Genomic DNA, 288358 nt, shown 5'->3' with positions numbered 1-288358 from the left:
AACCCTTTACAAACTTTTTATAGGTACATTGTACTTAAGAATGAGGATTGCAAAAGCCTCAAATTCATATTATCTATTTTTTATGTATGGTTGAGTACCAGACATTTTACATGATGGAAAGTATATGGGATTGAAAGTTGGCGATGATTTAATAAGTCATTATTGATCAGCTCGGAACCAGAAGTGTAATGAATTAAACATCATATCCTGCATTTGCACTTTATAGTTCATAAAAAAGCATGGAGCACTTTCTCAGATAAAAGGTGTATTGGGTCGAATGATGGCAACAGATGATTGACTAGGAGTACAATATAAGTGAAATAGATGAAAATTTGTTTTATGCATTTGCACTTCAGGCTTTAGAGAAGCAAAAAGCCCTTTACAAGAAAAGGAGAGTACTGAATTGTAAAAAAATGAAACTATTAGTGCCATAAATTGGAAGATAATACCTTATATATGAACTTCACATTATAGGGCACTGGGCACTTTCATAAACGGTAAGTGCATCAAAATGAAGGACAGAATTTGGGTGATGGAACTTTAGGTGATTACTATTGGAACATTGTTGGTAATGATTATATAGGAATCACATGTACTATTCAAATTGGCTACCTACTCTGTTGGATTGATTTTATTATGGAAATGCACAGATGAGTAATAGTGATAAGACTACATTATATTTAAGAGCCACTTAATTTGATGGATAGGTTATACTGGACATTGATGACAATGGATTCCATTACTGTGTTATGGTTAACATTCTAATTGTTGTTAGATAATGAAAAGTTGACCGGGACAAGGGTCTCTAGAAAGTATTAGCCACAGTGTTTGTAAAATAGACCCAGTGGAAGGCATCCTGCCGAAATGCCTTAGCCATGATCTGTTTTTTAAATCTAGCTTTGATGAATTTACAAGCACAAAAAATTGATTTATAATGTACCAGACTACATATTATTACTGATTGCCCCAAAATCCGTGCCGCTGAAACCATTGGAGGAGAGGTACTCTATACAGGAGTATAAATATATGTATATATATTCACTGAAAAAAACAAAGGTTTGAGGGACGTTATAGTTAGTTGGACATATCACTCGTACAAAACCAGAGAAATGTAGCCGTTATAGTTAGTTGAGCTGACTATAACTCGTGCCCCCGCAATGCACTGCTGATGACATCACATATTACATCATTCATGACATGGTCAGTGCACATTGTGGGGTTAGCTGCCTTTACAGGGGTCGGCCGCAGGGCCTTACCCCAATGCCTTGCCCCAGGCCATGCCTTGTGGCTAACCTTGACCGTGTGCAGCGAGGGGCTGGGTGCATGCAGGGGGTTGGCCGCAGGGCCTGGAGTCTGGACCAGCAATGTTCTGCTACTGTGCCACTATAAACAAGTGATTGTGCTGAGCATCACAATTTGTGGGGGGGGTTGTTTCTTCGTTGATCTATCTACATCTGCTGCTTGAGGTCAACCATCCCAGCGGGAGTTAGTTGCCCGACTGCAGCGCCACAGGTTGGAGCCCGTGCTTATAGAATACGGTGGGCTGATGGCCTCAGAGGAGGTGGAGGAAGAGGATAGAGCCTCTAATTCTTTTACCCACCAGTCAGACGCACTTCCAATCAGGCCACCCACTACCACCACTTGCAGCCAAAGTCCACTGCCACCCAGAACACCAGGAGTCCCCATCTCATCTTAATTATCATCCTATGACAGCCTCCTCCACCACATCCTCCACGCGAGGCCAGCAGAACCTTGACCGAGAGGTGGTCAATGTTAAAAATATCCTGGATGTTCTCAAAAACCTCTTACATTGAATTTTGGATTGGGTGAGAGGGTCTGTTGTGGGTGGAGAGAGTGGAAGAGGAGGTGAGGAAAGGGACATAATCAGGGTTTTGCTTGGGGAGGGGGTGGGCCTGTTGTGGGTGGAGAGGGTAGGAAGGGGAGCAGGGAAAAGGGCATGCATCCAGTGAAAGCCCTCAGACCACAACCACTTAAGTAGAGTTTAACATTGTAGCCACTACTCTTCATTTTCCTAATCAATGCACCTCTCTCCAGTTCACTGTACTGTGTTTTTTGAGTCATGTTGTTTCCCATTAAAGTAGATAGGACGTGTTCCTAACCTACTCCTTCTGGCTGATGTGGCTGTCCCATCTCAGCAAAAAACAACAAAAAAGTGTACGACAAACTTATTTTAGTGAGTGAAAACGTAAGAGAACAAAGTAAACAGAAAAGGAATCACTCTTGTGAATAAAAAGAACACTCACTCACCAACCTGGTTGGTGACAGGCATCATCATTGGGTTCCCACCAGAGAAGCCGAATGCCTCCCTGGTGTGGTACAACGCCTGGTTACAGCGGAGCGGGTTTCTTTTCAAGTGTGATGAACCAGAAAAAGTGATTTAAAAAGGGCTTGGTTTAAACCCCAAAAAACATTATTTGCGGTTAACCAAGCACTGTTAAAATAGTAATTGGATGTGAGAGTTGTCTAGCCTAAATTAACCAGACTCATACAAAGTATAAGTGAATAAAATCATGGTCAACGTGTTTCTGCCTCCTGTTAGCTATTTTAGCCAGGCTTTCGTCAGGACCAAAAAGGAAAGAACACACCCCGGCGGTATGCACACCCTACGGTGCACCCTAACCTGTGATGTTTGTGAAAAGTTGTTACTGGACTTACAATTTGTAGTCGGGCTTACCACTTTTCAGAAAGCCATAGTATCTGTAGAAAAACAAGAAAAAACAGACACATAGTCGTGTAGACAGACCTCATAACTCAATTGTCCTCAAAGTAAAGTAAATACAAGAGTGAATTAGGCTGAAATTTCGTTATGGCAGGTACTCCTAAACATTATGTCACATTGTTGTAGTGTTGTTAGTAACTACACTCCTTCCAGAGGTTGTGTTTTAGACAAAATACCAAATCCCACTAAGATATAATGATCTGGTGCCTTGTTTTCCAAAAAGACCGTAATTTTAGTGGTCCTTATTGAACAGAGTGTCTACATGCTGCACTCTGTAAGTAGTCACAGCTAGTTTACAGTGGAAAAATCACACACACTAACACCCATAAGGTTTGACTGAACTAGTAAAATCATGATTTAAAAAGAACATTGTCGATATTGTATGTTCATAAAATGAATAGCTTACTTTTAAAGAGAAAGGGAATTACCCCATGGGTCTGGACGGGGGCGCGTACTTATAGTCACACTCTGTTGTCGAAAAAAGAAAGTGGATCCAGTTAGCGAAAATATGAAGCAAAATACGACTCACCCGTATTACAGAGAGGTATGTTGGCATCGACTTACTACTCCAAAGTCCAACGCCCGCAACCGACCTACTTCTGCCCGATAGCAGGACCCCGGCGATGTCGGTCACTTTGCAGAAAGGATCTTAAATAATACTGCCGATGCAGCGTTCCGATTCAGACATGCGTGCGCGATTACGTTGTTACGTCACAGCGCTGCTAGCGGGAAAACAACTAGGCCCGTTCAGTTTGAATGTTGAGGACATCTTATTGAGAAGTAGCAAAACTTTAATCATGCTTGTTAACAGGAGCAAAATCTCTTTCTTGCTAACAGAAGCAAATTATCCTCTAGAAGCAAGGGACGATCAGTATACCAACTGAAAAAATGAAACTAAATGAAACAGGCACTATGATGAAGGAAGGGTTATCTACACTTTTTGTGCCCATTTTGCTCCAAATGGAAGGCAGCTTAGTTAAATAGTTAAACAGCCTAAAATTTTGCGTAGAAAATGTATAGGACTCAGAGTTACGTAAAAACATTTAGTAACTGCAAAATTATACCCAAGGATCCTAAATAAAAGAGGATTAGGTCCAATGCACACACACAGTATAACAGTGCGTGTTGCACAAAGCCACTTCATACCAGCAAAAACAGAGTTCTGCAACAGGGATGTAATAGGAGAAAAATCATATACCACAGGGTTAAAATAACCTCTTAAAAGAGTCAGAAAACAAAGGTTCATATGAAGTCCAGAACAAACCTTAATTTCCACAGACAGCACGCCATGTGTAATGCACCACGTGTTCGGAGGCAAAAATTGGTACAGCTCAAAAATCTTATTCTGATGACTGCATAGTTTGACATGGTGTGACTATCGTGGCAGTATCATGCCCCATGGAATATTGTCATTGAGGCCCGAAATGTGGGTTTCCAAACAATACACCCACCTTTGCTCTTTTTCAAAAAGGCATTGGGTTTGATTCCCACCTGAGCTGATCTGTTCTATTATTGTCCATTGTAAGTCGTTGGTTGTGTGATTCATCTGTAGAAAGTGATCTGTCATACGAGTGGCACTCCTTTTACAACGGATATTACTACGATGTTCACACACACGTTGTTTGATTTTACTTGTGATCATGCCCACGTACCTCATGCCACAAGGGCAGGTGATTAAATATACCACATTTGATGAGTTACAATTGGTATGTGAGCGTTGTGTCCAAATAGATCCAGCTTCCAGATTCAAAATGTATGGACAAGGGCATCTCTAATGCTTCTTGCTTTTTTGTATGAGAACAGCGGTTTTGTCCACTTTCTGTTGTTACTCTTCAGGATTTTCCAATGTCTGTTGATTGATTTTGCAATGGCATTTGAAGCCACATTATATGTTGTTACACAAGTCAACGGGACATCTTCTGGGATTTTCTCATGGACTTCAAGCAACGCTTCTCTTGGTTGATTCCTAGCTCGTTTTCTAACCTTGTTAAGAATCCAATCAGGGTACCCTCGTTTCTGTAGTTTTTATGTAAGGTCAGTAGCCTGAGTATGAAAGTCATTGATGCTACTGCACTTTCGTCTAATTCTGAGGTTCTGACCATCGGGTAAATTCTCCCTTAATGGTCTAGGGTGAAGGCTTGAGAATTCGAGTAGGTTATTCTTAGCCGTTGGTTTGTAGTGAGTTCTGGAAGTCAGTCTACCCTCTGATTTCATTATCACCAAGTCTAGGAAAATAATCTCCTTTGTATCTACGGTGTGTGTAAACTTGAGATAAGGGTCTAAGGTGTTTATCCACTCTACAAACTCAAGTAACGGAATTTCAGGACCTTGCCATATTATCAAAATATCATCGATGTATCTTTTCCAAAAGGAAATTCTGGCAAGGTAAGGGTTAGTGGCATTCAAGATGTATTTACTTTCAAAATTGTAAACGTACAAACCCGCTACACTAGGGGGGAATGTACTGGCCATCAAAGTGCCGGTAGTTTGTAGAAAAAGGTCCTTCTTATATTGAAATACATTTTGTTTCAACGCAAGAGTTGCACACTCAATGGTGAATTCTCTAGGAGTCTGGTAGTCCCATTTGCCTTCACCGATAGCCTCACTCAGCACTTGAATTGTATCATCCTGTGGGATGCTTGTATAGAGGCTTTAGATATCCAGAGAGACCAAAATGGTCGAATCATCCACAGTCTCAAAAATGTTTAATATTGCCAGAAGACTCTTAGTATCTTTAACTTAAGTTGAAGTCTGTTGTAGAAGAGGTTTGAGAAAAAAGTCACAAAATTGTAACAAGGGTTCCAGAAGAAAACCAATCCCAGACACAATTGGGCGACCTGGAGGTGGAAATGTATTTTTGTGTGTCTTAGGAAGTGTATAAAAATATGGGATTGTTCCTTGGCCAGTTGTTAAAAACTCGGCTTCATGTTTGGAAATGTATCCATTAGCCTCAGTATTACTCACCAGGGTACTAATCTCATCCCTAAGTAGTAGGGATGGATCAGCACTCAAGCGAGTATAGTTCCTAGAATCACTGAGAAGACATCTACACTCTTTATCATAGTCTTCTGCATCCTGAATCACCAAACCTCCACCTTTATCTGCAGGTTTAATTGATAACAATTGTGTCATTAGATTGTAAAGACTGTACTGCTTGGTATTCAGCCGTATTTAGATTCTTAAAGGTTTGTGGCTCAACAAAGGCTTCCACATCATTAAATAGTGCTTGTTCAAAAGCTAGTATTTCTGGTGGAACCATATGTGGTTGTGGTTGGAAAGTCGATTTTGCCCTCATACCAGTGTCACCCTTTAAGTTGTTTGTCTCAGAAGGCTCTAACTTTTCAAAAAAGGCCTTAAAAAATTCTGAAAGTTTGTAGTGCAGACGAAATGTATCCAGGCGTGCCGTTGGGACAAAGCCTAGACCCCGTTTGAGAACTGCAAGTTTTGCAGTAGATACAGTTATTGAAGAGAGGTTGGTAACTAAGCTCTCTCGTTGCTCGATCCCGCTTGTTGGTCCCATTGTTTGCTGCGTGTATGATTGCCCACTTCATCTTCCTGCTCCCAGTGAACTTGTCCCATCTCAACCATGTCCCAAATGAGATAGGCCTGTAGTGTTGATCAACAAGAAAAGTAAAAGAATTTGAGCATTTTATGGCAACTAAACCAACTGGTCTCATAAGAACCACAAAAGTATCATAATTATAGTGAAATGTGAAAGCAAGGCGTGCATTCAGGCAGGATAGTCCCCCAGGACCAAAACATTACAAATCAAGTTTAAAAATGTGTTGCATTGCCCTCTTAGCCATCACATAAATCATTCATCACTCAAAATATTACTCGTTGGTGCAATAGTTACCTGTTCCAAGCATGGTGCAAATGTGGCTATTGCATCTCTTTTTCCATGGAAAAATACTGTCAAGGGCAGCCTTGCATAATGATCTTTAGTAGTAGCCCAGCTAGGGAATGCAAAAAAAGAAGAAAAGGGATGAGAGGCATTGTCTTCATGTCCTTTCAGTGAATGGAGGCTTCTTGTGTGCACACTGGCCCACTCCATACATTAAATGTGGCAGAAAAAGCCAGACGTCAAATATATAAATGTTTTACATACTTTTTTCCAAAGGAATTTGGCAATACATGCAAGTTCTGTTGTGGCTACTCAGTCAGGGAAGTAGAATTTGTCCTCCAACTCAAGGGGTTCACCCAGAGGTTCATCAGTTAACACAATTGAGTCTGAAAATTGCACTCCTCCTTCTCCTTTATTGTTTCAGGAACAGTGCAAACGTTTCGTATGAAGTGTTTGCTCAGTTTAATCGTGGTCAATCTCTCTACATTTTGAGGCAAGAAACTGGTCACATCTTGCCATACCAATAGACCAAGAGGTTTTGATCCAGGTAAACCACTTTTGAGTTTTTCAGATAGTATTGGACCATCCTTTCAATGGTCATTGGTGCTACCAATAGCTCAGCCTCGGTTGCCTTTGCTTCTGCAGTTGACTTAAGTCATGCCACTTGAAACCAAGCCATTGCAGAGGTTGGGTTGGATTCTTCTTTTGCTGGTGTTGCTGGTGAGGATGGTGTTAGCCCTGAGACAACAGCACTGCCGTCTCTAGAGGTTGAAGGCTCCACACCAGAGATTCTGCCAGGTCCTCAAACTTTCAGACATTTTTCTCCCAGGTTCTCTCGGTTTATCAACAATCCAAGTCTTGTAAAGAGAAACAACCACTTCTGGAAAGTAATCAGTATATGTTTGTGCCATGAATCAAGTATTGTCACATATGTGCACTTTTTGGAGGACACCATAATCTTTTTGCAGCCTTTAATTAACGGCCAAGTGAATCATTAAGCTCTGAACAACCTCATCTGCTTCTTCTTTCATACTGGTGAACATTTGTGCCACCTTTTTTACTGGTCCTGTTACTGATGCAGAAATGGGATTGCTTGGCTCAGCACACTGTCCTCCTTGCTGACTTCCTGTATGAAAACTTCAAAAGGAAGTAGCATTTGAGCCAGAAACGTCACTTACCCCCATTTGTCCACCTCCATTGTCATGATTTTTCCAGTTGCATCCCCGCATCTTTGAAGGACATAGTCAGTGATCGGACTGTGGTTCTCACACAGACGTTGTAGCATGAGGTACGTCAAATTCCAACGTGTTGCAACCTCCTGTATGAGGTCTTTTACCAGTACTCTATTAGCATGCTGAATGATCCTCAACTGCTTCCAGGACTCAAAAGAATGACTTCAGCAGATGGTCAGTATGTGGATGACTATGTCTTCTTTTTTGAGAAAGTCTTTCACAATCAGGTTGATTAAATGCACCAAACACAAGACCCAGAATATAGCCCCATCTGCTATTGCCCTTGATTATACTATGGTCATTGTCCCTGGCACCAAATCCAATTTTGAGACCTCTGGGTCAAAGCCATTCAACCACCTTGCTGTTAAACACTTCCAAGATGTTTACAGCTGTATGGAATTTCTCCATTCTACTCTTGAATGTTGCCAAATGCCCTTAAAATGTTCTTTAGTGCTCAGACCTGCATATAGCTGTTCCATAACCCCCACAATAGAGATCCACTGTGCAGATTGCATAACCCCCACAATAAAGACCCAGTGATACAGATGTAATCAGATACTTGACAACTGGTTCACATGCCTGTCATCAGGCGGATAGTCTGAAGAGAGCTCTGCTGCATATCTTGCCTAAACAATTGCACCACATCATGATGGAGCACTGGGACAGCAACTCTGGAAAAATAGGTCCAACTGGGAACCTTTTATTTTGGGCAGCTGGTCACCACAAATTCTAAAACTCCCACTCCTTTCACAAAAGCAAAAGTGACGAGGACCAGCGCTAACATTTTAGCCAGCTTCCTGTTAGACAACTGTGCCATTGCATTCATAGGGCCCCTCCTGCCTAACTTGCCCGTAATAGTAGCTTGGATGTGATCTTTTGTGGTGCCACTGACTAAGGCAACCTCCGGAGAAAACCAGGAGGTGGTAGACTCAATATGCGTCTTGCAGGAATCACTATATGTGGTGCTGTCTGCATCTGAGTCTTGTGTCATTTGGAGGCAGCTGTTGCAGTTGATGTCACACAACAGGGAACACGGGTTACTTTAGTTCTGCATTGTGTAATGGTGTCATACTATTCTTCCTCTTGACCACCTTCTTCTTCTTTTGCTGTGAACTGAGCTTCTTCCCCTCTTTCATCACCACCAGCAGCAGCTATCTTTTTAAGGTACTCCTCCCAGTGGATTGCAAGATATTTTTTGAGACTGGAAATGTGGCCACCAGTATCATAGTGCAAGCCTAGCTTAACTTGCCAAACACTCTCATGGCAAATGGAACATATTGCAATGTTATTCTCCTGCTTGCTCACTAAATTGGAAAAGATAACTTTTTTAGTTTGCCACTGCCAATGCCTGAAGAACTGGAAGTAGGCGGGTGCATCGTTTGCCTCTCTAGAGGATGTACTTCAACTGTGGTGGGGGTATTACAAATGTGGAAGCCAACGGGGTGGTAGAACCCATCCCTCTGAGCAGGTTGAATAGGAAGGGTCTTTTCGCGATCCACTGAGGCGCTCTCCATACTGACAATAACTGGCTCATCCTCACTTTTACTTTACATAATTAGAAGGCTTTCAGGTATTTTCCTGGTCTTGGCCAAGGTACAATCCATGTACAGATTATCAGAAGCGTGGCTTGGAGAACAATGGTGGAATACCATTTGTTTTTGTTGCTGGAGATTGTGCAGCCAATAGTTGAAGAGCTGCATCTTGGTCAGCAGGAAGCTTAACGTCTTGTTCTGCTCCTAGTTCAGGGAGAAATGTTGCTGGCTGCAGGTCCTGTTGTCCACATTCGTGTGATGATTGGGTACTTTGCAGCTGAGACAAATCCAGTTCAGACTCACTGCTCGTCGCCGTGACTGCAGTGGCTGTATCACTGAGAGACATAGGATTTGAATTAGGTTTGGTTGTTGCAGTTGATGCAAGAGGGCTGCTCCGAGCCTTCTGCTGCCCAGTGGAGGGTGTGCCAAGTTTCCCGAAAAAGGTGGAGGGTGGCAATCAAGTGGTGGAAATCTTCTTTTGTGGGGCCATCTTCAAGTTCTTAGCTCTGGAAGCTGACAGTTATCTGCACAAGCAGAAGCAGAGGAGAACTCTGTGGTGTCACTGCTGCTCTTCTGTGTGGCAGTACTCTGTGCAATGTCTCTTGTGCACCTTCAAGCAAACAAACAAGAAAAAAATTCTGGCGGCCACTGTAGAAGGAGGGAGAGGGTACAGCTGACAGCACTGGCTGCAGCGCAAATCGCCTAGTACCTTCAGCTAGCATTAATGGCTGCGCTCTTTGCATTAACAAAGCTCCACAAGGCCCTGCTTGTATGCTATAAATAGGATTTTAGGTGTGGCCCTATACTCCGCCCGTGGAACTCCATGGAGTTCCACTGAGTTTTCAGGTGACTCTGTTGAATTCTGCAGACAGAAACTCACGAGCTCTGCCCAGCCCTACCTGAAACCCCAGTAGGCTAAATAATATGAGCCTGCCATCAGCTGACTGCTGTTAATTAGGTGTGTAAACTGCACTTAGAGCAGAAACCTTGGCTTAGGCATTTTGGCAGGAAGAGAGATGAGGTATGTCAGTCCTCTCAGCTTATGAAAGGCCATTGGTGAGGATTCAGGAGCTTCATTACCCTGAAAGGGACCAGGATGAGTCCTACTAATTCATAGTTAAGTGCGAAAGGAGAACTGGGGGGAAAAAACTTTGTTCTCAGGATAAATGATAGCCAGCTTGGGACTAGCAAAGTGGTAGAACCAGTTTGCTGTGGTAGGGGAGAAAGGAACTAATCATCATCCTAGTCACACTGCTGGCCGAGCTATCAGCCCCCTACATGGGCAGAGGGGTCCTGCCATATTGGATTTTACTGTTCAATAGTGTGCAGTAAGGAAAATAAGAGGTGCTGCAAAAATGGGAAGGCTTACATGTGGGAACTTTTTTCTCAGTAGTTAGAGAATGTCCGGGAGTCTCCCCCACCCATTGGCAAGTGAAACCTACAAAAGCAGCACCTCAGTTGTATCAGAACACTTTCTGGACCTGTGGGAGAACCAAAAAGGACTGGATCTTCTCTATGTGGCCTGTGCAGAGACCTGTGGGGATTGTCTTTGCATTCCCCTCATTTTCACTGATTTCATCTTGCCTTTTCCTGTTTTTTAAGTACCTTCTCCTTGCTTTTCCCTCATTTTCACTGCTTTCTCCTGGCTTTTGCCCCTCCCCCCATTTTTTGAGTGCCTTTTCCTTGCTTTTACCTCATTTTCATAGCTTTCTCAGTTTTTTCCCTCATTGCCACTTCTGCCTGCTGCCTTTTTCCCATCTCTAGCCCACCCACCGCCTCCAGTGCTCCTCTCTCCTCCCCGGACCTACTTAAAGGAAGCCGCAGCATGACCACATTGAGCAGGCCCCAGGCCCAACTCTACCCGTGCTGTGTCATCACTCATGTGCCTCTCTTCTCCTTGCTTTTTATCCTGTTTTTGAGTGCCTTCTCCTTGCTTTCCCCTTGTTTAAAAAAGAGAAACTCCAGCATCGTGCGCCTCTCACGGCGCTTTATAAATCCTTGATTGATTTACCTGGTCCCACTTGTATCCAGCAATGAGAAGTGGACTCCAATGGTCATTTGTTTGACATGCTGTGTTTCTATAGGGACACAATAAACTACAAGATGCCCTTTTGCTGGATTGGCCAGATGGCCATTAGCCTTGGACCTGGGCTTGACCCTGAAGGAATCCCCTTCTGGAGTCAGTCCTTGTCTCTAAATGCTGTCCCTGAGGTATTGGGAGCCTTGGAAGAGACCAAGATTAACTGCTCCAGAAAGTCTGAAAAGGTGAGACATTTTGGTCTTCCATAACCTCCAGAGCTTCAGTCAGACCTTGCATCAATAGTTTCCGATTTCTAGAGGACATCATCAGATACAGCTTCAAGATTTAGTACTCCAGAGAACTTGAAAACCAAAACAAAGAGCAAAGATAGAAATCTTTACTGGGTGGTGGTGTGAAAAGTATCCAATTGACAGAAGGACTTCAGAGGTGCCTAATTTAATTTTAACTCTCAGAGCATGTCCCATCATAAAATACAGCATCACTGGGAGCTCGTTTAGTAGATATCTGACTTGAAGTGGACTTCACTGAATGTCGCCCTCAGTCTTGCCTCACTGGAGGATTTCTCCCATTTCAGAGACTTCATCAGAAGGTAAAACAACCACAAACAATGAGTTCAGATTGGTACTTTGCATTTCCTGGTCGTTGTTGACCTAACACATTAAAAATCCATATCTTCCATTCCTATATTTAGAATTAATTCATTTAGGTGTAAGTTTCTTATTAATTAAATGTTTCTCAATTGGAATTTTTTATTTTGCTTTTTTTTAATTGTAAATTGTTCTGATATTTCTTTGCTCACTTTTGCTTAAGTTAAGCTTCCTTGTTCTGTACCATTTCTACAAGGAGTTGAGCACATGTTTATTTATTGAACTTGTGTTCTGGATTTAAGATTATTTTTGACTTATTATTTCAGAAGAACTCCCATTCTCTCCAAATATTGACCTATTTTCTTACATTAGTGCTTACTGCAACACAATCTACATATTACAGTGAATACCATACTTTTTTCACCTGTTAAATTCTGGTAAATATGGCATGCTGAAATTTAGTGAAGAATACAGACTTTATTGCACCTGTTAAGTGCCACACGTGGTGATCTCTGTACAACTCAAAATTCCGACCTCTGAACAAGCAGGGCTTATGCATGGGTTAGAAACCCCATAATAAGAGCTTATGTATCCACATTAGTCCTCTGCATCACAAGCCACTTACCTGGCTCAAACCATTTTAATATGTACCCCTACCTAACAAATCTAATTACAAAACCAAAATAGTCTGACATCCAGCTATGCTCCTTTCAAATGGAGGCTTTTTGCATTTTCATTCTCCCCTTTATAGCGCCTTCACAGCTGTTGTACCCACCAATGACTATGCCGCACACGGAGCTTGGTATCACATGTCTTTATTCTTCTGCATGTAACTGCAAACTCAGCATTCTAAAGCATCCTTCACTGCAATACAATCTATCCATTACATCATAGCTCTACGGAGTTCGTTGGGAGCCAAAAGGTTCTGTCATTGTTAAGTCACAAGGCACCACATCCTGCACCTATAATACTCTCTTGGCCGAGAATGCTTGCTTCCCTAGGGAGGGGTAAAGCAGCAGCCTTAGGGAGCCATGTTATAATAGTCCCTTGTTATTAAAAAATAAGCTCAAAATCTGCCATTTTTCATTGTATGTGGATCAATCTTTCAGGCAAATTATTTGTTGGCCAGAAGACCTGAAAATCCTTGCACCTGGGAACAGACCCATAACTGTCTGGACTTAGTTACGGGTCACATCCCCTTACCTGAGGCTCCCCGGAGGCTGCACAAACCACAGTACTTTGCAACAGTGCCAGGACTACTCTGTTAGCACCCCCACCAAACTGCCAAATATAGACTGTTAAAATTGTCATTCCTCCATCACCTCTTATGGTTTTCACAGCATCCCCAGTCATCATGGAATATTTTGCTATGCACTGCTCTCATTGGAAGCCTCGACCATTTATTTCAGGGTCCGAATCTCATAATTCACTGCTATGAAGTAGCAACAATTGATACAAAACTTGTTACCCACTGTTGCTACGTCATAAAGGCCTTTCAAGCCAGCCTGATAGGGCTCTCTCAAAGCCAGACTGTGCAGTGCTGTTTGTCTGCTTTGAATGAAAGCAAAAAGCATAGCTGCAAGAGGGGGAAGGAAGGCAGGGAAGGAGGTGGGGCTTGTTCAAGAATGACATGTTGCTTTTTTTATCTTTGGGATAGGGATACACTACGGAAGCCATGTTATGTATGGCTCCCCATTACTCCTCTGCTACTGTGTAGCAGTTGAAAGAAGGGGCAGATGATTTTGGGGGCCACATATGACATAAAATTATAGATAGGTATAAAGTAGGGGTGGGTGTAACTTGTCTAATCCAGTGTAATGTAATCATGCAGAATTGCGTAACAATTCCACAAGATTATACTTCAATTATGTCAGAAGAACAATTCTGCGTTTAGTGCTGTATTCGCTAAGAAATAGCAGTAAATGCAACAGAACACAAATGGCAACACGAATAGGAAGCGGCTAATCCCATCCGTGAAATGTGCTTTTGGGATAGGATTGCCCCCAATTTACTACCGACATTTAGTGCTATTTTCTTAGCACAAAACTGCACCTTCACATCCCAAATGGAGGATGCAGTTTGCACTAATAAACTCAGCTAAATGAAGAGGACCACAAATAGCAAGTGCAGCTCGCTAAATGTGCTCCCATCTTAGGTTTTTTTTTAACCTAAATTACTCTTAATTATGCAGGGAGGAGTGATTGTGTAATTATCGGTAATTCCGCATCAAAGAGTAATGCAGAATTCCCGAAATTATTCCTATTACTCCGGCGTAATTAAGGCTTTATAATCCAGTGTTCTCCATTGTCGAGGCAGCATTTCTGGTTCACCTATTTCCTCTCGCAATAAATGCGCACACAAAAGAAAACACGAAGTAATTCAAACCTCTTAAAAGTAAACAAGTGAAAATAGGACACCAGAGTAAGATATCATTGTTCCCAGTGTGCCTGAACAACCGCAACATTATTTTACTGCTTAATGTTGGTGCATATCCATGGCTTATTTTGTACAGTGGCAATGTTACCAGGTGACATCTATTTATTGAACACGTTTTTAAACGTGTTCTGGACAACCTCCAATTAGAGGAGCCTGGCTGCTTGGAACTCTAACAAATAACAATGTTCATGGATGGTTAACGACCCAATGAACTACTCATCCAAATTATGCCGAACACAGAGTATTGTAAGAAGTGGAAACAAAGATGTATGTGGCTTTCTCATGCAGGGTGATGCGTGCCAGAGGTATAAAGGACATTAATGTGAAAACATTTCCTCTGTGGCATTCTCAAGCTGTGCTTTGACTAACCACCTTGGCTGCAGCCGCAATCAGGTGCTCCCAGCACAGAGAGATAATTTAATTTTCTAGCAGTGGGAATTCTGAGCCCGTGCACTACACAGCACACACTGGGAGGAAAGTTACATTTCTGCCAAGAGAAACTGCTGAATTAAACAAGCTGTCTCTCAACGAGGGGATTATTTTATAAATTCCAATAAGAGTTTTGCACGGGATGGTGTGACATGAAGCATGAGATTTTTTCATAATTGTGTATCACACGTAATGTAAGGGATGCCGTCACTTTTCTGAGATACAAAAAAATGATGACTGTCAATTCGGATGGAGGTTTGGGAAATGTAAGGTGGACCTTTGAGGCCAGCCTAGACCAGTGGTTCTTAAACCTTTGACTTCTGTGGAACCCTACTTAATCACTCCTGGAACCCAGGGATCCCCACTGAATCATTATTGGAATCTGGGGATCACCATTGAATTATTACGGAAGCCAGCAACACTGGCCAAAGCATACACAATAAACATACAGAAACAAGCATTCATCAAACAAATACACAAATGCTGAAATATTTTATTTAATTCACAAACAAATATAAAAAAATCGAAATGTTTATAGGAAGGTCTATATTATATCTGGTTCGATGCACTTGCACTGCTACCACAAATAAATCTGAGGATACTACCTACATTTTTAGTCTCCAATTTGACATTTTGCTTCTTTAGTTATATACAGTTTATTGATCTGTTAATATTATTTAATTTTCTAAGTCGTTGTAGACCCCCTGAGTTGGCTTCTTAGGACCCCAAGGGGTGTCCGGACTACAGGTTAAGAACCACTTGCCTAGACTAGGCTCAAAGTTGTTCGACATAAACTATTGAACAAAAAACAATTTAAATGATAATCATTTAAAACATTTAGAAACAGGATGTATGGTACTAACACCGTTATGCATGTAGTTGCTGTACACAGGTTCCATTGCACAACACACCAAATAGACTTAAAAGTTAACCACTTTGCTCCTGATGCTATTCCAGCCCCAGTGCTGAGACTTTTTTCTGATGTTTAGAGCACTATGGGGGATATTAGCAAGGGCCTTATCGCCGCTTTAGCGGCACTTTTTGCTGCTAAAGCGGCGATATTTCTATCGCCATATTAGCAAGCTGTCGCTAACAGCTGTTAGCGACAGCTTTATGGCGAAAGCGACCGTTTTATTGCCGCTTTGCATGTCAGCGATATATATCGCTGATGAAATGCAAAGTAGGCGTTCCCAACTTAAAGCGACTGAAAACAGTCGCAATCACAGCTTCCCCGTAATAGCAATGCCCGCAAAATGATACAAAAAAATTGCACTAACTGCGACTATCGCTGGAATCTAACACCTGCTAAAAACCTGACCTAACCATTCTAGTCTATGGGAGATGGAGTGTAAGGTTAAGTCCTCACCTGCCTATTAGCAAGCTTTTAATTAGCGCGTTGAATTTATCACTGGATTTCTCGCGCTATTGCTGGGTTTCGCCACTGTCGCTAGATTTTCTATCGCCTTGGAGATAAGCGTTGATAATAACAACGCGTTATCTCCGCGATGAAATCCAGCGATAGCCGGCGATAAAAAAAACTGCCCTTTGCAACAATTATCACAATTTCTTGGTAATATCCTCCTATGTACTTAACCGTTCATTACAGTTTACCACAAAGGGTATCCAGGCCAACTTTGTACCCTTTCTACCCTTTATGCCCCACATCGTGGGGATTCCAAAGGTACAAAGAGGTTGTGGATGGATTCCCCTGAAAGGAACTGGGAAAATAGTTAAAATAGAGTAATTTTTGGGGGGGCGAAAATCGAAAGCAAAATGCTGTTGAATAATTTTTATTTTTTTCCCATCAGCAAAAGGTTTACCCAGCTACAAACACCATCCTCCTAACTTTTAGGAGCTACTAGAGTTGTAAAAAAGCAAGCTTTTACCACCGTTTAAAAAAAAAACATTTTGACAATTTTACTATTTTTTGTTGTGTCTTTTTCTACTTGAAGTTTGTGGTAGATTTAGGGGAGAACCCAAGAGTGAATCGGAAAAGCTATCCATTTCTGAAAGCTAGACAAAGTTCCCAATTTAGCAAGGGGTCTGTTGTGCAGGTCGACCAGAAAACTAATGCTTGAAATAAAAATGATTTTAAAATAAGTTGAAAATGTAGGAATAGGTGACAATGTTTCTGTCTGTAATTTAGTACCCTGATGTTCGATTTGCAAAAGTAAAATACCATTATGTTTGCCAACTGTTTTGTAGCACGGGCATACAGTGTTTGAGGGATGTCCAAAACCACATAATACTCAGAGCCAAATAGTTTACAAAATCTCAGACAATAAAGAAATAAGTGGTTAAAAGCGTTTGCTGCTAAGCAAATTATTTGCAAATATACTGTCAGAAGGATAAATCACTCAATCAATCATGGTATTTATAAAGCGTGCTACTTACCCGTGAGGGTCTCAAGGCGCTTGGCGGCGAGGTGGGAGATCTGCTGCCGGAGGTCGCTCTTCGTATGCGGGGGACTGTGGTGAGGGCGAGGTCGGCAGAGTGTAGCTGGTGGGTGAGGGTGTAGAAGCTGAGTCGACTGTTTAGGTACGCATGGGTGAGGAGCTTGAAGGTTACCCTCTTGCTGGCAGGGAGCCAGTGCAGGTCTCTCAGGTGGGTTGTGATGTGGCTGCAGCGAGGGATGTCGAGGATCAGGCATGCAGAGGCGTTCTGGATGCGTTGAATGATGTTGAGGTCATGCAGTCGGGTGACGTGGACGAGCGGTGCCATGTAGATGTTAAACAGTGTTGGGCTGAGGGATGAGCCCTAGGGTACACCGCAGATGATCTCGGTGGCTTTTGGAGCGGAAAGGGGGAGGCGGACTCTCTGTGTTCTGCCGGAGAGGAAGGAGGTGGTCCAGTCCAGGGCCTTCTCTTGGATCCCGGCATTGTGGAGGCGTGTGCGTAGTGTGCGGTGATAGACCGCGTCCAGCTGACAGGTCCAGGAGGATGAGGGCCGCGGTTTCTCCGTTGTTGAGCAGGGCCCTGATGTCATCGGTGGCGGCGATTAGGGTGGTTTCGGGGCTGTGGTTGCTGCGGAACCCGGACTGGGACGGGTCCAGCATGCTGTTTTTCTTGAGGTAGCGGGTCAGTTGTATGTTGACGGTCTTCTCGATGACCTTTGCCAGGAACGGGGAGATGGGCCGGAAGTTCTTGAGGTCCTTGGGGTCAGCCTTGTTTTTTTTTTTAGGAGGGCGTTGATCTCGGCGTGTTTCCAGCTCTCCAGGAAGGTTGCTGTCTCCAAGGAGATGTTGATGGCTTTCCGGAGATGGGGTGCGATGGTGGTGCTGGCTTTGTTGAAGATGTGGTGTGGGCATGGGTCTGACGGAGATCCGGAGTGGATGGTGTTGATGATTTTGATGGTGTCGTCATCGTTTATGTTGTTCCAGGAGAGCAGGCATTCAGTGCAGATGGTGGTCGTGGGGGTGGAGGTCTCAGTGGTAGTCGGGGCGGTAGTGGCGTTGAAGCTGTCGTGCATGTCAGCGATCTTGCGATGGAAGAAGGTGGAAAGGGAGTCGCACAGGTCTTGCGAGGATGGGATGTCATTGGTGTTGGAGCTGGGGTTGGAGAGTTGCTTCACGATGTTTAAGAGCTCTTTGCTGTTGTGTGCGTTGTTGTCTAGGCGGTCTTTGAGGGAGGCCCTTTTGGCGGATCTGATGAGGTGATGGTGTCTGCGGGTGGCGTTCTTGTGGACTGCGTGGCTTTCCAGCATTTGTTCACGGTGCCACTTCTTCTCTAGCTTTCGGCAGGTTTCCTTGGAAGCCTGGAGGTCTTCAGTGAACCAGCTGGCTTCCTGCTGGTGTGGTTGTTGAAGGGTTTCTTGATCGGGGCGAGGGTGTTGGCGCAGTCGTTGATCCACTGTCTGAGGTTGCGGGCGGCGGTGTCGGGGTCGGTGGGGTTGGCGGGTGGGCTCCAGGCGAGGGTGGTGGTTAGCTGGTCTTCAGTGACTTTGCTCCAGCAGCGGCGGGGGATCTGTTGGGTGCAGTGGTGCGTGGTGGGTTTCCGGAAGGTGAAGTGGATGCAGCGATGGTTGTTCCAGTGGAGTTCAGTGGTGTGGTTGAAGGAGACGTGGGAGCTTGCGGAGAAGATGGGGTCAAGCGTGTGTCCGGCGGAGTGGGTGGGAGTTGTGACGAGTTGTCTGAGTCTGAGGTTGGCGAGGTTGGCGATCAGGGTGGTGGAGTTGGTGTTGTTGTTGTTCTTGAGGTGGAAGTTCAGGTCCCCGACGAGGATGTAGTCCATGGAGGTGAGGGCATATTTGCTGACGAAGTCGGAGATGGAGTCGCTGAACTGTGGTCAGGGTCCGGGGGTCTGTAGAAGAGGGTTCCTCTGAGGGATGTGTTGGGGTCAGTGTGGATCTGGAAGTGCAGGTGTTCGGCGGTGCTGATAGTGTCGTCGGTGTTGGTCGAGACTTTGGGAGTGTTCCTGTGAACGATGGCGATTCCTCCTCCTACTCTGTTGGTGCGGTCCCTGTGGGAGAACTTGTAGCCGTCCGGGATGGCTATGGCGATGTCGGGTGCCGAAGAGGGGTTCAGCCAGGTCTCCGTCAGGAAGGCGACGTCTGGGGCGGTTGGGTCGAGAAGGTCCCAGATTTCAACGGCGTGTTTGCGTGCGGAGTGGGTGTTGAGGAGAATGCATCTGAGGTGGTTGGGTTCTTTCCTGGTCAGTGGGTTGGCAGGTCAGGTGCTGGTGAAGCTGCAGTTCCGGCAGGAGAAGGGTCCTTGGGTGTGCTTTGAGGCGGTCAGGCAGCAGGTGCATGATCGTCCGGCTTTGAGTGCGTGGAGGGAGCTGGAGTCGTAGTGGAGGCAGGCATCGTGGCATTCGCGGGGGCCATGGGTTCTGGCGCTGGGCGCGGTCCAGGCGCGGATGAACACAGACGGGCTTGCCTTAGGCGTGCCTTCGGCATGCCAGCAGCGCGCCCGCTGCGTGGCCACCCAGCGGCTGCCATAAGAAGGGGAGGTGGGAGGGAGGAGCAGATGGTAGGAGGGAGGGAGCGGATGGATGGGAGCAGGGGCGGGGCCGCAGGGGATGCAGCGGCAGGAAAGTGGCAATGGTGAAGGATAAAGACGTGAAAAAGGGCACAGCAGAACAGGGGAATGAAGTAGGCGAAAAACGGATACAATAAAAAACAATAAGAAATACAGCCAAAAAACAAAGAAAGCAGGCGAAACCTAAGGCCTACCACTGGCCACCAGGGATGTGGCGCAGGTGGTAGCCTGTGGGTGGAGGCGGGCCTCGAACACAGTCAGCAGTGGCAGCTGGGCTCAGGAGACGGGCACAGTCAGGTGGAGCTGCCCGGCGTGGTGAGCGACCTGCCTGCCTGGAGACAGGGTCAAGGGTCGCTCTCTTCACCGCGCAGCGGCCGCCATTAGAAGGGGAGGTGGGAGGGAGGAGAAGCTGGAAGGAGGGAATGAGCGGACGAATGGGAGTGGGGGTGCAGGGAAGCAGGGGATGCAGCGGCGGGAAAGCGGCAAAGGCGAAGGGTACAGAAGTGAAAAAGGGCAGAGCAGAACAGGGGAATGAAGGAGGCGATAAAAAACAATAACAAATATAGCCAAAAAACAAAGCAAGCAAGCAAAACCTAAGGCCTGCCACTGGCCACCAGGGATGAGGCGGGTGGAGGCGGGCCTCGGACACAGCCAGCAGTGGCAGCTGGGCTCAGGACACGGGCACAGTCAGGTGTAGCTGGGAGGTGGGAGGGAGAAGAATTATGGTTTTCATTTACCACCTGAGGCTGCAGAAGTTTAAAATAGGTAATCAGCATCTTAAAAACAATCATAACCAAAAATCAGAAAATGTTCTAGAAATGATTTGAATGTGATGTTCGATAAATTACTCAACTGCTACAGACCCGTTCAAGATGGTAAGTGATTAGAAATGGAGGGAATGTATATCTAATCCCTAAAAGATCATAGGGAATGGTGTGAGGTGAAACCAAGTGAATACGAAAAGTTGTCCATGAACATCCCTGGACAAAGATTTACTGATATCATTATTAAAGGTAAATTTTCAGTAGCAAGGGGCCTGTAGGTATGGTCTAGTGATGATCTAAAAGCAACCACCAAATGTTTGGCCCTAAAATGCAATTTGAAGGTGTGTGAGAGAGTGGTTGTATGCAGAGTTGTTGGAATGGTGCTAGATTCCTAGCAAGCTACAAAAATGATCTGTGAGAAGACCCAGGAAATATAATGATTATAGTTATTTTTCATTGAGTACTGACTGTACCTAAATTCATATGGTAAAGTCTAATTAATGATACAAAAATATGACGGAAAACTGTGCATATTTAAAATATGCACAAGATCCTGAGCTAAGGATTAGCGGTAATTTGTAAAAATATGAGTAAAAGGATATCCATGCTATCATGTTATTCAGAGGGATTTTTTAAAAATGTGTTCTTTCTTTCACACTGGTTTGCATTTACTAGCCAAAAATGGAAAAAAAGTCAATTGATCATACCAAATGTCATACTACTCATTGTGCCCACACTTCTCATAATCTATTTTTGGCAATGTGGGTCGCTGTGGTATTTGGGCTCAGGCTCAGCTGCCACTCTGCAAAACTTACCAAACCTAGACATTCCTGAAAATTAAACACTGATGAGTATCCAATGTCGCATTACTTGTGTGGATTCCATAATGTTTTCTTAGCCAGACTGCCCTCCAAACATTTCCTAAAAGCAAGCATTTTCATCATATTTCATTGAGGGAATGTTCCATAATCTGGAGGGATCTACAAGATTCCTAACACCAACCATTCCTACACTGCTCCCAATGAAAATGGTGCCCCACTTGAGTGACTTGGTCTATCAGTGCAGGGCCCAATGACGATATCCCGTGGACATCACTATAGATCAGGACAGCTCATCTTGGTCGGACACTGGTATGGCCTGCCATTGAGAGTCTTGTAGCTGTTTGGATTTCTCTGAAGAAGCAGTCATTCACTGTCTAGTCAAAATACCATATTACAAAATGTCAACTATAACTACTGGTCAACCACAGGTGTTTTATGAGTAAGACACCATTAAGAGTTGATTCATTACTCTTTTCTTAGTTGCACTGCTTTCCAGTATTTAGTCTCATTACCACATACCAGACTCCATAATGTGTATTAACAATTTCACCAATTACAGACTACTGCCATAGAATAAGTCCTTAATCTGGGTAAGTGGAACAGACAATACACAAGTTTTCAATCTACACTGTAAACACAGGGTTTCCCTCTAATACATTCCTTTTCATAATATTGATAAGTAGAGCAGGGTGCCAATGGTTATTACGTACTGATTGAGTGCTACACAGGACACCCAATAAAGTTTTCAGTATTTGAATTAAAGGGGCATGAGCGGGATTGACCTTTCCCGATTTGCCTGCAAAATACTACATATCCCAGAAACCCTGACTCAGTGACGGGAATGCGGTGACGTCATCGCACCATTTCCCGCTGCTGAGTGAGTTAAAGACTACAGTCTGCGAGCTGCCCCCGACCTCCAGTAGCAGCTCAATGACTGAATGAGGTACCGATGGAGAGGTAAGGGACGTCTGCTTTCTTCTAACTAGAGTTTGACACCGGGTAAATATAGCTTTATATGAACGGTAGCGAGTCCTGGAAAGGGAGCCATAGTCGTATTGCACACTGTGGGAGATACATTTAACGAAGACCATAGATACAAGCTGAATGTGATTCTATTCCATCAGCGAGTGAAACACATTTATGCTTCTTGGGCTTAATTGTTTAACTCCCTTCCTGCTCACTATAAAGAGTATGCATACGGGTTGACTTCTCTCACTTTGAAGCTCACCACAATGCATTTGTTAATTTAGTTTTATGTCTTTTCACATAGTCTACGCTTGTGGGCTGACTAAGAGTCCCAAGTCAAAAAGGAAGATCATCCTGGAGTCATTCTGAAGTCATTCGATTACTTCAGCCAGGCTATTCCTGCAATTATCTGGGGAAGTCATCCGAAGCCATCCTGAAGTATGCCTATAGGGTAGAATATTTAAATGAGATGACTCCTCGAGTCATCAGAGAAACTACTCCAGGATTAGCTCCTGATTACTTCAGTGGAAAACATGCAATGATTTTGTACTACTGCAGGATTAACCCATGATGATTTCAGGATTTGGCTGGATTACTCCAGGATAGGTTCCCGATTATTTCAGTGAAAACATGTGATGATAATGTACTACTCCAGGATGATCCCATGATGATTTCAGAATTAGGCTGGTTTACTCCAGGATGATCCTCTGAGTATTTCAAGATGGGGCTGTATTATTACAGAATCCTCTTGTGATGACTTCATAATGAGGCTGCATTACTTAAGGATGAGCCAAGGATAACTTTAGATTGGGCTGGGACCTTTCTAGTTAATTTCATGATGGGGATGCATTACCGTAGGATGGGTTCTGGCTGTGATACTACATGACGGTTTCAATATGCAGATTTATTACTCTAGGATGACCTCGAGTAGTAATACTTGATTGACATACACAGGATGGTAAGATATACACAGTCTTATTAGTTTGTTACAAAAACAAGCATTGGCAAAGCCAATAGGTTTTGCCTTTTGACCAAGTGGCTTGCCAATGTCTTCTGACAATGGCCTGCAGTATCAGTTAAAATAAACAAGCAATGGCAACGCCAAAAGTCTGGCCTTTGCAAGAGTTATTGGCTTCGCCAATATGTTTTAGCCATATTGTACACCAGCGTGGCTGCTGTTCGGCATGGCTAAAAATTAGTGGGGTAAAGGAGAGTGACGTGTCAAAGTGGAGTGTGATGAAGTGGCGTAGATTATAGTAGCAGAGTGTCATGAATATTGTAGAATGGAGTGGCATTGAGAGTGTTGCGTAGAGTGGTGTAGATTGCTGTAGAGTGGTGTGGTATAAAGTGGAGTATTGTAGGAGAGTGGAATGGCAGAGTGTACTACAGTCTTGTATAGTTGAGTAAAGTGTTATAGATGAGAGTGTCAGAGTGAAGTGGAGTAGTGCATTGTAGAATAGAGTGGAGTAAGGTGGCATAGAGGGAGTTACATAGAGCGTTGAGTGGTGTTGTAGGGTGGCATAGCATGGAGTAGATCAGAGTGGCATACAGTGGAGTAGAGTTTAATGGAGTAGAGCATCACAGAGTGGAGTATCGTAGCATAGTGGTGTAAAGTGGAGTAGCCTAAAGTGAAGTTGTGTGAAGAAACGTGGTGCAGCGTAGATTGCTGCAGAGTGCACTGGTTGAGTAAAGTGGTGTTGAGTGCATTGGTGCCGAGTAGAGTGACTTAGAGTGCAAAGTAAATTGCAGTGGTGTAATGTAGATTGTTTCAGAGAAGAGTGGCATTAAGTGGAGTGGTGCAGGATAGATTGCAGTGGTGCAGAATAGAGCAGAGTGGCGTGGAGCTCTGCAGAGTGTAGTGGTGCAGAGTCCAGTACAGTTGAGCGGTGCAGTGAGACAGAGTGCAGTGATATAGAATGGCATAGCGTGCAGTGACTTAAGGAGCCGTGGCACAGAGTTCAGTGGCGGAGGGTGCAGTCTTGCAGGGCTGAGTGTCAGAGTGCAGTGGTGTGGAGTGCAGCGGCGCAGAGTAGAATAGTGGTGCAGAATAGAGTATGGAACAAAAGTGCAAGGAACTGTTAAGGGTGAAGTGGCATGTGAAGATTGGATGTGCAGAGTGGACTCTAGCAGTGGTTGTGAATAGTGAGTGGAGCAGTATAACATGTAATCAAGACTATTGATATAGTGAGTGAAATTTGGTGTGCCGAGAAGATCTGAAGAGCACCTCAAGCAGCAGTTTCAAGACAAGCATTGAAAATGCAACCGATCTTGCATCTGTTTGAGTTAGAGCTATTGGCATTGTAAATGGCAATGTCTTTTACCTATGTGTTATCAAATGTATGTATGTGGTGTGTAGTGGAATTATGTGTGTTGGATTGAATTAGTTGTTAGTATAATTGTGTGGCATGGAATTGTGTGGTGTGGCATGGACTTGATTTGTGTAGTGGACTTTTGTGGCATGGTGTGCTGTGGAATTATATGGGTAGTAAATATGTGGTACCGAGTGTACTGGAATTACGTGGGGTGGTATTTTGTGGAGTGGTATGTAGTGGAGTTAAATTATATGATGTGCTGTTAAATTTTGTGGCACGATGTGTAATGGTGTGGATTGGATGTATTGGGTGTGTTGTGTAACTGTGTTGTTGACTTGTATTTTGCAGTTTGGTGTTGAATTATGAGGTGTGCTAATGTGTGGAGTTGAATTGTGTGGAACTGTGTGGATAGCTTTACCTGTTTGGTGTTGACAAAGAAGAAATAGATAGGAGCCAAGTTTCAGATCTGTGTGCTTGGGCGTTAAAAAAAAAAGAGTTCGCTCTAATGGTGTTGTAATTGTCTCTTACCTATAATAATGGAGTGGAGTGGATGTGTGTGTGCTTTGTTGAATTATGTGGGTTGGACTGGAATTGTTAGTTGTGGAATTGTGTGGTATGGAATTGTGTAGTGTAGAGTGGATTTCTGTTGTGGAATTATGTGGCATGGTGTGCAGTTGTATTATGTTGACCGCGATTATATGTTTTTGAGTGTAATGATTCAAGATTCAAAAATACTTTATTCGGTTTAAAAGACAAAAACCATGAAAGCAACAACAACAAATTACAATTACAGTTTTCACAGGGAAAGTATAAAAGAAAAGAAAGGGTCTAATTATATTTCATCAAGGCCCATTGTTTTCCGAAATTTAAAAACATGTTTAAAAAAGCTTAAAACTACAGGAACAGTTAGAACAGTGTCCATTCACTGAAATTCTAAAAAAGCTGGGCGACATTTATTTATTTTCAGTTCTTTAAGGAGTGGAATAATATATTTCCTACGTGGTAAAGTATAAAATTTGCAAAAGAATAAAATATGGATGTCGGATTGGGGCGATGAATCATCACACGGACACAAGGGCAAATTAGGCGACAATGAGTTCATTTCTGGGAAGGACAGGAGTCTAAAAACAATATTCAATCTAAAACGGGTCAAAAGAAATTGATCATAATTTGACATCGGCAGGGTTAAGTATGGCTGTACTTTGTTACTAGTTGACAAAAGAAGATGCGAGGTTACTGTCTTTTTCTTCATTTCCTCTTGCCTTCTTTTTTCCATGAGATATTCCATACATAGCCTAGACAATAGGTTCCTGGATATATTACCCATAGAGAGTGGGTCTTCAAAATATTGTTGGCAACCAATTTTATCAACAAATTTTTTAACATAGTTTAGCCAATCTAATCTACCCACATTTTCCAATTTTAAAACGTCCTGGAGAATGGCCCGATTCATAGCACACTCAATAGTTGTCCATACCCTATGCCACAGAAGGATGGGTTGTATTCTGATTATATCAGATATATAGGTTAGTCCAAGTTCGATGTGGCAGATGTAAGTCGCAACACTTTGGGGTACTGTCAGGACATACCTCAAAAACCTATTCTCGGCTTTTTGGATTGAATCAATATTGGAGTACCCCCAAAGACCCGAGCCATACGTGGCTACCGATGTACAAGTAGCTTTGTAAATTGTTAAAATTTCTTTTATCGGTTTCTTACCCAATTTTTTGATAAAATTCTTTAAGGCCATTATAGTTTTTTGGAACAAAAGAGTTCTGGCCTTTACTGCACAAGTCCACGCCCCAGTTTCATGGAACAAGACACCAAGATAAGGGAAAGTAGAAGTAATTTCCAAAGGAACGTTATTCAAAAACATTCTTTTTGTCTGCTGTCCAGGTCTATTACCACAGTTCATTGAGAAGATTTTACTGCAATTGACTTTTAAGTCTAAACTAGACATAAAGATCTCAAAAGAATATATCAGGTTTTGTAGTGCCACAGGGGTGCGGGCCATTAGGACTGCGTCATCCGCATACAGGAGTGCAGGGATAGACCTCCTCCCAACTCTAGGCATATCCCTGCATTCCTGCAGTAGATGACGCTCAAGTCCATTAATGTATACCAAAAATAGGAAAGGGGCCAAAATGCACCCTTGGCGCACACCCCGGCCCACCTCAAACCTTCTAGTGCATTGGCCCCCACTACCATAACGGACCGAAGCTGTGGCCCCTCAGTATAAATCTTTCAGAAAGCAAACAATAGGATCTTCCACACCCATCTCTCTCAGAATTGCCCATATTTTGACATGTGATACACAGTTGAACGCTGATGAAAGGTCAACAAACGTGAGGTACAAGCGTTCACCCTTTATCCTCGAATACTTAGATTGTAAAATCATTAGGGTTAGGCATTGTTCGACAGTGCAAATGCCCTTTTGGAATCCATATTGTAGGTCGCTCATTATTTCATTCTCCTCAGCCCAACTTTGTAATCTTGCCAAGATGATTCTCCCAAGGATTTTTACAGATGAGTCCAGAAGGGAGATTGGTCTATAACATGCACAACATTGTCTATCTCCCTTCTTATATATAGGTACAATGACCGAGGTGAACCAGGACGGGTTTAAGCCCCTTGCCAGTGCTGCATTAAAAAGTTGCACCAGCATGGGACCACAGATCTCAATATTTGCTTTATACAAGTCAACTGGGATCCCATCAGGCCCTGTGGCCTTGCCACCCTTCATTGCTTTCAAACCCATATTAACTTCCTCCAGGGTTATTAACAGTTTTTCAACCCCGACACCTATATTATCCCTTATAACAGGGTCTATGGTATGGCATTCATCTTGAGACCTATAAAGGTTTGAGAAATGCACCACCCAGTCCTCCTCAGCAATAGCAATCTCTATTCGCGCTTTAGAATTATCGTAGAGGAACGGGGTATTAACGGCCCTCCAGAATGCAGATGCATCCTTCAGCTGTGAAGCTTCACATAACACTTCCAGGGCCTCCTTTTTTATGGCATTTTTTCTATTTTTTAGGGCTTCATTATATTTTTTCCTGCAACCTCTTATTTCGATAAGATTTCGGGGTATCCTGTGAATGGCGCTTTTCAGGTCGGTTAAAGACCTGGTGCAGGCGTTGTCAAACCAGCTTTTCTTACCCTTTGCCCTATTCTTAACCTCCACCCACAGATTTTTCTTAATTGAGGAAGCTATTATATTGAAATGCTCAATTATCAGCTCGCTGTTAGATTTTTCACTCAAACAGATCTCAAAGCTGTTTGAGCAAGCATTCAACAACTTGCCTAAAAACATTTCCGGGACAACCTTACCCCACTTTAAGTTGTACCCGTTTTGTCTGCCAAGGGCCACATCAGAAACTGTACACATAGGGGGCGCGTCCTCATGCCAATCAAAAAAAGGGTTTTCAGCCTCCATTATTTGGGGCAGATGGTCACTTACTGGCAGCTCCATGATATTTGATTTACTAATCTTATGGCTACAACTATTTGAGGCAATGATAAAGTCAATGGTAGACAGTGCTCCTCTACCAATAAATGTGGGCACAAAGGTGGTAGGTTTTTGGGCGATTTCATTTACGAATCCCAAATCATACATGAACAATATATCATTTAATAGGTCCCCAATCAGAGAATGGTCAAAATGAGTTAAGTTTATCTCCTGCTCTATCGTTAGGCCACACATACCCTGTTTACCTTTTATACAGAGTTTGCAATTAAAATCCCCCCCCCCATAAAATCATGAATTCCCTGTCAGTTTTGTCTATTTCATGTTGTATATCCTCCCTCAGCATTATTAGGATGCTAGGGATTTCTTTTCTCGGTATGTTATTATAAAAGTTTATGACAACGATAATAAGTCCCTTCTTATTTCTTAGGGTTATTAGTTGATAAAAACTAGATTTTGGCATAAACCAAATTTTATCACATTTAAGCTGGTTTGAGACAAAGGTGAGTAAACCACCCTTTGCTCTTCCATGATTGCCCCCCACAGCCGGGGTAAAGAAACTTCTGTAACCGTTAATATACACTGGGTTTCTTGGAGAGCCAAAATGTCATGTCCATCTATAACAGTTTCCCAAGATGGATTATTAATTCTCTCCCTTAATCCTGCCACATTCCAAAATAGGAATGTACAGGTTTTCCTTATTTCATTACTTCCACGGTCACATAAAAGTCCTTTATCCCTTACCTTCTCAGATTGCTTGTAGCAGGGTCCTCCGTTGTATCCCCCATCATTTGAATCGAGTATGTTCAAAACCTTACAACTATCCTGCCTAATATCAACATGAGTCACACTATGAGCGGATTGTACTTGCGTATTGTCCTCAATACAATCCCGTGGCCTCTGTTCATTTATTTTCTCATTAATTTTGTCAGTGTGCCCCCCTTAACCTAGTGGTTGACTATTGCAGATGTCCTTCATTTGTCATTCCACACATTCAAGGCCTGAGAAAACGTCAAACCGATTGTGGGTTGATATGTTATAAACAGGTGGAGCCATACCTCTATTATCCCACAAATAGTTTTTTCCATGATTCAGGCCTCGAGTGAAAGGATAGGGCTGCCTAGGTTGGGGATTAAGTGAGCTATATGGTTGGAAAAAAGGGATCCGGCTGTAACCATGATGATGGAAAGCAGACCTATTAACAGTCTGCCTTCTTTCCTCCTGATTCATACGATGTTGAGCTGGAGAGTATGGGTAGAAATAATTAAGGTAGTGTGTAGAGATGGAATCACTACTGCCTAGATCATACCAATCCCCAATGTGTCTAACTGCTCTTTGGTCTTTGAAATTTACAATAATCACATCCCCTTTTTTATCTTTAGGGCGAGACCCCACCCAATTGCAGCGCCTGACATGTAGGATTTCCCCATTTATGTAGGCAGGCAAAGATCTGTTATTACACAGCCAGTAAATTACTTTATTCCTTAGGGCTTGATAATGTTCCCTGTTCTCAGAGGGGAGCTCAGGGACGCCTGCCATAACGATCGCATAGGGGGCAGCTTCTGGCGGTAAATCTACTATACTATGAGATTGCCAGTTTTTATTAGTAATGTTCCTGGACTCACTGTCCTTATTGACCTTATTTTGTGGTGGTACTGATTTTTCTTCTGAGGTCAGATTATCTACCATGTGATCACCTACTTTACTTAGTGGTTGCGTCCTATGGGCAGGTTTTTTCTTCAGCGAGGGCGGTGTTAACGCTTTAATTGGGGCAGGACAAGATGGCGTTTGACTAGTCTGGTTAGGTATTGGGGTAATAGAGGGACATGATGGAGCAGATATTGTGGCTATCATCACTTTTGCAGGTATTTTGCTTGGGTTTGTATTACTTAATCCTATCGCCAAACCAGAAAGTGTAAGTGTGTTATCTGCTACCTTTTTCTCAATTAAATCCAGGTGCATGTTAATCATCATAATATTTTCCAAAAAGGGCTGCATTAGAGATTTTACCAGGTTCTCAATTTTTTCCAAAAGACCACCCTCACTAATAAAGCAATGAGTGGCATCTAAGGGCATCGAGAGGGGGGTCGGTGGATCCATCGCATCCCTCAAAACAGAGGTTAAATTCCTCTGAGGATTTTCAGTTTGCCATTTTAATGATAAGCCTCCCCCACTTTTCTTACATTCGACCTTGGGTGATAACTCAACTTTTGAGGTTGAGGGAGATACGGGGGAAAATCTAGGGAGATATAATGACCCTTCGTCATCATTACTAATACAGAAACTCAACAAGGACTCACAAGTGTTATCAGGCATACTTAAGGGGGAATCGTCAATGCGAGGACTAGCCAGAACTTCCCGTATATCCTCCTCAACTCCAATATTAGGTAAGCCAATAGGTTCTGTTAAGGAGTTTGTTAGATTAGACATAGATGATGGCACAGTCCCTGATTCCCCCAATGCGGGGCTTTTTCCCAATAATAGCTGCGTTAAGGAGCCCCTTTTGTGATTAGATGTTGCCACTCTTTTTTGGTCGAGCTTCCCCCTTTGCCTCCGTTGTGGTTTTTTATATTTTCTTACCAATCTTACAGGTGACGAGGCATGCTCTAGTTCAGCCCTGGAATTAACTGGCTGACCCACATGCCTCTCATCATGCACCTGAGCTGAAGCCAATACAACTTTCTTTGTGCTAGTAATAGGAATACTAGGCGCATGTGTATCCACCAGTGAGAGAGGCGCCTCTTCAAGTAACACTATAGGGGTCTCCTTGCCCAAAGAAGCCCTTCTGACGTTGTTAATCTGGTTCACCTTCTTAATCAGGTAGTTGTCCATTGTGCCCATCCCATGCAAAATATTCTCACTTTTACTTTTAGCCATCAAAACAAAATTGTTACTGGCAACAGAGGACAATAAAGTATGTGTACAAGGTGATGGCACATATACTGACCCCAAGTAATCGACACTATTTGCCCCAGTAGTTACACATACATGAGCTCACTGGTGGCCTCTGATGGTCAAACCGTGCACAGCCAAGGTCTCTGGCCCAGGCCAGGCTCTTCAGCCCTCTGAGGGCCACAGAGGGCCCGCCCTTTGCCCGGGCCAAGCCCGGCGCTGCCCGCGCGCTGTCCCGCGACGCTGTCCCGCGACGCGGGAGGTATGCTTGGTTTTAAAGCGCCTCTGGGCGCGTGAGTAGCGTCACCTGTTCTGCCCTCCGGAGCTGGGGAGACTGGGTAGTGTAGTTTCCTCCACACAGCGGCCACGTTGTCAGCAGAGCGGCGGCGGGAGGGAATGAGGCCAGCAACACCCACGGCGACCACAGGAAGAACAGGTAGGTTTTTAACGATTCCCCCAAGTTCACCACAGCGTCAGGGCAACACCCGCTCCCCCGGAGGTATGCTGGGTTTTAAAGCGCCTCCGGGCGCGTGAGTAGCGTCACCTGTTCCGCCCTCCAGAGCTGGGGAGGCTGGGTAGTGTAGTTTCCTCCACACAGCGGCCGCGTTGTCAGCAGAGCGGCGGCGGGAGGGAATGAGGCCAGCAACACCCACGGCGACCACAGGAAGAACAGGTAGGTTTTTAACGATTCCCCTAAGTTCACCACAGCGTCAGGGCATTGAAATTATGTGGAGTGGTATTGTGTGTTATGGAGTATAATTATGATGAATTGCATTTTGTGTTGCGGAGTGTTCTGTAGTGGAGTTTAATTACATGGTGTGCGGTTGAATTTTATGGTGCGATGCTGAATTATGTGTTGTAAATTGGATATATGTGGTGTGTAGTGGAATTGTTTTTGTGGGGTGAAATAATGTTTTTTTTAATTATGTGGTGTGGAATGGATTTGTGTGGACTTGAATAGTGTTGCATGTAACAGTGTGGTATAGAGTGACATTATGTTGAGGTGAATTATGTGGCATGGTGTGCAGTGTTTTATGTAGTATAGTAGAGTGGATTTATTTGGGGTGTATTTATGTGGTATTGCGTTGTGTCTAATTAGGTGGGGTTGAATTGTAAGGTGCTGAGTGGTATTATGTGGATTGTAATTATGTTGCCTGGTGTGGTTGTATGGATTGGCGTTGAGTAGAGTGGTGTGGCGTAGAGTAGAGTGGTGTGTGGCGTAGAGTGGTGTGTGGCGTAGAGAGATGGGTGGCGTAGAGTGGTGCATGGAGTGGTGTGTGGCGTAGAGTAGAGTGGTGTGTGGCGCGGAGTAGAGTGGTGTGTGGCATGGAGTAGAGTGGTGTGTGGCGTGGAGTAGAGTGGTGTGTGGCATGGCGTAGAGTGGTGTGTGGCGTAGAGTGGTGTGTGGTGTAGAGTGGTGTGTGGTGTAGTGGTGAGGGGTTTGGAGAGTGGATGTGGAATGCAGAGAGAGGATGGAGACCATAGAGTGCAGATGTACATAGGTGCAGAGTTGGTAGCATTTCCATTGCAGATGTGGTATCAACCACCGAGAGTGGATGTATAGGGAATCTTGAGGTTGGAGAGCAAATGCAATTAGTTGAAGCCCCAAGTGGAGGTTGGAGAGGGCATGTACAGTTTAGAGATAGAGGATGTGAGGGCAGAGAGTGTATTTCCAATGTGAAAAGCAAATGTGGTGGGGCAGGAAGCAGATGTGAAGGGTAGGGAGGAAGATGCGAAGGGTGGTGAGCAGAGTAGTTTGTTGGCAAGTGCATTTGAAGTACAAATCTATCAGTTGAATAGCACATATGGAGGGTGGAGAACAGGATGGTAGGCAAAGCATACAAAGCCCATGAAGAGGGCAGAGGTGGATGGCAGAAAGCAGCTGGTCACTGAGAGGAGATGTGTTGCAAGGAAAGAGAATAGAGAGGATGTAAAGTGTGGATGTGACTGCCATACTTAACAAGGTGGCAAGAGTATGGATGCAGAGGATTTAGAATGGGTGTGTATTGTGTAGAACAGAAGTGGAGGGTGAATACAAAGGGTGCACATCCGGATTGGAAAGTAGAGCGCATTAGTGGACAGTGCACATAGCTGGAGAGTGTGATGTATATGGAGTGCAGATAATGGACTGAGAATGGACAGGAGGTAGAGCCAATGTATAATTTGGGAATATATATGGAGTGGATGCAGAGCATAGTGGGTGGATGTGGACCATGGAGTACTGGTGCTCATAGTGGAGAGTAGATATACTATCTGCACAGTAGATGTGGTGAAGTCGTATTGAAAATGTATTTGGAGTGAGTGTGGACCACAGAGAGTAGGGAGCGGTATAGGCTGGATATTGTATGTGCAGTGTAGATCACATGTGGAGAGTTGCTGTGCATGGCAGAGAGTATGTGGAGGGTGGATTACAAGTATTGGTGGTGTAAGACATATCTAGGGGAGAGGGAGAATGCACCTGGAGGGCTGGGATATAGTGTGGAAAGGAAGGCAGGGTGGTGACAGCAAATGGAGAATTGAGAGAAAAGGTACAGGATAAAGTGCAGATGAACACACTGTAGAGTACAAGTGGAGGATGTAAAACATGTGAAGGGTAAAGATGTCTGGGGTGGAGAGTGATATACAGGGTAGAGAGCGGATGTGAAGGGGTGTGGATTGTGGACAGTAAACATGAGGAGCACATGTGGATGGTGGAGAGAATGCATGTAGAAAGTGTATGTGGAAATATGTCAGCTAATGTGGAGGACAGAGCATGCGTTAACACAGTGGTAAATGGATTATCAGGTTGTAGAGCATGCATGGACAACAGATGTGGAGGGTTGAGAACGCAGTGGGTTAGTGGTTAATCCGTATGCAGGGTGAACAGCAAAAGCACAATCAGTGGAGTAAATTTGACAGTGGAGAGCATATGCAACGGATAGTGAGAATAAGAAAGCCCCTTTATTGCATGCACCTTTCTGCTCTAAATGGAAGCAGACATGGTGCGGGTGTGCCTACTGTGTCAGCAAATCATCCTAAAGCAAATTCACCTTATTTCAGTTGGACCCGTCGGGATCCTGCTCAATAATAGCTGCTAGATCTGGCTGGATGCCCCTCATATGCAGCACTGACCCCAAGTACTAATTTAAGACAATGTGCATGATTTAGAGTTTTGTGGACCGGTACTTCATCACCCACATGAAGGACTTCCCGGCTGCCTTATTACAATTGCATTAGGCTATAATCCAATTGTAATAAGGCATACAGGATGTCTGTCACTTTTGCGATGGAGTACCCATCCACCAAACTCTAAATAAGGCCCAGTCTTTGCTATTGCCCTTGTAAATCAGAGATTCTAATCTTGGCAGGGCTGATGTAATCTTTCAAGCTTCTGAGGTTGATTGTTTTAAAATGGTAATCCAAACCTCAGCTGTTTTAGGGACAGAAAAGAATATGACAACACCTCTTAGAATTGCAAAGAAGAAAACGTGCATTAAAATAGCAACTTCTCAGTCCCCAAAAGCAGGACAGTCCTTCATAAAAGAAGGTCGATGGCGAATTAGAACATTATAAAGCAATGGGTTTGAGGTTCGAGTTGCTGTTTCCCTTTTCTTTTGCAGAATAAAAGTCAATGCATTTTTCTGAATTTCAAGTTATACATCTAGCTAGGGAGCAGGTTGAGTTTGCAGGGTGGAAAAATTAAGCCGGGTGTTCTTGTGGAGGGTCGAGATCAGACGTTAATGTTCTAGTGAGGATGTACAAGACGCAGAGAGCAGCTGGGCAGAGTAGAGAGCTGGAGAAATGAGCGGAACTAAGGTAGAAAGTGAAAGTAATACAGAGAACACGTGAGGAGAGAATATACAGCGTGTAAAGTGCACACGGAAGATAAAGAACAGGGAGTAGAGGCTAGATGTGGGCAGGAAGAAACCAAGATGCAGTGAAGTGAACTGCGGTACTGAAAGACTTGATAGAAGAGAAAGGAAGCACAATGAAAAGGCTCTTTATGAGTAGAAATTCCTTTCCGCTCCTATTTAAAAATACCAAACTAGTCAATCACTCACCTTGGGGGATGGGGAGGGCTGATTCCTCACTCATCTATTTCTCCCTGATCACCACACCCTTACCCTTCCTGCCAGAGTGCTGCGCTCAGCTTAACACCCTGCAAAGTCCCCGATTTCATCTGAAAACCCTGCTGATATAATTCCTTCGGTTTAGCTCCATACAGGCTCCTCGTAGGCTCGGTGTCTTTCCCTCGGTTTCAGCAACATGTGAACAATGAGCTTTGAGGTCGAAAAACTTGATTGCTAGTTTGAGAACAACAATCCTCTGGCTGATTGGACAAAAAGGCTTCGGAGGTGGGCGGAGATTAACAAGGTTGGTTGCAGGAGAGCCCTTGTCCAATTGTTTTCAACAACCTTTATTGACAAGCATTTGCAATGCAACAGCTCTCGCATTTACGAGAGTTTGTGCTAATGGCATTGTAAATGACAATGCCTTTTATTTATTTGTTGATTTTTAAAACATACATAAAAGGCATTTAACAATGCCAATGTTGCATCATAGCTTCCTTAGTAACCTGTACCATGGTTACGGTTGTTAGCTGCATCCAAGTATAGGTTCTAGATCTCAGCTAGGCAGTTACCTTCAAGATATCAAGATATACTGATGGTCCTGCTTGCTCTGAATAAACCTACTTCCATTCCTACTTCTGACTGGAGCATTCATTACAATTTTGGTGACAGAAGATGGGATTACAGAACCATTAAGGATTAACAAACTACTTTGCTTCACTGCTTCGATCCGTAGGAACAATTAACCAATTTGAGCAGTGAGAAGAGCAAGCAGAGGAAGAACTGCTCAAAAAGAATCAAATATTCTTAAAAAGGAAAAGATATACTTTCAAGAAGACTCCAAAACTACCAATTCTTAGATTGTCTCATCTCAACTCAAATCACCACTACTGACTAACGGACATATACAAGATAAAGAAAAAGACATTCTGTTCTTTTTTTTCATAAGAAGAAACACTTATATCCCCGTAACGTAGAGCTGGATCACGTTACTCACTTAAACGGGACCGTTGCAGCAGTACGCCTCGACCGTGGTGAATCCAAGGAACGTTCTACCGCCATTGTACCCACTCGCAACCATCGACTACTTGTTAGAATCGCAGAGAAGATTCCAGCTGCGATAGACAAGTTCGAGGAGAGTGACGCGCACTCAACCTGAGGAGAGCCTCCAGGCATCCGTAGGGTGTATGCGTCATCACACGAGGTCACGTGGTGTGATCCGTACGTAGCGGCCATCTTTTAGTTTATATCAGTTGCTAAGCAACATTGGACCGAGATATCAGCACGGCAAACTCAACACGGTGCATTCTCACAATCATCAGACAATTAATCCTTAAAAAAAATCAATAAAGAGGAAGTCAACAAAAGCAACAATAAATATATTCTACTCTCAAGCCCAAAGCATCTGCGAATAGAAGCTTAATAGAAAACAAACGGTAACAAAAGCTTAACTATACGGTGATATGCACACCATCTGTATTGCTCATTATGGTTCATATCTATTATCAGTACACATTATTTCACTCAATTTATTTGTTTAAATTGTATTTTTGTTAACACATAGTAATGTATTCCTTCCTCTATTAGATAATAATTCATTTCATGCACATTATTCATATTGTAATACTTTGTATCGTCTAGAATTGTAAGCATTTTCATTTAAGCTTAATTCTCACTAAATTGAAGCTATACTTAAAGATGGCAAATCAAGGTTATGGTTTGGTTACACCTGTTCCTTTCCTTACACGTCCTGGTGAACCTGTATTGAAGTGACTAGATTGGAAAGAATATTTTCTAAATTATATATCTGCATTAGAAGAACAAAGTGAGGATGAATTTTCTGCATCTAGAAAAAAGAAAATGCTTTTACACAGTCTAGGACCTGAAGGGTCAAGAATTTACTACCAAATGGAAAAAAAGCGAGAGTGGGAGGAAATGTGTTTCTTGAGGCACTAGAAGACCTTGATGCTCATTATCAACCCAATGTTTGTGTAGGGATTAGTAGATACAAATTTTTCCAGAGAAAACAGCAATCGGAACCCGTTGAAGATTATGTATCTTCTCTGAGAAAATGATCTATTAATTGCGAATTTGGAGATCTTCAGGACAGTTTCATAAGAGACCAACTTGTCATGCCTTCAAATAATTCTGCCATACAAGAAAAACTTTGGGTATGCGGTGACGCACCGTTAAAGGATATAATAGCCATAGTAAAAAAAGGAGAAATGTCCAAAAGATGTGCACGAGTTGCACTTAAAAACAAGGATGAGAATAATATGGTTAGCAAAATCTCTAGTAATAAAGATGATAATAAAAAATTTGACAGATGTAATTTCAGGGATTCTAACAAGAAGGGATCCACCATTAAAAAAAATGTTCAAGATGACAGACAACCCACATGTTACAGATGTGGGTACAAAGGCCATAACACCAATGAAAAACGGTGTCCTGTGTTAAAATCAAAATGTGGATACTGTGGAATTATAAGACACTTTACAAGAGCATGCAGAAGAAGAATGAAAAAAGGTAACAAAAAAGTAGTAAGTTGTATTGAAGACAAAAGGTGAAGAACATGATGATGGGGGAATTCATCTAGTGACGACAGTATATTATGTATTATTAACATAAATGATGAAGATAATGTAGTACTAAATGTAAGCAGTTCTGAAAAGTAAAAAACAGTTAGGGTAATTAACATAGGGGGTGTTCATCTACAAATTGTACCAGATTCTGGATCACCTTATTCTATTATACAACGTAATGTTTGGGAGAGTAAATTTGAAAATGTCTTGGAATCAGTTTTGAAACCTCCAGATATCCAACCAGTAACGTACACTAGTGAGAAAATACCTATGGTGGGTTATGTGGAGGTTAATTTCAGGTTCAAAGACAGAAATGCAATGTGTAAATTATATGTTGCATAAAACGGACCATCCGTGTTAGGGTGGATTGATCAAGGTGAACTTGGGATAATTCTTAACCCAAAAATGAAAAACCAAGTTATGCTAATTGAAGAGTCTGACACATGTTTAGCTAACAAGGTAGTTAAACAATTCCCTAATGTTTTTTTCCAGAAAGGTGGTAAAACTGTGTGGGTTCACACACAAGATAATACTCAAAGACAACGCTATCCCATGTTGCCACAAAGCCAGAAACATTCCCATCAGCATAAAAGAAGGTGTTATGGCTGAATTGGATTCATTAGAATAAAAAGGGATAATAGAACCTGTAGAGAGTGACTTGCTCCGTTAGTCGTAGCGCGCAAACCGGATAACCGGTTGCGCCTGTGCATTGATTTGAGAGAGCTAAACAAAAACATTGTTGTTGATAAATTTCCATTACCAAGGATTGATGAATTACTTGCGCAATCCATGGGAATCAATTGGTTTTCAACAATCGATTTAACATCGGCGTACCATCAAATACAGTTACACAACAGCAGCATCAATTTAACAGTATTTATATCTCCTTTTGGATGCTATCGCTTCTTGCGTATGCCTTTTGGCCTTGCTTCTGCTGCTGCGGTGTTCCAACGATTAATGCACAAGTTATTCAAAGGGTTGAATGGTATAACATATTTTCAGGACGACATATTAATCATGGGTCGAGACAGAAAAGAACATGATGAAAAACTAAAAAATTTCCTCCACATCTTATCCGAAAAAGGATTGACTGCTGAACTAAAAAATGCAAATTTGGAATTAATTCTGTCACATACTTAGGACGTGAAGTAAGTGGTGACGTTATTTCCCCCAAAAAGAGTCTGATTGATGCTATAAAAATGGCAACAGTACCAAAATCAAAGGTCTAAATAAGGGATGGCTGAGTTCTATTCAAAATTTGTACAAAATGTTGCAGCAAAGACTTATAATTTAAGACAATTGCTTAAAATCAAAGAAGAATTTTTGTGGAGCAATGAACTTGAAGAAGATTTTAAGAAAATAAAATATGACCTTGTCTCAGCTTTTCCACTACAAGCCTTTGACAACCTTGCACAAAGTATCATCACAACTGACGCAAGTGGAAAAGGCTTGGGAGCAGGCTTATCTCAAGTAAACGAAAGGGGTGAAGAAGTAACAATTGCATTTGCTTCTCGTTCTTTATCTCCAACAGAAGAGAAATGTTCTGTGATAGAAAAAGAAATGCTAGCCACAGTGTGGTCAATGGAGAAATTCAGACAATTTGTATGGGGCACCAAATTTATTATTCGAACCGACCACAAACCACTATTAAAAGTTTTAACGTCTGAAGGTGTCTTAAAAGCAACCCCAAGAATTGCAAAAATGAATATAAAACTATTGGATTTCACTTATGAGGTGGAATATCTTCCAGGCAAAAGAAATCAGGTTGCGGACTATCTAAGCAGATCTACACTTCCATATGAGCCTCTAGAACATGATGAATGGGACAACTTTAACGTAGCAGCAATATATGATCATACGTGTGCAATTTCAAAAGAAGAATGGAACAATGAGTATACACACGATGAAATACTAAACAAAGCATATAACTTTATTACTCAAGGATGGCCCATTAAAAAGGAATGCCAGGGTGAATTAAGAGCTATGTAGGAATTACAAAATGAGCTGTCCATTGACAATTCTGGATACATCTGCAGAGGAGAGAGAATTGTTGTTCCTGCATCCTTACGACAGAAAGTTTTGGAAATAAACCATAAAGGTCACTTTGGTATCCTGAAACTAAAATCTAGAGTAAAAATGTTATACTTGTGGCCGGGCATGGACAGCGAAATTGAAAAATTTGTTAAACAATGTTCCATTTCTCAAGATTCAGACAAGACTCAGCGAGTACTAAAACCCACTCTTGGCTCCAGGCAACTTCCAGATCATCCTTGGGAAAATCTCAGTATAGATTGGCATGGTCCAATTGATGACGAAGATGGCAACCACAAATATGTACTTAGAATTATTGACGACTACAGAAAAAATGGCCTGAGATAGAAATCACTGAAAACTTTGACACAAAACAAGTCATAACATTTCTAGAAAATGTATTCTTACTTGAAGGTATTCCCAAAATAATCCTAAGTGACAATGGTCCACAATTTTCTTCCGAGAAATACATCCAATTTCTAGAAAGAAATGATATTGAAACAAAAAAAACCCTGTCTATAATCCTGCTGGGAACGGCATTGTGGAAAGATTCAATAGAGTCATTATGGGCAGCATACAGGCTTCATTGAATGTCGGAAAAAATTGGGAAAAAGAACTCGTTAGCACTATATGGGCATACAGAATCACCCCAACTGGCACAGGATATAGCCCTTTTAGAATCTTATGTGGAAGAGAGGCATTCTCTAAAGACAATGTTGCATGGAATACTATGAAGACTTGTGGCAAATGGTCACCATCTGGAGTCAGGTCCAACTTGAGGAGAATGCATGAAACCAGCAAAATTTATTTTGACAAAACACACAATACACGGGATGTGATACTTAAAAAAGGTGATTGGGTCAAAGTGAAACTCAAAGTTCAAAAGTCAAAAAGGGAAAAAGCAAATTCTCTCTACCCCTACATGTGGTTAAATCATATTCCAAGTCAGCTGAACTCAGTGATGGAAAGATTTGGCATTATAACAAACTGTCAAAATATAGTAATATAAATCGCAAGGAGACAGTAGGAAAATCTTCTTCTTCAATGAATTGGTTGAGGGATGAGGTCACAGACACAACTATGATAAATCAAGACCCTCATTCTCAATCCACCAGTAATGCTCCCACTATTGGTGGACAATCTTCTGACAAATTCTCACTGTCTTCATGCAAAACTGGGAAAGCAACATGTTTTGGTAGAGAGACAAGGTTGCCAATGAAATATGGAAATTACGCTATGTAATTAGTTTAAGTTTGCAAAGAAAGGGAATAGAGTATACAAGCTTGTTTCTCAGAAGATAAACCTGTAGCACAAATATTTCTTATAATTATTCTTTTTTTATAACTCTCTTGTACTTCTGTTATCCTGAATTGTATCTTAGTAACATGATTAACTTTTGTATAATAACTCAGATTTTAGTGATATGTATTAACTAAAGTTTTCACTTTAATTAAAGGAAGGAGATGTTGCATCATAGCTTCCTTAGTAACCTGTACCATGGTTACGGTTGTTAGCTGCATCCAAGTATAGGTTCTAGATCTAAGCTAGGCAGTTACCTTCAAGACATCAAGCTGTACTGATGTTCCTGCTTGCTCTGAATAAACCTTCTTCCATTCCTACTTCTGACTGGAGCTTTCATTACAGCCAATAACTTAAACTCTCGCGAATGCGAGACCTATTGCATTGCAAATGCTTGTTTTGACAGAGTTATAAGTGTACATCTTCCCCAAGTCCATGGTGCTTGTGACTGTTAGACGGCTCAGGTTGCTTTTCAGATTTTTATGTAGCGCGAACTCGACCCGAAGGTATTCCTTTAAGGCTTCAAAAACATGTTGCCCAATTAGACTCCAAAAGATGTTTCTAGCGGTGTTTTTAACTTTAAATTTATATTATCATGACGCAATCAACATACCCATATCGTTCTTATTGTTATATTAACATAATTTTCTTTCGTATCTTCCTAAAATGGCATTTGTGTTGAACGCAGACCAGTTAGCAATGGAAAATGCTTTCACTCATGCCAGTGTCAGCATGCTATAAACCGCCTTCGCTTCACTTCCCAAGCGCGCTGGCAACTTGGACCGGGAGCAGTCTAGTCTCCTTAACAGACTTTGGTGCTCTCCGGTCGACCTGTCTCTCTTTCGGTATTGTAAGCGTTAGCCACAGTGCAATGAAAGGAAAGCGTTCCACTCATAAAACAACAGACAATGGTCTCAAGTTTTAAGATTGACCCAAAATAGTCACAGCAATACATATATGTTCGATAAGAAGCCCAGAACTCCGAGGTCTAGCAATGGCAAATCCAGCGTAGATTCGCCTTCACAGAATGGGGAAAGGGTCTCCTCCTTTTAATGAAAAATCTCATTCTTTTATAGGACTTTTAACCAAGAAGGACTTCATACATTGCCTACGACTGGCCTCCATTATGCTTCTGGCTGTCTTTGTGTGCATGACATTGGGATATGGTTGAAGCTTTTTGATCTTCTCCTAGCTGCATCCTCGGTGTGTGGCAGTCCTGAGCCTGTGACACTCCTGAGCCTGTAGCTCTCCGTCCAGGGTACTATTGCAACTAACAACCATTGACAAAGGCAATAGTCGTGACTTATAGTTATGATGTCACTTGTCTGGATGCAAGGACATAAACAACAAAATACCAGTTGGGCGGCACACTAATGCCAATTACCCTCCCGCACTAATGCAAAGCACAGATTTTTAGTTTACCTGTTTTTAAGGCACGCCCTTAATTAGATTAGCCACGCTGCTTTGAGAGACCCCCCACCCCAAGTTTTTCATCACACTTAAAGCACTGCCTCTATGTCCCTCCTAATGAACAAGAATAGATTACCTGACCCCAGCATGGACACCTCTGGGCATGCCATTGGGCACGCGCAGTCTTGGGGGAGGACAGGTGCAGCCGGCTCACAGTGACGTTTTTGTAGAGGCGGTGCTACGGTTGCAGGTAGCCAGTGACGTCACTGGAGGCGGGTCCACACGCAGGGTACTGTACACCGAAGTGTTTTCAACATCCTTAAATTTTAAGTTTAGTGCCTGGAAATGAGATTTTACCTTCGGAAGAACGCAAGGGAGAGGATCTGGCGTAATGGCCAGAGCAGCCGACTTTGGCACTGTGGAACCAAGTTCGAGTCTCGGCGTCAGCTAGGAGCCTGTGATTCTGGGCAAATTACTTAATCTCCTTGTACTTTTCGAAAAGTTAGTCAATGTGGGCTAGGACGTTTGGAAAGCCAATTGTAACAGTATATGCCTTTGAAAAGTTGTAATTTGGTATGATACCACCAACTAAAAGAAGCACTTTATGCTTAGTGCGCGATACAGGAAAGAACTATATAAATACCAATGCAATAATTGCTGCGGCCATGTTACAGTGAAAGAAATGACATTGCATTTGTGTTAATTCAACAAATTGCAGATTTACTTCATCTTCCATGAATATTACACAGCTGTGAATCTCAAAACCTGCCCAAAAACTGTAAAGTTAATGCTTCAGAATTTACATTTTCCGAATTCGGTGTTAAATACTGAGGAAAAAAGACATTCAAACTTGTGATTTTTTTTGTAATAAGTTAAAGCTCAGAAAGCATGTGTATAATGCTAACGGAGCATCTTATGTCCTCGTTTGCCAAAAGACAGTGTACAGATGTTAATATAAATCCTCAAATCAGTACAACTTATAACCAAAAAGAGATACAAAAATGGAGAGAAGGAGAAGAAGAAAAGATTTGATGGGCTACTTAAGAAATTAGCATCTTTCACAAATAAAAAAGGAAAACACGTTCATCCTTATTTAAAATTAACAGAGAGGTCTGTCATGTCTGTGTACTTTAAAAGAAACAGCAATACAGCAGAATTTCAGCATGCAATAAAAAAACACTTGTTTCGTGACTACAGAACTACCAGACCAAAGACAGCTGAATGTTTCATATATACAACATGGATACCATCATAATAAGTAATATCAGGTATGACAGTAAAAAGTATGTTTCATGTCACAAGAGATTACCTCTTATGTCGGTCTACATTAACTATTGTGCCAAATCTGGGGAGCGGATGTGGTGTAACGGCCAGAGCTGTCGAGTTTAATGCTGGGCATCCAGGCTCGAGTCTCAACTTCGGCTCAACATCACATGATCCTGGGCAAATCATTTAAAGTCCCCGTTCCTTCAAAAAATGAATGTATCCTCCTTCAATGTAACTGGTGCTCAAGTAAATCCACCAATACCTTTCGGTCTACTTTGTGCTATATAAAACTGCAGAAAAATAAGGGGTTGCTTGTAATAATGTGTCACTTATAGTTATGACAACAATACTATTTTAAAGTCACATGTTTTGCTATTGAGACTTTTCGAAAGGTTTGCAACTTTGAACCTAATGTTTTATCACAGTTTCTGTTTCACAGGAACCGCACCTTTTATATATGCACATTTCTTTTAATTCAACCTCAGAAGGATTAAAGGCATTGGGCCCGATTCACAGAACTAACTTAAGCCAAAATCCTAAACTTACTACTTTTGGTATTCACAGAAATTAGGATTTTGTCTTAAGTTTGTCTTAAGACAAACTTAAGACAAAATCCTAACTTCTGTGAATACCAAAACTTGACAGTCTTAAGACAGACTTAAGACAGACTTAAGACAGTCTTAAAACAGACTTAAGACAGACTTAAGACAGACTTAAGACAAACTTAAGACAGACTTAAGACAGACTTAAGACAGACTTAAGACAGACTTAAGTTAAGACTTTGTCTTAAGTTTGTCTTAAGTTTGTCTTAAGTCTGTCTCAAGTCTGTCTTAAGTCTGTCTTAAGTCTGTCTTAAGTCTGTCTTAAGTTTGTCTTAAGTCTGTTTTAAGAATGTCTTAAGTCTGTCTTAAGTTTGTCTTAAGACAAACTTAAGACAAAATCCTAACTTCTGTGAATACCAAAAGTAGTAAGTTTAGGATTTTGTCTTAAGTTAGTTCTGTGAATCGGCCCCTGAGTCATTATGTATTGCTCGACAATCACATCCAGAACGAAGGGCACACTATTTCACAGCTGGTGCCTGCGGCGAGGCAGCTGGACTCGAAATCCAATTCACCATCAATTCCAAAAAACACAGCACTGTGCTGAGTTTTTTGGAATTGGTGGTGAAATATATATATATATGAATATTCTGGAAAAACCGACCTTCATCCTTCTGACGCTGATAAAATATCAATGTGCCAATATAAAAGCAGTGGTTCCTATGAAACAGAAATGCTAATTCAACTACTTGTTTAGAGATGTAAACCTTTTGAAACGTCTTAAAAGCAAACTATTTCTATAGAGAGAATGTGTGGTTGTGTATAAAAATGTATTATAGTTCAGTGGTTAATGTGCCTGCTGAAGAGATCTGCGTCTAACAGGCAGGCTGCAGGTTTCAATACTGGAATAAGTGTCTCAACCATTAATCTTTCTGTGGTCAATAATTAAATAATCTTTTATTTGGGTACTAGTCACACCTCTGAATTATAGTGCTATAATTCTGAAAGACTATGATATCGTAACACATCTAGTTTAAATGCGCCTACAGGAATGAGGTCGCAAGATAGGCCCACTGAGAATTACGGTGTAATTACTGTAGAAACTCAGCTAGTGAGCTTTTACTTTTGCTTAAAAATAAGTTGGAGTGAAACATAGTTCGGGCGCCCAAAGACCAGAAGGGGTTACTGTTGTTCTCAAAGTGTAACAAATGGAATATTTTACCCCCTGTGTTCTGGGTCCAATTTACTGTTAGACCATAAACTGAATACAGACTAAATTCCTTTAGTATTTGATGCACAGGGTGGCAAAACAGAGTCAGTGCTTTGAAATAATCACCAACTTATTTTGAAATCATCCTGCAGTCATCAGGAACAGTCTCATCTTGTGAGGTAATCAGACACCCATCCTCAAATCATCAGCTATAATCTCATTGTGTGAAGTCAACAAGTACTCTTTTTCAAATCATCTTCAAGTCATCAGGAACAAGTTGCTAAGCTTTGCTGATGAATTCAAGAGCTTGATGATGTCGGATGATGAGAAAATGACTTCTAAGGTAGTTGGATGATCATCCAATGCCTCTGGGATGGCTTCTAAAGTAATCCTGTTGGACCTGGGGTAAGCAAAAGCAGCGCTCAACATGTATGTTCACTTATTGCATAAGAACATCCGGGTACAAGTCATGTGGACTATTACTTGTGACATAACTACTTACTATGATCTAGCACATTGTTACTACAAGAAAACCGACGTTTATTGTTAATAAAGCAGCACAAATGATAGCACTAGAGTGCTTTTTTACACCAGCCATTTAGCATTATAAACAAGTACTGTGCATGTGTGCATTGTTTAACGGATAGGCTTTTGCCAACGCAATCCATAGCAAGCTCCCTGTTGCCAATTCAGCTTTTGGCTCTTTTCTGTGGGCTATTAAGCAGAGATATGTGCAGCTAGGGCTTTCCATTTAGACAGCCATGGTTCATCCAATATTTTGAACTCTCCATATAAGTTCTCAGTTCCTAAGCCTCCCCTTGAGGGCTCTAGGCGCCCTATGTCACTACACGCCTTAGTGGCCTCTCTATGATCACTTTCCCTTAACAACATTGCTTCCAGGTAGTGGTGTCAGACCAACTCGCTGAGTGTGTTTGACACTTTCACTTCCTTTTTTTTTTAGAGTTGTGCCCCTACCCTGAGCTGTCGCCAGGTTGAGGTGAGGCTCCTTATCCATACACCATGGGTAAGATACTTTATCACTGATTTTAAATGCCGTAAGTAAAATGAGTTGGAGACAATGGTATCCCACTAGCTCCTTACTGTGTACTATATGACATGTTGTGAGTTTTTAACCTACTCGTTTTCCCTTGTTACTTGTGGTTTTTTCCATAGGTACGGCCAGTAAATCGAACACTGAAAAACAGATAGATTACTGGTTTTGTATTTCACCTTTTACCTTTTTTTCTTTTCACGATATTCACGTATTATCTACGCAGTAGCATTGTCCAAGGTCCTGCCGAAAGCTGTGATACCACTCTGGGTCTTCAAGGCTGAAACATGTAGACCTACTTTTTTTGTCTAACACGTGGAATTTAATATCAATACTGTTTTGAATCCTGGCAGCGAGAACAAACAAATAAAGGCAATCCTATCGCTCTTGTTAGTTAGTTTTAGCTTCACCACCTACACTTTAGAGTTTTTCTTCCTTTTGTTGCACTGCTTCCTCATCACACTAGTTTAACCTTGGTCATCTGAAGGATTTAGTATATCCTAGCAAACGTATGAATAAAACATCCCTGAGCTCCTTCCTCTCAGAGAGGAAGTTTTAGCCCTTGGCGGGACCAGGTTTTCCTGCCAAGAGGAGAATCCCGGATGATGAAGCATGCCACCTATGGTGGGTGAGGGATTTTGTCCTGAAAGGGATTTCCCCACAAGCCACCAGAAACTACCTCTAGTATTTTCTCCTGCCTGTACAGGCATTCCAGACCCAAGGATTTCTTTGTTGGTTTTTAGCTTGGTCTATCATCTTACATGTTCTACAGGAAAAATGCTGAATTTTGGAAATGTGGGTAGCTGCGGTATTTGGCCATGTGCTCAACCACCAACTAGATACTTAGGAGAGTTAAGGTAGTGTGACTTGTGTGGATCCTGTAGAGTTTTCTTACCCATATTACCCTGCAAATGTCACACATTGGCAACAATCAATCCAGAGTTCCTGAATCTGTGGGGATGCACACAGTTTCTACTATTCAACATTTCCAGATATCTCTCAATAAAAATGGTCCCCCATTTTGTGGCTCTGCCTAACATTTGTAATAGGAGGGGTGAAAACTGTGACCATATTAGGTCAATGTTGGCTTCGCATACTCCTAGGTTTGGGCTGTTCCTGTCACTGGCATCAGATTCAGACACAAAAATGATTACCTTTTCTACCAGGAAAAGTGTGTGAACACTTCAAGGTAAGAATTGCGTGAATCTGCACACATTCTTACATTTTTCCTCAATGAAATTTGCTCACACAATTCTCACTGAGCAAACCCATTCTATCATTTCTGGTCTACTTGTGCCATACTCACCATGACGCAGGTTGCAATCAGCAGATCTGCGCTTAGCATACATCCCCTGAGTCAATAGAGCATGAGCCAGAGCTCGCCCTTTCAAAGCGCTGGCAGCTACATTACGGAAGTCATTACCTGTGTCTAACAGAGTTATAGACAACCATCTGGCCTATAGAAAGGCCATAAAAACCTGGCTCGTCCTAAACTAATTTTAAAGTCTCTATGCTCAACATCCAGCAACACCGGTGTTAGAGTCGGGGATCTCTGGTTGGCGCAAGGTTGCCCTTGTGTCAAGCAGGAACCCTCTCCTCCACGTCAGGGCGCAGGATAACCCCTCACGAATGACCCTTGCTCACCCTCTAGGTGCGTGGCGTGAGCAGCCAAGGCGATTCCTCAGGCGTTGTTGGTTAAGCACTTACAATCATACACACAGTAAATACATCAATCCCCCCAGAAACGGACACCAGGCTTGGATATATATAAAAATACGCTTCTTTATGAAAAAATAAGGTATATATATCTCAACAGACTTATCACAAGACCAATAACGTTTTCGCTAGGCCACCAGGTTATACAGCAGGCAAATGTTCTGGGTTCGTAGTTTCAAATGGATACTTTGTAGTCTCTTTACTTGTAGTTCCAGTACTCACAGAGATCGACTCCTGCGAACGGGGAAATAAGGCGTTGCGGGCCCCGAGCCCGATACTGGAACTTCTTTCGTGATGTGGAGAGTCGGCACAGGTCGGTGCGACTCTCAGCTTGGGAAGTGTTCTTGGGTCCTCAATCAGCAGGTGTGGGCACGTAGGCAGGCGCGGCCAGCGACCCTTTAGCACGGCGGTGCCGGAGGGTCTCCACAGCGGGGGCGGCGCGGCCTGAGAGGTCCGGGGATAGCGAAGCGGGGTCGCAGAGCACGGTCAGTGCAGCTGGATGACCCGGCGTAGATCACAGTCGTCGGACGGCTTCCGGCAGGAGGGGTGATAGCACGTTCAGCGCACTCCAATGGCAGGCGGTGACAGGGATGCAGGCGGCCTGGCCCGGGGACAGAGAGCGGCTCGGGACGGAGCGGGGCTCTCACGGGATTGAGGCAGGCGAGCTTCTGGGTGTCACGGCCCTAGGAGGGGCGATGAGGGGCGCAGTCTCTTTTCCAGCGGGATGCACACACGGCTCGAATTGGAGGACGAGCAAGAAGCACAAAGAACCCACTGTTCCTGGGGTTCAGTTCAGGGGGCAAGCTCAGATCAAGCCCTTGGAGAATGTTCAAGCACAAAGTAGCAAAGTCTTTTCAGTAAGTCTCTTCCTCTCCTCTCTCAGCAAGGCAAGCAGCAGGCCAGCTCCTCCGGCGTCTTCTTCTCCTTCTAGTCGGGCAGAGGTTCTTTGTGGTAAACAGGATTCCGATTTCTTAGGAGCCAGGCTCCTACTTTTATACCATGATTCTTTTGTTCTTTAGCGCCAGGGGGCCTAGGCCTGGCTCAGTCCAGTTCTGGAGCACTTTGTTATGGTGACTCTGCTCTTTCCTTTCAGCAGCAGGGCAGAGACATCAGCCGCTCCACAGGGGGCGGCGCCGGCTTTGTGGTGGCAGAGCACAGGTCTATTCAAGAGTCAAGGTGTACTCCTCCCACCCATCCAGGTGTAATCTCTCTACCCACCACCTGGCAGCCAACCTGTCTCTGGGGATTCCCCAACCCTGCTCCCTACTGTTGCCAGGCAGAACACATACACACAGCAGAGGCGGACTGAGATGGTCAGGTCAGTAAATACTAACTTTCTAAAAGTAGTATTTACAAACCCAGGATATTAAAATAAACTTGACTACAAGAAGTATTTTATTATTCTGAGTTCAGGCATACCAAACTTGACACTCTACCATGCTCTCTGAGTCCACTGGGGTCACAGCGTTGGCGTGACCCCGGCAGCCCATTCTGGCCTATGGAGAGCAGGTAGCCTTCAATAGTGAAAAACGACAAGGCTGTAATTCACTACTAAGACATGCCACACACATCAGGGCATGTCCTACCTTATGCCTACAATGCACCCTGCCCTCGGGCCTACCAGAGGGGTGGCTAATATGTAGGTAAGGGAAGGTTTAGGGACTGGCAAGTGGGGGCACTTGCGCAGTCAGCGCGACGGTCCCGGACCGCGCACAGGGTCTGCGGTGGCAGACCCTGGATACATTTTACTAGGCTGCTTCTGTGGGTGGCACAACCAGTGCTGCAGGCCCACCAGCAGCATTCGCATTTACAAGCCCTGGCACTCCTGGTGCACTTTACTAGGGGCTGATAGTAAACCGAATAAGCCAAACATGGACACCAATCAATGTATACATTTTACCATAGGGAGAGCATATGCACCTTAGCACTGGTCAGCAGTGGTAAGGTGCCCAGAGTCATAAAACAGCCAACAACAGGTCAGAAAAAATACAGGAGGAAGGCAAAAAGTTTAGGGATGACCCTGCAAAAAGGGCCAAGTCCAACACAACCCCCTTCCAGCCGAAACGCAGGGTAGACCAATCACCACAGTGATGGTCTTCCCTGCTTGGGGCGATAGAACAAGGACCTGGCCCACAACTGCAGGGGCAGACTCCATTTCTACGCCAATCTGAACCTATCGGACTCCCTCTATCCATACTCTCAGGGCTCACCAAGCCAATCCATGGGGAACCCTTCTCCTCACCTGTGGACACCACCTGTACAGCACCTAACCTTAACTGGCCCACAGGTGTGTCCCAACAGACAGACAGCAAAATGCTACAGTGGCCACTGACAGTAGTCAGGGATGAGACCCAGGCCGTATGCCTCTCAGGGCTCTCAATCCTCTGTGGCGCCAGGGAGCGGGGGGCAGTAGCCCCAGGTGCTTGGCACCCTTTGTCCATTCTCCCCCTTGTCAGGTCAGGTATGACATCCTGGCACTGACCCACCAGCCCCAGGACTGTACCCGGCGGCTGGACCCAAGACTGGGGTGGCCTCTCCCACACCCGGTCCTTCTCCTTGGGGCTCTGTACCCTCCCACCTGGAGTGGTACCCCCTTCCAGAATTGCCAGGGCACCTGGGGCAGGTGTCCTGCGCAATTCGCCCACCAGTTCAGGTGTTCTATCCTGCAACTGGGCGTCCAGGTCAGGGGGGACACCCTGAACCTGGCCCTCCAACCTAGGGTCTAAACCCTTCAGTTGAGCCGGGGTCAGAGGCGAGGACTCCCTCCCTCTGCACCCCCTTCCAGAGTACTGCCCACTCCCAACTGGCGTGGTGCCCCCAGAAGCAACATGGGTCAGGACACTGATTACAGTAGTCCCACCCTCCAGGTCAGACAACACCTGAACCTGGCTTCCCAACCATGGGACCAACCCATGCGGTTGAACGCTCGCCTGGCGCACCAGGACTTCCCGGGGAGCACGCATGCCACCCCTGAGGGTGACACATAACTCATGTGTCGTGTGACAGTCTGCCTGGCGCTGATCTCCCGACCCCTGTCCATCTGACAGTGCCTGAAGATCCCCCAGGACAGAAGTGGTGTCATCATGGTCACTCACGGGGGACGCAGCCCTTCTGGCTGGCCCCTGACCCACTTGTTCTTCCACTGGGGACTCTTTCCCCCTCTCACCCCTCAATCTGGACCTCTGCACCCTCCCAACTGGAGCGGTACTGCCAGACACCAGAACTGATGGAGGCCTGCTTACAGACACTCCCAGCTCACCAGACACTAGGGGATCCCCCTCAACGGACGGCCCATCAGGACAGCCTAGGCTCCCCGCCTGGTGTTCCCTTAAAGAACCATCCAGGCTCTGAGACTGGGTTTCGGGCACATGGGGGCACGCAGCCCCACACTCACTCCTTCTCCACTGAGACAGGACGTGAGCCCCTACACCCCTCCCACTACCACGGGACCTAGCTGGGCTACTCTGCACCACTTCCACCAAAAGGTCTGCCTCCAATGTGAGTTCTCTGCGGTCAGAGAACTCACTCTCCAAGAGGTGTTGGCATAGCTCTGGAAAACAGGGACTTACAATATGCTCTCCCACAATTGGATCACACAGCCCCCTAGCAGGGTTAACCAAACTATCCTTCACCTTACCATCCAGTGCCTCACACACGTACTCCACACCACTCTCCTGAGACTGGCAAGACAGTATCTGACTGTCTCTGTCCCACAACCCACACTCTTCTGGGCGGTCTTCACACTCACCCACCAGGACTTCAATTTTGGGGGAACCCCTCTCCCTGGACCTCTCAGCTAGAGTCAGTAGAGTGTCCCTCCCTCCCCTAGGACTATGAACCCCTGCGCCAGTTACCCTATTCCCTTCAGGGATACTGCGCACTACTGGAGCTACCTCATGCCCTTGAACCTCCTGGTGTATGTTAACCCCCTCCTTCAAGTCAGGCGCCACATCTCTGGGTGTGCGTACTACTCTCTCAGCACTGTAAAACTCAATACTGCTGCCACCAGAGGGAGAGCGGTCTAAACTCTTGATCTTGCGATCCAACTCCCTCATTTTTAGGTCATGATCCATTTGGCGTTGTTGTGCCTCCAAGGCCAACTTCTGCATCTCCATTTCCATTTGTCCTGCCAAATTTGCCATCTCCATTGCATGCGCCCTGTCTGCTGCCCTGTCTGCCAGCTCCTCTGGGGACAGGACTCTGCTGGGCTCCACAAGGTTGTCGGGTGGGACGATGTCCCCCGCATTCTGTGGGTCTCTTGACTCTTTCCAGGCTCTCAACGCCTTGAGGTACTGGTTCTTCTTCCTGAATCCAGTATGGGGAACTCTGAATTTTACACTGTAGCCTTTCAATTGCTCTGCTGTGTAACCTTCCAGTCTCTCCCAATCCACCTCATCCATTCCAGAAATCACAGAGTGTGCTCTTCCAGCAGAGAGTGAGCTAGGCATGGTTGCAATAATGGCAGATGTCTCAAAAAAGTTCAAAAATGAAAACCTGTGGCTGCGTTACTTGGTCTGCTCTCACTATCTGGTGATTAATAATTCACTGTATGCAAATTACAAATGCAAATCCGAAATCCCAACCGCTGCCACCAATGTTAGAGTCGGGGATCTCTGGTTGGCGCAAGGTTGCCCTTGTGTCAAGCAGGAACCCTCTCCTCCACGTCAGGGCGCAGGATAACCCCTCGCGAATGACCCTTGCTCACCCTCTAGGTGCGTGGCGTGAGCAGCCAAGGCGATTCCTCAGGCGTTGTTGGTTAAGCACTTACAATCATACACACAGTAAATACATCAATCCCCCCAGAAACGGACACCAGGCTTGGATATATATAAAAATACGCTTCTTTATGAAAAAATAAGGTATATATATCTCAACAGACTTATCACAAGACCAATAACGTTTTCGCTAGGCCACCAGGTTATACAGCAGGCAAATGTTCTGGGTTCGTAGTTTCAAATGGATACTTTGTAGTCTCTTTACTTGTAGTTCCAGTACTCACAGAGATCGACTCCTGCGAACGGGGAAATAAGGCGTTGCGGGCCCCGAGCCCGATACTGGAACTTCTTTCGTGATGTGGAGAGTCGGCACAGGTCGGTGCGACTCTCAGCTTGGGAAGTGTTCTTGGGTCCTCAATCAGCAGGTGTGGGCACGTAGGCAGGCGCGGCCAGCGACCCTTTAGCACGGCGGTGCCGGAGGGTCTCCACAGCGGGGGCGGCGCGGCCTGAGAGGTCCGGGGATAGCGAAGCGGGGTCGCAGGGCACGGTCAGTGCAGCTGGATGACCCGGCGTAGATCACAGTCGTCGGACGGCTTCCGGCAGGAGGGGTGATAGCACGTTCAGCGCACTCCAATGGCAGGCGGTGACAGGGATGCAGGCGGCCTGGCCCGGGGACAGAGAGCGGCTCGGGACGGAGCGGGGCTCTCACGGGATTGAGGCAGGCGAGCTTCTGGGTGTCACGGCCCTAGGAGGGGCGATGAGGGGCGCAGTCTCTTTTCCAGCGGGATGCACACACGGCTCGAATTGGAGGACGAGCAAGAAGCACAAAGAACCCACTGTTCCTGGGGTTCAGTTCAGGGGGCAAGCTCAGATCAAGCCCTTGGAGAATGTTCAAGCACAAAGTAGCAAAGTCTTTTCAGTAAGTCTCTTCCTCTCCTCTCTCAGCAAGGCAAGCAGCAGGCCAGCTCCTCCGGCGTCTTCTTCTCCTTCTAGTCGGGCACAGGTTCTTTGTGGTAAACAGGATTCCGATTTCTTAGGAGCCAGGCTCCTACTTTTATACCATGATTCTTTTGTTCTTTAGCGCCAGGGGGCCTAGGCCTGGCTCAGTCCAGTTCTGGAGCACTTTGTTATGGTGACTCTGCTCTTTCCTTTCAGCAGCAGGGCAGAGACATCAGCCGCTCCACAGGGGGCGGCGCCGGCTTTGTGGTGGCAGAGCACAGGTCTATTCAAGAGTCAAGGTGTACTCCTCCCACCCATCCAGGTGTAATCTCTCTACCCACCACCTGGCAGCCAACCTGTCTCTGGGGATTCCCCAACCCTGCTCCCTACTGTTGCCAGGCAGAACACATACACACAGCAGAGGCGGACTGAGATGGTCAGGTCAGTAAATACTAACTTTCTAAAAGTAGTATTTACAAACCCAGGATATTAAAATAAACTTGACTACAAGAAGTATTTTATTATTCTGAGTTCAGGCATACCAAACTTGACACTCTACCATGCTCTCTGAGTCCACTGGGGTCACAGCGTTGGCGTGACCCCGGCAGCCCATTCTGGCCTATGGAGAGCAGGTAGCCTTCAATAGTGAAAAACGACAAGGCTGTAATTCACTACTAAGACATGCCACACACATCAGGGCATGTCCTACCTTATGCCTACAATGCACCCTGCCCTCGGGCCTACCAGAGGGGTGGCTAATATGTAGGTAAGGGAAGGTTTAGGGACTGGCAAGTGGGGGCACTTGCGCAGTCAGCGCGACGGTCCCGGACCGCGCATAGGGTCTGCGGTGGCAGACCCTAGATACATTTTACTAGGCTGCTTCTGTGGGTGGCACAACCAGTGCTGCAGGCCCACCAGCAGCATTCGCATTTACAAGCCCTGGCACTCCTGGTGCACTTTACTAGGGGCTGATAGTAAACTGAATAAGCCAAACATGGACACCAATCAATGTATACATTTTACCATAGGGAGAGCATATGCACCTTAGCACTGGTCAGCAGTGGTAAGGTGCCCAGAGTCATAAAACAGCCAACAACAGGTCAGAAAAAATACAGGAGGAAGGCAAAAAGTTTAGGGATGACCCTGCAAAAAGGGCCAAGTCCAACAACCGGTATCCCGGACCTTTTAGCGGTGGGACACCCCGTCGCTGGGGCAGCCATGCGCTGCATAAATTCTTGAACATAACATAACATAAAGAGAACGGGTTGTACACTGCTTTTAAGGGCCTCATTACGAAGTAGGTCGGAAAGCATTCTGACCAACTCGGTCTCGGAATGGTTTCCAACCGAATCGGATTAATGGAGTCCGGTCGACCAATTATGATGTGTCCAAACACCATTCGGTCGGACTTCCACTGACTTCAATGGGAGCCTGTGTTCTGACTGACAACACAGGCTCCCATTGAAAAATTGGGGTGGTTGAAGAAAACCTTGCACCCTGTGGCAAGCACCCTGTGGCAGGCACTCCATGGTCCAGTTTACACCACTCCACGATATTCCACGGTACACTACTCTACTGTATGCCACTCTACACCACTCCACTCTGCACTACTCCACTTTACATCAATCCACTCTACGCAATTCCACTGTATGCTTCTCTCCTCGTTCCACTCCACCCTATCGTATTGCACTCTATGCCAATCCACTCTATGGTATTCAATTGTACACAACTCCACTCTATGCCAATTTACTCTATGCTAATCCACTCTAGCCCACTCTAATGTACACCACTCCACTGTACGCCACTACACTGTACAGTACTCCACTCCATGCGGTTCCACTGTACGCCACTCCACTCTTCACCTCTCCATTCTATGCTATTCCACTGTGTGATACTCCACTGTATACCACTGTATGCCACTCCACTGTATGTTATTCCCCTCTGTTATCCCATTCTAACCCACTCCGCTATATGTCACTCCAGTCTAGGCCACCTCATTGTACACCACCCCACTGCACACTACTCCACTCTATGCAATTTCACTGTGCGTTACTAAACTGTACGCCACTCCACTAGATGGCACAATTCCCTACGCTATTAACCTCTGTCACAATACTATTTGCTTCAACACTTTATAACACAACACTGTATGATTCCGCACTGTATGCCACTCCAGTCTACACTACTCGAGTGTTTGCTAATCTAAAATCCTCCTCTCAATTCTCCAACATTCTATACCCCTTCTCTAGACCAAACTCTATTGCACTCTATGCTACTCCACTCTACAACACCGTACTCCAGTCTATATCACTGTGCAGCACTGTAGTCCACTCTGTGCCACTCTACCACACTCTACTCCACAATACGACACTAGACACAGCTCTCTCTACGAAACTGCACCACAATTGCCTCAACTCTGCTCTATAACACTCTTCTCCACTATACTCCACTGTACTCTACAGTTATCCCTCCCTGCACATAAACAATCATCTATGTAACCTTTGCACCATAGCTCATGGGTGTCTGAGTTGGCACTAGTCAGCTTTTTTGTTGCAGCGCAAGGGAAAACATAGGAGTACGCCATATTCTTTTCAATGCGGCGCATCCCTGCGTATTTGAAATGACGCAGTGTGGCACTGCTAAATTGCTTACAGCGGCGCGCTGTGTAATATCTTTTATAAATATGCCCCTAAGTGTAACATAGCCTTTAATGGCTGCTCCACAATTTTTCCTACACCTAGATAATAAAAAGTCATTCAAAGCATAACTAGGCCTGCTCATAAAAAATGCAGCTTTACCACAGTGAAAATAACTTTTTTTTTCAATTCCTGGTAAGCCATACTGTTGCGGCACTGTGAGCTACATGGGACAATTTAGGGGTAATTTAGATAAAAAGTTTGTTTGCCTACATGCTAAATCACTTTTCCTTGCCACATGTTACTGCAGTAGAATTTAGTATGTAAGTGGTTGATGCAAATACATGCTGCAACCCACATATGACATTTAACTTCCACGCTTCCATTGTTGCGGACATTCGGGCTCTCAGACACCCCAAAACAGGATCCATGCTGGACCCCGTCCACCTTGGATCTTGCATTTAGTATCTAGAATGGTGGCTAAACAGCTTACAGTATTGCTTTATAGAGTTTGGGCATCAGGTCATTTTCAATGGAATGTAAACGGGCTCTGTTAAAGAAAGCGCTCAATGCGGACATCACAACCTTTATTGATACCCGTAACATGTTTGACGCCTCACAACATGGCCTTAGGTCTTCCCATTATACCGAGTCAGCACTGCTGGTTGCCACCGAGGTGATTCATAGACAGGTGGACTCAGGTGGTAGAGATGCAGTTTGTTTTTGAAAGTGCGGAAGTTTCTAGGTCAAGTCTGTCCTTTGTCTGTCCCTGATTGCTGCCAGGTGCCAGATGAGAAGAGCCAGGTGATGAGATCTCACACTCTTGGTGCCTGTCCCAGTGCTCCCAGCTGTGAGAAACATCGCTTTGGAGAAAGGTTGTTTCTTGTGGGCAGCCTGAGAAAGACAGTAGAAGCTCCAACCTAGCACGGGGCTCATGTAGGGAAAGGAGCACTGGGTGCCAAGAACAAGGCATGTGGTTTGGCGTGCATGATTTATTTTTTTCTCCTAGGAGTGATATGATTTACATGGACCTGTCCATGTAAATGTGGTACCTGCGCACTGCGAGTGGAGATGCACAGATTTTCTGCATTACCAAACCTGTGAAAAACGTCCTTGAGTTATTTTTGATCAAGAAGTCGGCCCCTACCTCGCCTGATTTCATGGGTCCTTGTTTGGGGAGAACATTTATATTAGTTGAACTTGAGTGGCAATAGAGTGGGGCTTTTGGCATAGTGTACCTTGCACTTTTGTAAACACTGCTTGGGTATTCACTATCTCATAGGGTGTAAACATTCAACTGCTTTTGAATACAAGCCCCTTTGGACATGACCTGACAGGTGAAAGGTGGCTGCATTCTTGCAATTGCAGGGTCAGATAAGTTTACTGCTGTTGCCTCATAAGATAGCCCCACAAATAACATACCTCCTGCAGGGATATGCTTGTAAACACTAACTCCAAGGATCTAAAGTGTCAGGTTGACTCAGAATGTTGTCCTCAGGGAGTTAAAATGAGTGCCCTAAGTTTGGTGATGGTAACTGTTAGCATTAAACGCATTCTTATTTTTAGTATGCACTACATAGTCTGTTTTATTATCAAATTCCCAGCTGCAGCAGAAACCCTATATAACGCTTGTAATCCGCTCACTTCAGCAAACTTGTCCCAAATCAAATGTAAATATGTCAGCTAGCTCTGGTGTTTTTGTTATATCCGTGTGCTTATCATTTGCTTACCTTGTAGTAAATGCAGGTTGCGAAACAACACTGGGTAAATTACACACAACTGACACAAACACACACAATCGAGCTCTTTGGATCATACTGTCCTGACTTGTGCGTGAGGATAGTATTGCCAGGGCTCCACTACACACTTGTACATGGAGAAAAATTCCAACCAGCATCTGCTTGTTTTTAAAGTATTAGAGGGATGGAGCAGCTTTACAAAGTTATTAGATCCCAAGAAAATAACCGTTAAGATCTATATATAAGTCTCTCTCACAGCGCAAGAATGATTTGTTCTTAGGGAATAAACAGTCATCTAGCATTATTTTAAAAGTGAGCGGATAACTCGTATTTATAAATGATATTGGCAGAAACTCTTACGCCAGTGTATACAGACACCATTAAAGTCACACACACCTCTGTTTTTAAAATCTGTTAAAGAAAACATGTTCAAGAGGGTGGAAAATAATTGATTGAATAGCAAATATATATATTAGCAATCACTCACCTTTCTAATCAGAAATGACAGTTGGTTCCTTGTGGGAGACACACAGCCCTGCCTGCAGACTGTCACCATGGGGTGAAAGAGAAAGGGAATTGGTGACTCTAGTGCCTCTAGCACTTTGTATCAGACAAAACTAAAATGATGCATGAAAAACTACGGAAACACAACAGCTAGAAAAAAACCAAAAAGTAGTACAGTAAAAAATCTGAAATAAAACATGCGCGATGTACAATGGACCGTACCGCTGACATGGATTCGTTTCAGGGTTTAAAAGGGCTTCTAAAGGGCATCTACATAGTAATGCATTTCACAGCAGCAGGCGGCACTACAAACAGCTGCGGGCATCCTAAGTGGCACTTTCCCATCCAAGAGCACAGTTGTTATGGAGGAGAAAGAGTGCTGCTCCTAGAACAACAGAAACCTTCGTGGCGCACACGAAGACAAAGCTTTGTTGAGAGATAATCATTTTAAAAACTTGGGCAGTTTTTCTCTTTATGAACACTGCAGCAGAGGCGCTGGAACACAGCTGAGTGTGAGAGATGCGCGCACCCTACAAGGAACATAGGCCAGCAGAAGTAGGAGTTGCCAAGGCTTCCATGATTTGTATGTTATTCCTCTATGGCCCCTCTTCCATATCTTCACTCTGTTCTCTTTAACTTGGTCCCCTTTTCACTCTTTATCAACTTTTCATTGCTGCCTTTGCAGTAGTTTACAAAATATGAGCCCTGCAGTTCGCCCCATCTTGTGTAAACACTAATTAAAATGAAATGTACATGCAGAGTTTAATGGCTTTCCTTTCAAGCTTCACCAGGCTGCTCTTCCAGTCCCACTGTATCTCTATACCTTCAGAGTGGGATGTCTTGTTCCCATGGGGCATTGTGCAGCTAGCACCCTAACTGTGAGCAATGGAGAGTATTAGCATGGCCTTATTACTGATGAAAGACAGCTTCACTTGTCTTTAATCCCTATAACCCATGATGCAGTATGTCTAGAAGCACAAGGCTAAATAGTGGTTGATAGCTGTCTATTCAGAAGAAGGCAGGTCGGTGGAAGCTGCAACTTCCAGCTAAAAGGAATCTTAACCCTCAGCAGATAGATCACATATTGGGAAGCGACCACATGTACCAAGATTCAGTGGAGAAACTTGGTTAGATGCCAAACCTTATATTATATTCTGATAACCTCAGGAGACTGTCCAGCACATTTTTATACAATTTACAGCATGATAAGAAAAGAACAGCAATAACAGTGATGGCTGTGCATGACATTAACAGGGGGTAAATATAAACAACCATGATGCCAAAACCAGGAAATGCAAATGCCTAAGACTGAACATTGTGATGTCAAAAATATCATGAGACTTAATCTTGAAGGTAAGAATATTATTTTTTTGTGCAGTTAATACAATTTATTTTTTAAATATAGCGGTATGTAATCTTGTTTTATTTAATATATCTGTATAAATATAAGTTTTTAATTGGTTTGATAAATATTAGTTGCATTTAGTTTGTTTTAGTACAGTTAGTAAGTTTTGATATGAATTATTTTATATGTGATTAGAACATGTTAATTTACTATTAAATCTGATGGATTTCTAGGGCATTAGGGCAGGAAGAATTTTCAAATGTAAATTATTGTTTTTAATTCATAATTGCTTATCTATTTGATTTTTTATTGATAGTTAACTATGTAAATACATTATTTGATTAATTGTTAATTTCATTATATGTTCATTTTCAATTATTAATTGGTTGATCAGCTTAAATTGTGTTAATTTTATATTGAATACTGTTTTAATTATAATTGTATTGTTTCCTAATATTTCAGTAGTAATATTTTTTCATTTTTCTATTATTTTGTTATTTTAACAGTTTATTGGTGTTTGTTACTTAGGGTAATGGGAGGGAGGTTCAACATTTTTATTTTTCAAATAGTAGCGTAAAGCTAGTATATGTTTTTTTTTTTTTACAAAATGTTGTTCTGCATTTGATGAATACATTGATTACTTTAAATATGTGTCTGACTTGGCGATTTCGGTGGGTTCACCCCCAGACTTTTTGCTTTTTTGTCTCCTGTTTTTGACCTTGTTGATTTTAGGACTCTGACCAGTTTATCACTGCTATTCAGTGCTAAAGTACACATGCTCTCCATGTAAATTGCATTTATGGATTGGTGTTTCCATGATTGGCTTATTTAATTTACTACCAAGTCCCTAGTAATGGGCACATGTGTGCCCAGGTCCTGTAAACCAAATGTGGCCAATGGGCCTGCAGCACTGATTGTGCCACCCACACCATCAGCTTTTCAAAGGGTTCTCAGACCTGCCACTGCAGTGTCTGCATGCAGTTTCTACTGCCATGTCGACCTGGCTAGTGCACCCACTTACCAGGCCCTAACCTTCCCTTTTCACAAACATAAGACACCCCTAAGGTAGACTCAAGGTACCCCTGTGGGCAGGGTGCACTGTGAGGCAAAGGTAGGACATGTACTGGTGTTTGTTAACATGTGAGCTGCTTTGTAACACTTTTACAAATGTAGCTTGCCAGGGTAAGCTGAGAGAAAAGTCGAGTTCAGTATGCCTGAACTCCGAATTTAAAGATCCATCTTTTAGTGAAGATAATTTTTATGTTGTGTGATTGAAAATGTCACTCTTAAAATGTGGGCATTTACTTGCTTAACCATCCTGTGTGCCTCAGCCTTTTGTGTATTCCCTGTCTGGGTTTAGAGTGACAGGAGCAGGGGATGTGCATTCCCACTAGACAGACACAAGATGGGGGTTGAGGTGTGTCTTTCCTTCCAGGGGTGACTCATAGCCAGGCTGAATGCGCCTGGATGCATTTAGAGTAGTGAGAGGAGTGGTTGCTCTTCCCTGAATGGACTGTGGCTGCCTCTCACAAAGCTGTCTCCACCTCCTGTAGTGAATCTGGCCTGAGCCAGGCTGAACTGGTTTAGGTGTGTCAGAGGAACTTGGTTTGTACCAACTTCAAAGGAAAATGCGGCACAAGTATTGGGGCCCTGACCCCAGAACTTCAGAACTCTTTTGGATCAAGAAACCTGCCAAGAAGAAGAGCTGGACAAGCTGTGAGGAGAGACTACCATTGTGCTGTGTGCTTTGCTGTGTTGGCCTGCAGTGGCAGCTTCTGTCTTGGGCAGTGAAAGGACTAGACTGGACTTTCTGCATCTTATTTTCCTGAGTGTCTCCAAGGGCTTGAGGTAGAGCTTGTCCCCTATTGAAGAACACTTAGGAATAGCAAAGACTTCAAGTTCATCTACTACCAGCCCCAGGAACTGTGTGTTTTGGGCTGCAACAGAAGAAAAAGCAACCCAACGCTATCAACCCTGCCGCCAGCTCTGTAAACTGCAGGCACCACAGCGGGCACCACCGCATCTCGCTCCGCAACACTGGTCTCACCGACTATGCTGTCTGATGCCGCCACTGAGCTGTTTTTTGTACCGTGACCTCTGGGCCCCGCACTGCCTTGCTTCACTCCACTGCCCTGGTATCCCCAACGACGACGCTCCACGTCAACGACACTGCTGCCTGCACCATGATTGGAGGGCACCGCTTGGAAGTTACACGATGCACTTCCCTGTCCCACACTGCAGCATTGGCACACCGACATTGGGGCCATCGACTCCGGGTTTGTCAGCCAGAGACAGCGCTCCGATGACACCTCTGCCTGCACCGTGACCTTCCAGTACAGCGATGAGCCCCATCCAACTTCGTACCTCAGCCCTGGTCTCACCAGCACAGCTGGACGACAGTACACCAAGCCGCTGCCTGTACTGTGACCTGACGGCACCGCATGCCACCCTGCTGCCCTTCACACCACAGTCCCGATACCCGCTGATGCCAGCACACCAGACTTTAACTGCACAGAGTTTGACCTGCAACGCGTGTGACTTCAAGGGCCCGGCAACTCCTGCACCGACCTCTGAAACTGACGTCTGCCGACACTGGCTCTTCAGAACTCAATGCAAAGTTCCCGACACCCTGCATTTCTAAAGGTACTGTTTTGTGGGTCTTCCCAACACTGTAGCTGGCCCCCGACGCCACGGTGAGCCAAAACTGTTGGATTTGTATGTTCACAATGCCATGTGAGTCCTGGACGGAGCTATCTACATCAAGGAACTGTTTATAAAGTCTATTTTTGCTTTATGAGTATTTTAAATAACTGTATGTTGTATTCTTATCATTTTGGTCTTGTTTTACACAGATAAATGTTGGCTATTTTGTCTTATATTTGGCCTTTTGTAGTGTTTTTCACCTTATTACTGTATGGTATGTGCAAATGCTTTACACACTGCCTCTGAGAAAAGCCCAACTGCTCATGCCAAGCTAGTAAGGGCATGAGCAGGGGTTATTTTAGACGTTTAACTCCCTTACACTGACTTGGAAGAAGGGTCCATACTTGGAGAGGGTAACAACCTGCCAACTAGATACCCCTATGTCAAACAATATGTTTTATTCATTTTTGGTTTATATTTAAATGTTTCATATAAAAAACATGTAGGAAATGGGATATAAATTCTAACCCCTCTAAAGTCCAATGCTTCCCCTACTTTTGCTTACATTGGATTGGAAATAATAAATTTGACCCCTCTAATGTCAAACACTTTCCTTAATTTTGCTCATATTGGAGAAGGGAATACTGAAACTGGCCACTGCAAAATACAACGCTGTTAGACCATGGCATGGATTCCACCTAAATTTTTTCCCTCAGACATCCTGTTTTTGCTGACTTTGTTTTTGCTGTTCTTAGGACTCTGCACACTTTACTTCTGCTAACCAGTGCTAAAGTGCTCGCTGCTAAAAAAAATGGTAACATTGGCGCATACTCAATTGGCATATTTAATTTCCATATTCTTCCTTAGTAAAGTGCACTACATGTGCTCAGGGACCTGTAAATTAAATGCTATTAATGGCCTGCAGAACTGATTGTGCCACCCACGTTAGTATCCCTTTAACATGTCTCAGGCCTGCCATTGCAGAACCTGTGTGTGCAGTTTTAATCTGCCATGTCGACCTGGAAAAATAAACTTTTGCCAGGCTCAAACGTACTTTTTACCACATATAAGTCACCCCTAAGATAGGTCCTAGAAAGCCCCAAGGACAGGGTGCTGTGTATTTAAAAGATCATACATGTACTTTTAAGTTTTACAAGTCCTGGCAGTGAAAAACACTCAAATTACATTTTTCACTTCTGCAAGGTCTTGCTCTCCCATAGGAAAACATTGTAGTTGCCTTACTACATTTGATAAATGTAATTTCCAAATGGGAACAGAACACAGGTTCACGTTTAGGGTCTCTGGAATCCTAATTTAAAATCCTTACTTAGGGAGAAGTTGGATTTTAAATTACAATTCTGAAAATGCCACGTTTAGAAAGTTAAAAATAAGACTGGAGCTGAATTCACCAGACAGGAACTGCACTACCATAAAATACTCAAGAATGAGTAGTAAACATAGTAAACGTCACTTTATAATTGAAAAGACCTATACACAATAGAGAATAGTGTCATTGTGGCGAGACCATAACTTTATACTGAAAGACACAATCCAATTCAATTCAAATTTGTTCTTGGTAAAGTGATATTTTAATCACAATTCTTCTGTGAGTTCCAGAAATTCAAAACAAAACAATATCATTCGATTTATATCTCAAAACAATATGCTGGCGGTTGAGATTCATTCCCAATGCATTTCGGGTGATTCTATCACCCTTCTTCAGGGGTATCTACAGACAAAATAAAGTAAATTTGTTGACTATACATGACATACTTATAAGGACAAAAGAGAATTTAACATATGAGAAGGGCTAAGAGCCACAAGGGCAATCAAAATACTGCGATGTCTGATAGAAGTAAAGACTTATGAGTCATAAGTTGAAGAAACAAAGATGGGGAGCATGGTCGTGCTACCAGGTGCGTAAGAAACTGGGAGGTGAGAAAATCAAAGTCACCATTCTGTGAGAAGACCCAAACACCGTGAAGGAAATATGGTAACTGCTCTACCTCAAATTTCACGAAAAGAGGATTCCTCTGACAGCATCTCATTGATTGAGGAGTCATAGAACGATGTGTCCATTATTACAAAGGCACCTCCCTTATCTGCTGGAAGGTATGTGAGTGTCTTATCAGCTCTCAAACGTTTGAGTGCTATTTTATCCTTGGGTGACAAATTGTGTTGTTTTTTGGAAGGACTGTAAGAATGTGCTAAATCCTGTTTCACCAACATCTCAAATGTATCAAGCACCTTGTGTGAAATTGGGGAAACAAAAGTGCTCTTGGGTCTAAACTCGATGGTTTCGCTGTCTATCGACACTGAATCTGTTGGAGGGAGAGTGAAAAAGAAATAGCGTATTCTCTATTTACGCATAAATTTGTAGAGTTCTATTTCCGTTGAAAAAGGAGTTGTATGATGTGTGGGGACAAAAGATGTTCCTTTGTTCAAAACTGCTATTTGTGACTCAGAAAGTGTAGTGGAAGAGATATTCACCACTAGTGTTTTTTCTGTCTCCGGCCGGAGGTTGATGGTTTTGAGCTGTCCCCTGCCCCTGCGGGTTTTGGGATGACTGTCTCTAATGTAGATTGCTCTGTTGGTGGATGATTGGCCGCTGGGCTGGTCTCTAAAAAAGAGACCTTATTTCTAGAAGTAGATGGTACTGATGAAGGCCCTAGATCTACTGGAGAGGGTACAGGAGGTTTTTATGCTTCCAAATCGGGTCCGTCAGCAAAGATGACGGCTTACTTAAAAAGCGGCATGTTTTTAGAGCTCGCCGATTCTTTTCCGGTATGCACGCATTTGCAGTCAGCCCGTTAGCACAGGTAAATGGTTTAAACATTTGCGATAACTCACTAACGCGGTTTTTCAGGCTCTTTACATACATCTTTATGCCGGCAGGCACGCATCATTTATTTTCCTTTTTGATTACAGGTAACAACATTAGCTCTTCAGTTTTCTGCATATTTTGATACGCATTATTGGAGCCTGTAGCGCATGCGATCAGACCTCTTTGACGAACCACACAGCGTCAACACGCTTGGTGAGTGCAATGCTCTAACTTGATAGTACACATGACAACAGCACTTCCAGACTTGTGGACTTATCGATTTTCATTTTCCACAGATTTTTAATACATCTCATTCATTGCTCTGACTGACATCTTTTCGTGAAATTTGAGGTAGAGCAGTTACCATATTTCCTTCACGGTGTTTGGGTCTTCTCACAGAATGGTGACTTTGATTTTCTCACCTCCCAGTTTCTTACGCACCTGGTAGCACGAACATGCTCCCCATCTTTGTTTCTTCAACTTATGACTCATAAGTCTTTACTTCTATCAGACATCGCAGTATTTTGATTGCCCTTGTGGCTCTTAGCCCTTCTCATATGTTAAATTCTCTTTTGTCCTTATAAGTATGTCATGTATAGTCAACAAATTTACTTTATTTTGTCTGTAGATACCCCTGAAGAAGGGTGATAGAATCACCCGAAATGCATTGGGAATGAATCTCAACCGCCAGCATATTGTTTTGAGATATAAATTGAATGATATTGTTTTGTTTTGAATTTCTAGAACTCACAGAAGAATTGTGATTAAAATATCACTTTACCAAGAAGAAATTTGAATTGAATTGGATTGTGTCTTTCAGTATAAAGTCATGGTCTCGCCACAATGACACTATTCTCTATTGTGTATAGGTCTTTTCAATTATAAAGTGACGTTTACTATGTTTACTACTCATTCTTGAGTATTTTATGATAGTGCAGTTCCTGTCTGGTGCATTCAGCTCCAGTCTTATTTTTCACTTTGAATTTGGTGGGAGGGTGGAACCACCTCAGGCACATCACACCGAACCTTTACTAGTTCTGGATTACCATGGCCACTTGATAAATTTGGCAAGCTCGAGTGCACGCCGGCTGTTTTTTCTTTACGTTTAGAAAGTTGGCATTTCCCTGCCTTAGCCATCTGGTGTCTATAGCCTGTCACTGGTAACATGACTGGATGTAGTTGGTAACTGGGTTTTCTGTATTCCTCCTAGACAGGCACACACATTAGGAGCTTACACCCTCCTCCACACAAAGACCTGCTTACCCTCTGTAGTTAGTCTGGAGCCAGGACAGAGAAGGCAGGGCATCTGTGTGCTTCTAAAGTCATGCCTCCGGAAGCTTCTCCCCAATTCAGAGGCACAATTGTGTATAAAAGAAGGACCTCAGAGACCACCACTTTAGTGCACTTCTGGACCTGTGGCTACTCTCCCAGGAAGAAGGACTGCTGTGCTGCTGAAAGGAATGCCACTCTGCTGGGCTGCTTCTCTGAAGGAAGTGCTGCAATGCTGTCTTCTGCCCTCTTGCCTGGGTGAGAAAAGCTAGACCTACATCCCTTGAACCCAGAACATCTCTGAAGAAGGGCTGGTTGGCTGGCCTCCTGATCTGAAGAGTCACGGACATAACAGGCTTCCAACACTGAAGACTCAGGGACCTAACAGGCTTCCAACAATGTTACAACTGCACGTGGACTCTGCAATCTGTGAGTCTACCCTGCCAAGTGGTGCCACCCCAATCCTGGAACCTTGGAAGTGGGATTGCAGTGCTTTGCAAGCCTCTATCGATCCAGTGGAACCTGGCATCTCCTCTTCTGCATCGCGCAACTTAGAGCAGAACCGATGAATCTCTGCTTCTGCATGGATTGGACCCATTGCAGAGGCTGGCATCACTGCCACAGCCCACATCGCTTTAGGAACCAACAATGCATGATGCATCCTCAGCACAGGCCCTCAAATCTCTCATTGACAGCAGCCTCAATGACGATGATGGACTCTGCATTGCAGCCTCGCAGCTCTTCAGAACTGATGGATCGCCTCAACTGCACACCGCATCCTTGACACTGGACATCACATTGCAAGCCCCTTCAACAGGCTTCTCTACAATGATGAAAGTCCTCACACCGAAGCCTCGCCACATTTCAAAACCAACGCAACGCTACAGCTGCACAATGTATCTTCAATGCGGATCCAAGCAATGTCCCACAAACCAGGATTTAGGATACGCTGTTCAGTGGGCTAAACTTGGTCCCTTTAGCCTGCCCGCATTCCCATCGCAGTCAGCCTGAACTTGTGACTTTGTCCTGGTCCAGCTCAACCAGGTATTCACAGTTGGTGCTTCATGCCTTTTGGCTCTATTTTCTCTAAAAACATACAATTCAATGTCTCTGGTTCTTCTAATTGGATTTGCATTGTTTTAGTCGCATTTTATTTATTAATGTAAGCTCTATTTGTCTAACCTGGTGTGGTATACTTTTTGTGTGGAATTTCCCTGTTTACCGTTTGAAGTATTGTACAAATATTTTACATATTGCCTCTAAGTTAAGCTTGACTGCTCTGTGCCAATCTACCAGGGAGTCAAGCATAGGCTCATTTGAGGGTTTGCTTGTACTTGTTCCTTACCCTGACTTGGATTGTGGTTACTGCTTGACCAGGGCTCACCCCCTAGTCAACCAGTAACCCAATTTCTAACAAACACTTTCCATAATTTTGCTGTTATAAGCTCCGAGCTACCTTAGAAATGGCTTTAAATGACGATCTTGTTTCTCATTTTTTCCAATACATGCTAACAATAGTCCTGTCATACTGAATCTGCAGTTTTTCTCATTTTCTATGCAAGAAATGTGTATAAAAACCCCTGGTTTGGGAGATGAAGGAGACTTTTCATTTTCTTCCGCGAACTCTGTCTGATTATTTAGAGATTTCTTTTTTCCTTAACATGATGTGAGTATTCCTTATTATTAGTATGACATTAAGAATGTAAATAAATTGTTCTGCTTATCAGGCTGTAAATGGTTATTGATTTCTGACTATATACTCCATATCAAAGCCTCTATGGCATCTACTGCATTTTCCTATACCACCTTTTTAAGATCTTTAACCAAGCTCTCTAACTTTTTTTGATCTAGAACTCAGTTGTTGAGTGGCCCCAGTCACTATTTAATTACGCTGCTAATTTGCTGAGCCTTAATGACTTGGAGAGGGGTGTCTCTTATCACAAAATCGAGGGTGCTAAAGCCAAACCAACAGAGGTACATTTTGGGGTGATCAAAATATTGGGGTACAGTGAATCATTGGTGTTCAGTCTCCAATACTAATAGTAAATATGACCGCTCTAAAGCCCAACACTTTCTCTACTGTTACTTACATCTGAGTGGGATTAATAAATCTGACCCCTCTATTGTCCAATGCTTGAAGTATTGTTGCTCCAATTGGAACGGAAATAGTAAAGGTTATCCCTCCAAAGGTCAACATTGTCCTTGATGTCAATCACTTTGGAGTGGGCATAGTAAATGTGACCCCTCCAAAGTCTATCACTTTTCCTAGTTTTGCTTACATTGAAGTGAAAATAGTAAATCTAGACTCTCAAAAGGTCAGCCCTTTCCCTTCTGTTGTGTACAGTAGAGTGGGAATAGATAATCTAACCTTTCACCCAACCAACACTTTCCCAACTTCTGCTTACATTGGAGAGGGAATTATAAATTTAGTACAACTTTTGGTTAGATTGGATTGGGAATAGTAAATTGGACCAGCACAATGTCTAACCCTTTCCCTATGTTTGCTTATGTTGAGAGGGAACAATAAATGTAATCCTTCCAAAGACCAACACTTTCGATACTTTTGCTCACATTGGAGTGGGAATTGTAAATGTGAAATCTCCAAAGTCCCACACTTTTGCTACTGTTGTTCAGGTTGGAGAGGGTATAGAAAATCTGAACACTCCAAAGTCAAAAACTTCCTTTACTGTTGCTCAGATTGGAGTGGGAATAGCACATCTAATGCCCACACCTTCCTTATTTTTGCTAATATAGGAATTAGAATAGCAAACCTGACCACTTTAAAGTCCAACATTTTCCCTACTTTTGGTAACGATGGAGTGTTAAATGTAAATGTAACATCTCCAACGTCTAACAATTTCCCAACGTTTACGTAGATTGAACATAGTAAATCTATCCCCGTTAACAGTCCAAAACTTTCCATACATTTGTTCAGATAAAAAAAATGGCAAAAGTAAATCTGACCCCTCCAAAGTCCAACACTTTCCCTACTTTTGATTAAACTGAATTTGAAATAGCAACACTTACCCCACCAAAGTCCATCACTTTCCCTACTGTTGAAGTCCAACATGTTCCATAATGGTGCTCAGATTGGACTGTGAATAGTCAATATGTTTTCTATAAGTTCCAAATCTTTCCTTACTTTTGCTAACTTTGGAACGGGAATAGTAAAAGCAACCTCTCCAAAGTCCAAAACTTTCTCTACTGTTGCTCGGAGTGGAGTGGGAATGTTGTACCTGATCACTTCAGTCACTCACTTTCTGAACGTTTGTTTACATTCGAGTGGAAATAGTATATATGACCTCTCCAAAGTCCAACACTTTTCCTCCATTTGCCAATGCTAAAGAGGGGATATTAGCTGTAATCACCTCAAAATCCACCACTTTTCCTTCTGTTGCTCACATAACATAATTGGAGTCTGATTTGTGAATCTGACCCACCAAGGTCAACACATCCTCTACTTTTGCTTGAGCCGGAAAAGGAATAGTAAATTCAACTGCTTAAAAGTCCATCACTTTCCCTACTTTTGTTTTTGTTGGAGTGGCAATTGTAAATCTGACTCCTCTGAAATTAATCACTTCCCCAACCTTTGCTTAATTTAGAGGGGGAATAGTATGATTGACCCTTCCAAAGTCTAACCCTTTTCCAACTGATCCTGAGATTGGAGTTGAAATAGTAAACATGACTCCTCCAAAGTCCAAGATGTTCCCTAATGTTGCTCAGATTGGAGTGGGAATAGTCAAGCTGACCCCTACAAATTCCAACACTTTCCTTACTTTTGCTACCTTTGGAATAGGAATAGAAAATACAACAGCTCCAAAGTCCAACACTTTCCCTACTGTTGATCAGATTGGAGTGGGTATACAAAACCTGACCACTACAAAGTCCTGCGCTTTCCCTACTGTTGCTTAAATTGGAGTGGTAATACTAAGTCTGAACTGTCTCTATTATTGCTGTACTTGGGATGCGAATAATAAATGCAAGCAATAGAAAAAGCAACACTTTTCCTATTGTTGATTAGACTGAAGACTGACTCGTGAGTCTGGTCCCTTCAAAATCCAGAATTTTCCCTACTATTACTTATGTTGGAGAGGAAATAGTAAATTTGACCCCTCCAAAATCCAACAGTTTCCATACTTTTGGTTATGTTGAAGTCAGAATATTAAATCTGACTCCTCCCAAGTACACTAATTTCTAGTACTTTTACTTTCCTTGGAGATGAAACAGTAAATCTAATCTGTCCAAAATCCAATACTTTTCCTACTTTTGCCTTTGCTGGAGAGGGAAGACCTCACCAATGTCCAACTACTTCTCTACTTTTGCTTAAATTGGATAGTAAATATTAAATCTAACCTCTCAAAAGTCCAACACTTTCCTTACTTTTGCTTATGCTGGAATGGTAATTGTAAATGTGACTCCTCCATAGTCTAACACTTTCACTACCTCTGCTTACTTTCGAGTGTGAATAGTAGACTTGAGTCAAGAAATCAAAAGATTCCATTGAATGTAGACTTCGGTTAGAAGATTTAATTAATTAATTATCGATATTTTTCTTAATATGGTGCTTCTCATATTTCAAATAACTTCAGGATCATGTTGTAATCGGAATGTCAAGTAGCATAGACTCCCCGATGCATTTCGGGTCTAGCCCTTCATCAGGGGGAATTTCCTAAAAGAAACAAATACACACGCTATACCCCAGGAGCTCATGGATGCATCACCAAATCATACAGTTAAATGCCAAACCTAAATAAACATCATCAATACTTTGTTGTTTAATCACGGTAACAAACCTTACTGCACTACTTATGGAATAATTAGAAAGTCCATAGTGAAAAAAGGTCGAAAGAAACCTATGTCATTGAAAAACATCGCTTGTCCGTAAAGACCAAACCAGTGAATATCAGCATGCGCATAGACGTGAACATTAAATAAGACTATCACCGAACGGTGATAGAAAGTCGGGAGAAACCATAAAGTTTTAAAGAGGTTCAACACTCGAAAGCGTGTAAACACAAATGCTCAGAACTACATTAGTGTCCTTGGTACCGTAACGGATTACTCGTGTGTGATGGATGCATGCAAAAACCCCACATGCAGTGTAGAGAAGAGTTCTCAATCATAATCTTCAAAAGTCGTACCTACTCCAGTGAAGGTCCTCGCACATACAACATGTGTTTAGAAAGCGTTCATTCACCCGGAAAAGAAATATCCGCAGGGACCGGAACCAGGCCTGCGAGATGTCAATGTGAGCAAGAAAATATAAGAAATACGATGCTTGCTCAGCGCGTGTGAGCTATACACAGTTAAAAACGGTGAAACAGTGACAAGCGTGCAAATGAACACATCTGAAAGATGAAAGTGACTTATAAAAAGGAAGGAAATCATGGAAGGCGAGCAGAAGAAGTGTTAGCTAACGTATGAAATGCATGCATATAAAACAGTGCTTGCCAGGGAACAACCCTGGTGGTAATGAAATGAATTCAGTCTAGCGAGTTATAAAAAACAACTAAATTCCAAACGTTCATTTAACCCCTTTGGGTGTTCTGCATTGAGTTTGTTAATCCAAAATAATTCGTGTTGCAAAAGAAAATTTCTGTTATCCCTTCCTTCTTTAACAATTATTTGTTCTAACACCATAAATCTCAGTTGGCTGATGTTATGATTAGCCTCAAGAAAGTGTGCTGCCACCGTGGACTTAGTGTTCTTAGTGCGTATATTGCTTTTATGTTCCGTGTGGCGAACCTTGATTTTACGTTCAGTTTTACCGACATACGGTAAGCCGCAAGGGCACTTCAAGAGAATACTAAGTTGCTGGAATCACAAGTGGCATTGACGCGTAATTTGATGGGTGTTCCTTTTGAAGGATGCAAAACGCTAGTGCCCTTTATGATGTTATTACAGCTGCCACAGTTGTGACAAGGGACAGTGCTTTTGTAGTTCAATTCTTGTGAAGGAGTGCTCTTGTTTAGTAATTGTTGTAGGTTATTTGTTCTTTGATAAGCAAAAATCGGAGACAAATGAAAGATACCTTTGAAATTAGGCTCTGCTTGTATTAATGGCCAATATTTCTTGATTGTTTTTTTGATTTTATCACTGCGAGAGCAATATTTTGACACAAACATTATGAGTCTTCGGATTCGCATCTGGTTTTAGATTGCAAAAGCTCAGTTCTACTTGCCTTGGAGTATACAGAAGTAATCAATTGATTGTTTTGCAAGGTGATGTGAACATCCAAATATGAGATACTATTTGAACTAATGTTGTAGGTGAATTGCAACCATTCATCAATGGTGTTCAAACGTGAGATGTTAGAAAGCAATTCAGATTGATGTCCCTTCCAAAACAAAAAATATCATCAATATACCTGTAAAAAACAATCAAATTGTTAAACCATTGCTGTTGTGACAAAATGTGATCCAACTCAAACCTGTGCATAAACAAATTTGCATACGAAGGTGCTGCACATTTGCCCATAGATGTACCAAAAAGTTGTGTATAGTAATCATTGTTCCAGGTGAAATAACTATGGTACAAGATGAAATGCAATAATTCGAGCAAAAAGATTTTTTGATCCTCATGGTTATTGCTGTTTATGAAGAATGACTCTAAGGCCTGTAGATCCAAGTCATGGGGAATAGAGGTATAGTGATTTAATATCTATGGTACACAGGCTAGGGTGAATTTGGTCATCAATCACAATGGTACTTAACTTGGTCAGAAAATCGGTGGTATCCCTTAAATAAGAAGTAATATTTTGTACAAGAGTTTGCAAATGTCTATCAATGTACCTGCCGATTGGCTTGTGTATGGAATTCCTGGTACTCACTATTGATCTGAAAGGTGGTCTGTCTAAACATTTATGGATTTTTGGTATCATATACAAGTATGGTACACTGGGATTTTCTTTAATCAAGTACCTCTTGTCTTGTTCGTTAATGGTTCCTCTATCTAAAGCATTGTTACAAATTGTCATCAAAACATTATCAAATCCTCTAGTAGGGTCAGATGTTAATTTCATGTAAACATTTTTATCTGAAACATGAGCTGTGACATTTTCAATATAAAAACAAGTATCCAAAAAAACAAGGGTATCCCCTTTATCTGCTTTACAGAACATTATATCATGATCAGATGCCAGTTGGATGATGGTATTGTGCTCCTTGATGGTAAGATTGGATCTAATTTGCTCCTTAGATCTGAATAAATCATTCATTTCCTTCCCTACTATACTTTCAAAAGAGTCAAGGATTTTGTGGGTCAGTGGTGCCATAAATTTACTTTTAGGTCTGAGACCAAGCAGTGTACCTCTCTCTTGATTGGAAGTAGGTTCAATGATATTGGTAAAGAAATGTTTCAGTCGTAGCTGGCTCATGAATTTGAAAAGACACACTTGGGTATCCAATTCATTCGTTCTATAGGTAGGTACAAAAGATGTACCCTTTTGTAATGTTTGAATTTGAAACGGTGACAACTCTTTTTGAGAGATGTTAATCACTAATGTGTCTGACTCCTCGTTGATTTTGCGATAGGAAGATCTTGTTTTCGTTCATCTTGACCTCCTGGTTCGACGTGTATACTCTGTCCTCTTCCTAAAAAAGGAGTCGACTCTTGAGGTTGAAGGACCCGGTTCTCTTCCGGATTGCGCAGTGACATTTTTAGATGGTAATCTCCTAGGTTGTAAATCGTCAGAAGATGATGTTTCACCACCTGTAAATCTATTAAATGGTCGCTGTTGTCTACGGGAGGCGTATACCTCTGCCCATGTGTACACCTCTCCGAGTTTATAATCCACAGTGTCTCTCTTGAACTTGCGTAATTTTCTCTCATTGATTTCTTTTTGATATTTGTCGAGTTGTATATTGACATCCTCAAGTGTTTTTGCCAATTCATCAGCGCTTAATTTCTCACTCAGATCATGTTTAAGCTGTGTCACTTCTTTGAGTTCATCCAACAAAATAGATAATTCCTCTACAATTAACAAATTTAAATCGAGCGAACATTTGTTCAGGATAGTTACCATCGTTCTGTAAATATCACATTATTCTTACACAAAGTGGATTTGAGTGGAATATGTATCCCTCTAGGTATCTGTTTCACTTTGTGGTAGCAAATGAGGGTACTAGCGTGCAATTGTTGGTTGATTTCACGTTTTGCGGAAAATAGGAATTGTCTGATAGTAGCCTGTGCAGAGGTAGTGCTGGAAGTGATGCATTTAGGTTCCTGGACCAAAGCATAAATTCTATTGGTTTCTTCAACATTAAACCCAAACGTATCGGCTCAGTTTCCTGTTAAGTTTGCAATTTCGTTGTACGACGACATCTTTCAGTCAACGAGGGTGCTAACCGTGTAGATCAGAATGTGTAATAATACAAATAAGTGGGGAACGGTCGCACTCCAACATGTAACCAATGTCAACAAAAATTATAACATATGGTTTGTTTAGGTGCTAGTGAGTACCATCTCCTGATCCGCTGAGGTGTGAAATATATAGTCATTCAGTAATGCCCTCCTACAGGGAAAGACGAGCTCACACAAGCACTCTGTATTAGCGATCAATGCGCGTGAAAACTGTGAATTAAGTAATCAAAAGATTCCATTGAATGTAGACTTTGGTTAGAAAATGTAATGAATTAATTATCAATATTTCTTCTTCATATGATACTTCTCATATATCAAAAGAAACACCCATTCAATTATGCGTCAATGCCACTTGTGATTCCAGCAACTTAGTATATCTCTTGAAGTGCCCTTGCGGCTTACCGCATGTCGGTAAAACTGAACGTAAAATCAAGGTTCGCCTCATGGAACATAAAAGCAATATACACATTAAAAACACTAAGTCCACAGTGGCAGCACACTTTCTTGAGGCTAATCATAATATCAGCCAACTGAGATTTATGGAGTTAGAACAAATAATTGTTAAAGAAGGAATGGATAACAGAAATTTTATTTTGCAACGCAAATTATTTTGGATTAACAAACTCGATGCAGTACACCCAAAGGGGTTAAATGAACGTTTGGAATTTAGTTGTTTTTTATAACTCGCTAGACTGAATTCATTTCATTACCTCCAGGGTTGTTCCCTGGCAAGCACTGTTTTATATGCACGTTTATATGCACGCATTTAATACATTAGCTAACACTTCTTTTTGCTCGCCGTCCATGATTTCCTTTTTTTTTATAAGTAACTTACATCTTTCAGATGTGTTTATTTGCACGCTTGTCACTGTTTCACCGTTTTTAACTGTATATAGCTCACACGCGCTGAGCAAGCATAGTATTTCTTCTATTTTGTTGCTCGCATTGACATCTCGAGGGCCTGGTTCCGGTCCCGCGGATATTTCTTTTCCGGGTGAATGAACGCTTTCTAAACACATGTTGTATGTGCGAGGACCGTCACTGGAGTAGGTACGACTTTTGAAGATTGTGATTGAGAACTCTTCTGCATGTGGGGTTTTTGCATGCATCTATCACACACGAGTAGTCCGTTACGGTACCAAGGACACTGATGCAATTCAGAGCATTTGTGTTTACACGCTTTCGGGTGTTGAACCTCTTTAAAACTTTGTTTTTCCCGACTTTCTATCAATGTTCGGTGATAATCTCGAGTGTCTTATTTAATGTTCACGTCGATGTGCACGCTGATATTCACTGGTTTGGTCTTTATGGACAGGCAATGTTTTTCAATGACATAGGTTTCTTTTGACCTTTTTCACTATGGACTTTCTAATTATTCCATAAGTAGTACAGTAAGGTTTGTTACGGTGATTAAACAACAAAGTATTGATGATGTTTATTTAGGTTTGGCATTTAACTGTATGATTTGGTGATGCATCCATGAGCTCCTGGGGTATAGCTTGTGTATTTGTTTCTTTTAGGAAATTACCCATGACGAAGGGCTAGACCCGAAATGCATCGGAGAGTCTGTGCTACTTGACTTTCTGATTACAACATGATCGTGAAGTTATTTGAAATATGAGTAGTATCATATGAAGAAGAAATATCGATAATTAATTCCTTAAATCTTCTAACCGAAGTCTACATTCAATGGAATCTTTTGATTACTGATTCACAGTTTTCACGCACATTGATCGCTAATACAGAGTGCTTGTGTGAGCTTGTCCTTTCCCTGTAGGAGGGCGTTACTGAAGGAGTATATATCTCACACCTCAGCAGATCAGGAGGTTGTACTCACTAGCAAGTAAACAAACCATATATTATAATGTTTGTTGACATTGGTTACATGTTGGAGTGTGACCGTTCCCCACTTATTAATAGTAGACTTGACCCATCCGAAGTCCAACACTTCCTCTTCTGTTTCTCACAACGGAGGTTATTAAATCTGACCCTTCCAAAGTCCTTCAATTTCCCTACTTTTGTTTAGTTTGGAGTCGGAATAGTAAATCTGCTGACTCCAAAGTTGAATACTTTCCCTTCTGTTGCTAAGATTAGAGTAGTAAACCTGACCATTCCACCAAAGTCCAACACTTTCCCTAATTTGTCTTAGATTGGATATGGAATAATCAATATGACCCCTACGAATTCCAACACTTTCCCAACTTCTGCGAAGTTTGGAATAAATATAGAAAAGTTTACCTTTCCAAAGTCTAACACTTTCTTTACTTTTGCTACTTTTGCTTATGTTGGAATGGAAATAATAAATCTGACATTTTCAATGTCCAACACTATCCCTGTCCAACACTATCCCTATCCTTACTGTTGCTCAGATTGGAGTGTGAATAGTAAATCTGACCCAACTAAAGTCCAAAACGTTTCCTACTGTTGCTAAGACAGGAGTTGAAATAGTAAATCTGACTCCTTCAACGTGCACTTACCGGACTATTGCTTAGTTATGATTAATAACATTTATTTACATTTTCTAATTTTTTTTACTTTTTTAAAATATTGTTTTTTATTTTATGCTTAATTTTTTGGGGATACTGTTGTTTTTTTATTCTATTTAATTTTATATATGCCCTTACGGCAGTAGTGCAGATGAAACCAGTGAAAAATACCAGACGCATTTCTCCAACAACATAAACTTCAATGTTGTATCACAAACAGCACAATCTCGATATTGCCACTGTAGGATTTGTTAGGGAAGCTGGGACACAATAAACCTATGCATTTGGGCAAACACCTTGCTTAGGGGTGTCGGCATCTTCATTCCAACAACTCATATATGTGACATAGAAATGAAAGTTACTAACAAAAACATGAAACAAACTGCGGTTTAAGATGCAGTATTGCAGATACCATATTGGGATGGTCACTAATTACAAAATTTACAATAGATCGTAAAGGAACATATAATGAAGCCAAATAATAGTGGAAAATAACTTAATAGCATCCTTAAGAGAATAAATATTAATTAATAGCAAATAGCAGAAATCGAATTCACAAATAAACAAGATGTCACACGTGTAACACAATTGCATAACATCCGATCCGATCTATAAATCCTACTTATAAAAAATTCATGTCTGTTACGTAACATTTGCTAATGTCTGAATAACATTGTGCCAGTTTCCTAATGCATAATTGGGTCAGCTTAATAAACTGTATATTCAATGTATTAAAAAAAAACGCCCAATTTCTGCTCAAGTGGGAGTATGGAAAGAAAAAAACCATTACGAACGAATTGGAAAGAAATGCAACCTAAGGACTGTACTGGTAATCATCAATGCAATAATACAATACCAATTGTATTTTGTTCCTCCCTCGTATTTTCTTCCTCTCCTGGAGGAACTGCTCTAAACCATTTACACTCACATCTCTGGTGCACATCAAAAATACAGTGACTCAAATTATTTTAGAAATGGGCATCCACTAAGTCTTTCTTCCTCTCCTCAAGAAAATGTTCCCTGCTGTCACCTCAAACAATGCACACCTGTTTAGTAACATCCTAATGTGCTTAATTCTAAAGCATGTTCCAGAATGAGGGGCATATTTACAAGCCCCTAGTGCCTCGAGTACGTCACTTTTTACCACGTTCCTGTGGCAATAAGGGCTTTGCCTTATTTACATGGCAACGTTAAGCCACTTAACGTAGCTTAACGCTGCCTTGAAAACAAGGCCCCCTTTCATGCTATGCTTAGCCAGAAAGGGGTGGGCAATGGATGTTGCTGTGGGCATTCCACCGCAACATCCATTGATTATAGTGCTGCCCCCTATTTACAAGGGAGGCGTAAATAGGAGGCAGAGCCAGAATTAAGACCAGGGAAAACCTGGTCTTACCCTGGTGCAACAGGGATACATGTTTAATTTCTACTAGTTTTTGCTGTCTTCATGTGTGCTGCGTTCTGCAGCACACATGAAAACAGCAAAAAGGCAAGGACTGTTTATGTACAGGAAGGTCCCCCTTCCTGCACATAAACAATCATTTTTTCTAAATGCCGTTTAGCAACTTCTATGTGTGCTGTGTTAAGCAGCACACATAGAAGCTACATAACAGCCTTTCAAGATTGTTTATGTGTAGGAAGTGGGACCTTCCTGTACATAAACAATCTTCCCCTGCATGCGGACAGCCTTGCAGTATGGTGCAAGGGTGCCTACGTTGGCACTAGGCTGCTAAGTGTAGCAGCAGCGCAGAGGGAAACGGAGGGCTGCACCATATTCTTGTAAATATGGTGCAGCCCTGCGTTTCTGAAGTGGCAGAGTGAGGCGTTAAGCCAGGAAGGCTAACGCCTCACTCTGCCACTTCCCTTGTAAATATGCCCTTGAGTATGGAGCGTAACAAAGGAACTAACTGGTCCCGTTTTTAGGACTTCGAACATTAGTTATGAGAGGCAGACATGAACCTGAAGAGCATCCTGAATGTATCACTGTCATTTGCAAGTTTGACTCCCGAGAGATCAGGCACCAATCTTTATAATTAAATAAATTGACAGACATTCGATGTCCCGATTAGTGGTATGTCATCCTCATCATCATATAACTTTATTTCGATCACAAAGATCATAAAAGTACACAGCACAAGAAAGATAAAATAGAAAATGTAAAATAATTGTTTTAAATAACATAAATACCATAAAATAGTTTAAAAATGGGAATAATAAAAGCAGATAAAATGTACGGTGCAACATACAATACATGTGGAGCGCTTGATCCATAGTGCCTGCCAGTATCTGGAGAGACCAAAGACCATTATACTGCTTGTGTCTGTGGTCAAGATTCTCAACACCCCAAGGTACTAGCCGGGCCCAACCAATCTACATAGTGGAATTATCCATTTGTTCCTCAAGGATTTATAGTGAGGACAGAAAAAGAATAAATGCACAATGGATTCTGGACTGGCATCGCACGCAGAGCAAAGATCATCATTAAAAGCATTACAACACCACTTTATACAAAGTAGTTTTGTGGGTAAGGTCTTGTAGCGAAACTGGAAAACTAGATTACGTGCAAGAGGGGGACTATTTCATCAGTAGTATCCTCAAAACGGGAGGCAGGTTTAAAATGTAGGAATTCATTAGTAAAGCATCCCTCAGTTTTTGCCAAGACCTTTTCCGAGATGGCTTCCGAAAACTTCCCTTTCAGCTTAGCCCTTGGTGTGATGGCCAGACTTTCCCGGTTTGACCAAAACCCCTCCATCCCAAGCCTACCCAGTAAATCCCTCAAAGAGCTAAACCAGGGGATCGAAGTTATCTGGTGGAATTTCAAGAAGCCAGTTAGTGCCTCTCAACATGAGCTCACCCACGGACCACAGCCTGTTCCAGAACATGAGATGTTTATACTTCAGTTTATGGGCCAGCTGTCTCTGGGCAAGGTCCAGGAAAAGGGGCGTCAGAGGGGTACTAGAAGGTGGGTCAATCAGGGATCTGAGCAAATGATTTTCAGTGGTAGACAAACAATTAGTATTACCCATACCCCAGAGTTCTGCTCCATAGAGGACGCCCCCTAGGACCTTGGTATGATAAATTTCCATGGCTGGAGCTAACTGCCTGCACAGAGTTTTCCTGTGGATTTTAGTAATGTGAGCAGTCTGTTGGATTTGTTGTAGTTTCACTTTCTCGATGTGGGAAGCCCAGTGCATTGTCGAGGTCAAGAGAATACCTAGGTAATCAAAAGAATCAACTAGCTCCAGTTTGCTACTACTAACTAACACAGGTCTTTCAGAGGGTTTGACCATTTCTCTCGTAAAAATCATGTTTTTAGTTTTAGCCTCATTAAGCACCAGGCCCTGTTCATCACAAAACTTAATAAAATCATTCAAGAGATGTTTTAGACCCTGCGGGGATTTAGAAATTAGTAGGGTATCGTCCGCAAAAAGAAGAGCAGGAACTCTTCTTGCGCTGATTTTTGGAGCATCGCACCCATTTCTGTCTAAAAAGTGAACCACCCCATTAATAAAAAGAGTTAAAAGTATGGGGGCTAACACACATCCCTGTCTCACTTCATGCTGGACTGGGAAGGTTTCTGTAACTTTATTGTTCTCCCCCCACCTCATCTGTGCCGTGTTTGATTAATGTAATCTGATTCGAACATTTAAAAGGTTTCTCAGTAAGCCCAACTCATTTAGAACTCTCCATAGGCTAGCTTGCGGGACTAGATCAAACGCAGATCGTAGATCAATAAAGGCCACATAAAGCTTCCCTCCCTTAATTGCCACTGCCTTCCAATAAATGCAAAGGAGGCAAAGGTACTGGTTTTTGAGCTGAAGCCCACTTGAAAATCACTCAGGATTTGAGACACTAGGATGTAATCCTGGATCCTTCGTAGTATTAGCTTACAGAAGATTTTCTGAAGAGAGTCAATAAGGCTTATAGGCCTATAGCTAGCCGGATTTGCTCTGTACCCCTTTTTATAAATAGGGACTATTTCTGCTATTTTCCAAGAAGGGGGAATGGGAGTACCAGACAGAATTGAGTTGGCAAGCAAATGTATATAAGAGGCCCAGAGGACTAGGTCCTCTCTCTACAAATCGTTAGGAATTCTATCAGGGTCGGGGACTCGGGCTGGGGCGCACAAACAAATTGCTGGTTACATTTCCTCCATAGTAAAGTGCAGAGCACCACCCTCATCACCAGGCACCTCCCCCCACCATTCACTGGCTTCCTCTATTACTGTGTTGCCTGATTCATAAAGGAAACCATAATGCACTACCCACTCCTCAGGCTGGACTGTAAATTCCAGGGCTCTCTTATTACCCTTGAGCCAGTACGCAGCTTTACTCCAGAAGGTTTTGGAATCTTTGGCTAACATAGCCCTCTGCAAGGAGGACCACAAGGAGCCCTCCCACTCCTTCTTTGCTTTCTTGATTACCTGCCTATACTTAGCTCTACATACCACAACCTCAGGGTGTACTTTCTTTTTTACTGAGCATATTGCGTTGTACAGCAGTCTTAGTTGTACCAGGAAACCTGAGGAGCCGACCTCAGTTGAATGCAATATTCTACCTTTCTTTGAGCATTACATGGCTGTCTTAGCATGTCCCTGATCTTGATGTATAGTGCCTCATGGCGAGTTACCAGAATCTCCACAACATCATTAATAGGGTGTTTGGCTAGCCCCTCTAATACCAGGCAAACTTTGCCCTTAGCTGCGCTTAAGGCCTCCGGTTGTTTCTCCACCCAGTCCTATCTGATCGATCTCTGGTTGTTCGTAATCGAGAGGACACCCAGGTCAGGGCTACCCCTAATGTTGGGTTCATGAGTGCCCTGTTCAATCATGGTAAGTGCTAGGGATTTATGGTCACTGTCTGCTCTTTTGACTACTTCCATATGTTTGACTAAATTCCAAAGTTTAAGGGAGATCAGGCAGTATTCTATTCTACTTTCGTGACCAGGTCTGTTGAAAGTAAAGTCCCCTTTTGGATTAGAGTTAGTTCTCCTGTTTGTGGCTCTCAAATCATGCTGCAAAGTGAGAGCCAGCACCTGGGCTCCCCTCTTTGTCCACCTGACTGTAGGGAGATCTAACTGTGTGATTTGCCACTCACAATCCCAGTTCTCTGTCAGATCTGGTGGGATGGGGGCAAGGGGTTCAAATGTTCAATTAAAATCACCCGCCACTAGTACAGGGACATTATCTGGGAAATGGGACAGGGCGAGATCTACTATGTGAATTGTGTTGGTTTCCTCCGAGCCCCGCACCACCCTGTTGTATACATTACAAATCCTAGTTTTCCAATCACTGTAGAAAATAAGCTCAAATGCTAGTATGTCTTGAGATTCAACATGAAAGAGCTTAACCCATACTGCTAGCCCTCCCGAGGGTCTACCCAACTCCTTCCTGGTGGCGTTGATACCATAATAAGCAGAAAAGTCACTTCTGTGTGGGGTATACAATCTCCAGGTAGTGGTATGTGCTTGACATGCAGCCAGTGCTCATTGTTTTTCTGTCCACCTTCGGTACGAGGCAGCCTTCATAGTACGTCCACGGGTTCAATGAGGTACTCCTCACATATACCTCAAAGAAAGTTGGCTCATCCATAAAGGTGCACGAATGACATTTTGTCAACACTTGAATGATACTCTTTCTTGACTTAATGAGATGTTGTGGTGTATTAGAATTTCCAGGACATGTGAAAACACTATTTTGTACTCACTCAGGACTTGGAAGTTTACTCCATCATCAACATCCATTTCTCTTTCATGTAACAGTAAAACCTGCTCGGTTGGACATTTGATGTGAATGTCTCCTTAATGCTTCCTTAAGCTTTTTCATACCCATCCTGGCAACATAAACCATAGCCACAGCAGAACTGCGCCATTTCTTTAGAACTATGTCCGAACTTAGCTTGACGTTACTAATGTGACCTTTACTATTCACAATGAAGGACCAATCAGAAGCGCACAGCTTGTCACTTTACCACATTTTTTACAATTGTCTTTCATAAAAATTGTAATACAGGGACATTCATTGAAACTGAAGTCATTACTCCAAATAAACAGAAATATTTGATAAATCTCTCCTTCTGAACAGACCACCAACATCCTTTACATATTTGCTCCTTACTAGAATTAATTGACTATTTTTGACATTCCCCAGGTAACCTTTGGTAGAATGGTCTTGATTACGTAAGTTCTACACAAGGTCTATGTAGTGAAGATTGCATCCTTAAGCATGAATCAATAAACACTGATGCTTTGGCTTATGGGCCTCAAACCCGGTGCCCAAAATGCTTCTTTCACCCTATTTGACCCACTCCCATTTTGTATTACAAGCCCACCACTCCTACTGCAACCGTGGTTTGGTACATGTTTTGTTCAAAATCCATAATACTTGTAGCATAAGAAATCATTTTGACCATTGTAGGATTTTGTAACCATGTAATCACTTTAGAACTCACAAGTTTTATAAAATGCACTGCGATCAGATACCATAATAATAACTTGTTTGATTTTATATAGCATTTCATACTGCACTTCTATCATTTATAATCACTGCAAGTTAGAGCTGTTCCTAGTACTCCATTTACTGGTAGCTGAGAGTTAGAAATTAATCCAAAGCCAGATCGCGCTATTTTAGTTGATCTGACAGCATGGAATCCTAGGGGTAGTTGATCTGACAGCATGCAATCCTAGGGGTAGTTGATCTGACAGCATGCAATCCTAGGGGTAGTTGATCTGACAGCATGCAATCCTAGGGGTAGTTGGTCTGACAGCATGCAATCCTAGGGGTAGTTGATCTGACAGCATGCAATCCTAGGAGTAGTTGATCTGACAGCATGCAATCCTAGGGGTAGGGTCCCTTTTCCAGCATGTTACACCCACTGTGAATATACAATAACGGTGTTTGTGCCAACACTTGCAGTTTCAGTGCTGCAATTGTATCCATTTTTGGTGCAAATATATCTTTTGAGCAGGGAAGTTCACCACCACTTTCATTTGCATCACTGAGGTTAAAGTGCTGTGAGTTAAGTGTACTTTTAATGTGTTGTGATTTGGGTGTAGTGTTTAAACTAATATTTACTTTCTAGAGACGACGTTTGTAAACATTTCAATGACTACTTCGTTGAGTTCATCCTGGGCGATACAGGATAGAACATTTTGCTTTCATTTCCCCTTGCCAAGAACATATCTACGCCTCCTCGGCGGCATACCAAGCAGCCACTTACCGCGATGAATCATTCATGAAACACGAAAGAATGTGTGTGCAACAGGAACAGACGATATTGGCTCAGTGCTCTGTCATTTTGTGTGCTGCAGCCTGCTGCTAACATAACCTATGTTGGCACAAATGAATTTACATGAATGGTGCCTATATGAATGTTTTCCACCATACCTTCAACTGCGGAGCTGTCGCAATCAGTAACAAGAGAAATGTATCCTAAAATCTTTACATTAAATTGCATTTATGTAGTGCTTACTATCCCTGACGAGGCGTTGATGAAAATGAATTACAAGGGCAATGACATGGCTTTTGCATGACATTTTGTAGCTGTGCTGTATTTAGTGAGGTTATTTTACATGCAAATGGCAGGCCAAATTTGGCATATGAATCAGCTGTCTTGGAGTGTCCCATCCTCCTCAGTGAGTCTCATGATCTGTGAATGCACATGAAAGATAATGTCCTCTATGCATTCCTGCTGCTCTCGGTGCCTGGGCAAATCCATCGAGGATTGCAGGAGGTTCAATACTGGACAACAACCATGACTTCATGCGAAGAAAACGTGATCTTCAGGTTAAAACATACCCACGTACATGTAGGAGGCAATGAAAGAGGCACTCTGAGGCAATATGAACCCTTTTTTCTGCGGTGCAGACAGTGACACTTTAAAGGATTTATTGAGGCTGCGGGTAAATCATATGTTTTTCCCATTGTTAAGAAAAACGTTACATTTATTACCTATTTCTACTTGTTAATTAGATCAATATATGTTGAGCTTTCAGAAATGGAGGCACTCAGAAGCAACCGAGAGCTCAAGATGTGTGGCATACACCAGCCACGTTGTACAAATGAAAGCTATGATAAAGCTACTTCTTTTTGTACATGAAATTCAATACTAACCATTCATTCTTCTTCCATTGTATGTAGGACATGGGAAGGGTGATTTGGTGAATGTTTAGCAGACAGACTAAGTAATAATGCTTAAATGAAACATAGCCATATAGCACTTGACATTGTAGCTTTAATTGCTGGATATTCATAATCAAAAATAAATCTTCCTTCACAACTGGCTTTCTGTCTGCAATACTGAAAAGCACTGCTCGGAAGAATTTCAACATTACATTAGGTGAAATATGGCAATTTCGTCCTTAATTCTCGTACCCTTCCTTGTCTCCTTTGTCCTTGTCTCTCCTCTTTCTATGTGCATATTTCTCTAGTTAGACAGTGACCTCCAAGTGTTTAGTAAGAGAAATCGCAGTGCGTATGAAGAAGTAGAAAGAAGGCGGGTAATGAAAATAGTACAGTATGAGAAGTAAGTAGGGAGAGGAACAAGAAAATTCAGAAATTAGATAGCGAGATGGGTGGGATAGAAAGGAATGTAAAGAAAGGAGATACTGGTGAAGGAGCCTGGAAAAGATACATGAAGGTGGAAAGATGAAGAAGCAGGTAGGGAAAGAGAGGTAGAGTGATCGTTAATGTTCAATTAAGTTGGAGAGAGATCAATTGGGAGAAAAGGAATGTAAAGAAAGGAGTACACCGTTGGGTGCCATAGTCACAGAGGTATGAAAGAAGGAGAGGTGATTTTGAGAGAGGTAGAGGTAGACAGGGAGGTGAGATAGTGGCAGAAGTATAGAGAGGAGTAAGTTAGAGTGTGCTGTGAGGCAGTGAGAGACAGATGCGAAGCTGAGAGATGGAGAGAGAGGTCATGTAGAGAGATGTAGAAAGAGAGAGAGGAAGAGAGAATAATGTGAGGTAGAGATGGAAGGGTGTTAGACCTCTCAGCCTTAGGGTGGTCTTCCCCAAACATTTTGCCTTACTCCACCATTTTTGCATGTCTCATTTTTGTTGGCCATTAGGACTCTGTGCACTTTACCAGTGCTAAAGTGTGTGTGCTCACTCCCTAAAACATGATAACATTGGCTTACACCCAATTGCCATATTTAATGTACTTGTAATTCCCTAGTAAGGTGATACTTCATGTATCCAGGGTCTGTAAACTAAATGCTATGAGTGGGCCTGCAGCCGTCTTGAAGAAAAAGCCCTGAAGAAGAATCTTTATTGTGTTTAGTTATTTAAAACCATTACAACAATACACAATGAATGTCACAAATGATTTACAACTTCAACTGCAGCAGTCATTGTGCCACCTAATTAAGTAGCCTTTTCAACATGTCTCAGGCCTGCCATTGCAATCTGTCGAGTTTTACTCTGCTATTCCAAACTGGCAAAATAAACTCTGGTGAGGCATATATTTTCCTTTTAATACATATAAGTCACTCTAGGTTAGACTCTAAAAATCCCATTGAGCATTGGCCAGTGTATTTAAAGAATTTGGAAATATACCTTTACCTTTTACATGCCATGGTAGTGAAAAACTCTTAAATGTGTTTTTTTCACTACTGTAAGTCCTACCTCTCCCTTAGGTTCCCTTAGTACATTAAATAAGTGATAGCTTTCAAATGGGAGCAAATGGGAATGTTGAGCTTGATGTGTGAAGAACTGTCATTTAAAACCCTCTGGTTAAGTTGGATCTTATGCACAACTCTGAAAGTGACACTGTTTGAAAGTTAAAAGAACAAATGAGGGACAGAAAGCTGAACAATGCAAACATTCACCCCCAGTCGGAGATCTGTGTTTAATCATACATTTTTGATCACCATGCCACCCTAGTTAGGACCCAGTCATATGCTAATCAGTCTTGATCCTGCACCTCATGGGAACAGTCCAGCCCGACTTGCGAGTCCAGGTCTTTCCTGGACCAGTAACAAGCATCCTGGGACAGGTTTCGGGGTATCACCCCTCATCCGCCAGGCTAGCTTAAATACAGAGGCACAGTGAGCACAGGACCCATATCTGGGCTACATTTCCCACTTAGGGCAACAAAAGCAAAAATAACAGAATCAGCATTCCGTTCTTCATCTGTTCATTTTGCTTTTGCTGCCCTAGGTGGGAAGGGTATGCCCAGACATGGGTTCTGTCTCCTTCTTTAAAGCTTGAACCACATATAATAATTGGACTCTTAGACCCAACTCTTCAGTACAGCTCTGGACCAGTGGAAGACTCAAGTAAATTGCTGTGCTGCTCTGCAGGAATAACTGATACTCCATAGCCCTGCTGCCTGAGTGAAAACGACTGGACTTGCATCTTGAACCCAGGACTACCAGAGTGACTCCAAGGACTAGTTGGCTGGCTTCCCGGTCAGAGCCTCAGGTACATAAAATGCTTCAACCCCTTGAACCTAGCAATTGGACTCAATTTGCTGTAAGTCCTACCCTACAAGCGGTGCCATCAGAGTCCTGGACCCTTGTAGGTGGGCCTGAAGGTTCTCTGCCAGCCCACCTTTGGTCCTGTGGGCAGAACTAATGCATCCCCTCAAAGCCTCAGTGGAACTGCTGCTGTGTGATGCATCCCTGATGCAGGACCTCATATCGCAGCCCGCAGCTTCCTCAGAACTACAGATGCGCAATGCATCCTCCACACAGGACTTCACATTAGAAGCCCCTTGTTGACAGCATCCTCGATGCAGAACTTTGCATCGCAGCTCTGCCGCTTTCTCAGAATCAGAAAGTCAGAAACCAGTCCCAAGAAGCTTGTTTCCGGTCCAGGCAAGACATGGCTTGGCAGTTCGGGCTGGACTGTTCTCATGAGGCGCAGGGTCAAGACTGATTTGAATAGAGCTGTGTCTCAACTGAGGTGGCGAAGTGAGCTAAAGAATGATGATGGATTCAACCCAGATCTGTGACTGGGTGTGAGTGTCTGAAATGTTTCAGGGCTCCGCCCATCATCTCCTTGTGTTTGCTTTCTCAGAACTTCCAGTTCGATCCGTCCTTGATAAAGGACTTTGCATTGCAAGACCTTCATCTATGGCACCCTTAACAATGACACATGACTCCACATTGCAGCCCGTAGCTTCCTTGGAACTGCAGCTGCGGTTTGCATCCTCAACGTGGGATCTCATAACGCTCTGCAACCAGGATTTAAAGTACTTTGTTTAGCAGACCTAACTTGGTCTCTGTCCCTGCCTCCTACTCCATCCTGGTCGGCTTGAACTTGTAACTTTGTCCTAGTCCGTCCCGACCATATAACCACAGTTTGAGCTCTGTGCTTTTAGGCACTTTTTTCACTTGAATCTTTACAATCGCATATCTCCAGTTCTAATGATTGGATTTTTGTTGTTTTGATCTCAAATAAGTTATTACAATTGACTCTATTTTTCTAAAATGGAGTGGAATTTTCCTTGTGTTGTGTTGTCAATGTATTGCTGTTTGAAGTGCTGCATACATAATTAACACATTGCCTCTAAGTTAAGCCTGACTTCTTTATGCCAAGCTATCAGAGGGTTGAGCACAGGTTAATTTGGGAGTTGCTTGTGTTTTACCCTGATTGAGATTGTGGTTGTTGCTTGAGTATGGTTTCACTTCCCTCAACCAGTCACCCAATTTCCTACAATGGATTAAACAGAAAAGGAATCAGTGAGTGATGAGAGCGAGATGTGAATGATAAATAGAAAAAGGGCCAGAAGTAGAGCATCAGGGAAAGTGAGACAGAAGTGAGTTAGAGAGAGAAGTCAGGTGAAGGGTACAGAAAAAAGAGGGAGGGATCAGTAGCACAGGTAAAGGATGTTGAGGCTCAATAAAATGATTAGGGATTGAGAGTAAATGAGATTTGGGGAAGAGAGAGCTGTGTTAGAGAGAGAGATGTAAAGCAAAGAGTGAAATGAGGTGCAGAGATTAGTGAAATAGAAGTGATGGTGATATATATACATAAATTGAGAGAGAAATAAGGAATGAGGTTGACAGAGAATATTTTGAGAGAGAGGTGAAGTAAATGGAGGCGAGGTAAAAACAGGTTAGAAGGAAAAAGCAGTGAGGTGCAGCAATATGCCTGGGGTACAGAAACAATGATGAAAGGCTGAAATATAGAGGTAGTCAAAGAGAATGGTGTAGAGAGAAGAGGTGATATGATAAATGGTAGGCGAGAAGTGAAGTAAAGATGAAATATATATGGATGAGGTAGATAGAGATTTAAGATGTAGAGACAAGTAGGGACAGAGAGAGGGGTGAAGAGAGGAAGCAAGCATGGATGAACCTTAGAGAGCTCAAAATCAAGCCGCCAGACATTATATCTTTCTCTCAATATATATTGGATTTTATTAGGAACTAAAATTCTTAGCAATGCAGAAGTAGTTCAAATATGGAATTGTTTTTGAGACCACATTGCAATACATTTGATAATAATGATTCCCAAAGTTAATATTGAAACATATAAAATGAGGTTAATTAAGTCAATAACATAAGATCAGGAATATGTAGGAATACATTACCAGATCATATTAATTTTTAGAGAGAAATGCAGGATCATCTATGCCAGAATACATATAGAAACTGTTTAAAGCTACAATTACAAGAGAACTAATACACTAGTTGAGTTATAAGTAGTAGGTAAATAGAGAAGCACAAAGCAAGATAAGCAGAGGCTGAACAGGCATTCAAACAGCACAAACAAAACTGCAAAAAGGAAAGAATTGATGGAAAAACGTAAGGAAAAATATTCAGAAGGAAAGATTCTGAGGTCGCAAATGATTAGTCAGCAAGTGTATGAAGAGAGGGTATATGCAGGAAAGCTACTGGCATGGAAAACTAAAATCAGAAGAAGGAAGAACAAAATTGTTCACAAACCTGATACAGACTCAGAAGAAATAGGAGAGATTTGTCATGTTAGCCATAACAAGTCTTTGATTGCTATGGAAGAGTATTTACCATGGTTAAAAAATCTTAGTCTTGCCAACGATAATGCCACCACTGTATCACATCCATTTTCAGCAGAAGAAATCCAGGAAGTGATATGCAGTTAAACAAATTGTAACGCTACTGGGGAAAATGGATTTGTGTCAGAAAGGTATAAGACTTTTATGGAGGAACTGAAGGCACCTTCATTTTTTATTTTTTAAATATTTTTTTAAGTGAGATGGATACTGGTATTTTAGTTAGCTTTCTAAAACCTGGAACGCCCACAGGATCCTAATTCATATTGCCCAAATGCACTGCTAGCAAAACATACGGTCTTCAGAGTAGCTGATCTCATCCTCCTGGATCAGAATGGCTTTATTCCATTCAGACAGCTGTTTGTCACTCAACGCTTTGTGGCCAGAGTCACTGATGTTTTTACTCCCAAAATATTCTGCCACCTTTAGTTTCCCTAGATGCAGACAAGACATTCAACCTTGTGAAGTAGTATTTTCTTTTTAAAATTACATCCATAGTGATGTTGTTCTTCCCATGTCAAGATGTTGATTACAGTCTTACATGCAGATTCATCAGCATCTATCGTACTAAACAATAAACAACTAAAATGCTCACAATTCCACAAAGCACTTGTCAGGGATGTCCTATGTCTCCCATCTTCTTCTTGTTATATATTGAACCACTAGCTGTTTGTATTAAGGACATAACACCAAATTAGAGCAGAAATGCCAGATTCTCTGTGATTAAATCTGTACATGGATAATCTCGCTATATTGTTGCTCTTTTCCTTTCTGCAGAGGAAGATATATACAAAAAAAACATTGACTTTAATTAGGAACTATACTGCTATGGTACATATGGGTGAATGCAGTTGAAACTGAAATATTGCTATTTATTGTGGATGGCCAAGTCATTCCATATTCACTACAGGATGGTTATATTAAGAACCTGCAGAGGTATTTAGGCATTATGGTTTTGGAAAATGAGTGATCTCTTTGACCTAAACTACAATCTGCTTATCAAGTAGGTAAAAGCACTAGTGGAAAAGGGGATATGTTTACCACTTTCAATATGAGGCATTGTGTTGTTAATAAAAATTAATGAGACTACTCATTTCATATTTCTTTCCTACCTTTCCTTACATTATACATAGCAATTATTTAAGCAAGTAGAGGTCCTATTTATCAGCTTTGTTTGAGGTAATAGCAACCCAGAATACGTTTTAAGAAATTGTATTTCCTTTAAGAAAAAGGGAGACTCAAATTACTGGATTTGAGATCATACTTCTTGTAAGAGAAAGGGCGTTGGATTACTGGATCTGAGATCATACAACAATGTGACAAATGCCCTTGCTTGCATTTGATTTTGTGGCAAATCATCAAAGCATTTCTTCGATTTTATTTTTTACCAATCATATATTCAAGTCAAGTCAAAAGTCAAGTCAAATGGTCTTTATTCGGATAAAAAATATCCATAAAAGTACAGTTCATCAACACCAAGAAATTAAAAGTATACAGTTTAAAAACAGTAATAAAAACAAGAGCAAATCCAAAGTTCTAAGTGCAGGTATAGGCAGAGAAATACAGGAAGAGCAAATAAAGTGCAGGTATATTCAATGAAACATCAACAGTTATATCATTTGGCAAGCAACAGTCAAAAACAGTCAAAAACATGTTCTAAGTATATTAGTGCGAGTTGTCCACCCAAAATCGAATAGATCAGACTTATCCAGACATATAATCGGGGTCATGAGGAGATGTACAGACTGACGATATCAATAGATATACCGGGCAAACGGTAATCTAATGATGGCCATAGATGAACAAAGACAGCTAATAGATGCAGTCTTATATAATAACCATCGTATTCCGCGAACGTATCGCCACCTGCAAAAATGAACTTGCTCTGAAAATCATCTCATCACTTCCTAGCTGTAATATTTCGATATATGCCAGTTTATAGTCAGTAATAGCTTGTGACCTGAAGTAGGGGATAAAATACTGTTTTCTGTATCGAGTGTAAAAATTACAAAAAAGCAAAAAATGTATGGTTGTTTGTTTTAAACCATTACCACAGGGGCAGGACAAATGTTCAAGATTTTTATTAAAACCAAGTGGAAAGCAAAGTGAGTATTTTATGCTCCCATCCCTAAGGCGAAAGAGAATGCTCCTGTTCCATCTACCGATATTCCTTTTCAAATATTCCTGTGGGGAGGTTATGTTATATCCCGGACAGGACAGAATGGAAATATATCTAATTATTGATGGTTTAGGAAACTCTGAGCGTTCTCGATCCCTTCGGAATGAGTCATATAGTAGCTCTCTCACTGTTTTAATATTCGTGTTCTCTGCATTGTGGTGATGGTAAAAGATGTATTCCAAATCCACACTAGATAAGCTTTCTTTTACAGCATTCAACCATGGTATTGACCTACCCCTATCGCATTTAAGGCAGTCACTGATTATTTCCTGTGTTAGGGTTGCTGCCGGGTTTTGCCAAATCTTCAACCAAAAAAGAGCTGGCCGAGATTTAATGAAGTCCTCAACATACTGCAGGTTTAGCTCTATGTGACAGATATAAGTGGGTGAAGATATTTGGGCCCCCAGAGCCTTCCTACAAAATCTGTTTTCTTCAGTTTGGATGCCACTGCTATTAGCGTACCCCCACACTTCGGCACCATAAGTAGCGGTTGGTAGGCATTGAGATTTGTAAATTTATATTAGGGGCAACATAACCTCTGCCCTCTTCGGCTGTTGTAGGCTGATAATTGAATTAACTGCCTTGGCAAGTTTGTTTCTGCCGTGTGCTGCGTGAGCCAACCACGAGCCCGTTTCTGAAAAAATCAAGCCCAAATACGGAAAAGTGCTTGTGCTTTTTAAGATGTTATCACCAGAAACTATATGATTGATGCGGTATTTATTGGGCCCGCAAGACATAATATATGACTTCTTAAAGTTGGTACACAAATCCAAACCCGCCATAAAAGAGACAAATCCCGTAATTAAAGTGCGTAGTGCTTTGGGTGTGCGGCCCATCAGGACCGCATCGTCAGCGTATAAGAGTACTGGGAGTGAGTTGCCGTTGATATTCGGCACATCGCATGAAAGATTAGACAGGGATTTATTTAATTCATTTATATACAGAATAAAAAGTAGAGGGGCCAAGACACAACCTTGTCTGACCCCTCTGCCAATTAAAATATCCCCGGAGACCTCTCCCTCCTTATTTATCCTAACTCGTGCTTTTAGGTCTCTATGCAAATGTGCCAGAAAATGAACTAGTGACTCATCTAATCCATAATTTAAAAGAATCTCCCAGAGTTTCGAACGGTTTACGAAATCAAACGCTGACGATAGGTCCATAAAACCCAAATACAGGGGGACTTTTTTAGCGACGGTCTACTTACTTAAAATGAGATTTAAATTCAAGCATTGTTCAACTGTTCCCACTTTGCTTCTGAAACCCAGCTGGCAGGGATGGAGAATGTGATTTTCCTCTGCCCAAAGTCTGATTCTGTTAAAAATCACCCTGCCCAGAATCTTCAGTGTGTTATCTATTAGAGATATGGGGCGGTAGCAACTAGGGTTTAATCTATCGTCTTTTTTAAAGATGGGCACAATAACACTACTTGACCAAGTATCAGGGATTTTAGTATTGGACAAATTGTTGAAGACATTGCACAGCAAAGGAGACCAAAAATCTGGTTCAGATTTAATCAAGTCGATTGATAGTCCATCAGGACCAGGGGCTTTATTCCCTGCGCTTTGATTAATGGCATCTTCTACTTCGGAGATGGAAATGACAACCTTGATATCTGTACAGAAAAAATCTGTGGTTGTTACTGGGGCTGTGTATATTTTAGCAAAATGCTCCTCCCATGATTTAGTTGGTATATTGCAGTTAATGGGGGTTAAATTGGATCCCATGGACCTCAGAGCTTTTACTTCGCCCCAGAACCCAGTCACATCTTTCAGTGCTGCGGTACGTGCCAGTGAATCCCACCTCTCCTTTAAAATCTCATCAGAGCGTAGTTTTGTGGCTTGTTTATAACTTTTTCTCAAGGCCTTAACCAGTGTCATGTTCCGAGGTTTATCGGCAAGTGCCTTACGCAGATCCCGATTGGCCCGTGAACAGGCCCCATCAAATCATCTTTGGCTCTTATTGTGATGTCTAATGGGCTTAGAAATTTCCTGCTTGATGGCAGAACAAAGGCCAACAAAAGCCTCAACAATCTCTGTGTCCTGGCAATCGCAGGACAAACATGTTTCCACAATTGTGGGGTGAGATTTTATGATTCTTTCAAGTAAGATTTTATTGTTAATGCCTTTCCAAATTACTCTGCATTTGTCAGTGGATGCGACCAAATCCCTTGCCCCAATTTCTTTCCTTTTAGTAGATTTATTAACAAATTTGATCGTTGTCAGAATGGGGTTATGGTCACTGTAACAAGTTGATAGGACCTCAGCTTTGACAAGACAATTCTCAAGGGTCGATGATATAAAAACATAATCAATGGTGGAAGAACAGCCACGACCTATATAGGTGGGCAACTGATCAGTATCGGGAGATCCACCGGCTTTTGCCATTACATCGGTTAGATCCCTAGAGGATAAATAGTTGAACAGTTCTTCCCCTCTTTTACATGAAATAGTCACGTAGGATGGGGCTATGGTTTTCGCCATTCTATTATATAAATGTGCATTAAAGTCTCCCCCTAAGCAGATGCCGTCCAATTTCCCAAACTTGTTGCCTGCTAGCAAATCATCGATAAAATCAAATAAAACGATAAAATTCTTATTCGGGAGTGATTTAAAATCATTATTATAAAAATTAATAAAACATAACGTAATCCCGTTTGAGTATATTGTGGCCTGAAGATGGCTATCGTTTGTCCATAAGGGTTTAGTGGTACATCCTGCGGTAATCTTTATCCATGTGGATAGGCCCCCGCTGGGTCGACCAGCTTCAGGAATTGGGGCAGTACTATTAAAACAGACAAAACCCTCAAGTAGCAAGCTACTGGTGCACCAGGTCTCCTGGAACATTAGAACGTCGAAATTGCTGACCATATTGGTCCATTCTACTATGTTCATTTTTGATTTTAGGCCAGCGATGTTCCAACTTAATATTTTTAAATGTTGGGCAAAGGGCACGTGAGTACAATTGGAAGTACTTGAGGGGATACGCTCTGCCAAGCTAGCCACTTGAGGGTTCTCGGTAGGACTGGGATTGGACATAGCCCGATTAACTGATAATACCTCCCTAGGCAGTGATGCAGTGTTTGAAGATTTACACGAAAGTCAGTCCTGGCCCTCCAAATCGGTAAAAACATTGAACCGATTATGTACGGGATAAGTTGGTAAAATAGGGTGATGATTACTTTGAGGTGGTCTGTAGAAGAAGCCCAGTGGTAAGGCAGTTATAGCCGTAGCAGTATTAGGATGAAAAGTGTTACATTTTAGAATCTTTTTTACCAGGGGGGGGTACCTGAAATGTATGACTATGCAGTCACCCTCAATATTTTTCATCAGGGGACCAACCCATCCCACCCGTCTCACCATCAGAATTGCATTAGCAGTCTCCATGCCCACCCCCTTGAACCTACATAACCAATCAATACACTTATTCTTGAGTTGATCCCAAGACTCACTTTGGTTCTCTTTTAGGGGAGGTGCCCCGGCTAAAATTAAAACATAAGGACATGCCTCCGGCGGTAGGTTAAGTACCGGGGTGGCATGTTTTGTAGGCCGGGTAGGGATGGTTAACTCATGGTTAGTAGGTGTAGTTAGATTGGGTGGTACTATCTCGGGGGGAGCTGCTGTTGGATGTAGGGGGAGACGGGGGGGATTGGCGATCACAGATGTTGCTGACAAAAATGGGGTGCTAACCAAATTACTTGAAGCGGAATCGCGGGGCAAGCACACCCTATTGCCATCACATTTATCACATATGTTATCTGCTGCAGTTAAGGTGCATTTGCCACTTCCTTCTTGAGTCCCCTTAATGGTGGCCTCTATGTCTTTCAGTAACCGTTCCCCCCTGCAATGATCAATGATAAAAGTTCCTTTCCTTTTTGCATCTTCCTTCTTAACTAGGCTTTCCAGTCTATCCAGACGTTTAAAAATAAGATTAAATTGTTTATCCATTAGACTTTTCAGTTGATTAAAAGTTGAGTCCACAATAGTATCAATTAAGTTTTCAAATGGCCGACCCGGCATGCCATGTACAAGTGTAGGCTCAGTTTGTGTTTGTATACACGATGAGTTAGTTGCTGCGGTAATGGTCAATGAGGCATCAGTGCTATTGATTGGGCCCTGTAAGTGTGTGCTTACATTAACCGGTCCCGTATTTACTATAGATTTCCCACGTGTCCACAAACTCAAAGGAGTGGGTTGAGTTTTATTGCTGCGTGGGGGTTGTTTCCTTTTGGCAATAGGAGCTTTAGTAATGCCACTCTTTCTTTTTCCTCCAGTGGTCTTAGAAACTGGAGCTGATTTAGCGGTGGTGGGAACAGCATCCGTTTCCTGCTGTGAGTCTGCTATTTCAATAATTGGGGTGGCAAACTGATTGACCTCTATTAATCCAGAAGAACTTTTATGTTGGGTAGGGTTTGCAACTATTATGTTAGGTAAGAGCGGCACAGGGGTCCGAGAGTCAGTATTAACCACACCACGGGACAAAGGTAGATCGACTGTTTCGTTAATAAGAGTATTTTGACCCAATGAAAGTCTCCGTTCGGTGGCCTCGATTTCCGATGTGACCAACAGAAAAGCATCCTCTATCATGCTTTCCAGGGCCGACGTGATGATGGGAGGACTCCTAGGGCCCGAACCAGAGGGGTTTGCAGATGCCTTCCCCATGGTGAATAAATGCACCCACTAACCTTTAATCCAGATGAGGAGAGCACTTGTCCAAACCGCAAATCAAAGGGGGGGTGGCCCAGCCCAGCCTCTTCCGTCCCCTGACGGCCACAGACGGCCCGCCCCCTGCCCGGGCTCAGCCCGGCGCCGCCCGCGCGCGTCCCGCGACGGGGAGGGAGCCTCAGATTAAATAGCGCCTCCGGGCGCGCTGGTGTCCGGCAGGAAGTCCGGTGGAAGGCAGGGAATGGCGGGAGTTGTAGTTCCCCTCTGCTGCGGCCAGTATGGAAAGTGGCGGCGAGGGAACAAACAACGTCAGGGTCCCGGTTCTGCCTGCTGCTGCGTCCGCTGTTCACTGGACCAGGTAAGAACCCCCCGCTCTGCCGAGGGAGCCTCAGATTAAATAGCGCCTCCGGGCGCGCTGGTGTCCGGCAGGAAGTCCGGTGGAAGGCAGGGAATGGCGGGAGTTGTAGTTCCCCTCTGCTGCGGCCAGTATGGAAAGTGGCGGCGAGGGAACAAACAACGTCAGGGTCCCGGTTCTGCCTGCTGCTGCGTCCGCTGTTCACTGGACCAGGTAAGAACCCCCCGCTCTGCCGAGGGAGCCTCAGATTAAATAGCGCCTCCGGGCGCGCTGGTGTCCGGCAGGAAGTCCGGTGGAAGGCAGGGAATGGCGGGAGTTGTAGTTCCCCTCTGCTGCGGCCAGTATGGAAAGTGGCGGCGAGGGAACAAACAACGTCAGGGTCCCGGTTCCGCCTGCTGCTGCGTCCGCTGTTCACTGGACCAGGTAAGAACCCCCCGCTCTGCCGAGGGAGCCTCAGATTAAATAGCGCCTCCGGGCGCGCTGGTGTCCGGCAGGAAGTCCGGTGGAAGGCAGGGAATGGCGGGAGTTGTAGTTCCCCTCTGCTGCGGCCAGTATGGAAAGTGGCGGCGAGGGAACAAACAACGTCAGGGTCCCGGTTCTGCCTGCTGCTGCGTCCGCTGTTCACTGGACCAGGTAAGAACCCCCCGCTCTGCCGAGGGAGCCTCAGATTAAATAGCGCCTCCGGGCGCGCTGGTGTCCGGCAGGAAGTCCGGTGGAAGGCAGGGAATGGCGGGAGTTGTAGTTCCCCTCTGCTGCGGCCAGTATGGAAAGTGGCGGCGAGGGAACAAACAACGTCAGGGTCCCGGTTCTGCCTGCTGCTGCGTCCGCTGTTCACTGGACCAGGTAAGGAGGTAAAGGAGGATTGCACTGAACTACCACATAGTGTTTGAACAATTCACAACTCAAATTTTTGGTGAATGTCTATCTAAAGTAGCATTTAGTCTCTAGGTTGTAGTTGATTGGGTTACGGAGATTTGGAGATTGGGTTATTCAAGGGAGATTCATATTGATAATAATCATTTAAAGAATGCAAGAACATAGGGGATGGTATCATTTTTTAAGCCATCTCATTATTAGCACATTTTGAGAGTTTCATTTTGGAGATTGAGAAACAAACACGGTATTAATTTGGAATTATTTGCAGAAAAAGACTTCTTGAAGAGTATGGGACAATGGGTTAAATATATTAGAAATACTCAAAGCATACCTGATCAACTTGCTTCCCCAGTTGTACCAGAGTATGCTGCTCTTTCTCATAATTGAACATTCCTACACAAATGTAATAATGATATGCCTAGCCCTTCCCCAAGGTAAAGTTTGGGTGACTGGATGCATAATGTAAGGGCAGGGTCAGCTTTAGAGAGTTAATAGAGCTCAGTGTTTTCTCAGATAGATGAGTGTCTTGGAGTCAAAACTCACCAGGATCCCTTTAGGCCATTATTGGTCAGTGTCAGACGTGTCAAATAGATCTCTCTAGAAGCACGTAAGTGGTAGTTCACAGTTATGATGGTAGCCACATCCTTATTATGAGCTTGTGGAAGTCCAAAAACCACCAAATTTGACATTTGGATAAAAAAATGTTGAAAGTATATGCCTGAGAGAAAATCTTTGCCAAAAGAATTGTAGCACAACAAAAGTTTGATAAAATGTGGGTATGGTTTGGAAGTAACAATAGTTTTGCTTACTAGAAGATTCATGAGGATGTTTGCTGCATTTCTGTAGATTAATGGATTTAAGAAATCATTCATGATATGATTTATTGAGTGCAGATTTTATAGAGTTTTGGAAATCAATTTTTTCTAAACTTTCTTTTTGTTGTAAATTTCTATCCTTTCTAAAGAACCATTAAAAGAGAAAGTTAAAAGAGTGGCAGGGGCAAGAAAAGGTGATGTTAAGTAATAAGATAGAGAGACTGAAACATTTGTTTCACTCAATCACACCACCTGCCTAAGAAAGTAAGTGTTAAGGTTGAAAAGGCTGGACTTGCTGAGCAGTCAAATTAAAATAAATCTGGTTTTAGGCATGATCTTATTAGGGAGAGACTTCTTTAAGTACTGGGGGATCCTTGAAAGGTAGTGGCCCAGGACAATTGCTAATTTTCCCCATGCCTTCAAATGGTCCAGCAGCAGTGGCAGTCTTGGGTCAGAGTTCTCTTTTTTCAGGATTCTATGGAAGTAACTACAACACATACCAATTTACAGCTTTCAAGTGGGTACCTTTTTCAAGAAGAATTTGAGTGTCATCAACATATTTATAGTACTCATAAATGAAAGTTCAATTATTCCACACAGAGCCACAGTCCTTTTCGGCCACCACTGATTTAAGAAGCTTATAAGGGTATAGAAATTTAAAAACAGAATCTTTCTGGCATTATCAGGATCTTCAAGGAAACAGGATGCTTTCTTAAGAAAGAAACAAAAGCCCTCTCTCTGGCAAAGACCTCCTCACCTCTTTCTCCAATATTGATTGGCCCAGAAGGCAGGAACAAGGGTGGAACAAGTGGAAATGTTCAATTATTGTGTGTGTCTATTCACTGGAAAAAGAAAAAAGATTAAAGTGACATCATAGTTAGTTGAAAGGTCAGTTAAAACATAACAATTTAAACTTAGAAAACCATTGAAATTCACTGGTCATAGTTTACTAATCCAATCAGCTCTTTTGGCTCCACCATGCCCAATGTTGTCATCAATAACGAAAAGATATCAGTGATGTAATCAATGATATAGTTGAACATGCCATGAATGATGTAATCTGTGAGGTCATAAACTGAGGATGGTGGGGCACATGTTCTAGTTAGTTCAGTAAACTACAACTGGTGAATTACAGTGTTTTTTTTGTTTAAAATGTTACATTTTAACTGACAATTTCAATTAACTATAACGTCACTTCAACCTTGTTTTTTTTTTTCCAATGAATTTCTGAGGGCTTTTTCAAATGTAAATTATTACCATTCCTACTAGAACTTTGCTCTAACCTTTTTTGTTTTCAGTGAATTTCTAATGTCTATTTAACATAAAGTAAGATCTTATTACCATACCCAACTCCCAGCGGTGGACAAAGCCCTGCCACGGACACCCATCCCATTATTTTCTGTAATTCATTTGTCCAGTCCCTCAAGAGTTCCATAGGAGTCCTGCGAGATCACCCAACTATTTTACATTTTGGACATGGGGGAAGTCCCTCTGCCTTCCCTGCCTCCACCACAAGGGCTGGGGGTTAGGGCATCATTACCCCACCCCCTTATGTATGTTTTCAAAACCTTTGGATGACAGAGGACCAAGTCCCTGAGTCCTATAATGGCCACTACAACATGCATTTTAATTTTGTGGCCAGCCACTCAATACACACATTCTGAAAAAGCCCCCTCAGCCTATCAGAAATTCTTGTTTTTTTTTTTATTTCAGCCTAAAGCTCCAGATATCTATATATTAATATTTTAAAGCTTAATTTCTCAAATATCACTGAACGGACAAATCAGAGAAGGCATGCTTTCTGGGTAAGGATCTAGCTTTCTATAAAATGTAATGTCATTCAGTTCAGTCTTTTTGGCTGTAGCACTGTCTAAAATTATTTATGGAAAGTGCATGGAGAAATTGAATTTTGGGAGACCCCCTTTCTCTCGGTCCCCACATGATGGATCACCTCAAAACTTTCCAGGAAGTAGCTGAGGGGATGAATTTTTGGAGGAACGAATCGAGAGGATTTGTCAAACAGCGCCAAAGTTATTAGCAACAAAAAAACCAATTTCCTATGGTAAGTAGGTCCTAACTATAACTACACACTGGCGACAGTGGTAATTTATATATCAACAACTGTCTTTGTGTATTAGTGAATATATACACAAATGAATTACCCTAGAAGCAAATGTGCATGTATTTATGTTTTTGTGGAGAGACTCTACTAATGCACGCGCTCTGCAAATATGGCATTATGTCAAGTATTCATTAAATTCTGATCACTCATATTTTTTAGTGCCACCTCCTTCCCAAAAATTGAAATTTCCTATCCTGAACCTCTGGTCTCAATTTTTGGCAAAATGGATTTTATGGCTGGCTTAAAACTGGACCTTCCTTGAAATATTGTCAAAATGGTGGACGATACATGACATCTAGTGGTACAACCTTAGTATAGACCAGGCATTTAGTTGCCACTGTATCACTTTCTCGATAGTGACCCATCCTGCACATATTATAAGCATCCCTGGCAACATTCTGGTTATCCCTGGCACAACATTAGCTCATGCTTGACAAATTCTGGGCCTTTTTGGTGGCATTATGGCTATGTCTTACAAAACAGTGGTACATCCCATTCTGACTATCCACGTCATAATTGTGCTAATTCTTGACGCAAAGTGGGCATTCTTGGTGAGACTCTGGCTATTCCGGCAAAGTGACTCATCTTTGATATATTGAATTCGTTCGTGGTACTCTTCAGGAGATCTATGGAAAAAGTGGTGCATTTCCAGTCCACCACATTGCTAGTGCATTATACTCTATGGCATGTGTAATACGTTGGATAGGACATCCCACCTTCATGAAGGAGTATCCCAGCCACCAACTCAAAAGAAGGCCCTCAGTTCTTTCAATCAATGAGAGATGTGCTGTGTTGGTGATTAGTCACTGTGCTGCAATGAGGACTACTTTGATTGGTTTCAATGATGAATCTGCGAGATCTGAGTGTAGTGCATTGCCTTCCTCCATATGTGATAAGATGAGGGCCTGGAATGTGTACGAGAGGTTCACAGAGAGAAAGAAAACCTTGGGCCGAATTCACAGAACTAACTTAGGACAAAATCCTAAACTTACTACTTTTGGTATTCACAGAAGTTAGGATTTTGTCTTAAGTTTGTCTTAAGTCTGTCTTAAGTCTGTCTTAAGTTTGCCTTAAGTCTGTCTTAAGTCAGTCTTAAGTCTGTCTTAAGTCTGTCTTAAGTTTGTCTTAAGAGAAACTTAAGACAAAATCCTAACTTCTGTGAATACCAAAAGTAGGAAGTTTAGGATTTTGTCTCAAGTTAGTTCTGTGAATCGGCCCCCTTGATTGTATGTGTTTTTAGTAAGCTGCAAAAATTGTTTTTGCTCGTGCTTCATGATATGATCCTTGAAGGGTCATGTCACAACATTGCCTCTGTAAGTGGCAGCAGCAATCACCATAAAACCGGTTAATATTCAGTTTGGAAATCTAAACGTCGCTGTGGAAGTTTGAGTTGAGATAAGGCCCAGCCCAGCGTCACTGATGAGTAGCACCGTCCGGGCTAAGTGTTTTTTCTTAATTTCCGTGTCATTACTTCTAGACATTCTTTGCTATGTAAATGCAGAACCACACATATCTAATGGAGGGTAAGCAACACATGGCTCAAATACTCACAGCTAACGTGAAACAACTTGAGATTTCTGCCACTTGCAAATGTACAGCCGAGTGCGCACGAACAGTTGATCAGTCCAAGGTATTTATAAGACAAGCTTTCTTTGCACGCTCTGAGCTTAAACCACGTATTTCATGTGACCCAATTAACGGGAAACACGCACGGCCTGGAAACACGTCTGTTGTGAAGACAACTGTGATCAGCAGCCAGGGTGTCGGATGATTCGCTCCCAAGGTGTGATATGAAGTCAGGTTGGCTTCATCAGCATCCTGCATTAACATAACATGTTAATACTCTTCCCTCTAAGTCTGCAGGGTGGGTGGGGGTGCTGGAAGGGGATGTCGGCAATAGACGTGTGTGCAGGCCGCGGCTTGACTTGACATCCCACCGTATGGGGCAGAAACATATATGATGTTTCAGAAGGATAAATGTAAGAATGAGAGACTACTTGTGTACTTTTTAACTGTCCATTTTGACCATGCTCAGATATCAATGGGGTTATATTTTGGAAGCTGCTTGGATGCAATTACCTATGATTCGAGAATACATCATCCACTCTTCTACGTGCAGGCATCATTTTATCTTGTTGTTGTAAACGAGCATGATAAATTGGTGGTGATTAAGGAATGTTATTCCTACAAATGTGAACTCCGAAATACTCCATTCTTTGCAGTTCAGAGAATATGTGTTCTATGTAGACTACCAAACGTAAAACCAGTACAAACACTGTGGGGCAGATTTATGTTGCACTTGCACCACTTTTGCGCTGCCGTTGCGTCACTTTTGTGACGCAGCAGCGGCGCAAATCCTGCGCCATGGTGCGGGGTATTTACAACGTGACGCATCTGGGAGATGCGTCACGTTGTAAAGCCCTGCGCCACATGTAGGCGTTCCAGGGCAGGTGGGGGCGTTCCGGCGCAGGAACGCCTCCTAAAAGTGGCTGAGTGAAATCTACAAGATTTCACTCAGTCACTTTTAGGCCCATGCTGCGTCAAAACCCTGCGCCTGCTTGAAGCAGGCGTAAGGATTGACGCAGCATTGTACAGATAGGGCCCCCCAGAACATTGCTGGAGCTGCGTTGCGCTTGCGACGCAACTCCAGCAATGCACCAATTTTATGGCACAGATGCGTCACGCATCTGTGCCGTTTTTGCCCCATGGTGCGCCGCATTATAAATGCGGCGCATCCATGGTGGCGCAGCTGTGGCGCATAATAATTGGCGCATCCCTGCTGATATGCAGGGATGCACCAGTTAACATAAATCTGCCCCTGTATTTTTAGATTATTTTTAACAGTGGGCTCTTCTCCCTTTATTTTGTGAGCATTCCACTTTAATGTTCTCTGTCGTATTTTAGTAGTGTGCTTGCTTTAAGATAGTCCTGTTTTTCATAAAACTGGTATATATGTAGCTTGCGGATTAAATATCAAGACATTCAACCTCACAACTACAACTTCACAAAAATAATTTGAAATGCCAATCATTTTTCTCGTATATAAACAAAATCCAAGAAGAGCTCAACACGTACAGATCGTGGGCGTCAGCAGTGAAAGTTTACTTATGCAACTAACAGGTCAAGGACACGTATCAGCCGTGCATGTTTCCCACGTGCACAAGACAGCTACAGCTCCACATAGGTAGAAGCAGAGCATGCGTTGTTACCTATACACATACTCACCCACAGAATAGCGGCAACATGTGAACAGATAGTGCAAGCTTCACTCTGCATGTAATTGTGTGTGATACATCAGATTGTGTAGCCTTGTGTGTGTGGTAATGATCGACAAGTCTAAACTTAAAAGAGTTGGTGTAGTGTTTACTAAAGGGAAGAGATATGTATTAAGTGTAGGGAGGAGGGAGGAGGGAAAGGTTGAGAAAGGAGAGTAGGATGCAGAGATGAGCTTGCAGTAGAGAGCAAATGATTAAGTAAAATGGAGGCTATGCATAGAGAGAAGTACCGCACGGCGTCTAAAGGAGCGAATGAAGGAACACACCAGATAAGAGAATAATGCGGTAGCATTCCTGTTGCAAAATAGAACATGGAGGCACACCTGCTGCAGGAGACAGCAAGACTGTGTGAATCCAGATGTAAAAACTGACAGATGTGGGTGTGTAGAGGAAGCAGAAAAGCAGTACATCTGCTACAAAAAGTGTTGTGACAGTGTGTGTGTGTGTGTGTGTGTGTGTGGGGGTGTGTGTGTGTGTGTGAAACAACGTGGTATCATATTAATTGCTTAAAAAAACATAATAATACATTTGCAGGGCAATGTGAAAAAGGATGTGTGTTGCAAGTACTCTGAGTGCATTTAAATCATTATTAAGATGGTCACATGATCAAACTTTTGGGAGGTTGTTAGTTTGCCCCAAAACATTGACAAAACACAAATGTGATAAAATTGATTATTTGTTGGGGTAGATGGTAGCTACTACACCTAACAATGTCACTATTCTTGTTAGGTCCAGCAAAGGCGTCGGTATTTTAAACCTGATCTCAACTCCTGCTAGCTATGGCACAGAGCAGACAGCCTTAACTTAAGAACATGTTAAAAGCATTTAGAAGTACCAAAACAGATTAAAGACAAAAACACAACACAATAAAAATCCTACCTATCTATAAACATAAATAATATTTTAATGAAGAAAGGCATACAAATCACAAACATCCAATGAGGGGAACAAGAGATATTAATTTTGCTTAAAGTTTTAAATAACAATTGTTCCAAAAACCTTGAAGTGCCAACCACAGGCTACTGGACATGCTAGACTGCATCAAAATGAAAAGTTAAAGTCTACCGTGATTGATCGCTGACTGGATACAGGGACCAGGTTTGTCCTGGTGGAAAGTTTACTATCTGATTTAGAAAGAGAAAATGTTGACGGAGACAATTTGTCGGCAGGGCAAGCTGCCACCTGGATCCAAAGTGGGGCTCGAAAAAGGCAGGATGCTGAAGCGAAGGGGTGCAGTCGCGTACAAAGGTGGTAAGTCTCAGAGCAGGGGAAGTATGAAGTCTGAACCCAGGGAGGCTTTGCCATCGATGGGATGCTGCTTGACATAAGTGTCTGCGAAGCCCTCTACATTCAAACTTCGAAATTTCCGGAAGTTGGACTCCTTTCAGCAGGACAAACCAGCAGCTTCAAGCTGACCGGCGATGAGACTTGGACGACTGTGTTTTGACGATGACCTCGGTCTGCATCTGTTCTCAAGGTACAAAGTTGCAAAAAGTTTCTAAGTCCCATCTTTTGCAGTTTGGGCAGGAGGAGTACAATCTAACACCAGCCAAGAGTTCCAAGACCTCAGGAACAGTTCTGGAGTCAGGACTCATTCCAACAGAAGCCACCAGCAGGGCTCCAGGGCAGGTTCAGTTCTAACTGTTCAGCTGGGATCTTTCTGGAAAATGGGTTTCTTGCAGCATTTGAGTCCCTGTAGCATAACAGGAGGTCAGCCACCTGACCCGTGGAGTCCAACTTTTTGTGCTGGTTATAAGTGGAAATAGGTCTAGCCCTAAGGTGCTCCTCACAGGTGTCAACATCAGGTGCAGTCCTTCTTCTGCCTTCCACAGGCCTGGCAGTGTTCTGAAGAGGGTACCCAGGAGCACCATTTTCAAGCCTGGCACGTAACTGACTGGTAGGGGATGACTTTTGGCCCCTCCCTTACCAATAGGGGTACCCTAGGTCCCTGGGGTAAGCCTACACACTTTTGCAGCAGTTCATGTGCCCCTACTGGAAATAATCCCAAATTGTCACTCTCTACCTAAATCCAGCATGGCAGAACCTTTCTTCATTTGTGCAGATCTCCTGTGCCCATTCTAGAGGTGTAACTAGGTAACGGAGAAAGTCCTTACCTGTAGTTACTTAAAACTAGTTATGGGGGCAGCTCCTCCCCCATTGAGATAGGTGCCTGGATGGTTATAATGATAATAGAGGGGGCAAGCCTAGGTGTAAGCTACATCTGCCTGTGACAGGCCTGGCTCCCCTGAAAATAATTATATTCCTGGGCACTGCCTAGTTGGTCATCCTGTTAGAGGAATAGGGCACATTTCACCCCCAAGCCTTTTGTCTCAGCTCTGGGAACCAATTGACAACTGATCAAGAAGCTATTCAGCTCTGGGGTGACAGTTGGAAGCTCATGTTAATGGGTTTCTAGAGCTTTAGGGAAGCTAAATATAACCTTTTGAAAGAACCTTTGGTAAAATATGTGTTGTAAATCTGTCTTTACCAATGAATTGGATTTGTAATAAATATTTTGAAAAAGCCAAAAATACATTTTTTGTTTGGCACTGTCACAGTAAGGACATATTTTACATTGACCTTTTACTAGGTGTGTGCGTAAACTCCACTCACCTGGCGGAGATCACAGAGTTTTGCCACTGTGCACAGATAATGGCAAAAACTCCCACGGCATGGTGGAGTTTACTGGCACCCACCCCTAGCAATTGGGAAACTGCAAACGCAACATACCTGGAAAATGTAGTTTCTTCTACTTTTCATCCTACCGCCTAGTCAAACACTAACAGCACAGCTCATAGAATGATATGCCTCTATCACAAGCTAGGTCTTAAAGTTGTTGTGTTTTGCCTCCCAAGATATGTTTTCAGAAATGGACTTGACCCGCAGCCAAGGGAGGAAGAGAGCACCCTGAGGTGGAAGAGAATGGCCTTTGGTGGCTGCATTGGACCCATACAGTGAAGGAAGCAGACAGCTTTTCAGTGTACAGAGGCACCAAACACAGCAGAGACAGTACCGTGATTTCAGGAAGCAAGCACAGCGACGGTCTAAATGTGGGACGGTATATACGTCCCTGGATACAGGAACCAGGCACAGTGACACAGCCCATGGGCGGAGGACGCACAGACTTTGAAAAAGGATGCAAGTCTATATGCCACATGGATAGCTGTATAGTGGTGCTTTCATATCTGAGAGTTTATGAAGGGTGTCTCTGTGTAGATGCAGTGCAATTATTTGCATATCCTGTTTCTAACAATCACATTGTGGTTACATCTGAAATAAATTGGTAGTGGCCCAGCCCTTAGTTTGCCTGGTCCTCAATTTCATGTTTATGTTTTTTCCTACACTAAAGATTGCTTTCTCCAGGACTCCATGAGCCTGTGTTGATTTTTTGGCTAGGCTCCTTGTTTGTGGTGCAGGTGTGCTGCAGACCTCTGCATCATCACCACAGAAACCTGCTTGTGGCTGCAGGGTACACCATAGGCTACAGGCACAGTGACCGGTCCTAGATACAGCAGGTGTGCCAGAGCACTTTCTGCTGTCCAGCCCCCTCCATCCCTGCACAGATATCGCTCCCTTAGTCGCTGGGGCTGTGCACTGCTGACACTTCGCCAGTTGTTGTCCAAGGTAGGGAGGCGGGATTCTCCCTGCGGCAGAGCAGGTCTCCCTCCATGTGAGTGACCCATGGATGCATGGCCGTGGAGTGGAGAGGATCTGAGGTCCGCTGCTGGAGGAGAATGCCTTTGCGCTGCCAGCCACTCCCTCCTCAGGGCCTGGCTCCAGGTCCAGACGGGGCTCTGTGGGGAGACCCCTAGTCCACTGCTGCTGGACTTCAATGGCTTGGTCATCCAGACTACTGGTGCCTGGGCAGCGTGGACAACAATATGGTGCACTGCCTGCTAGGACCCACCGGGGGCCCCAGGCTGCCATCCTCATACAACCTGATGCGTGCCCGGAAAGTTGGCAATGCGACATATCTAAAATGATGCAAAACCTGTCCTAGCAAATGGAATGATTTAACTTTGAGTCTGGAAGAATAGCTTATCTTTCTGTATAGTGCTGCATGCTGCTATTTTAAGTTCTATTCGATATGAGCTGCAAATACTAGGGGTGCGCAGAATTCTGCGGCATCCCACAAATATTTTATGCAACTCTGCGGAGTGAAACTCGGCCAGTTCTTCCCACCCCCACTTTTACATGCTCTACTTTTAAATATCATGCACCCTTCCTTATAGGTTTTAAACGTCTCCTTAAGGGTGGATTATTAACATTTAGAAGAGAGTTTATGCCTGTCAAAAGGGGTTACTTAGACAGAATTTTCAGTTTAAACCGTTACTAGTGGCAGGCCTGCAGTCAAGTTTTGGCTGGTGGCACAATGAGTGCTGCAGTCTATTAGTGGCATTTAACTTACAGGTCCTGAGTATACTTTGTATACCATATATTCGGAAGTTATAAGTAAGTTAGGTAAGTCAATAAGGTCAATACCAATTTGATATGTTTTTAGGGGCTGAGAATATACACGGGACAACAATGCCCCAGTGTGCCAAGCACAAAAACACAGGAAAGAACTTTAGCAATAAATGGTGGTGACCACGCAAAAACAGGCATGTTCCAACAACCAGGTAACTTACTGAACCCATAAACTGATCAGACATCAGAGAGGAATGGAACCACATGAACAGAGCACCAGGCACCTACAGGGCAGCATGTAAAGCACTAAGCTGAACCCATGAATTAGTATACAATACTGAGACGGCTTGAGTGCTGCTTACAACAAGGAACTTTGGGGATAACAGTCCACAAGCTTACAACTAGCTTGGCCTGTTGCCTTCACTCTTTTGAAAATGAGTCCCCATGTCAGGTGGCAAGGAGGTGTCTCTAGGGACTTTTATTATTTTTATCAAACTTAGGCAGTGATTCGAGAGTCATTGTTCATATTCATACTACTGAGCTCTCACTCATGGCCATAAATGTATGGAGTTGCATATCATTGTCCGTTTAAATGTTATAAAGTGCTATGTAGATGGAATTGCAAAATAAAACTGCAAAATTACACAGCACTGCTTCACATGTCCACCCCTTTGCTTGATATTCTTCGAGATGCTTACTGAGCACAATTGTCCCCGATATAAACTCTCAAGTATTCAACGACATGCCTCAATTGCATTGACAGAGTAAGAGGCACAGATAGCTGTAGAAGCATGGATAGGGTTTGGTTTATGATGAGCTCATCTGATATCAGTGGTTCGTACTGTGTGAACAGGCATAAGATTGCAAAGAGGCATAGGATCGATAATAGACCTAGGCGGGGAAGGACCTAGGCATGCAGATGGACCCAATGTGAAGGACAGACATACATTGTTAAGACAGATGAATGTGTACAGAAGGGTCAGCTGAACCTATCTCTACAGAGGGCCATAGATGTGCAGACGTTCAGTGGCATCACAGACATAGATTCAGCTAATGACTTATCTGTGGGCATCCTAAATGTTTACTTTGCATATGGTGAACACAAGCTTTTTGCTGTGGTGTGTATGGGAGTTGGACCTGGCCCTCTCTGCAGGGTCACACCGGATGTTTTCCTTTATTTTGCTGATATGTTGGCTTTTTGGCATCTATGCACTTTGCCCCTGCTAATCAGAGGCAAAGTGCTTGTGCTCGCCATTAAAAGCAAGGTAAAATTGGATAAAACCTGATTAGTACATTTAATTTACTTATAAGTCCTAGTAAATGAGAGTACATGTACCCAGGGCCTGTAACTTAAATGATCCTAATGGGTTGCAGCTCTAACTGTATCACTCTTTCTGCATGGTCATCCCCAAGCTTTTTGCCTTCTTCCTCCTCTTTTCGCTAAATTTGTTTCTGTTGGCTCTTGGTACTTTACCATTGCTAACCAGTGCTAAAATGCTGGTGCTCTCTGTTTCTTTTTTAAATATCTTTTTATTAAGTTCGAGCAAGAGAGAATCTTAGCATTACAGTTGCATTAGTTCATTACAATCATTCCCCACAGAATCTGGTAGATACAACTCCTCTCCCCCATTAGTTATCACAGGACTAAATCACCTTCATTGTTCCTGTCACCTCACTCAGTTGCACTTGTGGTAGCCAGGACCCACGGCCCCCTTGGGACCGTCTCTCCCAAGGGGGCCGTGCAGGGATACCCTCTATAAACATTACATTTGTCCCATATTTTTCCCCATTTCCTTGGGTACCCCGTGCTCACATAAACTGATTTCTCCACCACCATAAACCAGTCCATGTCCCTCTTCCAGTCTATCAGGGTCAGCAGGGCTTCTGACCCCCATCTGCTTCGCTACCATTAAACCCGGGGTGACCCAGATCTGATCTGAGCCCTCCCACACATTCAATATGCACCACTTGGGAGAGGGTATTAATGTTTCTCCCACTATCTCGGAGATGCAGGATACTGTAGCTTTCAAGTAGCCTTGGTTTCTATGGCATGCCCACGGGATTCGGAAGAACTACCCTTCCTCTCCACAACCTCTGTGAGAGAGTACATCAGTTTTCCTGCCCATTTTTAGCAGTGTATTGCAGGAAATGTATGCTCTGTGGAGGATTTTGAGCTGGATCAGTCTAAAGCGGGCCAGAATAACCACTTCTCTTGGGGATGCCAGGGTTTACAGCCAGTCTTTCTCCTGTAGGTCACTAATGTTATGTCCGCATTGGTCTCTCAAGGTTATCAGAGTAATCAGGTAAGTTAATAATGAGTTTTTGATACGTGAGGGATATCGCTTTAAGAGTTAAATGTTCTTCCAAGAGTCTACATTCCAGTGGTGATGATTCAGGTATGGACTCCCCCCAGGGCACCACTGCTCTTATGGCATGTCGGATCTGAAGATAGCGAAAAAACTCAGTGTGGGCCAATTCGTTCGATTTTTGTAATTGTTCAGATGGTATCATGTCCACCCCCACATGCAGGTCTACCACAATCGAGATTCCTATAAGGTCTTATTTATCAAATCCTGCTTGTCCCCATTGTACCCAATTGTTGTGAATCCCATAGGGGAGTTGTTTTGGTTATTCTATTCTTCTATCCCAGCTTGGTGAGGATCGAGTGGCACACACCAATAGTCAGTGCCGTGGACACCTCCAGTGGGAGACGCTCTACCGATTGCCTGCAGATACCCTCTCAGATGGAGTTGTCCGTAGTTTCAGGCCCATAGGCCTTCCCATCTTGGTGGCACTATTTTAAGAGCAGAGAAGGTTGGCCCACTGTATTTGTGTACTTTTTGGTCCTGCATTGGGCGTGGGATTTCCCACACCATCCTCCCAGTGTTGAGCTAGACAATTACTTTCCAGTCAGTTTATGCCTTCTGCCCCAGGTGTGTGGTCTCTGTTGGGTGGGCTCCTGGCAACTTTGCTGGTCCTCTGGACATCCCACATTGGGCCTTTGCTCCGGAGCTCTCCATTGTCCTCCAGCCATCCAGCCATGCCCACACTGCCTCTAGTGTTGTAAAGAACCAAGTCTTCCCTTCTACTTCCACCCATAGGTGTGCCTGGAATAGCATTGAATACTTCACTCCTTTGTCTCTGAGTGCTTTCTTTTTTTTTTTTTTTTTAAATCTGTTTATTATTTTAAAGCATGGTACATCTCGCCGTCATCTGTGATCGGCGTACAGACAAACATAAAACATTATAACAACATTACAGTTCCGGGCTAGTCACAGAACACAAAGTGCGCTGCTAAAATACAGCAAACGACTTGCGGCAGGCACGCAGTACCGACCAGCCAGTAGCCACCACCTTGTTGATTTACCTGGGCACAGATGGGGAGCAAACAGTATTCAATCAGCCGCATTCAGTGCCGCCTCAGCAAGAAAGCGCCTAAGCGGCTCCCAGATATCCTTGGGTCTGGAGGTGGCGGGCAACTCCTCTGCATACAGTTCTAAGTTTTCCCGACAGTATACCATGTCCGACAACCATCCACACACCTTTGGTTTAGCTGCACTGTCCCATGTAAACAGGGTGCGCCGCTTGGCCAACAGAAGGGCAACCCTCACAAACCTGCCCACCAAACCCTTTAATTGAGGCACGGAGGTCAGCAGACACACCGCGGGTTCGCACGGAAGCTCAGCGCCAGTCATTTTGTGAATGTGATGTAGCACCTCTCTCCAGTACTCAGACACTGGCCCACAGCCCCACGCCAGATGCAGAAAGTCCGCAGCCCCCTGCCTGCACCGTCCGCAACGATCCGACTCCCTCAACCCCATTCTGTGCAGTCTGGACGGGGTGTGGTATATTTGATGTAAGTACTTGAAGTGGATTATACGCAAGTTACCATTAGGGGTGAGGCGGCCCGTTAGCTGACAAATTCGCTCCCAGTCCTCAGTTGATATCTGGGGGACCAGCACAGCATTCCATTTTGCTAAACTACCATCGGGGCCATGAACCGTCTCCTCCTGTACTGCTCTGTATAATTTTGTGATTAGTTTCTTCCTGGACGGGGTCACCAGCAGCAGCTGCAGGGCTTTAAGTGTGGGGGGTTCAGCGGGGAAACAGGGGTAGTGATCTCTCATGGCCCGCCTGAGACGGTGGCAAGTGTACACAAACAGGGGTGTGGGGTTCTGTATGTAAGCCAAGTCCCTCTGCTCTAGATAACGGCCCTGTGTGTAAAGGTCCTGCATATGTGTTATACCCGCTTCTTTAAGTGATGTGAGAGGGCCAGCTTCCTGCGCAACTGATAAAGCCGCGTGGTGCACCAATGGCAACGCCGGCGCATATAACGGTAGTCTCTGCGTTCTGCGTCCAATCGCCTGCCAGGCCCCAATAGTCATGTCCAGTGTGTTAATCTCAGTGCGCGGCGTATGCCGGACAGTATGCGTTAGTATACCTCTAAGTGGGGTGGGATGGGCGTCCCCGTCTTCCACCGCCACATGTGGGACAAAGCTATGCGGCCTATACCAAAAATACGCATATTGCGCCTGTGCGCACAGGTAGTATACATAAAAGTCCGGCGCCGCAAAGCCCCCCCTGTCATACGATAAAGTCAACGTTTTCCAGCTAATCCTAGGGTGTTTTCCACCCCAAATTAACCGCAGTAGTTGGGCACGCAGCGTCGCGAAAAAGTGTTGGGTCAGCCTAATCGGAATATTACAATATAAATATAGGAAACGCGGGAGAACAACCATCTTTATCACAGCGATACGATCCGCCAGGGACAGGGGGAGGCGCAGCCATCCGTCCACCTGTTGCACTAGTGCGTCATATGCCCTACCATAGTTTTCCCGGATCACCACCGCGGGATCACGATGGACCCACACTCCGAGATATTTCACTGGTTCCGTCGTCCAAATCAAGGGATACTCCATGTGGGGCTGTGACGTGATCGTCGCAAGCGGTACGACAACCGATTTGTCCCAATTGATCGCAAGCCCGGAGTACAATCCGAATTTAATGTATTCCCGGAGTACCGGAGATAGGTGTGTCTGGGGATCTCTAATGAACAACACCATATCGTCGGCATACATCGATATGCCCACCGGTCGGAGGTTGAAATTTAGGGCGGCCGCCCTGTGACATTGTCGAATCTTGCAAGCCAGTGGCTCAAGGGCCAAGGCGAACAGGAGAGGGGACAGAGGGCACCCTTGTCTAGTACCTCGACCAATCCTAAAGGGCCCCGACGTGTGGTTACCTACTCGCACCACCGCCGATATGTCAGTGTATAATAGCTGGATCCACCGTAACGTGACCTCTGGGAAACCGATCTTGCGTAATACGCAAAACATATATTGCCATTCTACTGAGTCGAAGGCTTTGGCCGCGTCCAGCATAACAGCGGCTGCCGATAGTTCAGGATTGAGGATATGGAACATGGAGAAAATAGTCCGCAAGTTATGGGAGGTGGACCTTTCCGGTATAAACCCGGACTGATCTGGGAGCACCAGACAGTTCATTAGGGGCTGCATTTTTGCGGCTAGAATCTTAGCTAGTATTTTTGCGTCGAGATTAATCAGCGACAGGGGACGGTAGGAGTCGCAACTGGTCGGTGGTTTATCCTTTTTGAGGAGAGTGATAATCATGGCTTGTCGCAAAGACGGGGGCAGGACGCCGGCCTCATGTGCCTCAGCATACATTTCCAAAATGTGCGGGGCAAGTAGATCAATGTACGCCTTGTAGAATTCGGCCGATAGGCCATCAGGCCCTGGGGCCTTATTGTTGGGAAGAGACATGATGGCGTCGCGGACATCGTGCACGTCTATAGGCAGAGATAAGTATTCCCTATGGGAGTTGGAGAGCCACGCACATGCTATGTCTGATAAGTAGTCCGTCAAGTCCGCCCCGTTTACCTCACCCTGTGTGGTATAGAGTGTCTTGTAGCAGTCCTTAAATTGATCCACTATAGCCTGAGGCCTGAAATGCTCATTACCGGCGGCATCCACTATTTTGTCAATCTGCTGATGGTTTGCCCGAAAATGCAGCTTAGCGGCCAAGTTCCTGCCGGGTCGCCCTCCCTCCCCGTACGCCCTAGCTACGTGCCGCTTACCCCTGTATTTTATTTCCGTGTCGGCCATCTTTTCATATTCCGTAAGCAGTGTTTGAATGCGTGCAAGCACCGCCGTGGATGGCGCTGCGTAATAGTCCCGCTCCAACCCTTCAAGAGTTTTCTCAGTCTTTGCGAGCTGCTCCCTAAGGTCTTTCAGAATGCCGGCGGTGGTACTAATGCAGACCCCCCGAATCGTTACCTTGAACGCCTCCCATAGTGACGCCTGACTAGACACCGAGCCTGTGTTTTCAGTGAAGTAGTTCACGATGGCCTTACTAATAGTGTCTGCGTAGATAGGATCCTGCAGTGCCTCCGCTCGAAAGCGCCAAGTGAAGGGGCGGTGTGGGTTGGTAGGGATTCGCAGATGTAAGTATACCGGGCTGTGATCCGATAGTGTGCGCGGCAGATTGTTGACGCCGATCACCCATCTATTTGCCTCCTCACTCAATAGCCAGTAGTCCAGCCGGGACCAGCTGTTGTGGGCCGGTGTGATGTGCGTACCCATGCAAGCCTGCTCATTCCGCAACCTCCAGACATCCACCAGCCCCATCTCCGCCATAGCTTCACGGACACACTGAGCCACTTTAAGCGTGCGGGCTCCCGCCGGGTTAGACTTGTCAACTTGGGGGTTGAGATGTGTGTTGAGGTCACCTCCCCATAGCACCGCAGCCTCCGGCCAGGAGCGCACCCTAGCAAGCATTTGTGTAAAGGGGAGTGGGTCATCTACTACTGGACCGTATATATTCAGGATCGTAACATAAGTCATGCCCAGCCTGCCCTGCACTGCCGCCCAGCGTCCCTCTGAATCAGTAGCGGTGTGTGTTGGCAGGAATGGGATACCCTTTTTGACCAGTATAATCACTCCCCGCGCATAAGCCGAGTATGAGGAAGCGAGCCGAAACCCCGCCCATCTGTGAGCCATGGTAGCCTCTGTATGTTTAGTGAGATGCGTCTCCTGCAGTAGTGCAATCTGAATGCTGTGCCTGTCCAAGTAGTGTAACACTTGACGTATTTTTTTTGGGGTGTTAAGCCCACGGACATTCCAAGTCAGGCATCGGCAGTCGTCACCCATTGTCTGTATGCACCAGCACAGTTCCAGAGCCTACCGCCACATCACGCTCCGCATCACAACACGCATCTCGCTGCATCTTCTCAGCAGGCACCTCAATTGACGTTCCCAATCGCACCCGGAACTGTATTGAACACCCACCCCCCTCCCACTTCAGCAACCCAACCTTGCCAAAGACAAACCCCAATTTCACACACAAAAAAACAAAAACAAAACCAGAAACAAACCCCTGAGGTAGCAATACCAAAGAAAGGTGGGGAGCACCCATCGGGGGAACGTGTTGGCTGCGAATACCTCCCAGTCTTTTGGGGAGGGGCCGCCATACTGTGGCGAACGCTCTCCATGGGTATCCCACCAACCAAAAACGCCTCGCAATAATACATTGTGCACCTCGAGCTCCCCCAGTACAGCGACGAAATGATATCATGAGGGAAACAACCAGGGAGCCCCAATCGCCCCCACGCATCACAGCAGCCAACTGGCGGAGACAGCATGCACACGACACCGAGACTTGCCCGTTGTTAGATGTGAGACACTTGCACCCACTGCAACACCCCAGAGTAAGCACCAAAGTGGTGCACATGAGTCAGAACAAGTGCAATACGAGTACATCGCAGGTGTCAACATGTGTAACCCGGTAAGCATCCCACATGAGTCGGCCCCACAGCAGTCGGATAGATCAGGCCCAGGGCAAACTCAGCAATGGTCCATCAGAGTAAAAGGGCCACAGTCAGTCTTCAATCTCGGAAGTGGAAGCGGAGGGCTGCCGCCCCCGTCTCAGCGACTTGGCGTGGTCCATGGCTGCTTTCGGGTTAGTGAATATCTTAGCGGCGTCATCCTTGCCAATCCGAAGACGCGCTGGATATAGCATGGCATAGGGGACCTGTTCCTTCATGAGCAGCTTCTTAACGCCGAGAAATTCTTTGCGGGCAGCTTGAACCGTGGCAGTAAAGTCTGGGAAGAAGGAGAGGACATTCCCCTGATAGGTGAACGTGGTTTTCTGACGAGAGACACGGAGCAGTGCGTCCCGATCTCTGAAGTTCAGCAGTTTAGCTATAATGGGGCGCGGTGGAGCCCCCGGAGGCGGTCGCGCATTTAAAGACCTGTGGGCGCGTTCAACAGCAAACATGGCGGAGAGATTCGCAGGCTCACAGATATCTCGTATCATCGTTTCGATGTAGTCCTCCAGTCGGCCCACATTGGTGGACTCCGGCAGGCCTAAGATTCGTACGTTATTGCGCCGAGAGCGCGCCTCAATATCCTCATTCTTGGCCTGTATCACCGCCAGCAGTCGTGCCATTTCTGCAGTCTTATCGGAAACCTGTTGGAGACCATCTTCAGTGTCCGATATACGTTGTTCCGCCTCGCCCAGGCGCACCCCCTGCTTGTCCAGCCTGGCGGAAATGGAGTCCATGCGTCCACTAAGAGCCTCTATTTTGCCATCGATGGACTGCAGGCTCGCCTGAATCGCCGCTAGTGTCGTTTCCAGAGTCGGGGGGTCTGGCGCGGCAGACTCCAGCTCCGTGTCCGGCGTCCCTGGCCGCGAGGATTTCCCCCCTTTGCGGGGTTCAAACGTGAGCCTCGGTTGTGCTTTGTCCGATTTGCCCATGATCAAGACCGGACCGAGTGCACCCCCAAAGCAGCAGAACACAGGCCAGCAGCAGGACTCAACCAGGGCCGGAGGGGGGGGGGGGACGGCTCGAGGCCAGTGCACACCAGTCAGTTCCAGTCGGTCTGTGCGCCTCCAGCACCCCCAGGTGATACCATAGGCCTCACGCGGGAAGCCAGCCGCATGTACTGCACAAATGTCTAGATCTGTCCCACAAGTCGCAGCGCTCCAATCCCTCCAGAGATGTGTGTGGCAGGGAGCCTCGCAGGGCGCCAGGTCCCACGAAGGACGCAGTGGGGTATCTCGCTGAGCGGCCGGCAATCCGCGCGCGCCCTGCCCCCTCTACTCGTAGCCCCCACGGTCACCTCTCCTCTCCGTGGACTCCACGTGCGTAGTCGCTCCAGCAGGTGTGCCCGCACAGCAGCGCGAGCAGGGCACGGGGGGGGGAGCTCGCCACCAGCCACAGGGCCCACTCACCCGTCCGAAGCCGGCAGCTCGCGTGCAGCTCGCACCGCCCACCTCACCTCCGCAGCCGCAGCCGCCAGGCCACCACTTGTCTTCGTCGCTGCGGCGGTAGGGGGGCCCAGGTCGAACGCCCTCGCCGCCACTCTCCGTCGTCTCCGCATACAGCACCAGCTTCAGGTATGGAGCGCAGGGCCCCCAACTCGCCGCTGATCTACGCCGCCTCGTCTGCTCCGCACACCGCAGCCGGCAACCAAGATGGCCGCCGCGACCGGCGCGATTCTCCGATCGCCGCCTCAGACCACGGATCTGCCTCCCGACAGCAGTCTCCGCCAGCACAGTGTCCGGAGTGTCAGTCCTCCAGTCGGGCGTTAGGCGATGGGCACCCAGAGAGCAGGATAGTGCAGGATGATCACGGCGGCCGGCGGAGCAGCACTACAGTGCGGCCATCTTGCCGCGCGCCAAGCCACGCCCCCCGAGTGCTTTCTTTACTGCTATGAAACTACGTCTCAACCCCTGAGTCTTAAGGGTAAAGCCCAGAAAGAAGCTGACCTGTGTGTTTTCGAATCAAATTGGTAGGGCAGTGCGGGCATTTTGAAGTATCACCTTCCGGTCTCTGCAGTTAAAGAGAATTGCTATGATGGGCCTGGGTGGTGCTCCTGGCTTGGGCCACTCACCTGATGGGTCCTCTCCATGGAAAATAATGTTTACAGCCCCTTTGGTTGGATGAGATTTTCAAAAAATAGATTGGTCGCCTTTCCCTCTGCGTGTTCTGGGATCCCAAGAATTCTGATGTTGTTGCACTGCGACCACTCTTCTTTATCTTCCAGTTTGGCCTCTAGACTGGAGATAAGTGCTTGCATTTCCTTCATTTAGGACTTGAGTAGTGAAGTTTCCTGAAGTAAGGTTTTAGTGGTGTTTTCAACCTCTTGCACTCTCACACCCATATTGCACGTCTGTTTGAATCAGCTTCACTTCCGTTGAGACTGAATCTGGTGGAGCTGTTTGCACCCCTTGGATTGCAGCCATGATGTCGTGGAAGGAGAGAGGATCCTCGTTGGAGGCTGGCATGGAGTTAGGGGTGCGGACTTTCCTGAAGATTTTCCTGACCCTCCGTGCCTTTCGGGAGAGAAATTTGTCCAGTTTCGTCTGGTGACTAGCCTCCATATTCTCCTCCCTTTCATCTTGGGAGTGTCGCTTCTGATGAGTGTGTGCTTTGAGTCTTTGCGAACACAGAGGAAACCTCTGCTGCCAGCCAGGCATCACCTAGGTAATCCCTGCAGGCTGTCAGGTTATCCCTCTGTGCCCCATTTCAGGTCTCTACTTTCCAGCGGGTATTATGATCACTCTTCATTTCTTGCTTCCCCCAGAGGCTTGTGAAACAGTCCTCGCCCCTTGAAAGCTGTGATGTGGTTAGGGAGTAACCTTGGTCCACGTTGGTAGCTTCTTGGTCTATCAGTGCTGCATCGCCTCAGTCTCTGGTCTGCCTCAATGAGTCAGCTCTCTGGCTCCCGGGGACGGCCCCTGCCGTCCCCAGTTCACTTCATCCTAGGCCTATTCTCGGTCACCATTGAGCACTTTATGTCCTCCCTGGCCTACCTTTCGCACAACTGGCGTCTTTTCCTGCTGCTGGTCTCCTGCTTTTGGGTCATGCACAGTGTGTGGTGGGTACCCGAGCGCTGGTCCTGCAGTCGATTCAGCAGAGGACTACTGAGCTCACTCTGAGGTTTCTGCCCAGCTGTCCCTGCTGCTTCCTTTGCTTCACGCCTCCTTTTATCTGGCATTGACTTAGGAGACCGTTGTTGCTCTGAAATTGAGACCGGGGCTCCAATGGGAAGACAGGCCGCACTCCCATAGCACACCCGAGCAGTCCAGAAGCTGCCCGGTAACACCCTTAGCAGCTGCTCTCAGTTTTACACTACCCCTTTTCCCCTTCTGCCATGAGTTTTAATTGGATTTATAGCAGGTCTTGGGGGGATGTAGAGGGTCGAGTTGCGGAGCCGCTTGAGGCAGCGGACATCTTCACTCGTTGGCAAGCCTCACCCCGGTGCTCTCTGTTTTGAACATGGTAGCATTGGCTTATCCACAATTGGCATATTTATTTTACTTATATGTCCCTAGAAAAGGGCACTACATGTTCCCAGGCTTGTACATTAAATGCTACTAGTGGGCCTGCAGCACTGATTGCGCCACCCACTTCATTAGCCCTTTAAGCATTGCTCCAGCCTACCACTGCAAAGCCTAAGATTAATATTGGTAACCTCCTGAGGCACAGCCGGGAGCAGTCTGAATTTTGTGCAGTTTCCCTTTTTAAATCACCGCATCTCTGTATTTTATCTCGCACTCACCTCCACTTCCTGATTCACAAGGATAGTGTGCAGGCACCCCTCTGCCTCTAAACGACCGCCAGAAACAGCCAAAACCGCCGATCCACTTCTCCCGCCATTGTCCTCGTTACGACAGGACACGCCCACTTCGAGGCCACGCCCCCTCACCCTATATATGTGTATCTACAGGAAGCGCAGCGGACGAGCGCAGCGGGCGCGCCGGCTGCGCGCCGAAGGCGCGCTTAAGGCAAGCTCGTCTGCGCTCGTCCGCGACCAGACGGGACCAGGGGCCATCCCCCCTGTTGCTCCCGTTCTTCCGGTCAGGACTTACAGCCCCACTGCTTTACGCCTCATAGGAAGCAGAGTTACTGCCCTATGTATCCGCACTTTTACAGCCACATCCCTCCCTCCCTGCTGCTGTGAATGCAAACATTCCTTCCGAAACACCCTGGCAGGCCCCTTGGTTCAGAAATATTGCATGTTGACATTAAATTGTCGATCACTGCCAAAGCATAGCACTCAAATGTTCATGCTGCTAGAGGAGCGCAAGCCAGATGCTATCTTTTTAACAGAGACTTGGCTCTCCACTCAATCTGACCCAGACATAGTCGCAGCTCTACCCAGTGGTTACCACATTGTTAGATCGGACAGACCAGTAGGAAGAGGCGGCGGTCTGGCCATCATTCTTAAAAACCAGTACCGTTGCCGCACCTCAGCAGAAAGTATCCCCGAGTGCGAAAGCATGGAATTCTGCATAGAGTTCAACGCCAACACTTCCTTCTCGGGCACGTTGATCTACCGTCCCCCTGATCCAACAAAACTGTTCCATAGGTCGCTCCCGGAGATAATAGCAAAAAGAACTCTATCTGCGGCTAATTACACAGTCCTAGGAGACCTGAATCTTCATTTCAACTCCTCCGCAGATTTGATTGCCAAGGAGCTAATAGACGACCTTGGAGCTCTTCAGCTGTGCCAGCTGGTCACAGCTCCAACCCATGAGAAGGGCAATCTGCTCGATCCAATTTTCAGCAGCTGCAGCGAGCTGACTGTTGACACTCCTATCCCCCTCCCATGGTCAGATCATTTTCTGATTCCGTTTGCTTGGGCCATTCACAAGGTCCCACAGCTACCCCCCCGGACAACAATTAGGAGGAACTGGTCAAAACTCCAGCTGGAACCCTGGAGGCACAGTCTGGCCTCTACCCGCCCGCCCCCTTGCTTAAATCCCAGTGTAGCAAACGAAAATTATGTCAGCTGGATCATTAACTCATTAGATATGATCCTTCCTCTCCGGAGATCCTCATCTAAGAGAATGCATAAATCCGCGCCCTGGTTCTCCGACTCCTTAAGAGAACTAAAACGCTGCTGCAGGCAACGAGAGAGAGCCTGGCGTTTGGACTTTCTCCCGGAAAAAAAGGTAGCCTACAAAGAAGCGATAAAAGCTTATAGAGAGGGGATTAGGACGGCGAAAGTGACCTTCTATTCTGATAAAATCCTAGAGGCTAAATCTAAGCCCAGGGAAATTTTTCAGATATTAAAGCACTGCTCAAGTGTCATTACCGCCCCCCCTCCGAGCAAAACCCAAGATCAATGCAACGAGCTTGCGGACTTTTTCTACAACAAAGTCCTGAAAATATATTCCACCTTTCAAACGGGAGTTACAGCTTCGGAGACAGCCGACCCACCCTCTCCTAGAAACCTCCCTCCCCCAGGCCAGCCAACCCTCGAGCACTTCCCTCCCCTGGACCTCGACACCCTCGACAAAATGGCACGCCAAGTAAAATCGGGCTCCCCGCGCGACCCAGCCCCACCAGAAGTTCTGATACAAGCACACGAAGCCACCCTGCCTGTTATCTTGGAACTCTTAAACACATCTATAGCCTCATGTACCGTTCCTACAGCATGGAAGCAAGCCATGGTACGGGCGTTGCTGAAAAAACCGAACCTGGACCCCGATGATCACTCCAACTATCGTCCCATTTCACTCCTCCCTTGGGCTGGCAAGGTGTTGGAAAAATACATTAATGCCCACCTGGTCCAGTTCATTGAAAACCACTCCCTATTGGATGTATCTCAGACAGGTTTCAGGCCGAAACATGGCACCGAAACTGCCTTACTAGCGGTCGCCGAGGAATCCCGAATGGTTCTGGACCAGGGAGGATCAGTGGCTGTGATCCTCCTTGATCTAAGCGCCGCCTTCGATACGGTCAGCTATGCCACCTTGCTGAACCGTCTCCGGGTCATTGGAGTCTCAGGCGATGCTCTAAGGTGGTTCGACTCCTTCCTGTCCGACAGATCTTTCCAGATCTTCGACGGCGACATAACATCAACCAGCAAGCCTCTCAGCTGTGGAGTACCACAGGGCTCCTCTCTGAGCCCTGTGCTATTCAATATCTACATGAAACCACTGGCTGGGATCGTCAAACCGTACGGCATTAAAATTGTGTCGTACGCCGACGACACTCAGTTAGTGGTATCATTGGCTCAAGAGAACATCAGCCAACCCCATGGAGGCCTGTTGAGCTGCCTAGAAAATGTTAAGGAGTGGATGAACAACTCCTCCCTTAAACTAAACGGAGATAAAACAGAGCTCTTGCTTCTAGGCCCAGCCTCGCCAATACCTTTCACCTCCTTGTGGCCCCAAGCTCTGGGCACTCCCCCTACCCCCAAGGAAAGCGTCAAGAGCCTAGGAGTGTGGCTGGACAGGAAGCTCTCCTTTTCCACCCAGGCTACTAAGTTGTCCGCCACCTGTTTTGGCATCCTCAAGACTCTGAGGAAAGTCCTTCCACTTCTGCCCCTAGAAGCCAAGAAAGTGGCAGTACAAGGCCTCATCCAGTCCCGCCTGGACTCAAACAATGCCCTATATGTAGGGGCTCCCGAGATGACTCTCCGGAAACTCCAGGTGGTGCAAAATTGCGCAGCACGCACCCTGTTACAGATTCCACGAGCCCAGTCAGCTAGACCTGCATTAAAAAGTCTTCACTGGCTACCAGTCAAGTACAGAGTGACATTCAAGGCACTGTGCATTGCGCACCAGGCCTTTTGGAAAACAGGGCCTGCAATTAACAGCAACCTTGTCATCCCCTATCACCCAAATAGGAACCTCCGCTCCACTGAGGCTTTCTTGGCAAAGGTTCCTAGAGTGAAGAGAGCCAGATCCGGGGGCAGGTTGTTCTCATTGAACACAGCTAAACTTTGGAACACTCTCCCCCTCTCACTCCGTTCCAACCCGCACCTGCTATCTTTTCGAAAAAAGTTGAAAACTTTGTTATTCACCAAAGCCTCCGAGCTCTAATCTGTCACTCAGCATGTCTCTCCAATTTTTATCTCAGCGCTTGGACGCCCTTGGGCAGCAACCGCGCTCAATAAATCTATTTCTATTCTATTCTATTCTGTGTGTGAAGTTTTAAACTGCCATGTCAACATGGCTAGGTAACCCTCTTCACAGGCACAAACCTTCATTTTTAATACATATAAGTAACCCCCATGGTAGGCCATGGACAGCCCTTAGGGCAGGGTGCAATGTTTTTAAAAAGTTGGACATGCACTTTTAAGTTTTCCATGTCCAGGTAGCGAAAAACTCTGCAATTCATTTTTCACTACTGCAAGGCCTATCTCTCCCATAGGTTAACATACGGATTACTTTATTACATTTTATATGTGTAATTTCCAATTGGGAACAAATCAATATTTCAAGTTTGTCATTTCTGGACTTACAATTTTAAATCACAACTTATGGTAAAGTTGGATTTTAAGTAGTAAGTCTGATAATGTCACTTTTAGAAAGTAAGACAAAGCAACAGTATCTCAACTGGTGTTACTAAAGAGGACGGTTAAACATGTATGTACAATACATTACACGAAAAGAAGAAGGGAGACTCTGAGTAGATTTTTGAAATGTACACTTGGCATCATATAATTAAGATCAAAATTAGCAGGGTACAGTTGTAACAGCAATGTAGGCAAAATTGGAGTTGGTGCTAAATTGTGTACGTGACACAAAAGGTGGCGAAGCAAGTGACAATGTGTAATCAGAGAAAACGGCGCAAAGTGCAGGTGTGAGCAAGGATGTACAGTTAATATTGTGGTTCAAGACAATAATTTACAATGTTTGAGATGAATAATGACAACAATTTCAGCTGAACCACAAAAGGAGGTGCGCAATCAGTTGCGCTGAGAAGTCAACGACGTTTCGATCTTATTACTCAGGATCATCTTCAGGACCGGGTTGCAAGTTTGACGGTGCTGAAAGGGCAACGGTCCGGTGTCCATGAATTACAGGGAGAGGAAGCCGGAGACGTATGGTTGGTAGCGTACTCCAGGTGATTCCGGAGGTCCCTAATGCGTAACTTTATAAGTACCGGACCCCTGACAACACCAGCTCAGTACACTCTGGACCTGGGGACACTCTGCCAGAAAGGACTGCTGTGCTGCTGATAGGACTTCCACTCTGCTGGACTCTGCTGAATTTGCTGGAGTCCTGCTCTGCTGTGCGGCCCGGTTGTTTGCTGCCCCTTGCCTGATGGTGAGAAGGACGGTCCTGAATCTCTACATCCCCCAGAACAAAGTGACTCCAAGGACTTGTTGGATAGCCTCCTATTCTAAAATCTCAGGGACATCCAAGACTTCATCCACCCCTGCTACAGCCTCTGGACTCTGCCACCTGTGTGTCCTGCCCTGCCAAGTAATGACAATGGAGGTGGGTTTTCCTGGCTGATCTTTGAAAATCCACACATCTTCTGTCTGCGGCGGTCGGAACTGATGCATTGCCCTTCGACACCGACATGAGAACTCTAACAGATTGACAGCACAGCCTGTTGATGATGTGTTGCCTTCATTGCCTGGAGCTTCATGACAAAATGGGACCTGACACTTTGCCTTCATGAAGATGCTGGACTCGACTGCATGAATTGGAACAGACGCATCACCTACAATCCTTCAGATATACAACAAAGCATCGCCTCATTCCGCTCCTCGCAGCTTCTCTTTGATGTCGACGCTTGTTCTACATGAATGTACTGTTTCAGAGGGGCCTGTGTGGCTTCTGTATTTGACCCATGTTTCATCGCGGTTGTCTTTACTTTTCAGATTTGACCCGGTCCAGCGTGACTAGATATCCCTGGTTGGGGCGTCTGAATCTAAGCATTATATTTCAAGATTTTTTTTTTTAATTCATATGTCTGGTTCTCCTAATTGAATTATTGTCGTTTTGGTCTTGTTTTGGTCATTAAATTAAGCTCTATTGTTCTAACCTGGTTTGGTGTTTTTCACTTTTTTACGGTATTAAGTGATGCACAAATACTTTACACATTCCCTTTTAAGTCAATCTTGTCTGCTCTGTGCCAAGCAACCAGAGGGTGAGCACAGGTTAATTTAGGGTGTGTATCTGACTTACCCTGACTAGAGTGGTGGTCCCTATTTGGACAGTGTGCCTACCTCTGCCAACTAAAGACCCCATTTCTAACATTGGTGATCGGTAATGAGGATAAGATTTGTTTGTGCAGTGCCTTACAGTCATTTGGTGTATACTACCATCCACATATAAAACACATTTGAATCAATTGTCTCTGATCCTCATTTGCAATTTACATTTGTCAATTCTCCCTGATTGGTATTTTTGATTTTTCCTAAATTCATGTCTCCGTTTGGAAGTCCCACAGCTGCAGAAGCATGGAGTTTGAGCTGGGTAAGCTGGAGAAGTATACTATGACCCAGCTCAAGGATTTTTGCAAGGGATTTAAGGTTTCTACCTAAGGCTTCACCAAGAAGGTGGAGCTGTAGAGAGATCGGAGGGCCTAAGTAGAAAGTAGGGATGCAGCAAATTACACCACTGAGCAGGAGGAGGAGGAGGATGAGGAAATAAAGGGGCAACAGCCTGGAAGGAGAGGTTCCTACCAAGGCAGTGAGCAGAAGTTCATCCAAAGGCATGACCCCAGACAGCTGGAAAGCAGGAGCGAGGGGAGGAAGTTCAGATTGGAACTGGCCAAACTCAAGTTTGAGGAGAAGGAAAAGAGACTGGCCAAGGAGGAGGAGGAACAGAAAAAGAGATTGGCGGTGGAAGAGGAGGAAAAGAAAACAAGCTTGGCCATGAAGGAGAAAAGATTCGCTATGAAGGAGAAGAAAATGACTCAGGAACTAGGCTTGAGAGAGCAGAACATCAAAGCCAGGAGGGCTGAGTCTAGCCAAGATAGTGGCAGCATTTCTTCAGTGTCCTCTGACAGGAGGGTCCATATACCCAAGGATTTGGTGTCTGATTTTGTGGTGGGAGGCGACATAGACAGATGGTTTTAGGTCTATGAGATTTCTCTGCAGATGCACAAGGTCCCTGAGGAGAATTGGGGAGCTAGGATGTGGAGGCACATTCCTAGTAAGGGGAGGGACACTCTCCTGGTCCTAGAGGGGAGTAACAGGATGATGTGTCCCACATGAAGGAGGCCCTTATCAGGAAGTTTGGTCTGACCCCAGAGAAATACAGACAGAAAGTCAGGGATAGTCATAAGCTTTCCAAACAGTACTGGATGGATGGTGTATTCCCTTTGCAAGGCACTGGATGGTTGGGTGAAGCGCAGTGAGGTAAAGGTCTACCAGGGGCTGCATAACTTGATTGCTAGCCAACTGGGGTGGCGTAGTGGGCAAAAGAACAATGCATTTAACCCAGATCTTTTGACTGGGGGAGAATGTTTGCATTGTCAGCATTCTGTCCATCATTTGTTTGCTGTAACACTTTTCGCCCTAAGTTGGATGGGTATGTCCAGACGTGGGTCCCTTGCTCACTGCGCCACTAGATTCAAGCTAGCCTGGCTGAAGAAGGGTGACATACCCTGAAACTGGTCCCAGGATGCATGTTTCCGGTCCAGGGAGGACCTGGCCTGGCAGTTCGGTCTGGACTGTTCCCATGGGGCACAGGGTCAAGACTGATTTGCATAAGGGTGGGTCCACACTGGGGTGGCGTAGTGGGCAAAAGAACAGTGGATTTCACCCAGATCTTTTGACTGGGGGAGAATGTTTGCATTGTCAGCATTCTGTCCAGCACTTGTTTGCTGTAACACTTTTCACCCTGAGTGGATGGGTATGCCCAGACGTGGGTCCCTTGCTCACTGCGCCACTGGATTCAAGCTAGCCTGGCTGAAGAAGGGTGACATACCCTGAAACCGGTCCCAGGATGCTTGTTTCCAGTCCAGGGAGGACCTGGTCTGGCAATTTGGTCTGGACTGTTCCCATGGGGCACAGGGTCAAGACTGATTTGCATATGGGTGGGTCCAAACTGGGGTGGCGTAGTGGGCAAAAGAACGATGGATTTAACCCAGATCTTTTGACTGGGGGAGAATGTTTGCATTGTCAGCATTCCGTCCATCATTTGTTTGCTGTAATAACTTGATTGCTAGAGAGCAAATGTTCAGTATTTGTTTTCCAGATATGCGCCAACACCTAGTTGACAAAAGCGTCTCTGACCTCAGGAGGCATTCCTCTGGATCTGCACCATTTTCAAAAAGAAGGTACATGTGAGTGAACCCAGGAGGTTTAGGCTCCTCTCAGCAGACTGAGGAGGAGGTCAAGGGTGACTTGGAGAGGTCCCAGGGTAAGAGCGGAAGAAAGGTATCCTATGCCTCTTCTGAGAAACACGAATGAGGATCTAATGAGCGGTGGCCCAGGGCACCCCATTTCCATCCCAGCTGCATTAATTGTTCCTAGCTAGGACACAAGCAGGGGACTCTCTCTACCCTAAGAAACTACCCGCTGGTGGTACCTCTACAGTGGTGGCCAATGTGGCCTTTGTGGCAAGTAGTCTCCAGGGGCGGTCATAGACCATGCCATGCTCTCCCTTAGTTGAGAAGTTATGTTATGTTAATTATATTTATAGAGCGCATGATTACCCGTGGGTGTCCTGGCGCTAGTAGCTCAACTCCACTGAGATCAAAGTGGCAAGGCCGGATTAGCTGACGGATTCTAAAGGTTAAATAACCAAGTTTTAAGTTCCTTCCTAAATGTGAGGAGGTCTGTGGAGTTCCTCAGATTCCAAGGGAGGGCATTTCAAGCTTCGGCTGCACCTACAGCGAAACATCTCCCCCCTACGTAGCTTTCTTCGTGGCCGGTACGCTCACTAGTTTGGCTCCTAGTGAGCGCAAAGTTCTGCTCGGAGTGTACCATTGAAACTGGCGGGTCAAGAATTCAGGACCTTGACCGTGTAGTGCTGTGAAGAAAAAGCATAGCGACTTAAAGTGCACCCGTTTCCTGATAGGCAGCCAGTGCAATCTTTTAATTTCCTTGGTGACCAATAAATATTTGTGAGTACCTGTCACAAGTCTTGCTACCACGTTCTGCAGGATCTGTAGTTTAAGTGCCGCTCCTGAATATTTAGGTATAGCCCGTTACAGTAGTCCAGCCGTGATAAAATAAGGGAAGAGGCGAATGTTCGTAAACTATCTTATGACAGGAAAGGTTTGATTTTTTGAAAGTAGTTTAAGGGAGTGAAAAGTGTCTGAGGTTGTGGCACTTATCTGGTCCTCAAAGCTCAGCCTACTGTTGACAATGACACCCAGATATTTTGCCTTCCTCGTAGGAATCGGGAGGTTGACCATATCTGAAGGCCACCATTCCGGAGACCAGAAGTTGGCCTTATTTCCTCCGTGTTGCCTGAGTTCAATTTCAGGAAATTCTGTATTATCCACTTATTGACTGCTGCCATGCAGTCATGAAACTTCTTGCTCATCCCTACTTCTCATCCCGGTAGCAGTGACACTACAATTTGTGTGTCATCTACATATAAGGTAAGACTGAATCCATAAAATCTGATCGGGGGGGCAGAGGTGCCACATAAACATTAAAGAGGGTAGGGCTGAGGGATGATCCCAGCGGCACTCCACACGGTAAAGAGAAAGGTTTGGAGTAGAACTTCCCTAGGGACACTATTTGTGTTCTAGCAGTCATAAAAGCTTTTAGCAGCCTCGATGCCTTACGCATGACTCCATACTCCGGCAAATAGTCCATCAGAAGGTCACGATGGATGGTGTTGAAGGCCGCGGATAGGTCCAGCATAATGAGGGCAGCCTCACCTCCTTGATCCAGGGCATTCCTAATGTCTTCCGTTGACTTTATCAGGTCGGCGTCAGTACTATGCCCTATTCTGAAACCATACTGAGTGGGATCCAGTAGCTTATTCTCATAGAGAAAGGTACTCAGCTGGGAGTTTATTCCTTTCTTAGCCACTTTCGCTGGGAGTGGGAGGCGGGAGATGGGCCTAAAATTATTTGGATCCAGAGGGTCCAAATTGTGTTTTTTCAGTAATGAGAGTATGTGGGTGGGGCCCTGTGTAGCATGGCCGCTCGGAGCTCTGTTTACCAGAGCGGCGTCCCGCCGCTTTGTGGTCCTACTCAGCCCAAGGATTCCTCTGCTTGAACACTTGCTGACTCCAAGAAACTGAACTGCGCCCTTCTCTGTTCTTGCTTCGCGGCGATACGAGCCGCGACATCCTGACCTTTATATCCTCCTTGATGGCCCCCGGGGAGCGGTGAGACCGCACCTGGTGCCGAAGGAGGTGTTCCACGTAGCCGCCTGACCGCCATTCCCCGGTTCTCCATTCCACACAGATGGGATTGAGCTTGCATTTGGGATGGGAAACCGAGTATCACGAACCAAGCCCCAGGGAGCGGACGCGCTAGGCAAGATGGCGCCTTGGGACTCCGGTGACCTCCTTCGAGACGACGGTGAGTGGGGATTCCGTGTAATTACCCACTTGGCCCATAACGATCTCTGGAGGTGGACTGGACTTGCCCCTGTTACCATAGGGCTTTTTCCTTTATCGAAACAATTACTGATTCCCGGCCGCGCCTGACCCCAACATGGCACCCAGGCTGCTTTTGCTTAGGGTAGGACCTAATGGCTCTCTCCAACTGGTGACCTCCGCCCTGGATCATCTTGTAGTCTCCTGGGCGACCATAATCTCTATCCAGGGAACTGGCCTGTCTTTTAACAACAAGAGACTTGAACAACACTCAGCGCCTGACCCTAAAATGGCTGCCACTGATCTCACATGGACAAGCCTCGTGGCTGAAAACCCCCAGCCTCAGAGCTACAGCGATCAACAACCTCGACCTACCCCTGTTCATCACCCTATGCCGGCGGAGTCCGAACCGCACGGCCGATTCCCGTTGGAGCTGCTCCGACAGCTATAGGGGAGACTGACTCTGGCACACCGCTTTGGCCATCACCTACCCAGCCGGTCTTCGGACATTTGTCTTGTCTTCTCATCCGCTGCTGTCTCCTTCCTTCGGACTCCCAACTCTCCCTGATCTGTTTGGAGACTGCTTCTCGTTTTCGCTAATAACTCCTGTACTGAATATTTTTTTTTTTTAAAGCTAGGATTCCTAGCTTTTTAACCGATGCCCGGTGGAGCTACTTGATAGTTAAAGAGGAGATGGGCTGTGGACTACCCCATCAGCTGTCACCTACCTAGCCGGTCTTTGGACAGAACTGACTTCGTCTCTCTGTAGTATTCTCCCTCCTACCCCTTTACTCCACCCCCTTTCTCCTTTACGCTCCATTTATCCCTCCTCTTTGCTCTTTCACTGTTTTCACGTTGAGACCTAGCTGTTTGGCTGATGCCCGGTGGAGCTACGCAATAGCTAAAGAGGAGATGGGCTGTAGACTTCCTCCTCGGCCGTCACCTACCCAGCCGGACTTTGAGCAGACTCTCCTTCGTCTCTCCATCCTTTCTACCTCCTACCCCTTTACCCCACCCCTTTACCCTTCTAAGCGCCATTTATTTTGTCTTTTACTGTCTTGAAATGTTTTTCTAGTACCTGATGTAACGTGTAACTGATGTAATTTTGTCATTTCTGTGGAACCTTATGTAAAGCGCTCTGATACCTCCGGGTCTAGCCAGCGCTATATCAAACTCTCAAAATAAATAAAAATAAATCGAGGCCGTCTTCCACAGGCTGTGGAAGTCTCCTGATTTGAACATGGCATTGAATACTGATGTAAGTGGGGTAGCAATGGGTTCCAGAGCTAGATTGGCCCCTGACACTGTGCCGGGGTCGTACGGAGATCCTGACTTGATTGATTGCAGGAGCAACTTTGTGTCATTTATGCAAAGTGGGACACATTTCTCAAGTGTAGGACCGGTCTCTAAGGCTTCTTAGCTCTAGTTGTCAAATTTCCTATGCCTCCTTGTGGGAGTTGGTTGAAGGCTGAGAAAATAGCTACCACCTTGTTTTGGAAAAACCTAGCAATTTCTTCACTCAATTCTTGACTTGATTCAACCTTAGGTATGCTTGGGTTAGCTAGCTTAGAGACGGTTTTGAAAAGTTCTTTAGAGGAGTTTTTTGCTAGGTTAATTTGATCTATAAAAAATAGCTTTTTTGTGTCAAATATGGCTTGTTTGTAAGCGGTAAGGCTTTGTTTATAGGCTTCTTTCTCAGCTGCAGTGTATTTTTTCCGCCAGTTGCATTCTTACCATTTACAAGTTAGTTTCTGATTTCTAAGATCCTCTGAGTACCAGGGAACAGTGGGTAAAGATTGTTTGGGATGTACGAGTTTAGCCGGGGCTAACAATTGCAGGCTGTCTCAACCGATTGAGTATACCATCTGGTGGCATCCTCCACCCTTGAGGGCAATGGCCTCTGGGTAGTGCTAAGTAGTTCTTGTAGATTGGACCCCACCATTCTGTTCCAGGCCTGGTCTTTGTCTGATTCTTAGAGCCCCCAGGTTTATGGTGATAAGCTGGGGGGGTTACTTCAAATAAGATTCCTGCATGGTCAGTCCAGACCGAAGGCATCGTTCCTGTGCAGTTTAGGTACGGATGGTTGGAGAAAACCCCATCCAGAGTGTGTCCTGCTCTATGGGTGGGCTCATTCACAAATTGGACCAAATCGACGCTACTCATTATATCTAGCAGGACTCTTGTATCCGGGTCCATGGGGGCTTCCAGATGGAAGTAAAATTCCCCAAGAATGGTAAATGCCTTGAAGCAGAGCCCCTCTTCAAGTAATAGCCCAAGTGAGGCTAAAAATGAAGTTCTAGACCCTGATGAGTACATTAGAATGCCCTTAAAGGAGTGATGGGGCGATAGGCCAACATTGAATGAGAGAGCTTCACAAGCCGTATTGGCTGTCTGGAATGCTATTTTTAGAGTGTTGTGATAATTTATTGCTGCCCCCCTCCTCTCCCGGTTGGCCTGTTTAAGGTATAACACAGAAAATCAGGTGGAGTGGCTTTCACTAGGTCCGCCCTGAGGCCTCACCCATACAGGTTTCCGTGATGAAGGCCAATTTTATGTCTTGTTCCACTAAGAGTCTAGCACACTCAAAACTATGCTTCACTAAGGATCTGGTGTTTACCAGAATACACTTTAGCGCACATTCCTTGGATTCTGTCTTACCAACCCAAGTGGATAGCTCACTAGGGGGCAGATTTATATCAGACTTGCGCCACTTTTACGCCGCCGTTGCGTCACTTTTGTGACGCAGCCGCGGCGTAATCCCTGCGCCATGTTGCGCCCCATTTACATCGTGACGCATCTATGGAGATGTGTCACGGTGTAAAGACCTGCACCACATGAAACCTGCGTCAGGTTTCATGTGGGCGTTTCTACTCAGGGGGGGGCGTTCCGTCGCAGGAACGCCCCTGAAAAGTGACTCAGTGAAATCTATAAGATTTCACTGAGTCACTTTCCCAACGCTGATGCGTCAAAACCCTGCGCCTGCTTGAAGCAGGCGTAAGGCTTGACGCACCATGTTAGGGATAGGGTAGGTTGGAACAGTGCTGGAGGTGTGTCGCGCTTGCGACGCAACTTCAGCACTGCGCCAACCTTACGCCGGCAGATGCGTCACGTATCTGCTTGTCCTTGCGCCACGATGCACCGCCTTGTAAATGCGGCGCATCTGCGGTGGCGCAAGGGCAAACTTGCGTGACGCATCTTCCCTGGCGCATCCATGCTGATTTGCAGGGATGCGCCAGGGAACATAAAACTGCCCCTAGATATTCTGAGACTGGATCCAATTCCCTGGTAGAGAACCGGGGAAATGGTCTGACAGTCAGGACAAACGTCTAGTGTGCTGGCAGATTTAACATGCACAGAGTTCGCCTTGCATTTTATTCCCCTTTTCTCTGAATTCAAGTCCAGCAGTTGTGCCGTGGGGTACCTGATGGGTGGTCCCTTGTCTGGCTTGAAATGGGCAGCATGGTCAGTGCTGAGTGCGGTCGGTGCTCGGACGGGTGTAGATGGGCTTGCCTTAGTCACGCCTTTGGTGCGCCAGCCGCGCGCCTGCTGCACGCGTCCGCTGCGCTTCTGCATCAGCGCACCCATTTGTAGTGTATCACGAGTGTTAGCAACAAAGACTAGTCTGCTAACCTACCAACAGGTGGCCCACTCTACCTCGCGGGAGCCGCTTACTCCGGGAGTGTGCGTCGCCCTCTCACAGCGTACAGCAGGCTCGGAGCAGACCGAGTGGCAAAGTGGCGGTCAGTGCAAGTGGCAATCAAATTTAAAAACAAGTTTAACGGAATACGTGAGGCAAGATACAATGTGACAGCAATGATATAAAAGTAAAAACAATAGCAAATGTAGCAGCAGTGAGTTTAAAATTAGATTATCTGATGATCCCTCTAAGCTATAGCCCGCTCAAGCCTCAGGAGAGTAAGCGCTGTAAAGAGAGTAAGTGGGCTTAGAGGGTGAGCTGCCGATTCCTGAGGGTGGGAGTCATCACGTCCACCAGGTGAGAGTGAATGGGGTCCCAGTCACTGCTCTGAGGGACTTCGGGGCTAGCTGGACCATGGTTGTGGAAAGGTTTGGTTCCCCAGAGCAGTACACTGGCCAGGTATGCCGGGTAGCTCCAGCCCAGAATTATTTAATTCATAATTAATTATGGCAATTGTGTATTTTTGTTTAGGTGCAGGCTGAGGGGTTAATAGGGGTAAAGTGTGGAAAGTTATATTTTTGAATATTTAAAAATTAGTTGGTATTTGATATTAACTAATTGAAAATGAATTATGGAAATTGTTTTATTAATTTTAGGTGTACGTTGTGGGTGTGGTAAGTAATTTATGTTTAATTAATAATTAGTTGTTAATTGCATTAATGAATTGATAATGAATTATGGTAATAGTGTGATTTTCTTTAGGTGTGGGTTGTAGGGTTTATGGGTTAATGGTCGGAAGTAATTCATTTTTAATTAATTAATAATTAGTTCTTAATTAATAATAATTAATTGATAGAAAATTAATTATGGACATTGTGTAATTAATGTTAGGTGTGGGATGTGGGGTTTATAGGTGTAAAGGGTAGGAAGTAATTTTTGTTTAATTAACAATTAGTTGATTATTAATATTAATTAATTTATATTTAATTAGGGTATTTGTTTATATTTTATGTGTGTGGGTTTTATTCTTATTGGGGTACATTGTGGGGAGTAAATTAATTTTACTTACTTTATAATTAGTTGTTTAATACTATTAGTTTGTTATTGAAAATACATTTTAATTGTGTAATTAATTTTGTTACAGTTTAATTATAGTTGTGGGTTGTGGGGATTATAGGGGTAAAGTGTGGGGAGTTAAACAATTTTTATGAGTTTTAATTTATTTTTTAATTAATAATATTTCTTTGATTGGTAATTAATTATGTTAGTTGCAGAAGTAAATTTGTATTTTTATTTAGATGTGGGTTGTGAATTGTGTGGTGTTATAGGTGTGGTGTTATAGGGTAGGACTAAAAAAAGTAAATGTATGTAACATTTTTGTTTCTAAATAATTTCTCATTAAAACTATTTGTTTGGAATTGTTTTTTATTTTGTTTAATATAATATTTGTAGGTATTTGCTATATGTATTTAATTTTTTACATATTTACATATTTTTTAATTTATTTTGTTTTTTAAATATCTTTTTTTGTTAAAAGTTTGTTTGTTTTTAATTTTGAACTGACTCAACTACTGTTGAACTCAAGGGAGTGGGAATAGTAATTTTTACCCCTCCGCTACACAAAACTTGCCCTAATGTTGCACTCACTGGAGTGGGAATAGAAATTTTTACCCCTCCGCTATCCAACACTTTCCCTACTTTTACAATGATTGGAGTGGGAATAGTAAATTGTATCCTGCCACTATCCAACACGTTTCCTACTGTTGCACTCACTGGAGTGGTAATATTAATGTTTAACCCTGCGCTATCCAACACTTTCACTACTGTTACACTCACTGGAGTGGTAGTAGTAATATTTACCTCTCCGCTATCCAACACTTTCCCTACTGTTGCACTCACTGGAATGGAAAATGTAAGTTTGAAGATTTTTAAATAGTTTAATGTTTTAATTTGTAATATAATGTTATTGGTACACATACACACACACACACACACATATATATATATTTGTAAATTGTTATATCATTTTAAAATGAAAAAATAAATTACAGTTAAAAGTGTAATCCTTGCTTTAAAGTAAATATATATGAATTATTAGGTATGTGTGTTTAACTTTTTTAAATTAAGTTAATTTATTATATTTTTGCATCGATTTTTTTTACTTCTATATTTGTAACATCGATATTTTGTCAATAAACCCTGGGGACCTGCTTTTAAGGACTGAATGGGGAGCCGCCTTCCCCCTTGTCAGGCAACCCTCTTCCTGGGGTGTGGTCAGCCAGCACCGCCCTGGAGGATCAGCAGCAGAGTGGGGTCTAGCCTCCCACAGGCATCCTGAATAGCGGGCTCTAGTGAGGAGGATACCTCTTCGATAAAACACATCCAGCAGCCCTAAATTCCCAAACGTGAGTGAAGGCTTGAATTTCTAAAGTTGCCTCATTGGTCCTTCTTTTGAGTTCAGTACAGTGAGTTTTGAGTGGTGCATGAAATAGATGCTTTGCATTGGTGGTTTTGACTTACTGCACAATTGGCTTCTGCATTTGTGCCAAGGCATTGCCTCCCCAGACAAACCTCTGTTTGTGATATGCATTTAGCCGGAATCAGTCGGCCATGTGGCCCATTCTGTGGCAATTGTAATATTCTCTAATTTAATGTAGTTTAATTTGAAATTTATAGCACTGTAGGAAGCAAGACAGCAGACCTGGGAAGTTAGTTGCCAAAAAGTTCAGTTGGAAGGAGTTTCCTGAAACGCAAATGCTCCGCCCACTTCCGAAGTTGAAGCGGTAGGTGATTTCAAAACAGGGGGGCCAGATAAAAGAAGGCTGTGCAAATTTCCTAAAACGGGGAATAATGAGGGGGGATTTCTCCCAGGAACGTAATGACCTGCTCGGCTGGTAGGGAATATGTTTTTTCATTTGATAATTGTGTCCTTTGCCATTTAAGGCTTGTGTACTGTACAGCAGATTTTAAACTTACCTCTCTGTTGAATGGGGAGCTAATGGCGTTGTCGCAGAAGGGGGCGAGAGGCCGTCCTGGGTGGCATATTTTGGACTGGCCAAGCTGCTGTATTCTGTACCACCTGAAGTTTATTCAGTGATGATTCATTAGCTGCAGCCAAAAGAGCGTTACAATAGTCCAGGTGGCTAATGACAAAAGCCTTAACCAGGGTTTTATGTAGAGAGAGTGGAAGGAGGGGAAAAACTCTATGTAAGAGACTCATCACATGAAAGCAGTTGCTGGCAATAGCCACTACCTGATCTTTAATGGAAAGAGCCTGATCCAAATGACCACTATCTTGGGGATGGGAGCTGTACATTAGTCATGAGGCCACCACTCTGTGGACCAGAGTGTATGGGCATTGCCAAAAAGCATAATCTCCGTCTCTCCAGCGTTCACCTGGAGAAAGTTATTTGTCATCTAGGAGGAGATTGCTTCCATGCCATCCAAGAAACAGAATTTGGTGGGCCTAGTGCTAGCGCTGCTCCCAACCTCCCTGACTTCTGCCGTTATTGCTAGGTTGAGCATCCTTCAATCCTGGTGCTATTTACACGCTCGAGGCCAAGACCCCCCTCTAGGGTGGTCTCTTTCAATTTTGTTGAACCAACTTAGCGATGTCTCTCTGGGTTTGGCCTGTGTCTCCCTATCCTTCTCTTCTTTCTTTTTGTAATAGTGTAATATGTGGGCCTGTATCTCCATCCTTGGTTTGGTGTCTAACCCCACTAGGCAGCATCATTAACAAAGCCATTATGACTAGCACCCCCCTTTATCTTGCAGACAAGCTCACCATCTGTGGGGGTTCTTGGCACATCTATCACCAGGTCAGCATCAGAATACAGATTGAAAAGTGTGAAACTGAAAGAAACAAGACAGCAAGAGGCCCATTAGGATGGTGGGCGGACTTCTGTCCGCCCGCCACCCTAGCGGTGCTGGCACCGGCTGCCAGTGGTGCGGCGGTCCCGCACCGGTGATTAGGATGCCACCGGGCGGTGGCATCCTCCATTCCCAGCATTGTGGCGGGCAGTGCTGTGAGCACCGCCTGCCACAATCCTGGGAATGCACTGCGTGCATTGTCATACACAAGGTGACAGGCACCGCGAGGTGCCTGCCACCATGTCCATGACAATGCAGGGGTACCATAGGTACCCCCCCCTGTGGACCCCCACCTCCCCAATACCCTGGGGACCCGCAACGGGCCCCCGAAAGAGAAATCCACCTGCCGTTGCCGCCACGGAAAGGCATGTTTCCACCCCCATGCTAATATGGATGGCGGTGTCTAGCAGACACCGCCACCATATTCAACCCTTTTCCGCTCGGTCAACTTGTCGACAAGGCAGAAAAGCGGCAGACGGTCTTCCCGTCTGCCGCGGTACCCCCCGCCATACTAATATGGCGGGGGGTCAATGGGTGGCAGGCGGGGAAGGATGTTGGGCAGATCGCCTCCGCCCGCATGGTCTTATCCTTCTATGCACCCAGGGTCTTGAGCAACATTCCCATATCCATCAGGGTAACCCCAACCCTTCTCCAATTTAGGAAAGAACATTACATCACAATGCATTATTCATCCACAACCCAGATGTATTTCCTATTACTCATTGACTTTATGTTTGTCTTTGACTGGTGCCTTTTGGCTAGGTTTGGACTTTAGAAATTCCATATGCATACATACATACATGCAATAGTGAGTGGGAGGTTGGGCATAGGGCATTCCTGCAGCTAACCCAGTGTAGGAAATGTGGTTACTGGTGGGAGGGGTAAAACCCTATTAAAGCAGCAACCACATTTCTTGTCAGGGTCAAACACAGCTCCAGCTTCCTGGTGTTTCTCATGGCTGGAAGTCCACTCTCCTTAGAGAACCCCTTGAGCTCAACCACAGTGTAGGTGTTTAGCAATATGAGGCACACCCAATTTGGAACATAAATGAGTACAGTATACAGTTTAAAAAGCAAAGAGAAAGTCGTTTCTTGATATATAGATTTTTTTGAGGGGATCTTTGACCTATTCTTTATGATCTCCTGAGAACTTTAGCCAACACGTGTTTTGTCGTTTTTAAGGGGTATCCCCATCCCTTCATCAGGCTATTTGATTCTGAAGTCCTTTCTAATCAGTCCTCAATTCCGGTCGTATTTTCTGACCCAGATAACATGTTAATAACAGGTGCTAGTCTCTAATAATTCATCAGCAACCCTGTTTTGTTGCTATACATGTGTAGGAAAGTCCTCCCGGATTACTTTTTCTCAATTGTGATCAATAAGGTAAATAGTACTGGCCTGTTGTGTTTTAACAACGGCACCGCTCTGTTTAATTTCAGAGAAATTGGGATAGTCCTCCCTAAATGCAGATTTCAAATAGCTTGTGTCCGAGCAAGTCAACAGCATACCAAAAGAAATTGTCTGTTTATCCTGCATTATATTGATTACGAGTGAAACCATGAGAGAGCAGCTTAATGAGATATACATCATAAATAAGTTCACAATCAGTAGCGGCTGCTACTGAGCGTGGGTGGTGAGCCAGGGATGGGGAATACAAAAAAAAAGGACATACCTGCGTGCCGCTGAGTGCTGCCGTCCCTCCTCCTTCGTCTTCTAGCGCAGCAACAGGAAGCAGACTCCCAGAATCCCCTGGCCAATTCCAACCCTGCTTTGCAGCCGGGTTGTGATTGGACTGAGTGTCGAAGGTTTAGCCGCTGGACATGATCCCCACCAGGCTGTGTAATGCAGCATGTTGGGGAAGATGTAAAGTGTGCGCGATGGTTTTGCCGGCCGAAGGGGGCCGGCCAAGTAGTAATGAGCACTTAAGGAGTGTGCTTAACACTCCTTCCCCTGCCACCTGCACTGACCAGCCCAGCCCCACCTGCCTCACCCTCAATAAAGCAGGAAGAAAAATAATAAGGTTAGTTTTTATAATTTTTGTTTTCCTTTTTACACTGTTCGCAGAGCTCCTCTGCCTTAGGGGAGGAACCGCCGCTGGTAACAATTTTCTTAGTATCACATACATCTTGAGCAAATATTTGCAAAAATATTAAGGGGCTTCTTTAGAGTGGGCTTTCAAGTCATTCAAATTGTAACATGCCAAATTAGTTTAGCAGAATCAAAGCATTAAAATTACAAGATGGAAACAATTGGGTTAAACTTATTGAAAAAAACACAAAGCGCGCTAAAATGCACAACATTTTAAAATGTGAAACTTTTAAATTTGTACAAACAGCTACATATTCTGAAATGTCAAATTTAACAACACAGAAATACTGTAGTAGAAATTAGTTAGTTTGATGCCTTCCTGCAGGGGAGGCACATGTGACCAGTACTAGTGTTGGATGATAAAAATAATATTCTTCCTTGGGTCAGTGTATAAAGTTGCAGTTAATCACACAAAAGGTGATGGGAGGAATGCTTGCAAATAGTCTAAACACTAGCAGTCGCTTGAAGTAGCACTCAACCCCAACATTGTTTGCCCTCTGTGCCACTGTAAACAAAGGACCTTGTGCAAATCCGTATTGAGCCTGCTCCATCCTGAACTACTAGATAAGGCCTCCTCCAGCAGGGACCACAAGCAACCCAGGGCTTGTTTCGACATAGTGAGTACTTGTCTGTAAGGTATAGCTTGGATCATAAGTAACAGTAAGCAAGAGAACCAAATCTAGGAATAACCTTGGTCACTTAGGGCGTTATATCAGTCACACAAAAGGTAATATGATAAATGCCTACAAATAATCTAACCTATTTCAATTGCTCAGGGTAGCATATCATCAGGTCCTTTGACACCCACTGTGCCACTCTAGGCTAAGGACCGGTCTTATGCAATCCAGTACTGACCCTGCTCCTCATGGCAACAGTCAATCCCAAAGTGCCAGGCATGCCCCCTGCATAAGGGGCCACAAGCAACACCAGACCAGTTTTGGCCTACTAAGGTCTTGTCAGTGAGGCACAGTGAGCAAGGACATACTCCTAGCCACCTAAGACATTAGATCCCTTGTCCACTGTGCCACTGGAACCAAGCTGCACCCAACTGAAGAGGCCCAATCAAGGCAAAAAAGATCTTGGGTTGCCTGTGTTCTGGTTCAGAAAGAACCTGGCTTCGCAGTTTGGGCTAGAATATTCCTATTAGAGCACGGTCAAGACTGATTTGCATATGGCTGGTTCTAATCTGTGGTGACATGGTTTGGAATTCAACCTGATCGGTAGCCTGTGGTTAGATGTATTTGAAGACTTTTTCCTATCACCTGTTGAGTTTCTGATACAGTTAGAGTTATTCACCCTTGGCACACGACACAAAGTGGCATATTTACAAGTTAAGTTGTTAAGCTAAGAAGGCTAACGACACACTCCCTCACTTTAGAAATGCAGGGCTGCACCATATTTACAAGAATATAGGTGCAGCCCTGCATTTCCACCTGCGCTGGCACTAAATTTAGCTGCTTAGCGTCAATGCAGGCACCCTTGCACCATAGTGCAAGGGTGTCTGCATTGCAGGGGAAGATTGTTTATGTGCAGGAAGGTGTCCTTTCCCGCACATAAACATTCAGTAATGGCATTTTTGTAACTTCTAGGTGTGCTCCTCAAAGCAGCACACTTAGAAGTTGAAAATGATTGTTTATGTGCAGGAAAGGACACCTTCTTGCACATAAACAATCATTGACGTTTGGCTGTTTTCATGTGTGCTGACCAGATTTTACAAGGGTGGTGTAAATATGGGGCAACGCCAAAATTAAGACCAGGGAAAATGTTTATTTTCTCCTCGTTTTTGGTGTTTCCATGTGTACTGGCTGTGTGCACACATGGAAACACCAAAAACGAGGAGAAAATAAACATTTTCCCTGGTCTTAATTTTGGCGTTGCCCCATATTTACACCACCCTTGTAAATATGGGGCAGCTCCAAAATCAATGGGTGCTACGTGGAATGTCCACAGCAACACCCATTGCCCTCCGCTTTCACACTAAGGTGCCGATTCCGATCCGTTAAAAATAATTACCGTACGACTCGTATCCGTATTTTTTTACGTACGAACCATACAAGTCCTGTACAACCGGTGAAGTATGATTCGTACGTGAAAAATACATACAAATCGCTTCGGGAAAGGTCTACGAGACGTACCCGGACAGTTTTACATACAAATCATAAAACTGAAGTCCGAGCGTGCAAGTATGATCCGTACCGCCCTTCCGAAAACACAAGCGTATGGAAAACGTCCCGTACGGAGCGAACTTTGTACGACCCCTACCCCGGGTACACTTGTGCCCAGGGTACGAGTCGCATGGCCCCCCCAGCCTTTCCCCCCACCCGCGTATGTCCGCACCGTACCCCCCCACCCGCGTATGTCCGCACCGTACCCCCCACCCGCGTATGTCTGCACCGTACCCCCACCCGCGTATGTCTGCACCGTACCCCCACCCGCGTATGTCTGCACCGTACACCCCCACCCGTGTGCGTCCACACCGTACCCCCACACCCGCGTATGTCCACACCGTACCCCCCACCCGCGTATGTACGCACCGTACCCCCCACCCGTGTATGTCCGCACCGTACCCCAGGCGTACCCCAATCCTCGCGTATGTACAGTCCGTACATACGCAAGGATTGGGGTATGCCTGGGGTACAGTGCGGACATACGCGGGTGGGGGTGTACGGTGGGGGCATACGCTGGTGGGGGGGTATGGTGCAGACATATGCGGGTGAGGGGGTACGGTGCGGACATAAGAAGGTGGGGGGGGTATGGTGCGGACATACGCACCATACATATGCAATGTTGGGGTACGCACCGTACATGATGACACGTACGATGTGGTTGATGGCGTGTACATCACGTACCGGGCCCCCTTTTCGTTGTGCATCGCAGAGTACTTAGCTTTTCCGGCACTTTTTGGCTCCCGTAAAAAAATAGCCGTGCGGAGTGCTGTAGGTACGAATTGTACTTGCTGGTCCGTAAAACGCTGCCTGACTCCGTGCGGACGTCACGTACGCGCTGTCCAGGATCAGAATAGTATGTATTTTTTAGCCGTACGGTGTTTTTTACGATTCGTACGGAAATGGTATTTATGTACGAATCGTACTTGCTGGTTTGTAAGGTGGATTTCCCGGGTACGAGTCGTACGGAGAATACGCTCCGTACGACCATTCGTACCCGGGTTTTACAGGATCGGAATCGGCACCAAAGTAGAGGGTGAAAGGGTTCCTTATTTGCAAGGTAGCATTAAGCCACATTAACTGGCTTAACGCTACCTTGTAAATAAGGCGAAACCCCTATCGCCACCACAATGTCGTAAAAAGTGACATTTTGGTGGCAATAGGGGCTTTTAAATATGCCACATAATATGTTATAACTATTTGCTGGCCAGTTGCAGGTGTTTGAGTTATGCACAAGGCACAATATATATTCCCTCTGGGCAGAGTCTATTTTCATCTATTTATCCCAGGTGTTAGACTTGGCACCATTGGCGTGAATCTCCCTTTCACTTTTTGCTGTTGGCTCATCTGTTTTTGTTGGTCTAGATGCTTTGGGCACTTTGCCACTGCTGTTCAGTGCCAAAGTGCTCCCTATTGTAAAATAATGTAATGGATTAGTGATCTCATGATTTTTTATTTGATTTACTTGTCAGACCCTAGTACAGTGCACCATGTCTGCCCAGGGCCTGTAAATCAAATGCTGCTGGTGGGTTTGCAGCACTGTTGTGCCACCCACAGAAGCAGCGTGTAAAATGTGGCTCAGGTCTGCCAATGCAGGGCCTGTGTGCAGTCTGGGACTGCCATGTTGACTTGGTAAGTGCACCCACATTCCAGTCCCTAAACCTTCCTTTTTCTACATGTTAGCCACCCCTAAGGTAGGCCCTAGGGCAGGGTGCATTGTATGGGAAAGGTAGGACATGCCCTGATGTGTGTGGCATGTCCTGATAGTGAATTACAGCCAATTTCGTTTTTCACTATTGCAAGGTTATCTGTTCCCATAGGCCAGAATGGGCAGTTTGAATATAACATCTTATAATCCTAACTGACCCAGGGAACATGGGAGAAAAATGAATTTAGTATGCCTGAAGTCAAAATGATAAAATACATTGTTTAGTGAAGTTGGTTTTAACATTTGGGTGCCGATTCCGATCCGTTAAAAACAATTACCGTACGACTCGTATCCATATTTTTTTACGTACAAATCGTACAAGTGCAGTACAACCGGTGAAGTACGATTCGTACGTTAAAAAATACATACGAATCGTATCGGGAAAAGGTCTATGAGACGACCCCGGACAGTATTACGTACGAGTCGTAAAACTGAAGTCCGAGCGCACAAGTCCGATCCGTACCGGCGTTCCGAATACACAAGCGTATGGAAAACGTCCCGTATGGAGCGAACTTAGCACGACCCCTACCCCGGGTACACTTGTGCCCGGGGTACGAGTCGTATGGCCCCCCCAGCCTCCCCCCTCCCGCATATGTCCGCACCGTACCCCCCACCCGCGTATGTCCACACCGTACCCCCACCCGCGTATGTCCGCACCGTACCCCAGTCGTACCCCAATGCTCGCATATGTACGGACCGTACATACATGAGGATTGGGGTACGCCTGGTGTACGGTGCGGACATACGCGGGTGGGGGGTACGGTGCGGATATACGCGGGTGGGGGGTACGGTGCGTACATACGCACTGTTGGCCTATGTACGGTGCGTACCCCAACAGCGCGTATATACGCACCGTACATATGCAATGTTGGGGTACGCACCCTACATGATGACACGTATGATGTGGTTGATGGCGTGTATGTCGCGTACTGGCCCCCTTTTCATCGTGCATCGCAGCGTACTTAGCTTTTCCGGCACTTTTTGGCTCTCGTAAAAAAATTGCTGTGCGGAGTGCTGTAGGTACGAATCATACTTGCTGGTCCGTAAAACGCTGCCTGACTCCGTGCGGACATCACGTACGCGCTGTCCAGGATCAGAATAGTAGGTATTTTATAGCCGTACGGTGTTTTTTACGATTCGTACGGAAATTGTATTTCTGTACGAATCGTACTTGCTGGTTTGTAAGGTGGATTTCCCGGGTACGAGTCATACGGAGAATACGCTCCGTACGACCATTCGTACCCGGGTTTTACAGGATCGGAATCGGCACCTTGGTGTTTGAAAATACAACTTTTAGAAAGTAGGTATTTTCTTGCCTAACCATCCAGCCTCCCTCTGCTAGGTTGTGTATTGTATGTCTGGTTTGTGAGTGACAGTGGCTGGGGTGGCTCTAGGAGACAGGGTGAGTCAGCACTAGGCTGAATAGACCTATCTGCATTGGGAGTTGTGGGAGGAGTAGCACCTGGGCCTGAATAGGGCTGTGCCTGCCTTCCACAATGCTGGTTCCACCTCCCGTGGTGTGTCTGATGACCCTGGCCCACACTGACAAACGAAGAAGTTGTGCACTGGCAGAATGCACCCAGAACTGGTTTGGACTAGTTACAGACACTCTTTGACTTCAGAGACAAAGTATTTGTGTGTATAAAAAGGGTGACCCAGACCCCAAAACTTTAGATCACTTCTGGGAAATCAGAAGTAATTTTTGGCATAAGTGGGGGCACCTTTAGCAAATTGCAGGCCCTGACATACTGTAAGTAATTCTTGGCATTGGGGATAACCATGGCAGAGTGGTGGTGCTGACATATTGGAGGGAATTCTTGGCTTAGGAGGGCAATCATGGCATACTGTGGTGTGGGGTCAGTTTTGGGGAAGCAAACCATGAGAGAATGCTAGTTGTGACAAACTGGAGGTAATTCTTGACAGCTTTTGAATTTTTTTGCCAAATGGGTCATCCATGGAATATGGGTAGTATTGATGGCAAAATTATGGTACTGGCATTTTGTATGTAATTCTTGACATAGGAGGGAGACTATAACAAAATGCAGTGACTGGCACACCAAAGATAATTCTTAACTTGTAGGGGGCACGCCAGGAAAATGTTGACCAAAATTTAAAATGAACACTTGATAAGAGTCCTCCTGCTTTCATTGTGAGCACAAACAGGCCTGAACACAGTTAATGGTCATGGGCACGGCTAAATATCAATAAATAGCAGTGTGCACAACGTCTAGGGGCATTATATGGTAGATCTTAGGGATCAGGGCACCAAGAAAATATTCCTCTAGATCAGCCCCCAGTGATAAGTGCCATTGTTTACCTTATAGATTTTTTAGCAAGTTTATCTGAAAAGTATGATTTAAAATGCACTATTTGACCCTATTTTTCAAAACATGTCTCAAGGATGAGAAACCCCTTGAACCTTCCTAGATGACATTCGACCTGCTTTGTTTCCTCACTTACTAGAAGTAATTACAAGTATACTGCCTCATCAGCAGCCACTGAATTAAATATTCAGAAAATGCTATGCAATGATCAAATAAACATACCAGGAGGATGTAACCGGAGCTAGAAGTCGAGAATAACTGTAGGGATTTCCATCGTCATAGTCAGTTTCCCATGTCCCAGCCACATGTACTCTGCCAACATGATATGCCTTCGTTCTTCCATTGCAGCTGCTGATGATGTGGGTCTGACGTTGCTGCAAGTTAAGGTCTCTGTATTGCATTGGGAAATAGCTTTTGAAAGACAATTTTTTCAGATTGCTTCCTTAAATTGAGGTACAATTCCCCATCACATTTAAATACAGATCAACACCCCATTATTTGATTAACAAACTTGCAAGAATAAGTTGCCTAATGGCCAAAGCCACTAACCTTGGAATTTGGGGAATCGGGTTTGAGTCCAGGCTCTTCTGTACATCCTGTGATTCTGGCCAAATCACTTAATCTCTGTAAGAAATTGGGTTATGAGTGAGAAAGTGGAACCCCCACTCAAATAATAAACACAATCACAACCTTTGTCAAGGTGAACCACAAAAGTAACTAAATTAGCGTGCTTCATCCTCTGGTAGGCTGGCCCAAAAAGCAACCAGACTTTACTTAGGAGCAATGTGTAAAGTATTTATAGCAGTACTCAAACAGTAGTAAAGTGAAAACATAAAATAAGAAAATCCCCATAACAATTTATAAACATAGAGTTAATTTAATAAATATAATGACACCAAAAATGAAAAAAATGCAATCATTGGAACAATAGTTATTTGTGAATGTTTAAATTTCTAGGTGAAGAAACCACCAAAAACAACAAAGTGCCAACCGTGGTTAACTGGTCTCGCTGGACCAGAAAAAAGTCACAAGTTCAGGCCAACCGGGATGGAGAGCGGGTGGGGTACAAAAGCGAGTTGGCACGCTGGGGGTTGTACCTCTTTGTCCTTCATGCTGGATTGCAAAATTCTGTATTGGTCTGCACCGCATTACATCTGTTTTTTGGAACCGCTGATCAGAAGCTGTGTGATGCTGAGATGCAAGGTCCTGCGTTGGGCTGTGCTGCATTGCTGCAGGTGAAGACAACAATCAGGAGCTGTGAGATGCTGCAATGTGAGTTCCTGCGTCAGCCTGCGCCATGCCGGATCTGGTGAAACCTTCAGTTGTGTAGTCAGGAGTACACTCTGGCTCCAGCAAAGTGTCCAGAACCTTGAAGACAGCATTCCAGGAGTTAAGACTCGCCCACATAGGCCAGCAGAGGGGACCAGATCAGTTGAGTCTGGTCATCTGGGAAGCAAAAGAGACCTCTAGAAGCTTGTTGTGTTCTTATAGTTCAAACAGGCGGTCAGCCATCTGACTCTTGGATTTACTTCTGGGGATCCTGGTTCAAGGAAAGCACATCATGTCTTCCTTCTTTAGGCAGCAGGCCAGCCCTTCTGAAACTTACAGAAGTCTAGAAGTGTTCTGATGAGAGATTATGAAGCTGCCACTTTTATAATTGGTTCCAGAGTGTGTGGGAATTCCCTGGCCAACCATCAAAACTGATCCTGGTCGGTCCTTCCCCTTCTCCTAGTCTGTGTTCCAAACTATCAAGGGTGAAACAGGCACGGGCAGGCCAATGACAGGTTATATTGTGTTGCAGGCAGGTTCCTTCCTCGTGTAAACAGGGCAGAACACAACCCCTCGCCAATCAACCCATCAGGATGACCCTCTCCCTCCAAACCTATGCCTCTTTATCCCAATGTCTTGAAGAAATACAAACAACAACACAGGAGAGCCACTCATAGTCAAATGACCCTGGGCACTGATAGAAAGGCACATTTGGTTTAGGCAGAAATATGCCAACATTCTTTGGTTTTGCTTTGTTTGCCCTAAGTTGACAGGATATGCCCAGACGTGGTCCCTTGCTTACTTTGCCACTGGATTCAAGCTAGCCTGGCTGATGACGGCTGATTAGCCAGAAACCGGTCCCAGGATGCTTGTTTCCGGTCCAGGGAAGACATGGCGTGGCAGTTCGGGCTGGACTGTTCCCATGAGCCACAGGGTCCGACAGATTTGCATATGACCATGTCTGAACTGGGGTGGCGGAGTGAGCTAAAGAATGATGATGGATTAAACCCAGATCAGTTGACTGGGGGTGAGTGCTTGCAATGTTCAACACTCCGTCCATCATCCCCTTTGGTTTTGCTTCGAACATTCTAAAAATAGCATTTTTAGAATAGTAACTTAAATTCCAACTTTACCAGTAAGGAGGGGTTTAAATTACTATTAAATTGAGTGAAAACAAAATTTCTCTATCTGGCTCCAAACTGAAGATACCATTTAATAAATGTAATGAGGCAATCAAGTGTTAGCTTATGCGAGAGATAGCCTCTCAATAGTTAAAAACGACTTTAATCGTTTTTCACTCTCAGGACATGTAAAACTTAAGCACACATGCCCCACATTTTAAATACCATGCACACTTCCTTATGAGCCTTCCTAACTACTTATAAGCACAAAACAGGAAGGTTTAGGCCTAGCAAAAGGTTTATTTTACGAGGTTGAAATGGCAGTTTTAAACAGCTCTACAGGCTGCAGTGGCAGGCCTGAGGCTGGTTTTGCAATGCTGCTTTAGTGGGTGGCACAATGAGTGCTGCTGTTTCCTGATTGCATTTAATTTACATACCCAGGGTATTTGGAGTACCTTTTATTTGGGTCTATATGTAAATTAAATATGCCATTTGGTGTATGCCAATCTAACCACGTTTTTAAAACATGCACAAGCACTTTGGCACTGAATTTAAAGTCCATGTGCATAATGGCATTCTTTTAATAATTAGCACTTTGAATGTGAATTGTAACATTGAAGGCTGTCATCGTGTGGCACAGGATCCTTATTCCAATAAATCACAATGAATTTATTGCAGCTTATTGAGTTGAACTTATCGTAAGAGCCCTGCTGTCAAAAGTTTCTAACATAGAGACGTATATAATTATTTCTTTATATATCTGGAATGGTGACAGATATTAAGATGAAAATTAAATTGTACATGCAATTTAACATAAACACTGTAATCAGTGATCAGATGCAGTTACTTATTTAAGTTTGTGGATTTATGGGTAATGGAATATCTTAAGTAAATAAATAAGAATTCTACTTTTCAATGGAGAACTTCGCATCTTTACGCACATAAAACAGTCCTGGCTATGAGAAGGAAATATAATTAAACCCAGGAAACATCAGATGGGTTCTCGTGAGTTTACAGTTTATACATTTGCATAGAACAGCCCCATTACCTGGCATAATCCTCGGACAGGGCCTGAACATGGTGCTGGTTTGACTTTGAAAAGGACAATGAATGAGTGAAAGGAAAAGTGAGAATAGTGTTTGACCAGCACATGTCCAAGAATACAAATGCTTACAAACTCGGGTACTATTTGGAAAATTATCACTCGGAAGGAAGGAATGGCACTGTCAGCCAGTGATTGATCAGCAAAGAACACAAACAGCACGACTCACTTAAGTACACACTCAGGATTAACACAGAGAATAAAATGCTCTGGTGAATTAGTGCTGTGATGCAGGGGGTATCCAGTGCAGATCCAAGATCACAGACACCTGCACTGTGAGATGCCATGTCAGAGAAATAATAACATTATTGCATAGGGACATCTATGCACCACCCATGGAATGCCTTCCTGGGACAGAGTCGCGTAAAGCACAGATTTGCATTGCATTGTGTTACTCTGGATTCATCAAGCCACTCAGGCCACGGAGGGTGGTGCAAAAGCAATACAACCCTTGATAAATATGGCCCTCAATATGTTTCTGCTACTACGGGGTCTGCATGCATGCCATTGTGCAGCTGCAGCCGTACTGTGATCCACTGAACAGTGTATTTCCCCTTCCTGATGAGGGAAACACTGTTGTATACTCACTGTACAGTTTTTCAGAACAAAGAGGGGAGGTAGAGGAAAGGAACAAAGGAACCCGTCCTCCTGTCAATATTATAAAGAACCAAAAAGAGCCCATCTGTGCATCATGGACTAGACCTCCACATCTAGTTAGAAAATAGAATGTTTTCTTTAGAAAACCCTCACCCACCAGGTTTTCCCCTTGTTGGCATGCTTCATCAGTGTGTCCTTCTCATTCTGCTGCGCAACAGGACGTGCTGCGACCTACGAAATATGTGGGAGCACTTATAAGTGTAATATAATGGATGAATGTTAGATGTAAACAATAGGAGTGAGGGGGGAAGGTTTGTGAGAATTTAAAAATATCTGCCTAGTACTGAAAATGTTCTTTTTTTGCACCTCTGGTCGGTTTGACTAAAAAATGGGGAAAAGAACAAGACTCAAGGGAATAATGTTCCTAAGTTTCTAAGGGTCTACGGGGGATATTCACAAGGATCTGGCTCTGATTTAACGGCACTTTAGCGCAGCCAAAGTCGTGATAAATGTACCTCCTCATTCACAAGCCGGTGCAAACAGCTGACAGCACCACTTTTCCTGCGTTAGCATCCGCAACAAACATCGCCATGCATGACCCCGGCAACTATCGCTAATGAGATGCAGAGTAGGCGTTCCCAAGCAAAAAGCAGCAACAACATCACTCCGCAACAATCTCAACGACCAGACAGATCTGTGACAGGAACACAAAACAGGAGATAAGGCGGGTTAGCACCAGGAAATTAACACCTGCTCAGACCTGGTGTAAAGTCGGACCACAACCTGCACCAGACAAGGGACCACAGCCCATAGCCACACATGAAGAACAATAGATGCCCCGAGCAACTGAACATGCAGCACGGACACCCAAGAGGGCCACAACACCCACCGACACCACCCCCAGGCCTGCAACACCCTTCCTGGGGCCCCCCAATCCCAGACAAAGAAACTGCACACCAACAACATGAATCCCAAAACAAATATTTTGCCTGATGTCGCACAAGCAGGAAAATCAACATACATGTTGACCAGAAAATGGAGAATCAGCCATACAGCAATGCAATCACCAACAGAAAACACCATTCAAACAAAAGCCAAAACAACCATTCAGATGAGTCCTAGCAGGTCCTCACTGGAAAATCTGTAGGACACTGCCTGGAAGACAAAATCCAAGAGAAGGAGTGCCATGCGCCCAACAAAGGAAAGAGAGGGAGAGAAGGAGGGAGAGAACGAGGAAGAGAGACGGAGTGAGATTGCACAAGCAGCGCAAGGCCTCTCGGGCACCTGGCTCCACATGCCAAAATGTGTGTGTGTATCGCCATACGTACACCATGAGCCCAAGGCCTTGTCCCAGTGCCAAAGATACATCACATTCCGAAAACGCAAGTAACAGTCAGACAAGCATCAGGGATGAAAGCTCCATTGTTCCAATGCAGAAGGCGGGAGGACACCTGCACCTCCGACCTTGATCCAGAATGCGGCTGGAACACCCTGAGAGAGATGCCATGGCAGATGGGGACAACTCCCACACCACGCATTGTGCCAATGAACTATCTGACTTATCCACACCCCACACACAGAAGCACCTGCATGAGGTACCCCACATGGGATGCCCTTGACACTCATGGAAACAGCAACCCATTCTCCCCAACATTTCACACACATTCAAATCATTGCTCAGAGCTGTGGCATATCTTCCACTCAACTGTCCAGAAGTGTGCTGGTTCCACGAGATGCACCAATGCAATAGCAGGCCATCCCGGGCACATGCACAACTATCGTCACATGGAACAGTACCGTGCATGTATGCTGCATTTACTGGGCGCACTGCCACTGGCAGTGCTGCGGATCAGTTACCGGCTGACCTTCCGCCTTGCCTACGTCACCTGCGTCCAGCCCTGGTTCCACTGCCGAACATGCACTTTCGAGTGTCCAATGAATGTCTGCTTATCCAACACAACCGTAGATGAATTGGATTATGACTTGTGTCTGCGCCCCCTGTTGGATCACGAACAGGAGTGTAACTGAGACAGCCGTGCATGGGATGCCTTGACATACTGCGTATGTATTGGCAGTTGTGCATGGGAGATTGCACAATTCCTTGTGTGCAGTGACCACATCGAGGCGCTCCTCTATTGGGCTGTGTTACGAATTGGTGAACCGGCGTGGGCTGAGCACACATGCCCAGACCAGTTAATGGATTAGCTCACCCTGGTGTTCCTTGAACACTACAACGATGTGCTATTGGAACACATTGCACATGAAGCTGTAAGGCCATTCATGGACGAGTAACTACGATCCTGCAGCCACATCGGATTTGTCACCCACAGCACAGGTCCCAACAACTTGTTGCATTGTGGGGAATGCTCACATATCCCACCACAACAGAGGACATGTCTGCCTTCATCAGGACTCTGGATGCATGTGCGTGGAAATATGCGTGTGTTCACACACCTGTGCAAGGTGATGCAGGTCCATGGTCGGAGCAACACAGCGTTGTTTGGCAACGTTACCAATTCGGACACACTGCTGGGGGGAGAGTACACACATGGCACTGTAGCACGACATGTGAACCTGTCGGACCCTTTCACCTGATCACTGTCAGCAGAGCAGACAATCGGCGCACTCCGATGGCAGAGCACTATGCAGATCCCATGGGCAGTGAGTCGTGCCCCCTCACTTAGGGCAATGGGCAGATGCCAAACAACACATGACGTGTGTTGATTAGATTGTCCACTCCTGTGCCACAATGAGCATCGTCCCTACACAGTGAGGAACTGACTGATGCATGTGCAATGGGAGTGGCTCCCTTTTGCAAGCTCCACCTTTGTGAGCCAGACATTGTTTTGGGATAGTTGCTGGCCGACCTGTGCACTTACGTGACTTCAGCAATGGGAGTATGGTGTTCAACCTCTGACCATGTGGAGCAATGTCATATATCATAACAGTATGTGTCCACACAGATGTGTGTGAGTAGGTATGCAAAGTGATGTTCTGTTGTCACATGTGTTGTAGGACACCACTCCTGGCCTGCTACCGAATCGGTCATTCCTACAAACAGCCCTATTCAATACATGGACATGTGCCTATGTTGGGGGGTTGTGAAATTGTTGTTGATGTACAATGGGGACACAGCTAGTACTCACATTCACAGTCATCCAATTGGCCATGTGTCTCAGGGATACACATGCGCATAGATGTCAGCTATCAGGGTGTACCTTCATGTGCAATCATTGTCCCTACACATCCAGCCATACTTCCATATGTGATTAAACATAGTCATGACACATCTGTGTGATTTAGAATGTTTTATTCACATTCAATTGATTGACCGAGCTGGAGCTGTACATGGCCATCCAAGCCCACATTACATGGAAGCCCAGTGTCCTTTGGGGATTGAAAAGTGATTAGGAAGAGATGGAGTGCAGTCCGCAGCAGGATTGCTGTGTAATTGTCCAGCAGTGAAGATATGGCAGACCGTGTTGGGGTCCGGGGGAATGTTGCAGTGTGTTCTGGGGGTCAGTGGGAGGTATTGTCCCAGGGCATGGTGCATAGGGCACAAACAGGCAGGGACCGGCCATTTGGAGGTGATGGATGCTACTGCCTCCTTCGTCACACAGTAATTACGATCCCCATCTTACTCCCCTGATACGGGTTCTGTGTCCGGTGTATCCGGTGTGTGTGACGGGGTGATGGCTGCATCAGTGTATGCCACTGACACATCAGACAGTGAAGGTGATGGGGCAGTATCACTGTGTGCCACTGACACGTCAGGGGTCAGAGATGTTCGTGTTGATGTTCCCGCTTCAGTCATCTGGGACAGGCTCAATGGCAGCAATGGCAAGATGATGAACCGCAGGGCATTGAAGTTCCCAGCTACTACTCGCTGGTGCCCAGCCATGGCAGCCATGCTTCCAGCCAGCATCTGCACCATAGTCTCCATTGACCTCCGCATCTGTGCCAACTCTGTGCTGTCATCGCTGGTGCCTGTCTGACCAGACAGTACTTGTATTTGATTAATGGCCCCAGCAAGGTCAGCCAAGGTCTGTGGTGGAGCATGGTGCGTACAGGGGCTGTCCGATAGGGACTGTACGTGGTGCCTGATGGTACTCAGACACCCACGTATGACATCGAGTTTGGCTGCAACGAGCTTGAAACCCACCCGCAGCTGTTTCAGCCAACTCCACCTGGCAAGCCCACACACACTGTTGGAACTCCATGTGTTGGTCAGGGGGGTCCTTGGAGACAGCCATGGTGGTGTGTGTTGCCTGCTGTGTGGTATGTGCAGGTGTTGGGGTCACCTCGGGGCAGCTGGCCTGCCCTGCTCCTGGGGATGGGGTGCGGGGGCTGTCCATTATCCGTTGGAGGGTGTCTTGACATATGTGCAGGTTGTCCTCTTCATCTATCAATGATGGAAGGGTGGTGTGCTCTGCAGGAGGTGTTATCTGTCCCTCTGCAACGTAAAGAGGAGATGCAGGTTAACAGAGTTACTCATGTATGTTGAAGATTCGCAGATGTTTACATTCAGACTGCATGCCAACGTACATTGTGACTGTTTTGGTGGAGCTGGCTATTTGATGGCAGTCAGTGTGTTTTTCGACAATATGACGGGTATGTGGTAGTACTCGTACATTGTCATCACACAGTGTCAGGAAATGCCAGATGTGAGTGGACGGTTACTACGCACGTACAGAACGTGTTGTGAGCCCTGTCCTGTTGTGTTGGTGTTGCACTTTGTGCCACATTGCCGTCATTGCTGATGTTCTGTGCTTGCTATGTGTGTGTGCTGCATTGTGGGGGAGTTGCCCCTGCAGCTCTGATTTCGTGTACCCTTCTCCCTTTGAAGCAGGGTGCCTTTGAATTGTGTGCTTTTTGGGGGTTGTTTGTTTATGACTTGGGTCATACATGCGCTCTCTGACAGATTTTGTGGCCTGGTACATTGTTCGTCTGCTGCGTGTATTGTACGGCATGTGTTGTGGGTGCATGTGGATATGTCAGTGTGTGACCTGCTCCTTTACGGATGTGATTTGCACTGGGCCACCTCCATGTCGATTCGTGGGCTATATCATGTTTTTTGGCTGCTGCCATGCTATCGGCATGCAGTGTCACTTGCATAGTCAGTGTGGGCCACAAAGCCGCTTTGCTGGATTCCGCACATGTGAATGGGTGGGTTGTGATATTGGTGATAGGGAGGGGGGCCCCTTTGTGAACATTGTGGACGTGGGCCTACTTGGTGTTTCTATGTGTGCTGCAGTATGCCAAGGCTATCAGGGACATGTTCCACGATCATTGTGGGTGTGCAGTGTGCTACACATAATTGTGCATGTGTGCCATTGTGCCCATCTCCCCCCATCCCCCCAGTCCCTGGTCGTTACTCACCCTGTTGCTGTTGGATCAGGTCGTATCGAGCTCTGTCAAGGGCCCCAAATCCTGCCACCATCTCCACACTGCTGACTGTGGCCACCATTTCCTCCAGCTCATCCATCTCCTCCTGTGTCGCAGGACTTTAGCCTTCTGTCGCGGTTGCTGCCTTCCTGTTGGCGGTGAGTTTCTGTTTGGTTTGGCTGTGCACTTCATGCCAGCGCCACTTGACCTTCTCCATTGATCTCCTCGACACTCTGACTGCATTGACGTTGGTGACGATGGCCTGCCATATTTCCGTTTGGGTTGCCAGTGGAGGTGATGAACATTTGTTGGATGGTGTTCTGTCACCTCCGTGACAAAGATCCGGTCTTCCTGCGAACTGAACCCCGTCTTCCTCTTGTCGTTGCCCTTCCCCGTACACGGGGTTCCTGGCTGGCCCTCCGTGGGGCTTGTGGGGTTCGGCTTGTCCTCTGCACTCGGTCCGGGTGCATCCATGGTACTACGCAGTTTGAATTGGTTTTGTTTTTTTCTTTTCTTTCTTATATAGTGCATTTTCCCACCAGATGTGTGGGATTTGCAGGCCTGTGTCGTCTTTCTGCTGATTTTTGTACCGCGATTGGCCTCCTCGCATGATTTTTTGCGTTCGAGTTTCGCATTTTTACGGCGTGGTGTTGATTTTTACGCTGAAATTTTGACGCGTTATCTGCTATCGTATGCTACTGTCGCATTGTGAATACTTGGTTGGCACAGAGAAATGTTCCCGTGATAGGCTGTGATGTTGAGAGTTGCGTTAAGCTACTCTTGCGGTAGTTATCACACGTTCTTGTGAATATACCTCTACATGTTTTAAGCTCTACCCCACGTACTTTCATCACGACCAAAAGATATCTACTCCCTGATACCACTCCTGTTAACTATACAGCTGCAACCAATCTGCATGCTAAAGAAAGTAAAATATATACATACAATATATTTTGGTCTTATGCCTGGATGATCTTTAAATACATAATGTGAAAGTTAGTCTGACAGGGGTCTCTGGCTGTATTCCAATATATTTTATGTTCATACTTTTGTATGGATATTTTAAGGTACTTTGTGTCTACTCCTCAAGAATATAAACCTCTGTGTATAACTCGTGATGAAGTAAAAGACGTTTACAGAGGTGGGCACTTTAGTGAACCCAAAATCTTTTGACAAAACATTACACTGAGTACAACAGATATAGAAATCAAGCATGAGAGAATGAAATTAAACATTAATGTCCAGGACATATAATCAAAGTAAAATAAATGAATACACCGCATACATGCATAATGCCTAAGTCTGGCTTCATGAGTCCTCCGGGGTAAAGGGATGCCTTTAGTCACATACAGTGAAAGAGTAGAGAACATGTTATGTTGTTGAGCAGCATAGTAAGGTAATAAATGCGCAAGTTTGCGTTTTGTATCTGTTAAAAGTGGCTATGCCGTACTTATGCTTCCAAGGCTACTCCCTTTTGTCATAAACTAGTGGTAACCGACCCGGGGCTCGTATGTTGCCGTCCGGCTTATCCCGGGGTCAGTTATGACGAAAGCAGAAAGGGCGCGTCGGCGTCCTTGTGTGTTTCTCTCTTCCACACCGACAACCAAAATGTCGGTCCACTACATTGAAAACAAACATAACAGTACGGGATTACGGATGGGTGAACCTCGAACAAGTGCAATGGTTTTATTGTAGAAAATAAATGTTCGAAGCGTGGGGAAAACCCATGCACATACCAAAACATTTTCCGCTTCTGAAACCTCCATTTCCACCCATGGTTTAAGAAAGATTTGCCCTTTACTGAATCTCTCTGCATAGGCATGGCTCTGCTGGCTGCTAGCTCACTGCAGGCCTCTCTCCTGTATCAGCAAACATGCTGCCTTGGTTCAGATGCCACCTACATAATGGTACACAAAACCGGCAAAAATTAAAATATGTATCACCCGTTCATGCAATAGTTTTCTAGTGGATTACACTAAAGTATAGGGTTGGGATTTTATTAGTAGAGTAAAACAGACACGATTGGGTGTAATTCGAATTTAACTGTACATACAACTTTAGATGTAGTAAAAACTCTCCTTCCAGCCTTATTTGGGAGTAGCCGCGCGCTTAACAAATACCTAGTAAGATAACATAACATAACATTAATGTTTCAGCACATAGCTTAGTCGTTGTCTATCCTCAGCCATCTGAAAATAGACAGAACCTATTTCTTCGTGAGGTTACGTTAACTGAGTGCATTATGTAGGTCAGCAAATGCGATCCATTCAGTCTAAAGTGTATTCCTTCTGTTGCTGGTCTGGCTGCCTCAGAGCCTCGTGGACACGTACGTACAAGTAGAGAGCACAGGAAATGGATTGGTCATTGTTGTGATGTCTGAAGGAACGGCGGGATGTCCTGTGATTTTGCTTCATGTGGCACTGAGGAATTAATTACTGGCATGCTTACAGATGCGCTGCATGGAGCCTTCTCATCGGCTGCACAATTCTTGGAAAAGATCACTTAAGAATTAGTTAGATGATTTGGAATGAATTACATACTTTACAGATGGGCTCAGTTTTTAGAACTCTTGGAGTGGGCAGGCGCACCCTGAGGCTGCCACCCTTTAATTTTGAGGGCCGCTTGTATTTCTATAACTTACACTTCAATGGCCACAGGCGCTCAATTATTGAATTTCAGCTTGCTTCTTCGTTTTCGTGCCTCCAGGGGCCTGTGCTCTTCTAAAACCTTGCAGAATTCCTTTCCTTTGTAGATTAAAAATTGCTGTAAAAATCCCATAAATGTATTCTATCCAAGAACGGCAAGAAAGGACATCAAACTGCATCTTTATTTCACAAACTCCAATTCTTTGAAGTCGTGCGCTGTTCTAACCCTATTTTGTTTGACTGGCATGATGGCACGCTGGAATACAGAGACATTTCGCACAAGGAATTCTGGGGCATATTTACAAGGCGGCGATAAAAAATTATGGCCGCTTTTGCGGCCGTTTTTGGCCTAAAAGATACGATAATTTTATCGCCTAGTTAGCAAGGTCACGCTAACGCGTGAAACCTTGCTTTAGCGCATGGAATCTTAACGCCCAGCTTTGCATCTCTAATGAGATGCAAAGTGGGTGTTCCTGACCTAACATGACAGGAGAAAATGTCTCCTATCATCAAGCCCCACGCTATGAAGCATAGCGGCAGGAAAAGTAGCGATAACCCCTGTTATCGCTACTTTCCTTACGCCTGCTTCAGGACTGACTTAGCCTTGGTATCCTATGGAAGGTGGATATCATGGCTAAGTTTGTGAGTCCCTATCAACAAGCTAACGCCACATTTCGTGAGATTATCGCTGGGTTTCCAGCGACAATCTCACGTTAGGCAGTTAGCGCTAGGATTTTTATCACTTTTGAGATAAGCGTTGCTAATAGCACGCTATCTCAGCGATAAAAATCCACACTAGCCGGTGATAATTATCCTAGCGCTCGCTAAGTGCGCTTAGCGATAATTATCGCCGGTTGTTGCTGATATGCCCTATCTTCTTTATTGTTGACAAACTGGCACTTAATGTAAAAGTCAAATTAAAAATGTTGCTGGTGTATCAGTATACATGCACATGGGGGCGTTTAGAATATTTTAAAGTGCTACACGCCACTCTTAAGCCCCTTCATAGACTAAAATAAAAACGTGATAGTTGGAATGAGTCAGTTAGTCTCTACTAGCGGTTACACTGGTTTTCCATAGTTTATTTCCTTGCCGAAATGAACAAAGCCCAAGCATATCAACCTTGATCCTTCTCCTATAGAAGTGGGTCAGTCGGAACTAGTAGAAATGGTCAGAGCTGGTAGCCAGTGCCACCAACAACCCCGAGCACTTAGGACATTTGAAAATGACGGCTAGCACAAACAATCCCGATAGAAAGGCATGTGCGCCAGTATTTGTTCTGCTGGCGAAAACACTCAACACTGAAAGCATATCCACTGGTAAGGAATAAACCAAGCCAGCATTCTTTCTGATTTAGGAGAGGCCAGCAGTGCAGAGACGTTTTAAGGCATGGGCAAAGTGGGCTCTGGCCCAGGGCCCCAGCCTTGCAAGGAGCCCCCTGATAAAGCCAGCTATGTTCTGCAGAGTCTTGCCCTGATGACCTTGAATGAATTTTTAAACAGATTGTTGTAAATAGCGTTTATGTATCAATTATTTTTAATGTGTGAGTGAGTCTATTACAGACATTTTGCAGACAAAATATGTTTGTTTCATGCAACATTGATATAAAAAGTTTCTTTTAGATGAATACAGGACCTCACATATGAGAAATGGGAGGGCGCAACAGAGATTGCATGCAGTAATATCAATGAGCTGTTGCTGTGTTACAATAGTGAAAGCACTCGTCACTAGCCCTGAATATCAGATGTACACACATTTAGAATTTGACCAAAGAGGGCATGAAAGAGCTGAAACTGGATCATAAAATCAAAGCTATTTGAACAGGGGCCCCAAAATACATTTGGCCCAGGGCCCCCAAAATCCTTAAAACGTCCCTGCAGCAGTGTGCTAGCAGGTAGCAGCCAGCAGAGCAAAGAGCTTCGCAGTCAAAGGGCAAATCTTTCTGAAACCACGGTTGAAAATGGAGGTTTAGGAGCGGAAATGTTTTGGCACGTTCATGGGTTTTACCCACGCTGTGAGCACTTTTTCTATGATTATAAATCTATTGTGCTTGTCCCGACCGGAGAACGTTCTATGGACTGGTAGTCTCTTCATAACATTCTTGGACTCAAGATAGAAGGGGAGCTTGGTCTTTGCCAGCTTTCAAATGCTTTGCCGGGCAGGCGAGGATGAAGCTGGTCGATATTTCAATGAGAAATCGAGGCCTGAATTTTGTTTTTATGGAATGGCATAACTGTTGCATAAAGAGAAATGTAGGCGGGGGCTCCACATTGAACATACTGACAGTGGTGGGCAGTGCAAGGAATGTGAGACACATCATTTCACTGCTTCTGAATTTCTGAACAATTTTAGGGCGGGAGCAGTGTTTTCATCCGATGCCTAGTACTAGCACTGCTTGCTGTGGCCTCTTCTTGAAATAATGGCAACTGATGTAGAGTGTAGGCGAGATATTTGCTCCAACTGAATCCATTTTGTTGTAGGAGAAAGTGTGAAATAAACATTACTTAGGTTTGTGGACACCCACAGCAACACACATGGAACGCCCCTTTCAAGCAAAATGCTGCATATAAAGGCGCCATATTTACGAGGACAGGAAAAGCCACACAGTGGCTTTTCCTGTCCTTGTAAATATGGAGCAGAGAAATATGCCACCAGTACATCACAAAAAACTGGTGGTGCATGGGGCTTGTAAATCTGCTCCTCAATGATTACAGGTACTGAGACGAGCACTTTCTCAGTTCCATAACATTTAATGTAGCCCTGTCATAAACACCCATCTACAACCTGAACTCACCCTGACACTTAGATGCAACTCAGGTCATCGTACATGAGTAATATGCTGTAGTGTGCAAGAGTACATTATACAAGAATACAATAGTGACATTCTGCATGAAAAAAGTTACAGAAACACATCATCCTGAAAAAAACAAATACGCTTAGGTAATGAAATCTAAAGTTAAACGAGGGAAATGTAAACAGGGACTGCATTGCTAATATGGATTACTTTAACACTTTTTACAACCTTTGTTCAGAAATCGATCAGTGTTTTTGCCAGGCACGTGAAGATATGAACAAGAGCCCGATAAGGACCCGTTTTAATGCCAGTGTTTAGTTACTGCCAGGTATTAGACCCGGAGGCACTCGGCCCACTTAAAGTCCTGCATAAGGACGTTACAGTGAGCAGCAAGTAGGTGGGAAAGCTTCGTTACTTCCTCACTTATGTCTAATGAACATGGAGTTTCTCTCAAGCATTTGGCTTTTGCTGAAAGAAATCATTTGATCATTCTATACCATTAAGCTTTCTTTACAATTCAAGTATACATTTCCACCCACACATTGTAATGATTGAGACAAACATATAATTTGACATTCAAAGCTCGGTGGAGGTGCCTCGGCCTTCCTTATGCAGCAGTAATTTGCCTGGATATGAACTACGCGAGAATCCGGTCTTGGAAAACCTCATTCAATTTACAGAACAGCAAAGTTTACATTTTTTTTGTATGGTGCACTTCTTCATACATCAGTTCCGTATTTTGTATGTTTAGCAACTCCGATTCGTACACGTTTAATTGAACACCCATTGTTTTTTGAGTAAGTGACTCTTTACCTGAATATTAGTTTGAGAATGGACCAGGGTACCTGAACATTGCAATAAACAGGTTTGAGCCTCATTATAGCAGCCATCTCCCTATTTTTAAAAAAAACCCTCAACCCATAAATTTACAGGTTAACTACTTCATTAAAAGTCTCTAGAAACCTAAAAATATTACCAAGAGCATCGATCCTGAGAGTTTGGCATCCTGCAAGCACATTTACAATGTAATAGAAACTCCTGGTCCAAACTGAAAAAAAGTGTAACATCAGAAGCTACAAATATAACATTATTTTCAGGTAAGATAGTTTGGACAATGTTATGGTGCAATAAACACGTAGGAGAGGTGTATGACACACCATCAGAAAGATCAAATTAAATTAAAGGATCTGCAGGACCAATATTGTTCCAGCCACAGTCGGTTGGCACCTGAAAATAACATAGGGTCTCATCCCGATGGCGGGGGGACCGACACCGTCAGCCCATCGATGGCGGTCCTACTGCCCTCGGACTCAGCATTACCGCCCACCACATTATGATGGTAGGCGGATGCTTGGCGGTCGGAAAGACTGACCGCCACAGATCCAGATGGCTCAAGGAGCCCATCGGACCATCGCAGGGTCCGCCGTCCTTACAATGGGGGCGTTGCCTGCTGGTACCACTGTAGGGATTACGATGTCCCTTCCCACCAGCCATTTCATGGTGTTTTAGCCGCCATGAAAAGGCAAGGGGAAAGGGACATCGTGGGCTGGTAGCAGGCCCCCTTCCGCCCTGGCCCTCCAACATGGGCCCTGGGGGGCACCTATGGTGCCCCCTACATATCCCTGCACCATGTGCCTGCCACGTATAGCAGGAAAATGTACAGAGTGTATTTTTTGTACTGCTGTGTGTGCTGCAGGCTGCAGCACACACTGCAATACAAAAGATGCACATTACGACCACTTTGAAGGGGGTCGCATCATGATTCCGGTTGCGGGACCTTTGACAGCTAGTTGGGCGGTCCTGACTGTCATCCTGATCAGGCCCATGCTTCTTTTCCATGAACAAATGTGTGACAGTGGCCTATCCAACTGTGCTCTCAATTTGCAATGAATTAAAAAATACTACTCTCTAATGTGCTTAGGGGCAGATCTATCAAACTTTGACGCAGCGCAGCAAGCCACCTTTCTGCAGTGAGCTAAGTGAAAGAGATAGGGCAGGAATGAGCCACATTTAACATTGTCTAGCTCATTCCTGTCCTTTCCTTGCACTGGCTCCCTTTTGGCTGCCTAGCACCAATGCAGGCACCCTTGCCCCACTGTGCAGGGGTGTCTACGTTGTAGACAGGATTGTCTACAAGGTGCACCTTCCTACACAAAAGCAATCCCCTGAAGCCTTTTCCTATTTGTAAGTGTGCTGCAAAATGCAGCACACCTAGAAAGAGGAAACAACGAGGAGAAATACAAATATTGGGGTGGCATAGCATTTGGATGCATTCCAAGGTTTACCAGTGTTGGTAAATCTAGGAATGCGCCAAACTCCATGGGTCGATGTGTGGAAAGAAACACCCACACTCCACACATTGAATGCCTCTCTGTGGCAGAGTAACACAAGACAGCAATTTGAGCTGCATTGCTCCAGATTTATCAAGCCATGCAAGGTGGCCTTGCCTGACAAATCTTACTTTAGTGTTGCGTCACCCTAGTACCCCGCTTGCATGGTGTATAAGCCATGCAACACATTGATAAGTATGCCCCTTAATCCGCTCTTTCCAACCTCCTAGGGGTCAAGGGCAAAAAAACAATACCCAAAGATATAAGTGATAAAGCCAGTTTGAGAGCAACCTGTCACTAGATAGAGGAGTACCCCCCAACCGAATGGGAAACATCCTTTACCACGCAGTCTTTACCATGCAATGCCATTACCACGCAGTCTTTACCACGCATGTCTCTACCATGCATGTCTTTACCACACGTCTTTACCACACATTTCTTAACCATGCAAACCTTTTACCATGCATTTTAGTAAGTATAGGTATTATTTTTTTTAATATATTTACAGAAAAGTGTGTGTGTGTGTGTTTATAACAATTTAGAAAGTTTTAGGAGTGAGATGTAAGAGATATAGGGGTAATGGGTATGGAGCTGTATTGCTACTCAATATCAACTATGTTACCTTAGTATTAAATATGTAATATAATAAGACTAAGTATTTTTACAATAATTGATGCAAATTATCGAAAAAATAAATAAAGTTTTAGGTGTAGAATGTAAGGGACATGAAGATAATTAGTGGGGATGTGTATTAATACTCAGGCATCGACTATAATACTTAAGTATAATATAGGTAATATACTTATAAGAAGATTAAATATTTGAAAAATAACTTACTCAAATAATTTTTTAAAATGTAAACAAATTTGTAAGAGAAGGATGTAGGGTTAATTGGTGGGGAAGTCTTTTAAGTTTCAAAGAATTTTATTAGACAAAATAAAGGTGTCAATGCAGAAGAAAACCTAAAGCATAACAGCAATATGAGCTGCACAGTAGAACATGACTATAAAAATAAACATGAGATTGAGAAATAGCAGATAATTGAGGCTAAATACCAAAAAGCAATATTGGAGGTAATGCGTAGTAAATGAATTTTAAAAAGTGTAAAGGAACGAGCAGGTCACTCAAGGAGGCTTAGAGACCTCCTGCTGAGAGGGAGGCAAATGAGACGAGCGTTTGGCACAAACATCAAGGTACAGGGTTACAGGAAGCAAAAGTTCCTGTCGCTTCTTGGCCAAATTCAGTGGGTAAACAAGGACAGTATCTAGTCTGTGATTATGATATACATTATACCACCATGCTCTAAAAGAGATATTAGCAATTTTTTTCCAATTAACAGTAATTTGCTGGAATGCAACAGCTAGCAATAGGTCAACAATTTGCAAATTAAAATCAATGTTAGCCCAACAGGGAGAGAGACTGCCTAAAAAGATATTAACAAAGGAGAAGGGAAATGCAGTATGAAATATGGCATTAATTTGGACCCAAACTTGTTTCCAAAAATCATGCGTGGCAGTACAGGAAAAGAGCATGTGAAAGAGAGAAGCCTTGGGTGCCGAACAAGACCAGCAAAGGTCAGGTGTTAGAGGAAACCTCTTATTCAACATTTGAGGAGAAAAGAGGAGTCTGTTATAGATAAAAAAGAGGGTTTGTGTGAGAGAAGCAGCCCTAGACGACTTCCGAATCTTGGTCCATACTTTATCCCAAAGAGAAGTGGGCCAGGAGACGCCAAAATCAGACTCCCATTGTTCCTCTACCTTGGATTTTGATCTAGGTGCAAGAGTTTTGTGAAACGAGTGGTAGATTGAGGAGGCAGTGGGGCGTGTACGTAACAAGGAGTGTAAGCGCAGAGTAGGGCTGGAAGGGTCAGAATGAGTGGGAAAGCTAGAAAATTGGGTATAGGCGGACAGAACTGCGGTCCTGAGTACGAGGTACTTACGGAGGAAGGAATGAGGAAGACCAAACTTTTGGCTAAGAGCGGGGAAGGGTAAGAAATCGGAGCCAGAAAAGAGATGGGACACCCAAATTAAGCCTTTCTGCCTCCAAGATTTCCAATAAAAGGATTTGTGGTTAATGAGGATACTATTATTATACCAAATGGTGGTGTTGAGAAAATCAGCGACAGAAGAAGGGGAGCTTGGGGAAGCGGAAAGAAGAAGTTTGGTAGTAAATTTATGTATGGGAGTGGAAATGACCTGGGGCTTACGAGAAAATGAGAGATATTCAGCAAAAGTGAAGGGGGATAACGAAAGGCGCTCAATAGCAAGCCATAAGGGGGAGGATTCAGCAGGATCCCGCAACCAAAGGGAGGCTTGACGCAGAAGGAACGCTTTGTGATAAGTGGGGAAATCAGGAAAGTCGACCCCACCCTCTGATTTGGGAAGTCGTAGCCTGCACAAGGACATGCGCGCTTTTTTGGCGGACCATAGGAAGGAAGAGAGAACGGTATTGATTTTCCTAAAAAACTTAGCTGGAATAGGCACCGGAATATTGGAAATAGTATACAGAACTATTGGGGAGAGCATCATTTTAATCGTGTCAAGACGGCCCCACCAGGAAAGGTAAAGCGGGTGCCATCTGGAGGTAAGATCAGACAGTTTCTGGGTGCATTTATTAAGACATAACGAAACAGTGTCAGGGAGAGAAGGGGTAATATACAAACCAAGGTATTTAATATATGAGGGACTCCAGGTAAAATTAGACGCAGCGAAGTCAGGTTTAAAGGTGAATTTAGTAAGGGGCAAGATTTCACACTTGTCATTATTCAACTTATAGCCAGAAATTTGGGAATAATCATGAACTTCAGATAGAAATGTGGGAATGGAAATGGCAGGGTTGGACATAAAGAGTAGGATATCATCCGTATAAGCGGCAAGTTTGATGTTGGTCTGTGAGAGTTGGAAACCGTGCAAATGAGGGTTTTGGCGAAGTTTTGAAAGAAAGGATTCTAAGGCTAGGTTGAAAAGGAAAGGGGAGAGGGGACAGCCTTGATGAACACCTCTACCTAAGCTGAAGAAAGATGATACTAAACCATTAGCACAAACCGCCGCCCTGGGACTAGAATACAGAAAAGAGACAAAAGAGATAAAATTAGGACCGAACCCAAACCATCTGAGAGCATAAAAAAGGAAAGTCCACTCTACCCTATCAAACGCTTTTTCGGCGTCCAAAGCAATTGCCGCTAGTGAGTCCTCAAAACGTGAGGATCTGGACAGGACATTAAACAAAAGCCTCGTATTATCTGTGATGAAACGGCCTTTAACGAATCCAGATTGTTCCGGACCTAACAAGTCAGGAAGAAAAGGGTCTAATCTTATGGCAAGAGACTTAGCATACAACTTGTAATCAATATTAACCAAGGAGATTGGTCTATAATTTTTGCAATATTGGGCGTCTTTACCTTCTTTGGGTATAATACATATGTGAGCATCTGAAAAAGTACCAGAAGAAGTGCCACTGAGTATAAAAGAATCAATAAGAGAGTGTAATCTGGGTAATAGTAATTTGGAAAAATGTAGATAAAATTCGGTGGTAAGTCCATCCGGACCCGGGGCCTTATCCTTCTTGAGTGACTGAAGTGCAGTATGTAGTTCTGAGCTAGAAATAGGCAATTCAAGAGAGGACAAGTCAACAGGAAAATTGGAAGGTGTCTTAATTGTAGAGAAGAAGGTGGCAAGAGATTGGACAGTAGGGTGAGTTTCAGAGGAGTATAACGTGGAGTAGAAGCGGGAAAATTCCTCTAAAATATCGGCATCTGTGTGCTTTAAAACAGACTTAACATCATAAATAGACTCAATATTCAATTTGTGTTGCTTAACTTTTAAATAATTGGCTAAAATCTTCCCCGCTCTGTTCTTTCCCCCATAACATTTTGAGCTAGATTTCAACAAATATAGCGATGCATCATCAGTAGATTGTTTGTTAAATAACATCTTAGCCTTAATAAGAGTAGTCAAACTTTCCTGCGAATGAGAAGTGTAGAAGGAGTGTTCCAGTTTTTTAATGGTAAGGAGGAGATCGCTTGCGTGCATGCGAGCAGCTTTGCGCTTTCTGGCTACATACTCAATGATGAACCCCCTGGCTGTAGCCTTAAAAGCATCCCAAATAGCATGCTTAGGTAAAGTGGGTGTATCATTAATGGAGAAAAATTCTTCAGTAAACTCAACAAAAGAAGTGGTGAATTTGGGATCGAGCAACAGAGCATTGTTGAAGCGCCAACGTTTTGGCCCAGTGGATTTGGGTAGGATATCGATGTTAACCAGAACAGGAGCATGATCAGAGAATAGTATGGGACCAATATCGGCACAAGTGAGGGATTGGGAAATGTGATGGGAAAGGAAGAGGTAATCAATGCGGGATTGTGAATGGTGGGATGGGGAGTAAAAGGTAAACTCTTTAGTAGTAGGATTGCATAAACGCCAGGCGTCAATGAGTTTGTGCTGGGAAATTGCTTGAGTAAACAATTTGTGAGACTTATTAGGAATGTAAGATGCTTTGGATTGCTGATCTAAAAAGGGATCAAAGGGTAGGTTGCAATCTCCTGCCATAATAAAATTGTCATCGGCAAATTCAGAAATACGAGAAGCCATTGAGCACCAGAAGGCAGGATCACCGCCAGTAGGTGCGTAAATGTTGAGAAGGGAGATGGGGATACCATTCGAGGAAAGTTTGACGTACAACCATCTACCTTCAGGATCCGACTCAGAAGACAAGAGCAAGTGAGGTAAGGATTTGCGAATTAAGACAGCCACGCCATTTCTTTTGCCATCACCAGGAGCAGAAAACACAGCGCCCACCCAGCCCCTCCTGTGCTTAGCAGCTTCAATTTCAGACAAATGGGTTTCTTGCAAGAAGGCAATGTCAACATTTAACTTAGCTAAATGAGAAAGAATTTTTTGCCTCTTAATAGGAGAATGGAGACCTTTAACATTCCAAGAAACAATACGCACAGACATTAGAAATTAGTAAAGGAGTGATATAAAGACAAATTAAACCATTGAAAAACTGCCTCAAAGAAAAAAGAGAACATAGGAAGAAGAGGGAAAAAGTAAGAGTAGAGAAGAGACTTAATGAACAAATGAGAGAAGAAAAAAGGGGAAGCAAGGGGTATCCTAAAGGTAGAAAAAAGCCAAGGTGTTGCTGAGAGCGAAAAAGAGGTAAAATGAAAATCAAAGATGTTAATAAGTAAGGTTAAGTGAATCAGCAAAAAGAAAAAGCACACAAAGATCATTGAGTAGATAGAACACAGAATAAGAAGATCAGAGGGAAAGGAATGCAAGTCTAAGTCATGGGAGAAATGATATAACAGGATGGTAAAATGTAAAAAGAGAAAGAAGCATGACCAAGGGAACCAATAAGCGACAAAAGTAAAGAAGAAGAGAAAGAAGGGAGAAGAGAGTGAGCGCATAGAGAATATTGACACCAATAAACCTGAAAAAATGAAGAGAAATAACAAAATAGGGAAAGACAAAATACGAACATACCTGTGGAAGAAGGGATGATGGGATCTTACAAGGGGTAGCTCAACAGGAGTACGATCAGGAACAAGGACAAGCAAGGACGTGCGTGGGAGTAGGGAGAGGGAGGTAGGGCCAACTGAGGAAGGCAGGACACTCGGGGTCAATGGGACGTCCAACCAGAGAAACAGGACGGAACGCACAACAATGATCTGCAAGGGAAGAAAGGTAACAAAGTTAGGCGACGGCGGACGGCAAAGACAAAGACACGTAAGGAGTAGAACAAACCAAGGAATTCCAACATCAGTAACAAATACTACAATGGAAACAGCACTGAACGTGAGAACATGCACGTTTAGGACCAATTGAATTGGAGAAAGCAACAAACAAAAGCAACTAGAGCATCATGATAAAACTTCCAAAGAGAGTCATGGTGGACGAGAAGAAGAAGGGCCAGAGAGCTCCATCTCAGCTTGACCACAGGAATTCAGGAAACTCCGAAGACGCGTTGGCTCCTCATATGTGGTAGTCTTATTATTGTAGGTGACTTTGAATAAGCAAGGATGGAAAAGACCATATCTGGCACCAATAGAGCAGAGATCAGGTCTCATGTCCAAGAAGGCCTTACGACGATTCGCAGTGGCTCTAGCATAATCCTGCGCAAAGAACAAGGTGGAACCCGACCATGTGAGACGAGGAGAGGCTCTGGCCGCAGAAAGGACTTTCAGCAGGTCAGTGTATTCTAAAAAGTACATTATTACACCTCTAGGCTTCGCTGGTGTGGAGGGAGAGGAGGAGGCTCGACCAAGTCTGTGGGCACGCTGGATATTGAGCGAGATGTCCTCAGGCAAGTGTAGAAGCTTGGGGAGAAAAGACTTGAAGAAAGTGATAGGATCATTTCCCTCACAGCCTTCCACCAGGCCATAAAGGCGAAGATTGTTGCGTCTGTTTCGATTTTCCAAGTCCTCCACCTGCTTCTGGAGAGAGGAGATCTGCGTGTGCAAGTGGGTGACCTTAGCTGCAGAGTCTTGAAGAGAAGAAACGTCCCGCTCCACCGAGGACACTCTTTCATCCATCGAAGCCCAATTGTCCGTAAGAACCTGAAGCTTAGCATTTGTTTCCTCCATGAAAGGGCGCAAGGCCCGTATCTCTTCGAGAATTAGCTCCATTGAGATGGTCGAAGAAGATTTAGGAGGCGAAGGCGGGTCCTTTTTTAATCTCTTGGGCGTCATTTTTGCTGAAGCTTGTGAGGAGGTTTACATATTCGGCGACGTCTCGCTGGCAAAAGAAGGCTGGGACGCTTCTAAGTGAGCCAACTCCGTGAAGAGCTTGGAATTTTTAATGTAGTTGCACCTTTGAGTCTTGCCAGAGCTTTCAGCCATCAACGTACTAGTAAGGTACAGGGTGGCCCTGTCAGACTGAAGGCAAAAACAAACAGTTTGCTGGTTCCAATGAACGTGGAGATTAAAAAGGAGCAATAAAAAACAAAGTTGGTAAGGAGAAAAAGAAAAAAGAATAACAAAAAGAAAAAAGTAAAATGCCAGAGGAATCTGAATACCACAGAGCCAGGCGAAGGAGGTGATTGCACAAAATGGCTGCCAAAGTTGAGGTAAACAAAAATACGTTTTAAGCCTGTGAACAGCCGTGTGAGTAATGAAAAAAAAAATAAGAAAAAGTCACCTAGCAATGTAGATCCATGTTGATGGTGGTGCTGAGGAGATTGCATGGTCCATGTGGCAGCCGGAGGCACAAAGCACGATAAAACGCGCTGCTGAAGGAATCCTGGCACAGATGCACAAAATGGCGGTCGCGGCCGATGCAGAGCCGCGACCGGGAGCGAAAGCAAGAAACAAAGACAAAGGAGGTCCGCCGCGGCAAGAAGAGAGGATTCAGGGCATGCCTGAAGCGTTCCGACGAGCAACGCTGCCATTCATTGTTCGCCTAAAGAGCGCGAACCGCCGATAAACTCTGGCGTGGACGGAGCCCCTACGCCGGCGCCGCCATCTCTCTCGGGCGCCTAGCCACGCCACCGTGGGGAAGTCTTTTAATACTCAGTTATCAACTATGATACCCGAGTGTTAAATATGTAATATAATTATAGACATATTCTTTTTTTTTTTTTTTAAATAATCAATGCAATTGTTTAAAAAATATTTAAACAAAGTTAAGGTGCATGATGCAAGAGATATTGGGGTTATGGCTGGGTAAGTTTATTAATACTCAGGAATCAAGTATGATACCTGAGCATTAAAGTAGTAATCTAAATATTGTATGATACACTATTTCCAAAACAATTTATGCAAAATATTTAAAAAAGTAAGTGAATACAATTTTAGAAATGGGATGTAAGGTATATAAGGATAATGGTTGAGGACGTGTATTAATACTCATGATATCTGAATATTGAATTTAAAATATAATTATATATTTTACAATATATTTTATGCAAAGTATTTAAAAATATGCAAATTACGTTTTAGGAGCAGGATGTAGGAGAATCTAATGGCAATTGGGAGGGAAAATGCATAAAGAGTCAGATATCAACTCAGATACCAAGTATTTAGTCAATGCAAATTATTTATATATCTGTAAACAAAGTTTTAGCTGTAGGATATAAGGGACAAAGGTGTAATGGAGGGGGGGTAAGTATATTAATGCTCAGGTATCAACTAAGATACCCGAGTCTTAATGTATAGAATAATGTATATTCAGGAAAATAATTATTAATTTAATCAACAGAAACTATATGAATACGAGGTCGGGCTTTGTGTGAAGCAAGATGGCGGCCCTGTAACGGAGGCTGACGCAGTATCGCAGTGAGGGCAGTGAATTAAGCCCCAAGGAGATTCGGCTCGCAGCTCTACCCGATTTGGACAATATTGGTCGGAATTACGGCTACGGAAAACGGGTGATGCCTACGGCACTTACCGGGTGCAGGCTCTCCAAGCAGGCTCTCCGTTTGGCGCTGGCCGCGTTCGCGGCTCTCACTTCCGCCCACGGACTCCGCGAGCCTCGCGGAAGCGAGAAGGGGCGGAGTCAGGCTCCAAGGCAGCGGGGAGTGGCGGCGTGCAGCTCACAGCCAGGGAAGTCCGACAGTGGTAGTCTCGGCAGTCTCAGCAGGCGATCACTGGGTCTTAGAACACAGAGGGACATCATGCCCCCCAAAGCGGCTGCTGGTGCTAAAGTGTTGCTCCACAGGAAAAAATCCCAGAGGGAGGAGATCGAGGCTGAGGGTGATGAGGACTCGCGAGGACCCCAAATACTAGGAGGACAAACAAGGAAAAAACAAAGGGTCACAGGCAGGACCCGGCTTGCGGCAGCTTCAATCGCGGACATCTTCCCTAAAGTTGGTAAGGAGAAGGAGAAGGGGCCTAAGGCTGCGGAGGTTGGTGCAAGCTTACTGGTGGATACTGTCCCTGGTAATTCTCCCTTGTCTCTCGAGGAACGCTCTGACTCTACCACCCCTACTGGTCTATCCTCAGCTAATATCCCAAGCTTGTCATCTTTCCCTGTAGAGAAGGAAGTCGTCCCAGATGAGCCGGCCCCTGTGGAGGTCATCACAGCTCCCCTAAATATGGGGAAAGGATGTGGCGGTATCTTGGGTCAGACCTCTGGGGTTGATTGCACGGGAGCTCAGCCAGGGTTAGGAACAGTAGTGAACACCGAGCCTCAGAAAGCTGATCTGTTGCCTACTGGTACAACTACCGACAAGGTAAAAAGTGCAGAGTGAATATTACTTTTCTGTCTCTGATGGGGCGGAGTGGTCCGAGGAAGAAGAACGTAGCTCCTATTTATGCTCAGAATCTGACTCGGATGACGGTCTTCTGGCAACTATAGTACGGCCTCCGGTGGTCAAGAGTCAGCCTCTGAAAATTGGTCACTCTTCCCGAGAACTGAGCTGGGATCACTCTCCCGACTTAGCCCTGCAGGGAGGACCTGCGGTGGATAGCACTCATCGTTCACTTTTGGAGACTATACATCAGGAGATACTTGCTCACAGAGATGAAACTCGCCAGGATAATCGTAAGGCTCAGGCCGCAATGAGGAAGATGCAGAGAGTGGTAAGGAAGCTATCGAAAGTTTGCACCAATATGGTGGACAGAGTTTCCAATCTGGAAGAGCGGGTGGTATCCACGGAGGCCGAGGTAGCAGTGGCTACTAGCAAAGTTAATGCCCAATGCTCCCAGATTGTGGACCTACAGTGGAAAATGGAGGAGATGGACAACAGGCTCCGCAGGAATAACTTGAGGGTCTTGGGGATCCCGGAGGGGGTGGAAGGTTTGGACATTAGGGCTTTTATCATCAAGCTCTTTGAGCAAGCATTTCCTTAGCTTTCAAGCTGGAATTGGTCTATTGAAATACAACGAGTCCACCGCACCTCCTTCAAAATTCGGTCCAATGCTAAAGAAGGGGATAAGCCCAGAGCAGTACTGATATTTTTTGGCAACTTCATATTGAGACAGTCCATTGCAGAAAAGGCCAGACTGGATGTTAGGAGGAGCGGCAACGGGTTTTCCTTCTTTGTCCGCCCTGATTACTGCCATGTGACTGTGGAGAGAAGATGGCGATTGAGAGAAATGATTAAACCGTTTCAGGAGAAGAGGATCCAAGCCTATCTTATAAATCCGGCTCAGTTGAAAGTGATCAACAAAGGGAGGACTCTCTTTTTCTCGTCAGAAATTAAAGCGAAGGAGTATCTGGTCTCGCTGGGCAAGAAGGTGGACTAGTTTGTGGATTGGATATGGGGTGCAAAATAATCTCACAGGAATTGGGTGTGGTTGCGTTCCTAGTCATTCTGATAGGAGTAAATATGTAAAATAAGTTAAGGGGATTTAAAGGGTTCCATTTATTTAGTTTTTTCAGTGCCTGTCCTCACTTGCTCACTGCAGCTCCATCATATGCACAGACTAGGTCTGAGCGCTTCATCAAGGAGGGTTTGGGTGAGGGACAGCGAAAGGGGAGGGGCTCACACTGGAAGGGAGGGAGACCGGGGCGGGTGGAAGGGAGGCAAGGGTTTGGGGGTTCAGGGGCGAAAAGAAAAAAATAAGGGAAAAAACTGCAGTTTGTCTTATTTTTTTAGTCAGATTATGGTTTTAGGGATTCCGAAGGAGTCTAAAAGGCCGGTTTATTGCTGCGTGCAAATAGTGCGTCTAGATGGCATGCATTAGGGTTTGCTCTGTCAACATAGGTGTGTTAAACGACTGGAGGAAACGTCTAAGGCTGGCTCACTTTATTGAGAATAATAGAATCGACATTCTCTGTCTTCAGGAGACTCACCTTCCTTGGTCTATAAGGGGTCTTATGTCTTTCAGCGGTTTTGAGTTGGTGGCTTATTCTACCCAATCTTCAACAAACAGGGGAGTTGTGATTTTATTAAAAAAAAAATTGGGAGGGATCAGGCGGACTAAGGCAGATAGCAATGGGAGATGGGTTTTGGTGGAATTAGAAAGGGTCCTGACACTTTGTGTAGTGTATGGGTCAAATGAAGATGATCCGCAGCTTTTTGACATCCTAGAACTAGAGCTAGCTACCTGGTCAACCCCCATAATAATGTGTGGTGATTTAAATATTTCCTCTGACTGGAGTGACTCAGCTGTGTATCAGCGTCGTAAACCAAGAGCTTTCAGGGCAATAAAAGCCCTCATCAACTCCCATGGGTTGAAGGATGTATGGGGTGCAAAAGAACCGTTAAAGCCTGGTTTCACATATTTTTCAAATCCTTTTCAGAAGTACACTAAGTTGGACTATTTTTTTATTTCTTCTTCTGAAATAAACAGAGTAGGAATAACGAAACTCCCGAAATTATTGTCGGACCATAATCCTTTGATACTGTCTTATGAAATATCTGGACCTGATAGGGTCAGGACCAGGTGGACATTTGAGAGGTGTTTATTGGCGGATATCACTGGGCATTTGTTGAATTGGGTAGATGAGTTTTTTGCAGCCAACAGGTTTAGCGCTTCTAGGAATGGCGTTTGGGAGTCATTTAAAGCCGCTTTAAGGGGGGAATCTATAAGTTTCGGGGCCAGGATAAGAAAGGAGGATAAGAGGGAAGTGGAGAGGTTAATGGGTATTCTGTCTGATGCAGAAGAACAGCATATGAGAGATATAATTATGGGAGGGGATAGTAGTAAGAGTCAGAGTGAACTGCTGAAAATTAGAGCGGAATTACAGAAGTCGATTACCCAGAAGGCTTCGGGAGAGTATCTAACATCTAAGGCTAAGCGTTATGAAACGGGAGAGCAGGCCGGCAGAGTTTTAGCTCTGCAAATTAGACAGGGGGAAAGCTAGGAATATTATTTCCCGGATTGAAGAAAATGGGGAGGAACTCACTCAGGGAAATGAGATAATACAGGCTTTTAAAAACTTTTACCAATGCCTGTATGACGAGGAAACGTGGGACGGTAATCAGGGGGATGAGGTGGTGGATAATGGTCCCCGCCTCAATATTCTGGAGAAGGATGAACTGGATAGGGATATCAGTGGGGGTGAGATAATCGAGGCTTTGCGTGAGCTAGCCTCTGGTAAGGCCGCCGGTCCGGATGGGATCCCTCTGGAGGTCTATAAATGTCTAGAACCAGTGAATATACCATTATTAGTGGATCTATTTAATGGAATATTGTGTACAGGAGTGGTTCCAGCCTCCTGGAGAGAAACCAACATTGTAGTCTTTCATAAGAAAGGGAAACCCCGGGAGAAACTATGCTCCTACCGCCCAATCTCGCTAATTAATACGGACACTAAGTTATACTCAAAGATTTGGGCGAAGAGGTTGGGCAGGATCATTGGTGGTCTCCTCTCCCCCTGGCAACATGGGTTTATCCCGGGCCGCAGCACTACGGACCACATTAGAAGAGCAATAGCGCTGTTCGATGCCCAGGTGGTAGGGGGAGCGGAGATGGCCATGATCCTGCTTGATGCAGAAAAGGCCTTCGATAGGGTTGTCTGGGATTTCCTTTGGGGTGTGCTGGTAGGGAGAGGTTTCGGGTAGAAAGTTATCAGAGCTCTCAAAGCTATGTATATAGATCCGGTTGCGAGGGTGGTTGTTATGGGAGAGAGCTCTGAGAAGATAGTCATCAAGAGAGGCACCCGTCAAGGCTGCCCCTGCTCCCCGATCCTCTTCGCTTTGTACATTGACCCACTCATCCAGAAAATACTAGGGTCCCCCAGGATTAGTCCGGTGGTTTGCAACGGCCATATTAGTAAAATCTTTGCCTATGCCGATGATTTGGCAATTATTACAACCAACCCTCAACAGACGCTCACAGCCTTGGTCAAAATAGCAGAGGAGTTTGGCAAGTGGTCGGGTTACCTATTAAATGAATCCAAAACCCAAATAATTTGCACTGGGAATATAGTTAAAAGCGACACGAGATATGTGGACTCAGCAACATATTTAGGGAATAAGATCAATGCCTCAGTGGAGGAAATAATAGCTGAGAATTATCCCCCACTCTTCAAATCCATTGAAAAAGAGCTAAAGAGGATAGACGTGCTACATCTTTCTCTGATCGGGAGGGTAAATGTTTTAAAAATGTCAATTTTTCCTAGAGTCCTTTATTTGTTTAGAGCCATACCCCTATTTTTGGAGGAAAAATGAATTAATAGCTTGGATTCTATTTTTATAAGATTTATTTGGCAGAATGGCAGGGTCAGACGCTCTACCAATCATATGTCACTTCCTAGGGAAAGGGGAGGGCTGGCCCTGCCAAACTTGAGATTTTATCATTGGTCTTGTCTTTTGACACAAATGTCCATTCTGTTTCAACATGAGACTAATTTCGGTGTTATTAATTCGGCAGCCCAGGATTTACCCTCCATTTTTGAGCTGTTAATTGGGGAAAAGGCCATCGAGCTGCTGTGGCGGGAAGTTGATTGAAGATATTATAAGAGGCCCCCCCTGAAGATCTTGGAAGGGGTCTGGGGGGTTAGGAGGTCTATCTTTAAGCTTTGCAAAATCCCAAAGGTAAATCGTTATCTCCACTTGTGTAACTCTAGTCGGTTCCCTTATGTGGGGGCCGACAGGAACTTACAGGTTTGGAGGGATTTTGGCATTAGGACCTTTGGGGATATTTGGGGAGGCCTCGAACCGCTTGGTTTTGATGTCCTTCAACAAAGGTTTGATATCCCGGTCAATCACTGGTTTTTGTATGGCCAAGTAGCACGGTCATTAAAGGCACTGAGACCAAAACTTTCGCTAATGGAGGATGCCCCTGTAATAGCCTTGTTAAATGGGGGGTGTAAGAAGATAAAATGGGTTTAAAAGCAGTTAATTGCAGAATTGCAAGATGATATGGAAAAAAGCGAGGCTACTTTGGCTTTGAAATTGGGGGACCCTGATGTAGACCTGGATCTGGCCCTCACCCTGAATAAAAAAGTATTTAGATCTACAAATTTGAGGGCCCAGCATTATAAAACTGTATTTAATTTATATCATTCTCCCGCCAAATTATTCGCTTGGCGGGTTAGGGTAGATGATAGATAACCAAGATGTAATGCTGGGCAAGCCGATCTCTTGCATATGTTCTTTTATTGCAGCTCACTGTCCTCATTACAGAGGGAAGTGGGAAAGTTCTGGGAGGGGTTGCTAGGTCATAAGATCGATCTATCCCCTACCCTGATGTTGTTGGGCTGTGATCATAAGCAGAAATTGGTACAGGCTGAAGAAGCGCTGGTCTTTATGTCTGTGGCAGTGCTTCGGATTTTAATTTCTGCGGGTTGGAAAGATACATCGGCCCCTTCTTTTCAAATGTGGCTCTCTGGACTTCTGAGCATACATAACATCGAGAGATGTCTGTATGAGCAGAAGAGTAAAAAAAATGCGGGATTTTGGAAATAGATTGTGGGCCCCGATATCAACATGGAGAGGGATGGTCAGTACCCAGTCAAGCTAGGGTCACAAGTTTTTAAATTTGCTCTTATATGTTTCTTCCTTAATCTTATGTACTGTATTCTGTGCTGATTGGATTTGTATCTGTGTTGATTCCTTGTGTAATGTTCTGTTCAAACTGCAAAGAAAAAAAAAGAAAAAAAGAAAAAGAAACTGTATGAATACATGTATTTAGTATCTATTACTAAGAAATACTATATGAAAAACAAAAAAAACATTTAAGGCACGTAATAAAAAAATAAAAATTCAATTACACTAAATATTTGTATTTATTTACTTATGACATTTTAAACATTTTTTAATAAATATAACAAAATAATATATATTTTAAAAAAGAATGAACATAGTTATATACAATATAGAACAATGTAATAAACATGTGTTAAACACTTTTTCCATGGCCTTCCATTACTTTCAATGAGAAACATTTTCCTTTTATTAGTTTTTACTTTCCCAGCTTTACATAAACAGTTTAGCATCTGCTTCTATAGTCAGGCCAGGTAAGAATATTCTAATGCATTATTTACAACATTTTGGTTAGACAATTTATTGTGAAGAGACATTGAGGTAGGTAGATAGATATTAACAGCAAAAAGGGACATATTTTGGGGCCGATTCCGATCCTGGAAAAATTTCCCCCGTACGAATCGTATCCGGATTTTTTACCGTACGAATCGTACAAGTAGCGTACAAACTGCCAAGTACGATTCGCATGGGAAAAAGTCCATATGAATCGCATTGGGAAAATTTCGCCACACGTCCTTGGGTCGGAAAATGTGTCCGACACATCCCTGGATGATTTACCGTACGAATCGGAAAAATGAAGTCTGACCGCGCAAGTACGATCAGTCCCGTCCTTTCGATTTCACAACCGTATGGAAAAAACACCGTACGGACCGAACTCCTATAGCAACCATGGAGACATGTGCCCACATACGCACAGAACACCTCACCCCAGACCCCGTATGTACACGCAGAACACACCCCCAGCCCTCGTATGTACGTGCCGAACACCCCCCCCCCAGCCCCCGCATGCACGCGCCAAACGCCCCCCGGCCGCGGATGTACGCACCGAACCCCCACCAGTGTATGTACGGAGCGTACCCCCACCCGTGTATGAATGGAGCGTACCAACACCCCACCACTGTATGTACGGAGCGTACCCCCACCCGTGTATGTATGGAGCGTACCCACACCCCACCAGTGTATGTACGGAGCGTACCCCCAACCGTGGTATGTAAGGAGCATACCCCCACCCGTGTATGAATGGAGCGTACCAACACCCCACCAGTGTATGTACGGAGCATACCCCCACCCGTGTATGTATGGAGCATACCCACACCCCACCAATGTATGTACAGAGCGTACCCCCACCCGTGTATGTATGGAGCGTACCCCCACCAGTGTATGTACGGAGCGTACCCCACCTGTGTATGAATGGAGCGTACCAACACCCCACCAGTGTATGTACGGAGCGTACCCCCACCCGTGTATGTATGGAGCGTACCCACACCCCACCAGTGTATGTACAGAGCGTACCCCCACCTGTGTATGTACGGAGCGTACCCCCACCCGTGTATGAATGGAGTGTACCAACACCCCACCAGTGTATGTACGGAGCATACCAACACCCCACCAGTGTATGTACGGAGCGTACCCCCACCCGTGTATGTACGGAGCGTACCCCCACCAGTGTATGTACGGAGCGTACCCCCACCCGTGTATGCATGGAGCGTACCAACTCCCCCCGTGTATGTATGGAGCATACCCCCACCCGTGTATGTACCGAACGTACACCCAGCCCCCCCTGTATGTACTGTGCAAAATACCACCACCGATGGACGGTGCGGACCAACACCCTGCCCGTGTCTGTACACACCCTACCCAAGGCCCCTACACCAGCACCCTCTCCCAACATTGCGCATGTACGAGTCATACTAAGCCATAGCAAAGGACAGCACTGTACAACAACATGGCACATGTACGCACCGTACAGACGCAAAAAACACTCGTACTGAACCCGGACAAACCAAAACAACACAAGGAGAGTCAATTTGATGCACACAACACCACAAAACATGTCCAACAAGCCCAAATACGTCCTATACACTGACCTGCAACTGCCAAACAGCTAAACAGAGGCCCAAAACGCAACCACTCCTTATAACACACCCACCCAAAGTTCAAACACAGCCACACCCACAAATGGACCAATAAAAAGGCCCAACACACACAAACCATGATCCTTTGCAACAGATCCACTACTGCCAGACCACAGAGACAACGCACTGTAGCATACTACATCCATCAACACACCTTACACTTGCACTCCTACAGACAACCACCATCACAAACACCCCCTCATCACATTCACACACACACACCTTCACAACCACACTCACACCCCCACAACCATCCACACCCACACCCCACACCATGCCCACTAACAAGAATCCAAAGTTCACAAGGGAGGAGCTGGAGGTCCTTGTCGACAAAATCGTCAGAGTCGAGCCACAGCTCTTTGGAACATTGGTCAGACATACCAGCATATCCGAAAAATCAGCCAAGTGGGAGAGGATTGTCAATTCTGTGAATGCTGTTGGGTCCACCAGAAGGACCAGGCATGAGTGCCAAGCCAGGTGGTACGATCTGCGGAGGACGGTCCGCAGCAAAATGACGGACGATCACAACCAGGGGAACATCACTGGAGGAGGGCCGCCCCGCAGACCGGTACACTACCATCCCTGGGAGGAGAAGGTGATGGCCACGCTGCCGCCGGTGGGAGTAGACAGAGTAGAAGGAGTCCGAGAGCCTGGTGAGTACACAAACAACTCAACTCACATGGGGGGAACGCCATACACAACCAAAATACCAATCATGCACGCAACCCCCCCAAAGCCAGCACCGGACACAACCACACTCCAAAAACACACACATGCCACTAGCGCCTCCATGCCCCATGCCCCAAGCAAGGCCATGCCAAGTCACAGGTCACACAAAACACCAACACAAGACAGGATGTCCCCGATGTCGGAAGGGTGGGCCTCAAAACTAACATAGAGCAACTCTGAAGCACACAACAATGCCCTCATCCCATATGGCCTAGGGCACAGCCATACAAACAGTGTGTCCCCACACAGTACTGTGTTGCCTGCAAATAGTGGCCGCGTTGCAGGATGACATGGGTATGAAGGCACAATTTGCACATAACAGCAGCTAATGAAGACGCATCACTCTGAAAGAGTGTCAGCACACACCGACACCAGCAGCAGCGCAGACTCAGACACTCCGCCCAATGGGTGCCCAGAGATAAGAAACACACCCACATGAACAAGCCAATGGCCTTTGAAAGACCTGCAAACTGTGTGAGGGGCTGAGGTGACAGAGGGTGACACACAGAGGGAGGGAGAGGGGGAGAGAGAGGGAGGGAGACAGAGGTGGACCCAGGGAGACAGACAGAGGGAGGGAGGAGGGTGACAGAGGGAGGGAGAAAGGGAGACAGAGGGAGACGGACAGAGGGAGGAGGTTGACAGGGAGACGGACAGAGGGAGGAGGCTGACAGAGGGAGGGAGAAAGTGAGACAGAGGGAGACGGACAGAGGGAGGAGGCTGACAGAGGGAGGGAGAAAGGGAGACAGAGGGAGGAGGCTGACAGAGGGAGGAGGAAAGGGAGACAGAGGGAGACGGACAGAGGGAGGAGGCTGACAGAGGGAGGGAGAAAGGGAGACAGAGGGATACGGACAGAGGGAGGAGGCTGACAGAGGGAGGGAGAAAGGGAGACAGAGGGAGACGGACAGAGGGAGGAGGCTGACAGAGGGAGGGAGAAAGGGAGACAGAGGGAGACGGATAGAGGGAGGAGGTTGACAGAGGGAGGAGGCTGACAGAGGGAGGGAGAAAGGGAGACAGAGGGAGACGGACAGAGGGAGGAGGTTGACAGAGGGAGACGGACAGAGGGAGGAGGCTGACAGAGAGAGGGAGAAAGGGAGACAGAGGGAGACCAAATCACCCTTGGGTGTTGTGGCCATGTCCGCTCATCAGCAGGTGGACTGTGTGCATGTAGACAAGGTTTGGCAGTGCGTGAACCCCCCCTTCAACCTTTGATAAACACTGGGTCATGTGTCAATCTGTGCACGATTACATCTATGCTGCAGGCACAAACCTAACCTTACACCCAGTATACCCACCCACTGTGTTTGTCAGAACCCCGTCACAAATGCTTAAGTTACCTACCTGCATTCTCAAATAGCATGGAAAAAACACCATTTGGCCACGTACAGTGCAACACGTAAGGCGGCTCTGCATGGCTTGCTACGCCCGCTCACTACACTGCTGACTGCGTTCCAAAAAGATGCATCAACTAAGATTGTGTCACACATAGGTAAAGTGTCGAAAGCTGTGGCCAAGGGACATACCCATGCACAAGTGCACTGTGAGAGGAATGCAAGCCAAATCCAACCACCCAGAGGAACTGTGCCAACTTAAAAATGAATGAAACATGGATGTCGCATGTAACACAATTAACATTGTCTCTCTCACACACAGGTCAACGTCGTCGATCTCCCCCCAACACTGGGGGGGAAGACTCACAGGACCAGGCTCTGCGTGAAGAGGACCCCACCGGCAGCGACGACTCTCACCACTCCGTGGATGACCCAGACCAACCTGGCCCCTCTGGTGTCCAACCACCTGCAGCACATGCGTCAGGTACAACTGTGCCAACCACCACCCCCATTCCTGCCACATCCCAGGAGACACCCAGGAGCCCTGCCCGCACACAACAACACAGCCAGTCTGTCCAGGAGGGACAAGGTTCTCCGGGCACCCAGGAGGAGGCAGGCGACACCACAAATGCCATCCCTCAGGGGTCCCGGAGACCCGATGTGCCCACAACAGCAGGCCAGGCGCAAGTGGGCAGGGGTGGTGGGAGTGGAGGAGGGCGGAGGCGCGAACCTGACCAGTTGGCTCAGGAACTGGTAATTTCACACGTCAGCAACATCCTGGACACATTCCGGCGTGACGCCAGGGGCATGGTCCAGATCTCGTCCACCCTCACAGACATCAAGGAGACCCTCGAGGAGATGAAGACCCTGCAGGCCGAGCAACATGCCTGTTAACAGCGACACCAAGGACGGATGGAGGCAAGACAGGCTGAGCTCGTGGCGATGCAAACGGACATGACCCGTGTACTCCGTCGGATTGCCGAAAACATGGGCAACCCTCCCTATGCCACCAGGCGAAGAACATCACCACCCACAGGGAGGGATCAGGAGGAGGAGGATTCATCCGACGGAGCATCACAAGCATCGTCACGGCCTGCTTCTGAGGGTCCCCGCAGGAAGGTGGGTTGTCCACGCAAAAGACCGTGAGAGTCAGCGAAACATCACCATCTCCCAGGTCACCTGGCCTGGCGCCTGGCGCCTGGCGCCTGGCCCTCTGGCCCAACAGCAGCACATCAGCAAATGACATTCTCTGCCACATGGCCTTGCTGGTCACTGTCTGACCAATGTTGACAAAGACTGTGGCATAGACTCTGATGACTTCCAATGGCAAGGATACCAACTCCCCCTGTGAACTTTGGATTCTACACTCCCGCCAAGCACCTCTTGTCATCCCCCCAATTACGTACCCCACCACAAATAAAAATCATCACAATCACGAAATGATGCCGTCATTTTGCATTATTCCACTACATGTGTGTGTTGTAAAGTCAAACCATGCCTGATTTCAGAAGTAACTCCAACCATCCATACCCTGGGGTCTGAGTCTGGCACAGGACACACATGGGTCACAATGTATCATCCAATACAGACATGGAGCAACATACTCACCCGTGATGGGCCCAACCAGCTGAGGCTGTGCCCGCCCAACTGTGCCTACAGACCTTTTTCGAAGAGCAACAGTCATGCGCAGAGGTCAGGGATCATGTGGAGTGTCCTGGGGTGCTACTCCCAGGAATGTGTAGACACGTGGCAGAACAATGTCCTGCATGCTTGAGTTAGGTGGATGTGGAGAATGGTGGGCCGGCCAAGGTTGGATGCATGGAGATGGCACAATGGGGTGTTGGATCACAGTGCCATTGATAGAGATCAGGGTGAATATATTATCCTTACTTCCACGGATAGAGTAATTTCACAGTTACACGCACATACACTCATCACACACTAGGGCCCATTTCACTAACATACGCTCAAATACTCTACCAGCACTGAACCTGTGGAAAGAAAACTCCTAAACACCCTGCATCTATATCGAGGTCGATAAGACCTGGTTATTGTAACTGCCCTGAAACATAGTCTAAACAATCTATACCATAATAATCAAAACATAGTACTCAATAATTGACAAGAAATAATAACCAACACCGTATTCAAAAGTATGGTACTTTATCTAAAAATTAGTCAAAGAAAGTAAATCAGAATAAATCATTTCTCTCATAGTTACCTATTCTAGCTAAATGTCAGAACGGGTCAGGACAAGTCTCTCGGTAAAGTCTCTCAAGACGCAGTCCTCTCAGCAACGATCCTCACCAACGCAGATTCGGGAAGGAAAGGCAAAATGGCAAGTGGCAAGTGGCAAAGACCCTCTCTAGGCTAACAATTTTTATAGGGATTCGAACAAAGGAAAGATACATAAATGTTCATCTCATCCGCTGAGTCTCCGAGCAAAGCGAGAAGGAAAGGATGTAGCTTCGTTACATTTGGAAAAAATCTCCGCTCAGAAAAATCACAAAAATAAAAAGACAGAACAGGAACTAAACATCTCAAAGTATCTTTTAACCTCCACACGTTTCCCTCCGATGAGCTCAGAACTCAGAGTCTTTCTTTAAAGCTCCTTTGTTTTCCAAGGCTACCAAGCTGTCGTCCCAGAGCATTTGGAGACAAGCCCAGAACTGCTGCTGTCCTCACGGAAAGTTTTAACCAGGCAAGGACTGTGGACAGATGACTCTCATCCATTTTCAGCAAGGCCTTTTCATTTCAATCATTCACTCGACACCAGGCTTTAGATGTTGACCATCTTTTACTAGGCCTCAATAGGCCACAATAGACCATCTTAATTAAAAGAGACAAAAACAACGTTACCACAGCATAGTGATTAAACAGTGTTAACCCCACTAATACCCTTATGTGTATGTAATTATCTAGCCTTTGCAACATAGAAAAGCATTAATTCGAAAGCGTTTCGTGCTTTAAAAATAAACAGCACTCAGCAACGTTTAAACATGAAAACATGCACGTTATTGTTAAACAGCACACATATGCGTTCCCACGTGTAATTCTCTCGTGTTAAAACATACAGATTGATCAGTATAAAACACTTACACAACACAAATGATTAATAATTAACAATTAATAATTAATATGACAAATAGACAAGCCAGAGCTTCAAAAACCAATGAATTTTCAAACAGAAAACTCTGCTCTAGCACCACAAGGCTGTGTTGTGGTTGTGGGCTGCATCCTGAGTGTGTGCGTGAATTGAGAAGGTCATCCTGCAGCTGGCAGTGATCCATTCCCCCCATCTCTGTTGGACGTTGATGTGGCCTGGTCGCTGGATGTAGAAGCAGAGCTGTGCAGATGCACCCTGGATGTGGACAAGTATCATGGGAGTTGTAACGCACATGTCCGTAGAGTGCAGGGTAGGATTAGACACGGATGTCGTAGTTGACCTGGGGGATGGTCTCTCTTGCCTTGAGGTGGATGGAACTGAGGATCTTGTCATAATGCAGAGTGTGCTGCAGCATGAGGCACAGATGCTGCTGATCAGCATAGCACATGTCGGCAAGCAATCCATGATGAACACCAGCTCGTTTGCGTGGACACTGGGTGCCCTTGCTGCAGGGCCTGCAGCAGCATGCGCCATGCCAAGAAAACAATGCCACAATTAGCACACAAAGACAAGGATCTCAGGAAGGAACTATGCAAAAGGTGTATGTCAAGGAAGGAATGTCTGGTTCAACATGGCACACACACACACAATGGATGCACATGCAGCACAGTGGCCGTCGTGGAGACTGACATGCCACAATACCTACACAGCCATGGACATCATGCACAATACAGATTCTAATCCCTGACAAACAGCTTGCATCTTGCTACTCTACACATAGACTCATATGCACCATCTCTGAGAACTATGCCAGACAAGCCGCATGCACAGTGGCAACAGACCACCATTGACAGAGATGAGGCACCTTGGAGGCAGAGGGACACCTTTATTAGTCATGTGTGTCGGAATGCTAATGCAACTCTGTCAACACATACACAGGTCATGCGGATGAACACGTGGGACCAACACTGGCACCCCCCTTTGCACCACAGATGCTGGAAATCCATAGAACTGGCACACAAGTGACGGGTTACAGCTAAACACCCCCTGCTGCTCACGGAGAGGCTGCTATACACCATTGAGCCTCTAATGGGGAATTCACACACCATGTCAACCCGGTGCAACCCGTATGTTTCCGAGGGCAGTGTTACACATATTGATGGCTTCATCACAATCCACAATCCCATTACAGATGACTGTCACCAAGTCTGACCATCAATTCAGGTGAATTCAGCTCCATGTCATGTGCCCCATGGTGATTCTACATGTATGCAAAGTATCCAAACATGAACAGGAGCAGTGCACACACATTCAAAACAAATACCACTCCCAAAAAGCCGTGCTGCATCCCTTACCCTAAGGAGATTTTCAAACTTGTCCGTGCATGTAACGCTGATTCAGCACATGTTGCTGTGTTCATGAGGAATAGCAGGAGCACAACAATGCAACCAGCAGACAGCATGCGCAAGTACCTGTGGATGAGAGACACACCAGAAGTCAGCCAAAAGAAGTACATCCGCATGCATGTGAAAGTACTCGACATGTATAAGGTTGTCAACATGCTAGGTGACAATGATGACTCTGGAAAAACATTCTTCTATTGCACCATCACTCGAGTGACACATCCAAACACACCTCTGACTCACTTGGCAGACATGCAGATGGACACACACATTGCAACACATGCCACACACGGCCCAATGCGTGCACACTCAGACACTGGAACTCACCACTAAGCAAAGAAGTTGCGTATGAGCCGACTCCGGATGTCCTCTACCGCCTCCTCCTCCTCCACATCACTTGCCTCGTGACCAAGCCCTTCATCCTCCACGGGTGGATGGTCCTGCTCATCCGGATCCAGGATGAGTGGCACAGCTTTCTCCACTGCCATGTTGTGCAGCATGCAGCACACGAGGAAGATCTTGCAGACCTTCACCGGTGCATATGGGAGTGCGCCACCGGTCTTGTGGAGGCAACGGAATTGGCTCTTCAGGAGGCCAAACATCCTCTCTATCACTCGCCTGGTCCGCCCATGGGCGTTGTTGTAGCGGTGCTCGGCAGCCGTGCTGGGGTTTCGGAGAGGCGTGATCAGCCATGGCATTTTGGGATAGCCAGCGTCCCCTACATGGAAACATCATGGACAAAAGTGGGTCAGGAGAAGCAGTAAGACAGGAAGATGACGTTAAATACAGCATTCAGCATTCCGTCCATCATTTGTTTGTTGTAACGCTTTTCGCCCTAAGTGGGATGGGTATTCCCAGACGTGGGACCCGTGCTCACTACGCCACTGGAGTCAAGCTATCCTGGCTGATGACGGCTGATAGCCAGAAACCGGTCCTAGGATGCTTGATTCCGGTCCAGGGAAGACATGGCTTGGCAGTTCGGGCTGGACTGTTCCCATGAGGCACAGGGTCAAGACTGATTTGCATATGGCCATGTCTAAACTGGGGTGGCGTAGTGGGCAAAAGAACGATGGATTTAACCCAGATCTCTTGACTGGGGAGAATGTCTGCATTGTCAGCATTCCGTCCATCATTTGTTTGTTGTAACGCTTTTCGCCCTAAGTGGGATGGGTATTCCCAGACGTGGGACCCGTGCTCACTACGCCACTGGAGTCAAGCTATCCTGGCTGATGACGGCTGATAGCCAGAAACCGGTCCTAGGATGCTTGATTCCGGTCCAGGGAAGACATGGCTTGGCAGTTTGGGCTGGACTGTTCCCATGAGGCACAGGGTCAAGACTGATTTGCATATGGCCATGTCTAAACTGGGGTGGCGTAGTGGGCAAAAGAACGATGGATTTAACCCAGATCTCTTGACTGGGGGAGAATGTATGCATTGTCAGCATTCCGTCCATCATTTGTTTGTTGTAACGTTAAATACAGGACTGCCAGAGTATACCCACCAACAATACATGCTCGTTCGTTGCGCAGCTGCAGCATCATTTCAGGCACCCTGCTACGCCTCATGATGTAGGCATCATGTGCTGATCCTGGAAAACGAGCACAGACATGTGAAATCACCATGTTGGCAAGACACACCACAAGGGCATTAATGGAGTGGTAATGCTTGCGGTTCCTATACGCTACCTCCTGTGCCTGTGGTGGTACCAAAGCCACATGTGTTCCATCTATGGACCCAATGCCATGGGGCTTCCCTCCCAGGGCATAGAACTCACGCTTGACACCTGTCAACTGCTCAGGAGTTGGGAATTTAATGAACTCATCCAGGTGATCCAACATGGCCTCTAAAAAATCATGCAGAACACAGCTGAACATGGTTTGGGACATGCCACCAACATGAGCAATGGTATATTGAAAGGTACCCGTGGCAAAGAAATGTAGGGCTGCCATCACCTTCATCTTGGGTGTCAGTGCAGTAGGGTACCTGTGTAGCGATTGGAGGTGTGGTGCCAGCCGTGTCGTCAAGTCCTCAATCAACTGTTGGAGGAAGCGGTAGCGGCGTATACAGTCATGTTCCCTCAGGTCAGCCAAGTCCGAAATTGGTCGATGGAGAGGCGGAGCCCTGCAGTGAATTTGAAGGGACAACGAAGAGTGAGTACAGTACACCATCAATGTCAATGTACTGAGCACATGTTCAACAGGCAATACACATATGCTACATACAGAGTCAGGTCTGTGCAATATGCCCTGGACACGTATGCCAGGCAGGTGACACTCCTACCAAGAGCCAGGCACAAGCGTGGATTCTCAAGCTCAACATGACATGGCATGAAACTAGCGGTGGGCCAGTGTGAGTGAACAGGCAGACGCATCACAGGAGTGCCAGACATCCGCATATGTGCAGAATAAGTATGTTAATCATACAGACAGGTTGCGGAACACTAGAGGCACAGGTCACATGTCATATAAAAAGGACAGACCACACACCTTGCTATGAAGGGGTACATGTCAAGACTGATCACACATACATTGAGAGTATGCAGATATGTCCTTGTTTTGAAACTCCGTGTCGATGCATACATACACACCTTACGTCGGATTACACATGTGGGCTGGTGTGCATAACAGTGTGCCATGCCCATCTACACACAGACACATGTTGGTTGCAGCAACTGCAGATGCATTTGACCAAACACCTACAGCAAACCCATGGGAACACATGACACACACATGACATAGTTACAGCGTGCAACGCGGGCATTCACATCTCAGGTGTAACATTCTGTGTACCTGGCATCAGGGGACAGTTGCGGGTGTCGGTGACTGTGCCATGCCAGTGACGCATGGCTCAACAAGTCTGTACTACATGCACACATGTCAAAGGAGTGAAGGGGATGTGTGGCACATAGTGCACCATCACACATGACATGTGTACACAGCTCATCATACAGTTATTTGCTTCACACCTCAGGAGTAATGTGCCACATCACAGCCTAACACACCTGTGCCCGACACATGTAGTACTGCACAGACAATGCCTTGATGTCCAGCCTTGGCCAAGTATGACAGCTCTATTCCTGTCTGTGTGCTGCCTGTCACCACTGTCAGGTGTGAAACGCACTGTACATACACACTGAGGGCGTGTGTACGGTCCCTATCACAATGGGAGTGCTGGTGTATGTGTACGCCATAGTAATATGGACCGTACACGTGTGTGTACGGTCCCTATCACTATGGGAGTGCTCGCGTATGCGTACGCCATAGTAATACGGACCGTACACGCGTGTGTAGGGTCCCTATTACTATAGGAGTGCTGGCGTATGCGTTCGCCATAGTAATATGGACCGTACACGCGTGTGTAGGGTCCCTATCACTATGGGAGTGCTGGCGTATGCGTACGCCATAGTGATACGGACCGTACACGCGTGTGTAGGGTCCCTATCACAATGGGAGTTCTGGCGTATGCGTACGCCACAGTAATACAGACCGTACACGCGTGTGTATGGTCCGTATTACTATGGCGTACGCATACGCCAGCACTCCCATAGTGATAGGGACCGTACACGCGTTTGTACGGTCCGTATTACTATGGCGTACGCATACGCCAGCACTCCCATAGTGATAGGGACCCTACACGTCTGTGTACGGTCCGTATCACTATGGCGTACGCATACGCCAGCACTCCCATAGTGATAGGGACCCTACACACGCCTGTACGGTCCGTTTCACTGCATTTGGGGTGCCCTAGGGCCGTGGAACGCACCGTACCTGTGTGTAAATATTGAAATAACATAGGGGACACATGAGGGACAAGTATAAGGGCCAAAATGCATGCTGGTTGTCATGGAGACCGAGTTTAAAGTTTGCATTTTTACATCAGGTGGCCAGCAGAAGTCGGTTGGAAACAATATACTTTGTTGCAAAGTGGTTGTTGACTTGACATCATGCTCAATTTTTAAACCATGCAAAGCCACTCACTGGGGTAGGTTTAAAGGGATTGGAGGAAACGTAGGATGCTAATGTGACTGACCAATCACTCTGTACTCCTGTAAATGAAACAGGCCAGCAAGGCAGCTATAAGGCAGCCAGGTCCCATGAGAGAGCACTTGCCTGCACATCCTTTCATTCCACAACACTGCTGCTGCTCGTGATTCCTCTGGCACCATGTCCAGGTCTGTGGAGAGGGCCCAGCCATTTACCATGGAGGAGAATTTGGCGTTGGTGGATGTGATCCTCCCGCAGTACACCATGCTGTATGGTCGACCAGGGGAGCAGGTGGGTGCTGACTCCACTAGCTTAGACTGTGCCCCTTTTTTGTGACTGTGACTTCTGGCATTGTGTCCATGTGTGACAGACATGCAATGTTGTTTAGAGTGGGTCCCAGGGTGGGGAATGCCTCATGTCTCCAATGCAGAGCATGCTGTAGTTACTGTGTGCACTCCTCACTTGCATAGTGCTTACTGTGACAATCAATGCATGGTGCATGCCACATTCAGCCTGGCTCCTCCTCCTGGGAATGTTGTTTCTACAGTCCTGATGTGATTCTGTGGTCCCCCCAGTGTGACAGGTGACAGTACCCATAGATGTGTGTTTGTTTAGTGTACCTGTGCTGAGAGTGTCCAAATGATGTGTTCGTCCCCTGGACATTGGTGTGTGTGTGTGTGAGTCCCCTGTCATATAGGTGATTGCATATGTGGAGTGTTGCACGCCAGCTGCATGAGGGATGGATATACCCTGCCCATCTGATGTGAGCAGGGAGCAGTGCTGTGTGACTGCCGTGCAGAACCAGCCCCACACCTGTGACACCCCCCAGTCTAGTGGCACATGGGCAGAGTGAGGTTTGTACCCGCAGTTGGCAATGGCAGGTGATTGTCCTGTGCCTGTGTTGTCTGTGTACTCTGCTGAGGTTGCGTCAGTGGGCTGGGGCATGTGACTGCTTTGAGGTGCTGTACATAATCCTGGTGTCGCTTGTGATGCACAGTGTGATCCAGGATCATATTTTGTGTGGCACCCCTCATGCCACCTGTGTACTTTCAATGCCACGTAGTGCATTTGGCCTTCCCCAGAGGATAATGTCCCTATGACAAAGGTGCAATGAGTTTGCAATGAGTTGCCTGCATAAAGGTATGTGTGGTAAAGACATGCATGGTAAAAGTGTATGAGTGGTAAAGGCATGTGTGTTAAAGATGTTGCTTAATGTGACCAGATATGAACACTCAAAAGAAATATCACAAACTGAATTTTATTGGATCAAGAAAGTGGACATTATGGGCCTCATTATGATGGCGGTCAGTCCGACTGCCTGCAGCCCTTTAGTCCAACTGCAACATTTTAATGCTGATGGTCAGACTGTACCAGTCAAAATCCAGACCACCGCCTCCGCCAAGATCTCACATCATGATGGGGTGGAGGTCGGAGTAGCGGTCCTGAATGGTGGCGGTGCCGAGCCAGGCACCGCCATCAGGATTTGGATATCTCTTTCTGACAGCCTGTTCATGGTGGGAACACCACTATCTAAACTTCTAAAGGCTGACAGGACGGGATATTTGGAGCCCCAACAAGGTCCATTGTGGGCCACTGCAAAGTGACCCCGGTGGCACATGTAGTGGCCCATCTCACCTCCATGCACCGTATGCCATGCACGACATGGTGGTCCTCCATATCATGGCGGCTTGTGCTGCTGCCCTTTTCTTTGGCTGCAGCACAAACCGCCATGATATGGAGCTTTTTCTGACACAGCCGACACATCGACTGCTGGTCTCCTGACCACTGCAATAGAGGGCGGCGGTCCTACCGACTGCCATCAAAATCAGGGTCTATGTATCTTGTTGGGAGAAATGATAAGTTACCATATGCTTGTTTTCTCTGATTTTTATATATATTGTTTGTCATTTTATAATGTTAAATTTATCGCAATCCATCACATCATGATCCATCAACATTAGGATTCATGGGGAGTTTTCACTCTGCGTTTAACCAATGTTCACTTGACATTTAGTTTATTTTGTGGATCACACATTTGATGTAGCAGGCACATTAGGTAAGGTGGCTATGATAGATTTCAGTTTAGCATTGGACTCTCATGCCTTTTTCTTATGTTTTTTAGGTCCAGCATGGGTCTGAATTTTAACAACGTGTCAGGTACCGTTATATTCTTGGTTTGAAGCAGTAGCGTAGTGACGTCTTACATTAGAGGTCTATTTGTTTGGCACATAGTGACAACCACATCTGCTGTTTGGACAGGGATAAAGGAGGACATGGCATATATATCCCTTTACAGAGTACGCAGTCAATTTTTACAGTACCAGTAAGGGGCACCATTTATTAAGCCCTTTATGTGGGAATAGGTTGTTAGTGATGCACACCTATTTTTGACAGCATGTAGCTCTTTTAACTTATAAACACTAGTGCATTGTAAAGCACGGGTTACCTTTGAGCATGCAGTATCCTTACGTTTAATTTGGAAACTCGCTTTATGTATACCAGCAAGCCAGTGGAGCAAACACTTTTCATCACTCACCAATGATGTGTATCAACTCGATGCTGTCTAAGACGTTTGAGCTCGCACATGGAGATATAACATGTGGCACTCATTAACACGGTATGTGTCTAATGCGGCAATTTCTGATTCAAGCCCTACTTGCACTTTTTTGGATTGTTTTTGGAGTTGTTTGAGTAATACATCATGTGGTGAGGTTTATTATACGACTCTATTCCTATATCAATCACACTGCTTTCGGTGCTGACAGGTTTTTACATTTGCATTGTTTACTGATCCTAAAGAGGGGTCATTTGACCCAAAATGCTTTAGGTATCGTTTAGATTCATTGGATATATTTAATGATCAACAACTATCAATATTGAAATTTTGAAACAAGGTTTCGACCACATTAAACACATGCAGGATTGTTGTGAATAAACAGCAGAAAAAATCTCGAATATTACTGTTCGAAAAGTTATTATTGAAACACTTAGTTTTTTTTAAAGTTTGAGTTAATTGAAACCAGAAAAAATAGAACAATGGTACAATCAAAAAACAGTTGAAACATAATTAAGAATCAAGTTCATATTAAAGGATAAGAAATGTAAAGGTTACAATAAACACTGTATCCTAGAATAAAGAAAAAGAAAAAGGGGGAAGAAGGGGTGGGAAACAATATATCTATCATCAGAAAAGATTCTAAGAAGGATGAAACTATTAGGTTAAACACTGTATGTGATTCAGAAAATCTAAAAAAGAAGATATAATCATATATTCACGTAAATGTGAGCTATAATACCATTAGTTTGATAGACAAAAAGACAACGAAACACCATCATGGCAGTTTACGGACATTGTCCGACATACCCACAATAGTAGTAATAGAAGTATTTGAAGAGGCAGAATCAGATAAGTATGTAGTGATATCAAGCCATAATAAATCTCTTTTAACTGCTAAAGAAATAGGGGTGACATAGTTAGTATCGAGTCTATGATAGAAGCACAGGGCGTTCCACCAGGCTTTGTAAGTGACTTTATCTGCATGCTTCTAGTTGGAGGTGATTAAGTGTAGGGCTATAGCTAGTAACACATCTATCAGCTGAAAATGTGATGGGGATTGAGGCCAAGAAGGGGACAAGGAACCTAGAAAAATATTTGGTAAGGAAGAGGGGACCTTAGTTTTAAACATTTTGTTAATTTGAGACCAAACTAAATGCCAAAATTTGTCAATGTTGGGGCAATTGAATAGCATGTGTTTTAAATCAGCATTTGAGCAGGGACAGGACCAGAATGTTGACGGAGTAGTAGAGGAGAAGCAAGATAAAGTCGCAGGTGAGTATAATAAACGTTGATACACAAAATAAAGAGTTTGGGTAGTGTTGGCCGCGCGTGAGGTTTTATGGATCTTTAACCACAATTTATCCCAAACAGTGACAGTCCAACATTGCGATAGATCTCTTTCCCATGCCAATTCAGTCTTTGATTTAAGCCTTCCCGAAGGTGATAAAAGACATTTGTAAAGAGAAGATGCAGAAGGGGAAGTGTTTAATAAAGGGAATAACGTAGAACTTTGTATAGGGAGAGTTGGAAGAGATGGAAGTAATGAAAGATATTGATGGAGAGAAGGGAGTAAAAGATCATATTGCTTCTTAAAAGAATTAGGAAGAGCAAATTTATATTGAAGATCCGAAAAAGATAAAGGGTTATTACCAGAAAAAAGTTGAGATCCATATCAAGCCTTTGGATTTCCATGATTTCCAATAGAAAGCACGATTTTTAATGCGTAACAATTTATTGTGCCAAATAGGTTGTTGAGGTAGTGAAATAATGGAGGGATAGAAGGATGGCAGGAGAGGAGCCAAAAGTTTATGTGTATGAGAAATAACAGAAGGACGCAAAGAGGAGGTGTTAGCGGTGAAAGCAAGGGTTTCCAGAAAATCGAACGGGGAAGTGAAGAATTTTTCTATGAACAGCCATGCCGGAGGGTACGTAGGGTAGTCAGAAGAAAGCCAGCGGGAGGCTTGTTTTAACGAAAACACATAGTGATAGGACTTGAAGTCAGGAAACTTAAGTCATCCATTTGGTTTATCTTTCTTAAGAATGGATAGGGCTATGCGAGAGGGTTTGTTCTGCCAAAGAAATTTTAATAAAATGCGATCTATTCTCTGAAATAGTATCCCGGTATATGTACAGGAATGATAGAAAGAGAGTATAAGTTAAGGGGAGAAAGCATCATCTTAATAGAGTCTAACCTACTCCACCAAGAGAGAAAAAGGGGGTGCCATTTAGTAATTGAGTCATTTAGTTTCTTAGTGATATGATCAAAATTTAGTTTGAAAGTTTCTGAGATAGTTGGGGAAAACCATAATCCTAAGTATTTCAATGTAGAGGATTGCCAGGAAAACCCTGTTTGACTAAAATAGTGTTTGAGACACAAGACATTGAGGGGCAAAACTTCACATTTATCTCGATTGAGGCGATAACCCAAAAGTTTTGAAAAAGCATCGACCTGAGAAAGGAAGGGAGGCAGAGAAGTGACTGGGTTGGAGCAATGTAAAAGAATATCATCTGCGTAAACAGACATTTTAACTTGATGAGAACCCAGTTGGAAGCCTGTGATTTGAGTATCTTGTCTAATTTTGTTTAAAAAAGGTTCCAATGCAACTACAAACAATAGAGGGGATAAGGGGCAACCCTGATGTACTTCTCTAGAAAGAGAAAAGTAATCTGAGACCTTACCGTTAGCAAAAATAGACACTTTGGGACCAGAGTTAATAAAGAAATCAAAGAAATTAGTTTAGGAGGGAACCCTATCCATTTTAGAGCATGGAACATAAAGTCCCAGCCAATCCTATCAAAGGCTTTTTCAGCGTCCAACGCAATGGCAGCAAGTGGGTAATCTATGGAAGGGGCCTTGCTAAGAATATTAAAAAAGACTCTAGAATTATCAGAAGGTAATCGTCCTTTTACAAAGCCCGACTGTTCAGGCCCGATAAGTTCAGGCAAGACAGGATCGATACGTAAGGCAAGGATTTTTGCAAAAATGTTGTAGTCTGTATTAACTAAAGATATGGGGTGATAAATTTTTACAAAAAGAAGGGTCTTTATTATCCTTTGGAATTAAACAAATCATAGCATCTTGAAAGGTACCTTGAGAAGATCCGTTTGCAATAAAGGAGTTGAATAAGAGGAGAAGTTTGGGGAGAAGAAGCTTAGAAAAATGTTCATAAAATTCAATGGTAAATCCATCAGGACCAGGGGTTTTACCTCGTCTCAGTACTGAAACAGCACGGGAAATATCTGTCAATGTAATATCTGCTTGTAATGAATCAAAGTCAATATGTTGTGAAGGGGGGGAGTTGATTGATTGGAAATATGAAGATAGATCAGACTGAAGTGATTGGGTCTCAGGAGTGTAAAGATTCTTATAGAAGGAGACAAATTCATTTAAAATATCTTCGTCTTTAAGAAGAATGTCGCCATTGGAATTAGTAAGGGAATCTATTCTAGTTCTGTCTCGAAGCCCTTTTAATAAAATTAGCTAATAATTTCCCCATTTTATTCTGACCTCCATAATAACGGGCACTACTCTTTACAAGATAAGAAGAGGCCGCCTCTGTGGATAACTTATTAGAAAGTAATCTTGGCGGTAATAAGTTCTTTTAAAGAATTTTCAGTGGAAGAATGATAATAAGCATATTCTAGTTTTTTGATTTTGGCAAGTAATTGAGTCGAGTGTCTTTCAAAACTTTTTTTCTTCTGAGAGACAAAATTAATGATGAAGACTCTTGCAGATGCCTTGAAAGAATCCCAAATCATAGTAGGAGAGGAATCAGGAGTTGTATTTATAGTGAAAAACTCCAAAGCAAAAGAACTGAATTGGCTAGAGAAATTAGGATCCACAATCAAAGAATTATTAAATCGTCATCTTCCAGTGGACGGGTTATTGGGAATTAAGTCAAAATCAACAGAAACCGGGGCATGATCTGAGATTAAAATGGACACTATTTCAGAGTGGAGTACATGTTGAGTTAAAGACTTGCTTAAAAAGAGATAGTCAATACGAGATTGTTATTTATGTGGGGGGAGAAATAACTATACTCTCGGAGATCTGGATGGCAAAGTCTCCAGATGTCAACTAAGGATTTTCTATATATGGTACAAGTAAATTATGAGTGCATTTTATTAGTTACAAATTTGACTGGGGAATTCCTATCCAAAAAGGGATCGCAAATTTGATTACAGTCTTCGCCAAAAATAATATAATCATCATCAATTGAAAGTAACTTATTGGAAATATGCAACCAAAAGGTATTGTCAACAGAAACTGGAGCATAACCATTAAAGAAAACTAATGGTATTTTATCTATAAGTAACTTAACACTAACCCAGCGACCATCAGAGTCAATTTCTTGAGAAATAACTGAAACATTAAACTTTTTATGAGAAAGAATAAGAACACCATTTTTCTTACCCAAGGCTGGGGAAGAAAACACATTGCCTACCCAACATTTCTTCAATTTAGATGTTTCAGCATCAGAAAGATGGGTTTCTTGGAGTAAAGCAACGTCAGTTTTTAATCTAGCCAAGTTGGATAATACTCGTTGTCTTTTAATAGGATTATTCAATCCTTTAATATTCCATGTGGTAACTCTGAATTTAAATGGAAATGGATGACATCGTTAAACCATGAACATACAATGCGAAAATCAGTTGTAAGATTAAATATAGTAAATGAGCGAGAGCCCAGAAATGTACCAACAAGAAGGTAAAAGAGAACGAAACGAAAATCACTAACACTGATAAACGTAATAGGAGAGGAGAACAGTAAACAAAAGGTATAGAATTGTGAATAGACAGAGAAAAGGTAGAAAGAAAAAAGAGTAGGGGACAAGGAAAGAGTGAGGGAGAAGAAAAGGAGGAGAAGAAGGGAAGAGAAAAGGAGGAGAAGAAGGGAAAAGAAAAAAGAAGGAAGGAACAGTGAAAAAAGACAACAAAAAAGAAACAAAAAGAACATATGAACATGAAACACACTTACAAGGAGAAGATTCAAGGAAACCAGAGGGGAGGGGTGAGGCCACATGACACAGACGGCATTTCTAGGGTTGACCAAACGGAGGACGAGGGGCAGCATGCTATAAGGGTAAGATACCTGCGGAAGAGAAAATAATGAAAACGATGAAACATTTAGTGTAACAAATAGAGAATAAACCAAACAATAAAATGAAACAGAACAACTTAATACATTGAAGAATCAACTCAAAATTGCAAGCATATCGAAGTCTAAAGAAAAAAGCAGATGTTAGATAAGTGATGCTAGATAAGAGAAGTAGCAAATAAAAAATCTGTAAGAAAAAAAAACATAAAGTCAGGCAATATTTGAAGACGAAGATCCTGAAGAATCCATAGCATCCGTTTTGCTAAAGTTTATGAAACTCTGTATTTGTAACTGGTCTTCATATGTTGTGGTTTTGTTGTTGAACGTGACCTTAAATAGGCAAGGGTGGAAAAGCCCATAGCGTGCACCCATGGAGTGAAGATCAGATCTCATGTTAAGAAAGGCCTTACGCCTGTTGGCTGTAGACTTGGCGTAATCTTGTGCGAAAAACAAGGTTGAGCCAGAACAGGTGATGCGCTGAGAAGATTTGACCGCTGACAGAACCTTTAACAAATCTGTGTACTCCAAGAAGTACAAAATAACGCCTCTTGACCTCTGCGAAGATGAAGCAGTCGAGGAAAGGCGGCCTAATCTATGGGCTCGCTGGATGTTGAGTGTGGTGCTTTCTGGCATGCGGAGGACCTTGGGAAGAAAAGATTTAAAGAAGGCAGGAGGGTCCGATCCCTCTGTCCCTTCCGCCAATCCATAAATGCGCAGGTTATTCCGCCTATTCCGATTTTCAAGGTTCTCGACTTGTTGCTGGTGTACAGATACTTGAGATTGAAGCTGAGAGACATTGGAGGCGGTATCTTTAAAAGAGGACATGTTGGATTCAACTGCGGTCATTTTTGTGCCAAGTTGAGACCAAGTATCATTGAGAATTTGTAGTTTGTTATTCGTTTCCTCTATAAAGGGTCGAAGGGCCCTAATCTCCTTCAACAGTGTCTCCATGGAAACAGGTGAAACTGTTTTAGGTGGATAAGGAGGGTTTTGTTTTAAATGCTTGGTAATGGATTTCCCAGAGGGTGCTGGCGAGGGAGGGGGTTCCATGTTTGTCGCAAAGACTTGAGGCGGAGATAACAAAGGATCCTCTATTTCGGAAAAGGCAGTAAAAACTTTTGAGTTCTTGACGAAGATATGCTTAGGTGTGGGATGCTTAGAGAGAGTTCCTTTTGTTCTACCCATAAAATTCAAACCAAGCGCAAGTTCTAGAGCAAATGGGTATAAGCACAGTCAGAACAAAATATAAGTCACTGACAAGTAAAGAAGGTCGCAGAAAAAGGCAAAGTTCAGAAATATAATAGTCCTGACAAAACGCCCAGCAGCAACTTTACATCAAGCATAATGGCCACTTCAGTAAAAAATAATAATTAATGAGGTCAATGGTAACCAAATGTAACTCACTGAAGATGGTTTTCCTTATTGCAGAGAAGAAAAAACAAACATTGCATCGAAATGAGTGCACGTGTAGGCCACAGAGACGAGGGGCAAACTACAAAATGGCTGCCATCATTGTTTTTCCTCAGGTGATTTTGTACAAGTCTTGAAATGAAGGCAGCAGCATCTGGTGGGAGAGTCTGAAGAAAAACAGTGCAAAAATATTTGGCTAAGCGCTTTTAAGCGGCTTCAAGAATTCAGGAAGAGACTCCACAGTTGAGCAAGCTCCATAATGCGAGCATGAAAAAACAAAATGGCGGGCGCGATATCGCGGCGCCGCTAAACAGAAATTCACTGCAATAAAAATAACATTTCCCGCTATGAAACTGGAACAGCAGGAGTCGTGCAGCGATCAGCGGGTGTTCCGACGTCCTATATAAACGCTCACTTCGCGGGAGAAGTAAAAGAGCGTGTTGCCGCCAGGTCGCACCAGAGAGCTTCACCCGGGTGCCGCCATGCGTCTCGGGTGCCAAGCCACTCCCCCTGCAACACCATTTTTAAACAGAGCCTTGAAGCAAAACTAGTTGGTTTGGCTGCGAAGTGCGAACAGGGCAGGAAAGTGGGGATCCACTACCACCACAGAGCTTTAGGACTCTATTGGAAAAACCCACACCTATACCAAAATTGCTTGAAAAGCGCTCATGTTTTTTAATGCTACCATAGTGCAACAATATAAAAATGTGCAAGACCCTTACGTGCTGTACTCTTCTTACTTAGTGCAGACAATCCATTGCTATGCCTGATGATGGGTGCCCAACCCGCTCACACATGACTTTCAGCTGTGTGTAAGATGGTGTTGGATGCAGGGCATGGCCTGGAGCCCAACACTCTGCTAGCACCCATCCTCTCACAATGGCGCAAGGCTGAAAATGTCATGTACCAATATAAAGGGTGTCATTTTAAATAGGGCAGACATACTGAATCTGTCAAAGGTCAGAACACCAAAACATTAAAAGCAGGCCTATTGGCTTTATCAAGGGGTCAGCACATCAACATATTTAAAACAGATCTATTGACTTTTTCAAATGTCAACAATAACTACAATCAAATATGTATTTTATAAATTCACACATTACAATCCTTAGTAATTGCGATTGATACAAAATATTTTGATACAGAATAAAAAAAAGTAATATCTTCAAATTTGTGAAAAAACTTTCAAGTCACAAAATGCAGCCACAGAACTAACCATAAGGGGTTCCTGAACTCCTGCTGCAAAAGCAAACAGTTTGGAGTGCTTTTAAATAATGGTACGCTCTCCAGGTGTCATGGATTCAATAACCCAGAAGACTTACTTATTTTTTCAATGTTGTTAGGGGTGCTGCTTAGCTCTCTACAGCCCCCATCAACATTTAAAAAAAACCTTGGTGGTGCTCTTGTCCCTTCTTGTGGCACCACCAGCATCAAACAATATTTTAAAAAACCTTGCAGGGTATTTTGGGGCACTCCCCAGCCGGAAATGTTAATGTTAAATGAGAGGCAACTCCTCTCATTTCAGATTTGCCATTTGATTGTTTTTTTGTGGAGAAGCACATCCTACCCTCTCCTCAGGAGCCATTGCATGGCCCCGCAGAGGCCCGTCCCCATGCCTGTTCAGTTTGTTTCTAAAGGCGAAGCGGTGCATAGCCTCCCTCTTCAAGCTTTTGCAATTCCCTCACTCCATACCATAGGGGTGATGTATTTTTAATAGGGAGAGGGAGTTTGGCCCCTCCACGAGTCAAGAAAAGAACTTGGGACCCAATCATTCAGGTCCAATTATTTTTTTAAAGATGAGATCGGCATGTGGACCCCCCTCCTCAAGTCATCTGAAGGGCATAATAAATTATTTGTTGCAGAGGGTCCCCTCTCAAAGACATCCTGTGCTCCCCGAAACCCCATCACCCGGGGCCTGAGAGCAGCAGTGTCCTAGGGACCTCATCCCCACTACACTGTTGTTCCCTGTCCACAAGAGCATGGTCAGGGATAACTTCAACTCCTTGCCTGTACACGTGTAGTCAGAGAACACAGGATTGCTCCTGCCCGGCAAGGGCAAAGAAAAGCTGCTCCAGCCTTATGAAAGCAAACCAGTGTAGCTGGCTCCTGCCGCTTCTGGGATAGGTGCAGGCAGGGGAGACATCAGGGGCCACGGGGACCTGGGGCTCGGCCCTTGCCCCCAGGGGCTGTTATATTCCATATAGGTACCCTGATATAGGCTCAGGTAGCTCATAACCCTTCACCTATATCCTTCCCTACATTACACTTGTTACTGTTTACAGAGACTGACCTTTTACCTAGATACGACTGCATTCAGAACACGGTTTTTCCCTAGCTCGAAATCCATTACATTATGCATGTGGATTTGTGGAAACACAGCAGGACTACCATCTCCTGTATAATATCTATGTATAAAGTTCATGATCATCATCACCCTAAGGCCGACACAGTAATACTGCGAGGTAGGACCCCTGGGGAGACCTATGAATATATATACATCACAGCTTGCTAAGATAAGGCAGAGGAGATTGAGACTTTCCGGCAGACACACTGACCAGAGACGCTGAGGTTCCTTCATGCAGACACTCCAGCTCGAAGTGGTCTAAAACATCCCTTGCAGGGTGTCCAACTCGAGACCAGGACGGAGTCCCACAATCTCTCACTTCAGGTAATGGGGTTGACTTTATCCTAGAGGGATTCTTGGCTTAGCACCTACACACATGATAGGCACACTTAGGTATATCTAGTTAGGGAGTCATCGTAGGAGTACGCATCTTTTTATTATCATGTGTTTTATATACTCGTATGTATTCATGATTATTGCAAGATGGTAGAGCTATACCATCCATTTACCTTTATAATACTGCTAATCATTTATATCTTATACTGTCCAACGGTTGTTGCAGCTCATCTATCTACACCAGAATAACAACTGTTCAATACATACTTATTGAAAACGCCCAGCTGGTTATTCTGTGTATCTCTCTGAGACCGAGTAGGCTAGCACGAGCGAAAGGTAGTATATTGTTACCATGGTCCTTAGGGATCAGGGTTGTCATTTTCGATGGTTGCCAAGAACTATTCTCTCCTTGATAAGAGGAAATTCTAGTGGCACTGTGAGCTAGCTGGTACAAAAGGCCAACATACCTGGTGGGGATGTTCAGAACCAGTCTGACACCAATCCTGCAGTGTATGATGTCCAAACGCGCAGATCCTGTTTAGTTTTATAGGAACTACACGACATGGCGCCGCCAACGTTGGTTGGGTACTTATTTAACAGTAGAATCTGAGTAGTTCAGTCGTGCTATTCTCAGAAATCCCTACTCACAGACGTCTTCAGTGGGTGGGTGAAAACTCCGACACAGCTGAGTAGGCGAAAAATCCTATTTATTGCCTGTTGGTTAATCAAGCTTGAAAGACACAGTGTTCCTAAAAATTGTGCAAAAACACCTTATCTTAGTTCCCTTGAAAAGTTATTGCTCACTATAAACACAATGACTGTGCAGGAAATAGACCCGCAAAGGCAAGCACTGCCCCTCTCAGAGGACAAGGATGATGCTAACGCAATACATATTACGGAAAATGTTAGAAATGCCAACACCCTGAAACTGGTTGCACATGGTCTAACACCTAGGGATGGCTCAGTAGCTTTCGGGATTGAGGCACAAAAATCATATAGAACAGAGGTATTTTATTTATTGGCTACATTCCCAGCAGCAAATGCAAGAACAAAAACATTTTACTACTACACAGAAGTTGAAACACCAACGGAATATTGTCCATATGAGGACATTGAAGTTCCGCTCATTTACCAGGAGCATTTATACTGGTGTAAAGTTGCCCTCCCCTTACAAGAAATAGAGTAAGACTCAGTCCGCTCGGAAGAGAAGGAGCGACATGGCCAGTATTAGCGGCCTACACACCACATCCTGACATTGAAACAATGCCAGGAGACGACTTACTGATACTTCACAACAAATTGATAAAACTTTACAGAAACATAACACAATTTGTCATGAGGATACTAACAATCCAGCCAGCAATGGTAACAACAAATACAACTCCAGTTAAAAATACAGCAACTAAAATTACACCAAAAACTTTACACGCAGTAATGGGTAAATTGCCCGAAAAACGTGAACAAATGCCATTTTAGGGAGCTCAGAAAATAACACAGCTAGAAGCAGTATTCCAGAATACTAGCTCTTATGAAAAACACAGAATGCTGACAAACTGCATGCCCATGGGGATAACACCACAAATAGAGGATTGTACCTCTTGCGGTACAGTTCATACACTAGAACACATGCTATCCCATCATCAGTTGTGATACCAGATGTATTAAGACAAATACAAAATGAGAACGGAGCAGAACCTGCTCTGAACTTAGGGATGAAACTACTAGGTAATTATGCCCATATATCAGCTATAATATTAGCAAATATTAAAGGGGAGGCAGCATCAGTGGCAATCCACCTACACCTAAGGTAGTTCAGTCCTTTACAACAGGAACAAGTGCCACCAAAAATAATTGAAATTGCGTATGCTGAATTAAGCAGGGATATTTTGGGTGGATAAGCATTAAAACACAATTGATGGGTAGTCCCGAAAAGGACACCTTTAAGCAGACACCTGCTTCATCAAAGAAGAAGTGGGACAGTAACAAAAAACAAAAAGGTAAAGACAACAAATCTCAATCCAGTGGTAGGTCTCTCCACAGGATCCCTCCGAAAGGAGGTACAATCTTATGAAAAGAGACAATATCAGAAAACCTGACAGGTTTCAGGATACTGATACACATTCCTCTTGTTTCTTTCAGGGTTCAACAAAAAACTCGGAGAGGGAAGGACGGTCAGACAGACAAGAAGAGCGTACAAAGTCCAGAGACAAGCACTACGCTCAAGATTATACTTCCAAAAAAGAAGACAAACCAAAACTAAAGCCACAGTTCCAAAAGTAGAAGGTTGCAGGACTAAAGATCAGACATGCCCAGAATTCTGAGGACTCAACTAATGAACATGGATTGGACTCTGACGATGCTAGACAGTGCAGCAGAAGTAACAATTGCTCGCCAGAACCTGATGGAATTTCTGATGACAGCGGACTTTAATGATTATATCACAGTGGGTACACCTGATACAAGGGTAAGCGTCCCACATATGTTATATGAAATAATACTCCAAATGGAGGGGGACAAGCCCAGGAAAGTTAGAGGTCGCTTTTGGGAGAACCTGGCGTTTGGCTATGACATTTTATTAGCTGAACAAGCTTGGCCACCAGCATTTGCCAATGGCTGTCCTAGGGAAGAAACAGTCATTTTACCAGCATTTTCCGACCCTGTTCCCAAATATCTAAAATATACATATGCACGGGATTATACAAAAACCATGTTGGATGGGATGAGTTTTGGATTACAGACATTTAAACACTTGCTCTAAAACTTTCGCAGTTCAAAATGCACACAGTGCAGCATTAAGGAATAACATTGTGCGGAAAAAATACAAAACAACACTAGATATCTCAAATTGATCTTTTTTGCCAAAATATAGTGCCTGAAAGCAGGTATTTAACTGCATTCTCCGCGTTAGGCTCTCAAGTCAATTTTGTAGACTTCCCAAGGGGTATAAGAGTAGCCCGGTGTTGTTCACGGCCAGAGTAACTGAATTACTTTAAAATCTGGATGAAAATATGTTGTCCTATGTGGATGATATCTATTTAATGGATGATGACCTAGAGGAACATTTGAACAGAGTAAATACCATAATTGTGGGATTTGCCTCTGAGGGTTACAATTCAACTTAAAAAAATCGAAGATAGCCCACCTCAATGTCCTTTTTCTAGGATATAAGCTTTCAAGTAAAGGAAAAAAGCTTAGCAGCTAACTTTTTAGACAAATGTGCACTGCTCCAACCTCCGAAACCATTAAAAAACTTACAATCAATCCTGGGATTCCTGAACTTTGGCAGAACATACATTTTGGGTTACGCAAAAAGAGTAAAACCTTTCTACGATTTAATAAAACTTGACTTTTCAGTTAGACAATGGACACAGGAACACACAGATATCCTTCATTCCCTACTAGCTGATATGATAGCTTCAAAACACTTACAGACACGCATAAATGTACGCAACTTAGTGATCCGCATAGTTGTGGGTCAATCAGGATTCACCTACCCAACATATAACGAAGGTGAAACAGTACCAATAGCATACAAATTACATTTGTACACAAATTTTGAAATGCGTTTTGCATCAATGGAAAAAATTCTGACAGCAGTACAGACTGCTGTAGTAAGAGAAAGAGCACTGGCTCAAGGTCAAAGAATAATTGTCATAACCCCGGTACCAGCCTTAGAGGCTGCTACGAAGGCAAGCGTTTACAACGCAAAAGCATTACAACCGAGATGGAAACAATGGGCTCATTCCTTTACTGCAACAGACGTAGAATACAGATACAACCCAAGTCTGAAGACACAAGCATTTCTGCAATACGAACAAGAATATCCTCTACCAAATGAAATAACGCCTCTAGACCAGTATGAATATATAATTTACACTGACGGTTCTGCTCAGTTGGCCATAGGAAGTAAACACCAATACAGCGCCTCATGTGCTATTGTTAAAGGATGCATGCGGGATGGAAAACTTAATCCGAGTTGTACAAAAACTCAGTCTCTAGGAGACTGCACGGCACAGCTGGCAGAATTAAAAGCTCTGTTACAAGCACTGGTAAATATGGATCGAAAATTCCCCACACTAATTGTGTGTGATTCCTTTTACTGTGTGCAGTCATACAATGAATACTTACACCACTGGGGATAAAATGGGTTCAAAGATGCAAAAGGTGGAACAATTAAGCACAAAATGCTATGGGAACAGGTAGTGGAGTTTAAAAACGAAGTACCAAGGGCTCACGTGATACACACACTGAGTCACTAACGTGATGGTGTTCATGTTGAAGGGAATTCATTGGCTGAAGAAGCCATAAAGGGGGCTGTACTCGCGGTTTCCGTATCTGCAATCACTTGTTCAAAAACTAGAAAAGACGATTAGATTATGGTTGCGATTATTGCTACACACAATAAACCAGCAATACCGAAAAGAATTCCGCTCAAGTACTCCTACAAGTTAGATGCATTAACGTTCCATTTGCTCAGATTCCTGGAGTGGGGGATAGAGTGATACTAAATATGGATCCCAGGTTAGGGTTAATTCTAGCAGCACACAAGGGTATAGGTTCTGCACATGCAGGACTTACAGCGACTGTTTCTCTACTGAAACAGCACTACTGGTGGCCAGGATTACCAAAGCAGATTTAAGATTATGTCTAGAAATGCAACTTGCGTGTTTTTATTTGGACCACTGCAGCCCCTTACAAACAGATGGGGCTTAAAAGTATATCATGGTTGCAGTGGATTTCTGCTCTAGATTCCTATGGGTATGGCCCCAGTGCTCGGCTGACGCTCAAACTGTTATAAAAGATTTGCGAGTCTTCATAGGGACATGCGCAATTGGCACATTACATTCTGACCATCTCCCCGTGTTCAGCTCTAGGGCTTACAAGGAAGCCATGGGAGGTTTGGGTGTAGCATTGCGGTACTCCTCTCATACCATCCCGAGGGAAATTTGGTTGTGGAGAAAAAAAACGGGACTTAAAGCAGTCTTTAACAGCTAGAGTATTAGGCTCGGGTGAGAGTGGGGTAAAAGATTTGTATGGAATTCAAAGAGCATTGAATAACCTGCCAAGACGTTATCTAGGGTGTGTCACTACTTATGAGGTCCTATTTGGGATGAGTATGTGGGTACCTGATCTTGATTGTGAAGGCACAGTGGCAGATGAAAAACCTTTTCACATCCATAAATGTTTGGCTGTTTTACAGGAGCTAAATGAATCCAGGTCACTAGAAAGCAATGTCCAGGTAAGGCGGACTGCCACTGGGGAAGTCAAGTCTGTCACGGCAAGACCTGTCTGGGTCCCTAAAGTCAGGGACCTGGTCAGAGAAAAAAATAGCATACAAAAAATAATTTGGGCCATCATACAGAAAGCATGTACCTGTCCTGGCAGTTGAAGGATCAAGAACTGTACTTCTGCCGCCTCTTGCTGGTAAAAAAGGAGAAGGATTTGTCTCAATTGAACTAATCAAACCATAATAGGTGGCCGATACTGAGTAGTAGGCTGAGTGGGCTCCGGAGTAACAGACAGCCTCCGCTTGCTACTATACAAGAAGTTCAAACAGAAAGTCCATCACATTTGAAGAGTCACCTGCACGGAATGATGACTATGCAACAATGCCATGGAACTTGTTCCTCTTGAAACTGAAGTTCAAACTCAGAACTTAAATGAAAGACAAATTCGACCAAACACAGATATCTACATCAACATGCCTCAACAAGAGAAAGCAACAGTATCCACAAGACCTGGGGAAATACCAAAAATTGATCGAACTGCAACTGGCTATTTCATTGACTTTGATACTTTTTCATTGGATCCAGCGATGCCAGCCCAAAAAAGTAATCAACAGCAAATTAGGGATTTTCTGAACTTTCTTAAAAAGACTTACCTGGTATCACCTTGGGTAGAACTCTGGATAAGTACCAGGATACTTTTCTTTCTTTACTGGATAGGCTTCGTAACTGTCTTTAGTATGCTCATAAATGGAACTTATCTTAGAGAAAGCTATGCAGCACAAACAGTGAATGTGATTCTGAAACCACATCTATCAGCACATCGTGAAAAAGAGACCTGTCATCAGGGAACATTACAGCAGTTCCTATACCGGATGGTACAGTGTGGAACAAGGTTGATTATGATATATTTGGTCTGACCAAACTTTTAAAAATATCACATTTATTTAAAAATATCATTAAGTGATATCATTACCTCCAGTACATTTTCCGATGATTGGGATTATGAAACTGTAAATAATATGTTGTCTGATTTAGAAAAATCTGCTGCCTTTTCTAATAGTGAAATGTTGGAAGACACATCAGATTTTGAAACAATGTATTGCTATCAACATTATGGTCATCATTTTCTGCATAAATCCGCTAATCCCAGAAATATTTTCACACACCGAGGGTAACATAACATCACAAGAAGGGATTACGCTAGAGGACATCATGCAATACAATAGATCAGACCCCAATTGGAAGGGATGGTTGATTTGACCCACAGACCCCAATAAATGTCATAAATGATTCTTGGGTAAAACCAAAGGGTTCAATATCCACAAGCCAGATCCACGCTATGTACAGAGAGAACATCCAGGGGTAGTAACAACATACAGTGTTGGGAAGTTATGCCTCGATTGGCCAAAAACCTCAACACTTACACATGTGAAACAACACTTATCCTTACTTACAGAGGATGTGGGCCTACCGGATTTTTTATTGGGTCCTCTAGTTTTCTCAAATTTTATATTAATGCATTGCTGCTGAAATCTGCATTTTTGCAGAGTTCTCTGCCTCAATTCTTGTGCTTCAAGAATCTGCCATCGCTGAAAACTTCTCCTCCGAAAGGCTGAAGTCTCTACATAGTTGCTGAAAAACAAAGCTTTTCTCAGGTAAGGATTATAAATAGCAAGTGTATATACAGACCTGGGCTAGACTGATACAGAAGACTGCACCCAAGACAGCCGCATCTGTCACAAGATTTGATTATTCTCACTGAAATGTGGTGATATGAAAAACATAGGGACACTGAACTAGGAAGAACGCAGGCCATTGCTGATGCCTACATTTTTAACAATAAGCATAAAACCCATATTAGAGTTCAGAATCATTCGAAGTATGAATGCTCAGGGAGGTTTCCATATTGACTGGGCATTAAACACTGGTTTCAGAACCAGAGAATGTCTAGTGCTCAGGAGGCTTCCATAGTAGTTGGGCAATAATCACTGGTCTCTGAGCCAGAGATTGCACAGGTCTGGCAGTCACGGCACCAGCACTGTAGAGCTCACTGAGAAGCCGCAATTTTGTTTGCAAGGTGATCACATAAAGGTGATACAAGTTATGATAGGGTGTATGCATAATCAGTGGTGCTCTTGCACAACAAGTACACCTTGATGCTTTAATAAGCTAGGTTGCTGGGTATGTACTGCTTGAACAGCAGATGACCTTTGCAGAGTATCAATGACTTGTCAACCACTATATTATTCCCAGGAGTATAATCTCTGGGAACTTGGAGGACACATGTTCTGCATGGTACCAGGGCAATATTGTAAAATTGAAGTGCAGAATCAAAAACCTGTCTCAGGCCATGACCGTTGCCCATCAGTAGAGCTAGAGCAGTAGGTCTGTATGGGTATGGTTGGTTTGTGTATAAGGCCCATGTTGAGAAAAAGGACCAGAATTATTTTCAGCCATCCACCTGGAGGGGAATTCACTGCCTTGCTCTAGATTGAGGCACCGGAGTGCCTCCATGCTCCCTCAGAAAGTATTTGTCAAACAACTTTCTTATGCAATATTTCCTCAAGGATGGAAGGAGTCCTTAAACAAAATAATTCCAGTTTTAACTTTACATCCAGCATTTGTAGTGAAACAAGTGATTTGTGACTGAAATTCATTTGGTAGATACCAAGTTAGCACTCTACCTGTACTTGGTGTGGTACGCGCCTGCACTGTAGATTGATCTACCATGCCATGGTCTCTCAGTCCACAGATTATGCATGCATCAGGACACTGGGACTGCCATGTTTCTGAGAATCACTGAAAGATGAGTCATCATTGGATGGCATGCCACCAACTGGAAAATCACTTCCAGATTATGTTCCATTCTCTCCCTCACATGTTCTCTCAGTACCTGAACATTACTTTAAAACTCTCTTTCATTATTTGAGTTAGAGCCTGGGCAGCAGTCATCCACCAAGAAGCCATATCTGTTAAGTATCTAAAACTGTCTAACAGTTTTCTCCTTTTCTTTCCTATGTCATGCAGGTATAATGCAGACTCACTCTTAGAAATTAATACTTTGTTTGTGTGAGTGATATGATCTGAAATAAAGTGCAAGTGTAAACGAAGTAATGACAATGAATTGGCACAATTAAAAAAAGGACACATTTACTTATCTCACAGGATCTCCAAAGAAGCTAAATGAAAATAACAAGAGAAAAACATTACTTCAACTTGCAATGCCTGTAAAAAGGCAAAGGTATATATTAACAATAATAGTCTCTAACACTGAACAGAACTACTTTGTGTGATAGTCTTCTCCTCGTGAAAGGGCACATGCCATCATTTACGCTGAATTTGGCCGATGGCTGAAGTGGGTTGGCCCACCTGACTTATGATGTATGCAGTTGTAGGTGAAAACAAAATGTGAATGTCACAATAACAGATCAAATGTTGAGTGTGCTGACCCATTGCCCGATGCTGTGGTGGGCAGAAGCATAATGTGAATGTCATAATAACAGATCAGATAAATGGCTGCAACTCTTTACACCTTGCCCTAAGATGCATTGGCAATGTCAAAATAACAGATCAAAGGCTGAAGTGGTCTAACCCATTTCCCCAGGGCCAATGTTTTGGTGCGCTGTCATAGGAATAGAAACCTATGATGTGTAGGGTGGAAGCAAAATGTAAAGTCGCAATAATAGATTAAAGACTGTCCGCTTATCCCATAATGTATGATGCTGAGGGGAATGGCTGCCATGTTTTCCATTCCTGGAGGATGGCTGATCATCCCATGCAATGAGGCCGGACTCTTTCTCCCATCACAGGATAGGAAAACTTCAAAAAATGAGGTGGGACCCCTAAAGGGGTCGGCTCATGCCTGGGGATAATAATCATCCACCTCTCCAGGATCCCTATGACTGCCATAGTGCGAATTGCACCTGGATCCAGGCCGTAACAATCACTAGTTGCTCTGATGTGGTGTCTAGTAAGCCAATGGAGACATTGTGACATGGAGGTTGCGGATGTTATTGATCAGGGGTGGGGGCTGACCGGGAATCAAGTCTGTCTCAGCCATCATTTTTTTTAAAGAAGGAAAGGTCCGGTGCAAGCATCATAGGTCCTCTCATGTCCCACCTCATGAGATGTTCCCAACATGCACATTACCTGGGTAGTGAGCATGACAAGAACATCTTCTCAACCATGTTTAAGCTTTTAAACAGTACAATAACAGCACACAAAAATATAAAAAACGTAAATATCATTATCTAAAACAAACAAGCTAAAAATAGGAATAAAAAAAACAGATCCATAAATGCATTATTTTAACTTTAAAAAAAGACATTTCATAAACATTAATCATGGACTATCATTTACCCATCTCGTCATGGGGTGGGGCATGTATGAACCTATGATGCTTGTACAAGAGGCTTCCCTATCGACTGATTCTATATTGCACTGTACTGCTCTCCCTCAAAATAAAGCACTGGATCTTTGTGGGCTAGGCTGTGTTTCATGAGTGTTTAGTAAATCTATTTCACAGAGCAGGAAGGAGGCTAAACCCTGCTTCAGATACAAATGCAGAAATAGGCATCCTCCACATCAAGATTTTTTTTATGTAAAACAATTCAAGGTATAGAAATTGAATTACTATTTTTGCTCCACTTGCACTTACCCCTAAACCAGTAACCTATTTGACCCCTGGATGGAACCTTCAAGACGTTTCCATCAATCTGCTTCCAAATCTACACCATTACCTGCCAATACTGGAATACCTCATTCTATTAATGGGTACACTACTGCCCTATCAAATAAAAGAATATCTGCCATGAACATTTCACCAGGATATTTGCCATTGCCAAATGTACCCATGGACACACAGTCAAGGCAATAATTATCATTATAATTGTGTTATTTGTCACCTTTTCAAAACTCTACACTAAGCATAGTGTTGTATTCTTAGTATGGCAAAATGTATAATATCTGTTCTGGCACTTTCAGTGTTATGTTCCATCTATAGTTCTTCTGTTGCTATGTTTGATGTCATAGCGGTGTTCATCTGTGATCAGTTGAATGCTGGCTGCAGTGGGAACAACAACGTTATCTCTGGCGCTTCCAATAAAGTTATAACTTACCTATATAGGTTATTTGTGGAAAGAGTACCTTCTTTACAACAGATGGCGACGATCAGCTGGCAAAGAAAGGGAAGCGCAGAGTGAGCTTTCTGTTCCGCTGGTCAACAAGAACTCATATATGCGTGCAGGAATCGACCTGACACATGAAGTAAGGAATTGATCTTATTTAACCTGGGAAGCATATATGGAATTTGACTTGAATCGGAGGCAGGAAAAGATTCACGCATTCACTACTGAGTTGTGTGGAATTAGCGAATAATTAAAAGTTGCGTGTGTGGAGCGACTTTAATTTGGTGAGTGGAATTGCTGAATACCGTTTGACTGTTACTTGATCGCTAACTTATTTAGGAATGGGCAGCATTGTTTCAACTATATCTGGAGTTTGCGTATAAATATTACTATGTAATCTACAAGTTGTGTATGTGGATCAGCTTTAACTTAAAAAAAGGAGAAGAGATGAAGTGAAATTGCTGAGTGTAAATTGCCAAGGATTATCGTGGAACAAACAATTGCTGTTCGATACCTACTTAAACTGTAACACATTTATTTACAGTTTGGAAAAGCGCAGCATTGTTTGAATTGTGTCAATTAACGTTTAAATGAATACTGAACAGCGCGCACTCCTCGGAACCATACCGTAGACTGTGGTTTTCTGGCGTCCTTCGATCCCTGGACATTCTTCAACCTGTGGCATTCTTCGGTCTCCGAACATTCTCCAGCCTGACGCTGAATGACGTTTGAAGAAACGACGTGAACGGAATGATATAGGATATAGGAGAGTTATGACGCACGTACGTGGCGGCCATATTGGATTTCTATAATTCGTTACTAAGGGAATGAGTTGTATGATGTATTTCTGATCATAATTGTGTGCGTATTTCAGACTAGAAGAGAAACAGCAAAGGATACAGTGACGGATGATAAACGAATGAACACTTGAGCAGTTCTAATACATTTCGTAAGTCACTAACATGGGTATTTAGCGAAAACATTCTGTCGTGAACATTGACTTTACACCAACAGTGAAAGTATAGTTTACGTAAACATGACCTGGAAAATGTATTGACTGGTCATTGGGGAATAACTTTAGTAGGTGTATTAGTTTAGTGACTATTTGTTGGTGTACTATTCAACAGGTTGTAACATCAAATTCATTTGAGTTATTTTCTTATCCATACTTATTACAATAAGTACATATTGGGGAGATAACCATGGAAGCTGCTGCTGTGATACCACCACCTCTATTCTTACAGCAACCCGGTGATCCTCCTATTGAGTGGGATGAATGGATAGAAATATTTGAAAATTATATTGAGGCATTGGATGGTAAAGAGTTTAGTGCTGCAAGAAAGAAAGCTTTATTGTTAAGCACGTTGGGGAAGGAAGATCAACACGCTTTCAAATTTTTACCTGCTGGTACAGATGCTAAGGGAAGGGCGATTGCCAATGTTTATATAGAAGTGAAAGCGAGGTTAAAAAAGCGGTATGCTAAAGAAATAAATATAGTGATGTGTATACGGTAAACAGACATAATATCGAATTCAAAATATCGACAGGACAGAATATCGAGTTTTTAATATAGAATGGACAGAATATCGAATTGCCAAAATATAGTGGTGAAGAATATCGAAAATCAGGTAAGAAATAAAATATCGATTTAAATAATATAGAAGTAAGTAATATCGACAGTCATAATATAGTTGTTAAAAATATCACATTTTTTATAGTGTTTTAAGTGTTAGTATAGGTGTTAAAAGTATGTATAAATTTTGGAATGTAGGTTTGAATATTTTTAAAGTAATGAATTTTATGTTAATTTAATTCCGTAGTGGGTTGTGGGTTTATAGGGGAATAGGGTGGGAAGTAATTTAATTGTTATTAGGTAATTATTAATTGGTATTGAAAATTAATTGGTTGTTGATTAATTATTAATTGGTAAATAATTTGTATTAATTGGTAATTAATTAGTATTAATTGTTTAATTGATAATTATGTTAATTGTATTAATTTATTATTTGTAGCGGGTTGTGGGTTTATAGGGGAATATGGTGGGAATTAATTTAATTGTAAATAATTAATTATTGAAATATTTTTTGTATATTGCTAATTAATTTATTCCTAATTAATTAATAATTGGTATTAATTTATTTATTAATTTGTGGTATAGAAAATTAATTGGTTTTTAATTAATTATTAATAGGTTATTAATAAAAAAAACATTGGTATTTATAATAAATTCATTATTAAGGTGCCGATTCCGATCCTGTAAAACCCGGGTACAAATGGTCGTAAGGAGCGGTTTCTCCGTCCGACCCGTACCCGGGAAAAACACCTTACAAACTCGCAAGTACGATTCGCACAGAAATACCATTTCCGTACGAGTCATACAAAAGACCGACCGGCAAAAAAATACATACAAATCTGAATCTGGACGGCGCATATGCGACGTCCGGACGGAGCCAGGCAGCGTTTTACGGACCAGCAAGTACGATCTGTGCCTACGTCACTCCGTACCGCTATTTTTTTACGGCAGCCAAAAGCTCCCGGGAAATTGAGGACGACGCGAAGAAGGAGCACCGGTACGCAACGGACAGCGATGGACTCCAACCTACGCGTCATCCCGGCCCTCATAGCCTACGACCTCGTGTTCAGAAACCGCCGCAGACGCCGCAAACGTCAGAACAACACCCAGGGGCAAAGGGGGGTGGGGGGGCTGGGGCAGGAAACATTACCCCCACCCAATTACAAATATACATATGTCCTGCACAGAAATGACTTCCAGGCTCTGGTCACTGGGGGGGCGTGTCCACCAATCCCTACCTACCTCCACAACGGAAGTGGACGTCGACTTGTACCCGTCACCACTACAATGGTGGTACGGCCCGTACCCACGCCCCCAGAGCGTGGGTACGGGCTGTACCACCCGTACCCCTACGTCACCGCCACAATGGTGGGCCCGTACCCACGTCCCCCAGAGCATGGGTACGGGCCGTAACACGCGTACCCCTACGTCACCGCCACAATGGTGGTATGGCCCGTACCCACGCCCCCCAGAGCGTGGGTATGGGCCGTACCACGTGTACCCCTACGTCACTGCCACAATGGTGGTACGGCCTGTACCCACGCCCCCAGAGCATGGGTACGGGCTGTACCACGCGTACTCCTATGTCACCGCCACAATGGTGGTACAGCCCGTACCCATGCTCTGGGGGGCATGGGTACGGGCCGTACCACGCGTACCCCTACGTCACTGCCACAATGGTGGTACGGCCCGTACCCACGCCCCCAGAGCGTGGGTATGGGCCGTACCACGCGTACCCCTACGTCACCGCCACAATGGTGGTACGGCCCGTACCCACACCCCCAGAGCGTGGGTACGGGCCGTACATACGCGATGCTGGGTGAGGGTGCTGGGGTACGGTGTTGGAGTGTGGCGCGTACATGCGGTGGGGGTATGGTGCGTACACGTGCGGGCCTGGGGTACGGCGCGTACATGTGGAGGTATGGCGCATACATGCGGGGGTAAGGCGCATACATAGGGGGGTACGGCGCGTACAGGTGCGGGCCTGGGGTACGGCGCGTACATGCGGAGGTAAGGCGCATACATGCGGGGGTAAGGCACGTACATGGAGGGGGCACAGCGCGTACAGGTGTGGGCCTGGGGTACGGCGCATACATGCGGAGGTACAGCGCGTTCATGCGGGGGTAAGGCGCGTACATGGGGGTACGGCGCATACAGGTGCGGGTCTGGGGTACGGCGCTTACATGTGGAGGCACGGCGCGTACATGGGGGGGGTATGGTGCGTACAGGTGCAGGGCTGGGGTACAGTGCGGACAGGGGGGTACGGCGCGTACATGCGGGGGTACGGTGCGTACATGGGGGAAAGGCACGTACATGGGGGTACGGCACGTACATGGGGATACGGCGCATACAGGTGCGGGGCTGGGGTACAGTGCGGACAGGGGGGGTATGGCACGTACATGGGGGTATGGCGTATACATGGGGGGTACGGCGCATACATGGGGGGTACGGCGCATACAGTTGCGGGGCTGGGGTACAGTGCAGACAGGGTGGTGTGCGGTGCTGACATATTGGGGGTGGGGGGTCTGTACGTCTCGTACACGGACATAAGTTTACCCGTGTACATATGTGCTACTGCGTTGGCTCCGTACGGGCCATTTTACGTGCGATTGTGTATTCGGATGGACGGTCGGGATCGTACTTGCGCGCTCGGACTTGTGTTTTACGATTTACACGTAAAAATGTCCGGCTCACTCTCGTACACTTTTCCCGACGATATTCGGACGTAATAACTTTCCGATGCCCTCTCGTACACTTTTCCCGACGCTATTCGTAGTTATTTTTCACGTACGAATCGTACTTTGCCGTTTGTACGGTACTTGTACGACTCGTACGTAAAAAAATACGGATAACGGGTTGTACGCAAATTATTTTTAATGGATCGGAATCGGCACCTAAATATTGTGTGATTGGTAATTAATTTTAATATTTTTATTTGGTATTAATAATTTATTTATTTGTAACAAAATATTAAATTATTATTTTCCCTACTATTGCACTCACTGGAGTGGGAATACTAATTTTTACCCCTACGGTATCCAACACTTACCCTAGAGTTGCACTCACTGGATTGGGAATAGTAAATTTTACCCTTCCGCTATCCAACGCTTACCCTACTGTTGCACTCTCTGGAGTGGGAATAGTAATTTTTACCCCTACGCTATCCAATGCTTACCCTACAGTTGCACTCACTGGAGTGGGAATAGTAATTTTTACCCCTACGCTATCCAACGCTTTCCCTACTGTTGCACTCTTTGGAGTGGGAATAGTAATTTTTACCCCTACGCTATCCAACGCTTTCCCTACTGTTGCACTCTTTGGAGTGGGAATAGTAATTTTTACCCCTACGCCATCTGACGTTTTCCCTACTGTTGCACTCACTGGAGTGGGAATAGTAAATTTTGCCCTCCCGCTATCCAACGCTTTCCCTACTGTTGCACTCTCTGAAGTGGGAATAGTAATTTTTACCCCTACGCTATCCAACGCTTTCCCTACTGTTGCACTCTCTGGAGTGGGAATAGTAATTTTTAGCCCTACTTTATCCAACGCTTTCCATAATGTTGCACTCTTTGGAGTGGGAATAGTAATTTTTACCCCTACGCTATCCAATACTTTCCCTACGGTTGAACTCACTGGAGTGGGAATAGTATATTTTACCCTCCCGCTATCCAACGCTTTCCCTACTGTTGCACTCTGGAGTGTGAATATTAATTTTTACCCCTACGCTATCCAATGCTTTCCCTATTATTACACTGTCTGGAGTGGGAATACTAATTTTTACCCTCCCACTATCCAACGCTTGCCCTACTGTTGCACTCTCTGGAGTGGGAATAGTAATTTTTACCCTCCCGCTATCCAACGTCTTCCCTACTATTGCACTTACTGGAGTGGTAATAGTAAATTTTACCCGCCCGCTATCCTACGCAAAAAATATTGCATTTTTTAAAATAAATATTACGTTAATATATATGTATTATTTTTTTTTTTACTTACATTAATTATTAATTAATTTTAAAGTAATTTAAGTATTTTTAAGTATGTTTCAGTTAATTATATGTTTTATTTAATTAATTTTACATTAATTTTAAGACATTTAAAATAATTCGATATTGTGACTAACTATATTTTTTACAACAATATTTTGGATTCTATATTTTTGTACTTACCTATTTGGAGATAGGGCTTCAATATTTTGGCATTCTATATTTTTTCTTCCATATTTTGGCAATTCGATATTCTTCTTCTCGATATTTCCGCAGTGATCCGTGTATACATAGATTTTATTCACAACCTCAGAGGAGTGATGAAACTATAGATCAATTTGTGACATGTCTGCGTGAATTATCTCTTAATTGTCAATTTGGTGGGATGAGAGAAGAGATGATTAGAGATCAACTTATAGTGCAATGTCGTAATAAGAAAATGCAGGAAAGGTTATGGGCTGCAAAACATCGTACGTTAGGAAATGCTATTGATATAGCTAAAGTTGTGGAACAGTCACAGATATGCATGAAAGAGATGGAAAAGAAGGAAAATACAACTGCAGTAACATGTATAGGTCAAGATGAGGTTGCTGCAGTGAATTATAACAAAGATAGTGAGACTGGTGGAAAGAAGGGTTTACCTGTCAAGAAGTACTACAGTAACTATGGTGTAAGTTCAGGACATAATAAGGCACACAAGAGAATGTGTAATAGATGTGGTAGCACATATCACACTTCTGAATATAAAAAATGTTATGCTATAGACAAAGAATGCAAGAAAAGCGGTTGTAAAGGTCATTTTTACAAGATGTGTAAAATGTACAAATCTAAGGTAGCTGTAGAGCAAAGTGATGTAGGGAACATAACATCGTTGTGTGATACAGAAGGTGCAAATAAATTCTTGTGTGTGGATGAGGAAAATTTAACAAATGCATTAGGAAGAAAAATGAGACCTAAAGCAATGTTCCTGGTGCAAGGAAAAGAAATAGAATTAATGGTGGATTCGGGTTCATTTTGGACAATTATTCCACAAGTGATGTTTAAACACAATTGCTAAATGTGAAATTACTTCCCAAAGATATTAATACAGGAGGATACCAAGGGGAGAAAATTGACATCATAGGATACATGTTAGCAGATATTTTGTTTCATGACAGATGTGTGAAGGGTAAAGTATATGTGGCTCGTAGTGGACCACCGATATTCGGGTGGGCACACCAATATGATTTACATATAGTCATAAATCCCAGGGCAACCCACCAAGAGATGGTGGTTGATGAAGTCACGACCAATACCATTGTAGAAGGGATGAATACTTTGTTCTCTGAGGAAATTGAAGAACGCATGGGATATGTCCATAAGATATTACTTAAGCCTGATGCAGTTCCCATGCAACGTAAGGTAAGAAAGGTTCCTATCATTGCCAGACAGGAGGTGAAACGTATGCTTAGTGAGATGGTTGAACAAGGTATCATAGAACAAATTGAGACCTCCAGTTGGATTTTACCATTTGTTATCACGGGCAAACCTGATGGAAGTTACAGGTTCTGTGTGGACTTGCTCACCCTTAATCAAAATATTGTGGTGGACAATTGTCCATTGCCAAATATAAATGAGTTAATCTGGTCTTTAAAAGGGGGATAATATTTTTCAAAATTGGACCTGCGCAGCGCCTACCATCAAATTAAGCTACCATTAATGGCATTCATCACTACAGAAGGGATATTTCAGTTCACCAGAATACCATTTGGTTTGGCGTCTGCTGCTGGGGTATTTCAACGGATGATGGGTTCAGTTTTAAAGGGTACAAAGAATGTTGTTTACTTCCAAGACGATGTATTGGTATTTGGTGACACAAAGGAACATCATAACATGGTTCTTAAAGAAGTTTTGAACAAATTGGACAATGCTGGGTTAACTCTCAAAAAAGGAAAATGCAAATTTGCAGTGGAAGAAGTAGAGTATCTAGGTTATACTTTGTCTGCCAATGGGATTACACCGAAACGTAACTTGAAGGAAGCTATAAAGAAAGCTCCTACACCTTCAGATTAAGACCAACTCAGGTCTTTTCTAGGGCTTATCGAATATTATGGCAAATTTGTACATAATTTTTGGGAGAAAACAAAAAAAATTAAAAGGCTTCTCAGAAAAGGCTATACGTTTGTGTGGTCAGATGAACAACAGAATGCTTTTGATAAAATCAAAAGTGAAATTTGTGAAGCAAGAATTCTGACTCCATTTGATACCAAGTTGAGATCAATCCTCACTGTGGATGCTAGTGCAGTGGATATAGGAGCTGTGTTAGCACAGGTACACAAATCAGGGGTTAAAACTGTTGCTTTTGCCTCAAGATCCCTTACCAATTCTGAAAGGAGTTATTCGGTGATAGAAAGGGAAGCTCTAGCGGTGGCATGAGGTGCTGAGTATTTCCGCATGTACTTATGGGATTTTCAGTTTATATTACAGACAGATCAAAAGCCTCTTATCAAGATTTTATCTCCTGGTGGTGCAGGTAAAGGGTCAGAAAGATTGGCCAGGCCAGCTGCTCATCTGCAAGAATATTTATATAGAATTGAATGTATTGCAAGATGGAGGAATTGTCAAGCAGATGGGTTGTCCAGGTTACCTTTACCGCTGTATGAGGTGGATAAGGTAAAAGTTAAGTCTTTTCAATATGAGGGTGCAGTGGCTACAGTTGATGAACTGGTAGAATTTTGTAGTGGAGCTATAGATAAGAGTCAGTGGAATGAGAGTATGTTGAAGGATGAGGTTTTACTAGCGGTCAAAGATTTAATTGTAAAAGGGGCAGACGTGAGAGTATTCTTCCTATAGCTGTGAGACCTTTTGTGAGAGTTTTGGAAGAATTATTCATCTATGATAAAGAGGGAAATATTATAATGAAAGAGGATACATTTGTTCCCCCACAAGAGTTGAGATTCCTTTGTTCAAAATTGGCCCATGAAGGTCATATGGGTCAATCACTCACGAAGAAAAGGTGAAGAGAACATTTTTGGTGGCCCGCCATGGACCAACAAGTTTCCGATTGGGTAGAGAGGTGTGTTAAGTGTATGGAGAGTGATAAAACGTTGAAGGTTGGTAACCAGTTGGAGTTGGGTAAGATTGATGATCCAGGTTTACCTTGGCATACAGTGTGTTTAGATTTTATTGGTCCATTTAGTGGTTTAAATGTGGAATTGAGGTTTGGTGCAGTTATGGTGGATGTTATGTCCAAATGGTTAATTGTGAAATTTGTAAAAGAAATCACCACAAAGAACACTATTAGGATCTTGTCTGAAATCTTCAGGGAGGAAGGTTACCCAGTTAAATTAATCACGGATAATGGCACACAGATAATTTCTACAGAGATGACTCCGTATTTAAAATTGTGTGGGATTGTCCACACTGGAACATCTCTATACAACCCACAGGGAAATGGCGTTGTGGAAAGGGCAAATCGCATGGTGAAAGGAGCAATCCGATGGCAGCGGCAAATAGAGGTGATGTAAAGAGCATGGTCAATGATTTAGTGTGGGCCTATCGCACAACGGAGAATACTGTTTCTGGAAAAGTTCCTTTTGTTGTAATGAGGTGGCGTTCTGCTAGCACAAAATTAATTCCAGCATGGATGAAAGATTGCATTGGTCTGGCTAATTTGGATCATAATAATTTGAGGGATAATAAAGTTTCAACACATAAGGTGAACATAAAACCCAAGGACTTAGTAAAAGTTAAACCCGGTCACATCAGTGCTGGGTTTACTAAATGTCATGGTCCCTACAGAGTTAAAAATGTACACAGTAGATATGTCACTTTGTATAATGGTGAGAACTGGAATTTGAGAAGAGTTGCCCTTTACAAAAGAAACACGGGTCAGAAGATTAATGACAAAAGTGAAACGGATGGTAATTTCAATCCACATTTGCTCATGAGTGATGATGAAGCTTGTGGTAGTTCACCTACTGTTGTGCTGAGAAATAGTGGTGACAATATCACTAATAGGAGTATTCCTTAAAGACCAAGATGTCCACCTAGATATCTTCAAGATTATGTATGTGGGGATAAGTGAAATGTGTTATTGATATATATTTTATTATTTTATTTATCCTATTTGTTAAAAAAAATATATGTTGATATTGTAGTAGGAGTCAATGTTATTTAAAGAAGATAAAGGGGAGAGGATGTATTGTATTCTTAGTATGGCAAAATGTATAATATCTGTTCTGGCACTTTAAGTGTTATGTTCCATCTATAGTTCTAGCGTTGCTATGTTTGATGTCATAGCTGTGTTCATCTGTGATCAGTAGAATGCTGGCTGCAGCGGGAACACCAACATTATCTCTGGCGCTTCCAATAAAGTTATAACTTACCTATATAAGTTATTTGTGGGAAGAGTACCTTCTTTACAACACATAGTATACTCTAAAAAAAGGATATTTCAGTTTTAAATAGAAATAACATTTTGCCCTAAACTTTGGTCCAACCAATTATGTCCCTAAACATTATGATGTACTAATTGACTCACCTTTTATTAAAATTGAGCAATAAGTAATGTCTCTTCTAGAGTAATTTAAGCGTACAGTGGTTGGATGCCTGTATCTATTTGAACACAGATGCAGCCAAACCAAGATTTTATATAGAATGATGGAATGTGTAACAGAGTACTCTAAATAAGGAAGTAAAGAGAAATTGCACAGTTGAAGAATGGCAACATTCCTTTCAAGAAACAATATTAATGGCACCACCCAAACTGGTATCATGTTTTATCAAAATATGACAGCCGGAGTGATGTACATATGAAACAATCACTGGCGCCGACCTCTAAACTAAAACCTTTCAAAGAAATTCAATATATTCATGCTATGCTAACAAAGTACAACTATACCAGAAGCTAAAAGCACTGAACTACTGAGCAATCTGTTGCTTACAGGTTACTGTAAACACATGTAATTCAAACTACTTTCACAAACAAAACCACAACATCGAATCAAATACCACAAATCAAATCAAAATTACACACTTCTCTTCAAAAAAGAAAGATACGCAGCAATCAAGAAAGCCCTTTTTATATACGTTTTAGCTTAGCTCACCAATCTACGGTATGAAAAATCCACAGATACCCTTTAAAACCTGAAATATTATTGAAGAAACACAAACTGAAAAATAAAAATTGCTTTAAAACATTGAATATGTATTCATTAGGGATGGACGGAACTCGTGGAGTTTACGTGCAATTCTGTGTCGTTACATAAACACTCAGCGAGATTCCACGGAGTTACGCCCGCCCCTAGTTCAACTTCTGACACATGTTGGTCCTCTGGTGAGAAGTGTTCTGAAGTTTGGCTTTCCAGCTATATTCCCGCTCATTTCATATCCTGTGCATTACACAATCTTGGATGTTGCATTACTAGCTCATAATATACAGTACCACAACAAAAATGTAAACTTGCATGCTAAGTCAAGCAAAAATATATAAAATGGCATGTGATACACCAGCAAAGTCAAAGCCCTTTCCAAGATTACCCTCCTAACTCCATGGCTTTATGGCACATAGATGCTTATGACAGCAGGGGTCATGGGTTTGGTACAAATACCCCTCTCAGGACACTCTGGGTACAAGCAGAACACACAGAGATACTTGGCAGTGGTGTCTGTGTACCGTCATTCCCCGAGGGGTTCAGCGTCACTGGTATAAACAAAGCCTGGCACTGCCCTGAAACCACCACCCTGCCTCACCAGCCCTGCCAGCCACAAGTGTCCTAAATACAGTCTGTGAAGCACCATGAAGGGTTGGGCGCATTGCGATGGTTGGTGTACCAAAACCACTATCTCACATTCGCCCCCAAGTGGATGGAAAGGATACCCCACAAGGACATTGGCCGGTGAAGCGTGACTCTGCCTATTGCACAATGGAGCTACTCTGCCTGTACCTCACACCATACTCCACCCTGCAGCTTCCCTGCATGGTGCTCGCCAAGATGACTGAGGTCCGTACTGTCTCGAGATGCTCTGCCTCAGCTTGGCTGCTATGCCTGGCTTGCTAAGGTGCTTGGTGAAATTCCTGAATTCTCACATTGTGCTGGGCGAATCTGGGAACACAGGGAGCTGGAATCTATCCGGCTCATGCTGCCTCTGTTGTTGTCCGTGCTTTGGCTCCGACTGAGCAAGGGGCAGGAGGCAGAGGAGCTCTGGGGGAGAGACCAAGGTCACAATAGAGGAAGCACACATCGCTCAGGCAGAGCCGACAGCAGGACAATCATGAGGTGGGCAGGGGCATCTTCTTGGGTAGCATGCTCTGACTGGGCCCACAGCACACAGAACAGGGAGGGCTGCATTGCAGACACCTGTGGCAGGAGGAATTTCTGAGTTTGAATCCAGGGCGCAGACTTCACTATGCCAGTCTAGCATCCCTGATAACATTCGCCAGGCCTCAAGCTCCCTAACAAAGTGAACATCCAGAGCAACCGGTGTTGCATACTCCTCAGGACTAGAATAGCAAGAGTGGGCAGGGTTTCATTTTGCCAGCCACCATTTTGGTTATTTGCAGTTGTTTGGAGGAGACTGTTACTAATCAGAGATTGAAACACTCCCATCTGCCGTCTGGCATTATCTGTCCCTGGAGTATATCAGGTTAGAAGAGGTTAATGTTTTGCTCTCCTCCCCCCTCCACAGCTGATAGGTTAGCAGCAGGGCCTCATGTGTTGGCTCTGCTTACTCCCGCCCGGTCTCTAGACCTCTTATTTCTTCAGCTCCATGGGATGCACTAGACTGCACATGTACACTTCGATGCAGAGTTGTTTTACTGGCGGTGGAAACCAGTAAACTCCACCACGCGGTGGTTACAGAGCTTTTGCCGCACTCTGTCCCTCAAGCAGAGCAAGGCGTGGCAAAAGCTCACCAGAAAAGCAGAGTTTACTGCCCACCCCTAAAATTCATCCAACACAATTTATTAAAGCTAAAGATGAGGACCTGAAGCACTGTCACAAAGGAATAATCTATGTAGTCGGGGCTTTCACTGACTGCTGTGAGAGGGAAAATGGAGGAATTGATTGAGAAGCCTTTTGCAAACATATTTTGATCCTCAACTGTCTCTCCCGTGTATACAGTTTCATTGTACCCTGGTACAACAGCACCCACCCAGAACACCAGCAAACCCCATCATAGCCTCCTATCTAATACAAAGACCCGGCCAGAGAGAAGCGAGACCTGGCATATGGAGGCAGCTCTATCTCCTTATACCCAGAATTCACATTGAAGTGCAGGAGACCCATTGTGAATTTCTAGTAATCAAGAGAAAATGTCAGAATGCAGGAAATACATTGGTATGTTACACAAGGCATGATTAAACGTCATGATCAACAGAAAAGTATATATCTTCCAGAACCAACATCATGCATCTGCTTTCCTAATGACATTTTGGGATTTTGTTCTTGCACTACTGGCAGAAACACGCAACTGCTAGCGCCTTACCAGGAGTCTCGGCCAAGAAGTTCCTTCTACTTATTTGTGGAGTTTCCTGGTTCCAAATCTGCTTCAGACTATAGTGAGTCTTATTTTATTTACATAATGTTATATATCGCACTATTTGCTTCCTTGTAAAAAAAAGGTTTTGCAGATTTATATAGCAAAACGTCGACCCGAAGGTATCGGAGCGCTTTACATGAGCACCAGTTACATTACACAAGGACACATTTATTTTTATTTTATTGGTAGGCACGGGGATATTAAGTGATTTGCCCAGAATCATAGGATGTGGAGTCGAGCCCGAGGCTCGAACCTTGGTTTTCCAGCTCCAAGGACAGCAGTCTAGCCATGAGACAACATCCTCTCCCAGGCAGTGGAGCCTGGCTAAAGTCAAAGCTCACTTCTTTTCTTGTCACTAAAGAGATAAGTGACTGGGCAAGGGTCATGCCCTAGTATTCGGCTGCACCATGTCCCCTCAACATTGCACCTTCAAAAATATACAGGGTGGCATGTCCATGCTGATGGCTCACTTAAGACATTCATAAGGCAAGCCCATCTGCACTCTTCCATGCTTGGACTGTAACCAGGGCCATAACCCTGATCCTGCTAATCCACACAAGTCCTCCAGACTCACCAATTTGCCAGAAGAACTGTATACCTATTTTTATGTAGGTAAGTGCCCTTACAAGCAACATACACTCCAACTAGCTAGCACAGCAACCTGCTATTAATGCAAACACTCCATCACAGTGATTGTGTTACTTACGTCTACCTCCGAACAATAAAATACTTCTTAATTATTGTACACCTCCTCCCGAAGCATGTGCATAACATATTTGAATTTCTCCAGTCACAAAAACCTGACATACTCTTTTTTAAGTGGAACATGGAGCAAGGAAACTCAAACTCTGACATCAGCTAGCTATAACAGACAACTTTAGCTTTGCTAACCCTGATTGTAAAAGTTGTACCGTGAAGGGCTAACAATCATACATGTATCCTATTACACATGTTTAAAAATGAACAATGTGAACTTTATAGATGGTGAAGGAATTTTATTTCTTTCAATAAATCCCTCTATGAGCCATTCTAGGGTCATTCTATTGCACGCCTGGTCACGCTTCAATGGTCATAATTAAACGGAATCACCAAAGCACTAGCTCCTCTAGCTGAGCAATTCTCAAATTGTTGTGTGTTAGAAGGTTTCAATATTCACACTGATGCAAAAAAAACTGCAAACTTACTCAACCTCCTGGAGACATTTACTATCGCCATGGATGAATTGACTTGTATACATGCTTCTAAGGTTAATGCTGACTCCATAAAAGTAAATCATTGGGTTTCCAAAGCACTATCCAATATAGCCTGTGAAAGTTTCTTATGCTGCACGAGCCACTGCTAGTGTTCTTCTTTCTCACAAAAACTCCAAGCAGCGAAAAAAAAATTAAAAAGCTTGAGCACCAGCCGTGTCATAATTATGGCAACTCAGCCAAAGCTGTCTGGAGAAATGCTGAGCTAACTTCTTTGCTAATTAGATAGCGACATCTAACAACTCACCAAACTTTTTTTTCCAATATCTCCTCCTTCGTGGAGCCCACAGAATGTCCCCAATCTTTATCCCCCTTCCCAAAAACTAAGTAAAAACTTAGCAAGTTTCCAAAAGACAAAATAATCTAGATTTATTAAACTTTTTTAGAACTCCGGGCCACTAATCAGTATATCTACGATGATAGGACATTCATGATACCAGTAGGGACTCCCTTTAACGTTTCCCTCACATACCCAGCACAGAGATTCGTAAGGTCATCAACAGCTTGAAATCTGGCTCTCCTTCTTATATTTGTCCCCTCAATCTTTTCATTATGTGAAGAAGATGATTACTCCCCACATGTTGACAACAGTTCTGTTGTAAACTCTACAGTTCCTTTAACTGTAAACATGCTCGTGTCATTCTTTTGATTAGGAAAGCCTCATTGGACTCTTCCATACTTTAGAAACAAATCAACTTGCAATTTTCCAACTATTTAGAATCTCACACTTTACTTGAGCTTCACAATCTGGTTTTAGAATGCATCATACTACACAAGCTGTCCTCTTGTCAGCCACAGATTCCATCAATGTTGCTAGATCAAGGAGGCTCAGTCAATCTTATTCTGTTAGATCTTTTGCCAGGGTTTAATACAGTATCTTCCCATCTTCTTTCGTGAAGGGTATTCAAGTGAGGCATCTGTGAGGACTCCCTGAAGTGGATTTGCTCTTTTTTGACAGGACCCACACAGACGTTTTGCCACCATTGAAATTCTCTATAAAATCACTAGATGAAGGCATACATCAAAGGTCTTCTCCTAGTCCTACATTATTTAATGTGTACATGACCCCACTCCCTGATCTGGGTCACTGATTTGAAATCAACATAATATTGTATGCAGACAATACCCAGTCAGAGGCCTCCATCCCAAAAGACATCCAGCTTGCTCAGAACACTTGTCTCACATCAATGGGAAAGTTGATGCATGACAGCTACCTTAATTTAAATTCTAGGAAACAAAATTCATCACCTTTGATCAGCCTAATTCTGTCTGGTAAGCTGACATTGGCAATCCACTAGCAACATCTAGCTTGGCCAGAAACCTATCTGTTAGGGTAGATCAAAAATTACCTTTGCTACCAAAATCAGTAATGTGTCAGCTACTGCAATCCACAAAACTCTCAGGAAAATCTGTGAATACTTCCCCCAATCTGCTCGGAAAACAGTGATACACACAGGGATCATGTCTAGACTAGTTTCTGGAAAAAGTCAAAATCACAACATCTGCAAATATCTCCTTCAACGGCTGTAAGTCACCTAATTCTAAATATTCCTTTAAATTAATTCACCTCGGCACATCTTAAAATCCTGCACTGGCTTCCAATTCACATATGGATAGTCTTTAAAACATGTCTTCTAACTTCCAGGGTACTCCACAGTAACAGCCCATTTTATATTAAAATAATTGATCCATTGGTGCACACCCTCCTGTGCTCTAAGATGTTCCCATGTGAAACATCTTAAAGTACCAACATTTAAGATGTCTAGAATAGGACGCGACTCCTTTATACATTTATCAGTCAAGCTCTCAAACTCTCTTCCTGTTCACATAAAAATTTTATAATTTGAAAGGCTGTTTTGAAAAATGCTAAGACTTGGATATGTAATAGCAATGATTCCCCCACAGTATGGGACTAGCCCTCAGCACCTGAACAGCCTGTTTGGGTAGCTTCAATTCTCATTCACCAAAGGCCCTGGTTGTTTCCTCTCCCCTGCTGTGGGCCAATTACAGGGCCACTGGGTCAAGTCTCAGTGACAATGAATGACAGAATACGATGAAGATGATGCGGATTCTGACCTTTCCTGCTGGGTTAAGTCGAATCCCTGGTGCTGGGGAACACTGATTAGATATTTTTACTGCCATGCTTCTTTTTTCCTCTTTATTGACATTGACATAACATCAAGACAGAACAATTCTACTATGGCCAAACTGCATCCCCACTAACTGATATGATGTTCCAAGTGCGTCTGATTAATAGCACCCTTGATGAGCACCATATTGAAGTACTCTGTGACTTGAATGAACTAGTGCTTTCATACACTAATCGCCACGGCTAGTCTTCTTTACTGCGAGGGCAGTGGAGCTTGCACTTCTGGATCTACCCCTATCCAAAATGTATTTTCATTACTTCATGGTATTGTTGTAGTTAGTTGGGATAAAGAGGGTGGGTGAGCTCTTACAATTCACTGATAATTTGTGTGGGTCACTGTGGAAGGTGGGGGTGTACATGGGAATCACACATCATTAACATTCACATGGAGCCACAATGAAAAGAAACTGTATTTATGGTTCTAAACCCGTTCCACTATCACACAATGATAACTGGGTTTTATCCCACACTCCAAAATATACTGTGACAGACACACACCTGTAACAAAACTATCTTGTAAATAATCTGGAATGTCAGAGGATTGAAACATCTGTGCAAAAAGAGACAGATCTAGGAAAAAAAATCAGCATGGCACTTCTACAAGAGATACATTTAATTAAAGTTAGAGAATGCAATTTGCTGCAAAATGGAGTGAATGTTGATTGACATGCTCATATTTTTCCAATGGAAGCTGGGCTGAATCCTTTTTAGAAGCGGACTACAATCTCACTCTCTAATGGCTGTCATTCATCCAGGGAGGGAATTTGCTAGTGTTAAGGGAAGGCTAGAATGCATGTAAATAACCAAATGTAGCCCTAAGGTGAACAACCCAACCTTCTTTCAGGAAGCATGGAGGTAATACATACAGTTGTTACTATACACTGTTGTTTTGGAAATTACCTTTACTTTGTTATAGACCCGTAGCAAAACCAAACTAACATGAAACACCAGTCATGCTCATCTGGGGCCACAGCATTATCAGAACATATGGACACAAGCAATTTCATAGATATCTGGCGATATAGAAAGCCCTTAGCTCAAGGCAGCACATACATCTTAACAGTGCACAACATATGACCCTAACTTGATTAAGGGCTAAGCACTAGAGATGTATCACTCTGGATGATAAGTACCAATCACATGGCTAGGATGTCCTTGGATTATAGAAATTCCTGGCCGTGGCAGAAAGCCTACATATTGAGGCTCCCCGTGGAGCCTTGCAAGATCAGGTATTTAGGGAATTTAAGACTGCTATTCAAGTCTACTTTGCATTCATCATAATCTGTATTCAATTTTCCATAAAAACATTAAAGAGGAATGTAGAGATATATAAAATACGCAGTAAAGATTACAAGAAAATACTTACAGCTCCCTTCAAGTCAAGAAACATGAAACATAAAGGCAAGTATGTTCGTCCAATAACAATTGTAAGTATATCAATGCCGGTCGAACCTGGGTAAAATGTTTCCTTTTTAACAAAGGAACTATAAAATCCTTATGTAACTGCCTATAAAACCACATAACATATTAAAGTGCATAATATTCTGCTTGTAAACGGAGTCACAACCACAGGGCCTAGAGCAGCATCTTGACATCCCTTGGGATCAACAGGTAAACAAGGAATCATGATCATTCTAAATCTAGTCATTCTAAACCTAGTGAGTAAAAAATGGTCATTAGGATTTGTACCAAAAGTAACATAAGGTTAAAAAAAGGGCAATGTTTTCAACATTACTTTGGCTCTTACAGAGGGTTTATTCAATTCCAATTAAAATCAATTCCCTCTTAATTTGATGGAGAGACAAAAAAGTTATGTCAAGTCCATGTTAAGTCAGCTTCGATATTAATCTCAGGCCTGTCAAATATATTTGGGCACCATAGTTCTGTAAAAGACGTCTTAATGCATTTTAGATAAGGGATGCCTTACCCAAACTTAAGCAGTCTTGTAACATTAAATTTTTTAGAGCAGTTTGTACCTTTAACCAAACTGAAATCTGTCTCATCAAAAGACAAGGTTGTAACACTTCCAAGATATGACCGTCAACCAGTTCTTAAGTAGAAGGAAATATTGAATATTCAATCTTTTTTTCCTCCTGGCAGGGAAAGCTATCATGAAACCCCTGAAGGAGGCCTTAAAAGTATCCGAATCATTAACAATAGATATGTCAATGGATTTGTTAAAGTGGAAGAAATCTTGAATAAAAATAGTGGCTTAAGTTATGAATTGTTTATATGCTAGGGGTGAGTTATTGAATATCCATACAGTAAAAAGAGGACAATACTGGTGTATGATCAAAACTAAAAATTGAGCCTATTTCACAGGATTTTATAGTAGGAAGCAGAGACTTTGAGACTAAAACATAATCAATTCTAGATATTGTCTGATGTTCATTAGGGAAAAAAGTAAATTAAAATGTATCTGCATTGCAAGGTTTCCTAACATCAAGTAATGGTCAAGATGTGATAGCCAACTGGAATGCTGTATGAGATTTGACTGAGTTAAATATACATTTGGATTTTCTATCCAGGAAGGGACATAACCATTGGTTAAAATCACCTGCTTTCATAATATTGGGGTGGCAAATATTAGCAAGTTTAACTTTAATATTATGACAAAAATCAGGGTCAGGTTTAACTTGACTATAAACATTAAAAAGGGAAATATATTTGTAGAATATAATTAGCCAGCACCCATTGGCCATTGATATCACATCTGTAGTTATAACTTGTAATTTCAACGATTTATGACTGAAAACAGCAACACCATCTTTACGAGTAGTAGCAGGAGAAAAAAAACTTGGTCAACCCTTTGTCGACTCAACATCAGTATAATGAGTTTCATGGTTTTAGGCAATGTGGGGTTAAGCTTAGATAGATGGGAAAGTACCTTTGCCTTTTTACTGGATGCCCAAGTTCTCGAACGTTAAGCATAATGAAGACATGAGGTTAATGGTACAGGAATATGGGTGACAAACTTTAAGAAAGGGAACGGACGCAAAGTGACACCATTTATTAACATAGAATAAGAGTTGGGTGGTACAAAGAAGTTAATTATTATATAAACAGTCAGAGGGTAAAGGTAAAAATAAAAAAAAGGAGAGTAGAGGAGGAGAAAGAGATAAAAAAAAGTAGAAGAAGATGTAGATTAAGGATAAAAATCCAGTTCTGAAAAAAAAAAGTATTGAGTAGTAGTGTGCAGCATCTTAACAAGAACAACAGTAGAGAAAAGATAAACTAAGCAATGAACAAAAAGCCATTATTGAAAAATTGGGAGAAATAAAAAGAACAAGTACAATTTTTAAGACTTCTAAACAGTAGTGTCTTTGTAGTGTAATTCTCTGAAGGAACAGTTTTAGCTTAGACGGATCATCAAAGGACCTTGAGAAAGGTGTGATGCAGCGGCCAGGGCAGCTGACAGGGCTGACAGTTCAATCACCAGCAGCAGCTCTGCCTAGCACCATGTGACTCTGTGCAGTAGCTCCCTTAATCTTCATGATGGCCCCCAGCTCCTTGAGACTCTTAGGGGTGAATAGTTTGCTCTTTACAAATACCAGATTTAGATTTATTTTTTTAGAAGTCTACTCATATGAAATCTTGCATAAAGGGGAGGAGAATGCCATAATGTATGTTCAATTGTCTCATCTGAGGTCCCTCACAAGGCAAGGAATTCCTTTTGCATGGCATTTGTCGCATTGTAGATGTCTTGAGAGATGAAGATATTATGCCCAGACCAAACAAGTCAGATTTTTTCCTTGGTGGCTTTCAAGAAGTGTAAAGCGCCTGGAAATTCTGGAAAAAGCATAATAATTCTTTGAGGTTTAGAGCGTGATAATTAAGTCTGCCCAAATGATGGGCTTGCTGTAAATTAACAGGAGGAATATCAAGGAGGCCCTGAAGGTCTGGAAGAATACCTTGAAGAAGTCAAGCATATTAAGAGCTTCTAGAGCCTTTGGAAGAACACACAGGCAGATGTTATTTCAATGATTCCTGTTCTTTGAGTCTTCTGAGTTTGATGATCTCCTGTTCAAGCAAATAAATATTAGTAGCCATATCCTGAAGAGAACAAACACGGTTCTCCATCTCGACCATTTTACCCTCCATAATAATCCATCAATCCTCAATTTGTTGCAGCTTTCATTAGTGGCACACATTAAAGGTCGTAAACCCTCACTTCATCATGGATGGTATTAAGAACTGGATTATGTGAAGACATAATGGGTAAGGGAGGGTCGTTTTTCTTCATTTTAGTAGCAGGTTTTAGTAGTCTCAAGCAGGTCACTGGCCATTTTGATGTGACATGCAGTATTATGAGAAATCTTTGAAAAAGATTGAACTCTGCACATATAACAAAATAATGTTGCAAATAGAATTTGAAGGCAGAAAAGAAGTGTATGGTTTTAACCATTAAAATTAGAAACTAGTAGGAGACCAGTAGCAAATCGTTTTTTGGAGTTTTGCAGATGTATGAGGTGAAAAAAGCCCAAAGTCACATTTCAGGAAGGCACCATAAAAGCATTGATGAAAGGCTCCAGATAATTTGGTGAGAGAAAAGATACCTTGTTAGGTAAATAGAATAGAAATAGGAGAAACTTACATTGTCAGAAAAAAATCACAAATAAAATATTGACACCAGCATTGAAACTTCAGACCCCAGAGGTCCTGTGTAGATATTCATGCCGTTTGGTAAAACTAGAGAGGTGACCCAACTATCCAAGGGAACAGGCCACTGTAAACCAGTAGAGAAAAGAGCTTCCCCTGTAGAATGATAACACCCACACTTACACTCACTCATGCAAGTGTTGGACGCAAAGACGCCGAGTGAGAGGTTTAGATTGAATAATGCCATTTGACCTTCAGGGCGGACAGTGCAAGGAAAAAACCTATCTGGCATACAGAAGCAGGCACCAACAAGGATTTACTGAATAATTATCCTACAAGTGAAGATGATATAATTACCTTATATAAAGAAGTGATTTCAATCGGGAGAAGCTTCCACCACATAAATGACAATTCAAATGGTGGTTACACAAATAGAGTGGCAATAACTAGTACAGGTTTTGGAGTTGTGCTAGAACACAACGTTAAGGATTAATAAACTACATTCAAGGAATTGTGGAGGTACTGATCTCTTTTGTCCTGAGGAAGGTGGTTTCTATACAAATTAATTTGTATACCACCGAAACGTGTCGACGCCAGTCCACTAGAATCCAACCACAAGGAACCCTGGGAAGAAATGAATAGTTATCTTGCCAGCGCTTTTTAAACTTGATGCTATATGTTGGATCTGTTAAAGCAACAACCCATGTGTAATGGTGCTAAAAGGGTCCCCGAGTATAGGTGTTTTTAATCTATTGGTTGTTTTTGTTGTTTTATTGTATAAACATGTTTTTGCTTGTCGTATTTTATCCCTATGATGTATTGTGTTAGGAGAGTTTTTGCACACTTGATATGACTTTCATTGATATATGTTTATGTGCTCATAGTTTTAATAATACTCTGGAGTACAGAGTTTTTTTTTTTACAAAAATAAAATAATGTCAAACGTTACATCTCGATTTGGGGTATATATTGAGCTTTAGTCCTCTGTACATTGATGGAATACAAGAGTGTATTGCATGAGTGAGTGTAAGTGTGGGTGTTATCATTCTCCAGGGGAAGCTTTTTTCTCTACTGATATTCATGCCGTTCCATTAGGCAGATGTGGGGGGGAACCATAAGAAACGAGATAGGAGTGACACACTGACAACATGGTTTGACAGAAATCATCACTGCGCCAGCATAGCATGGGGACGGTCCCAAAGAAAGCAACCACTATAAACATCTGACGAGGGAATCAAGTGGATCACAAAGGCATGACTCAAATATGTGTGCAGAAGGAAAAAGTGGCTATTTAAATACCACTCACCTCTGTTAAGCGCAAGAGCTCAAAGACCCATCACGATCTTGAAATGCCACAGAAGTAACGCCCTATAAATCCATAAACATAACAAAAGAATCCAGTTGGCACTGCAGTCCTAAGGCTGTTCTTGCTAGTTTGACTGTATAGTAATATAAAGTAGTGCCAGGATTGATTGAGTTCCCACAAGTGACAAATCCTGACCTTCCATAAATAATGTCCTTTCAAGGTGGTTTAAGTATCAAGTAAAAAGGAAATGTGCCAGGATACAATCTTTGTGGGTCCCCGCATTAGTTAAAGAATTGCATACAACTTACATCTAGACCACATCTCATTGTTCCAGTCAAATTCATATTTAAGTTCTAAAAAAAGTATACAATATCAGGGTCTACCCTTTGCCAAAGCACCAATTTCCACAATTTGTCTCTATTGATATTTAAGGTTGAACTGAGATCTATAAAAGGCCATATGCAAGAACCCTACTTGGCCACTGTGTATTTACTTATATTCAAATAAAGCTTTCCTAGGCCTGATCTAAAGCCATATTTGATAACTGGAAATTATACAGTTATCATTAGCCCATGAGATTAAATTATTTAGTTCTACCCACCCTATTAATTTCACCAGTGTGTCAATTAGATAGATTGGTCTATGACATAATTTTTAACTCAGTTTTTGATCACAGGCATAATTATGGTCTGCGACCATGAGGTAGGAATACCTTTTTTTACAGCAGCATTTATAGTTTGTGTGAGCAAAGTGGCACATATGAAAGGCTCTGATTTATACACATTTGCTGGAACCCCATCAGGGCCTGGGACCTTGTTCTTGAAAGCCCAACAGCTATCACTGGCTTCCTCCAAATGGAAAAAATATTAGATTCTCCAGAGGAAGTAATGGATTCTCTACCCAGGTCAGACTAACTAGAAAAGCTATATATCCCTTCAAAATGATAAACCCAGCTGTCAGGAGAGATTTGTGAACACAAACATGCTCCCTCCAGCTGTAACAAAATAGGTTGATATACAATCTCCACACAAAAACTGCTATGTATCAGACTACTTGCTTACAAATGCTTGTTTGAGGCCATGGTCCACAAAAAAGTTCTTCCTCTCTTTTACCATTTGCTTGTATTTAATTTGACAACTGGCCACTTCAGTTCTAACCCTTATTTAACTCTTGATGGGCCCTGGAATAATTATGGTTGAACCATCTGCAATTTCCCAAGGAATTTGGGTTCCCAAGAATAGTCAAAATATCCCTAACCAAAATTATGTCAAAATTACTTCTACCATGGTGTGCTCAAACAGGCAAATTCAATGTCAGAGCAACATTCAGCAATTTGTTTAATATAATATGAAAGGTATCTGGGACCACTATGTCTGATCTCAATCTGTTAGTTTAGATTAATTTAATTTGTAATGCACGCAAATCACCCCTTGGTGCAGCGCAGCTCATAACCCTGTAGGCAAACTGGATAAAGCCAGAAATAGGTTTTAAGACGTTTCTAAATTTGTGATGGTCCATGCATTGACATATATGAAATGGGAGCCTATTCAAAGCTGAGGGGCACGGTGGTTAAAATATCTACCTTCTGCATGAGACTTGCTGATTCATGGTGCTGCAAGCAAGGATTTGTGACTTGATCATAAGGATCTGTTTGGACATTAATGGACAAGCTTGATGGACAGATAACTTGGGCCTTTTAAGTTTAGACTTATTTTATTGGTTTCATTCAGTTAAAATAACAAACACAATACAAGCATATGTTGTACATTCGGAGTTAGGTCCTTCTACAGGACTGCTCTTAAGATAGATAAACAATGAACAAATAACCCCCCCCCCCCCGCCCCTCTCCGTCCTCTCCTCCCTCTGTCAGAGCCAGTTTCTGATACAAGGTCTTACAAGGCACCACCCTGATGAGACACTCGTGTAAGTTGGGTTTCCAGTTGTGCATGCTCCTCCGTGTCAATCCTTGGGAGTGGGTCTGTGAAACGCAGTGTTCTCAGATACTTGGGGCAGGTAAGTTCTGTAAACTCTGAGGTCAACAATTTTAGGAAGGGCTCTGAAAGGTCATGGAATGAGGCTGTTGGATTCGTAAGGGATAACGAAATCTTCCCCATCCCAAGAATGCCCCATAACCTATGAATCCACCCCAGCCGGGTTGGGAATGTCGTGGTAGCCCAGTGGGACAGAACATTTTGCAGTGCCGTCCCCAGTGCAAGGGCCATCTGTCTGCCTATGCGCGCTCTGAGTGGGAAGGTAATTGGATTCGGAAGACCTAAGGGCATGTAGGCTGGAAAACGGGGAATTTGGGTGTTGAAGTAGGAATCGATTTCATCTAAGATCTGTTTCAAGTAATCTTCTAAGGAAGGACATTCCCATAACAGGTGAGTCAGGGTGCCCAACGAGCCACAGCCTCTCCAACACTGGGGGCTCCGTGTTGGGTTGCCCCTATGGAGCCGGGGAGGGGTGAGATACCAATAGGTGGAAATTTTCATGGCTGTTTCAGTACTTGCCATGTTTCAAGCTGTGTGTTGGGCTCTATAATATATGCCTGTCCATTCTTTCTGCGTCAGTGATCTATCTAGTTCAGCTTCCCATCGCAGATGACCAGGTGATTTCCCACTGTCAGGGGTTCTATTTATGAATTTGTACAGGTCCGATGTCAGGTGGGCATCTGTATGTCTCGAAAGGTGAAAGATGCCATTCAGCTCCCTCCCGCACCCTGGGGTGCATTACTCAGTGACGGATCTGTGTGAAAAGAAACCACTCAGTTTCTGGGAGGTCTTGCTCCCTGCAAAGGTCAGAGAAGGCTATGGGGCTTGTGGTGTCGAAGAGATGTCTAATAGAGCACTGGCCCTCCTTGGTCCAGTGTGCAAACTCCAATATGTCTAGCCCTGGTGCAAAGTCTGGGTTGTTCACAATGGGTGTGCTGGGGGACGGGAAGCTTGAGAGGCCCCTAGAATCAGCTACATCGTCCCACGCTAAGAGGGTGCAGTGGGTCACCTTAGATAGGTATATGTTCCGTAGCCTGGCAGTTTTCGTGAGGAAGGGGATACCCCATAGGGGCTGTCTGGTGAGAGATCTGTCCATAAACAGACAGTGTTTCTCTGACTCTAGGCGTGACCACTCCACCAGGGGTTGCATCTGTATAGCTCACCAGTAGTGTTGCAGGTTAGGGACTCCCAGACCTCCTTCTACAGGGTTCCTGTGGGTTAACTCCCTACACAGCCATGGTCTCTGATCCCGCCAAATGAAGCGCCCTAGGTCTCTTTGCAGTGAACGTATAGTGCCCGGAGAGGAGATTAGCAGAAGTGTCCGAAAGATGTATATTATCTTAGGAAGTGTGGTCATTTTTACGGCCGCTATCCTACCCAACCAGGACAGCGAGTGAGGCCTCCATTTACGAAGGCAGTCCCTCGCCTGCCATGTCAAGATTGTGTAGTTCAGCGAGGAGGTGTCCTGAGTGCTGCCTAGGTAAGGTACCCCATCATTGGCCCAGTGAATTCCGTAAGACCATTGAAGTAGTCCCAGAGTGTCAGAACTAAAGGATAAATTAAGAGCTTGTGACTTATGCACATTGATCTTGAAACCAATACCTGAGCAAAAAGATCCAACTCCGCCAGAAAGGCAGGGAGAGACTCTCTAGGCTACTCCAATGTGGCCACCACATCGCCTGCCTACAGGCTAATTTTGTGTTTCTCCCCTCCAAATTGCACCCCTGAGATTAAGGGATCATCCCTTATCTGCTGTGCCATTGGCTCCATTTGTAAAGCGAACAGGAGTGGTGACAATGGGCACCCTTGTCGCGTTTCTTGTTGAATCTGGAAAGTGTTTGAGATAATCCCATTCACTCTCACTGATGCGGTGGGTGTGGAGTAGCTACTAAGAGTCCAGTTGATAAAGTGCTGTGGGAGGCCAAAGAGAGCCAGGGTCACCTTGAGATACGGCCAGTGAACCCTGTCAAACGCTTTCTCAGTGTCGACAGAAATGATCATACGCTCAGCTGGGAAGCGCTCGGACCTGTCAACCAAATGTAAGAGTCGTTTCGTGTTGTCGGATCATTGGCACCTGGGGATAGACCCAGACTGGTCGGGGTGTATGAGCCTGGGTATATGGGGGGGAGAGTCTTTGGGCCAAGATCCTAGTGAAGATTTTAAGGTCCACGTTAAGAAGGGAGATTGGGCAGAAGGAAGCGCAATGTTGTGTATCTTTGCCTGCCTTAGGAATCAGTGTGACTAGTGCTTCCAACATTGATGGCGGGAAGGGGTTGTTCGCTCCAATCGAGTTGTAGACTCTCACCAACAGCGGGGATAATGTTGTACAAAGGTTTAATAGAAGGTGGAGGAGAAGCTATTAGGGCCTGGAGATTTATGCAGTTTCAATTTAGATTTAGCAGAGTTGACCTATTCCAGTTTAATCGGGGACTCAAGGTCCTCTGCTTGGCTCGGGACCAATTTAGGTAGTCGTCCCCTGCAAATATTGAGCTGGGCCATCTGTCGACAACGTCTGGGCCCCATATAAAGATGTATAGAAATGCCAAAAGGTTTTGGCTATGCCCTGGTCAGTGGTTTGTTCCTGCCCCTGTTGATCAATAACTATGGGGATGTGGGACGACTGTCATTGTGCCTGTAATCTGTTGGCCAAAAGGTTCCGCATCTGTCTCCCCCTATATAAAAGACGTGTTTGAGGCGAAGGGCAGCATACTCATCCCTATCCAAATACCAACTGCGCCCTGGCTGTCTTGAGCTGGCTCCAAACCCGAGGAGCACCTGTCTGTTGGTGGATACGTTCTAGTTCAGAGATCTCGCTCAAAAGTTGCTCTCTTTTCTCCTTCCAGAACTTATTGTCCGCTGCGGAAATCGCTAAAAGTTCATCCCTGACCACAGCCTTCAGGGCTTCCCATACTACAACCATCGACATTTCTGTAGTGTTGTTAATGGACAGATAGTAACTTGGGCCTTTTACATGCAAGGACTTATGAGTCAGACAGCATACCTTGAAAATTTTCTTTTATGAATTGTCAGCCAGTGAAGAGCATTCGGAAGAGGGAAGGATGCCCTCTTGGCTGGAGAAATGTTAATGGGATGTATTTTAAATGACTTGCAGTTTGTTTTAGACAGTCTCATTTATTGAAGCCAATAAAGCATTAAATTAACCAAAGCGGCTGATGACCAAAGCTTGGACTAATGTTTTCCTCACTGCATGTAGCAGGATGGGAAAGACTCTTCGTAGTACACGCATGATACGAAAGCAGGAGCCGGTGGTGACAGCATCCTGTTCTTTCACAGTGAGAACTCTGTTGAGGCAAACACCCAAGTTTTTTACAAACAGTTTTGGGGTTGGAGCTTGGCCCAGTTCAAAAGGCCCACAGTCAGGTGACCAGAACTGTTGGGCCTTTCCAAACAACATAATTTCAGCTTTCTTGGCATTTAACTGGAGACAGTTCCCGGTCATCCAATTTGGCCCTGATTGGTACATTTCTTAGGCCCTCATAGTGGTTGAGTAACAAACGTAGATACCTTGCCCCACCCAAGAAAGGTAGTAAGAGGATTATTATCTCTATACCCACTACAAATTACCATAGATTCAATAGAGCCAATAATCCATAGCATCAATTAACAGTTGAGAGAGCAAACCAGACAGTCTAAAATCAATAACTGAGAAAAGGAAAATCAGTTTACTACTACTAGTATCCCTCTCATTAAATGTAAATGAAATATTAAAATCATTAAGGATAGAGTTCAGCAATTCCCTTAACCCCAAATGTTTAAAATGTAATTCACTATTAATGACACTCAGGCCCTTATTTACAAGAATTTGGCATAGGGCAGAACAGCAAGTCATCTTACTGCTCTACCCTATACCAAAGTGAAAAGGCAGGGATGCGCTGTATTTATGCAGTACAGTGCATTCCTGTCCTTTCCCCTGTGCTAGAGCCATTTTGACTGTCTAGCGCCAATTCAGGCACCCTTGCACCATTGTGCAAGGGTACCTGTGTTGTCGATAGGATTGTTTTTGTACAGGAAGGGGCACCTTCTTGCACAGTAACAATCCAAGGAGAGATGTTCTTCTTTCTATGAGTGCTGCAGAATTCAGCACACATTAAAAGAGGAAATAACAAGGGGAAATATAGAAATTTCTTATTGTTACGCCTCGACTCAGGAGGCATAAGGATTTAGTGCTTCACCAGGTTTACTTGCTCTTTTAGTTCTTAGGCAGCATATAAATCCATGGGAGTTGCATTGGAAAACCCACTGCCAATCCCATGGAACACCTCCTGAGTGCAGAGTAAGCCAGTGCAGTGATTTACGCTGCCTTCCCTTACTCCATATCTATGAGGCTACTCAAAGTTTTGCATAGTGGCTTTGTGTTGGAAGTGGGGGTCCTAGTCACTCACCGCCGCCACCAAATGCTGGAGGCGGGAGTCCCCGTCCCGCACAGCTGTTGACAGGTGCGAAATCTGGACCCCTCGTTTCAACGTTAGGCTTAGTAAGGACACCATCTGAGATAGCCCTGTTCACACCCTTGGTAGCTTGGCACGAGCAGCCAGGCTTATCTCCAAGGCACGAGTGTACAATATGTGCAACCACACTGATGCCACCACAAATAGACTCCACACGAGTTTTTTTGAAACGAGTATAATATTTATACAAGAAGATATACGATATGGCCACACGCTACAAAACCAACATATAATAATGTGTATTTTACCTTCCAGTGGATGGGTAGGTCCTAAACCCAACCACTGCTTCTAACCAACAGTCACGTTTACTTTTAACCGTTCCCAAAACGTTAGGCAGGTCGTATTGCTAGAATAACACACACTGCAACAAAAAAGAAATACTGCAATTCGTAACGATATTCCCCCATACTGTGCACTAGAGAAACTATGTCATATGTAATGCCACAATCATGTACTTTGCAACAGAAGAAATAATGCAATGTGTATCACTACCATCATGCCCTATGCAAGGAAGAGACAAAGCAATGCGTCACGCTACAATCATATACTTGTGCAATGGAAAAACAATGGAAGGCACCACGTTACAGTTATGTACTCTGCAAGGGAAAAATAATGCAGTGCGTATTGCACCCAGCATGTAGTTTATCAGGCACAAATTAGATCAGGCGTCATACGACAGTTCAATAGTTCGTTAGCAGCAGTAATGCAAAGTGTAATACGACAGTTTAGGTTCTCCGTTAACAGTTGCCCCCAACCATGGATCAAAGAAAACTCAAAAGTACCGCTTCTCACTCCGGCCCCTGTACTGTCCATCCTTGGGCCAGCATGGGCCTAAATCTGAGCCGAAGCAACAGGCTCGCGCAGCTGACTGAAGCGAGAGGGCAAGAGAGTGTCCCTCCGGGCCTGCCCCCCACCCCAGGTGGTGATCCACGTTACTTAGGGGGGCGCGACCCCACTCTCCTCTCCTCCTTCAGCGACTTGGGCCTTGATCCAGAACTCAGTCGGATGGGCACGGCAGGCTCGGGCCAGCGGCTCAGCTCCTCCGGGGCTGACAGTCCGGGCAGCTCCTGCTTCACTCTGAGGGCCCAATGATATGGCCCTCCTTCTGGCGGTCTCAGTAGACGTCCGAGTCTCCTCTCTCCTTCCGGTGCACACAATGACCAGGTGCTCTTTACCAACGCCCTGGCTGCACCACGACACGCACCCAGCGCGTCTGAGTTTCACTTCCTCGCTCGGTACACACAACGACCAGGCACTCCTCACCAATGCCCTGGTTGCACCACGACACGCATGCTGCGTGTCCGAGTTTCACTTCCGCACTCGGTGCACACAACGACCAGGCGCTCCTCACCAATGCCCTGGCTGCACCATGACACGCTCCTTGTGCATCCACGACTCAGTTTACTCCTGTGTGCCCACGAAACACAAGGCACAACTTCTGAGGGTCTCAAGCTGCAAAAGCACGTGCACACCACATTGCTTGGGATGTCTCCGGAAACTTTTATGTTCCTGTGTTTCCAAACAGGGAGCCAGCTCAACTCGGACCCTTGGGGTTCAGGACACAGCACAAAGCACAGTCGTGGTCAAGAGGGGAAGGACAGCACCCACTGCAATGTCCCTTCAGTCGCTTCCTTAGTAAAAGCTACAGACTGCAGGCCAGCCCCAGATCACGAAGCAAGGGTCAGTCCTATCCAGCAGTCTCTTCAGCATCTCCTTCCTTGGCAGAGGTTCTTCTTGTTCACAAAAGAGACCAAAACCTTTGCAGACTCGACCTGTCCATTTCGCCATTCAAAACTACGCCAAATTCTAAGGGTTTCAGTTCTCTCAGTTATACCCCTTCATGACTTTGAATTTCTTTGTACTCAGGGGTCCCTGACCCCTCCCTAAATTAGCTCTGGGTGTCTCCCTCCCAGTGTCACCTTTCTCCATTTGATGCTGGGGGTCTGGATCCTTTTTTTTGATTTCAAAAGAATTTTATTATTTTAAAAGCGCAAATATGAAGCATAAGATACAAGCCAAAGTGATACAATTGATATCGGACAATAAGGTAATAGATACATTAATGTAGAATTAATAAATAGGAGAGCAACTCATTGTCATACATTAATTTACAGACATCCGATAAATAAATTACTTAAGAAGGGAAGACCCAAAATGATAACTGGCAAAGATATATATCAAAAGTATCACCCACAGATGGCAAATTAGGGAGAAGAGGAAAGAGAAGAAAGGAAAAAAGAAAAGACGGAAAGAATAAGAAAGAGAGGAGGAAAGAAAAAGAGAGACAGAGAGAAGAAAAGAAAGAGGAGAGGATTTCCAGAGGAATCACCCAACACACAGGACAACACTAACCAGACAAATCAAAGGGATATTGCTCCACCAACCCTTCAGATGCCAACTCCATGTACGAGTCTAAGGCTTTCCAAACACCAGAGGAAATAGAAGGAGAGAGATGAGCATGGTCCACTGACGTATGAGCACTTCGTAGAAAGGAAACCCAAGCCCACCACGTATGGTAAGAGACGGACGAAAAAGATTTCCACTCCATGAGAATTACTTTGACTGCAATAGTTAACAAGAGGTCCAACAACTGTAACTCCATGGGATCTAAGGGCAAAGGGACTGGGGCCGCCAACGGACCCAAAAGAACTAATGGAAAAGACAGGTGGAATTTGATGTTAAAGATGAGCATGAGGTGTTTGTGAACTAAATCCCAGAAGGGGTGGAGAAGGGAACAATCAAGGAACATATGTTGAAAATCGCCTGGTAGAAGCCCACAGCTCCAGCACAAGTTGTCTTCTTTGAGATTGAGTGAATATAGACGAATGGGAGTCCAATGAAGAAGATTAATAGAGAAAAATTTAGACTGTGTTAGAGAAGGGGCAATTTTGTTACGAAGAGACAATTTACCAATATCTTGCCAGGTATCAGAAGAGATATGAGCAGTAACACTATGATCAAAATGATGTATCCATTTTTGTTGTGTGACAGTTTGAGAAGGGAGTGTAGAGGACGATAAAAATTTGTAAATCCGCGACGCAACATGACCAGATCTGATCCAAAGCTGAAAGAGCGTAATCATAGGGGAAGAAGGATGAAGGTGGACTTTAGCAAGTGCAACCTTAATCTTAAGAAAAGTATAAAAATCCAAATTAGATAGAGAGAATTGTTGAGCAAGGGATGAGAAAGGGGAAGGAGCATTGTTGGAATCATAGAGATGCTTAACAAGTGAGACACCTTTCCCAGCCCAGTAAGACATCAACTCAGAGTCAATATTAATTTTGATTTTAGAATTACGCCAAATAGACGACCACCTAGTTTTATGTAATGGAATCGCTACTCTCTTATCCACCTTACGAACCGCAGCAATAGTGTCTAAAATAATAGAGCGAGAGAATGGAATAGAAAGGGTGTTTGTAGTTAAAAACGATGCAGTCGGCAGTGGGGAGGCCAATTCCTGTTCTATTGTCAACCAAGCTGGAACATGAATACCTGGAGAAGAAAACCAAAGGGCACCCTGGGACGCAAGAAAAGCAGTTTGATACTTCCCCCAATCAGGAAAATTACAGCCTCCCATATCATAAGATTTCCGTAAAAATTTATAAGCCATCCTAGCCCTTCTATCATTCCATAAAAATTTAGAAGTAAGCAAATCAAGATCATGAAAGAAGGAATCAGAAAGCCTTACTGGAAGCATAGAGGAAACAAAATTAATAATAGGAGTGATCATCATTTTAAGAGTCTGCATACGGCCCCACCAAGAAATATGTTTCGGAGACCAATTTTCTAAGAGACGTCTCACCTTAAGAATAGTTTGGGCTTCGTTATAAGTAGCCGTAGCATATAGGGTGGAACAAAAGAAGATGCCCAGATATTTTAGCTGTTTAGATTGCCATTTAAAGCCAACCGAACCCATATGAGAGGAGAAGCAGTAAGCATTTAAAGGAAACATCTCCGTCTTATCTTTGTTCAGAGTATAACCTGAAACTTTTGAAAAACGAGCAATCGTATCCGAAATAGCAGGGATGGCCAGTTCAATATCATCAGAAAAAATGAGAACATCATCTGCATATGCAGCTGTTTTTAACTGATGAGACCCAAAAGAGAAACCCTTAATATCTGGATGCGAGTCAATCATTCTAAGGAGAGGATCAATGGACAACAAAAATAAGAGAGGGGACAAAGGACACCCTTGTCTAGTGCCCTGACAAAGGTTAAAAAAAGAAGACGTAGCTCCATTCACCCGTATATTAGCCCTAGGTCGGGAATAAAGAGACATAACCATACGAATAAAGGAATCCCCAAGATTATGTGCACATAGAACAGCTCTTAGAAAAGGCCAAGATACCTTATCAAAGGCCTTTTCAGCGTCAAGGGCCAAGGCCGCCGCCGGAAGATTAGATCGCTTAGCGGCCCCAAGAATATGACAAAAAGTACGAATATTATCCCGTGCAAGTCGTCCTTTTACGAAACCTGTTTGGGAGGGATGAACCAATTGAGGAATAAAGGACTCTAAGCGTTTAGCTAAAATTTTAGCAAAGATCTTGGCTTCCATGTTAAGAAGGGAAATGGGACGGAAATTTTTGGGATCTGCGTGATCCTTCCCTTCTTTGGGGATAACTACAATAGTAGCATCAGCCGCAGAACCAGACACAGAACCATCCTTACTAAAAGCATCAAAAACGGATTGGAGTTTCGGGACAAGCACGGGAATAAAGGTTTTATAAAACGCAATAGGATATCCATCAGGACCAGGAGCTTTACCAGACCGAGTAGCTTTAATCGCGGAAATGATTTCATCAGAAGTAATCGGGCAATTTAATGATTGATTATCTTCCTCCGAAACGACTTTCAAAGGAACCGACTTCAAGAACTCCTGACATTGTTCAAAAGAAGCTTGGGCCGAAGGGGTATATAAATTATTATAGAAATCACGGAAAACCTCAAGGATTTCTGCAGTTTGAAATTTTTTCATACCAGACTGGTCCGTAATAGAAGAAATTTGGAAGGTATTACAAGAAGATTCCTGGAACTTTAAAGTGGCTGCAAGAATCTTGCCCGCACGATTTTTTAACAGCAATCTCTTAGATTTCTGAGCCTGCAGGCCAATATGAGCTCTCTTAGTGACTATAGTATTGTATGAATACTTTAAGTTCTTAATAGACTGGAGGCAGGTCTTGTCCTGAGAGTGACGAAAAAGGGATTCCTGCCGTTTGATCTCATCTGCTAGGTCCGTGAGTTCCTTCTTAATGGCTGCATTCCTCCCTGACATACACTTAATGACCTGACCCCGGAAAGTACACTTAAAAGAGTCCCAGAGAACAACAGGGGAACTGACTGACCCAACATTCTCAGTAAAAAAAGTCTCAATGTCATTGGAAAACTCTCGCACCAAGGACTCATCATGTAAAATTTCTGTGTTGAGTCTCCACGAACGAGCTCGTGCCCTAGGGACAAAGGACGTAAGAGTAAATGTCACTGCGGCGTGATCGGAAACTAAAATGGGGTGAATAAGCGGGGAGGAAGAAAATTGAACCAGAGAAGAGTGAACCAAAAGATAATCAATGCGTGAAAAGGACGAATGAGGGGAAGAAAAAAAAAAAAAGTCACTACCAGTGGGATTATGAAGACGCCAAACATCCTGAAGATGGGTAAGAGAGCTCATATTAGTCATTTGTTTGTGGGCTTTAGGGGGACGAAAGTTAAAGGCAGAATGCCTATCCAGGATGAGGTCCATTGGCAAGTTAAAATCACCACCTACAATAAGATTGCCAGAGTGAGGGGTATCTTCGAGCTTTTTGGCGATCGCAATCCAAAAGGACGGGTAATCCTTGTCGGGGGCATAAATATTCATGACAAATAAGACCGCATTACCATTGGACACCTTAGATAGTAACCAACGTCCCTCTGTATCCTGTTCAGAGGAAACGATAGATAACCCAGAGTGTTTAGAAACTAAGGTAATTACCCCATTCCTTTTACCACAAGCATCCGAACAAGCAACATCAGAGACCCACTCTTTCTTCAGAAACAACGCCTCCTTGGCAGAGAGCTTTGTTTCCTGAAAAAGGACGAGATCCGAAGAAAGAGATTTACAGTAGTCCAAAATCTTTGACCTTTTGACTGGATGATTTAACCCTTTAACATTAAGGGAGAGTATATTCATTCCAGACATAGAACCATTATCAGGAAAAAAAGATATTCCCTATGTGACAAATGGAGCGTAACAACCAGGAGAGCTAAGCAGCAGACCTCAACAGCCAACACAAAACAGGGTGAGACCAAAGAGGAAATCCGAAAAGAAAAAAGGAAAGAGGAGGAAAAAGAAAGCAAAGGAAAACAGGAAAAGAGAGAGAGAAGGGCCAATCCGGCAGGTCTGAAAAAGACCAAATTCATACAAGGGGGGACATGGGAAAAAGAGCGAGGGGCCAACAGGAGAAATAACAACAACAGCATAAAAAGCCCCAGAACAGTGCATAGTTGATTATACATTTTAAAGGAAAAACTATCTAAAAACTAAGAGCTGGAATCAATTATAGCTTAGAAAATAAGCGAAATGAGAGACTATAAAGGCAACATGTTTGACCAAATTAATATATGTATAACAATTAAAATGAATCATAGAGAGCGGTAAAAGCAGCAGAGAGAGAAAAAGGAAGCACGTTCAGGCAATAAGAGCTGATGGAAAGTGAACTAAAAGATAACATTACTATTAGGTAGAACCAGCCCAAAACGGACTCCATCAGGAGAAAGAGGACCATAATGCAGAGAAAAGAAGAAATACAATTTAAAGCATACTATATGATACAATATGAAACAATAGGTGAAACATACTAAAAACGGTATATAACCTCCTGTCAATATAGAAGTCCGTAAATCCCTATGGCAGCTAAATAAGAGAACTAATACTACATATAAATATGTAAAATCTATATACAAATTTATAGACAACTGGCCATGAGTAAATAAAGCCATATACACCAAAACTGGCAAAATAAGTAGGCTTGCCTAAGTAGGTGGACATGTAGGCAAGAGAGGCATAGATCTATCAATTTACAAAGCATCTATAAAAAACTAGCCTACTCAAAAAAGACAATTAATAACACAATGTACTAAAATCACTCAATGAAAAAATCAATAAAGAAGGTATAACTAACAACTATATGAATGACCTATATTAACTCTAAATATAGTCATAAATAAATACCTAGTAAACAGATATAATTAAAACACCTAGACAAACCATACAGCAACACGTTAATAACGCAAATAAAAAGACAATGACCAACTCCAAAAAATACGAGATAACAGAAAACAACCATGAAGCAAAAAGACCGACCACAAAAGGATAGGATAACCAAAATTCACCACAAAAGTCGACGCACATACCAAAGACAAACAACGGGAAAGGAAAAGGACCAAGACCTAATACGTCGAGAAACAAACTGGGGAGGCAAGGATTAACAGGACGACACGCGACCAGGAGTGAAGGCAAGCCAACATGAGATGCTACGACAAAAAATTAAGGGGTTTATACAATAAAACTAACAACACTAAAGACCAAAACACCATAACGATAATAGGGGAGCACCAAGAGGCGACAGAAATACGTCAAAACCAATGGACAAAAAGACCACCACGCAGATCTAAAAGCAGCTAGACTAATAGATCTGACAAAGACAAAAAAACAATGGATTATGTATAGCCGCATCAGGTGCCAGAAGAACCAGGAACATGTGAAGCCCCCGTTTGAAGCTCCATCTGCAACTCCATTTGATTATCCAAAAACGAGGCCAAGTCCGCAGGTTCGTCGAAAATTCTGACACGACCTTTGAAAGTAATGCGGAATTTTGAGGGACCAGCAAAGGAGAAGGGGATATTCATCTCAGACAAACGCTTCCGAAGATTAAGGAAGCCCTTCCTCCTTATCACCGTGTCCCTGGCAAAGTCTTGAGAAATTGAGATACGATGACCATTCCAAGAGACAGCTCTAACCTTCCGCATATGGGCCAAAATCTGCTCTGTATGTTGATGACGCAGCGGTTTAAAAATTATCGCTCTTGGTTGCGTAGCAGACTTGGGGCGAAAGGAGGGGACACGGTGTGCCCGTTCCAGTTCAAAATCTTTATGAAAAGAAATTTGTAGTGTAGATGGAATCCATTGATAAAGAAACTCAATCATGGAAGATGCCTCTTTCTCAACATCCTCTGGAAGACCAAAAATTCGCAGATTAGATCTACGATTACGATCCTCTTGTTCAGTGAGGTCTTTCCTCAATGCTGCCATGGAACGCTCTATCTGCGTGAGAGATCTAGAATGCTTTTGCATGGTATCCTCTGCGCCACTAATCCGTGCTTCTGTACCTGAAACACGAAGGGAAAGGGCCTTGAAATCATTCCTGATGGCTAACACCTCCACCTGCAATAAATCTGTATTAGTCTTGGTAGACTGCGCAATTTCATAGACCTCATTAAGGCGCGTCAGGATGGACTCAAGAGTCGAATTAGTGTCTTTAGAAGCAGGCTCAGGTGTTGGGGAAACCTGTTTGGACCTCTTAAGAGATGCTTTAGATTCCTTAACGTCCTTAGCATTCGGTGAAGGGGCCATGTTCTCAGCCATAGGGCAAGCCACCTCAATAGGAACAAAATACCCCTCCTCAGCTTAGTGATAGCAAGAAATGCCAGGGGCTGCAAAACACTCAATGTGCAAGATGAAAAATGGACAGGAAGAGATAATGTACTTGCATCAAAAAACGCCGAACAGAGAATATGGCAGGCGAACCCAGTCAGAAAAACCACCTCACAAAAAAACCATGTGCTGCAGGCGAAAGTAGGCCCTCACCGACTACGAAAATAGCCAAAATAAAGCTCAGAGCAAAAAAGCCTCACATAAGGAAGTGGCAGTGCGTCTGACGGATAATATGGTAGCAAAAACCTCAACAAGTTCACACAAGGGGCAGCACTGCAATAGGCGGCAGGAAAAAACAAAATAAACTCAATAAAGGTGAAAAACAAACGTCACCAGCTCCTGTATGCCTCCACTCCTGACAGGATAATCCAGCAGCGTCGTCGTGTAGAAGCGCAAATAGAACTCCCTCACAGAAGAAACAAAATGGCGGCCGCTCGTGAAACATGAAGCGCAACCTTAGAATGCCAAAAAGTGAACTCTGGCCACTTTCCACCTCTAGAAAACTCCCTCGTAGGATACACGGCAGTTTCCCATGTAATATTCCATCTTCGGCGCTGAGCGGGGCAATCCTCAGCGTCGGCAAAGTCTCCGTCAGCCCCCGCTCTTCTCTGAGCTCAAGCGCGAACCGCCATCTCGCCGCGGCGCGCAAGCCACGCCCCCCGGGGGTCTGGATCCTTAATCACTCAGCTGGAGATGGGTCAATTGGTTTATAGCACCAGCCCAGGCCTTTTCAACTCCAGGGCATCTCCTCCCCCTACTCTCCAGATGCAGGTCAGCCTGGTGCCGTCAATCCACATTCAACAAAGACACACACAAATGCTTAAAGCACAAAACTCAGCCACTTTCTAAAAGAGTTGTTTATGAACACACAGTGACAAAACCACCTTCACAGAAATATGTGTTATGACACTGTGAGTTCATACATACTAAACTTCACCTCTCCATTATAAACTTACAGGAAACTAGGCTACCAAACACAATACCGAGCCTCCCCCATTCTATTCTATGGCAGAATGGCCTTTCACCAGAGAAAAACGAATGGAGTGTTTTTCACTTTCAGGAAATAACACACACCTCAGTAAATGTCCTGCCTTTTACCTACACTGCACCCTGCCAAGGATTTACCTGGAACCTACCTCAGGGGTGCCCCATGTGTATGCAAAATGGAAAGTAAGGCCTGACAAGTGGTTGCACTTGTCAGGACAACATGCAAACTTAGCGCTCTGCGCGCAGGCCCTACACTGAAGGCCTGAGTTCCCTTCTCTGCGTGCCTTTGCATTACTAGAACCTGCACACACAGTGCGCATCACTAGGGGCTTTGCTAGTAAGGCCAACCTACTTATCGTGGCCAACCAATTACTTCTACACTTTACATAGGGAACCCTTGTACTTTGACACTTATTAGCAGTGGCAAAGTACCCAAGCATCTAAATTGGCAACTCTATGTCAGGAAAACGGTCTAGCGGGAAAGCAAAAAGTTTAGGGAACTTAAGCCAAAAAGGCCAGGTCCTACACTATCTATGGCTCACGGATATGATTTTGTAATCTGTGCCGCCAGAGCATCAGAAAAAGTGACGCTCTGGCAGCACAGGGGGCTCAAAGATAATCCCCTATGTGAAAGTTTTCCATTCCTTGGACAATTTTGGACATTTACCCTCATACAGATGTCAAAGAAAATCACCTAATAGCACCAAAGAGGTATTGGTCTGCACCTTTGCTCCGTAATGCTCAAGACAGTATTGCAAAGAATGAATATGCTCCGAATTCCTCAGAAACAAATTGGAGATATAAAAAGTTAGCTAAAGGAGAGCTATCAGAATAATTAGTCCACCTTTGGGTGTACTGAAGGCAGAGGTCTATAACCGTCCACAAGAATGAGTTAGAAACCTCCCAAGTTTACAGCACGTATATAATACTATATTGTTTGATAAATGCAAGCAAATCTAAATTATCCTTCTAATTCCCTATCCCATTCTGTTCTAACTCCAGTACTCCAAAGATTGGTTACTGGGGGTTCTAAGATGTTACCATCAATACAAGGGGGGAGAATTGGTTTAGGAGTGCTACAAAATCTCAGTCCTGTTCGATAAGTAAAGGCTATGATTGGCAAATGAAACCAGGCCCTCAGAAAATTAGGATTAAAGAAATTAGACACATGAGATACATGTGACAAAAGATGTTCATCATAACATCCCAGAGGTAAGATCTAAATTATGGATGATATGCCTTACATGAGAGCTGTGACACAAGCCTTCCTGTCAGATCAGCTTAATCAAAGATCACCACTGTACAGTCACCACAAATGTACCAGGCCCTGATCTAATCCAAACAGTTTGTCTAACCATGTCTGTGTGTTGAAATAGAAATTAGCCACACGGGTGTGCCTATCCATCCACTAAACAGCGTTCTTTTCTAGTGAAGAAAATCTTTCTGTTGTCCCCAACTTTAACAGAGGCACATTCATCAAAATGGTGACATATGGATTGCCACTTGGTGGTACATTAATTGTTGTGGGAATCTTAGAGGTTGGCATTGAGAATAAATTCTCTTAAATGTTTGTCTGACCTGTCTTCCCAAAATCATCATTGATTGAGTAATGCGTAGAAAGTTTCCTAGAATTGCAGACACTATTATCATACTTCAGCTCTGGAGGTACATTGGTTAGGCAAATACTTTTTGATGCTCGAGCCAAATCCACCCTGCCTGATGTGTTCCCATTCTCTATTTATAATATTGGGATCATTTGGCTGGATGACATGCTAAATATCTAGGCACGAAAGTACTAGAGGAAATCAATCTGACGTTAGGAACGCACCACGTGGCATTTAAATGGAAACACAGTTATTATTATCCATCATGCCAGAAAGTTTGTTTTCAATTGCCGTCAGCTTGTTATTGCATGATTCAAACTTAATTGTCTTCTGTATTTCCAATGTACTTACTATTCAAACCATCCAAAAAAAATCAATTGATTTAGTGTCATCAGTGCTTAATTCCCCCGCTACACTGTGACACAATTTCCCCGGGGCTGTTCTCGTAGATTCCTCATTTTTCTTTCCTTATCTTGCCAGTGGCTCTGTGTCTACTGAAACCTCAGTATTAGGTTAATGAACTTCAGCGGTTTTAGGCAATTATCAATTTGTCAAGTTCTTATTATCAGCAGTATTGAGATTAATAGGAGTAGTGAAGCTTTGGTGTATTGTACTGTTTCCGATTCCACTAGCTACTCCCTCTCCTGGGCGTTAAGCGCCATTTTCTCTCACACTGTGACAGTTTCATCACTAACTGTTCCAACAGCTGAGGTGAGGAATGAGGTGACAGAAGACTTTAAGCCCAACCCTTTGAGTCATCATTCATAACTGGTGTCTTGCTCTTACCGTAGTGAGCAGCTCAAAATACAGACGGAAGAGTTGTAACCCCATTCAGTCTCATTCAGGTGGGCACAGTCGCAGGCGGCCCACACTTGTCCCGGCCCGGGCATGGCCCACGTGCATACTACACAACAAGGGTCATCATGTGCTTTATAAGATGCAGCTGAGGGGCCGACCTCCTCTGCTGCCTCTAACAGCAGCAAGGCTCATGGAACTTGTAGTCCCTGTGGCAGTAAACAGCTGTCCCCTTTACTTTGCACTCAACATGGGGTCTGTAGATTGTCAAATATGCCATTGATAGGCATCTGTCGATCCAAAAAGCATGGTATTCTAAAAAAATTCAGAGTTTACTAATATAGGTCGCTTACACCAACCCTTGCGACCAGAATATTCTGGCTGAAAGCCAAACTAACAGAATATGCAGAAATTGCTGACAGGGAAGTAAAATATCTGCACAGACATGGTGTTGCAAAAATGTATGCAAAAGAGAAGAGGCCTGGTAGGAAACTGGTAAACCAGATCCATTACCAATCTGCCACAAATGTAGTTATACAAATAACACCAGTAGAGGGAACAGGTTCATGAGACAGAACTTATCAAATCAGAATTAATTGAATATTTAATTATGTACTGATCTTCATACCTCAGGACAAAAGCTACAAGATTAGAATGGAATAATTTATTTTTTGACAACTTTGCAATGGCTAGGCTAGATAACTCACACCATAGGTTTCTAAGGCTGCCCATCAAGATTTAAGAGATTAAATCCACTGTACAGAGCATGCATACACATTCTGGTACTACATCGGATGGCAATAGTTGAAGAGACATGCACAATGGGGCACTCCCTCCATGAGGCACTAAAAGTTACTCTATTAAAAAGGGCAAGCCAGCTGACCATTGTGACTTTTACCATCCTTTATCCTAAACAGATTCTTGCCAAAATCTTGGCCAACAGACTACTCCCAATCAATCTATTATAGTTTTACCTGAGAAGGTAAATCGCTGAGCCAGTCTTCCCCTTTTGAGAGAAGGCAACTTTCCAACACTGAAAATGGTGGTCCTTTTCAATTGATCATATTTCTACTTCCACCTCAGATTCCTAATGTTGAAATTAACATGGGCAAGCATGCAATTTAGGCTAAAGTAGGAAAATCTAATATTTTCACAAGACCTGGGCAGCTTCTGTGCCCCAAACTTTGAACTCTTTTACGTATGCACTCAGATCCATTACACTCATTATTTCCCCTCCATAGATATCTCTTCTTAGACTCGAGAAGGGCAGGACAGCCCCCACATCCCTAGGATCAGTGTGCCTGTCAACTATCCAGCCATTATCTGAAATAAACACAGTGACCTGGGCTTGTGACTTTGATGCAGAGCAAGGCAGGTTAGACTATCATCCTCTGATCTTCCAAGAAAAGAGGAAGCTAATAGCTCTTCAACTGACAGCTTGGGGAATATATTAACCAACTTTCCGTTTTTAATTCCTACAAGCTATCACCGAAAAAGCCGGACTTTTCCTACTAGACATGTTCTTATATTATAGACTTAGACCATCAGGTAAATTGGCATACCCCAAGTCCTGAAGCAACCCCTTCAACTCAAGTCACTGTCTCTCTTGATGCGATCTCCTAATCTTAATATCTCAGTATCTTCACTATACAACCCCATGCAGGAGGAAGCATGCATTATTTATCCTTCAGCAAGGGATACACGAATTGTAGATTTGCAATCACAGATATCAGACGATAAATGGAAATACTGTTGTGTGCAAACCAGAATGCTATTCTCGAATAACACACTCAATCAAACATTATTTAAGCTAATTCATATAATATACTACACTTTTGAGAAGGGATAAAATATGGATTTAAAGAGTACTCTTTATGGTACATCTATCAAACCCCAGGCGAAGGGTTATTTCACTGAGCCTATTTACTGTGGAGTAGTGCTCAATATTTTTCCAATGTGACAGGCCTAAGCATTCAGCCAACATCCAAACTAACACTTTTAGGTTATTGAAGGCTAAGGAAATATAGGTGATCACATTTGTTCTTGCAAAAAGGTGAGTTTGAACTGATGACATTACCCAACCCCGATCACAATACTAGATAAAGATGGTATAATGTAACATTCCGTCCATCATCTTGTGTGTTTTGCTGTTCACCCTATGTGGGAAGGGTATGCCAAGACGTGTGTTCTGTGCTCACTAAGCCACTGGAGTCAAGCTATCCTGGCTGTAGAGGGGTGAAGCCCTGAAACCGGTCCTAGGATGCTTGATTCCGGTCCAGGGAAGATCTGGCTTGGCAGTTCGGGCTGGACTGTTCCCATGAGGCACAGGGTCAAGACTGATTTGCATATGGCCATGTCTGAACTGGGGTGGCGTGGTGAGCAAAATAACGATGGATTAAACCCAGATCTGTGACTGGGGGTGAATGTTTTGCCAATGTGCAACATTCCATCCATCATCTTGTGTGTTTTGCTGTTCGCCCTATGTGGGAAGGGTATGACCAGACATGGGTCCCGTGCTCACTAAGCCACTGGAGTGAAGCTATCCTGGCTGAAGAGGGGTGAAACCCCGAAACTGGTCCTAGGATGCTTGGTTCCGGTCCAGAGAAGACATGGCTTGGCAGTTCGGGCTGGACTGTTCCCATGAGGCACAGGGTCAAGACTGATTTGCATATGGCCATGTCTGAACTGGGGTGGCATGGTGAGCAAAATAACGATGGATTAAACCCAGATCCGTGACTGGGGGTGAATGTTTTGCCAATGTGCAACATTCCGTCCATCATCTTGTGTGTTTTGCTGTTCGCCCTATGTGGGAAGGGTATGCCCAGACGTGGGTCCCGTGCTCACTAAGCCACTGGAGTCAAGCTATCCTGGCTGAAGAGGGGTGAAACCCCGAAACCGGTCCTAGGATGCTTGATTCCGTTCCAGGGAAGACATGGCTTGGCAGTTCGGGCTGGACTGTTCCCATGAGGCACAGGGTTAAGACTGATTTGCATATGGCCATGTCTGAACTGGGGTGGCATGGTGAGCAAAATAACGATGGATTAAACCCAGATCTGTGACTGGGGGTGAATGTTTTGCCAATGTGCAACATTCCGTCCATCATCTTGTGTGTTTTGTTATAATGTAAAGAACACAATATGAGATAACGCTTGTTCCCTCTTCCAGGCAATAAACATGTGGGAGTACAAAAGATTCTTTTTGACAAAACTCAACAGCTCTCAAGCTTAGTGGGAACTAAACCTGCAAGCATAACCTCGACTACCCAAAGTTGATCACATGTAGCCGAGCACCCCGACTGTATTGAAGCATATTAAAGGCATGGAAATTATTGCTTGGTTTTCAATATAGACATGCTAATATAATGTATTTAATAGTGTATGACTGACTTTCGAGGAAAACAATATCGAAATACACAAATATTGCCCAAAATATTGTTACTTTAATCTAAAGAGCCTATAGTTAAAAAAAAGTCGACAATAATATTGACAGCAAAAAATATTGTATTCTAATATGTAAAATATAAAGAAATAATAAATATCACCACCACAACAAAACAAACTTAACATAACAAAAATATGGATAAGTAAAATATCTACAGCAGCATTATTGCTATTAAAACAATAAGAAAAACAAACCATGTAACCAAAATTGAATACTTAAATTATCATAAAATAGTGACAGTACACAAAAAATGTTTAGGTTGACACATCAAGATTGGCCGAGAAGTGTATTTCCCATGGTAATTCCCATAGAGACTTTAGACATGCCTAAAGCCCGATCCTCTTACAGGAATTACACTGAATTTGGCAGAAAGGTAGATTTTGGTTTGCAGATCACTTTTCCAGTTACTTGGTGTGAATGCATTCAGTAGTTTTTGAAAAAATTAAAGGAAATCCAAATTTGTATATCTTGAGTAGTGAAGCCTTTGCAAATAATGACAAGCTCATACAGAGATCTGCAAAGTTCTGAGTGGCTGCCAACACTTCAACCAGGCATAGCACCGATCTTGGGACTCTGCTTCATCTGAGTCCCAAAAAAGATGCAAAAAAAAAAGAAAAGAAAAGGAGGCAGGGCACAAATATCCTAACCTCCAGCCTTGGTCCTGAGGTCCAACAAGGACCCTGGCAGGGGAAAAAAAGCATATTTTAAAAGTTCACAGTGAAATTCGCAAATATTTGTGAATAGCGCCATGAATGAAATAGAAACACAAGCATGGTTCCCCGCGCTTGTTTTTAATGTCGCCTCTGGTTGGGCAGTTCCCAACGGCATGCAGATATTTATAAAAAAAATGGGGAAGGGTGCACAGGACCCCCTTGAAGAGCTTAGTTATGCACGGGGGACCGCCACCTACCCGGTGCTGTAAATCAAAAAAGAGATAGGGGGAGCCAAGCGGACCTACCCGGGGCTAGGGGACCCCCACCACTCCGGGGCTACACTAAACATTAAAGCCCGGAGCAATTAGTTTTTTTAAAAGAGGGAAGGGAGCTGTGTGCCCCCCTCTCGGGTCATATGCATCCCCGGGGACCACCACCTCTGCGGGGCTGGCCTGTGCAAAACAAAGAAGGGGGGCTGTATGGCCTCCTCTCCTGGAGCCATATATGGCCCTGGGGACTGGCACTTCCATGGGCAGGTTCCTGCTATCTGCTGAGGTGCCCACCCTTGGGAGATGGCTGTTTGATTTTGCTTGGTGGGAGCTGACAACCCCTGCCAAACAAAAGCAAACACTCTACTTCTAAAAAGCGAGAGCTGTCAAAGTGTCCCTGCTGGCTGGAAGTGGAATTCTATCTCTTTCCCTGCCCGCAGACATGCAGGCAGGGAAAGAGATGAAAGTATTGCTCTTGCACGCAAGGAGCTGTATTTCTAGCAGTGAGCTGTGTGAAAGAGCAATATTGGCTCAAATAGTAGGCAGGGTCCCCAGAGTGGGACCAGGGCACCCAAGGAGACATGGCCTGGCCCCAGGGGATGGAGTCATCTGGGCCAAAATTGTCACATGTAGGGGGGCCGCAAAGCTCCCTCCTCCATCCAATTTCAGACAGGCTCCGGGAGATGGGGTTCCCAAAAGTAGCCCAGGGAGGAGGGCCAGTAGTATGCAATAGGTCTTCCTCCTTTTCCTATGTTGATAGGCAGCTTAAAAAAAGGCCCCTGAGCAGGTTTCCAGTCGATTTTAGTGACTCGTTATAGATGCAGAGGAATACGAGGGCATCATACAAGGAAATTTTCACCAAACAAAGAAACACTTTGAGAAAAGGAGAAGTATCCCTTTTTGGTAGGGATATACCTCTTTGCAGTCTCGTCCTCTTCTCTTGACGAGGTTTCATGTTATCACAAATTTGTGGATGTCGATTCTCAGACAATCACATTGCCGAAATTGAAACAAATGACATCACTGTTTACATCATCCACAGAACCACTCACACACCCACTCATGCACCCATAGAACATCTCATACACCCACTCCCACTCCCAAATAGCTACTCATATATCCAATCACAGACCCATTTAAGCACTCACACACCCACTTACTGATCCATAGAGCCTCTCATATATCTATTCATTCCTACTGCCACTCACACAACCACTATCTCACCCATACAGCTACTCATGCCCCCACTCACTTACCCATACAGCCACTCACACACTGAGTCAGTCACCCATATAGCTACTCACACATCTACTCACTCAACCATACAGCCATTCACACAACCACTCCCTTACCTGCACAGTTACTCATACACCCTTACTTACTCATACATATACTAACACTTACTCACTTACCTATGCAGTCACTAACACAAACACTCACCCATACAGCCACTGTCACATTACTCAATTACCCATACAGTCACTCACACAATCACTCACCCATAAATCACTTATGTACCAACTCACTCACACATACAGCCACTCACATACCCCATCACTCCGACCCCATCACTCAACCTTTACAGCCTCAGACATACCCACTCACTCACCCAAACAGCCACTCACACACCTGCTTGCACACCAATACACCCACTGATTCACCCATACAACCACTCACTCACCCATAAAGCCACTCAGACACCTATCCACACATTGATACACACAGTCGCTCAGCCACTCACATAATATGTATTACAGATAGTATCACTCATTAGTAGTACCAAAAGTTATGAATTTAACATTTGCAGTATCTTACTACATATCTTTAACACTCAGAGGGGCATATTATCAAGACAGGCGATACAATTATCGCCACTTTAGCGGCAGAAAACTGCAGCTAAAACGGCGATAATGAGCTTTATAATGTGCTCTATGGTATTCCCATTGAAGCCCATGTTAGATGTGAAGGACATCTAACCTGAGCTTCAATTGGAATTCCATAGAGCATATTATCAAGCCCATTATCGCCGTTTTAGTGGCAGTTTTCTGCCGCTAAAGTGGCGATAATTTTATCACCTGTCTTGATAATATGCCCCAGAAACTTTGAGAAAACAGTCACAATCACTGGATGATGTCATCAGTGAAGTCATCAGTGATGTTATTTGATATGTTATCAGTGATGTCATCAGTGATATCACGGACCATGTCATGAGAGATTTGATATGTGAATTTCAGTGATTTCCTAAGGATTTATTATTCAATTTCCTAGCTATAACATCCCCATACAACACATTTGTTTTAGTGAATAAATGTACATATATATTTATTCACTGAAAAAACAGGGATTTGACTCGCGAGGGACACCTAGTAACGACTAGTGGAACTGCAGCTCTTCGTAGAATTATTTGATATTGGATACTATAATATTCACTGCCCACTTCTAATCTCGTCCCATAATGCTTTGCAGGGCCTTTGGTTGGGATTGCATTTTTGCCCATAACTGTGCATGGGGTGGTCCTAATAGGATGGGACCAGCACTGAATCGTTCAGCATGATATGCTCTTTGTGAAATGACTATATGCATTTAAGATATGGATACTAATGTATATAGAAATCTTTTTCTTGATAAAGTCATGACTTATGTACATGTAGATCGTGCTACTCTGGGAATGAAAGAAACTAACGCTTTGTGGCACATTAAAAACTGGAAAGGTTGGGTCACTTAAACATGTCTCTAAATAAACTGATGGACTTTGCTTTTTGCCTTGCCACCAGGACAAGGATTGGCATTTGTATAGACCATCAATAAAATGTATTAGTTCACTTTAGGGGGGTGGGTGAAACACCATGATTGATAAAAACGTTATCTATTTCAAGTATTACCTTGTCCTTTCAACTATTGCTGTACATTTTGACTTGTGAAATGTAACTTTGTATGTGTGCCTTTATCAAACTAATAAAGGTTTTTGAAACAATGTAAAGACAGAGATACTTTTTATGTTACCAAAAGTGTACGAGGTTTCTGTTTTATTAATTGGGAGTCTGATGGAATGGAGCGAAGTTGCGGAAGTCACAGAGTTTTTGTTCAATTTCATGGAATTCCACGTAGTAGTACTTTGCCAATTACGCCCACCCTTACTAAAAACAAACAGGACTATGTTCTAACTCACAACAATGATACATATGACACCGTCTTTAAATACAGTATTTCTAATAATAATAAAAGCTGAATCTACACTTAAATCTTGTGATTTATTGATTGTTACATGAGCTAGTGAAAGTAGGAACTGGTGGTGCCGCACATATAAGACTTTCACTAGCAAAAAAACACATCAACCAAACTGTTTGATGACGTTAATCTGATCAAATTTTATAGGCAAGTATTTAACCTCATTCTTATTTTCAAAAATGTATTAAATCAATACCTTTACCCATCGCACCATTTACTAATCCATCCTCAACATTCTAATTGCACCACCAAATTACTCTACAATTTATACGCCGGAGTAAACACTTCTCTAATGCAGCAGTCCTAGATATAGATTCCTTTAATGAATCCAGTTTTTCTTGAAGTTTTTCATTTAGCACTATTAATACTCCATGGTGTTCTATTTTGTCAATAGATGTAACTTCCAACATTTCTTTCTTCTCCAGTTTCAGCTACTCTTCAATAAAATTAGCCCACTCTTGTAGTGTAGGCATTAAACAAATTATTGATTTTCCTTTTTTAATCAAATTGAACATTAGCTATGCTGCTCTTTTCCTAAACGTAACTAATTTTTTGATAAGTCAAGTTTCTTAGGTACTCCTACCTTCCTTTGCCAGAAGTTCAACTCTAATATCCTTCAGAATATTACCATATATTTCATCAGATACTTGACACATATTCTTCAGTAGTTCCTTGTATTGGAAATTCAATCAACTGTTTAAATTTCCAATACCCCCTAATGAATTACGAGTTTGTTCATGCAGAAGTGTCTTAAAAAAGGCTTTCCTTTCACAGGGTTAGATGCACTAAGTCACCAAACATAATTAAATGCTTTCCTCAGAAGAGAACATCATACTTTGTTCTTGAAATCTGTTGCATTCTTAAGTAAACAAAGGCAAGTATTACACTTTAAACCATGCTTACCTCATTGATGATTAAAAGCTTCATTTTCTTCAAAACTCTTACTACCTCATGACATGCTTCACCTGATAACTCATGGTATTCCAGTGTATGATCATGTTCTACAGGTAGCATTAATATTTCATATAGAGTAATTCCTTTAATATTTATAGTTATTAAATATTGTGTGCAGCTAATCCAGTTGGTGCTGCTACTATACATGTACAATATGATTGTGTTGTCCTCTGTAGGTAAGTGGTGAGAACCCTAATTAGTAGCTTTCGCCATGCCAGCTTGAACACTGATATATTATAGAATTGGTTTAAAGGATGAACCATTGCATTCTTTCTTCTCATGGAGAAATCCAAGTTCTATTCTTTCTTTTACTTCCAAATAAATGCTCTTCTGTTCATTGCAACTAACTGTTCCAGATGTGTAGTTTCTTCCTTAGCTTGCTCCATTGCACTTTCCACCTCATGCAAAGCTATTGCAGCTTCATTTTCAATAATAGGTGGTCCAAGAGGATCTTGACAGAGTGGTGCAGAACTTTAACTACTTTAAGAGCTGTCCTTAGCTACCTCTGCAGCAATTCTTTCATCTTACTGATTCTCATTAGTTAACATGTACATATTTAGAAGGATAAACACTCAATACTGTCTTTCACAGCATCAAATGAATGTTCATAGCAGTAATGGCCTCCAGGTAACACTGATTCAGCACACCAATGCTTGAAGAGTTGAAGAAGTTCCAAATAGAAAAATTATCTTTTCTCTCAAGATTGGCAACTAGGTTTTCTGCAGTTTATCAAACTTCCTTTTGCATATCTAACTAAACAACCATCACATTCAAGTAGTACAATTTTGCCTTCTTCTATGATTCTGTTACATTGCTTTTGCACATGTAGTGTTCAAGAACTTGATGTACTCACCAGTTTTCTAGATGTACACTTCTTCTTGGGTAGAACGTATCCGACATGTTAGATTTTTCAATGTCAGTACTTTCAAAGTCAAACTTAGCTAGAAACTGAATTTCTGGGAAAGACTTTAGCACTCTATTTTGCATGATTGCTATGCGTAGACTTAACCAAACAATATCCTTAGACTTCAAGAATAAAATAGCAGAACTCAACCTCTCACAACATTTATAAAAAACCATCTCCCTATGGATTTTTAAGCTAAAGCTGTACACCCATTTTTTCAGCAGAAACCTCCTACCACATCTCTTTCAATTCAGACTTCTCTGATTTTGTAATGTGCAAAGTCACATAAACAGCAATGGCGTTGTCTGCACCAAACTGAATATCCATATTTGCATTCCACATTTTAGGAATTACATCATTATGATCATTAGTGAACTTGGAAGCCTCTGTTCTTCTTAGGTTGTATGTACTTTTCGGACACTTCTGTATTACTGTATGTCTCACTGCAGACAAAAAGTTGTCTTCCTTTGCTTCTTTATTTTCAGTGACAGTACTTCCCACATCTACGTGTTTGAAAATACAGAACTTGTTCTCTCAAGCCTTTGTCAGTGGTATCTTTTGGGATGGAGCATGTCACATTCTGTTCTATGAAAGACTGCACACAGTTATTACTGTCTGGTCCAAAATTTGGAGCATCTTCTATCCATAACAGCATGGGAATATGAGGAGCAACTCTTGCGCCAAAAGAAATCAGTAACTTCACAGAGAGGAGGCTTACTTTTGTTGCAGATGAAAGATAGCATGGCTTGGAACCTGTGGTTAAAATATCTCCTGCTGTCTTTGTGTTGATGTCTCTTAAAAATTCAAGCAGGTCATCCTATGCATTTTCATCATAACAAAGTGTAACAAAACATGTTGGCACACACAGGTTTTTCAGCATGCATTTGAGTTGTCTGTGTCAGCGATACCAATACTCGTTGGTGCCACGTTGGCACACCATCAAATTGATTAGATAGTATTCTACGTTTTCATATTTTTCTTGAACTTCATCAACAAATTCTTTAGTATATGATTCACAGTATATGAAAGTCAAGGCAAGACACTTTCAAACAGAAGATGGAATATGTATGGAATACACTGACAATACTAGGATCCTCTGAATATAGTTGTGTTGAGCGGTATTCAACTACTAGTATCTGTACAACATGGTCAGCATATCAGCATCCTGCTCCAGTGGGAAACAGTTGGGGAAAGCAGCAAGCCTCTAAATGTTTTTCCCATCTACTCAAAAAAGCTCCTTTGCTTGCTTCATTTGAAACAGCTCAATAGTATCACCAATGATTTCTTTAGAATGCAGGGGATGGATGCTCTATTGTTCATAAATGTGTTCTGATCTATACTGATCCACTGCCTCAATTTGTCTGCTTAACGCTAATGTATCATCCTCTATGCAAGTTATATTTTCAGCAACATCAACAACTCTATAGTAAATATTATGTTTTGCTAGGTATACTATTGCTTTTGTGACCTTAACATCTACTAACTATTGCTATATTTTTATACTCTTAGTTGGAACACCATTTACTAAAATAATACGTGGTTCTTCAATATCGTTATCTACCCCTATTGTTTCAAATTCTATTCAAAATCTAAAGGCAAATACACAACTCAAATACACAACTCTTCCTTTTAGTCCTTACTGAAGCTCAGTTGGGTGTAATGTTTTGCTGTCTTTGACTTCATACAAACTAAGGGGTCGATTAGGACGGCGGTCGGAAAAACATTCCAACCGCCGTGGTAGGAGAAATGAACCGTCCGCACGTACCGCGGTAAAACCGGCGGTTCGATTAGGATCAACCGCCAGAAAAAAACGACAGTGACAAAACAATGCCACAAAAGACGGCCGGTAGCAGGCAGAGCAGGTGAAAATCCGTCTGCGGCAGATGGATTCGCGGCGGGAAAAGCCAAACCCGCCGCAAGGCCAGCGGATTGAACGCCCGTACAATTAGAATACCATTGAGGTGACAGCAGAACGATCCGCTGTTTCCGTCCGCCGGGGGTATGGCTGTTGCATACCCACCACCGCGTCTACTCCGGAACAATTATGGTAGTCGACAAAAAAAACACACAACAAGGCCACCAAGTATACACATCAAACTAGCTCAGCCCCCAAAAACACCTAACACACCCCAATGACACATCCCCATGGCAACTAAAAAAAACAAATCCCAGGACAACCCACACAACACACCTGACAGCAATACTCCATTTGGACACACCTACATAGCTCAGTATAAAACCAGCCCCTTCCCTGACAAGAATCCTTTCCAATACTCCACCCCTAAAGGAACTAACCATAGTAGAGGCACACATCTCACCAGCACAACAACACACACACACCACTTATATCACCACCACTCACACCTGCACCTTTAACACATTTGCACCTCACACACCATGGCACAGAAGAAAATGCCCAAATTCACTGACAATGAGTTGTCAGTCATGGTAGATTAGGTAACCAGAGTAGAACCACAATTGTTTGGTAACCTGGTCCAACAGACACCATTAGCCAACAGAACACAAATGTGGGAAAAGACAGTCAACAAAGTCAATTCAGTAGGGACCACCCTGCGCACCAAGAGGGAGATCATGAAGCGGTGGCATGACCTCAAGAGGGAGGTGAGAGAGAGGAACAGCAAGAACCGTCAGCTGGCTCAGATGACTGGCGGTGGCCCCCCATTCCACCAAGAACATTTACTGCATGGGAGGAGAAGGTGCTTGCCATACTGCACCCAGAGAGTCTCAGAGGAATAGCCGGGGGAGTGGAGGCTGGTAAGTACAAACAAATGTCTACCATCACACTGCTATGTACTGTCTTACACAACTACAAAGCGACACCTCCTAAGCCCAAATGCATTCATGTGCACCACACACTCCCCAACACATGTCTCACAGATCCAACATTCACTCCTTCTGATTCACCACAAAGCAACATTCCCTGGGTTGCATGTGTACAGGCAGCCAGCACTACAACTCCCACCAGGCCCCCATCCCACAGCTGAGCAGGATGGAACACTCCCCCCACCCAAGAGGCATGTGTAACCATTCCCTTCCTCTGCTCTACAGGGAGCCAGCCATCTTAACAGGGAGGGGTGTCTGTAGATAGGCAGCCAGCACTACAACTCCCACCAGCACCCCTTGTCACAAAGCTGAGCAAGATGGAGCACTCCACACACCCACAACCATGTGGCAGCCATTGAATCTCACTCATCAAACTTACAGGTAGGTAGCCATCTTCACGGGGGGGTTGCGGTGAGGAAGCCAGCACTACAACTCCCACCAGGCCCCTTCTCCCAAAGCTAAGCAAGATGGAGCACTCCACTCACACACAACGATGTGGCAGCCATTGAATCTCATTCATCAAACTTACAGGTAGGTAGCCATCTTCACAGGGAGGGGTGTTTGTGGGTGGCAAGCCTGCAGTATAACTTCCACCAGGCCCCCTTGTCCCACAGCTCAGCAAGACAGCAAGATGGAGCACTCCGCCCCACCCAGAAGCATGTGGCAGCCATTGCATTGCTCTCTTCAAACTTACACGTATGTAGCCATCCTAACAGGGAGGGGGGTTTGTGGTGAGGAAGCCAGCACTACAACTCCCACCAGACACCCTTGTCCCACCCCTGAGCGGGATGGAACACTCACACCACCCACAACCATGTGTCAGACCTTGCATTGCCCCATCAAACTAACAGGTAGGTAGCCATTTAACAGGGAGGGGTGTTTGCTCACATCACACTTACAGGTAGGTAGCCATCTTAACAAGGAGGGGTGTTTGTGGTGAGGAAGCCTGCACTACAACTCCCACCAGGCACCCTTGTCACAAAGCACACCAGGATGGAGCACTCCCACCACCCAGAACCATGTGGCAGACATTCCATTGCTCAACTTCATCTAACAGGTACGTATCCATCTTAACAGGGAGGGGTATTTGTGGGTGGGAGGCCAGTACTCCAACTCCCACTAGGCCCCCTTGTCCCACAACTGAGCAGGATGGAACACTCCCCACACCCACAACCATGTGGCAGATATTGCATTGCTCTCTTCAAAGTCACAGGTAGGTGCCCATCTAAACAGGGAGGGGTGTTTGTGGGTGGGAGGCCAGCACTACTACTCCCACCAGGCCCACTTGTCCCACAGCTGAGCAAGATGGAGCACTCCCCCTCTCCCAGTAGCATGCGGCAGCCATTGAATCTCACCAACCAAATGTACAGGTGGGTAGCCATCTTAACAGGGAGGGGGGTTTGTGTTGACGAAGCCTGCACTACAACTCCCACCAGGCAGACTTGTCACAAAGCACACCAGGATGGAGTACTCCCACTACCCAGAACCATGTGGCAGACATTCCATTGCTCACCTTCACCTAACAGGTAGGTAGCCATCTTAACAGGGAGGGGTGTTTGTGGGTGAGAGGCCAGCACTCCAACTCCCACCAGGCCCCCCTGTCCCACAGCTGAGCAGGAGGGAACACTCTCCACACCCACAACCATGTGGCAGCTACTGCATTACTCTCTTCAAACTCACAGGTAGGAGGCCATCTAAACAGGGAGGGGTATTTGTGGGTGGGAGGCCAGCACTACTACTCCCACCAGGACCAAAGCCCTGGCCAACATCGCCAGAGTCCTTGGGGCATATGAACAAGCCCAGGGACACACGGGCCAGGCTCTGGATGAATCACGTGAGCTCCGCCTGCTGCTGAGGTCCATAGACACATGTATGGGCCAAATCGTTGACCTCTTGGGCCAGCTTGTGCATGTCCTGAGAGACAGGCCTGCGACCAAAACAACAGCTCAACCTACCTCCAGTGGCCCACAGGATGACAGTCCCTCCACCTCCCCTGCGGCCACATAGAGGGGTAGCTCCTCAGACACCGCTGAGCCTGCAGCAGAGGCCCCCCCTGCAAAATGCTCAAGGGGCCGTCCACGGAAAACCAAGGGAGGAACACATGGCAAAGCACCAGCCAAGCACCAGTCAAGGAGCCAGCCATGATGGCACACCTCTTCACCTTGCCATTTACTTTGACTGTCCTTATCCACACTGCCACATTCATGGCAGGCATCCGTTGGACTGTGTCACCACATCAATATGGTGACTACTCTATTGTCTCATCTACCATCACTGACAACTCATTGAGTCCCTTTTCACCTTTTTGTAAATATTCACTTCCCTGTCACATTTACCCATTGTAAATAAACGCTCCTTACATACCTATGTATTCGTGTCAGCTCCATGTTTATCACAGTATGTACAATGTTAACTCTGATTACAATTAGGCCTGGGCGAAAATTTCGTTCCGTTCGCGGAAATTGCGATAATTTGACATTTTCGCGTTCCGCGGAGAGCGTGAAAATGTCAAAATTTCCGGTTTCCGCAGCTTGGCGATAATTTGTTTCTTGCTCGCGCTGTAAATTAATACATTCTCGCGCGCGCGCAATCGCCTTACCTGAATCCCTGCGATCGCCGACAAGTTTTCTTGATCCGGTCGCGTTCTCCATGAGATGTTGTATTGTTTTTAGCCATTTGCGCTGTCTCGCGACAGTTCGCGCCCGCAGTGACGTCATGCGTCGCGCGATAACGTCTTTCTTCTCGCGATCATGCACCGCGAGACAACTCAAAACAAGATGGCCGCGCCCGCAAGCAACCACATGGGTAAGTTGGCGACCCGCAACCATGCAGAAAATCTCGCGAACATGCCGGAAAAAAACTTCTGCATCTTCGCGATATTTCCGCTTGTTTGCGATAATTTTAAACATTTTCGTGATAATTTGCGAAAGTTAATTTAGCAAATTCCGCCCACCCCTAATTGCAAGGTACCAGGAGCACTGATTGTTTGGAGGCATTGAGAGGCTGAAGGGACCTAGGCAAACACAAGAGAATAACATTCACCTGTCAGGTGATGGCATCACAGCAGTTACACAACACGTGTCATCAAGGCACTCAAATCTGCACACATTACAATGAGTAACAGTACCACAATAGACATCCTGTAGCTGTGCATAACTACCCTGTCTCAGAAACATTAGCAGCCAGCACAGAGGCAACAACAAGCAGCAGTCACAAAGCTCCCCTAGGCCTTTTCCCCAAAACCAAAATCAGCAGACAATGGCACTGTTGTACGTTTTCACTCACCTTCAAGGGAAGTAGCGGTTGATGAGCTGTTGACGCAGGTAGACACCTTCCTCCTCTCCACTATCCTCATCACTGGACATGTGTGGGTTTGCAGGCGGGGGCCTCGGCTGCTCGTCATCATCCAGGAGCAGGGTAATCTCTTTGTGCAAGGTCAGGTTTTGGAACATGCCGCATGCAACTACAAACTGACACACCTTTTGGGCAGAGTACATCAGTGCACCTCCGGTCTTGTCCAGGCAGCAAAACTGTGACTTAAGTAGACCAAAAGAGCGCTCCACCACATGATTTGTCCTCCCATGGGCATCATTGTAGCAGACTACACCCTGGGTCCGAGGATTTCTCAGTGAGCTCAGCAACCAAGGCCTGTTGGGATATGCAGAGTCACCTAGGTGTGAGACACATAGAACAAACTTGTAATATAACTGTGGCAGAGGACAGCATGTCACACATATAGCGCGCTACTTGTCTCTGCGTACTCACCCACAATCCACGTACACTCTGGATGCAGATTTGCCATCAGCTGCGGTGTGATGCCGTTACGCATGATGTAGGAGTCATGGGCTGTTCCTGGATATTTGGCACAGACATGTGAGATCATCATATCAGCCTGGCATACCACTTGCACATTGATGAAATGGAAATGCTTCCTATTCCTGTAGATGTGCTCACGTGCCTGTGGTGGAATCAGGCCAACATGTGTGCAGTCAATGGCACCATCAACATTAGGGATGTGGGCAAGGTCATAAAAATCACCCTTCACAGCCGCCAATTCATGCCTCCTGGGGAAATAGATGTATCTGTCCTTGTAGGTCATCATAGCAAACAGGACATCACGTAGCACCATGCTGAAATATTGGTAGCGACATCCCACCTGTGCTGGACACCGTGCACTGGAATGATCCAGTAGCAAAAAAATGCAGGGCTGCCATCACCTTACACGTTGCTGTCAAAGCAGCCGGATAGGTTCTGGGTGGCCTCAGATGGGGCTCCAACAGAGCACATAGGTCTTGAAGGGTAGGTCAATCCAGACGGAAATCAGGTATGATGTCCTCATCCTCAATGTCCGCCAGCACTGTGAATGGATGATGCACATTTGGTCGCCTCCCAGGTGAGATGAAAGAAAAAACACATGTCAATTCAATCCCCCTATTAGATGTGTCCAACATCTTACGTTTTGACTGACACAGCACCAACAATGACTGGCATCAAACTTCAGCTTACAGCACAACTTACATGTAGGGACATCTTGATCTAAACTAGTTGTACACTTGTCCAGTATTCACACAGTGAGTACCCCCAAAACAGATTCAGACTATGTGAATGCCAAAAGGTACATTTCAACAACTTGTGTCACCAGCCCTGAGAGTAATTGACAGAGCACATGCGTGAGACAGAAACACTGCTAGCTTCTATGTAGCTGCTGTACCTGCCACATCTTCTTGCGTAAGTCGGACAGGGCACCATTAACAACACAATGAGCACAGTGTGTGCATATCGATCTAGTATGTACAGGAGCTCGGCAATGTAAACAGTGAAATTGGCACATCACGTAGTCAGACATTAATTACTGTGTGTTGCTTAGCCATCTCACACATTGAAATGTGTACATATTTGAGAGTCCATCACACCACAGATCTTTGTACATGCACAATAATATTATAAGTGACATGTGAGGGAGTACATGCCAATGCATGTAATCCTGTTCACTGACATGGCATGTGTAGTCATCAGTGGGCTAAATGTTACACTAGCATTGGTTTGCATGATCTGGTGGCATGATTCATATGTCTACTGTACCTTGTTGAGAACTGGCCATTGCCACTTCCACAGCATAATGTGTCCATAGGTGTCATAAGCGTGCATCACCACCACAATCATGGCCATTGGCACCATTGTCAAGCGGCCAAATCACAGTAGCAACCGCCTGGCCCCTGCGGTGTGTCACCGCCAATGCCCATGCCCTTGCAGCCAATGGGAAGCGCAAAAGCGATAGTGATATACACATTGTAAAATGGCGGTTGGCGTGCTCCGCCACCAGAAACACGGCCATAGGCACCAATGTCAAGCGGCCAAATCGTGATAGCGACCGCCTGGTCCCTGCGGTGTGTCACCGCCAATGCCCATGCTCTTACAGCCAATGGGAATGGTGATCGCGGTAGCCAAATGCAATTTTGAAAATCGCGGTAGGCGTGCCCCGCTACCATGGGGCCGGTCATTGGATGCAACTGTAAGATGCACGATCACGGTAGTGACCGCCTGGCCCCTGCAATGTGTCACTGCCAATGCCCATGCCCATGCAGCCAATGGGAACCGCAATCGCAGTAGCCAAATGCAATTTTGAAAATCGCGGTAGGCGTGCTCTGCTACCGCGGGGCAGGTCATTGGATGCAATTGTGAGATGCACGATCACGATAGACACCGCCTGGCCCCTGCCGTAGGTCACCGCCAATGCCCATGCCCATACAGCCAATAGAAACCACAATTGCGGTAGCAAAATGCAATTTTGAAAATCGCGGTAGGCATGCTCCGCTACCACAGGCCGGTCACTGTTCGCATTTGAAAAAAGCTAACCTGGATTACCAATTGCAGCAGCTTAGTACCAATGAAACTACCCCGGGGGCTATATATGTGTGGGAGAGAGCCACACATTTCCACTGCTTCCAGACACTGCTGTCTGACACTCTTCACCACCACCTGCTGCTGTTCCTGTCTCCAAAACCAAGGATGGCGAGGACTGAGAACATCAGGGCCCGTCCCTTCACCACAGAGGAGCTGGAGGTCCTGGTGGACGAGGTGCACACACAGTATGGGAAGCTATATGGTGCTCCTGATGTCATGGTAAGTGTTTCAGAGGGAAAGTAGGGGAGTGCAGGGAGTGCACACATGAAGTTGGTCTGCTGCAGTATGTGCCTGAGAGTGTGGGTTTGTGTGATACACTGCCTATCATGCTGACTTCAGGGAAAAGGGGTTTGTATCCTATTTTACACATTTCCCGGGCTGCATATCAAGATGGGAGGGACATGCAGTGTTTTTGCGGCCATACAGTGACACTGCAAGTTTGAAAAGTGGGAGTCAGGACAAAAACTGCCTGGGCAAATGGATGTTTGAGTCCATGAGGTTTTCACAGGCTCATTTGTGACATTACAAAGACTTTTCGTCCAGAGGGTACTGATGGAAGTGGGTTTGACTTTATATTGCCACCATGGATATGTAAGCATTATGCACAAGAGTGAAATGCCTGAGGGTGACACTCTTGGTAGAAATTCACCTATGACACAGCAGATTGTTGTACTTCTGAAACACCCCCCTTCCATTTGCTTCATAATGTGTACTGACTCGAATGTGTAGGCACTGTTTGCCCTCTCATATTGTACATGCATGTGACAATTCTGATGGTCCACGTTAGACCGCAATGTGAGCTCCCCTGGCCTGCACAGTTACTGCCCAATTAGACAGGGACCCATCACTGAATGGACAGAGTGAGACATATGGGTTGTCTGCTACCCTATTCATCAATGAGCTATCTTAGGCCTGTGGATTGCACAAGACAGAACTTGTGAGAAGGGTGTGAGATTGTAAGATCATGTCCCTAAATGTGGCCTCCATGACACAGTGAGCCATTCACAGGGCAAGGACATTGAGGGGTGTGCAGTGTTGGACACAGTGAGTCTGCCCCGACACATCATTTACAATGTAATGTATGTCTTGCTCCCTCACAAACTGCATCGCAGATGTGGGCCTTCTTCACATTGCTTTCTGTGCTGGCATTCTGCATGTGTATGAGATGGCCAGGTACTGTGTCGATCCTCATACCTCCATGCATTTAGGTATGATTATCTAATGCTAATGTGCTATGTGTCATGCTGTATTGTCTCTGCTAAACATATCTGAATAGCTGTGCTGAGTGTGTGCATGCTCCTGTACTGAGACACTGCCATGTTATGTACATAATCCAGTGTCACTGAAATTTCCCCCTCTTGTCTCCCATGCCTGCAGCTCAAAGTCCACCAGCGTAAGGCTGTATGGAGGGCCAATGCACACAAGGTGCGGGCTCTGGGTGTCTCCAACCGACGGCACACACTGTCACAAGAGGTGGGATGACATCTGCCGGCTGAGCAAAAACGTTCGCTGAGATTACGCTGGGGCTGCTCCCTCGGAGTGGCAGGTTGGCATGCAGGAGCATGACACCACTAATGGCCCGCATCTTGGCAGTGACACAGCCAGAGCTGGGTGGACGTTTGAGGGCCCATCAGAGGCAAGTTAGGGGTGAGTATTCTGGGAAGGGTGACTTTGGGTGTGAGTGACTGCCTGTGTTCCAACCCTGAGCCAGTGCGTAGCTCTGTGATGTTTCTAGTTTGATACAATGGCTTGTAAGTGGCCTCTGTGTTGGGTGCAGCTGTCATGCATTTTCACTACATGTACTTTCTCATGTCTTTAATGTAATGGCCCTTGACATTGCATGCAGAGTTGTGGCCTTATGCCATCTACTGCATTCGTCGATGTGTGCAGTGCCTGACCTTGAAATTGTGAGAACTACAAATCTGACACCAATGTGCAACTGTAGTTGTGCACCAAATCACAACATGGTGGATGGCAGGAGCTCATGGCCATTACAAAATGACATTTTGGAGTCTGTTTCTGTGTTGTCCCCTTATGGTGACTCCATATGTGACTGTGACAACATGTTGCGATATGCATCTTTTTCACCTACAGGGACCTAGGTATGCTCACAGGGATCTGTATGTCAGGTTACACGGAGGCACGTGCAAGCTATTTGGCTGTGTGGACATCACATGGGTCAGTATTGCCAAGTGTGCATGTTACTATGCATCTTTTGAGTTTTGAATTAAGGTTGCACATGCAGACTGCACAGGGTGGTGTGCAACATGGGGGTTTCATGATCTTGTTTAGTGCTTTACTTGCATATGATGTTTGTGTGTATGGCACTAAACTGATCCTATGACTCTGTCTCTTGCAGCATCTACCAAGGGCACAGAAGGACATGGGATGGACACCAGTGGTGAAGCTTCTGGCACGACTGCTAAACATGAGTTCACTGACACTGATGTGACCAGCGCCTCGGAGGGGGGCAGGAGTGCCTTTGAGGAATCATGCCCAGAACACCAACCTCAACGTCATCTGACGCCAGGGGTGACTCCTCGATGTTGGCGGGCACAGGGAGTGGGAAATCTGCCTCCTCTTCCACCACACATCATCCAGTGCCCACCCTCCCAGCTACTTCCAATAGTGCTGCACTTGCTCGCAAAAGTAAGAAGGGAAGAGTGTCCTTCCCCCAGGCATCGTTGCCCCTGCCCCAGACTCTCCTGATGCTCTCAGTGTTGAGGCTGTGGACCTTTTACGCCAGCTGTGTGTGGGTCAGACACCTCTCCTGAATGCCTTCCAAGACCATGACAAGAAGTTGGCACAGGTAGTTGCCTTCATGGAGGGCATTCATTCTGACGTGGGTGGGCTACACAGGACTGTCCAGTCTTTGTCCTCCACAGTGCCGGCAGCCATTCAGCTGTCACAGGCTCAAAGTCCAGCTCCAGTCCCTTCAGCAACTCCCCTGCCAGTGGCTATATCTGATGAGAGTGACCACACACCACAGCCCACAGGCTCCAGGTACATCACATGCAGCACACAACAGCAGAACCCCAAGCAGGCCAGAGAGCAGACACCATCCCCCAAACAAACAAAAGTCACATAGGAGCTCAAAGGCAAAAGCCCTTCAGGTGACACTCAGGGGCATCAAGCCAAGAAGCAGGCCTCAGGCTCACATGCCTCAAAATCAGCCCCATTCAAGGACACTCCCATCCCAAAAACAGCTCCCATAGACAGGCAAACAGTTGCCATGCCTGCTGTGAAGCTGGTGCCTGCTAAGAGTATGCAAAAAAGCCCTCTAAGGCAGGTTCACTCACAACCACAATTCCCACCCACACCCCTGTGAAGCTGGGACAGGAGGGCACTGTGGGGGGTTCACCTGGTCAACAGGGGATGGAGGGGAAAAGGCAAGGCCAGACCAAGCGTACCGCCAGATCCAGCAGATCCTCAGAGGGAGGGCAACTACCTGCACCTGATGCACGTTTGGTGGAGAGTGTGCCTGTTGTGCCCTCCTCACTCCCCACTCCAACCAAGACGGTTCTGAGCTATCGAATCCCCAAGAAGTGGAGATGCAGCCCTCCATATTCACCCTCACACACTGTGTCTCACGGCAGCATGTCTACGCCTCCACGAGCCACCACGCCACCCGGTCCAAGCAGCCCTCCGGCTCCCAAAGCCACTGAAGCCTCTACCTCAGCTGGTCCTCTCTCTCCCACGTCCAGTCCTCCAACTGGGCCTGACAATCAGCCACCTCCCAGTTTGACTGACGGCCAAGTCTGAGGCAAAGTCCCCCTCCCAAACCTATCTCTCCCACAGTGGTACCTGGACTGCCCATAGTTATCCCCCTAGCTGTCTTGCTGACCATGGCAGTGTACGGTGTCACACATTCCCTTTGCAGGTTCTCATGAACACATGACCCTCCTTTGAACTATGGACTGGCCATTGGCCATTGGTCTTGCGGTTTGTAATTTGGATGCCCATGCCCTGTGCAGGTTCTCATCCACACATGTCCCTCCTTTGAAGTATGGACTGGCCACTGAACTTGCTGTTTGTAATGTGGATGCCCATTCCATGTGCAGGTTCTCATGCACACATGTCCCTCCTTTGAAGTATGGACTGGCCACTGGCCTTGCTGTTTGTAATTTGGATGCCCATTTCCTGTGCAGGTTCTCATGCACACATGTCCCTCCTTTGAACTATGGGCTGGCCACTGGCCCTGCTCTTGTCTACTTTTGATGCCTATCTGGGTTATATGTAATAAAGACAGTTGCTCCTGTTGTCTGCTTTGTTAGTGTCCTTGCTAAATAAAACGTTTTCTGTATGGGTATGGTTTCGTGTGACACATGCTCTGTATGCCACTTTAACTTTGCCAATTGCTTGCTTTACTTTTTCAGAGTTTGCCAGAGGTGACAGGCACTTTAATTCTTCTGGAGTCTGAGGCTTGAGGGTGCAATGATGGTTGTTTGTGATGATCTACTGTCATCCTAATCATTCTATGGTCAGGTTTGCTAAATTGTACACATGCCATGCACTACCAGCACAGAGGGGAATCTATCCACAGGATTACATGCGGGCTGGCCAGGGTCCATCATATCGGTGTATTCTTTCTTGATGTGCGAACAGCAGTGTTGATGTATGGTCATCTTGGGATGGCCTGTCTTCCTAATCACATGGGTACATTTGAATGCGTGCACTTGAGTGGTCATAAAGTGTGCATGTGAATGCTTGTGGTACACTATGACACCATGTTGACTTGATGGGTGGTGTGGTGTCTCTGTCTATGTTAGCTTATTGTCCCATTGATCCCAGTTTGTGTTCATGATTGTTTTGAGATGATGCAATTCTTGTTTGTGTTGGGTTATGGCGTCTGTGCATTGGTCCTGAGTGACACTGTTGTGTACTCCTGTTCTGTCTGGGGTCCCATTGCCTTTCCAATGTCTGGGTGGCCATATTTGGGCTTGTTGGACTTCTGTGTATGTTGTTTGTGATGTTTGTGTTTGGCTATTGCTTTTGTGTCTACATTGGTTCAGGCATCCCTGAGTGTATGTGTGATGTTTGTGGATGCACCCCAGGGAGTGTGATTGGTTGTCTGTGAACTCACGGGACATCATTTGCACTGTTCTGTGTGTGTAACACTGCTGTTGAGTGCTGCAGGTGTGAGGTGGGTAGGGGAGAGGTATGTGTGAAGGTCCAAGTTGGGTTTGACAGTCAGGGAGAATGACAATGAGCCATGTTTGTTGTGCTGATGACATACACACGTCAAGTAAGTTGACACAGATGTATGGCTGATCACTGTTTGACTTCAGACACTTCCTATCATTCCTATGCCTATGCATGGCTTGCCTTGCTGTCTCCCTGAGGCGTTGCACAGCGGTCACTTTGGTTTAATTTCACTCGCTGTGCCACCCATGTCTGATCTGATGGCCTGAGGGTGGTGTGATATGTCCCTTCTCTTGCATGTGATGTGCACAAGCTTTGTGGCTTGCTCCATGTCTTTCCAGCACTGTCCACTTCACCTTTGGCTAGCCCATTTATTGTCCTCCATTGCTGCTGACATCTGGTATGTGTATGTGGCTGTGTGTCAGTGTGGTGTGTGTCTGAGTGACTTGGCAGGCAGTGTGGACAGTTCAGTGGATGTTCATATGCAGTGTGAGTCTTCATTATGTGATTAGACTCAGTTTGCTTGACATGAGTGGAAGGTAGGTGTGAGGAGGAGGGATGCCCTGCCCCTGAGCTTCTGTGCAGGGTGTTCCTCTTCACCCCCACCTTCTAAGACAGGCTCCCTGGTTGTTTGGTGTGTGAGATGCAGAGTCTGGCTAAACCTGGAAGATGAATTGTGCAGGGGTGCACAGGAGGAGCACACAGCATGTCCCCAAATAGGTGTGGGAAGCATAGTGTGTGTAGGGTGGAGGTCGGGCCCTGTAAATCTTTTTTCCCACGTCTGCACCACTGCGGTGATGTGACCGGGACATTGCAGTGATTTTGCGATTGATGGATGACCAGGATGTGGAGGGGTGGGTGCCTGACAGGCAGGACATGTGTGGGTACACTGGGGGATATGTTCCTGTCCCCACCACAGTGTCTGATGAAGACAGGAACCATATGTCAGCACAGGAGTTGTGTGTTGTGATTGTGTGCGGAGTTGTGTATTTGCGTACCTGCGACGTTGTCCGCAACGGTGCATTACTTGCTGGTAGTGGAGGAGGTACAGCACCGGAAAGGCTTGTAGAGCTGGATCCATTGTGGTCTGGACTAAGTGGAGGGGACCGGGAGTCTGGTATCGCACTCCGCTGTCGTGTTTCCGCCGTCTCTGGGTGGATGGTTTCTCCGCTGCGCTGTGACGGGCTGTTTGGGGCATCGTGATTTGTACGTCGGATGGGACTTCACTCCGAATGGCGGTGGATCTCTATTGGCGCCCACCGCGCTGTGGCGGGCACCTATTACTGGTGGTTCATGTCGCACGGCGGGGGACGGGAAATGGGCTATGTTTGCCCATTGTAATATGGCGGGCGCGAAGACTGTTGCTGGAGTGCCGGAAAAGACATTTTCCCCCAGCAACGTGGTTGTACCTCCGCCCGCCATCCTAATAAGCCCCTAGGGCTTGGCATTGATGTATACTCTATTACAATTGATTCATGAACATTTAGTACTTTAAACGCCAATTGTAACTTTATATATATGGCTTTAGCTGGCATTTTATTATTCTCTACCTTATCAAAGCACTGCTCACATATAATCTGCTATGTGGACAATCAAATCTTTCCTAAACAAATAAATATGCACCAAATTCTTGCCACTTATCATTGTTCTCTTTTTCAGCTTTAGAGCAAACAACTACATTGTGAGTTTGCATATTGTAGTGAGTGTGTCGGCAACAAATACAAATGCAGTTTGGTTTCTCTGAGCAAACTTTGTTAAACTTTAAAATCTGTGGTGCAAAGTTTTCAGTACTAATTTCTGTATCCTGTTCTTCTACACCTCTAGTGGCCAACTGCACATTTTCTCTAGACTCCTCTACTGAATATATTAACAAACCTTTTATACCTCTGCTAGAGTACAATACAATAAAACTCTATTCATCTCTCATAAACATAAGAAAGGAGTTTTTACATTGTAAAGTTTTCTAACCAAAGTTCATATTTTGGAGTGGTAAACAGCTAACATTTCGAAATGATAAAAGGTACGTACGCAAACTTTCCTTGAAAGATATGCCCAAAAATGTCCTTGTAAATTACTATATTTTCTTACTTTGTATGGATCTAATCATTGCAAAATTGCAATTTTTTGTATGAGATGTCTGGATGGAAAGCAACGTCTAAAATCTTTCATAAATTAATTGACTCCTGACAAATACTGCAATTAACACTACAGCTCCATGTGTGTATTAAATGCACTAGTGTGTTCCCTTGTAAATAGTTTGCTTCATTAAAATAAGGTTCTGTACTAGAGGTGTGCTTCCATCAACCTTTGAAAAATTTGTAAAAGAATTTTTCTTCTAATAATTAGCCTTTTTCTAACAATTCTTTTGTTATACACAACTCTGTTTTGTCTAGTGTTCTCATTCTATTCAATATTAATATAAATACTTTCCTCTTCAGAGCAAATGCTTTCTCAACAACACTCTCAATGTGTTCCTTATACTAAAGTACATCACTTGTTTTGTTATAATTTTTCATCCTTTTCAGCAATTTTTGTTTTACTCTAGTCTGAAACATTTTTACTTTTAACTCCTTAAACTGTTTCTGTCTCCATTACAAAGTCCCTGATTTCTTAGACCATTTCCTACTTTCAGAAACACTTACTTCTTGCTTTTTTCCACTTGATGTGTAAATTCTATTTTTAGACAACTCCGTAGTCACATTTTGAATTTTATTAATTTTTTGGGGAGAAACTGCTTAGTACTCTATCCATCTTCTCTTTTTTCCTTTGGATCTTCTCCTCCTTATTGTGTTTGTCTCTTTCTTTCATCTTTCTCTCTTGTCAAGCATTGTAAATCTTATTTCTCAAATAAAATTATATGTCTATCAAAACATAAAGAATAACTTAACATCTACAACAAATAACTTTAGTACTAATTTACTGACTAATTTCTCATTCTTTAGGTTAGGGTGTGTAATCAGATATACAAGACACACTTTCCTTTTATTTTTTACTCTCCTTTCCGCAGTCCACAGATATAATACTGTATCAATCTACCTCTCTTGGATGTATGTATTATAGATATGTTAAGCATAACTTTGAATATGTCAATGAGTCACTGACTTCATTAATGTGTCCTTTTGTGTGTCACTGTATGTGTTACTCTGTCCCACTGTATTTATCAGAGAGTATTTGACTAAGTAAATAACTGCATCAGTGTATCCACAGATGTCTCAGCGTATGTATCAGTGTGTTACAGAATATCTCACTGTCTGTATAAGGGCATGTCAGTGTCTCACTTTATCTATCACTCTCTCATGGGATCTGAGTGTGTGTATAAGTTAGTGTGTACCTACATCACTCAATACATCACTGCGTTTATGAGTGTATCAGTGTATGTATTAGTGTCTACAATTGTTTCCAAATGTATGTATCAGTGAGTACATGAGTAGCTCAGGGACTGTATCAGGTTATTCATGGGTGTCCTTGTTTATATAGCAAAATACCCAGGATATCTAACTGAGTTTATAGGTGACTGTGTGAGTGTAACAGTTAATGCATTCCTGTACACATGACTGTGTCAGTGTATGTATCAATATGTACCATAGTGTGTGATTGTATGTATAAGTTAGTGTATACATCAGTCAGTGAGGATATTACTGTGTGCATGGGGGCCTCAGTGTATTTATTAATCTGTCCTAGGCGTTTTGAGTGTCTATATAACTAAGTGTCTGAGTTAGTCAATGAGTGCATCAATGTGTCTATGACTCTATAACTGTATGCATCAATGTCTCCCAGGGTGTCTAACTGTATGCTTAATTGAGTGTGTTAGTGTATTCGTGAACGCATCACTGTGTCCATATCTTCCATATAGTTCTACTCTACAGTTTGTAAATAGTTATGCATAACAATCTGTGCTTTTATTCTTTCCTCCGCTTTGTACAGTACACACGTATAACTGTCTATCCATCTACCTCTCTTATTCATAGGTATTTCAGATACAGTGAATGTATTGTTCTAGATATTCATGTGTGCACATGTTTATACTTAGTCTATTATTTTATGTCTCATTGTATATCTGGTCCTGTAAATACCACTATTATTATTTTGCTGGTTATCTTTCTAGGAAGTTTACTATCTACTTCATAGGGGTTGTCCCTACATTACAGTGTCAGCTTAGGATCTTTCAGTACTTTTCTGTATGTCTTACCTGTATTACAGCCCATTACTTTGGGCCTCTCTCTTTAAGTGTGTTCCTGTATATATAACTGTGTACTTTGATTTCACACTAAATCCTCCACAATATCGACATGTTCTGCTTCATACTTCATTTTCTCTCTGGGTATTTCACCTTACATTTTATAATTTAGATAATTATCTAACTGCATGTATCAATATCTCTCCGAGTGACTTAGTGCACACATCAGCTTCCTTCTGACTGTAAATGTATGCATTACTGTATTCTATGCACTGTTACTGTGTGCATAACTATATCATTATGCGTGAAAAGTAAATATATTTTGCTATACCATGCTGTCTCAGCAAAAGCACTAATGTGAAGCAGCTCATCTTAATCTACATATCTATGTTTATGCCATTGCATAAATGCACACATAATAAAATGCCTTAATATCTCACTGTATACATTAGCATTCCACTCCTTGTGTCACTCCCTACATTGGTGTATACCTGCGTTTTGTTTTTCTTCACCACTTTTCATTCATAGTTCCTGATCAGTACACTTCTATTCCCTTTCAACATTTCCTTTTAGTTTCCTCAAACCTCCTGCTCACCTTTCTAACACTCACTCCTTCTGTATCAACTTGTTTGTGCTACAGCTTATATACCTGTTAAATGTGATTGTTGGTGGGTATTTTTCTTTCCCTCTAACAGGTTGTCAAACGTATCTCCTGAAAGCACACAGAAACAAAGCAGAAGAATGGTTGACCACTCTCATTCAAGGCAACCATTAGTGACACCCTATTCAACTTGGCTTTCAATGTTACAGAGGCTGCAAACAAATAGAAACAATGGTTTCATTTTCTTACTAATCATACAGCTCTTCTGAATGGTCACATTTATTAAGCCTTTGTTTGACTCCTCTCCGGAGAGCCCAATTCTGTTGCGATTTTGGGAGAGATTCGTGGATTTACGAATGGATCCGCTTCACTCAGCGCCCCCCATGTAACCTCATGGTGGATCCCCGGATCCACACGGCAATCAACATTTAAAAAAAAGAAAATCTATAAATCTATCCCTAAACACTACCATTTACAGACCACTTCCTACAAATCCCTAAATGTATGTCCAGACAATGTTTATCAATCATTTCTTTCATGCCTTGGCCCTTTCTTTGGTGATGTATGGTAAGGCGAGACGATAGACGGGCCTCTGTTGGTGTAAGAAGACGTCCTTAGTTAAGTATCTTCGTGGGTCGCGCCCACAATTTTGTTCTTTGTTTTCTTAGTATTTGTGGTCCTTAGAATCGACTATTGCAATAGCCGAAGCCGAGGGTAAGTGCATTTGTGCTGCGTAAACTGAGTTTTACCCCCTTGAAGTTTGTGAACAGTCCGGTGAAATCACGAGATGCCTGATCTGACTAAGTTTGGAAAATGTTGTTGCTTTGGTTGTAATAGGGATTCCCGACTTGAGGACTCTTGTCCGATTCCTTCGGTTGGAACTCCCACATATGAGCTCTATTCGAAACATGGTATCGGCCCCATTGCCTTTAACGAGACATGGACCCGATACACGAAGAAAGATGGTATTTTAAAATGGCCAGAAAATGGTAGTTTTGATCCTGATGTGTTAGACAATTTAGAAGCAGTTCTATTCAAAAGAAAAGCCCGGCCGGCAATGTTTGACTCTTTCTGCCTTTGGCGTAAGGAAGCCAAACAGAAAGAAATTAAGCAAACAAAACGAGATAGAAAAGCACAGGGTATGACAATTATTCAGGCTACCCAACAATTCAAAGATGATGAAATTGATAATGCGACTGAAATTTCAGAGAGACAGCATCGCATGGCGATAGATAAATGCTATCCGAAGTTGCCTGTTTCCCCTTCTGAAAACAAGAAAGATATAGAGGAAGATCCCCTAATGTCCCATTTATTGAGGTTGCCTCCGCCCTATGCACAAAGTGCCAATGCACCCCAATTGCCTGTTCAGCCGCCAGCGGTACCTCCGCCTGTTCCGGCTCTTCCGCATTTGCCTCCTCCAGTATTACCGCCTTTGCTGGTTTTACCATTAACTTCAACTTCTTTGCCTTCATCTCCTGATCTTAGATCTCCTTTGCCTTCTGCTCCTCCTGCAATTATCGGTTCTCCTCCTGTCAGTTCTCCTAATACTTTGTCTCCAATTCTTATGTCCAATTCTCCGTCTGTGCGTAAGCGTCTCACAGATACTGTCACTGGTATTTTATCTCCTTTCTTTGAAGCTTTAAATATGTCTCCGGCTTTTGCTCGAAGACAGTCTCGTAGTCAGTTCCCAGATTTTGAAGAACGAGAAAGGTTAGACTCCCTTGCACGTAAATGGATCAAAAAGGGTCCTCAATACAGTGTGCTTGATATTATGTCTACTTTCTCGCAATGGAATGCGCCTACGCAAAGATATGTTTTTAATGCAATGTGTGATACTCTCATTAAGGAATGGGAAGATGTAAATTCGAGTCCGATCCCACTAGATCTGTTAGATGTTCAGACTGATTTTGATAAAGGACTTGTTGTGGGTTCTAAGGTTGAAAAAGCTGTAAGGACACTTATTTCTTAGAGATCCTTATTGTCCTCTCAAGCTTTCCTTGATTCTGATCCGTCGGTTAAACTAACACTGAAAAATTATCCCATGAGAGAGGTCCTCCAGTATGGAAGGACGAGGTTACAGCAGCAGGTGGAAATCCACCTATTCCTGCTCATTTTCAACGTATATGGGTACATGTCCCTTGGAAACGGTCTGAAGTTTTGGCCCTTAAGCAGACTCTGCCAGATCCTCGTAAGAACCCTGCAGGTTATTATAAAGAATTATCACAGACAGTTGATGCTTGCATCATGAATCTAGCTGATATCGATATGTTAATAAGAAATGTAGTCCCACAGACAATATGGGCTAAGATTCGTAAAGAGTATCACGCGCAGGAATTAGGTGCTACTTGGGATGTTATAACTGCCAAGGATAAAGATCAAGTGGGTGGTGCAAAGCCTGACGCTTTGATTTCGGAACTCCCTGGTAGGATTATTACATTAATGAAAACTATGATGCCTGCATTAAGAGTTAACTTGGATAAATTAGCAGCATGCAAACAGAAGAAAGATGAAAGTGTCTCTGATTTCTTCACTCGTTTCGAGGAGACATTTATTGATCACAGTGGTCAAGATATGGCTACAGAGGGTGGACAGCGATTATTTGTGGACAAATTCGTATTTAATTTGCTTCCCGAGCTGTCACACAAATTGAAAGATTCAGAAAGTTCATGGGCTGTTTCTTCTTCTGCTCAGATATTGGCTACTGCACAATATTATGAAAATAGAGATAAAGAAGAAAAAGAAAAGCAAGAGAAAAAGACGAAAGAACTAAAAACGAAGGTTCTCTTGCAACAAGCTTATGCTCCTCGTTATGCTCAGCCTCAGTTACAGCAGCCTCCGCAGTTTTCGAGGTTGTATCAAAAACCTGAACCATACATTCCGCGACCTTTGTTAGGACCTAATCAATGTGCCTATTGTAAAGAGGAAGGTCATTTTAAGAGTAGTTGTCCGGTTTTATTGCAGCGCAATGGAGCATTATCTGCTCCACGAGGTCGTGCTGGCCTCCAGTCAGCAAACAGAGGTAGAGGTCGAGGTGTGTTGACTCAAGAACAGCGTGCCCTTCCTTCTCCCAATTCCATGAACTACTTTGATCAGCAAAATGTTAGGTCTACACAGTATTACAATGAAGACCATTACATTGAAAACGGAAATGAAAGTCTTCATGCCAACTAGGACAGCCATGGACAAAGTAAGGGAGTTGTGTCGGTTCCAGTAGATCAGAATGGACCTTATGTTAATGTCACTACAATGGGTGTTTCAGAGCCATTTCTGCTAGATACTGGGGCGATGAGAAGTTCAATCATTCATTCTAAACTCCCTGGGGCACCTTTGTCTGGCTTAACGAATGTTTCTGTAGGATTTTCTGGCGCCCCTGTTCGCAATCCAGTTTCTTGCCCTTTGCCCATTTCAATTGGCCCTTATGATTTGGAAGCTCCACTTCTCTTAAGGAATGGTTGCGGTGAGAATCTGTTGGGTTTGGACCTATTGAAAAGAATGCATGCTATGATATATTGTTCTCCTTTTGGTGTACATCTTACTTTAGGACAGAAACTGATCTCTCCAATGTATTTGTCCAAAGATCAGTTTCCACCTGAATTGCTTTCTCTTCCGGCAACGCTTTGGGCCACGGGTCCGAATGATGTGGATTGTCTTGAGATTCCACCTTATGTTGTCACTCTTAAGCCTAATGTTGAATTACCGCGCATCCCACAGTATAGAATTTCCACTGAAGGTGAGAAAGCGCTTTTGGAAATCATTCATGATTTGATTCAGAACGGTGTGGTTGAAGAAACAAGAGGTAACACATGCAATAGTCCTATTCTTCCTGTTCTTAAATGCACTGATCCTTCTCAGCCACCTGTATATCGTTTCGTGATTGATCTGCGGGAGGTAAACAAAATTGTTGTACTGCAATTTCCTGTTGTTCCAGATATCACTGCTTTGTTGACAATGATACCTTCCACAGCGAATTGGTTCTCTGTTATCGATCTAAAGAATGCCTTCTTTAGTATTCCCATTGCAGAAGAGAGTAGAGACATTTTTGACTTCTCTCTTGGAGGCCGAAGCTTCCGGTTTAAGCGCGCACCTCAGGACTATTGTGAAAGTCCCTCCATTTACAGCCAAGCTTTAAAATGTCATCTTGATACTTTTCATTTGCCGTCTGGTGCAGCTCTTATCCAGTACATGGATGACCTGTTGGTCGCTGCTGATTCAGAAGATATTTGCAAAAATGTCACTGTTGCATTGTTACGTCATTTGTTTAATCTGAATCATAAGGTTTCACCTTCCAAATTACAATCTGTCTGTCGAGAGGTTACCTACTTGGGTCATCTCCTATCAAAGGAGGGACGACGATTAACACCAGAACGAATTCAGGCGATTATGCAAATGTCTATGTCAACCACACAAAGGGAAGTACGTGCCTTTCTGGGTATTACTTCTTATTGTAGGCAGTGGATCCCTAACTTCTCTCTGTTGGCCAAGCCTTTGTTGACACTCACTTTAAAAGATACGCCTCAGCCCCTTCCTTGGACTGATGAATGCCAAAAGAGTTTTACTGACTTACGTACTGCTCTGTGTTCTGCTCCTGTATTGGGTACTCCCGATTACAGTAAGCCTTTTACGCTCTATGTTAACGAGAGAGAAGGTTGTGCGTTGTTAGTTTTAACACAGCAATTTGGAGATAAACAGCGGCCATGTGCCTATTTTTCAGCTACGTTAGATCCTGTAGCTAAAGCATTGCCCAGTTGTCTCAAAGCGACAGCAGCAGCAGCAATTTCTATTTGTTAGTCTGCTGGAAGAGTGTTAGATAACACTCTCATTGTCATGGTAACACATGCAGTGGATACTTTGTTAAACAGAACGAAAACGCAGCACCTTACGAGTGCTCGTCTAACTGGATATGAGCTGACACTGTTGGCTAGTCACATACACATCAAACGATGTAATACCCCAAATGCGGCTACTCTGTTGCCCCTTCCAGATGAGAAAAGTGTTGAGGAGCAACATGATTGTTTCTTCCGTACTGAGGAAGAGACAAAAGGAAGAATTGATTTGAAAGACACACCACTAGAGAATCCGGATGGAACTCTATGGGTAGACGGTTCTTGTTTTAAAATGCCTAATGGTGATACAGTTTCAGCCTATGCTGTAACTACTTTGCATACAGTTGTGGAAACAGCACGTATTAGACACAATTCGGATCAAGCAGCAGAATTGATAGCATTAACGAGAGCATGTGTACTGTCAAAAGGAAAAAGAGTAAACGTGTACACCGACAGCCAATATGCCTTTGGTGTAGCGTTTAATGTTGGGCGTCTTAGGAAGGAAAGGGGATTCCTCACTTGACATGGCACCAAAATACAACATGGCCAGTTAGTGACTGATTTCCTTGAATCACTTGTCTTACCCACCCAAATAGCGATTGTGAAGTGTAGTGCACACAAAAAGATTACAGATGATGTTGGCCAAGGAAATGCATTTGCAGACGAAATAGCGAAAAAGACAGCGAGAGATGCAACAAGTCGAATGTATGTGGCGGGTCCTGCGAATTGGGTTAGAGAGAGAGGAATGTATGAGGGTACAGTGGAAAGTGTAAGAGCGATTCAGAAAGAGGCTTCAGAGAAAGAGTTGAGCAAGTGGAAAGAAAGTACAGGAATGTTGGATGAGATGGGTTGTTGGGTGGAACTATCTGAACATCAACGTTGGCTGTTACCAGATGCCTATGTACTCCCAGTGGTTACTATGGCACATGGTCCAGCCCACTTAAGTGCAAAAGGTATATGCAAACTTCTGGCTCCAGTGTGGCAAAATGAACAAATCCCAAAATGCGCAGACAATGTAGTGAAACATTGTATTATTTGTTTAATGTACAATCCGGGAAAGGGAACCCCAACTCCAGCGGGTCACTTTGCTCCTCCAACATATCCATTTGAGGTGTTACAAATCGATTATATTCATATGGAGCGATGCAATAACCTCAAATACGTTCTGGTGGTAGTATGCGTCTTTTCGAGATGGATAGAAGCATACCCTTTAAAAGACAACACAGCCTTATCAACAGCTAAAGTTCTACTAAAAGAATTTTTCCCCAGGTTTGGTTTGCCGCGCATTGTCTGGAGTGACAATGGGAGCGAATTTGTTGGCCAAGTCATGCAAAAAGGTTGTGCGAGTCTTGCTATCAAGCAAAAGTTCCATGCGGCAAATCATCCACAGTCAGCGGGTTTAGTAGAATGCTACAACGGAACCTTAAAGTTAAAACTAGCGAAAGATCAGGCTAGTACAGGACTCAATTGGCCCGATGCTTTATCATTGGCTCTGCTGTCCACCAGATCTGCAGTAAATTCTCATTTGGGACTTAGCCCTTACGAAGTGTTTTTTGGACGCCCGGCTAATATATGGGGAGTCCCTCGCCCTAAGAAATACTCAGACTTGCCATATCCAATGTTGATTGACTACCTGCATGACCTTACGACTAAATTGCGTGTTCTCCATCAACAGGTTCAGAGTGCTTTACCAGAGGCTTCCACCGACCCAGG

Source organism: Triturus cristatus, chromosome 7 (genome assembly GCF_964204655.1).
Source record: "Triturus cristatus chromosome 7, aTriCri1.1, whole genome shotgun sequence".
NCBI lineage: Eukaryota > Metazoa > Chordata > Amphibia > Caudata > Salamandridae > Triturus > Triturus cristatus.
This window is presented reverse-complemented; position numbering follows the sequence as displayed.